The 269,221-nt window shown below is 45.5% G+C and overlaps 3 protein-coding genes across 10 annotated transcripts in view; all 3 read left to right on the top strand.

The window, feature by feature from the left end:
- Window positions 1-96,853: 96,853 nt before the first annotated feature.
- Arid1a (AT-rich interaction domain 1A) lies at window positions 96,854-205,809 on the top strand. 2 transcript variants are annotated; one of them, XM_042688420.1, is made up of 20 exons: window positions 96,854-98,028; window positions 139,770-139,982; window positions 143,439-143,891; window positions 146,896-147,012; window positions 180,664-180,904; window positions 181,105-181,194; window positions 182,237-182,404; window positions 184,409-184,721; window positions 186,448-186,593; window positions 186,687-186,796; window positions 189,768-189,977; window positions 193,206-193,413; window positions 195,603-195,735; window positions 195,918-196,093; window positions 196,399-196,549; window positions 196,635-196,772; window positions 196,852-196,951; window positions 198,002-198,893; window positions 199,262-199,392; window positions 202,755-205,809. In XM_042688420.1, the coding sequence occupies exons 1-20, from the start codon at window positions 96,892-96,894 to the stop codon at window positions 204,483-204,485; spliced, it is 6,858 nt and encodes a 2,285-aa protein (XP_042544354.1). In that variant the 5' UTR covers window positions 96,854-96,891; the 3' UTR covers window positions 204,486-205,809. The 2 variants fall into 2 exon arrangements, with proteins under 2 accessions (XP_042544354.1, XP_042544355.1); XM_042688421.1 differs by having other exon boundaries at window positions 195,921-196,093.
- An 8,043-nt stretch (window positions 205,810-213,852) lies between these two features.
- Pigv (phosphatidylinositol glycan anchor biosynthesis class V) lies at window positions 213,853-227,571 on the top strand. 7 transcript variants are annotated; one of them, XM_042688755.1, is made up of 5 exons: window positions 213,911-214,237; window positions 214,814-214,894; window positions 217,473-217,620; window positions 224,017-225,126; window positions 227,161-227,571. In XM_042688755.1, the coding sequence occupies exons 3-5, from the start codon at window positions 217,543-217,545 to the stop codon at window positions 227,440-227,442; spliced, it is 1,470 nt and encodes a 489-aa protein (XP_042544689.1). In that variant the 5' UTR covers window positions 213,911-214,237; window positions 214,814-214,894; window positions 217,473-217,542; the 3' UTR covers window positions 227,443-227,571. The 7 variants fall into 7 exon arrangements, with proteins under 7 accessions (XP_042544693.1, XP_042544695.1, XP_042544689.1 ...); XM_042688758.1 differs by having other exon boundaries at window positions 217,486-217,620; XM_042688759.1 differs by lacking the exon at window positions 214,814-214,894 and having other exon boundaries at window positions 213,853-213,923.
- Window positions 227,572-247,677: 20,106 nt separating this feature from the next.
- Window positions 247,678-269,221, top strand: part of Zdhhc18 (zinc finger DHHC-type palmitoyltransferase 18) — a 25,796-nt gene continuing 4,252 nt past the window's right edge. The window contains exons 1-6 of the mRNA XM_042688719.1: window positions 247,678-248,025; window positions 254,513-254,673; window positions 264,958-265,107; window positions 266,690-266,827; window positions 266,941-266,989; window positions 267,469-267,571. Of these exons, the coding sequence (XP_042544653.1) occupies window positions 247,718-248,025; window positions 254,513-254,673; window positions 264,958-265,107; window positions 266,690-266,827; window positions 266,941-266,989; window positions 267,469-267,571 (909 nt within the window). The 5' untranslated portion in view covers window positions 247,678-247,717. The remainder of the gene's footprint in view (window positions 248,026-254,512; window positions 254,674-264,957; window positions 265,108-266,689; window positions 266,828-266,940; window positions 266,990-267,468; window positions 267,572-269,221) is intronic.

Here is a 269,221-nt window from a genome sequence, read left to right on the forward strand (position 1 = left end):
ATGGAGAAATAGGCTCAGAGAGGGAGGGGAATGATGTATTCCCAGGCAAGAAATACCTTCTAAACACCTGGCCAAGCCCTGGTCAGACACTGGTGATCTGGGTAGAAAACAAGGTCATGGCTCTTAGCTCTTTGTAAAGGAAATAGAAAATTAACAAACTATATATAAGACGTTAGCAGAGTTGGGTTGGGAAAGACCACTCTGGGGAGGAATCGCCCAAAAGCTAAGACTGAATGGTGAGAAGGAGCCAGCCAAGAGCAGAAGGTAGAGGCAGGATTAGGACAAAGACCGTGAAAGGGGAGTAGACAGGACGTACTCAAGGACCAGAGTGAAGGCTGAGACTGCTGTGACCTCTCACCCAGGGTTTGCCCAGGAAGAGGGTGGAAAGGAGGCAGAATCCAGTCATGTTGGACTAATGCAAGCTAGGATTAAAGGGCTATGCACATAGTTCAGTGGTAAAGCATGTGCCTTGCACGCTGGAGGCCCTGGGTTCAATCTCTAACACCATTTTTGTTGTTGTTATTGTCATTTGTGGAGCTTGTCAGGGCCCGAGCACTCTACCTGAGCCGTTTCTGTTGGTGTGGTAGTGAGCATGGTGCTTGGATTCTGGGCCTGAACACTCCCTGAGCTCTTTTTTGCTCAAAGCTAGTGCTCTACCACTTGGAGCCACAGCACCACTTCCATTTTCCAGTGGTTAACTGGAGATAAAAGGCCCAGGGACTTTCCTGTGTAGGCTGCCTTTGAACCATGATCCTTAGATCTCTTAGTACCTAGGATTATAGGCGTGAGCCACATTGCCCAGCTGTATTTTGTTTTTTGAGACACTGAATTATCTAGCTTGCTATGTAGTCTAGACTGGCCTCAAATTTGAAATCCTGCCTTATCCTCTCAAGTATAGGGACTCTAGGCATGCACCATCGTGGCCAGTGAAGAGGAAGTGAATATGTTCCACAACTGAACTGCATCCCTGATTTGATTTATATTATTAACAGATTACTGACTGCTACATAGAGTATTGACAGCAGGCACAGTGTGACCGGGTCAGTGGTTGGCTTAGATGGTGGAGGTTGTGATCAGAGTAGGGTATGCTATGAAGGTGACAGCACTTACTGGCAGTTTGGATGTAAAAGAGAAGAGAAAGGGGCTGGGAAAGTGGCTCAGGGCCTCATACGGGTTCGATTCCTCAGCACTACGTAAGCAGAAAATGCCGAAAGTGGCACTGTGGCTCAAGTAGTAGAGTGCTAGCCTTGAGCTGAAGAGCTGAGGAACAGCACCCAGGCCCAGAGTTTAGGTCCTACGACCAGCAGGAAAAAAGAGAGAGCGAGCGCTGGTGGCTCATGCCTGTAATCTTAGCTATTCAGGAGGCTGAGATCTGAGGATCACAGTTCAAAGCCAGCCCAGGCAGGAAACTCCGTGAGACTCCAATTAACCACCAGAAAACCAGAAGTGGCACTGTAGCTCAAGTGGTAGAGCGCTTACCTTGAGCTGAAGAGCTGAGGGACAGTGTCCAGGCCGGAGTTCCAGCCCCACAACTGACAAAAAAAAAAGAAGAAAAAAATGTGAATCATGGATCTCCTCCAGATTTGGCTGGGAGAAGTTAGGGAAGTGCTGGTCTGGGTGCTAAGCAGAGAAGAATCAACCTGTCTGGGCCCAGGTACAAACAGCCTTGATGGAGAAGCAGAGGAGGCACTGGCAAAGGCAACCAAGAGATGAAGCAGCAAACTTGGGCCTCCAGGCTGACAAGATTCAAAGCTGTAGGAAAGCAGGGCTCTGTGCCCATTGGCGCTCAGCTCACCACTTTACAGCTGAGAAAGCCAGGGCCTCAGAGGAGATGAAGTCCTGTGGTGGGGAGAGACACAGCAGCTCAGGCTCTGGTGCTGGCCAGGAGCTCAGCGGTTTCCTGAAGTACATACAGGGAGGGTTGTGTTGGGGTCCCAAGGGTTCAGGAGCTCTCCTGAACACCTGGTAATGTGTGCTACTGAGACCCTAGCCCACCCCTATATGCCTCAGGCTCAGTTTGTCTATCTGTAGAGTGAAACCCACATTTCCTGTTCTAACACTTTCCAAGCTTATCCTCTGTGGGACCTACATGCCAGCCCGAATTTCAAACCTGGTTCCTTCCATTCTGTATCCTGATCCCATCAATTCTCTTTACTATGTATTTTGTTTATGTTGCTTTCTTCTTTCTTTCTTTCTTTCTCTTTCGTTCTTTCTTTCTTCTTTCTGTCTTTCTTTCTTTTCAGTCGTGGGGCTTGAACCCCGGGCCTGGCTGTTGTCCCTCAGCTCTTCAGCTCAGAGCTAGAGCTCTACACTTGAGCCACAGCACCACTTATGGTTTTTCTGGTGGTTTATTGAAGAGAAGAGTCTCACGGACTTTCCTATCCTGGCTGGCTTTGAACTGCGATCCTCAGATCTCAGCCTCCTTAGTAGCTAGGATTAAGGCATGAACCACCAGCCCAGCTTGTTTTCTTTTTCTTTTTTCCTTCCTTCCTTCCTTCCTTCCTTCCTTCCTTCCTTCCTTCCTTCCTTTCTTCCTTTCTCTCTCTCTCTCTCTCTCTCTCTCTCTCTTTCGTTCGTTCTTTCTTTTTGTTGGTCATGGGGCTTGAACTCAAGGCCTGGGCACTGTCCCTGAGCCTCTTTGTGCTTAAGACTAGTGCTTTACCACTGAGTCACAGCTCTGCTTTTGGTTTTTTGAATGGTTAATTAGAGATAAGAGTCTCACAGGAACTTTTCTGCTTGGGCATCTTTGAACTGAAATCCTCAGATCTCAGACTCCTGAGAAGTTAGGATTACAGGCATGAACCACCGATGCTCGGCTTGTTTCATTTCTTTGTGCTGGGACTAGAATTTTAATTCAAAGCTTCACAACTCTGCTTGTTTTTTTTGGGGGGGGGAAAGGAGGGGTTGCTCAATGCTGGCACTCTACCACTTGAACCATGACTCCACTTTCTGTTTTCTATGTATTTAGGGTATCCATCACTACCTCTCCATTCTCCCTCTCTCCCCTCTTCATATTTTTGTTCTTTTTTTTTTTGTCGGTCGTGGGGCTTGAACTCTGGGCCTGGGCGCTGTCCCTCAGCTCTTCAGCTCAAGGCGAGCGCTCTACCACTTGAGCTACAGCGCCACTTCCGATTTTCTGGTGGTTTATTGGAGATAGGAGTCTCACGGTCTCTCCTGCCCGGGCTGGCTTTGAACTGTGATCCTCAGATCTCAGCCTCCTGAGTAGCTAGGATTACAGGCGTGAGCCACCAGCTCCCGGCTTATATTTTCGTTCTTTTAAATAATCTGCCGATGCTTATAGTATTTGTGTCCCTCAACATTCTCTCTTTAAGACCACAAATCTAAACCATCTAAACAATCCCCTGACATGACCCATCGCTGTCCACAAAATACTGAGGTACCCAGCCTGCTCTCTATGTCCTTTGTCACCTGCTGAGCCTCCACTGTTAGCGCTTCTATCTGTCCCTAAATGGCTCACAAGACCTGAACCTGCCATGTTCCTTCCGCTGCTGGAGTCCCTGCCACATGACCTGGCTAACAGCTACTCTTCCCTACGGAGAATTCTAATGACACCTCTAAGAAGCCCACTTGGATAGCTCAGGCTGTTTTGGTGACATGTTCTATCTCCCTGCAGGCCATGTTCTTTTGGAAGTAACTAAGGATGTTTTCTCCCCACCAGACTTCAAACCCAAGGACATGGGCTGGGCTTTGCTCACTCCAGAGGCCCTGCACCTGGAACACAGCATCCTGTTCCTCAGCTAGTCGTTATTGAATGAACGTGAAAGAGAATGCACTGTGCACCAAGCGCTGGTGGCTCACACCTGAGATCCTAGTTACTTAGAACTGAGATATGAGGATCGCTGTTCAAAGCTAACCCAGGAAGAAAAGGCTATAAAATACTTATCTCCCATTAATCACCAAAAAGCCAGAAGGAAAGATAAGGCTCAAAAGGTAGAGCATCAACCTTTAGTGAAAAAGACAAGAGCTGGGTGCCAGTGGCTCAGGCCTGTAATCCTGGCTACTCAGGAGGCTGAGATTTATTGTGGTTGGAAACCAGTCCAGGCAGGAAAGTCTGTGAGATTCTTCTCTGTAGTTAATCACAAGAAAACTGGAAATAGTGCTGTGACTCAAATCGTAGAGTACTAGCCTTGAGTGAAAAGTTCTGGGATAGCACCCAGGCCCTGAGTTCAAGCCCCACAACTGACAAAAAACAAACACTAGGCCCTGAATACAAGCCTCAGTTCTAGCTATGAAAGACCAATTCACAACAGTGCTAAGGGAAGCACAGCAGTCAAACCTAACCCAAGTACTAGAATGCCCCAGGCTTCAGTTCCTTGCCTACTAAGTGGAGATTACCACTGATTATCCCATGGCATTAAATGATTGGGTGAATATGAACACATTGAGGAAAACATCAAGTTTGTATAATTAAGCTTATTCTAGTTTTTTAGGAGATTAAGACAGTCCTTTAAGAATTCAATGAATGGGGGGCTGGGAAGGTGGCTCAGTGGTAGAGCGCTTGCCTTGCATGCCTGAGGCCCTGGGTTCGATTCCTCAGCACCACATAAGCAAAAAGAAAAAAGCCGGAAGTGGCGCTGTGGCTCAAGTGGTAGAGCGCTAGCCTTGAACTGAAGAGCTGAGGGACAAGCGCCCAGGCCCAGAGTTCAGGCCCCACGACCGGACCAAAAACAAACAAAGAATTCACTGAATGGGCTGGGAAGGTGGCTCAGTGGTAGAATGCTTGCCTTGCTTGTATGAGGCCCTGGGTTTGATTCCTCACTACCCCATAAGCAGAAAAAGCTGGAGGTGGCGCTGTGGCTCAAGTGGTAGAGCGCTTGCCTTGAGCTGAAGAGCTGAGGGACAACGCCCAAGCCCAGAGTTCAGACCCCACGACCAACACCCCCCCCCAAAAAAAAAAAAATTCACTGAACTCCAGAAACCACTCACAGGCCCCAGTGTCTCTGACAACAATTTTCCTCTCTGAGCAGCCACTCCCTGGCCCAAACCTCACCCCCACCAGCAAGGCCCAGCCGAGGGAAACACATTGACAGACACCATGCCTTTTTTTTTTTTCTGTAGCCATAACAAGATACCTGAATCCAAGTAATGTATAAAGTACAGAGATTTATTTGGCTCATGGTTCTGGAGGCTGAGAAACCCAAGAGGGCTTCATAACATGGGGAAGGGCATCAGTGGTGATAGGAAGGATGCTGGCTTTCATCTCTCTTCATCTGATCCTAATTACCTCCTCAACTCCCCACCTCCAGATACTATTAACATAGACATTTAGGGATTAAGTTTCCAAAGCTTGAATTTCTAGGGGACACACTTAAGCCATTACTGTGTTGAGATTTAAACCCAGGACCTTGCACATGCTAGGCAAGTGCTGTGCCATTGAGCTACACTCCTAGCTTCGCTCTGCTTTATAATGCCCAGGTAATTCCTGAGCACCTGTAGAACGTCCTCTATGCAATTGCTCATTTTGTGTGAGTACTGAGCACCAAGCACTTCCCTTGCTCCGTTTCATTCGATCTTCCTGTGGACAAGATCTGATCAATCCTATTTCCCCCACCATAAAGTTGAGGTTTAGAGGGCCGGGAATGTGACTTAGTGGTCGAGTGCTTGCCTAGCATGCATGAAGCCCTGGATTCGATTCCTCAATACTACATAAATAGAAAAATCTGGGAGGTTTGCTGTGGTTCAAGTGGTAGAGTGTTAGCTTTGAGCAAAAAATGTTCAGAGACAGTGCCCAGGCCCTGAGTTCAAAGCCCAGGGCTGGCAAAAAAAAAAAAAAATGAGACTTAGTGACTGGCTTGCCCCTGCTAAATGGCAGGGCGGAATTCACACTCAAGATCTGTGTAATTCTGAAACTCTGTGGATGCTGCTCTGAGAATACCCAAGACTTACTTATATGTTCCAAAGAATTGACTACCACCTTCCCCTTCAGCCATGTGGTCACAAAGTCCTACATTATAGGGGGCTGATCTCAATTGCAGTGCATAGTGGTTAGAAAGTTCTAGTTCCAGCTGGGCAAACAGTAGAAAACAAGCTAGGAAACTTGGTAAATTTCCTACCGACCATCTTAGAAGGTCATGAGTTGTCCAGTACCTAGGCTGAATGCATAGTGAACGAATACCAACTCAAGGTCTTGAAGAAGATTCCTGTTCCCACAGGGGAGTGTTCCGATGTACAGACATGTTCCCTTTCATCAAAGGCTCAGATTCTCAGTGGTTGACCCAGACATCAGTCCCTGATGGTTTATTTTTTGTTTTTGCATTTTCCCCACGCTGTATCATGGTTTTCATGATCATTTCAGAGACAGACATCCACAGTTTCCTGCTCTTGTTAAGTGGCCATCTATTCAGTCCCTTGATTAACACGCGGATGCAATCCTTCTGCTCAACTGTCATGAAAGGCCACCTGTGATCTGGCAGTTGAATAGCTGTAAGCATGATTTATTGGGTTCCTGTTTACACTGGCAGCGCTTGTGCTCTACCACTTGGAGCCACAGTGCCACTTCCGGTTTTCTAGTGGTTAATTGGAGATAAGAGACTCAGGGACTTTGCTGCCCAGGCTGGCTTTGAACTGTGATCCTCAGATCTCAGCCTCCTCAGTAGCTAGGATTATAGGTGTGAGCTGCATCCAGGAATTAAAGCTGGAGGAAACATGCTCACAGTCCCAGCAAGGAGGTGGTTGAGCCTGTTTTATGTTTTTCTTTTCATATTGAAGGAGGATCTTGCTATATTTCCCAGGCTAGTCTCCACTTCTGGCCTCAACTACCCAAATCAGTGGGACTACAGGTGTCTACCACTGTGTCCAGTAGGCAGGGTTTTTGTTTTTTTAATCTTTTGTTGTTGTTGTTTTAATTTTGTCAGTCATGAGACTTGAACTCAGGGCATCAATGCTATCCCTGAGCGTTTCTGCTCAAGGCTAGTGCTCTACGACTTGAGCCACAGCTCCACTTATGGCTTTTTTGGTGGTTAGTTGGAGATAAAGAGTCACACAGAATTTCTGCCCAGGCTGGCTCTGAACTGCAGTCCTCAGATCTCAGCCTGCTGAGTAGCTAAGATTACAAGTATAAGCCACCAGCGCCTAGTCTTTTATTTTTTCGTACATAGACTCCCTGTGTATTCCAAGCTGACTTCAAACTCACTATCTTCCTGTGTTGGAAGCCTAGTGGATTACAAGTGTGTGCCACCACAGCTGGGTTCTGTGAACACAGGTCAATCTGGCCCCAAAGCTTCTATATATTCTGCTAGTCAACCCTAAGGCACAGGCTAAATTTTCTCTCTCAGACCCATAAAATCTCAAAGTCAGGGCCGGGCGCCGGTGGCTCACGCCTGTAATCCTAGCTACTCAGGAGACTGAGATCTGAGGATCTCGGTTCAAAGCCAGCCTGTGCAGGAAAGTCCATGATACTCTTATCTCCAATAAACTACTAGAAAACCAGAAGTGGAGCTGTGGCTCAAGCAGTAGACACTCACCTTGAGCTGAAGAGCACAGGGACAGCACCCAAGCCCAGAGTTCAAGCCCCATGACTGACCAAAAAAAAAAAAAAAATCTCACTGGCCTAGTCCCAACCTCTGCCCACAATAGAAAGCCCCCAACCCCCTGAGATGATGCTCAGTGAGTTTGAATACCCCCAGTGATGGAGAACTCAACCACATCACTAGGGAGTCCCCCACTCAAGAGTGGAAAGTTCCTCCACTTTGAGGTCTTCCGGGTAGCTTCCTGTGGGGGCGGGGTTCCCACTAACTCTAGGGAGCTCAAGGGAGAAATGACTCAACAGTAGCAGGAGGGAACTCTTCTTGCACTCCACCGTGGCAGGCAGAGGGGTAGCCTAAAAGTGAGAGGGAGCAGGCCTCAGGCCTGCAGTGGCCTCTACCTCGTCCTCTACCTCTCGCTGCCTTCCCTCCTGTCCAGCTCACTGTGATGGCACTGGTGGGCAGACAGTGTGGACAGGAACGAGGAGGGCATCAACCAGGGCGGGGGAAGCAGGCCGGTATGGTGCTTCTGTAAGGTCTTGGTTAGGTTATCCTGACTTTTTGTATGGATGTGCTGATACTGGTGCTTGAACTCAGGGCCTCATACATTTGCTTGGCTTTTTCACTCATGGCTGGCGTTCTACCACCTGAGCCACACCTCCACTTCAGAAGTCTCACAGACTTTCCTGCCCAGACTGGCTTCAAACCACAATCCTCAGATCTCAGCCTCCTGAGTAGCCAGGATTATAGGCCAGAGCCACCAGCACCTGGCTGTCCTGGTTCTATTGTTTGTTTGTTTGTTTTTGTCAGTTATGGGGCTTGAACTCTGGGCCTGGGTGCTGTCCCTCAGATCTTCAGCTCAAGGGTAGCGTTTGACCACTTGAGCTACAGCACCACTTCTGGTTTTCTTTTCTGTTCTTTTTTTTTTCTTTTTTGGGTTCAGTCGTGGGGCTTGAACTCTGGGCCTGGGCGCTGTCCCTCAGCTCTTCAGCTCAAGGCTAGCGCTCTACCACTTGAGCCACAGCGCCACTTCCAGCTTTTTTCTTTTTTCTTTTTTTTTGCTTATGTGGTGCTGAGGAATCGAACCCAGGGTCTCATGCATGCAAGGCAAGCAGTACCACTGAGCCACCTTCCCAGCCACTTCTGGTTTTCTATGGTTTATTGGAGATAAGAGTCTCACAGACTTTCCTGCCCAGGCTGACTTTGAACCGTGATCCTCATATCTCACTCTCCTGAGTAGTTAGGATTATAGGCATAAGCCACCATCACCCAACTAACTTTTTTCTTGAAGGATACACAGTCCTGGCTTCCAGTCCAACATTAGCTATTTACCTGTGGACCTTGGACAGCCATTTAACCTCTCGGCCTTGATTTCCCCCATCTTTCCAGTAGGAATTAATAGTAGTACCTACTTTGTGGTACAGTTAAAACAAGGGGAGGAGAAGCACCTAGCTCCAGGCCTGATACACAGTAAGTGGTTATAACACATGCTTGAGATTATCCATCCATTCTTTCTTCCAGACAGAGCATAGACTCCAACTTCCTTGCTAGTACACTTTTCCACCTGGCTAAGGAGACCACCTAGAGGGAAGTTGACTCCTTTGAACTTCCTAGCCTCAGTGAGGGCTCTCACAAAGACCTCCTCCCCCACCTCTCCCCACCCCAGAGCCTTCTCTCTGATTATAACTCAAGTTTGTGGGGCTGGGAAGGTGGCTCAGGGGTAGAGTGCTTGCCTTGCATGCATGAGGCCCTGAGTTCGATTCCTCAGCACCACATACACAGAAAAAGCTGGAAGTGGGTGCTATGGCTCAAGTGGTAGAGTGCTAGCCTTGAGCTGAAGAGCTGAGGACAGTGCCCAGGCCCAGAGTTCAAGCTCCACGACCAGCAAAAAAAAAAAAGAAAAAAAGAAAAAAAACTCAAGTTTGTGACTCAGTCTGAGACTTCTTTTTATAAGTCATTTCCTCTCTTTCTCTTCCCTCCTGTGGTTCCACCTCCACCTCCAGGCTGTGGGCTGCATTGAGAAATCCAGGGGTGGATGACACATATCTGACCTTGGCATGAGGCCTGCACCTGGCACGGGCCTGGGGTCACTCATCCATAGAGAATCTTCTTCCCAAGGTTGGATCTGGGCCAACTCACTCTTGCTGTCATCCTGGAGCTTTGGGTACGGGACCCTTGGCATGAACTTTAGAGGGTATTTGACAGGGATAAAAGTCTCATCTGGGAATGAATGAGTGAATGAGGGGTCACAGGTAAATGAGGAGTTCACCTCAGGGCAGGTGGCGTGTTACAGCTGAGACCAGATCTCAACGTCAATCATCACTCACAGTGTATTCTCAAGCAAGTCTCCTGACCTAATTTTTTTTTTTTTTTTGCCGGTCGTGGGGCCCGAACTTTGGGCCTGGGCACTGTCCCTCAGCTCTTTAGCTCAAGGCTAGCGCTCTACCACTTGAGCCACAGCTCCACTCCTGGCTTTTCCTGCTTATGTGTTGCTGAGGAATCGAACCCAGGGCCTCATGCATGGGAGGCAAGCACTTTGCCACTGAGCCATCTTCCGAGCCCCTCACCTGACCCCTTTAAGCTTTATTTCCCATATCTGCAAATCATCCTCAGAGGGTTATGAAGGGAATTAACAGAAAGACCATGATGAGCAGGATACTGGTAGCTCATGTCTCTAATCCTAGATACTTAGGAGGCTGAGATCTGAAGATCACGGTTCAAAGTCAATCTAGGAAAGAAAAGGCCATGAGACTCTTATCTCCAAGTAACGACTAAAAAACTGGAAGTGGAGCTGTGGCTCAAGTGGTAGAGCACTAGCCTTGAACCAAAGAAACGGGAAGAGCACCAGGCCTTGAGTGCAAGCCCCAAGACAAGAAGAAAGAGAAAGAAAGAAAGAGGCTGGGCACCAGTGGCTCGCGCCTGTCATCCTAACTACTCAGGAGGCTGAGATCTGAAGATTGCAGTTCAAAGCCAGCCCAGGCAGAAAAGTCTGTAAGACTCTTATCGCCAATAAACAGAAGTGGCGCTGTGGCTTAAGTGGTAGAGTGTTAACCTTGAGCTGAAGAGCCAAGGGATAGCACCCAGGTCCAGAGTTCAAGCCCCAAGACTGACCAAAAAAGAAAGGAAGGAAGGAAGGAGAAAAACAGGAAGGAAGGGGAAGGGGGAAGGAAGATTTAGTGAGCTGGGTGCCAATGGGTTATGATTCAGATCTAGATCAACTTAGAAGCCAACCTTGACAGAAAAAGTATGCGAGACTCCATTTCCAAAATAGCCAACAAATAGAAGGGCTGGAGGTATGACTCAACTAGTAGGGTGCCAACAAAGCAAGCAAGCTGACTGCGTGCAAGTTCACACTCTCCTACTGAAAAAAAAATGTTAATGAGCATCAAGTCTCCTGGCACCAAGGATTTCCTTCTAAGGAAAATCTATAATGATAATTTTAAAAATGCCTCTGAGTGTGGTGGTTCATGCCTGTTCAATACTCAGAGTTGAGGCAACAAAAATGAGAATTTTTTGGAGATAGGTTTATTGGAGATAGGAGTCTCACGGTCTCTCCTGCCCGGGCTGGCTTTGAACCGCGATCCTCAGATCTCAGCCTCCTGAGTAGCTAGGATTACAGGCCTGAGCCACCAGCGCATGGCAATTTTGCATAATTTTGTGCTGGTATGGGGACTTGAATTCAGGCCTTGTGCTCTCCTTAAGCTTTTTCATTCCAGGCTAGCATTTTACGACTTGAGCCACATCTCCATTTCCAGGTGTTTTTTTTGTTTGTTTGTTTTGTTTTTTGTTTTATTGCTGCTGATAGTGGGACTTGAACTCTGGGCCTGGGTGTGGTCAGCTCTAGGCTAGCACTGTACCACTTGAGCCACAGTGCCACTTCCGGTGTTCTGGTGATTCATTGGAGAGATGTCTCATGGACTTTCCTGCCCGGGCTGGCTTTGAACCGCAATCCTCAGATCTCAGCCTCCTGAGTAGCTAGGACTATAGGTGTGAGCCACCGGCATCCTGCTGCCACTTTCCTGCCTTTAGAGCTCAAGGGAGAGCTTTACTTTGTTCTCAGGGCCTTGGAAGAGACAGAGAGGCAAAAGAAAATGATTTATGGATCTCCTTCTGAGAAGCTAGAAAGCCAAGGAGAAACAGGTGAGAGTTTCATTTTCCTAAAAAGCAATCATCTGTCTTGGAAAGACTGGATATATTTACTGCACCCTACTTGGTAGTGATGTTGGCATCTGCTCTTCTGTCAGTCAACAAACACTTCCTCAGCTCTTTACCCAGCGTGTCTTTTTTTTAGAGGAAAAAATTATGACTTTCATTTGGTGTTTGTCAAAAGGCAGTCTCTGTTCCTTCTTCCCATCCATGGCACCTAAGCACTTTCTTCATGGAGTTTAAATGCCTTAGCTCACATAATTATCAGAATGAGACAGCTAAGTACACATTATTTCCACTCACACATGAAAAAAAAAAAGAAATAGAGAACTTCAATAAATCAAAAAAACTTGAGGACTGGCCAGGTGCCAATGGCCTCATGCCTGTAATTCTAGCTATTTAAGAGCTAAAATCCAGGGGGCTGGGAAGGTGGCTCAGTGGTAGAGCACTTGCCTTGCATGCCTGAGGCCCTGGGTTCGATTCCTTAGCACCACATAAGCAAAAAAGAAAAAAGCTGGAAGTGGCAGTGTGGCTCAAGTGGTAGAGCGCTAGCCTTGAGCTGAAGATATGAGGGACAGCGCCCAGGCCCAGAGTTCAGGCCCCATGGCCAGACCCAAAAAAAAAAAAAAAAAAAAAAAAAGAGCTAAAATCCAGAGACTATCCATTCAGTCAGCCAGAGAGAAAACTCTTCAATACTCCATCTCCAGTTAACCAGCAAAAATGCCTGGCTAAAGGTGTGACTCAAGGGTAGAATGCTAGGTGTGAGTAAGCAAGCTGGGTGTGAGTTCAACCACAGTACCAGCAAAGAAGGAAGAAGGAAGGAAGGGAAGGAGGGAGGGAGGGAAGAAGAAAGACAGAGAAAGAGAAGAAAGAAAAAGAAGGGAGGGAAGGAGGGAGAAAGGAAAGAAGGACAGAAAGAAAGAATCGAGGAAAGGAAGGAAGGAAGGAAAGAAGGAAGAAAAGAAGGAAGGAAAGGGAGGGAAGGAGAGAGGGTAAGAGTTAGGCAGGTATGGGCAGAGCCATAAAGAGGAAGGATGGAAGAATTCTGGGTTGTTGAGTCATTACTTAGAAGACATTAGTCAATTGGAGACATCTGTTTTAGACTTTTACATTAGCAAGAAAAACTTATAAGCCAGGTGCTGGTGGCTCACAACTGTAATCCTAACTACTCAGGACGCTGAAATCTGAGGATCACGGTTCAGTGCCAGCCCAGAGAAAAGTCTATTAGTCTCTTACCTTCAGTTCAGCAAAAAACAAAACAAAACACCCACAAATGAAGCTGTGGCTCAAGTGATAGAGCGCTAACCTTGAGCAAAAAACTCAGGGACGGGCTGGGAAGGTGGCTCAGTGGTAGAATGCTTGCCTTGCATGCCTGAGACCCTGGTTTCCATTCCTCAGCACCACATAAGCAGAAAAAGCCAGACATGGCGCTGTGGCTTAAGTGGTAGAGCGCTAGCCTTGAGCTGAAGAGCTGAGGAATAGCGCCCAGGCCGAGTTCAGGTCACAAGACCAAAATACCACCACCAACAACAAAATGCACAGGGAGCCAGGTGTTGGTGGCTTATGCCTGTAGCCTGTAATTCTAGCTTCTCAGGAGGCTGAGAGCTGAATATCATGGTTCAAGGCCAGCCGGGGCAGGAATGTCTGTGAGACTCTTATCTCCAATGAACCACCAAAAAACTGGAAATGGCGCTGTGGCTCAAGTAGTAGGGCGCTAGCCTTGAGCTGAAAAGCTGAAGGGCACCGCCCAGGCCCAGAGTTCAAGCCCCCCCCCCAAAAAAAGCCCAGGGACATTGCCCAAGCCCTGAGTTCAACCCCATCCCACCCCCTACCTCACCCCATAGAAAATAGAAACATAAAAACAAACTAAAAAAAATCACACAAAATAGCCTTTATACAACACCGCACAGAAGATTCTGACATAAAGCAGGAACTAAGGACATGCTTAGTCTCACATTGGGGATTCTCAGAAGCCAATTCTGAGCCGGGGTCTCCTAGGTAAGAGATTTAGTAAGGACAGGCATGCTCCAAGGACAAGCACCAGGGAAGTCGCATAGGGAACGGTGGGGGAGGGGGGGGGGGGGAGGAATAAGCAAAGATAAGATTTCAGGCAAAGACCCAGAGAGGGGAGTTTAATCCCTAAAGGAACTTAATCCCAAAGGGAACTCAGGAGTGTAAATTCTATCCGGAAGCATGAACCCTGAGCTTTCTAACTCCCGCAACGAATCCCTCAATTGCCAGATACTGGGTAAAGGGTAGGATCAAAGCCATTCCAGTAACTTGAGGACCTCCTCGGCTCTCTAGAGTTGTTATTAGAAGCAAAAGCCAGAAGTGACTAAGGAAGGGGCCGGGGTAAGATCAGACAGAGCCCAGCGCCAGTGGCTCATGCCTGTAATCCTAGCTACTCGGAAGGTTGAGATCTGAGGATCAGGATTTGAAGCCAGGAAGGGGCAGAAAAGTCTGTGAGATTCTTATCGTCAATTAACCAGCAAAATGCTAGGTGGGAGGTGTGGCTCAGAGTACCTGCCATGGGGGAGGGGGGAGAAGGGGAAGTATTGGGAGAGGTTGGAAGTGGGAGGGGCAGAGAAAAGCCTAGTGAGAGCCAGACAGGAGGATCAATAGTCTATGCTGGAAGGTTTGGCTTTTTTTTCCCCTCTCCTTGCAGAAAAGTGGTACAAAGGAGAATTGGGCAATTCCACAAGGCCAGGGAGGTTTCAAAAGAGTTCACATTTATACTAAGTCTCAAAAGATGGGCAGGAGCTTGTGGGGGCAGACAAGCCAGAAAGCACATGGTTGTAGGAACAACAATAGTAAATCAAAGAGGTGGGAAATCATTTGACACATGTGAGGACTTAAATTCAACCCCGAGGTATTGAATGCCAAACTAGTATTTTGAGCTACTGAATGATTCTGATCTGGGATTTGGCTTAACTAACTGTGAAGCTGGAGGAGCATCAATGCTCTGACGTTGGGGTAAGCAATATATTAAAGGAAGGGGGACCAGCCAAACAGAACACATCAGAGATAATTTAAGGTGGTAGATCATCCAAAGCTCTGAGAAAATATTCAGTAGGACTTAAACTATTGAGTGGAGGGTGGGTTTTTTTTTTTCTTTTTCTTTTCTTTTCTGTCCATCATGGGGTTTGAGCTTAGGGCCTGGGCACTGTCCCTGACCTCTTCTGCTCAAGGCTAGTGCTCTATCACTAGGAGCCACAAACTCCACTTCCGGTTTCCTGGTGGTTAATTGGAGATAAGTCTCACAGACTTTCCTGCCTGGGTTGGCTTTGAACCACGATCCTCAGATCTCAGCCTCCTGAGTAGCTAAGTTACAGATGTGAGTCATGGGTACTTGGGTTTTTGTTTTCTAATTGTCAATAGTGATGATTGAACTCAGGGCCTCACATAGACCAGGCAGATATTCTACTTGAACCATATGCCCAGTTCCAACTGTGCCTTTTAATAATATATTCAAGTCTCATTATTTTGCTAAGTGAAAGGAAATTGAATTTTTTTATGTTGAAGTTTATTTTTTCCCTTTTCTAATGTCAGGGAAGAAATCAGTAATGTGGATAAGTTGGGAAGAACTTGTAGATAAAAATGAATTATCAGAAGGAAATCATATAGGATATTATATTCTTCAGGATATGTTCTCATCCACTACTGAGCTGGTCATGACCCATCCTGGAAAGGGAAGGAAATGAATGGCAGATGGGAAGACATGAGCTTCAGAATGCTGAAGAAACTTGCTCATGGTCACCTAGGAGTTTTTAGGTGTTTTTCAGTAAAATACAGAATTAGAGCCTTGTCAGCTTTGAGGGGAACTAAATTTTGCCTTCATTCTGTAGTTAATATATACTCACTAGAAGCAATTTGGACAGCCTAGGGATGTAGTTCATTGGCAAAGCATGTGTTTAGCAGGGAGAGGGGAAAGAGAATGAGAGAGAAAGAGAGAACCTGGCATGGTAGTATTTGTCTGTAGACCCCAGCTATTTAGGAGGCTGAAGTGGGAAAAGTTCAAAGTCAGCCTAGGTTGTATATTGAGTTCAAGCCCCAACACACACACACACACACACACACACACACACACACACACACACACCAAAAATAAACAAAAATAATTAAACAGGCCAGGCTTCAGGAGGCTGAAATCCACAGGATCACAGTTTGAAACCAGTCTGGAATGAAAAAATCCTTCAGACTCCATCTTAACTATAGAAAACCCTTTCTTCAATGGAAAGACACCTTGGAGCTAAGTTTTCCATCTACCTCCATTCTGTTTTTGCTGCTGTTTCTCTTTTGAACAGCAGATGGCAGACTAATCCCACAACAGATGGTCATCACTTAATTGCAATGAGGTGAAAATTGCTTTTCCCACATGTATTTCTTTTCTGAGATAAACAGCACACAGGGTATCTGCCTCGTGATTGGAAGTAAGATATTTAAGAAGGTAGATTTTCAGCAAGAAATATCAGGGTAGCCAACACAAATTCTGAACCTTGTTTTTTTTTTATTACACCCTCTACAAAAAACAAGTTCTTCAAAAAGAAGCAAATGGAGGTTGAAAGCCAATTATTAGCTGGCACCAGTGGCTCCTGCTTGTAATCCTAGCTACTCATGAGGCTGAGATCTGAAGACTGTAGTGGGAAGCCAGCTAGGGTAGGAAAGTCCATGGCATTCTTTTATCCAGTTAACCACCCAAAATGCCAATCTGGAAGTAGAGCTGTGGGCTTAAGTGTTAGAGCACCACCCTTGAGCAAAAAAGCTCTGACACATTACCAAAGCCCTGGGTTCAAACCCCAGCACCAACACAAACAAAATAAAGCCAATTGTTAAAATTCCACATATTCTAGATTTCCCCAGTTAATAATCATAAAAACTTTATAGCCAGAAAGTCACAAAGGCCCTTCTGTTGGAATTCGTTAGGGTTTTAGAGTCAGTGGGAACACCCTTCTCGCCCAGGGGATTTTAAAAGCCCAGCTCCCCCCTCCCCACACTCTTCTAGCACTCATTTCCCATCCCTTCACAAAATTGCCAGGGTAATTGACTCTTAGATGAGTTTAACTCTCTACCCTGATTTTGTAACAGAAGTTCTTTTGGTGAGGTTCTTTGTTTGAAAATGCACAATAAAAATGGCTTTCCAGTGACTTCAGAGGACTCTTTCTGGTGCCAATAACAGATTCCAAAGCTGCTATTATCTGAGGTGGGGTGATAGGGATCCCTTGAGCCTGTTTAAGTATCAGCTTTCAAAGTGCTTAGGAACCTGAAATGTCTTGTATGGTATATTTGCAGGTGCATAATTGGCCAAGTGCTCCAGGGGTTAGAAAGGCTGCTTTCCTGTAGTCAGGCAGGCCCGGGACAGATTTAGCTTCTTGTTGAAACTGAAGGCTGTAATGTCGATAACAAATCTGATTCAAACTCTCCCCTGTCACTTCAGCCCAATGGTACCTTTGTCTCCCAGGAGAAAGAGGGTGGGAGGTAAGTGAATGGCCCTAAGCCAGAACCATGTAGAAAACATTGCGAAGGAAGACTTTTGTCCTGCCAGTGGAGGTTTAGAGCTGTTTACTCGTGAAGCAGATTTGCTTTGTTCCCAAGCTACCTGCCTGAATACCAGGCTTGCTGAGGTGACTGGTGGCGGTGCAGCAAAGGGTTTTCAAAGCTGCTTTCACTAGGAAACTTGGAGCACACAATGGCTTTATTTTTGTTAGACATAGTTCTCCAACCTTGCTTTTTATTGTTATTATGATTATTGCACAAACCAAAATAAGTCTGGATAAACTTAAAAGGCTGCCTTGATGTCAGTAGGAAAATGGATATTGTCTCTTCCCAATGTGATTGAATGGTAGTACATAATCCTAACTCTATCCAGATAAGAATATACCCAGGCCCAGAAAAAGCCTTCCTGGACTGGAATAACACAGAGTGTTTACTGTGGGACTCCATGGTTCCAGCCTATCTTACCAAAGCTCAGAAAGAATTAGGTTGCCTGCTCTTTGCTCATCTGTTTATAGTTAACACTTATGTGGACTTTGTGATGGTGCGAACCCCTTTTATACCTGAAGCCCCTCCCCACCCTACCCCCCAGCATTTACTGATACCTGTGCTGCTCAAGCTTCTCTCATCCCAAACACAGGCAGGAGACAGGCTAGGAAAAAGGGAAAGGCCTGTGTGTTCTCCTGAATCATGTGACTTAGGAAATCAGTAGACTCCTCTTAAGATTATATGTATCCCAGAACATTAGGATCTTAACAAGAGAGAGAGTGATCTGTACCTTTAATCTTAGTTACTTAGGAGGCTATTTAGGATCATGGTTCAAAGCCAGTCAGAGCAGGAAAGTTTGTGAGACTCATCTCCAATTAACCATCAGAAGTGGTGCTGCAGCTCCAAGTGGTAGAGCACTAGCTACTCAGGAGGCTGAGATTTGAGGATGGAAGTTCAAAGCCAGCCCAAGCAGAAAAGTGAGACACTTACCTTCAATTAACCACTCAAAAACTAGGAGTGGTGCTGTGGCTCAAGTGGTAGAGTACTAGCCTTGAACACAAAGAGGTTCAGAGACAGAGCCCAGGCCTTGAGTTCAAGCCCTATGACTGACAAAAAGAAAGAAAGAAGAGAAAAAAAGAAAGAAAGAAAGAAAGAAAGAGAGAGAGAGAGATGATCTCGGATTGACTTCCCAGAATCAGCTGCCAGGTTTGAACGTTCACTTGTCTGTGTTCCAGGCAGGAGACACTGCTAGTTATGGGAGCAATTCCCATGGATACAGAGGAGAATTGTCAGCACTGTGGAGTCAAAGCTCTGAAGGAAAAATGCCCTCAACATTCTCAGAGGAAGTTCCAGAGTTGTGAAGGTGCATACCTTCCATATAGAAATGTTCCTTATCTCTGTCATTTGAAGATCTGGAAACATCCTTTTCATCACTTTCCTAGCAATCAAGAAGCTAAGGTAGGGGGCTGGGAAGGTGGCTCAGTGGTAGAGCGCTTGCCTTGCATGCATGAGGCCCTGGGTTCGATTCCTCAGCACCACATAAGCAAAAAGAAAAAACCCGGAAGTGGCGCTGTAGCTCAAGTGGTAGAGCGCTAGCCTTGAGCTGAAGAGCTGAGGGACAGCGCCCAGGCCCAGAGTTCAGGCCCCACAATTGGACCACCCCCCCCCCCCAAAAAAAAAAAAAAGCTAAGGTAAGAGAATCATGAGTTTGATGTTAACCTGGGCTACAGAGGGAGAACCTATCTAAAAACCCAAGACAAACAAGAATCCCTTGGCTTGAGAAATAGAAATTTACAAGTAATTTTTTTGGGGGGAGTTTGGTCGTGGGACCTGAACTCTGGGCCTGGGTGCTGTCCCTCAGCTCTTAGAGCTCAAGGCTAGCGCTCTACCACTTGAGCCACAGTGCCACTTTGGGCTTTTTCTGTTTATGTGTTACTGAGGAACCCAGGGCTTCATGAATATTAGGCAAGCACTCTACCACTGAGTGAGCCACCTTTCCAGCCCTAAAAGTAATTTGTTGGTGGTGGTGGTGGTTGTGGGCTTGAACTCTGGGCTTGGGCGCTGTCTCTGTGCTCTTCAGCTCAAGGCAAGCGCTCTATTGCTTGAGCCACAGCGCCACTTCCGATTTTCTGGTGATTTCTTGGAAATGTCTCACGAACATTCCTGCCCAGGCTGGCTTTGAACTGTGATCCTCAGATCTCAGCCTCCTGAATAACTAGGATCACAGGCGTGAGCCACCGGCGCCTGGCTCTAAAAGTAATTTTTTTTTTTTAAGTTTTTTTTTTTTTGTGTTTTTTTTTTTTTTATTATTGTAAAGCTACTATACAGAGGGTTACAGTTACATGAGTGAGGTTATGAGTACACTTCCTCTTGAACATTGTTACCCCCTCCATTCAGGCGCTGGTGGCTCACGCCTGTAATCCTAGCTACTCAAGAGGCTGAGATCTGAGGATCACGGTTCAAAGCCAGCCTGGGCAGGAAAGTCTGTGAGACTCTTATCCCCAATAAACCAACAGAAAACCGGAAGTGGCGTTGTAGCTCAAGTGGTAGAGCGCTTGCCTTGAGAGTGCAGGGACAGAGCCCAGGCCCAGAGTTCAAGCCCCACTCCCACGACTGACCAAAAAAAAAAAAAAAAATCAAACAGTATCTTGTAAGTTTAGAAAAGCCCAGAATGAGGACTTTGCCAAGAGTGATTCTCAGAAATTATAGTACCAAAAGCAGAGACTGACTTGGCCACCAGTGCAGACAACCTTGAGAAAAGAACAAATCATTGGGAACCTGTTGCCTTATTTTTGGCAGACGCTGTGGGAACCCTTCCACTCCTGTAGTTACCTTTATAGTGGCACAAAATCTAGACCCACAAGTGATTATTTTTTCACCATCAATTTGAATTTATAATCTGTCTCTACCTTTCTCCATTCTGCAGGGCAGCTGCTCCCTACCCCTCCCCCACTCCTACAGTTGTCTCATTTGTGTCCATTAAGAACTTACTATTGCTGGATTTAATTGAATGAATTTCCCTGAACAAAACTCTAGCCACAGACAGGGACCATCACTATCATTGCCCAGAATAAAAACTCTAAAAAAACCCCAAAAGCATACAAGGAAGATTGCTTTAGACAAAAGCCAGGGATCCTAGCTAGCTTTGCCAGGGAAAGATAGCAAGGGAAAGAAAGGAAAGATAGCAAGGAAAAAAATAGCAAGACTAAATTCCCTGACAATGCCAAACTATGTAGTTTGGTGGCCTTCCAAGAGTAAGCAATGCATAGACCAAGACCATTTGAGACTACTGGATTTAGTGAAGACTTTCAGAATTGGATTTTTTTTCTTTCTTAAAAAAAAAAAACAAAAAAAAAACTGTAGGGCTGGGAAGGTGGCTCAGTGATAGAGCACTTGCCTTGCATGCCTGAGACCCTGGGTTCGATTCCTCAGCACCACATAAGCAAAAAGAAAAAAGCTGGAAGTGGTGCTATGGCTCAAGTGGTAGAGCGCTAGCTTTGAGCTGAAGAGCTGAGGGATAGCTCCCAGACCCTGAGTTCAATTCCCACAACCAATTTGAAAAAAAAATGGAGGGGCTGGGAAGGTGGCTCAGTGGTAGAGTGCTTGCCTTGCATGCATGAAGCCTTGGGTTCGATTCCTCAGCACCACATAAGCAGAAAAAAGCCGGAAGTGAAGCTGTGGCTCAGGTGGTAGAGCACTAGCCTTGAGCTGAAGAGCTGAGGGACAGCGTCCAAGTCCAGAGTTCAAGCCCCATGACCGGAAAAAAAATGGAAAGGAAATAAATTAAAAAGAGTCAAGGATTTGTTCTGAACAACTAGTAGACCAATAGATAGTTTAGTAAGAAGAACTGAGACACAGGATCGGGAATGTGGTTAGTGGTAGAGCGCTTGCCTATCATGCATGAAGCCCTGGGTTCCATTCCTCAGTATCATATAAACAGAAAAAACCCAAAGTGGCGCTGTCACTCAAGTGGTAGAGTACTAGCCTTGAGCAAAAGAAGCTCAGGTATAGTGCCCAGGTCCTGAGTTCAAGCCCCAGGACTAGCCAATAAATAAATAAATAAATAAATGGACTGAGATGCTAAGTCAGGTTAAGGTAAATCTCAGGTATATAGTTTCTGAATTATATAATCTTGGGCATCAGTAAAAAGTCTCTGAGCGTCAGTTTGTCAGTAGGAAAGTGGTAACAATAGCTGGACATGGTGACCTCCTCCTATGACTCTGGCTACCAGGGAGGCAGAGATATTAAAGATTATGGTTCCAGTCCAGCCAGGAGCCAAATTTGTAAGACCTCATCTCAACAAAGAGGCTAGACATGGTAGCACATGTCAGTCGTCCCAACTATACAGGAAACATAAACAGGGCAATCATAGGCAAGACCACCCTGAATAAAACCTGGAGACTCTTTCTAAAAATATCTAAAGTTTAGCCGGGTGCCAGTGGTTCATGCTTGTAATCCTAGCTACTCAGGATGCTGAGATCTGAGGATCATGGTTCAAAGCCAGCCTGGGCAGGCAAGTTCATGAGACTCTTATCTCCAATAAACCACCAGAAAGTGGCACTATGACTCAAGTGGTAGAGCACTTGCTTTGGGTTGAAGAGCTCAGGGACAGAGCCCAGGCCTAGAGTTTAAGTCTCACGACATAAAAAAAAAAAAAGACATATGGCTCGTGGTGTGTGTGATAGCTGAGGCTCACATGGATTTATTTTATGGTTACAGGAAGGGTAGCCAAGATTAGGTGATTTAGAGACGGTGGAATGAGTTGAAAATGTCTCCTCTTTCTCTATATCTTAAAGGTTTTCTTTTCTCTTCTTTTCTTCTTTTTTTTTTTTTTTGTGGGTTGTGGGGCCTGGACTCTAGGCTTGGGTGCTGTTTCTCAGCTCCTCAGTTCAAGGCTAGCACCCTACCACTTAAGCCACAGTGCCACTTCCAACTTTTTCTGCTTATGTGGTGCTGAGGAATCAAACCCAGGGCCTCATGCATGTGAGACCAACACTCTACCACTGAACCACCTTCCCAGCCTATTTTCTTGAAGGTTTTTTGTTTTTTTTTGGGTTCAGTCATGGGGCCTGAACTCTGGGCCTGGGCGCTGTCCCTCAGCTCTTCAGCTCAAGGCTAGCACTCTACCACCTGCGCCACAGCACCACTTCTGGCTTTTTTCTTTTTGCTTATTTGGTGCTGAGGAATCGAACCCAGGGCCTAAGGCATGCAAGACAAGTGCTCTACCACTGAGCCACCTTCCCAGCCCTTGAAGGTTTTTTCTAAGATTGGTTCTATTTATTCTTTAAATGTTCGATAGAATTGACCAGTGAAACTATCTAGGCCTAAAGATTATTTAGGAAGATTTTTAAAATCACAAGTTCAATTTCTATCAAACTCTCCATTTCTATATAGACAGAGGACAATTCAGTTTTGTTTGTTTTGTGGTATTGGATTTGAACCCAGGGCCTCACACTTGTTAGGCAAGTGCTCTACCACTTGAACTAAACTCTTAGTCCTTTTTGTTTTTATGACGGAGTCTCTATAATGTTTCCCAATCTGACTTTAAATTTCTATCCTTTTGCGTGTGCTTCTTGAATAGCTGGGATTACAGGCAGGATAGGTTCTACCATACCTAGTTCCAATTCAAATTCTCTATTTCATCTTGGATCAGTTTTAGGAAGTTAAACTAGATAAGGAAGGCCTTAAGTATTATACAGAATCTTACTTTTTCTTTTTTATAATAGGCTATATTTTAGAATTGTTTTAAATTTATAGGAAAATTGGGAATTCCCTCACTCATGGTTGGTGCTCCTATTTAAACAATGCCTCCAAGCACTTTCTTGCTCGTTAATTGGAAATGAAATTGCTTGAATTTTCATGTAGGCTGGCTTCAAACTGTGATCCTCCAAATCTCAGCTTCCAAAAGCAGCTAGGATTACAGGCCTGAGTCATCAATGCCCATCTCTTCCTAAATTCTTATCTAATGTCCTTTTTTTCCTATTTTATGATCCCACCCAGGTTACTACATAATGTAACTTCCTGACTGTAGCAATTTTTTCAAATTTTCTTGGTTTTGATTATCTGCATACCCCCAGGAGTATATGTTATATGTTTTGTAGGATATTCTTTTATTTGAATTTGTGTATATGTATGTATATGTGTGTATATGCCAGTCCTAGTGCTTGAACTCATGGTTTGAGCACTGTCCCTGAGCTTTTATGCTCAAGGCTAGTGCTGTACCACTTAAGCCACAGTACCACTTCACAGCTTTTTAGTGGTTAATTGGAGATAAGAGTCTCATAAAGGGGCTGGGAAGGTTGCTCAGTAGTAGAACGCTTGCCTTGCATGCATGAGGCCCTGGATTCGATTCCCCAGCACCACATAAGCAAAAAAAAAAAAAAAGCCAGAAGTGGTGCTGTGGCTCAAGTGGTAGAGCGCTAGCCTTGAGCTGAAGAGCTGAGGGACAGCACCCAGGCCCAGAGTTCAGGCCCCATGACCAGACCCCCCCCCAAAAAAAGAGTTTCATGGAGTTGCCTGTCTGGCTGGCTTTTTTTTTTTTTTTTTTTGCTAGTCCCTGGGGCTTGAACTCAGGGCCTGAGCATTATCCCTAAGCTTCTTTGGCTCAAGACTAGCACTCTACCACTTGAGTCACAGCTCCACTTCTGGCCATTTCTGCTTATGTGGTACTGAGGAATCGAACCCAGGGCTTCATGCATGTTAGGCAAGCACTCTACCAGTAAGCCACATTCTCAGCTTGATTAGACTTTTATGCAGAAGAGTGACAGTACTTTAGAAAGGCTTCATCAGTAGAATGGACAATAAAAGTTTAAGGAAAAGATTGTGGCAAAAGTAGAAACATCAGCAGAAGAACTACATAGTATTTTACAGAAATGTGAGGAAGAAATATCTAGGGGTTTGAAATAAGGGCAAAGAATCAAATTCAAGAAACATAACCACTTCTTTCTATCTCCTTTTGCCTGAATTAGGTTAGTCATAAATTTTAGTCTTTAATGGATGAGTGTACTGCTTTTCAGCATCTACTCTACTCAGCCCCAGGTGGAAAGCATTCCTTGTACCAGAGCCCAGGGGTAGAAAGAGGGATACAATTTCTGCCATGATTTAGACTTCCAGCCTTGAAGACCTATGCCTAGGAACTGGTGCCAACTGTCTGTGCTTTCACTTTTAAGTTTAACTTCATCACCAGCTTTTCCAATACACTGTTGATTTTTCTCTTTGTTATATGCCAGATGTGGTTTCACAGGGCATCTAGGGGTTGCTTAAATTCTGTAAGTAAATACTGTGGCGTAGCTGTTTTCCCAGTTGGGGAACTGAAAAGACAACTCTGACAGAGAGGAGAAACATGGGACTTGGAGTCAAAAGATCTGAGTTTTAACACTTGGCTCAACCACTTTTTAGCTGTGTGACCTAAGGTAAGACATTTAATCTCTCTGAGAACTAGCTTCCTTCTGTGTAAACTAGCATAATACTCTTACATATTTCACAGTATGCTGTTGAGAACCAAATGAGATAAACTTTTTAATTTCTTTTTTTAAAAAAAATTATGGGCTAGGAGCTGGACACTAGTGGCTTACACCTGTAATCCTAGCTACTCAGGAGGATAAGATCTGAGGATCACAGGCAAAAAAAGTCCCTGAAACTATTATCTCCAATTAATCACCGGAAAACCGGAAGTGGCACTGTTGTTCAGATCGTAGAGCGCCAGCCTGGAGATGAAGAGCTCAGGGACAGCACCCAGGCCCAGAGTTTAAGCCCCATAATCGGAAAAAAAAAAAAAAAATATGCTGGGAATGTGGCTTAGTGGTAGAGTGCTTGCTTAGCATGCATGAAACCCTGGGTTTGATTCCTCAGTACCACATAAACAGAAAAACCTAGCGCTGTGGCTCAAGTGGTACAGTGCTAGCCTTGAGCAACATAAGCTCAGGGACAGTGCCTAGGCACTGAGTTCAAGCTGTATCATCATCATCAAAAAAAAAAATTATGGTCAAGTAGTAGTTGTACAAAGAAGTTACAATTCTATACTTAAGGTTATGAATACAAATGCTTCCCCAACAATGTCACCCCTCCCATTGTTCTCTCTCATTCCCCCCTCCCATCCCTACCCTCAAGAGAAACTTTTTAATTTCTTAAAAACAAATAATCTACCTAAAAATTCAATATCTAATTATTCCTGTGACTGTGTTGAAGTAAATTAGTTAATTAGCATAAATGAGAATCTATCATTAGAATATTGCAATCAATTTTGTGTATGTCAGTACTAGGGCTTGAATTCAGAGCCTAGCCACTGTCTCTTTGCTTTTTTGCTCAAAGTTGGTATTCTACCACTTGAGCCACGGCTCTACTTCCAGCTTATTTGTCATTAATTAGAGCTGAGAGTCTCACAGACATTTCTTCCTGTGATCCCTCAGGTCTTTGCCTCCTGAGTAGCTAGGATTACAGGTATGAGCTACCAATACCTAGCTGTTTTGTTTGTTGTTCATTGAGGGTCTGTATAGCCCAGTGAGGTGATGGTAGGAAGAATGCAATTTGAACCCAGGGCCTTACATATGCCAGGCATGATGGTATAAACCTGTAATCCCAGCATTCAGAAGGCTGAGGAAGGCCAGGTGCTGGTGGCTCACGAACTATTTAGGAGGCTGAGATCTGAGAGTTGTGGTTCAAAGTCAGTCCAGGCAGGAATGTCCCTATGAGAGTCTTTTTTTTTTCTTTTTTAACCAGTCCTGGGACTTGAACTCAGGGCCAGGGCATGGTCCCTGAGCTTCTTTTGCTCAAGGCTAGTGCTCTACCACTTGAGCCATAGCACCGTTTCTGGCTTTTTCTGAGGAATCAAACCCAGGGCTTCATGTGTGTTGGGCAAGCACTCTACCACCAAGCTACATTCCCAGCCCCTCCATGAGAAGTTTTCTTTTAATTTTTTAAAATTTATTTATTTTTTTTGCCAGTCGTGGGGTCTGAACTCTGGGCCTGGGCACTGTCCCTCAGCTCTTTAGCTCAAGGCTAGCACTCTACCACCTGAGCCATAACACCACTTCCAGCTTTTTCTGCTTATGTGGTGCTGAGGAATCAAACCCAGGGCCTCATGCATTCAAGGCAAGCACTCTACCACTGAGCCATCTTGCCAGCGCCCCCTCTCCCCCATGAAAATTTTATCTCCAACTCACTACCAGAAAACTGGAAGTGGAGTTGTGGCAGAATGAGAATGAAGGAAAGAGTCCAGGCCCTGAGTTCAAGCCTTACTAGCAACAACAACAAAAAAGGCTGAGTCAGGAGAATCACAAATTTGGGGCTAGCCAGGCTTGTATCAAATTCCAGGCTAAGGTCTTGCCTCTAAACAAACAAATAAGAACAACAAAAGAGAATGTAGGGCTGGGCATGATGGCTCAAGACTATAATGCTAGCTATTCAAGAGGCTGAGATCTGGGGATCATGGTTCAAAGGTAGCGGGGACAGGAAAGTTTATGAGACTCATCTCTAATCACCAACCAGAAGTAGATGCCTGGCACCCGTGGCTCACATCTGTAATCATAGATACTTAAGGAAGAAGCCGAGATCTGAGGATCTTGGTTTGATGCCAGCCCAGGAAGGAAAGTCTGTGAGATTCTTTTTTGTTTGTTTGTTTGTTTTGTTTTTTGGATCCGGTCATGGGGCCTTAACTCTGGGCCTGGGTGCTGTCCCTCAGCTCTTCAGCTCAAGGCTAGCACTCTACCACTTGAGCCACAGCGCCACTGCCGGCTTTTTTCTTTTCTCTGCTTATGTGGTGCTGGGGAATTGAACCCAGGGCCTCATGCATGCAAGGCAAGAGCTCTACCACTGAGCCACCTTCCCAGCCCCAGTCTGTGAGATTCTTATCTCCAATTACCCACCAGAAAACCTGATGTAGAGCTGTGGCTCAAAGTAGTAGAGCAGTAGCCTTGAATGAAAGAGCTCAGGGACAGCTCCCAGGCCCTGAGGTCAACCCTCAAGAACAACAACAAAAAAAGAAATGCCCAACAACAACAAAAAAGAGAATCTAAAGCTGGGCGCTGGTGGCTCACGCCTGTAATCCCAGCTACTCAGGAGGCTGAGATCTGAGGATCTCAGTTCAAAGCCAGTCTAGGCAAGAAAGTCCGTGAAACTCTTATCTCCAATAAACCACCAGAAAACCAGAAGTGGCGCTGTAGCTCAAGTGGTAGAGTGCTAGCCTTGAGCTGAAGAGCTGAGGGACAGCTCTCAGGCCCAGAGTTCAAGTTCTATGACTGACCAAAAAAAAAAAGAGAGAGAGAGAGAGAATCTAGAACCTGATCTTTCAACAGAACAGTGATAGGACTCTATGATTCAGGTGCTACTGAAGTAGAGCGACTGGGTCTAGACAAAAGGCCTTACTAATAGAGGACATTCTGTAATTTAAAATTGTGTTTTGCCTTGGTAAGTTCCAGAAAAGTCTTACTCTCCTTAGATAATTGATTTCTGATTTCCCTTGCTGGTGTCCACATTTGATTTGTTTTGGCTTATATTTAACATCTTTGTTAGATTTGAGTGGTCACTGGTGTTTTATTTACTTTGTGTTCACATCTGATTTGCTTTCTACTTTGTTAAGATTTAATTCTAGGGTTCTGGGAAGGTAGCTCAATGGTAGAGTGCTTGCCTTGCATGCATGAGGCCCTGGGTTCAATTCCTCAGCACCACATAAGCAGAAAAAGCCAGAAGTGCTGCTGTGGCCCAATGGTATAGTACTAGCCTAGAGCTGAAGAGCTGAGGGACAGTGCCCAGACCAGAGTTCAGGCCCCACCCCAACAAAACAAAAAAAAAAAAAAAAAGATTTAATTCTAGGGCTGTGACCATGGCTTAGCGGTAGCGTGCTTGCCTAGCATGCAGGAAGCCCTGGGTTCAATTCCTCAGTCCCACATATACAGAAAAAGCCAGAAGTGGCACTGTGGCTCACGTGGTAGAGCGCTAGCCTTAAGGAAAAAGAAGCTTAGGAACAGTGCCCAGGCCCTGAGTTCAAGCCCCAGGACTGGCAAAAAAGAAAAGAAAAGAAAATCACAATAAAAAGCTTAATTAAAAAAAAATCAATTCTATGCACCTTGTTGTGGCTTTTCACCATATAAGCTGTGTGTTAGCTGCATTCAGGTCAGTAGGGCTTTATGACTGGAATCCTCCTGCCACCTGCCACCCGCTAGGGCTCTAGTAAAGACTCCAAATTCACAGTGGTGGCTTCTCTGTTCTTGAGACTGGATCTACCATACAACACTACTTCTAAGAACATTCAGAGACAAACACATTCCATCTTAGCTGAAAGGCTCCCACTCTCCCAGCTCAGAGAACAGTAGGACTTGTGTTTACTCCGCTGAATGGTAGAGTAGGGGCAGATACAGAACTGTGTCTGCAGGCTTATCTGACTCCTTTCCAAAGTCTTAGACTCTGGGCAGTCTTCCTGTCAAGTAAGGTTGGGAATCATTAAGGTAATCCTCTCCTCTCCCATCCAGAGGATTCCCTTTGAAACACAGTACCCCAGAGGAGATCACAGTTTAATCCTCCATCATCTAACATCTGAGCTAGATTTAGGCTATGGACTGAGCAGTGGGCAAGAGGAAGCATTTGACTAATTTTGCAGTTGTGTTTGGGGCAGAATCTGACTCTTTCACATGCCAGACTCCTGAGCTTCCTAAATATCATTCCACAAATGCTGTAGACTGCAGCTGATGGAGTAGGATAGGAAATAATTCTACCTAAACCAACTATAATTCTATCAGCCTGACCTCCTCTGCATCTGTAATTACCAAGAAATCATAAGGCCAAGAGGAAATGCTGTTTGCCCATATACCAAACTAGTGCCACAGAGGGTAAACCAGATTATCTGCCTTCCAGTTTGTGACTTAAGGTTGAGGTTTGGTTGTGGAGAGCACATCTATGAGGTCCCTATGTGATATCCATAAAGCCCTCCTCCTTGTTTGCTTTCTATGCTAGGGATGGAAACCAGTAGCTCCTTGCATGGGCTCCCAGCCTATGTGATATAAATAAGCACATACACATGTGTAGTTTATGCCCAAATGGTCACATGTAAGGGTCTCCTATGCCAAGTGCTGTAAATAGTGATTTTTTCAGCACCTAAGTGGGACTGGCTAATCTTGGGGAATATGTAAGAGTATAGATTCCTGGGCCCAATCTTATACCTAACAAAATAAAACCTCAACAAAATGACTATTTGCTAGTCTGTTTTTTGGGGTTCTTTTTTGGAGTGTGTGTGTGTGTATGTGTGTGTGTGTGTACTGGTCATAGAGCTTGAATTTAGGACCTAGGTGCTGTCCCTGAGCTCTTTTGCTCAAGGCTACCACGTGAACCATAGCTCCACTTCCAGTTTTTTGGTAGTTAATTGGAAATAAGAGTCTAATGGACCAGATGCTGGTGGCTCATGCCTGTAATCCTAGGAGGCTGAGCTCTGAGGATCATGGTTCAAAACCAGCCCCGACAAGAAAATCCATGGGATTCTGTTTGCCAATTAACCACTAGAAAAGCAGAAGTGGCTCTGTGGCTCAAAGTGATAGAGTGCTAGCTTTGAGCAAAAGAGCTCAGAGACAGTACCCAGGCCCCGAGTTCAAGCCCCACAACCAACAACAACAACAACAAAAGCATATCATGGACTTTCTTGCCTGGTTTGACTTTGAACTGTGATCCTCAGATCTCAGCTTCCTGAGTAGGTAGGATTACAGGCATGAGCCACCGGCACCCAGCTTCTTGTGTATTTTTAAAAGTTAAGTCTCCAGCCTGCACTTAGTGGAGACTCTCTAGCAAGGGAACACTATTAGAGGCCATTGGGGGAATGATGCTATGTTTCATCCAACTCTACTACAAACCTCTCACAAATTCCTTTTGGCTCATCCTATTGGATGAAAGTTGGAAAAAGTTCCCAGAGAAGCTGAAAGCTATTTCACAAAGACACTACATCTAACCCTAGAAACCCACGTGGGCCTGTCTGGATCCTAAGACAGTTTTCTAAATTTTGAACACATACTGGTCTGGAAATTCCCCATAACTCAAGAAGAGAGTTTACCTTTATTGAGCTTTTTATGAATGTATTGCTCCACTTCTCTTAGGACAATGACCTGTGTTTTTGTGACATTATGAAAAGCCATTTTGAGAACAGAAGGATCTGGGCTATGGCATGCACCAAACTAGATAAAACTTATTTTCCTTTCTCTTGTTTCTGTGCTCATAATTGCATAAGAAGTTTCAGAAACCAATGCTTGAGCCAGAAACCCAGGCTCCTGGGTGTTTGAGGATTTTCTGGTTTCAAATTAAACAGAAAACCAAATTAGCAAATTAATTGTTGGCTGTGTTTTCCTGGGCCCTTCATCAGCTGCTGCAGGACCAGTAGCCAATGAAAGATGACTTCAGTTGCCCTGGAGAAGCGACAGGGTTCAGAATCAGGTTCTGCCAGCTACCAAGTGTCAGACATGTTAATTTTAAATTACTTTTGTACAGCCTGGTGTCAAAATGATTAAAGCATGAAGAGAAAAACAGAACCAAAGGAGAGAGAAGTGAAAACCATTACCTTGTATTAGGAACAAGGATATGCAATTCCACTTCAGCTGACTTTGTCATATATGTAATGGAAATTCTGGGTTTAGGCCCTAGAAGTGACCACCTTAGTTGGGGAGAGTTGTATAAAAGTCATGGTTCCCCATTCCCTTTCTATAATGTCACCCCCTCTCTAAGGCAGAGCCAATAGCAAACACCTTTTCCCAAATAAATCTTTTGTCTGGTTATATATTGTACTAGTTACATTGGTTATACTGGTTATATTGCATTGTGGTAAGTATCATTTACATTTAAAATATCAGATAGCAGCTGGGTGTTGGTGACTTACATCTGTAATCCTAGTTACTCAGGAGGCTGAGATCTGAGGATCATGGTTGAAAGCCAACCCCGGGCAGGAAAGCCCATGAGATTTTTTTTTCCCCCTGTGGTCCTGGAGTTTAAACTCAGAGCCTGGGCAATGTCCTTGCGCCTCTCTGTGCTCAGGGCTAGCACTCTACCATTTGAACCACCGAGCCACTTCTGGCTTTTCCTGTTTTTATGGTACTGAGGAATCAAACCAGGGCTTCATGCATGCTAGGCAAGCACTCTAAGCCACATTTCTCACTTTTTTTTTTTTTTTTTTAAATTGTAAAGATGTTGTATAGAGAGGTTACAGTTACATGAGTAAGGTAATGAGTACACTTTTTTTTTTTTTTTGTCCCGTCGTGGGGCCTGAACTCAGCCTGAGCGCTGTCCCTCAGCTCTTCAGCTCAAAGCTAGCACTCTACCACTTGAGCCACAGCGCCACTTCCGGCTTTTTTCTTTTTGCTTATGTGGTGCTGAGGAATCGAACCCAGGGCCTCAGACATGCAAGGCAAGCGCTCTACCACTGAGCCAACTTCCCAGCCCAATGAGTACACTTCTTGTCAAGCATTGTTACCCACTTTGTTTTTCTCCTATTATCTCTTCCCTCCCCTGAGATTCTTTTTTGTTGTTGGTCATAGGGCTTCAACTCAGAGCGTGGGCACCGTCAACTTAAGGCTCTACCACTTTGAGCCATAGTGCCACCTCTGATTTTTTTTTTTGGGGGGGGGTCTGGTCGTGGGGCCTGAACTCTGGGCCTGGGCGCTGTCCCTCAGCTCTTCAGCTCAAGGCTAGCGCTCTACCATTTGAGCCACAGCACCACTTCCAGCTTTTTTTTCTTTGCTTATGTGGTGCTGAGGAATCGAACCCAGGGCTTCATGCATGCAAGGCAAGCACTCTACCACTGAGCCATCTTCCCAGCCCCTGCCACCTCTGATTTTTGAGTGGTTACTTGAAAATAAGAGTCTCACAGACTTTCCTGTCCAGGCTGGCTTTGAACCGTAATCCTCGGATCTCTGCCTACTGAGTAGGTACGATTACAGGCCTGAGGCATTGTGCTCATACATAATCATCTCTGGCTGTATTGGGAATTGAACACAGGGCCTTGCACTTGCTAGGTAGCTTGTCTACCACTTGAGCCTCCCCTCCAGCCCATCAACTCTCCTTTATAAGCCAGGGTTTCAAGTCGTTTCTCCACTTTGGTTGGTTATCCTGTTTACATATCCCTCAAAAGGAGAACATGTTATTTAGGTGGTCTAACACAGACCAAAGTAGAGCTCTTTCATTTTTTTTTTCTTTTTTTTCTTCCTTTCTGTTGGTCATGAGGCTTGAACTCTGGGCTTGGGTAACTATTCCTGCTCTCTTCAGCTCAACATTAGCACCCTACCACTTGAGCCACAGCGCCACTTCCAGTTTTCTAGTGGTTTATTGGAGATAAGAGTCTCATGGACTTTCCTGCTGGGGCTGGCTCTGAACCTCGATCCTCAGATCTCAGCCTCTTGATTAGCTAGTATTACAGGCATTATACTGTTATTTCTATTAACCCAACCTAAAACTTACTTGTTCAAATGCTGTATCTGGAGACACACACACACACACACCTGAGTACTCAGTTTTCATGTTATGCTCCTTTTCTGGTTGTCTTCATATGCCCACACACTTCCCTTTGCATGACCGTGAGTCTTATCCTTTGTAGTGCGGTATTGATCTCTCCATGTGCATATGTTACATTTATCTCCACTTCTATCATGGTCTCCCTTTTCACCTCACTTCCTGATTTCTACTCGTCCAACATCAGAGAACCTCAACTGCTTTCTAACCATCTTGCTCTTTATAATGTGAAGTAGGCATGTTCTCAAACATTATTATCCAGTGAGGTTGGATGTGTCTATCCTGGTTAGTACTTACACTGCATATGCTGGCAGTCTGAGGCTGGCTTCCAAAACAGTAATATGATTTGGGGAACACTTTCTCTAAGCAGATCTCAACAAATTTCACTCCACTGGATTTCCAGAGGGAAAAAAACCTGGCTTAGGACTTGGTCACATATTATGTGACATTCAAAATACAAAGGTAGTTAAATAATGGTGGTGCTTCACTGTGGACTATTAAACTGATTCCAGTATGAGTGATGAGAAGCAATTGGAAACAGCGTGGGGTTTAAATCCTAAATCTTAACTTCCAGGCAGGTAATCTTTTTTTTTTTTTTCTGTTGGTGGTGGGGGCTTGAACTCTTGGCCTGGGCACTGTCCCTCAGCTCTTCAGCTCAAAGCCAGGGCTCTACCGCTTGAGTCACAGCGCCACTTCCAGTTTTCTAGTGGTTTACTGGAGATAAGAGTCTCACAGCCAAGGGGCTGGGAAGGTGGCTCAGTGGTAGAGCGCTTGCCTTGCATGCATGAGTCCCTGGGTTTGATTCCTCAGCACCACATAAGCAAAAAGAAAAAAGCCGGAAGTGGCGCTGTGGCTCAACTGGTAGAGCGCTAGCCTTGAGCTGAAGAGCTGAGGGACAGCGCCCAGACCCGGGCACCGGTTGCTCACTCCTAGCTACTCTGGAAGCCAAGATCTGAGGATCGTGGTTCAAAGCCAGCTCGGGCAGGAAAGTCTGTGAGACTCTTATCCCAATAAACCACTAGAAAACCGGAAGTGGCGCTGTGGCTCAAGCGGTAGAGCGCTCAAGCTGAAGAGCTAAGGGACAGCGCCCAAGTCTAGTGTTCAAGCCCCATGACCGAAAAAAAAAAAAAAAAAGTCTCACAGATTTTCCTGCCCGGGCTGGCTTTGAACCATGATCCTCAGACCTCAGCCTCCTGAGGAGCTAGGATTACAGGCATGAGCCACCGGCTTCCGGCTCAGGCAGATAATCTTAAAGTCTTTCTTGTTTTATCCGGAAAATGGTGGCAGTAATCATACCCACTCTTAGGCCTATTCTGAGAACTTAATATATATAAATATAAATACATATATGACTATGGTCAAGGTTTGGCTCATACATAGAAGACCAGCTATTATTATTCTTTCATGTTAGAAGAAAATATAAAAGTATGGGCAGGGAAGGTGGCTCAGTGGTAGAGCGCTTGCCTTGCATGCATGAGGCCCTGGGTTTGATTCCTCAGCACCACATAAGCAAAGAGATAAAAGCCGGAAGTGGCGCTGTGGCTCAAGTGGTAGAGTGCTAGCCTTGAGCTGAAGAGCTGAGGGACAGCGCTCAGGCCCAGAGTTTGGGCGCCACGACCTGAACCCCCACAAAAAAAAAAAAAAAAGAAAAAGTAGGATAGAAATAAGATTATTTCTCCTAGGCACTTGGGTTTTCTGCAGGGTCACAAACCTTGATTGATTAACCTTTGATATGGAAGTTTTGGCTTTATAAGGAAACAAACATTCCAAGAAAGCTCTAGTCATTTGTGAATGAATGCCCCTCAATCCAGGGCTGGCCAGGAGTAGAATTAAGAGATTATAAAGGTGAGAAGTAAAATCTACTGGAGATCTACGGTGTATCTTACTTTTCTCTCACTGGAAACAAAAACAGGACAAAAAAGCCCAGAAAACAAAACCAAAGCACTTTTTCTTGTTTCCTTTTCCTGGAATTCATTTCAATATTTTATATGATCAGAAGTACATAGACTGTGCCTTTGTGTTCCTCCCTTAAGAGTATCTTCCTTTGGTCTCACTGTGTGTGTGAGTCCTGTATAATTTACCATATAATAAATGTGGCTACTAGCTGATCTTGCCAAAAGAATTAAATGACCTATGTGGCCAAACTTTTGTGCTTTAAAAAAAAAACAAGGTTAAAAAATTTTTTTTAAAAATTGCCTCCTTTCCCCCACTTCCAAAATCTTATTTAATATTTGGTCTTATCAGCTGGTTTAGTACAGAATTCTACCCAATGTCAAAAGTTCCACAGACACTGATGTTTGGTTATCGTTTATGGTTCACTTGTAGACTACCCTAACACAGAAGAAATTGGTTTAGTTTGTGTCAAATCGTGTTAAAACACATTAAATAAATGCAAAGAACCAGAACAAAGAAAGTGATTAAGCTGGTTTAACGGCATTCAAGCCCACTATGCTAAATCCCCTTAAGGGGCTCACGTTAAACAACAAATTTGGTTTCTTGGCCTACATCTTTTTTCTTCAAAGAAGAAATTATTCTTGCAATTCTGATAAGTTTGTTTTCATCTTTTTCGTTTTTCCGTCCTAAGGGAATCTCGAAGAGTAGGAAGAACTTATCTGATTGGGCTGCATTTTAGGAAGAGATCCACTACCCAGTGGAAGAGGGTGGAGAGTTACTCAATTCCTTGAACTAAGGTTAGGGAGGTGTGTGATGGTTCAGCCTCAGGGAAAGAAAGAAAGAAAAAAAGCCAGCTAGTGACACCCGGAATGAGGACTTTATCCTGCTGCAGTGAATTAAACTAGGGTGTGAGGGAGATAATAAGGTGTAATTAAGGCAGTGCTGTGAGTGCCTGTTTATGGGGTCTGGCAGCAATTTGGCTGAACACCCCTCATTTTGAGAAATTTGTAATTTGGCTGTAAGAATTCTTGCCTTTTTTTTTTTTGGCACAAGCCCGCCCAGTTTAATATTGCAAAATCTGGGAAATGTTGAAATTGAACTTTTTCAGGCTCTTTCAAAAAAAAAAAAATCCCCCCCCCCCAGCTCCCCCTGTTGGATTCAGAAGCAAACGCCTCTCCTTTTGGGGGTGGGGTGGGGGAAGTGCACGAGGCTTTTCTAAACCACAAACTCGAGGGAGCTCACAGGCCAACGCACTGCTCTAATCAACTCCCGTGACTTAAGGCTTTGTGCACCCGTGCGTGGTTTGTGTGTGTGTGTGGGGGGGTGCGAGATCACTTGAAAAACCCGAGTTCTCCGCTGGTTGCCCTTTAAACCCCCCCACAATCAGTATTCTGTTCGATTTTCTTTGGGTGCGAGCAGCGCGCCGCGGCGCCGCGCTGCCTCCGCCGGCCCGCCGCTTCCTCCCAGCCCCCACGGTGCCCGGGCTTCAAAGTGGAAGGGAGGTCACCGAGGCCGGGGAGACGGGCCCAACTTCGGCTGGCTGGGGCCCACACTGGCCCTGAGCGCTTTCCACCCTAACTGCAAGTTTTGTGACCGGAAGCCGATCGGTATCGCACGTCCCGGGCTCGCGTTCCCACGGCCCCGGCGGCCGCGGCGCCCCCGACGCCCACCTCGGGAGCCAGGCAGGGGTGCGGGGCGCTGCGAGCGGCAGGGGGCAGCAGCGGGGATCAGTGGTGTGGGGAGGGGTGGGGCGGGAAGCGGGGGCGGGGGAGGTTTCCGAGCCCGGCTCCTTCCCCTCCCCCGCTGCGCTCCCCCCGGCCCTCTGCGGGGGAGCGGGAGGGCGCGGAGCCCTCCCCCGGGACGGGGGGGGGGGGGAGACGCGCGTCCCCTCCGCACCCCTCCCCCCCACGGCCGCTCAGGGCTCCCCGAGGCGGGAGTTTCCAGGAAGAGCGCAGAGCGCGGCCGCACCACCGGGCGCACGGAGACGTCAAGTAGTCCCTCCAAGCGACCTCATTAGAGGGGAGTTCGAGACCCCGGGGGGCTGCCTGAGTTGGAGTTCCGAAGTGGCCGGGAGTGGCGGTCTGGCCGGTGGCGCGTCAGCGAGGCGGGACCGAGCGCCCACTTGCCATTCCTGCCAAAGGCGGTGTGGGGGAGGCGGAACGAGTTCCGGCGGAGGGCTCGGGCGCGCCCCGTGGAGTGAAGCGCCGCGCGGTCGAAGCGCTCACAGAGTTAAAGTGGGCGGGAAAACCCGGAGCGGACTCTCTCCGAATGACACGCCCAGGACCTCCCGCCCTGCTCCCCGTGGGGGAGGGGAGCGCCCGGGGGAGGAACGCGCTCCCTTCCCCAGCACCTAAGCCGCCCACTGAAGAAACAGGTGTCCGCCCGCCCCTTCGAGGGATCTGCTGGCGGTGCGGAACTCTCAGGTCTCGGCCTGGGCCGGGAGCGTGCAGGACGCCTCCCGTTCCAACGTGCGCACCGTCGGTGCTGCGCGCGCGGTCAGCAGCAGCCTAGGCCTACAGACCGGAGGAGCGGGGCGCGCGCATGCGTACGGTGGGCGCGCGCGCTTCCCGCCCCTTTCCTGAGCGCGTCCGCCCCTCCCCTCCCCCCACGTTCCTCAGCCGCCACCTCAGAGCCTCCCCCGCAATCCAGCGCTCGCCGGATTGGGGGGGGGGGAGCCGCGCGCCGGGCCGGTCCCGGCCGAACCCCTTCACCCCGCTTTCGCCCCGCCTCTCGGGAGCGGAGTACAAACTCCGCAGTTAGAGCTCGGCTTCTCGATTCCCGCCTCCGCCCTCGGTCTCCCCTCCCAACCCCGCGGCACTTCCTGCCTAAGGCGAGGCCGGCCGCGCCCGCCCCGCCCCGCCCCTGACTGGAGCCCGGCTTCCCGGGCTGGGGGCCGCGGTTACCGGCCCGCGGCTCCTTCCTGCTCGGGCCGCCGAATGGCCTGTTGGTCTCACACTGCGGGAAGCGCACAGCTAGCGTCCCCGAGTTGGTCTAACTGGAAGGGTAAAGTGTGGACTTCCGGCAGTTAGCGCGTTGGAGGGCCTGGAGCCCAGCCGCCACTCCGGGACCCGTTACACGAACAAGTACCTACGCACACGTGTTACACGCACACGTGCACACACGCACGCACGGCGCTCGCCTTAGCCACTGCCTTGGGGACGCCCTACCCACGGCCGCACCAGGCTCGGAGAGCACGTGGACGTGGTCGCTGGCGCGGACGTTTCGACTTGGCAGACTTTATCCTAAAGTCGCTTTGTTTTTACTACGTTACCAAAAATTTGATCTTAGGACGGCTTGTGTGGGGCTGTTATAAATTGGTCAGCCTAAACCCATATTAGTCTTCTGTAGTCTTACCTATTTGTAGACTTGCCTGATTTTTTTAAAAACTTTTTAAAATAGTTTCGTCGTATATATAAGTTGGGGGGTGTTGATCATGAGGCTTGAACTCGGGGCCTGGGCACTATCCCTCACCTCTTTTGCTCAAGGCTAGCTGTCTGCCACTTTGACCCACAGCTCCACTTCCGGTTTTTGAGTGGTTAGTTGGAGATGAGAGTCTCCCAGGGACTTCTCTGCCTGGGCTGGCTTCTACCTCAGATCTCAGACTCCTGAGTACCTACGCGTGAGCCACCGGTGGCCCCCCCCCCCCCCTTAACTTTTTAACTTGTATTGGGTCGTAAACTCAGAGCCTGGGTGCAGTCCTGTGACTTTTTAGCTCTAGGCTGGTACGCCACCAACTTGAGTCATAGCTCCATTTCTCTGAAGTTGTTTTTAAACTTCATGAGTGGTGTTTTAGATCTTGTACTCATTCGTTGATCCCACTCCATACCATTCTCTTTTGGTTTTGAAAGCATTTTCCCAGAAACAAATAGTGTGTGTGTGTGTGTTTTCTGGGCCTTGAGCTGCTGTTTTGCTGTTTTGTTTTTTTCCTTTTTTTGGTACTGGTCCAAGGGTTTGAACTCAGGGCCTTGGTACTATCCCTGAGCTTTTTTGCTCAAGGCTAGTACTCTACCACTTGAGCCACAGCTCCACTTCTAGCTCGTTAGGTAATTAATTGCAGATAAGCGTTTCCTGGACTTTTCCTGCCCAGGCTGGCTTCCTGATCCTCAGATTCCTGCCTCCTGAGTAGCTAGGATTACAGGTATAATCCACTGCCCTAGGGCTTTTTTGTTTTTCTTTCTTTCTTTTTCTCCCCCCCCCCCCCCCCCGTTTTTATTTCTTATTTATTTTCTATTTTTATTTTATTTTTTTGTCGGTCGTGGGGCTTGAACTCTGGGCTTGGGCGCTGTCCCTGTGCCCTTCAGCTCAAGGTGAGCACTCTACTGCTTGAGCCACAGTGCCACTTCCGGTTTTCTAGTGGTTTATTGGAGATAAGAGTCTCACGGACTCTCCTGCCGGGGCTGGCTTTGAACTGTGATCCTCAGATCTCGGTCTCCTGAGAAGCTAGGATGACAGGCATGAGCCACCGGTGCCTGGCTTCCTCATGTTTTTATGCAAGGTTAGTGCTCTATCACTTGAGCCCCAGTCCCACTTCCAACTTTTTCGTGGTTATTTGGAGATGAGTCTCACAGACTTTCCTGCCTGTGGTTGCTTCAAACCATGAGCCTCAAACCTTAGAGTCCTAGTGGGATTACAGGCATCAGCCACATGGGCCTGGCCTTTTTAGTTTTTAATTTTGTTGTAAAGGTGCTGTACAGAGGGGTTACAATTACATAAGGTAATGAGTATGTTTCTTGTTGAACATTGTTACCCACTCCTTCGTTTTTCTCCCACTATCCCACTCCCATGCCCCACACCTATTTAGTTTTTGAGACTATGAGACTACTATGTAGTCCACACTGGCCTCTAGCTGGCCTGGAACTCCAACTGGACATCTTACTTCCTCAGCCTCCAATTATTGGGATTGTACCACTATGCTTGGGTGCATTTTATCTTACAAGATAACTTTTGTTAATGTCATTGGTAATATGATCCTTAGCCCCCACGTTCCCAATGTTCTTCCCTCAACTTTGGTGCTGATGATAGTTGCCTAGAGTCCATGTGAGCCTTGGCAGAAACTTGATGGAGGCCACAGAGAATCTTGAAACATCTCCTATGTCAACCTTTTGTGCACCACAAACTTTAAAAGTTCTCACCAGGAATTCAAGCTAACAGAAGGTAAGTCATTTTATGTATATTTAGAGATGTATTGTTTAAGAACTAAGTGTTCTTGATGGTCTCATTCCAAATACTGCACATGTGGATCTGGGTTTATCATAATTTTACACAAATTTATTACTAAATTTTGTTTTGATGATGGCGCTGGGGCTTAAACTCAGGGCCTGGGCACTATCCCTGAGCTGCTTTTTGTTCAAGGCTAGCAATCTCCCACTTGAGCCATAGTGCCACTTCCAGCTTTTTCTGAGTAGTTTATTGGAGATAAGATTTGCATGGACTTACCGGGCTCACACCTGTAATCCTAGCTACTCAGGAGGCTGAGATCTAAGGATCGCGGTTCAAAGCCATCCTGGGCAGGAAAAACCGTGAGACTCCTATCTCCAATAAACCACTAGAAAACCGGATGTGGCACTGTGGCTCAAGCGGTAGAGCACTTGCCTTGAGCTGAAGAGCTGAGGGACAGCACCCAGGCCCAGAGTTCAAGCCCCATGACCGACAAAAAAAAAGATTTGAATGGACTTTTCTACTTGGCTGGCTTCAAACCACTATCCTCAGATCTCAATCTCGTTAGTAGCTGGACCCATGTCTTTCAAGCATACAAGAGTGTGTGTGTGCTGGTCCTGGGGCTTAAACTTGGCTTCAGCACTGCCCCTAAGCAATTTTGTGCTCAAGGCTAGCACTCTGCAACTTGAACCACAGCTTCACTTTTGTCTTTTTGGTGATTAATTGGAGATAAAAGACTCATAGATTTTCCTGCCTAGGCTGACTTCCAATGTTGATCTTCAGATGTCAACCTCCTGAGTAGTTAGGATTACAGGCATGAGTCACAGGTTCCCAGCTGCATATTCTGAAGAATTATTGCATAGGTTTGTTACTAGACAATTTTTGTTGAGTAGATGGAATGTTGCATGCTATACTTCCTGTACATTTATTTGGTAAATCATTTTTCTGTGTGTACAGCACTAAATCAGGTATTTTGTGGAATACCAAGTTGTCCAATACAAAGTTAAAAAAATTAACATTAGTTGTACAAAATGGAGTTTGTTTTGCCATACACACACACACACATATTGTCTTCCAATCATTCCATCATTATCCTTTGCTCTCTCCTTTTTCTAAAACTAGGTCCTGAGTTTAAGCCCCAGGACTGGCACACACACACAAAAAAAAGCGAAAGGACGGTGCCTAAACCCTAAGTTCAAACCCATTACCTGCACACATATGTACAGACACCAACAAAAACAGTATTTAAAGTGTGTGACTCAAAGTTACCCTCTTTTTTGTTGTTGTTGGTCCTGGGGCTTGAACTCTGGACCTGGGCATTGTCCCTCAGCTCTTCAGCTCAAGGGTAGTGCTCTACCACTTGATCCATAGCACCACTTACGGTTTTCTGGTGGTTCATTGGAGATAAGAGTCTCACAGAGGTTACTTCTTGGCTGGCTTTGAACTGTGATCCTCAGATCTCAGCCTTCTGAATAGCTAGGATTACAGGCATGAGCCACCAGCACCCAGCTCAAATTTATCCTCTTAATGTAAGCTTACAAGTTTTAGTTTCATTCAGCTCCTCTAAATGTTTTTACTGGGTTTGCTACTGCTTCCAGAGCTTCCTCAACTTCAACCTTCTTCCTGCATCCTAGTTTGTAAACTGATGCCTCTCATAGGGTTGTTGCTATAAGATAATATAACTAGGTTTTCAGCTCAATGCTATTTTATATCTAACATTTAAATTCAACAGTTAAATTGGAAGAACCCCAAGAACATTCTTTCTTAAGTGAAAAAATTACATATGAAATGTATTACTTATTAAATTCAAGTAAATTTCAGAAACTCTTGTATTTTACTTATTACTATTCATAACCTACACTGGGTGTCCCATAGACATTTGAGTCAAACTGCTGTGGTTCATATATTATTTAGCTGAGAGTACAGTGGCACTATCTGATTTCTTGAGGAAAAAAAATCACATAAGACTAAATCCTGGGCTGGGAATGTAGCTTGGTGGTAGAGTGCTTGTCTAGCATACATGAAGTCTTGGGTTTGATTCCTCAGTATCACATAACAGAAAAAGCTGGAAGTAGCGCTGTGGCTCAAGGGGTAGAGTATTAGCTTTGAGTAAAAGAAGCTGAGGGATAGTGCCCAGGCCCTGAGTTCAAGGCCTTGGACTGACCAAAAAAAAAAAAGACTAAATCCTATAGAAAAAGTGATACAAGGTGAATGTGGTGGGATGCACTTGTAATCCCAGTACTCTGGAGGCTGAAACAAGAGGATCACAAATTTGAGTCCAGCCTAGACTACACAAGGAGTCTTTTTCTTTTTTGAGTCCAGTCGTGGGGCCTGAACTCTGGGCCTGGGCGCTGTCCCTCAGCTCTTCAGTTCAAGGCTAGTGCTCTACCACTTGAGCCACAGTGCCACTTCTGGCTTTTTTTTTTTTTCTTATGTGGTGCTGAGGAATCGAACCCAGGGCCTAAAGGCATGCAAGGCAAGTGCTCTACCACTGAGCCACCTTCCCAGCCCAAGGAGTCTGTCTTTAAAAGCCAAAAAAAGGAATCCATCTCTTTATCATCAGCTTGTATGTCATACAGCAGAACTTTATTTTCTTTTTGTTGTTGCTGTTTGTCAGTTGTGGGGCTTGAACTCAGGGCTATGTACTGTCCTTGAGCTCTTTTGCTTAAGGCTAGTGCTCTACCACTTTAAGGCATAGTACTACTTCCAGGTTTGTTTGTTTGTTTGTTTTCCCCCAGACCTGGGGCTTGAATATCTGGGCACTGTCCCTGATCATCTTTTGCTCAAGACTAACACTCTACCGCTTGAGCCACACCACCACTTCTGGGTTTTTCTGTATATGTGGTACTGAGGATTTGAACCCAGGGTTTCATGCATGTTAGGCAAGCACTCCACCACTAAGCCACATTCACAGCCCTATTTCCAGTTTTTGAGTTGTTTATTGAAGATCAGAGTTTCATGGAGACTTTTCTGCCTAGGCTGGATTTGGACTGAGATCCTCAGATCTCAGCCTCCTGAGAAGCTAGGATTACAGATGTGAGCAACCAGCTCAGGCCTTAAATTTAAATCCCAAGATTAGCACACAAAGGAAAAAGAAACTACATCAGGAGTTCCCAGCATCCAGGTGAGGGCAGGGTGGTTAATATAGACTACATGGTTGAATGAAGCAAAAAAGTACATATCTATTTTTTACTAATTTGTAATTGACATTTAGCATTTCCTTTTAATATGAATATAAGAAAAAAGACAGCATTAGCAATATAGAAATTATGATTATCACTATCAGAAATCAGAGATAATTTTGTATCATATTGCAGTTGTTACAAATATAGCTTTCACTCCTCACTAGTGGATCTTGTATTTTAATGTGTTAATCAACATATTTGTCATACATTTAATATTTTGATAGTTATTTTACTATGGAACACAACAAGAAGTAAGAATCTCTCTTTTTTCTTTATTGCCAGTCCTAGGGCTTGAACTCGGAGCCTGGGTACTGTTCCTGTGCTTCTTTTGCTCTGCCTCTTGAGCCACTAACACTTCTAGCTTTTTCTGTTTATATGGTACTAAGGAATCAAACCCAGGACTTAATTCATGCTAGGCAAGCACTATACCACTAAGCCACATTCCTCAACCCTCCCTCCCTCCTTTTTTTATGCCAGTCCTGGGGCTTGATCTCAGGGCCCCGGTGCTATCCCTGAGCTTTGTTGCTCAAGGCTAACACTACCATTTGAGCCACAGTTCCACTTAATTTTTTTTTTTTTTTAGTCTTGGATCTTGAACTCTGGGCCTGGGTGCTATCCCTGAGCTCTTCAGCTCAAGGCTAGCCTAGCACTCTACCACTTGAGCTACAGCGCCACTTCTGGTTTTCTGGTGGTTTTTATTGGAGATATGAGTTTCACAGACGTTCCTGCCTGAGCTGGCTTTGAACCTCGATCCTCAGAACTCAGCCTCCTGAGTAGCTAGGATTAAGCCACCAGCACCCCACCACTTAAGCTTTTTTGATGCTTAAAGATAAGGGTCTCTTGGACTTTCCTGCCTCGACTGGCTTTGAATTGAAATGTTTGTATCTCAACTTCTGGAGTAGCTAGAATTACAGGTGTGAGCCATTGGTGCCCGGCAAGAACCCCTTCTTTAAAACAATTTTAACAGGTTATAAACCATTTAATAACATAAGAGCATATGATTCTATACTGACAGATCAGTGAATAATTATACAAATGTAGAAGGAAAAGCTTTTCCTTTCAATAAAATTATAACTAATAGAATAGTGAAGAAACTCATGCAGAGATGCTAAACTAAGTAGGCAAAATTTTGGTAAGGTGAATATTTTGCATGGCAATGTGTCTTTCCATAAATTACTCAAATAGTTACAGAGTGAAACATCACTAACCCACCTTACTCAAGTCATCCCCCATATTGAAATATAATGACTTCACCCCTAATTAGAAGTGGTAAAGATATAACATTGCTTTAGTGGTAATCCTGTCAGAAATGCACACATGGCATCTAATCACTAACGAATGTCAGATAAACCCAAATTGAGGGCCATTTTAATAAAATAACTGACCTGTACTGTTCAAAAAATGTCAAGGTCAAGAAACAAAAAGAATAGGCTGGGGAACTAACTGGTCAAGATTAAAAGAGACAAAAGAGACATGTCAACTAAATGTAATGTGTGATCTTGGATTTGATTTTGGAAAAATTGCCTTGGTAATAGTTTTAGGATAACTGACAGAATTAATATGAACTGTGGATTAGATAATATTCTATCTGTTAAATGTTTTTACTCATATCTATACTATGGTTACATGAGAAAATGATCTTGATGATAAGAAATACAGTTGGTCAAATGGTCCCAGAAAAAAAGATGCAAATATAACTGTGTAAAAAGGTTGAATAATAACTGGGGTGAAAGGTAAATAATTTATTATTTGAGGGGCTGTGAATGTGGCTTAGTGGAAGAGTGTTTGCTTAGCATACAGGAAGCCCTGGGCTCCATTCCTCAGTACAACATACACAGAAAAAGCCAGAAGTGGTGCTGTGGCTCAAGTGGTAGAATGCTAGCCTTGAGCAAAAAGCAACTCAGGGGAAGTGGTGCTGTGGCTCAAGTGGTAGAGCACTCGCCTTGAGCTGAAGAGCCAGGGACAGCGCCCAAGCCCAGAGTTCAAGCCCCACGACCAACCAAAAAAAACCCAAAAGAACAAAAAGATGCTCAGGGACAGTGCCCAGGCCCTGAGTTCAAGCCTCAGGACTGGCAAAATAATAATAATAATTTGTGATTTGAATAAGAAAGTACAGGAGCCAGGCGCCAGTGGCTTATGCCTATAATCCTAGCTACTCAGGAGGCTGAAGTCTGAAGGTTGTGGTTCAGAGCCAACCTGTGCAGGGAAAGTCCATGAAACTTTTATCTCCAATTAATCAAGCTCAGGCACAGCAACCAGGCCCTGAGTTTAAGCTAGAACTGGCACAAAAAAAAGAGAGAGAGAGGGACTATACAAGAGTTCTTGTACTATTCTTGAATTTTTTTATTTATTTTTTTGGTCGGTCATGGAGCTTGAACTCTGGGCCTGGGTGCTGTCCCTGAGCTCTTCAGCTCAAGGTGAGCACTGTACCACTTGAGCCACAGTGCCACTTCCGGTTTTCTGGTGGTTTATTGGAGATAAGAGTTTCATAGACTTTCCTTGCTCGGGCTGGCTTGAACCGAGATCTTCAGATCTCAGCCTCCTCAGTAGCTAGGATTATAGGCGTGAGCCACTGGCGCCTAGCTTTGAAATTTTTCTGTAAGTTTGAAATTCTATTTCTTGGGTTTTTTTTTGTTTGCTTGTTTGTTTTTGTTTGTCATGGGGCTTGAACTCTGGGCCTGGGTGCTGTCCCTCAGCTCTTCAGCTCAAGGCTAATACTCTACCACTTGAGCCATAGTGCCACTTCCGGCCTATTGGTGGTTTATTGGAGATAAGAGTCTCACAGACTTTCTTGCCTAGGCTAGCTTTGAATCTCAATCCTCTGATCTCAGCCTCCTGAGTAGCTAGGATTACAGGCGTGAGCAACCGGGAAATCTTTCTTTCTTCCTTCCTTCCTTTTTTTTTTTTTTTTGGGTCCAGTCGTGGGGCCTGAACTCTGGGCCTGGGCTCTGTCCCTCAGCTCTTCAGCTCAAGGCTAGCGCTCTACCAATTGAGCCACAGCGCCACTTCCGGCTTTTTTCTTTTGTTTATGTGGTGCTGAGGAATCGAAGCCAGGGCCTCATGCAAGCGCTCTACTGCTGAGCCAACTTCCCAGCCCCCTTCCTTCCTTCCTTCCTTCCTTCCTTCCTTCCTTCCTTCCTTCCTTCCTTCCTTCCTTCCTTCCTCCTTTCTTTCTTTCTTTCTTTCTTTCTTCTCTTTCTTTCTTTCTTTCTTTCTTTCTTTCTTCTCTTTCTTTCTTTCCTTTCTTTCTTTCTTTCTTTCTTTCTTTCTTTTCTTTCTTCTTTCTTTCTTTCTTTTCCATTGTGGGGCTTGAACTCTGGGCCTAGGCACTGTCCCCAGCCTTCAGCTCAAGGCTACAGCTCTACCACTTTAGCCACAGTGCCACTTCTAGCTTTTTCTGTTATGTGGTGCTGAGGAATTGAACCCAGGGCCTCAGGCATGCGAGGCAAGCACTATACCACTGAGCCACATTCCCAGTCCCCAGAAATTTCTTTAGACCATTTGTTCCATTCCCTTATTTTGAAGAGATGAAATTTCAGTGTGGTTTGTGTGCCAGTCCCTGGGGCTTGAACTCAGGGCCTGGATGTTGTCCCTGAGCTTTTTTTGCTAGCACTGTACTTCTTGAGCCACAACATCACTTTCAGATTTTTGGTCCTTAATTGGAGGTAAGAGTCTCATGGACTAGACTTTCTTGCCTAGGCTAGCTTCAAACCACAATCCTCAGATCTCAGTCACCTGAGATTACAAGCATGAGCCACTGGTGCCCAGTTTTTTTTGCTTGTTTTTATAGAGTGTGTGTGTGTGTGTGTGTGTGTGTGTGTGTGTGTGTGTGTGTGTGTGTGTGTGTGTGTGTATTGGTAATGGGGTTTGAACTTAGGGCTTGGGTGCTGGTTCCTCAGCTTTTTCAGTCAAGGCTAACACTTTACTACTTGAGGCACAGCCCTACTACTATGGGTTTTGTTTGTTTGTTTGTTTTCTGGTTAACTGGAGATAAGAGTCTTATGGATTTGTCTGCCTGGGTTGGCTTTGAACCTTTATCCTCACATATCAGCCTCCTGAGTAGCTGTGATTACAGGCATGAGCTACCAATGTCCAGCTGGGATTTTTGGTTTTGATGGTTCTGGGGATTGAATCTAGGGTCTCAGTTCAGATTCTGAAACATGAAGACTTGTTTAATAGAACACAACAAGTTAGTGGAAAAGTTAGGGTCAAATGCCAGATCCCTTGCCATCAAATCTCTTTTAACAATACCATCAGAATTCGTTGGTGTTTGTATTTGAGCCACTTGTTTTACTTCTCTTTTTCAGTTTTGTAGTTCCTTAGAGCTAGTTCCTTCTACCAGGGAACCAGAGTAATGTAGTTAGATGCTTCTTTCAGTTCCTTTATGATTAGGCAAGGACTGAAGTTTTGAGCAGTACATTTGGGATATGCCTTTTCTCTTGTATGTTCAGATTTTTTTGGGGGGGGGATCGGGGGTCATGGAGCTTGAATCCTTGGCCTGAGCACTGTCCCTCAGCTCTTCAGCTCAAGGCTAGTCCTCTAGCACTTGAGCCATAGCACCACTTCTGGGTTTCTGGTAGTTAATTGGAAATAAGAGTTTCATGGAGTTTCCTGCCTGGGCTAGCTTTGAACACCAGGATCCTCAGATCTCGGCCTCCTGAGTAGTTAGGACTATAGACATGAGCCACCAGTACCCAGTAATTTTTTGTTGTTGTTGGTCATGGAGCTTGACTCAGGGCCCAGGTGCTGTTCTTGAGCTCTTTCACTCAAGGCTAGTGCTACCCTTTGAGCAACAGCACAGCTTTCAGTTTGTGAGTGGTTAATTGGAGATATGAGTCTCACGGGGACTTTTCTAGTGGTCTGGCTTCAAACCACAATCCTCAGATCTCATCCTCCTGAGTAGCTAGGATTATAGGTATGAGCCACCAGTGCCCAGCTCAGGATAATTTTTTTTTCACTTTTTAAATTTGCTTTGTTATTTTAGAAGGGATAAACAGCAGGGTTACATTTACAAGTGTCAAGTAATAAGTACATCTCAGAATAATTCTTTCTTTCTTTCTTTTGTCGTGGGCCTGAACTCTGAGCCTGGGCACTATATTTTTTTGTCCCTCAGCTCTTCAGCTCAAAGCTAGTGCTCTCCCACTTGAGCCACAGCACCACTTCCAGCTTTTTCTGCTTATGTGGTGCTAAGGAATCAAACCCAGAACCTCCTGCATGCAAGGCAAGAACTCTGCCGCTGAGCTACCTTCCCAGCCCTCAGAATAATTCTTATGACCAGTATTTCCTGCTACTCGATGCTAGCTACTCAAGAGGCTAAGATCTGAGCATGGTGGACTTGTTGTATAATGGTGTTATGTTTCCAACTTTTCCATAGAGTGATGCATTGCTGTTTAAAGTTATTTCCCCTGGCTTCTTTAATATTAGCTAATCTAAAGAGAATTCTGTGATTCCATTTCTGTGATTGATTATATGACTTAGTATCCTTAATTGGTAGAAAATTTAAAAAAACATTTCCTTTTTATTTTTACTTATGTTTATTTATTTATTTATTTTTGTCAGTTTTGGGGATTGAACTCTGGGCCTAGGTGCTGTCCCTGAGCTCTTCAGCTCAAGGCTAGCACTCTACCATTTGAGCCACAGTGCCACCTGTTTTTTTCTAGTGGTTAATTGGAGATTAGAGTCTCAGGGACTTTTTTGCCCAGGCTGGCTTTGAACCTCTATCCTCAGATCTCAGCCTCCTGATTAGCTAGGATTACAGGCATGAGCCACCAGTGCTTGGCTTTATTTTTATTTTTAAAAATTGCACTGACATTCTTTTTTAATTGTTATTATAAAGGTGATGTACAGAGAGGTTACAGTTTCATAAGTCAGGTAAAGAGTACATTTTCTGGACAATGTTACTCTTTCCTTTGCTGTCTCCTCGTTTTTCCCTCCTGTCCCCACCCACAAATTGTTTAGTTCATTTTTGACATAGTGTCTCATGAATACCACTGGTGCATTTGTTTACCCTTTGTCCCCCTTGCTTCTCCAAAGACAGGTAAGTGAAAAAACAAAAAAGGAAAGAAAAAACCCCTCTTGTTTCCATTTCCTGGAGTTCATTTCAATAAATATTATTTTATAGGATCAGAGGCATAGAAACATCACGCTTTTGTGTTCCTCCCATAAGAGTATCCTCCTTGGAGTTGGGTGCCCGTGGCTCCCAAGTGGTAGAGCACTAGTCTTGAGCTGAAGAGCTCAGGGACCGCACCTAGGCCCAGAGTTCAAGCACCATGACCTACAAAATATAAGTATCCTCCTTGTCCAAGTGCAGGTGGCTCACGCCTGTAATCCTAGCTACTGAGGAGGCTGAGATCTGAGGATCACAGTTCAAAGCCAGCCCGGGCAGGAAGGTCCCTGAGACTCTTATCTCCAATAAACCACTAAAAAACCAGAAGTGGCATTGTAGCTCAAGCGGTAGAGTGCTCTCCTTGAGCTGAAGAGCACAGGGACAGCGCCCAAGCCCAGAGTTCAAGCCCCACAACCAACTAAAAAAAAAAAAAAAAAAGATCCTCTTTGTGTGTCACTGTGTATAACTGCCTGGAGTCCTGTATAAATTGTCATGTTCTGTATAATTTATCATAGTATAGTTTATATATATATATATTTTGGTCACGGGGCCTGAACTCTGGGCCTGGGCACTGTCCCTCAGCTCTTCAGCTCAAGGTTAACGCTCTACCACTTGAGCCACAGTGCCACTTCTGGCTTTTTCTGCTTATGTGGTGGTGAGGAATCGAACCTAGAGCCTCATGCATGCAAGGCAAGCACTCTACCACTGAGCCACCTTCCCAGCCCATAATGTAGTTTTTTTTTTTCTTTTTGGTCAGTCGTGGGGCTTGAACTCTGGGCTTGGGCACTGTCCCTGTGCTCTTCAGCTCCAGGCCAGTGCTCTAACCGCTTGAGCCACAGCGCCACTTCTGGTTTTCTAGTGGTTTATTGGAGATAAGAGTCTCAGGAGCCAGGCTCTAGTGGCTCACGCCTGTAATCCCAGCTACTCAGGAGGCTAAGATCTGAGGATCACAGTTCAAAGCCAGCCAGGGCAAGAAAGTCTGTGAAACTTTTTTTTTTTTTTTTTAAATTTAATTTAATTTTATTTGTGAACATACTGTACAGAGGAGTTACAGTTACATGGGCAGGATAATGCGTACATTTCTTACCAAGCATTGCAGCCTCCTCCTTTGTTTACCCTTCACATCCCTTCCCAGCCTCCCCCCCTCCCCCTCTAATCCCAATCCTTCCCCCCCCCCCCCCCCCCCCCCCCCCCCCCCCGCACCAACGTTGTAAAGCTCGTTTTGGACATGACAACTTGTACTTCTCATTGTTGCAACAGGTTCACCTGTATCCTTAGTCTGTGAAACTCTTATCTCCAATAAACCACCAGAAAACCGGAAGTGGCGCTGTAGCTCAAGTGGTAGAGTGCTCGCCTTGAGCTGAAGAGCTGAGGGAAAGTGCTCAGGCCCAGAGTTCGAGCCCCACTACCAAAAAAAAAAAAAAGAGTCTCAGGGACTTTGCTGCCTGGGCTGACTTTGAACTGCCTGGGCTGACTTTGAACTTCGATCCTCAGATCTCAGCCTCATGAGTAGCTAGGATTACAGGTGTGAGCCACTGGCGGCCCGGCTTAATATAGTTTTTTAAAGGGAGAATAAGTCTGGGTATGAGTGGTTCACACCTGTAATCCTACTCAAGAGGCTGCGATCTGAGCATCAAGGTTTGAAGCCAGCCCAGGCAGAAAAGTCTGTAAGACTCTTATCTCCAGTTATCCAGCAAAAAGCCAGAATGGAGGTATCGCTCAAGTGGTGGAGAACAGTTTTGAGTGAAAAAGCTAAATGAGACAGGACCTGAGTTCAAGCCCCAGTACCACCACTAACCAAAAAAAAAAAGGAGAATGAAAGATTTTAAAATCATATGTTCTCCCTTCCTCCCCCTTTTTGCAGTCCTAGGAATCAAATCTAAGGTCTCAACTATGTTAGGTAAATGCTGTGCCACAAGGTACAACTTTATGTGTGTACTTCTTTTTTTTGGGGGTCTGGTCATGGGGCCTGAACTCTGGGCCTGGGCACTGTCCCTCAGCTCTTCAGCTCAAGGCTAGTGCTCTACCACTTGAGCCACAGCGCCAATTCCAGCTTTCTTCTGTTTGCTTATGTGGTGCTGAGGAATCGAACCCACGGCCTCATGCATGCAAGGCAAGCACTCTACCACTGAGCCACCTTCCCAGCCCATAACTTTAGAATTATGTTTTTCTCCCTCTGCTACCTGAGACTGGGATTTGAACTTGGTATCTGAAGATTTTGCTCATTGGCTGGCACTCTACCAAATAAATCACACCTCCAACCTCCAGAATTATATTCTGAAAATATGGAAGTTAAACCAGGTGCTGGTGGCTCATGCCTATAATCCTTACTAATCAGAAGTCTGAGATCTGAGGATCAAGGTTCCAAACTAGCCCTGTCAAGAAAGTCCATGAGATGATTATCTCCTGTTAATCCTGGAAAAATCCAGAAGTGGCGCAGTGGCTCAAGTGGTAGAGTTAGCAGTAGAAGCTCAGGGATGACAACCATGCCCAGAGTTCAAGCACCAGGACTGGCAAAAAATAAAATAAGGGAGTTAATCAACCAGTTGTCAGCAGCTCACACCTAGAATTATACTTACATACTAAGGAGACAGATCAGAGGACTGAGGTTTGAAAACAATCCAAATAGAGAAGTCTGAGAGTCTCCATTTAAAAAAACAAAAACAAAACCAAGCTGGGCGCCAGTGGCTCACACTTGAAATCCTAGCTACTCAGAAGGATGAGATCTGAGGATCACAGTTCGAAGCCAGCCCAGGCAGCAAAATCCGTGAGACTCTTACTTCCAATAAACCACTAGAAAACCGGAAGTGGCACTGTGGCTCAAGCAGTAGAGCACTGGCCTGGAGCTGAAGAGCATAGGGATAGCGCCCAAGCCCAGAGTTCTAGCCCTAGACCAACAAAAAACAATAAAAGCAAACAAAAAACCAAAACATCAAAAAGCAGGACTGGGCCAGGTGTTGGTGGCCCAGAGCTATAATCCTAGCAACTCAGGAGGTTGAGATCTGAGGATCCCTGTCCAAAGCCAGCCTGGGTGGGAAAGTCTGTGGCTCAAAGGTAGAGCACTAGCCTTAGCACAAAAACTCAGGGACAGCACCCCGACCCTGAGTTCAAGCCGCACAACTGAACTAAAACACCAAGCCCCCCCCCAAAAAAAACAGGGCTGGAGACATGACTCAAGAGATAGGGTACCTGGCTGGGAAGGTGCTTAGTGGTAGAGTGCTTGCCTTGCATGCATGAGACCCTGGGTTCGATTCCTCAGGACCACATAAGCCAAAAGAAAAAAGCCGGAAGTGGCGCTGTGGCTCAAGTGGTAGAGCATTAGCCTTGAACTGAAGAGCTGAGGGACAGTGCCCAGGCCCAGAGTTCAGGCCCCACGACCGGGACCCCCCCCCCCAAAAAAAAGAGATAGGGTACCTAGGAACAAGTACAAGGCCCTGAGTTCAAACCTTGATATGTTTATCAAAAAAGGGGTGTTAGGCCTAGCGCTGGTTGCCCCAAGCCTGTAATCCTAGCTACTCAGGAGGCTGAGATCTGAGGATCACGGTTTGATGCCAGCCTGGGCAGGAAAGTCTGTGAGTCTTAGCTCCAATTAATCACAGAAAGAGACAAAATGGCCCTGTGGCTCAAGTGGTAGAGCTCTACCCTTGAACAAAAAGGAGTTCAGGGACAGTACCCAAGCCCAAAGTTTAAGCCCAGGACCAGCAAAAAAATGGAGGGTGCTTGGTGCCGGTGGCTCACAACTATAATCCTAGCTACTCAGGAGGCTGAGATCTGAGGATCACGGCTCAAAGCCAGCTGGGCAGGAAACATAAACCACCAGAAAACTGGAAGTGGTGCTGTGGTTCAAATGGTAGAGTGCTAACCTTGAGCTGAAGAGCTGAAGGACAGTGCCCAGGACCAGAGTTCAAGCCCCATGACTGACCAAAAAAAAAAAAATATATATATATATATATATATGGGGGCTGGGAAGGTGGTTCCGTAGTAGAGTGCTTGCCTTGCATGCATGAGGCCTTGGGTTCGATTCCTCAGCACCACATAAGCAGAAAAAAAAAAGCCAGAAATGGTGCTGTGGCTCAAGTGGTAGAGCGCTAGCCTTGAGCTGAAGAACTGAGGGACAGCGCCCAGGCCCAGAGTTCAGGCCAATGGCCGGACCCCCCTCCCCCAAAATATGGAGGGATATATTAAACCACAATAGATAGTAAGGTCCATGTAATAGTAATTATTTTACTAGTTAACTGGGTAGTATCTGCTTTGTCAAAAAAGCAAGAAAAGAAATTTATTTTGCCATTTAAATCAGCTAATTAGTAATTGTTAGCTATGTGAACTCCTTAATCTACAAATGAAATACTGAAAAAAATTAAGTTGTGCTGGGTGCTTATAATCATACCTCCTTAAGTGGCTGAGATCTAAGGATCATTATTTGAGGCCTGGGCAGGAAAGTCCATGAGACTCTTTTTTTTTTTTTTTTTTGGCTAGTCCTGGGGCTTGAACTCAGTGTCTAGGCACTGTCGCTGAACTTGTTTTTTTGCTCCAGGCTAGCATTCTATCACTTGAGCTACAACACCACTTCTGGCCTTTTCTGTTTATGTGGTATGGAAGAATCCAACCCAGGATTTCATGTGTGCTAGGCAAGTACTCTACCACTAAGCCACCTTTTCAGCCTATCCTAGATACTCTTATCTCCACTAAAACTACTAAAAAAAAAAAAAGCTGGAAGTGGAGCTGTAGCTAAAGTGATAGAGCTTTAGCCTTGAGCACAAAAGCTCAGAGCCAGTACCCAGACCCAGACTTCAAGCCCAGGACCAGAAAAAAAAATTAAGTCGAAATAGCCATTTTGTAAAACTGAATAGCAACAATTTCATATGGTTCATACTAATAACAGTATATAGCAGGATAGTAGTGTGTGTTTTTTCTTACTGCATAGCACTCTTGGCCTCTGGCTGTACTCTTCAACTGGTCAGTTTTCTTTTTCTATCCTGTTTCTCTATCCTGGTGATCTCCATGAGATTCTTGGTAAACTTCACATTCCTTCAAATTTATCTTATCTTGTATTAGCTTCCTCTGTTTGGGGGCCTTCTAGGGATTCATAGAAAGCTAGAGATAGCATATCATAGTCTGTGTGTTACGTCTCCTCACACAGTAGACGAGGAAACAGAGGCTTAGAGAGAAAAACCTGGATAGCCTCTCAAAGCTGATGACACAAAGGAGGATGGCATAATTCCATATTCTGATTCCCAGTACAGTGGTCTTTCCTAGAATTCACATATTGTCAGCACAATTACAAGGACATGTGTCTACCTGTTATTTTCCTTTACTCTTATGTTTTTCTTAGCTTTCAATTCTCTCAGTCACCTACATCATCTTTCTTTTTTTCCTCAGGCTTATTTCCCCATTCAAGAATAGCTTTTGGCTAGATGCCGGGGGCTCACACTTGTAATCCTAGCTACTCTAGACGCTGAGATCTGAGGATCAGCATTTCCTGCTAGCCTGGGCAGGAAAGTCCATGAGACTCTCATCTCCAATAAGCTACTCAAAAAAAAAAAAAAAAAAAAGCTGGAAGTGGTGCTGTGACTCAAGTGGTAAAGTGCTTGCTTTGAGCAAAAGTTGTTCAAGGACAGTATCCAGGCTGAGTTCAAGCCTAGATTAAAAAAAAAAAAAAAGGAGTAGACCTAGCTTGTGTGGTCTTTCTCTTTTCATCTTTGCCATTGGTGAAAGTTGGGGGAGGGAGAGGCCTGTCTGCTTTGATTTTTACTTCCTAGGATGATAGAATGAAGGGTTGGAGGTAGTTGGGATAAATTTAAAAATAACCAGGGCTAAAAACGTAGCTTGCAGGCAGAGCCTAGCATGTGTGAGGTGATGGGTTTGACCTCCAGTGCTGAAACAAAGAAGATGGATGGATGGATATAAGGCAATGGAGGCTTTTAGTTTGTTTGTTTTCAAGATAGGGTCTTGATATGTAGCCCAGGCTGGCTTCAGATTTCCAATCCTCCTCCTGTCTCAGTCTCCCCAATGCTAGGATTTAGATATCTGCCTCATTTATAATGTTTTTGGGCCAGGCACTAGTGGCTCACATCTGTAATCCTAGCTATTCAGGAGGCTGAGATCTGAGGATCACAGTTCAAAGCCAGCCTGGACAGGAAAGTCCCTGAGACTCTTATCTCCAATTGACCACCAGAAAACTGGAAGTGGCAGTGTGGTGCAAGTGGCAGTGTGGCTTAAGTGGTATAGTACTCACCTTGAGGTGAAGAGCTCAGGTACAGCAAGTTCAGGGACAGCACACAGGGCCAGAGTTCAAGCAATACAACAGACAAAAAAAAAAAAGTATTTTTTTGAGGGCAGCACTAGAGTTTGAACTCAAAACCTTGAACCTGCTAGGCAAATGCTCTACTACTGACTCGTACCCATATCCCTTTATGCTTTAGATTATTTTTCAGAAATCTTATATTTTTCTAGGACTTGACCAAAATCATACTATCTTGGCTCCCAAGTAGCTATTATGTAGGATTTGTTATTGTTGTTGGTTTTTGGTTTTTTGTTTTTGCCAGTCTTGGGCTTGAACTCAGGGTCAGGGGACTTAGCCCTGAGCTCTTGCTCAAGGCTAGCACTCTACCACTTGAGCCAGAGTGGCACTTCTGGCTTTTCTGTTTGTGTAGTACTGAGGAATTGAACTTTAGAGCTTCATGCATGCTAGGCAAGCATTCTACCACTAAGCCACATTCCTAGTCCTTTTTTTTGGTTGGTTGTGAGGCTTGAACTCAGGGCCTGGGTACTGTTCCTGAGCTCTTTTGCTCAAGGCTAGCACTCTACCACTTTAAGCCACAGCATTTTTTTTTTTTGCTCAGTCATGGGGCTTGAACTCTGGGCCTAGGCATTGTCCCTCAGCTCTTCAGCTAAAGGCTAGCACTCTACCACTTGAGCCACAGCACCACTTCTGGTTTTCTGGTGGTTTATTGGAGATAAGAGTCTCACGGAGTTTCCTGCCTGGCTGACTTTGAACCGTGATCCTCAGATCTCAGCCTCCTGAGTAGCTAGGATTACAAGTAGTGAGCCACTGGTGCCTGGCATCACTTTTTTTTTTTTGGTGGTTAATTGGAGATGAGTCTCAGGGATTTCTGTTCCCAGCTGGTTTCAAACCATAATCCTCAGATTTCAGCCTTTTGAGTAACTAGGATTATAGGCATGAACCACCAGAGCCTGGCTGGCCTTGTTTTCTTTTATTTTGAGATAGAGCTGTTTTTTGTTTTGTTTTCTTGACAATGATTCCCTAAATAGCTGAAATTACAGACATATATTACCATGTCCAGATTTATATTTCCTTCTCTGCATAATAATTGGATTTTCTTTATTAATCTTTTTTCAATTTTTTAAGCTTTTTAAAATTATTTTTATAGGACTGGGAATGTGGCTTAATGGTAGAGTACTTGCCTAGTGTGCATGAAGCCCTGGGTTTGATTCCTCAGTACCACATAAACAGGAAAATCTGGAAATGGTGCTGTGATTCAAGTGGTAGAGCATTAGCCTTGAGCAAAAGAAGCTTAGGGACAGTGCCCAGGCCCTGAGTTCAAGCCCTAGGACTGTTCAAAAAACAGTGTCACCCTTCCATTTATTAGTCTTTTTTTAAATTGATTTTTCTTGACAAAGCCCCTCTGTGTAGCCCAGGTGCTGAAATTACATATGAACCCCACGATACTTGAATCTCCTTTATTAATCTCTTTACTCTTACTATCTTATATGTAAACCAAGGATTTGTTGAAAACAATAAATGGCAATATTATATAATTTTCTTTGGCAAATAAAAGATTTAATAAACTATGGCCTCTCCTTTTCAAAGTTTAATCATTCTGTTTATTCATGGACCTAATTAGGAAAAAAAATTAAGAGAAAGACATCTTCATTGAGACTAAACAGAGATACTATCCATAACTATAAATAGATTTAGAGATTTAATGATTCTATTCTAATCAATAAAGTAGCAATGTTTACTCTAATTTTATCACCTACAACTAGTAGAGAGTTCTATCCCACTGCCAACCTGTTAGATAGCTAGAGTTAAAAAGGTAACAGTGAACCGGGCTGGGAAGGTAGCTCAGTGGTAGGGTGCTTGCCTTGTATGCATAAGGCCTTGGGTTCGATTCCTCAGCACCACATAAGCAGAAAAAGCCGGAAATGGTGCTGTGACTTAAGTGGTAGAGCCCTAACCTTGAGCTGATGAGCTGAGGGACAGTGCCCAGGCCCAGAACCGACAAAAAAGCAAAACAAGACAAAAACAAAAACAAAAAAAGATACAATGAAAGAAACAGATAAAATATTTGTTTCACGGGGCTGGGAAGGTGACTCAGTGGTAGAGCGCTTGCCTTGAATGCATGATCATGGCCCTGAGTTAGATTCCTCAGCACCACATAAGCAAAAAGAAAAAAGCCAGAAGTGGTGCTGTAGCTCAAGTGTCCTTGAGCTGAAGGACAGCGCCCAGGTCCAGAGTTCAGGCCCCATGACCGGACCCAAAAAATAAAAATTAAATAAAAATATTTGTTTCAGGATGTGTTCATAGTACATAACAATACTGAAATGTAGCAAATGTGATATCAGGTATGTATCAAATAGGGAATCAGTCACTCATTATTCAAGTTTTACTTTATAGGTGTTCCCTATAAAAAATAATGAACAATAACAGATTAACTTTTTTCGCCTTAGCATATTTTACAAATAATTATTTGTTAAACTTGCTCTATGCCTCCAGAAAAAGAGCCTTATTAATCAACTTTAAACAATAACTTTTTTAAAGAGTAATTTACTGCTAAGAGTACCCTTTCAGGCTGCTTCTTTTTTTTTTTTTTTTTTTTTTGGTTGTGGGGCTTGAACTCTGGGCCTGGGCACTGTCCCTCAGCAATTCAGCTCAAGGCTAGCGCAACAGCACTACTTCCGATTTTTTCTGCTTATGTGGTGCTGAGGAATCGAGCCCAGGGCCTCATGCATGCAAGGCAAGCGCTCTACCACTGAGCCACCTTCCCAGTCCTTCAGGCTTCTTCTTGACTAGAGAGCTTAACTGATGAGCTTGACTAAGTCTTGAAGCTGTCTAAAATGTACAAGTAGATATAGACACTAATTTTTAATGAATACTTTTGGGTATGCATCGTAGCTCATGCTTGTATTTCCAGGTACTCAAGAGGTGGAGATAAGGGAAAATTTGGTTCAAGGCCAGCCTAAGCAAAAAGTTAGTGAGACCCCCCCACCCATCTGAACCTATAAAAACTGAACCTATAAAAAAAACTGGACATGGTGTTATGTGCTTGACATTCCAGGTAAGTTGAGAAGCATAAATAGGAGAATTAGCTGGCCTGAGCATGATTATGAGACTCTATCCCCAAAATAACTAAAGGAAAAACTACTGGAGGCATGGCTTAAGCAGTGAAACACTTACTTTATAAGCATAACGCCTTGAGTTCAAACCCAGTACCATCTCCCTCAAATTAAGTATTATTGCAAGTGCTCTCACTTTTATAAAAACTTCCTAATATGTTAGCCCAATGATCTGTTCTTCTAGTTCTCCATTAACATACATACATTAACCTCTTTCTTTCTTCCTTTCTTTCTTTCTTTCTTTCTTTCTCTTTCTTTCTCTCTCTCTTTCTCTCTTTCTCTCTTTCTTTGTCTCTTTCTCTCTTTCTTTCTTTCTTTCTTTTTCTTTCTTGAGGTTTGAACTCATGCTTTTTGAGCTTTCTTGCTCAGTTGTCATTCTACCACTTGAGCCATGCTCCAAGCCCAGCTTCTTGCTGGTTATCTTGGAGAAGGAGACTCATGTACTTTTTTTTTCAAGCTGGCTTCAAACCTGATCCACTGGATCTCAGCGTTTAAGTAGCTAGGGTTACTCATGTGAACAATCTGTGTTTGGTCCATGTCTCTCTTTTTTGTTATTTATTTATTTTTGTCGGTTATAGGCTTGAACTCTGGGCCTGGACGCTGTTCCTCAGCTCTTCAGCTCAAGGCAGGCGCTCTACCACAGAGCCAAATCACCACTTCTGGTTTTCTGATGGTTAATTGGAGATAAGAGTCTCATGGACTTTTGTGCCCAGGTTGATTTTGAACTGTGATCCTCAGATCTCAGCCTCCTGAGTAGCTAGGATTACAGGCATGAGGGTGCCCGGCCAATGTCTCTCTTTAATTAGAAACACGTACAGCTGCTGAGTCACATCTTCACAACTGAAAGTCCAGTTTAAACTCAAAGGTGATGATGATTATAGGTACTATTTCACAGGCTGGTTTTGAATTTCTGGGCTGAAGTAATCGTCCTGCCTCAGGCTCTCATATAGCTGGGCTCACAGGCACACATTCCGTCCCCTGGCTTCAGAGATTATTCTTTGGTTAATTTCCTTTGCAACTTGTCACATGCACAGATACCAGGAAAGTGCTGGTCAGTCCATGTTTTCCTCATCCGCAATATGTACTGATTTTACTTTGTAAAAATTGCTTTCATTTTATTTTTAAATTTGAGCAAAGAGTTTACCTGGGCTTTGAATTTATTTTGCTTGATTACTGCTTACAATAGTTATATCATTTTTAAATACTATAACCTTGGATTTGTATTTCCTCCCCAAAGGGTTTTAATCAAATTAGCACCATTTGAGTTAATGGTCTCTGTCCTTAGCACCATAAAAGCAGATTGTGGAGAAGCCTCTCCAAGCAGGTGAAATGATCAGTGATGCAAATAATCATGAGTCTGAAGAAGGGGAAAACCAAAGATAAATTTATCTCCTAAGTGTTTTCTGGCTTTATTTACACTTCCTATTCTCCCTTCCCTTGTAAGATAAGGAGCATGCTCAGCCTTGCATTCCCTGCTTTTCACAGAACTTCCATCCTGAGGGCTCTGGGCTGTATATAGAGCAGCAAATCCTGTTGGCTTTAAATTGTTCTTTTGTAAAATAACCGAGATGCTGACTTGAAGAGTTTACATGGGAGCCAGGCACTGGTGGCTCACACCTGTAATCCTAGCTAGTCACGAGGCTGAGATCTAGAGATGTAGATTCAAAGCCAGCTGCTAACCACCAGAAAACCAGAAGTGATGCTGTGGTTCAAAATGATAGAGTGCTCACCTTGAGGAAAAGAGCTCAGGGAAAGCACCCAGGCCCAGAGTTCAATTCCCATGATAAAAAAAAAAAAGTTGACATAGACAGGAACTGGCAAGAAGGCTGATAACTGAGGATTGAGGTTTGAAGCCAGCTCTGGCAGAAAGTCATGAGATTCTTATCTCCAATTAACTACCAAAAAGCCAAAGTAGAGCTCAAGGTCAGCACCCAGGCCCTGAGTTCAAGCCCCAGGACCACCAACAATAATAACAAAAGAGTTGGCAGTCCTGACCAAACTTTTCATTTTTAAAAAGTAAAATTTAATTCTATATAACAATGGAAGATTAGAACAATGATCATGCCATTATTCCCTTCACCTAAAATTATCAATCACTAATACAAATATTTTACCTTTTTTACTATATTATATATATGTGTGTGTACATGTACATTTGAATATACACAAGTGGGGCTGGGAATGTAGCTTAGTGGTACAATGCTTGCCTGCATGCATGAAACCCTGGGTTCCATTCCTCAGTACCACATAAACAGAAAAGGCTGGAAGTAGAGCTGTGGCTCAACTGGTAGAGTGCTAGCCTTGTGCAAAAGAAGCTCAGGGACAGTGCCCAGGCCCTGAGTTCAAGCCCTAGGACTGGGAGGAAAAAAAAAAAAAAATATATATATATATATATATATATAAATACACACACACATACATACATACATATATATATATATATATATATATATATAAAAATACACAAATATACCATTTGAGGTGTGGTTCAAATGGTAAAATGCCAGTCTTCAGTGAAAAAGCCAAGTAAGAATATAAGCACCGGGCTGGGATGTAGCTCAGTGGCAAAGCGCTTGCCTAGCAAGTGCAATGTCCTGAGTTCGATCCCCAATACCAAAAAAGAAAAGACAAAAAAAATACAGATAAAAAAAGAATGTAAGCACCTAAGTTCAAGCCCTAGTGTACACGCACACACACACACAAAACCTGCTGTGATCTTTTGATTTTTTTTGGGGGGGTGCCCAGGTCGTGGGGCCTGAACTCTGGGCCTGGGCGCTGTCCCTCAGCTCTTCAGCTCAAAGCTAGCACTCTACCACTTGAGCCACAGCACCAAAAGCTTTTTGCTTTTTGCTTATGTGGTGCTGAGGAATCGAACCCAGGGCCTCATGCATGCAAAGCAAGCACTCTACCACTGAGCCACCTTCCCAGCCCTTGATAGAGGTTTGAAGCCAGCAGGGCAGAAAAATCTGTGAGATTCTTACCTCCAGTTAACCAGCAGAAAGCCAGAAGTTGAAAGTATAGCTTAAATGGTAGAACACCAGCCTTTACTAGAAAAGACAAGTAAGCCAAGAGGGCAAGGCCCTGAGTTCAAGTTCTAGTACCAACACTAAAATAACATTAATCACAAAAGTGGGTGGGGAGGGGGACCTAGCTCAACTGATAGAGCACCTGCCTAAAAGTGTTAAGGCTCTGAATTGATTTTCACAAATTTTTTTTTGGAGGAGGAGGTTGGGTCTAGTCATGGGCCTGAAATCTGGGCCTTGGCGCTGTCCCTCAGCTCTTCAGCTCAAGGCTAGCACTCTACAACTTGAGCCACAGCGCCACTTCTGGCTTTTTTTTTTTTCTGCTTATGTGGTGCTGAGGAATCGAACCCAGGGCCTCATGCATGCAAGGCAAGCACTCTACCACTGAGCCACCTTCCCAGCCCAAGGCTCTGAATTGAAAACCTAGTACCAAACACATATACATAAAACATTTGTTTATTTATTTACTTATTTATTTATGTATGTATGTATGTATTTATCATGGGGCTTGAACTCTAGGCCTGGACGCTGTCCCTGAGCTCTTCAGCTCAAGGATAGAGCTCTACCATTTGAGCCACAGCATCACTTCTTGTTTTCTGGTGGTTAATTGGAGATTAGAGTCTCACAGACTTTCCTGCTGGGGCTGGCTTTGAACTGTGATCCTCAGATCTCAGCCTCCTGAGTAGCTAGGATTACAGGCATGAGCCACCAGCACCTGGCTTATAACTTTATTTTTAAATTTCTAGATATCAGACTCAGAGCCTGACACGTGCCAGGCAAGCATTCTGCTGAGCTACTTCTATAGTCTTCACCTACCTTAAAGTGTATTTGTGTGTGTGTATGTATGTATGTGTGTATGTATGTGTGTGTTTGGTGGCACATGCTTTTATTCCCAATGATTGGGAGGCGTAGTTAAGAGGATCAAGAGTTTGAGGTTTGCCTAGGAAACATAGAAAGCACCTGTCGCTCTTTGCCAGGTGCTGGTGGCTCACGTCTGTAATCCTAGCTACTCAGGAGGCTCTGATCTGAGGATTGTGGTTCAAAGACAGACTGGGCAGGAAAGACCTGAGATGCCTATCTCCAGTAAACCACCGTAAAACCGGAAGTGGCGCTGTAGCTCAAATGGTAGAGCACTCGCCTTGAGCTGAAGAGCTGAGGGACAGCGCCCAAGCCCAGAGTTCAAGCCCCACGACCGACCAAACAAACAAACAAAAGAAAGCACCTGTCTCAAAAATCAAAACAAAGTGATACATGTCAAAATAAAATTATAAATTTTAAACTGGACACTGATGGCTCATGCCTGTGATCTTAGCTACTCAGGAGGCTGAGATCTGAGGATCAAGGTTCAAAGTGGTCAGCATAGGCAGGAAAGTTTCTGAGATTCAATTAATGCCAAAAAGCTGGAAGTGGAGCTGTGACTCAACTGGTAACTACCCTTGATCAAAGAAGCTCAGGGATAGCACCCAGGCCTTCAGCTTAAGCCCCAGGATTAGTGTTCTGTGTGTGGGCATGTGCACACTATAAACTATGTTACAAATACTTGACTATTATTAAAATACATCTAGTTTGGCATGGCGGAATATATGTATAATTCCAACACTTGAGAGACTGAGGTCCAAGTTTAAGGCCAACTTGGACTATATATCAATTCCTAAACTAAAATAAAATGTCCATTTTATGTTTCTATGAGTCATAGTGTAGTTGAGGATCTGATTTGAGGACATTTTTTTTGGTTATTTCTTTGGGGGGAGAGCATTTTAAAATTCATCTTTTATACATTGCCTGACTTTGCTGGGCCTGGTGGTAAACATTTGTAGTTCAAGAAATTTGGAGTTGAAGTTAAAGGATTATGAGTTCAAAGCTATTTGGGCCCACACATTGAGACCCTGAGACAGGTCCTCACTCTGCAGTCTAGGCTGGCCTTGAATTTTTGATCTTTCTGCCTCAGTGTCTTCAATGCGAGAACTATAGATATTTCTAACACATACATCTTAGTTCTGTGTTTAGCATCCTATCTAACTCTTTCACTGGGTCACAGACTACATCTAATTTCTTTGATCAAACTTAACTTCTAGTATACAAGCGAGATGCAAATACTTTTTTTAGTAAATACCAAGTAACAAAAAATTCTAAGTGATTGATTTGCTACCAACGCTTTTATATTCCTGAAATGCATATCTGGTACCAGAAATAAGATATGTTTCCCCAAATCTTCCTTCACATGAGATTAATACATTTAATGCCTCCATTGTTGTATTTGTTACATCAATTGATAATAGTAGTGAGCAGTCCGTGTAGTACTTCAGGATAACATCTTAGTTGTAGTCCCAGCATTTGTAGGTACCCACTGCAAAAGGTGTTCAATCGGGCTGGTAATGTGGATTAGTGGTAGAGTGCTTGCCTAGCATCCATGAAGCCCTGGGTTCCATTCTTCAGTATCACCTAAACAGAAAAAGCCAGAAGTGGTGCTATGGCTCAAGTGATAAGAGTGCTAACCTTGAGCAAAAGAAGCTCAGGGACAGTGACCAGGCCCTGAGTTCAAATCCTAGGACCAAAAAAAGTGTTCAATGATAAATTAAGAAAGGTAAAGCCAGGCACTGGCTTTGAGTAGCCTAGCTACTCAGAAGGCTGACATCTGAAGATTGTGGTTCAAAGACAGCTGGGGCAGGAAAGTCCATGAGACTCTTATCAAACTGGAAGTAGTGTTGCGCTCAAAGTTTTAGAGCATTAGTCTTGAGCATAAAAACAACAACAAAACTCAGGGATAGCACCCAAGCCTTGAGTTCAAGCCCCAGGACTCACATAAAAAAAAAAAAAGATGGGCTGGGAAGGTGGCTCAGTGGTAGAGTGCTTGCCTTGCATGCATGAGGCCCTGGGTTCGATTCCTCAGCACCACATAAGCAAAAAGAAAAAAGCCGGAAATGGCGCTGTGGCTCAAGAGGTAGAGTGCTAGCCTTGAGCTGAAGAGCTGAGGGACAGCGCCCAGGCCCAGAGTTCAGGCCCCAAGACCGGACCCCCCCCAAAAAAAAAAAAAAAAGAAAAAGAGAGATGCAATCAATATATGGAAAAGAAGGGTTTTCTGTTGAACTATTCAAGATTTCAGTTTAGTATCATCTCAGTAAATATTGCAGTTTGGGGATACTTTGCTATGATATCATGTGTTACCCTGAATTAAAAATAAAGCCATCAGGGCCGGGCGCTGGTGGCTCACGCCTGTAATCCTAGCTACTCAGGAGGCTGAGATCTGAGGATCGCGGTTCAAAGCCAGCCCGGGCAGGAGAGACCGTGAGACTCCTATCTCCAATAAACCACCACAAAACCGGAAGTGGCGCTGTAGCTCAAGTGGTAGAGTGCTCACCTTGAGCTGAAGAGCTGAGGGACAGCACCCAGGCCCAGAGTTCAAGCCCCACGACCGACCAAAAAATAAAAATAAAAAAAATAAAGCCATCAGGGCTGGGAAGGTGGATCAGTGGTAGAGTGCTTGCCTTGCATGCATGAGGCCCTGGGTTTGATTCCTTAGCACCACATAAGCAGAAAAAGCTGGAAGTGGTGCTGTGGCTCAAGTGGTAGGGCACTGGCCTTGAGCTGAAGAGCAGAGGGACAGTGCCCAGGCCCAGAGTTCAGGTCCCATGACCAGTAAAAATTAAAAAATAAAAAATAAAGCCGTCAGGCTGGAGTCATAGCTTAAGTGATAGAGTACCTGCTTAGCAAGAATGAAGTCTTGAGTTCAAACCTCAGGGTTACCAAATGAAAATGAAAGTATGTTCTCTTACTTGCGTGTGTGTGTGTGCGTGTGTGTGCGTGTGTGTGTGTGTGTGTGTGTGTGTGTTTTCCTCTATCAAGGTGTGATGAATTGTGCATACTTGTAATCCCCAGTGCTAGGGAGGCTGAGGTAAGAAAAGTGAAAAATTCTAGAAAATCTTGGGTTACATAGCAAAACACTGTCTCAAAAACTAAACAAATAAAGACTTCTATTAATACCTCGTAACTAACCAAATTAAATAAAGGTTCTAAAGAGGGATGCAATAGATCAGAGGGAGGAAGGTAGTGGCTCTTATCCAATTGGCTTTCCAGTTTGGCAAGTGGAGAGCACAGGAAGTACATATTGCATCAGATCCACAGATCCAGCAAATCCAAGGTCCCAGGTACAGGTCCTACAAATTAGAAAGGCTCCCTTGAGAGAAAATGCCACTCAAAATGTGTAGAAAGCCCAAGAGATGACAGATGATTTAGATGACTCACGATAGAATAGTAAAGCATAGCACTAACTTCAAGACTGTAGACTATTTACAGTAATACCCATAAATGGCTATGAGTACAACTATCATTTTTATGATGTCAAGGAATCAGCAGATGTGTGTGTGTGTGTGTGTGTGTGTGTGTGTGTGTGTGTGTGTTCGTGTGTTCGCGTGAGCTTGAACTCAAGGCCTATGTGCTGTCCCTTAGCTTTTATGCTCAAAGTTGGTGCTTTACCAGCAGATACTTGTTTTGAAATTAATTTTCACTTTTGTTACTGTACAAATTTATAAAGGAGCTGAAATAGTTATTCTTACAGGAGGAAAATATATATCTAAAGCATCCTATTATGTTAGAACATATCAAACATGATCTGTTCTGACCTCAACCATAACTACATTATATAAATTATGTAGTAAGTATAATACTCATTAAAACTGGCAAGGATAACAATTGAGTTAGTGATGACATAGAGTTGAATTAGTTCATTTTCTCCTGTTAACTTCCACTTTCTATTTCAGTGATTCAGATTTAACCAATTCATACTAATGTATCCATATAGAGTTCCATCATCTAAATGAGAGTGTGTTTTCCATTGGTTGCCTTTCTGACTTATTAGTGACTTCCTTCTATCATACAGAAGGAACTGTCATACATTGGAACCTGCCTCTAACTTTGCCACTTTTTTTTTTTTTTTTTGCTGGTTCTGGGGCTTGGGCCTAGGCTCTATCTTGAGCCTTTTTTGGGCTCTAGGCTATTATTCTACCACTCCAGCCACAATGCTATTTCCAGCTTTTTCTGAGTAGTTTATTGGAAATAAGAAATTCACGGCCTTGGGCTGGGAAGGTGGCTCAGTTATAGAGCGCTTGCCTTGCATGCATGAGGCCCTGGGTTCCTCAACATCACATAAGCAGAAAAAATAAAAAAGTCGGAAGTGGTTCTGTGGCTCAAGTGGTAGAGTGCTAGCCTTGAGCTGAAGAACTGAGGGACAGCACCCAGCCCCAGAGTTCAAGCCCCATGACTGACAAATTTTTTTTTTTTGCCACTTCTGGTTTCCTAAGTAGTCTTATTGGAGATAAGTGTATCATGGACTTTTCCTACCGAGATCTTCAGATCTCAGCCTCCTGAATAGCTAGGATTACAGGCATGAGTGACCAGTGCCTGGCCAAAAAAAAAAATTAAAGAAATATAGTGTCAACCCTGTGTTGCGTTAGTAAAAACATTCTAATCTCTGGAGATGTTCTGATGCTCAGACATTTTTCATTTAGATCATCTATAGCCAAAATGGGAAAAACACAGTAATGTAGACCACACAGCTTTGAGGAGCCGTCCTAACAATGCACAGGAGTCACTGCTGTGCCCATGGGGTTGAGTGGAACATTCTTTTTTCTTTTTTGGCCAATCCTGGGGCTTGAACTCAAGGCCTGGGCACTGTCCCTGAGCTTCTTTTGCTCAAGGCTAGCACTCTATCACTTGAGCCACAGTGCTACTTCTGGCTTTTTGTGTTTATATGGTACTGAGGAATTGAACCCAGAGCCTCGTGCATGCTAGGCAAGCACTTTATCAATAAGCCACATTCCTAGTCCTTTTATGGTTGTTCCTGAGGCTTGAACACAGGGCCTGAGTACTTACTGTTCCTGAGCTCTTCAGCTCAAGGCTAGCACTCTACCACTTGAGCCACAGTGCTACTTCCAGTTTTTTCTGTTTTTGTGGTACTGAGGAATGGAACCCAGGGCTTCATGCATGCTAGGCAAGCAATCTACCACTGAGCCACATTCCCAGCCCCAAATGGAATATTCTTATTTAGAACTGTAGGACTGAGCTCTGTTTATACCGTGCTGAGATTAAGTACATCTCAATTTCAAATTCAGGCTTGCTCTCCAAGCATCTCTTTCTTTGCCATGGTCGTGATGGAGGCAGCTTAATCAAAACTGATAAAGGAGATAAAGTAGTTAACAGTTCTAAGAAGTTCTGAATTCTGACTTTCACAGAAAGTTCACTATATACAGAAAATTTCCATATATTCAAATTAATATGTTCACTTTCATTCTATAGTCTCAGGCAACAATGGCAGTCATTTATTGAACATATATAGTCTGATTTGTCTAGTACTATTCTAGAATACAGTTAGGAACAAAGAGGACAGAGTTGCTGTCATCTGGCATTGTATGTATGTATATTATATATATATATATATATATATATAATGCATTGGAGAAGAATAGAGCAGAGAAGAGGAATAGGGTGTGGCAGAGTTCATTGTTGGACAGGGTTGCAATTTTAAATAGGATAATAAGAAAATACCTCAGTGATGGGGCTGGGAAGGTGGCTTATGGTAGAGTGCTTACTTTGCATGCATGAGGCCTTGGGTTCGATTCCTCAGCACCACATAAACAGAAAAAGTGGGAAATGACGCTGTGGCTCAAGTGGTAGAGCCTAAGCCTTGAACTGAAGAGCTGAGGGACAGTGCCCAGGCCCAGAGTTCAGGCCCCATGACTGACAAAAAAAGAAAGAAAGAAAGAAAAAGAAAGAAAGAAAGAATCTCAATGAGAAGGGGACATCTAAGTAAAAACCTGAATGATGAATGATGTAGGGCAATCTATCAACCAGTGATGACTACCATAACAAAATACTGTAGACTGGATGGCTTAAACAACAGAAATTTATTTTCTTACAGACAGTTCAGATGCTGGAAATCTGTGATGGTGACAATATGGCCCTAGTGAGGACGGACTCTCCTTGACTTTCAGATGTGCTAACATGGCTTTTTCTCAGTATATGGGTGTGGAAAAAGAGAACAAGCTCTCTGGTGTCTCCTTGTACATGGATACTAATTCTCTTGGATCTGGACTTACTCTCATCACTTCATTCAACCTTAATTACTTTTTTTTTGGTCGGTTGGGGGGCTTGAACTCTGGGCTTGGGCACTATCCCTGCACTCTACAGCTCAAGGCGAGGGCTCTACTGCTTGAGTCACAGCACCACTTCTGGTTTTCTAGTGGTTAATTGGAGGTAAGAGTCTCATGGACTTTTCTGCCCAGGCTGGTTTTGAACCGTGATCCTCAGATCTCAGCCTCCTGAGTAGCTAGGATTGCAGGCCGGAGCCACCGGCGCCCAGCCTTAATTACTTTCTTAAACACTCTCTCTCCAAATAGGAAATAACATTGGAGCTGAATGTCTCAGCATGTGAATTTGGGGGGAATATAGCTCAGTCTACAACAGGAAGTAAGTGCATAATGCTGTATGTGGGGAAAGAATGAGGGGCAGAGATATAAATTAGGAATTTATATATAAATATATGTAAACTGGGTATTAGTGGTTCATGCCTGTAATTCTTGCTGCTCAGGAGGCTGAAATTTGAGGATTTGAAATTTGAGATAGACAAGTCTCTTATCTCTTAGATTAACCAGCAAAAATTTGGAAGTAGAGATGTGGCTCAAGTGGTGGAACAACAGCTGTCAGTGAAAAAGCCAAGTGAGAATGAGAGAACTTGAGTTCAAGTCCCAGGGCAGCACACAAAAACAAGCAAAAAGCATACAAAAACCCCCAAAACTTATCTCTACTAATTTTTTTTGGCAGTACTGGGGATTGAATTTAGAGCTTATATATTTGCTAGCCACGTGCTCTACCATTTGAACCAAATCTCCAACCCGTTCCTCTGACTTCCCTTTTTTTTGGTTTGTTGTCAGGCTTGAACTCAGGGTCTGGGTGCACACCATCATACCCAGCCATTGATTGATCTAGTGTCTTACTGACTTCATTTTGTTTGGCTGGCGTTGAACTCAAATAATGGGAGCCTTAGATCTCAGTCTCCTGAGTAGCTAAGATTACAGGCATGAGCCACATGCACTCATCCAGGAAAGGATTTATTTAAGGATTAAGGAGAGATACATATTTAGAGACTTCGTTGGATTACAAATACACCTCTCTTCATTTCTTCTCTTTTAGAGCAAAATATAAGGTACCTAAAGTTTTAATACCTAAAGTACCTAAAGTTTTTATACCTAAAGATATGATGATTTGATCATTATATGGAATAACTTAGTTTCCCTTTGAAAACTTCTTTGTCCTGTGGATGCTTCATATGATTGTTAATTTCTAATAATTTCAATGAGTTGGCTTCAATGTACTATACACGGATTCCTAGTGTCAGAGCTTTTTTCAAGAAGTGTCGGGGTTCACTCTTAGGATGAAAAATTGAAAGCTTCCCCATAAATAATTCATTTTCTACACTTACCACACAGCTGCTAAAAGCTGGACAACTTGAGCTTGAGTTACTTGCCTTCTCTTTGTTCACCTGGCATTTATATGTCCCGAAAGAGAGAATTTGATTGGATTGATTTATCATTACTCCATATTAAGTGCTGCTTTTGAACTCTAAGCTACTGCCATGGTGAGGCCAGCCTATACACAGTTGCTTTGGAGTTGTGTTAAAGTCATTGGTTAATCAGATATGATAGTAGGTTTGTTACATTTAAAGCTAGTTGTAGCCAGGTCCTGGTGGCTCACACCTGTAATCCTAGCTACTTAGGAGGCTGAGATCTGAGGATCTCATTATAAGGCCCTGAGTTTAATCCCCAGCACCACAATAAATAAAAAGAAAAACAAAATACTTAAACAAGACAGATGTGAGTCATAGCACTAGAGCAAGAAAGAATCGTTTGGATCACTTTGTCTAGAAAGGGGCTATGTAACTGATGAATATGTATGGCTGTATGGCTTTAAACCATTCCAGTAAATTGTTTGTTTTCTTTGTGTCAGTATTAGAAATCTAACCTATGTAATAGGCATTATAATAGAGTAATTAAGAACATGCATCTGGGCCCTGTTGCTTCACACTTGTAACCTAGCTACTTTGAGAGGCTGAAGTTGCAAGAATTATGGTTCAAAAAAAAAATTATGGTTCAAGACCAATCATAGCAGGAAAGTCTACAAGACCAAATCTCAATGAAAAATCTGTGGTGACAAGCACTTGTGATTCTAGGTACCATGGGAAGCCTAAAATAAGTGGATTACTAGTCCAGGTACCTACCTGGACAAAAAAGCAAGGCCTTACATCAAAATAATCAGTGCCAAAATGGCTGGAGGTATGACTCAGCAGTAGAATGCTTGCCTAGTAAGCACAAAGCTCTGAGTTCAAATGCTAGTATTACCAAATTGCCAAGCAAAATATCCAGGCAAAATATCCAAAAATATCAGCTGGGCACTGGTGGCTCATGCCTGTGATACTAGCTCCTTAGAAGGCTGAGATCTGGGCTGGGAAGGTGGCTCAGTGGTAGAGTGCTTGCCTTGCATGCATGAGGCCCTGGGTTTGATTCCTCAGCACCACATAAGCAAAAAAAGAAAAAAGCTGGAAGTGGGGCTGAGGCTCAGGTGGTAGACTGCTGGTCTACAGCTGAAGATCTGGGGGACAGCGCCCAGGCCCAGAGTTCAGGCCCCACAACTGACAAAAAAAAAAAAAAGACTGAGATCTGAGGATCATGGTTCAAAGCGAGCGTAGGCAGGAAAGTCCATGAGATTCTTATCTCCAATTAACCATTAGAAAGCTAGAAGTGGCACTGTGGTTCAAAGTGGTAGAGTGCTAGTTTTGGGCACAAAAGCTCAGGGACAGTGCCTAGGTGCATGCACCTGTTTTGAAGTCAGATTCACTTAGAATTGAATCTTAAATGCTGATGTTGAATACACATCTAGAATTTTATTTCCCTGTTCCTCAACTCATTTGCTATGCAATTAAATTTTTTTTTCATTGGGAAATAATTATGCTATGAAATTTACTCATTTAAAATATGCATTGTCTATGTGTGTGTGTGTGTGTGTGTGTGTGTGTGTGTGTGTGTGTGTGCATGCATGCGCACGTGCTCCAATACTGAGGTTTGAACTTAGGATCTGGGTGCTTTCTCTTAGCTTTTTCTCTCAAGGCTGGTGATATGCCACTTGAGCCACAGATCCACTTCCAAAAGCATATAACTTTAAAAATTTAGCATTTTTAGCTCGGCGCTGGTGGCTCATGCCCTGTAATCCTAGCTACTCAGGAGGCCCAGATCTGAGGATGGAGATTCAAATCCAGCCCAAGCAGGAAAGTCCATGAGACTCTTATCTCCAATAAACCACTAGAAAACTGGAAGTGGCGTTGTGGCCTTGAGCTGAAGAGCTGAGGGACAGTGCCCAAGCCCAGAGTTCAAGCCCTACGACCGACAAAAAAGAAAAGAAAAGAAAATGTAGCTGTATTTTTAACTTTTTTTTTTTTTTTTTTTTGGGTCCAGTCATGGGGCCTGAACTCTGGGCCTGGGCGCTGTCCCTCAGCTCTTCAGCTCAAGGCTAGCGCTCTACCACTTGAACCACAGCGCCACTTCCAGCTTTTTTCTTTTTTTGTTTATGTGGTGCTGAGGAATCGAACTCAGGGCCTCATGCATGCAAGGCAAGCGCTCTACCACTGAGCCACCTTCCCAGCCCCTGTATTTTTAACTTTTAACAACTGCCAAACTGCTATCTAAACACTGAACCATTTTATAGTCCCATTAGCAATATATTAGAGTTCCAAATTCCAAATTTTCAGTATCCTCTTTTTTTTTTTTTTTTTTTTGGTGCCAGTCCTAGGGCTTGAACTCAGGGGCTGGGAGCTGTCCCTGAGTGTTTTTAGCATTTTGTTCAAGGCTAGCATCTACCACTTGAGCCACAGCACCACTTCTGGCTTTTTCTGTGTATGTGGTGCTGGGAATCGAACCCAGGGCTTCATGCATGCTAGGCAAGCTCTGTACTGCTGAGCCACATTCCCAGGCCCTATTATCTGTCTTTTTATAATATAATTTTGTTGTTATTATTAAGGTGTTTCACAGAGGGATTACCATTTCATGTCAGTTAATGAGTGCATTTCTTTTTTTCTTTTTTTGTCGGTTGTGAGGCTTGAACTCTGGGCCTGGACGCTGTCCCTCAGCTCTTCAGCTCAAAGCCAGCACTCTGCTACTTGAGCCACAGCGCCACTTCTGGTTTTCTAGTGGTTTATTGGAGATGAGACTCTCATGGACTTTTCTGCCCAGGCTGGCTTTGAACTGGGATCCTCAGATCTCAGCCTCCTGAGTAACTAGGATTACAGTCCTGACCCACCAGCGCTCAGCATGAGTGCATTTCTTTTTGGACAGTGTCATTCCTTCCTTTACTTCCCTCCATTTTCCCCCATCCTGGCCATGATATCTGTCCTTTTTATTTTAGCCATATGAATAAGTGTGAAATGGTATCTCTTGTGGTTTTGGTTTGCATTTCCCAAATGGTTCTTCATGTTGGGCACCTTTTCATCTGTTTACTGGCCATTTATATATCATTTTTTTCCTGAGAAATGTCTGTTCAAATTCTTTGACCTTTAGAAAATATTTGCTCTGTTGGCTTTTTGCTTTTGTTTTTATTTTTTGTTGGTCATGGGGCTTGAACTCTGGGCCTGAGCGCTGTCCCTTAGCTCTTCAGCTCAAGGCTAGCGCTCTACCACTTGAGCCACAGCACCACTTCTGGCTTTTTTTCTTTTTGCTTATGTGGTGCTGAGGAATCAAACCCAGGGCCTCATGCATGCAAGGCAAGCACTCTACCACTGAGCCACCTTCCCAGCCCCTCTGTTGGTTTTTCGTTTGTTTACTTTGTTTTGTTTTGTTGGAGACAGGGTTCCTGTGTGGTGTTAAGGTGATCTCAAACTCCTAGCCTCAGGTAATGGTCCAGTCTTAGGCTCTCAAATAGCTGGACTATAGTTGCATACTACTGTGCTTGACTTTTTTTCCTTCGTCCTTTTTCTCTCCCTCCCTTTCTCCTATCCCTCCTTCCTTCTATTCTTTCCTTCCTCCCCCCTCCTCACCCTATCTCCTTCCTTTCCTTAAGATAAAGTCTCACTATGTAGCACATGCTGGCCTTGAATTTTTTTAAGTTTTATTGTAAAGGTGCTGTACATAGGGGTTACAGTTATATGAGTAATGTAATGAGTACATTTCTTGTAGAGCATTTTTACCCCTTCCTTTGTTGTTCTCCCACTGTCCCTTCCCTCCCCCTGGCCTTGAATTTATTTACAGTCCTTTTGCTTCAACCTATAGTTGCTGAGATTGCTAATGTATACTATCATGCCTGGCTAATAGTCAAACATTTCTTTTCTTTTCTTTTTTTTTGGGGTCCGGTCGTGGGCCTGAACTCTGGGCCTGGGCACTGTCCCTCAGCTCTTCAGCTCAAGGCTAGCATTCTACCACTTGAGCCACAGCACCACTTTCGGCTTTTTTTTTTTTTTTTTTGCTTATGGGTGCTGAGGAATCCAACCCAGGGCCTCAAGCATGCAAGGCAAGCGCTTTACCACCGAGCCACCTTCCCAGCCCAGTCAAACATTTCTTGAATAAATATGTCAGAATAGAAATGAATGTGAGGTGAAATAGGTACCTGGAGCTGTAACTTGGAAGGCCTTTCCCAGGAATAAGGGTATGATATGGGCATACATGAGCTACTTGGGGTGATAATCCATAATGGAACTCTCTGTACACAAGTGACCTTAGCGCCAGGCGCTGGTGGCTCACGCCTGTAATCCTAGCTACTCAGGAGGCTGAGATCTGAGGATCGCGGTTCAAAGCCAGCCCAGGCAGGAGAGACTGTGAGACTCTTATCTCCAATAAACCACCAGAAAACTGGAAGTGGCGCTGTAGCTCAAGTGGTAGAGCGCTCACCTTGAGCTGAAGAGCTGAGGGACAGCGCCCAGGCCCAGAGTTCAAGCCCCACGACCGACAAAAAAACAACAACAACAAAACAAGTGACCTTAGGTAAGGTCTCAAATCCACATATGAACATTTAAAGAAAGCTTTGTGCGGGGGGGGGGGGGGGGGGGGGGGGAAGGAGAGGGGGGGTGCATGCTTGTGTGCTAGTACTGGGGCTTGAATTTAGGGCCTTACACTCTTGCTTAGCTTTTTTTGCTCAAGGCTGGTGCTTTACCACTTGAGCCATACCTCCACTTTGGGCTTTTGCTGGTTAATTGGACATAAGAGGCTTAAAGACTTTGCTGTGTGGGCTGGCTTTCAACTATGTTCCTCAGATCTCTCAGTCTCCTGAGTAGTTAGTAATATAGGCATGAGCCTGTCAGAAAAGTATTTTTGTTATTATCCAAGTTTTTCTTTGGAACTGATAGTTAAAGCATGTTTCATAACAACAACAAAAAATGAGTTTAGGCTAGGGGCTGGTAGCTCATGCCTGTAATCCTAGCAACTCAGGAAGTTGCTGAGGATCTGAGGATCGTAGTTTGAATCCAGCCTGGGCAAAATATCTATGAGACTTTCTTCTTCTTTTTTTTTTGTCTGTTGTGGGGCTTGAACTCTGGGCTTGGGCGCTGTCCCTGTGCTCTTCAGCTCAAGGTGAGTGCTCTACTGCTTGAGCCATAGCACCACTTCTGGTTTTCTAGTGGTTTATTGGAGATAAGAGTCTCACGGACTTTCCCGCCTGGGTTGGTTTTGAACTGTGATCCTCAGATCTCAGCCTCCTGAGTAGCTAGGATTACAGGCGTGAGCCACTGGCACCCAGCTTAGTCTATGAGACTTTTAGCTCCAATTACCCATCAAAAAGTGAAAGTAGAGCTGTGGTTCAAGTGGTAGAGTACTAGCTTTGAGTGGAGATGAAACTTAAGAACAGTGCTCAGGCCCTGAGTTCAAACCCTAGGACCGGCACCATAAAAAAAAAAAAAAAAAAAGACTTGACTTTAGGTAGGTTCCTTTGTTGTTGTTGTTGATTCTTGTTGGTTGTTGGGCTTGAACTCAGGGCTTGGGCACTGTCCCTGAGCCTACTTGTGCTCAAGGTTAGGACTCTACTACTTGAACCACAGCGCCACTTTCAGCTTTTTCTGAGTAGTTTATTGGAGATAAGAATCTCAGCTGGGCTAGGGTAACTCACTCCTCTAATCCTAGCACCTGTAATCCTAGCTACCAAGAAGGCTGAGATCTGAGGATCACAGTTCAAAGCCAGGCTGGGCAGAAAACTCCATGAGACTCTTATCTCCAATTAACCACTAGAAAACTAGAAGTGTCAAGCCCCACGACCGACAAAAAAAAAAAAAAAAAGAAAACTAGAAGTGATGCTGTGGCTCAAGCGGTAGAGCACTCGCTTTGAGCTGAAGAGTGCAGGGCTAGCGCCCATGCCCAGAGTTCAAGCCCCACAACTGACAAAAAAAAGAAAAACGAATATCAGAGTTGGGCACTAGTGACTCACGCCTATAAGCCTAGCTACTCAGGAGGCTGAGATCTGAGGATCAGAGTTCAAAACCAGCCCAGGCAGAAAAGTCTATGAGATTGTTATCTCTAATTAACCACTCAAAAACCAGAAGTGGCACTGTCCAGTGCTAGACTTGAACAAAAGAGCTCAGGGACAGGGCCCAGGCCCTTAGTTCAAATCCCACGACAAAAAGAAAAGAGAAGAATTGCACAGACTTTTCTGCCCAGGCTGGCTTTGAACCATGATCCTCAGATCTCAGCTTTCTGAATAGCTAGGGTTACAGGTGTAAGCCACTGGTGCCTGGCTGACATTGCTGTTGTTTTTTTAATATGAGTCACTCAAAAATGATCAGCATTCCAATACACAACTGTTGTGCTCCTAGGAAGTGAGAAGAAAGGAAAATGCAATAGAATTGAACAGGAAGAATAAAGTTTTAGAAAAATAACATAGGGAAACGAGAGTGAGCCCAGGAGAGGCAGACACAGGTGAGGGCAGAAACAATAGAGTGAACCAGGAAGAAACTGGAGGGTTGTGCTCCTCTCTTCATGCAGTGGTAGTGCTTCTTTCTCTGCCTCTTGGCTGTTTGCAGGTACCATGCATCAGTTCCTTCACAGCACAGCCTCGACCTCTCCTGCTCATACTGGTCATGAGTCATGATCTTGATTGCTGTGAAAATAGAGAAGAGCAGGGCTCTCTGGAAGGAAGACAGGGCCTGACCCAGTGTCCACTATTTCAAGAAATGGGCATAAGGTGGCAGCACTGGGTGTGCCTGCAGGTGTCTTGGAGAAGAAGCTTGGCCAAGGGCCAGCAGCACTTGAGCTGCTAAGTCCTAGGGAAAAGACTGGGGGGGGGGGGGGGCGGGAGAGGAGAGAATTCCACTGAAGGACTCTTTATTAGGGTAGTTAGTAATGAGAGAAAAAAGACTTCTCTGACACATATCATATGATTCCATTAGTATGAAATGTCCAGACTAGGCAAATCTATAGAGACAGAAGTAGATTAATTGTTGACCAGGGGTTGAGGCTGGGTAGAAAGGGACTGCTAAAAGGGATGGAGTTTCTTTTCCAATGAAAGGTTCTGAAATTGATTGTGGTGATGGTTGCTCAACTCTGAATATGCTTGAAAAAAATCATTGAATTGTACACTTTCAGGGGTGAATTATAATTATACATCAATGCTGGTATTAAAAAAAAAAGCTGGGTGCTGGTAGTTCATGCCTGTAGTCCTAGCCACTCAGGCGGCTGAGATCTGAGGATTACAGTTCGAATCCAGCCTGGGCAGGAAAATCCATGAGACTCTTATCTCTAATTATCCCAAAAAGCTAGAAGTAGAGTTATGGCTTAAGTGGTAGACTTCTAGCCCTGAGCAAAAAAGCTCAAGGACAGTGCCCAGGTCCTGAGTTCAAGCCTCAAGACCAGAGAATATGCATATACTAGCACACATAAAACTAGGCACTGGTGGCTCATGCCTAAAATCCTAGCTGCATGGGACGCTGAGATCAGGAGGATCACAGCTTGAGACCAGCCTAAGCATAAAAGTTTGAGAGACTTCTCAGCCAGTAGTTTGTTGTAGGGGTGATGTGTACTTGTCATGCTAGCTGTGTGTGAGGCTGAGTTTGAGAAGACCTGATCTAGAACAGCCTGGGCAGCAATGTCCATGAGACTCCATCTCAGTGGAAGAAGCTGAGCTTGGTGGCATGTGCCTGTTATCCCAACTATGATGAAAAACCTAAAATAGGCAGACTGTGGTCTAAATATGCACCTGGGCAGGAAGTGAGACCTGAGACCTTATCTCAAAAATAACCAGTACAAAAAATATGGCTGGAGGTGTGATTCAATGGTAGAGTGCCTGCTTAGCTTAGCAAGTACAGGCCTTGAGTTCAACCTCCTGTACTGCCAAAAATAAAAGCACTAGGGAAGTAACTCAGTGGTAGAGCAGTTGCCTAGCATGCATCAGTAAAAACTAGCACTATAAAAACAAATTCCATAATAAACAAAAAGAATGACTACTGAACATTTAGTCAAAGATGAGGAAAGCTGGGCACCGCTGGCTTTTACCCCTAATCCTAGCTACCAGAAAGCTGAGATCTGAGGATCACAGTTTGAAGCCAACCTGGGCAGAAAAGTCTGTGAGAATCTTTTTTTTTTTTTTTGGTCACTTGTGGGGCTTGAACTCTGGGCTTGGGCACTGTCCCTCAGTTCTTCAGCTCAAAGCGAGCGCTCTACCACTTGAGCCACAGCGCCATTTCTGGTTTTCTAGTGGTGTCTTGAAGGTAAGAGTCTCCAAGAGACTCATGCCCGGGCTGGCTTTGAACTGAGATCCTCAGATCTCAGCCTCCTCAGTAGCTAGGATTACAGGCGTGAGCCACTGGCACCCGGCTTGTGAGACTCTTATCTTCAGTACACTACTCAGAAAATGCTGGAAGTGGTTCTGTGATTCAAGTGGTAGAGTGCTAGCCTTGAACACAAAGAAGCTCAGGACTGAACCCAGGCCCTGAGTTCAAGTCCCAGGACTGGCAAAAAAAGAAAAAGATAAGAGGAAAGGTTCTAAAGTGAATGTACTTTTACCTTTCTGGTCCTGAGAACATAGTGGCTTCCACAGCAATGAGAGGCCTCTCTTTTTCTAGAATCACTTTAACTTACACACAAATCACTTGGGAGTTTGTCAAAATGCAGACTCTATTTCAAAAAGTTGGAGGTGGGATCTGAAGTTATGCTTTTCTAAAAAGGTAAAAGGTGATACTATTAGCTCTAAGACCACACTTTTTTCCCTCCAGTCCTGGGGCTTGAACTCAGAACCTGGGTTCTGTCCCTGAGCTTCTTTTGCTCAAGGCTACCATTTGAACCACAGTGCCATTTCTGTTTATGTGGTACTGAGGAATTGAACCCAGGGCTTCATGCATGCTAGGCAAGCACTCTACCACTAAGCCACATTAGCAGCCCTGAGACTGTACTTTAAAATGAGAGGCTCTAAGAAAACCATAGAAATTACATTTTAGGCTGAGTGTGGTTGTATGCCTGTAATCTCAGTACCTTGGAGACCAGGACAAGAGGATCCCGAGTTCAAGGCTGGCCTGTGCTACATGATGAGTCAAGGCTGGTCTAGACTACATAGCTAGACTCTGAGGCCCTGGGTTCGATTCCTCAGCACCACATAAGCAAAAAGATAAAAGCTTGAAGTGGCGCTGTGGCTCAAGTGGTAGAGTGCTAGCCTTGAGCTGAAGAGCTGAGGGACAGCGCCCAGGCCCAGAGTTCAGGCCCCACGACTGGACCCAAAAAAAATTAAAATTAAAAATAAAACTATTTTTTTTTTTGTCGGTCGTGGGGCTTGAACTCTGGGCCTGGGCGCTCGCTGTCCCTCAGCTCTTCAGCTCAAGGCGAGTGCTCTACCACTTGAGCTACAGCGCCACTTCCAGTTTTCTGGTGGTTTATTGGAGATAGGAGTCTCACAGTCTCTCCTGCCTGGGCTAGCTTTGAACCGCGATTCTCAGATCTCAGCCTCCTGAGTAGCTAAGCTAGGATTACAGGCGTGAGTCACCAGCGCCCGGCTAAAAATAAAACTATTTTTAAGATATAAAAAAGAGGGCTGGTTGGGCTGGGAAGGTGGCTCAATGGTGGAGTGCTTGCCTTGCATGCATGAGGCCTTGGGTTTGATTCCTTAGCACCATATAAGCAGAAAAAACCAGAAGTGGCGCTGTGGCTCAAGTGGTAGAGCTCTAGCCCTGAGCTGAAGAGTTGAGGGACAGCACCCAGGGCCAGAGTTCAACCAACCAAAAAAAAAAAAAAAAACCAAGAAAAGAAAAGAAGAAAAGAGGGCTAGAATTGTGGCTTAGTGGTAGCATGCTAGCATTCATAAAGCCCTGGGTTCGATTTCTCAGTACCTATTAACAGAAAAACCCAGTAGTGGTGCTGTGGCTCAAAGTTGTAGCGTGCTATCCTTGAGCAAAAGAAGCTCAGGGACAGTGTCTAGGCCCTGAATTGAAGCCCCAGGACTGGCAAAAAAAAAAAAGCAAACAAAACAACAACAAAGATGGAAAAGTAAGGGGAGAGGGGAGGACAAGTAGAGAAGAGTGGTAAAGGGAAGAGATGGGAGAGGAAGAGAGCTTGGATCTAGTTTAGTAAAACAGGTTTAGGGGCTAGGACGGTGGTAGAGCACTTGCCTTGCATGCATGAGGCCCTGGGTTCGATTCCTCAGCACCACATAAGCAAAAAGAAAAAGGCCGGAAGTGGCGCTGTGGCTCAAGTGGTACAGCGCTAGCCTTGAGCTGAAGAGCTGAGGGACAGTGCCCAGGCCCAGAGTTCAGGCCCCATGACCAGACCCCCCAAAAAAACAAAACAAAACAAAGTAAAACAGATATAAAGTAGGGAGAAATGGAAAAAGAGAAAATATTTTCTGTTTCTCAGGTGAGAAATAGAAGTAAGGAATTAAAAGTAATTGTTCAACATGTTCAGTGAGGACTTACAGCCTCCTTGATTTTTAGTGTAAAGTTGAAATAATTAATCAAAAGTGATTCTTTTTTTGTTGCTTGTAGGGCTTGAACTCAGGGCCTGGTCACTGTCCCTGATGCTCAGGGCCAGTGCTCTACCACTTTAAGCCACAAGTCTGCTTCCAGTTTTCTGGTGGTTAATTGGAGATGAAAGTCTCATGGACTGTCCTGGCTGGCTTTGAACTGTGATCTTCAGATCTCAACCTCCTGAGTAGCTAGCATTGCAGACATGAGACACTGTACCTGGCTGATTACTGTTTTTGTTGAAAATTCTTTCTCACACTGTTTGAGGCCTCTGTTGTTTTCACCTTTAGAGGTATGCAGGCAAGTTTCCCCAATGCCTGGGCCTTGGGAGAAGCCTGTAGAATGAGGCAATTTGGAAAATCCTGCTGTTCTTCAATAGCTCCCAATAGAAGAGGGACTCCTGCGAACTGCATGGCCATAATAATGAATTTGACTTCCTACTTGAGGCCATCTGACCTGGGACCTAAGGGGTACATGAACTGTATACAGGTGTCTTGTTCTCTGGATTATCTCCATGGATTATTCTCCAAGTGTGGTAGAGAAAGACTCCTTTCTCTTCCTTCTCTTCCTTTTCTTTTCCTTCTTATGACCTTGTGATCACTTGGCTTGCTTGTTGGGCTTCTGTTCTATCACTTGAGCCACACCTCCCACCAGACTTTTTGCTGGTTATTTTTGTTTGTTTGTTTGTTTGTTTTGGGGTCCGGTCATGGGGCCTGAACTCTGGGCCTGGGCGCTGTCCCTCAGCTCTTCAGCTCAAGGCTAGTGCTCTACCACTTGAGACTTGAGCCACAGTGCCACTTCCGGCTTTTTTCTTTTTGCTTATGTGGTGCTGAGGAATCGAACCCAGGGCCTCAGGCATGCAAGGCAAGCACTCTACCACTGAGCCATCTTCCCAGCCCTTAGATTACTCTTTTACTTCAGATAGGATCTTGAACTTTTGCTGTGACGGGCTTTGCATCATGATTTTTTCTTTTTCTTTTTCTGTGTGTGTGTGTTGTGTGTGTGTGTGTGCGCGCGCGCACCCCTGTACTGGAACATGAACTCAGGGCCTTAAATTCGTGCTTCGTATCTCTGCTTAAGGCTGGCACTCTGCCACTTGAGCTAGACCTCTAGCTTTTTTGTTCATTAATTGGAGATAAGAATCGCATGAAGTTTGTTTTTTATTGGCTGTGGGACTTGAACTCAGGGCCTGGGCTCTATCCCTGAACTCTTTTTGCTCAAGGATAGCACTCAACTACTCGAGCCATAGTACCACTTCTGGTGTTTGAGTGATTAATTGGAGATAAGACTTTTCTGCCCAGGGTTTGAGCCGTGATCCTCAGATCTCAGCCTCCTGAGTAGCTAGGATTGCAGGCATGAGCGACCAGCACCTGGCATTTTTTATTTTTGTTTTTAATACAGAAAAGTCTACTGAATACATACTTTCAAACTGGAAAAAGAAGGCAAGGGGATCTGTGTATTTTTCAGAACTTAAAGTATCTGGGATTTCTTGGGTAAAATGCTCTGCTTCGTGTTGTGCTGGCAGAGGGTGGAACAGCCACCTGAGAGGGACAGTCACACATCGATGGAGTGAGGAAGTACTGGCTGTTGGTCTGGGACTTCCCAGGCCACATTTTGAAACCCACCCAACATTGATATAACTATCAAATTCTGGTCTTTTCAATAGCAAGAATCAAAAGTTTGGAAGACTATATTCTGTTTTTTCCTCCAACACCAGGATTCTCTCAAAGGGCTGCAATTAAATGGACTCCCAAGTCACGCTTGCTTTTGCTTTTCTTGTCTGTCCAATTAAGGGCATGATTTGATTTGGTGCATCTTAGCCATTCATTCTGGTGGACAGTTGTTTCTCTTGTTACAAAGACCAAAGACCATTATAAATCCACAGTCAGCTAAATAGGTAGAACAAATGTCTCATAATTCTATGTATCTGCCTTAGGAGCACTGGGTGTCAGGCCATGCAGGAATTCCAGGCATAAACATAGCTCTGTACAGGAGTCTGAGCTTAAATAATAGCCAGTGTGGTGGGAATTGCATATGGTGGACATTTTTGTGCTACTAATTCCAAATAGAATTCAATGTGAAAACCTGAGTGAAGGGGGGTGGGGGGCAGGGGTGGGAGATGGGAAGGGATGGGAAGGGGAAACAACGGAGGAGGCAACAATGCTTGATAAGAAATGTACTCATTATCTTGCCCGTGTAATTGTAACCCCTCTATACGGTATTTTCACAATTAAAAAATAAATAAATAATAAAGAGGAGGTAACAATTCTCAATAGGAAATGTACTCATTACTCATGTAACTGTAACCCCTCTGTACATTATTTTTACAATAAAAAAAATAAAAATTGGGGCTGGGAAGGTGGCTCAGTGGTAGAGCGCTTGCCTTACATGCATGAGGCCCTGGGTTCGATTCCTCAGCACCACATAAGCAAAAAGATAAAAGCCAGAAGTGGCGCTGTGGCTCAAGTGGTAGAGCACTAGCCTTGAGCTGAAGAGCTGAGGGACAGCGCCCAGGCCCAGAGTTCAGGCCCCACAACTGACAAAAAAACAAAAACAAAAAAAGTATCACAGGTGCTGGAATGTGGCTTAGTGGTAGAGTGCTTGCCTAACATGCATGAAGTCCTGGGGTCCATCCCTCAGTACCACATAAACACAAAAAGCTGGAAGTGGCACTGGCTCAAGTGGTAGAGAGCTAGCCTTGAACAAAAGAAGCTCAGGGACAGTGCCCAGGCCTTGAGTTCAAGCCCCAGGACTGGCCAAAAAAAGTATCACAGTTCACCACAATTCACAGTTACTGGCCAGGATTAAGGTTATACCATATTCTGCACTGCCATTTTCAAAATCTAAATGAAACAGAACAAAAACATGGAAAGGAATTTACAGGAATGGACAGTGTAGACACAAAAATTCTATGAAATGTTCCTCTGGGAGGTAAGTGGGAGTAAGGGAGGATGAGAAAAAAAAGAAAGAGTTGAAGAATTGTGGTCTATTTAATATCGAAGCAAGGAGCCTACAGTTTGAGCCTCAAACAGACAAATGGCTCAACTTTCATTGTGAGATTTCCAAATGGTTATATCCATTTACATACAATGACCAAGACTTTAAATAGGCTCACAAGATCTCATCATAAAGAGAAATAAAAAAACAAGGAAGAAGAGAAGACATGGCAATTTTTGTTCTATGAGACCTTAAGGAGCTTTGATGAGGACCTTGGGATTGATGTTATAATTATCAAGGTGGTTATTATTAATATTTTTACTCTACTTATACTTAGGTTTATACTAATACTCAGGTTTGTACTAAAGTTTCCATTTCCCCTTGAGAAGAAGAGGAATAAGGTAACTTCTCCATTCCCAACACACACACACACACACACACACACACACACACACACACACATACACACACAATAACTTTTCCCCATGTCGTCCTGCCATGTCCATCCTTTCTCCTCTTTTTTGTTTCTGGGTCACTCAGGTTTTCTTTTTTTACTTCTTTCATGTATTTTAATAAAACTTTACATTTAAAAAAATCTTACCTTCAATTAGTTATAATCACTGATATTTTTGTGATTGCTATTGTTAATCCTTATTTTTTTAATTTTTAGGGTTTTGTTTTTGTTTTTTTGGGTCCGGTAGTGGGCCTGAACTCTGGGCCTGGGCGCTGTCCCTCAGCTCTTCAGCTCAAGGCTAGCGCTCTACCACTTGAGCCACAGCGCCACTTCTGGCTTTTTCTGCTTATGTGGTGCTGAGGAATCGAACCCAGGGCATCATGCATGCAAGGCAAGCGCTCTACCACTGAGCTACCTTCCCAAACCGCCTTGTGATACTTTTTTTTTTAAAGTATAGTCATATGCAGTGTGTGTGTGTGTGTGTGTGTGTGTTTATTCAAGGATTAAAAGTTGGCCAGGCACCAGTGGTTCATGCCTATAATTGTAACTACTCAGGATGCTGAGATCTGAGGATCAAAGTTCAAAACCAGCATATGCAGACCAATCTAACAGACTCTTTTTTTTTTTTTTTTTTTTGATCCGGTCATGGGGCCTGAACTCTGGGCCTGGGCACTGTCCCTCAGCTCTTCAGCTCAAGGTTAGCGCTCTACCATTTGAGCCACAGCACCACTTCTGGCTTTTATTTTCTTTTTACTTATGTGGTGCTGAGGAATCGAACCCGGGGCTTCATGCATGCAAGGCAAGTGCTCTACCACTGAGCCACCTTCCCAGCCCCTGACAGACTCTTATCTCCTATTAATCATCAAAGAGTTGGAAGTAGGCCATGTGCCAGTGGCTCATGCCTGTAACCTAGCTACTCAGGAGGCTGGAATCTGAGGATCATGGTTCAATGTCAGCCTCTGCAGGAAAGTCCGTGAGACTCTTACCTCTAATAAAATACCAGAAAGCTGGAAGTGGCACTTTGACTCAATTGCACAGTGCTGGCTTTGAGCAAAAGAAGCTAAGGGTCTGTGTCCAGGCCAGGTTCAAGCCCCAGGACAGGTACAAAAAAGAAGCAAGAAGTGAAGGTATGACTCAAGTGGTACTGTACCAGCTGTTAGGAGAGAAGAGGGGAGCTGCATAAGAGTTGGAGGCCTTGAGTTTAATACCCAGTAAATGAAGAAAAAAAAAAAAAAGAAGCCTCTCATGCTAGTGGCTTACACTGGTGAGACTAACTAAAGAGATTGGGATTTGAGGATGGACGTTCAAAGCCAGTCCCAACAGGAAAGTCCATGAGACTTATCTTATCTGTGGTTAACCACCAAAAATTCAGAAGCAGAGCTCTGGTGGCTCAAGTGGTAGAGCATTAGCCATAAGCAAAAAAGCTAAGGTGCAGTGCCCAGGCCCTGACTTCAGGCCATAATAACTGACATATACATACAGGGGGAAAAAAAAAGTACAAGTATAAATAAAATAGAAAAGATTATGAGGGGGCTGGGAAGGTGGTTCAGTGGTAGAGCACTTGCCTTGCATGCATGAGGCCCTGGGTTCGATTCCTTAACACCACATAAGCAAAAAAAAAAAAAAAGCCAGAAGTGGCACTGTGGCTCAAGTGGTAGAGCGCTAGCCTTGAGCTGAAGAGCTGAGGGACAGCGCCCAGGCCCAGAGTTCAGGCCCCATGACCAGACCCCCCCCCCAAAAAAAAAAAAAGAAAGAAAATATGATGAGGCTGGGAATGTGATAGAGTGCTTGTCTAGCATGGGTTCAATTCCTCAGTATGACATAAGCAGAAAAAGCTAGAAGTGGGGCTGAGGCTCAAGTGGTAGAGCGCTGGTCTACAGCTGAAGAGCTGAGGGACAGTGCCCAGGCCCAGAGTTCAGGTCCCCACAACCAACAACAACAACAAAAATCTTAATAGATTCTTACTATGTTTTTGTTTGGCTAGAAATGCCTTCTCCTATTATTTCTTGTATTTTGATATCACCAAAGTATAATGTCAGAAGAGTTTGTACATGTGTGATAGTGATGAAGAGGGATCCTAGTATGTTCAATGGTGAAGAACTTTTTTTTTTTTGTCGGTCATGGGGCTTGAACTCTGGGCTTGGGCACTGTCCCTCGGCTCTTCAGCTCAAGGCGAGTGCTCTACCGCTTGAGCCACAGTGCCACTTCCAGTTTTCTAGTGGTTTATTGGAGGTAAGTCTCACAGAGCTGGGCACCGGTAGCTCACACCTGTAATCCTAGCTACTCAGGAGGCTGAGATCCGAGGATCGCGGTTCAAAGCCAGCCCAGGCAGGAAAGACCATGAGACTCCTATATCCAATAAACCACTAGAAAACCAGAAATGGCTCTAGCTCAAGTGGTAGAGCGCTCTCCTTGAGCTGAAGAGCCGAGGGACAGCGCCCAGGCCCAGAGTTCAAGCCCCACAACTAACAAAAAAAAAGGCTCACGGATGTTCCTGTCCGGGCTGGCTTTGAACTGTGATCCTCAGATCTCAGCTTCCTGAGTAGCTAGGATTATAGGCATGAACTCATCTTCGGTTAGTAGACCACTAAGGATATGAATCACTCACAGTCAGTCAAAAGTAATGTTAATGAATGATTGTGGCTCAGTACGGCTGTTCCTCCTTGAAATTGCCTTTAGTCCTGCTACTATTGTACTGAAGAGTTTTCCAGTGAATTTCATCATGGGACTTTATAAATTTCTCCTGCCAAGAAATAGAGAAAAAAAAAGCCATTTCTACAGTATTTACAAATATTCCAGAAGAGAGTTAAAGCAAAGAACAAGGTACTTCACCATTTATAAGTATGGCTTTGGTATGATCTTATCAGTAGCAATACTATTCATTTCTAGTTGAAATAACATGATTGCAAGATTTTTGAGCCTCTAGAAGACAGATTTAGGTGGAAAACTGGGTCAGAGCCACACGTGCAAGTCAAGGATTGCTGAAGATGAGCAGGTGCATTGGATAAAGTTGCTTCATCATGAAAGAGAAGTATTCAGGGAGGATACTGCATACCCTTCTATGGTTATTAAGTGGTTTTCTTTTTTCTTTTTCTTTTGTGTAGTTACTGGCGCTTGAATTCAAAGCCTGGGTTCTGTTACTTAGTTTTGTCACTCAAGACTGGTGATATACCACTTGAGCCACAGCTCCAATTCTGACATTTTTCTAGTTAGTTGGAGATGAGTCTTTTATTGAAGCCTGGGCTGGCTTGGAACCACAATCTTCAGATCTCAGCCTTTTGAGTAGCCAGTATTACAGTTGTGAGACACTAGTGACCAGGTGTAAAATGGTTTCCATCTAACTTCTCTATAGTTAATTGATAGTGACAAACTGTGCTAATGATGAGTTACTAAAAAAAATTTTTTGGGGGGGGCATGGGGCTTGAACTCTGGGCTTGGGTGCTGTACCTCAGCTCTTCAGTTCCAAAGCTAGCGCCCTACCACTTGAGCCACAGCACCACTTCCGGTTTTCTGGTGGTCTTACAGACTTTCCTGCCTGGGCTGGCTTTTGAACTGTGATCCTCAGATCTCAGCCTCCTGAATAGATAGGATTACAGGAGTGAGCCACTGGCCCTGGCAATATTCTTACATTTCTTTCTTTCTTCCTTTTTTTTTTTTTTTTTTTTGTTTTGGTCGTCGGACTTGAACTCTGGGCCTGGGCACTGTCCATCAGCTCTTCAGCTCAGGCTAGCACTCTACCATTGGAGCCACGGTACCACTTCCGGATTTCTGGTGGTTTATTTTATTTTTTATTTTTTGGTCAGTCGTGGGGCTTGAACTCTGGGCCTGAGCACGATCCCTTAGCTCTTCAGTTTAAGACTAGCAATGTACCACTTGAGCTACAGCGCCGCTTCCCGTTTTCTGGTGGTTTTTATTGGAGATAAAAGAGTTTCATGTACTTTCCTGCCCGGGCTGGCTTTGAACCTCCATCCTCAGATCTCATCCTCTTGAGTGGCTAGGATTACAGGCATGAGCCACCAGCACCCAGCTTCTGGTGGTTTATTAGAGATAAGTCTAACGGACTTTCCTCCCTGGGCTGGTTTTGAGCCATGATCCTCATATCTCAGCTTCCTTCCTTAGTAGCTAGGATTGTAGGTGTGAGCCACAGGTACCTAGCTGGGAGTATTTTCTTTCAGAAGGCTGTGTGGTACCTCAATTACCTCAGAATTAAATCTTCCAAACATGAATACTATTATAAAGAACTAAAATGTAAGTGCAGAGTCAAGGAATCTCTTTTTTATCTAGAACATTTTGGACTTGGACTAAATGTATAGACACATCTGCTAGTAGTGTTCATAATTTTAGGTAGCTATAATTGATTGAACTCTTGGTCTTTGTTCTGTGGTCAAAGGGACCACTAAAAAAATGTGCAAATCTATATTTGGGTTTGGTGTTTAGGGAAAAGGTAGTGCCTAATGCTGCATGACATTGTATATTTTTGTTTAAGAGTTATTTATGTTCAAGAGGCTGAGATCTAAGAATGGAGGTTCAGAGCCAGCCTGGGCAGACAAATCTGCATGATAATATCTCCAATTAACTAGCAAAAACTAGAAGTAGAGCCTGGAAGTAGAGGTGTGGCTCAGTAGTAGAGACCAGCCCTATGAGTAAGCAAAAGTAGAAGGCCTTGAGTTCAAACCACTGTACTGACTAGACAAAAAACAAAAAAACAAAAAACAATGAAAAAGAATTAAAGGGCTGGGAAGGTGGCTTAGTGGTAGAGTGCTTGCCTTGCATGCATGAGGCCTTGGGTTCGATTCCTCAGCACCACATAAGCAAAAAGAAAAAAAGCCGGAAATGGCGCTGTGGCTCAAGTGGTAGAGCCATGGCCTTGAGCTGAAGAGCTGAGGGACAGTGCCCAGGCCCAGAGTTCAAGCCCCATGACCAGACCCCCCCAAAAAAAAAAAAAAAAAAAAAGAATTAAAGTTATGGCCAGGTGCCAGTGGCTCACCCCTGTAATCCTAGCTACTCAGAGGGATGAGATTTGAGGATCACGGTTCAAAGCCAGCCTAGGCAGGAAAGGCTGTGACACTCTTACCTCCAATAAACCACCAGAAAACTAGAATTGGCACTGTGGCTCACATGGTAGAGCTGAAGAGCTGAGGGACAGCCCCCACGCCCAGAGTTCAAGCCCCATAACGGACAAAAAAAAAAAAAGTTTCAGTTGTGCTTATTGGAGTGTGTTTGAGATGTTTTTAATGGACTGTTGGTTAAGCTAGACGAAGTGTGTGAAGTTATTTCTTCCTTTGCCTTCTGTTCTCTCCCTCCCACAGCAAGGCTGGAAGGGCCACAACATATTTCTTCAGAGGCCTCCAGTGACCTCTTTGAGGAGGCCAGCAAAAACTAACCTTCTGCTCTCATACCCGAACTCCTCTAGTGGCTTCCGAATCTACTTCCAATGTTGTTACATTTCAGGAAAGAAAATGATAATGTGGAAAAGTGCCAGAACTCTCTGTAATTTCCTGGCAGCTTTCCCTTGGTGTCACTGCTTAGTTCTTTCTCTGGAGTGTAGTGCCACACTACCACCACTACTTACTATAGTGATCAAGACTAGTTTTTTGTTTTTTGTTTTTTTAATGTGGTCCATTTTAGTTTTTGTTTTTGTTGTGTTTTGCCAGTCCTGGAGCTTGAATTCAGGGCCTGGACACTGTCCCTGAGCTTCTTTTGCTCAAGGCTAGTACTCTACGACTTGAGCCACAACACTACTTCTGGCTTTTTGTGTTCATATGGTACTGAGGAATTGTACCCAAGGCTTCATGTATGCTAGGCAAACACTCTACCACTAAGCCATACTCCCAGCCCTCACTTTATTTTTGAAAGAATCTATTTTCTTTTATTTATCTATTTATCTATCTATTTATTTATTTTTGGTCCGGTTTTGGGGCCTGAACTCTGGGCCTGCGCACTGTCCCTCAGCTCTTCAGCTCAAGGCTAGCCCTCTACCACTTGAGCCACAGCGCCACTTCCGGCTTTTTTCTTTTTGCTTATGTGGTGCTGAGGAATCGAACCCAGGGCCTCAGGCATGCAAGGCAAGCGCTCTACCACTGAGCCACCTTCCCAGCCCCGAAAAAATCTATTTTCTGTATGGATAAATAAGTTTGAATTATGGTCAGATCTAGTTAGAATGCTTTTCCTGAGGCTATTCCCTTCTTAATGCCTGAGAGTAGGTTGTATTGGGTATTATTGATTCTACCATAAAAAGCCTAGGGTAGGGGCTGGGAAGGTGGCTCAGTGGTAGAGCTCTTGCCTTGCATGCATGAGGCCCTGCGTTCGATTCCTCAGCACCACATAAGCAGAGAAAAGAAAAAAGCTGGCAGTGGTGCTGTGGTAGAGCACTAGCCTTGAACTGAAGAGCTGAGGGACAGCGCCCAGGCCCAGAGTTCAGGCCCCATGACTGGACCCAAAAAACAAAAAACAAAAACAAACAAACAAACAAAAAAAGCCTAGGGTAGCCATGCTAGAAAACTCACTTGAGGTGTTCTCTGTAACATGGTCACCTCACCTTTCCCTTCTTCACCTCTCCTCTTCTTTCCTTTCTCTCACTCCCTCTTTCTCTCCCTTCCTTCCTTTTGCAGGTACTAGGGATCAAACTTGGGGTCTAGGCACTGTCCTTAACTTTATCTGCTTTATGTTTGAACTGCAACTTCCATCCTTTTGGTGGTTAATTGGAAGTAAGAGTCTCTCAGATTTGTCTACCTAGGCTGGCTTCAAATGATGGGATCCTGTGATCTTAGCCTCTTGAGTAACTAGGATTATAGTCAAGAGCCATCAATGACTTGGCCCACATTTACTTTTTTAATCACTTGTCCTATTTCATAGGACTGCATGTCTGTCTTCCTCTGATTTGTCTATGACCTCAATGTGTTTTTGCTTCATTTTCCAACTCTTTCTTACAGGATTTGTGATGAAGTACAAGACTCCATTCCAGATCCATTCCAGAATTGCTGTCAAAGAACTTCTATACCCTGACTTTTCTCTATCAGTAAAATGGCAGCATAAAAAAGCTTTATAGCCAGATGCTAGTGGCTTATGCCTATATTCCTAGCTACTCAAGAAGCTGAGATCTGAGGATCACAGTTTAAATATAGCCTGGGTAGGAAAAGGAAATGTTTATCTCCAATTAACCACCAGCAAACTTGAAGTGGAGCTATGGCTCAAAGTAGTAGAGTGCTAGCCTTGAGCAGGAAAGCTCAGGGACATCTACCAGACCTGAGTTCAAGCTCCAAAACAAAACAAAACAAAGCTTTATATAGGCAAGGGTGAAAAGACCCACCTAGAATAGAATATTTGATTTTCCTTCTCTATCCTCAAATTTCAAAACAAAAGAAAAAAAAGAAAAAAAATACATTTTTTTTGTGTATATGCCAGTCCTGGGCCTTGAACATAGGGCCTCAGTACTGTCCTTTAGCTTTTTTTTGCTAAAGGCTAGCACTCTATCACTTGAGTCAACAGTTCTACTTCCAGCTTTTTGGTGGTTAATTGAAGATAAGAGTCTTATGGACCTTCTTGCCAAGGCTGGCTTTGAACTGTATATGATCCTCAGATCTCAGACTCCTTGAGTAGCTAGGATTATAGGCATGAAACATCAGCATCAGGTTCTTATATGCATTTTATGTGTGAAAATTTCCTAGGTTAGCTTTACAGAAAGATACAAACCAAAAGCAATCTACTTGAGAAGTCAAAAACAACAGACTTCTCCTATTGTGAGCAATCATCTCCTTCTGTATTAAGCTCGGTGACCTTACCTTTTCCTGGTTGATATTGTCGGTGCTTATCCCCCGCCCCCCCCCCCATCTAAAAGCAGTTTAGTGTCGTAAGTACCAAGTACAAAACTGATATTTTTCTTTTGATGGGTGATGAAGTGGCTATCAAGCTCTTTGCCAAGTAGGTTTTTCAAAAACTATTTTTGTGTCAGTTCTTGAATATCAGTCTTCACTGAACCCTATCCCAATGGCTACCTCCTGTAATCTTACTCAGGCAGCATCTTGAGTATCAGGGTTCCAAGCCAGCCTGAGCAGGCAAGTACATGAGACTCTTATCTCCAATTAACCAGCAAAAAGCCAGAAGTGGAGATGTGTCTCAGATGGTAGAAGCCAGCTTTAAGCAAAAAAGCTAAGAAAGAAAATGAAACTCTTGAGTTTAAGCCCCCAGTACCGATACCACAATCAACACAATAAAAATCTTGTTAGACTAAGCAAAATAGAGAAATCCAAAAATCTTGATTTACCAAGCACTTACACAAGACTTGTCCTTGTTTTCATTTTTAAATATTAGTGGTAGTTTTATTTAGTTTTCATAAATACCAAATTAGATCACCAGCGAGCTTGGTGAATGAGAGGCTATATCTACAGTATTAGATTCCGGTATCTTTTTCCTCTTGTTGGATTGATGCTGGGAGCTATATCTGGGGGCTATATTTTATTGAAATCTGTCACAAACCAAACCAGCATCGACCTTTGGTTTTGTTTTACTCTATTATTATTATTATTTTTGCACTGCTAGGAATCAAACTCATGCCTCATCATGATAGGTGATAACTTTACACTGAACTTTACTTGTTTCTTGGTTTTCATTTTGGGGGAAGTAGTGAGTAAGGTAATAGATATATTGGTAAAAGATAAGCTAGTTGATTTATGCCCAAGTTGTTTTTTTTTCATAGCTGCCCTGGTGAAAATAGGCCCAATCAAAAATGCACATTTCTGGGGCTCTGGTGGCTCATGCTTGTAATCCTAGCTACTCAGGAGGCTGATATCTGAGGATTGTGGTTTGAAGCCAAATTGGGGCAGAAAAGTCCAGGAGACTCTTATCTCCAATTAACCAGCAAAAAGCCAGAATTGGAGGTGTAATTCAACTGGCAGAGCTACATGTAGCCTTGAGGGACAGAGGCCCTGAATTCAAGCCTCAATAGTAGTATCTCCAGCCCCCTCCACCCACTCCACCCCCCCCCAAAAAGAAGAAAGAACATTTCTCCAAACATGTGTCCTATTACTGTGAACTGTACATTCTCCCGAATTACTTTAGAATTGAGTGGAAAGGAGATCTAGAAAATCAGTTGCCGAGCGCCCACCAAGCCAGAGGCCTCTTGGTTCTGTCTTCGGAATCTTAGATCCTTGGCAGCATAATGTTAAGACCGAGTGCTACGGAGCGCCATTCGGGTTCAGTTCCACTTTTCCCCGTGTCGATCCAGTTCAGATCTTACCGCTCCCGCCTGGAAGCCGGGAACGTAATGAATTGCCTTGACTCTCGCTTCAATCCACTTTCCTCGCTTAATATGCAGCCCAAAGTTTTGCGGCTTGCTGTCAGATGGTAGTGCTAGACTTTCACACTGATCCCAAAGCCTCCGCTGGGGCTGTTTCTTAACACGGAGTTGAAAACTTTAAGAAACAGACAGCTCCTGACGGAAATCCACGCCAGGCTTTGAACTCTGCTTCTGGCTTCCGTCAACTGACACAGTTGCCCTTTTGCTCAAACTCGCAGCTCCAGTTCGCACGCACTCCGGAGCGCTCGGCTGGGCGTCTGCCGTGGTGGCTCGGCGGGGAAGGTGCGGGGGCCACGGCCCGCGGAGGTGCGCCTCGGCCGCGAGCCCTCCGCCGGCCCCAGAACTCAAAAACGTTATTCCCCAAAGGGAGCGAGGGGAGAGGGCTCGCGGCGGAGGCGAGTCCGATCTTTTGTTTGTGGAGTTTTGTGTTTCAGGCATTTAGGGGGAGCACACAGCGAGAGAGAAAGGACGGCCCTTCCCGCAAACGCTTCCTTCCCTTGGCAAGGCCTCCAGGCCCCACTTCCACATTTTGCAGTTGACTCTGGGATTTTCATAGGTTTGTTCCTTGGTTCTCGAGCCCAATCCACGCACGCTGTGCAGCCGCAGAAAGCGAGAGCATATCCTCTGCCATTTTCAGCCGGTTGGTTCTGGCAGCCCTCCCCCCTCCCCCCCTATCCTTGGCTGCCACAGCCGCTGAAGTTCCTGCGCCCCGAAACTCCGTCCGATCCGTAGGGCCGCAGATCCAGTCCGAGTTTGCCGAGTGCCGTCCGGCCGGGCTCTGCGATAAGAACTCTCCAGTGAGGGAGAACTAGCGAGACTTTAGTCCGGTTTCCATGTCAACGATTCAGTCCGTATTTGCCATCGGGCTGTTGGTGGCCCGGGCGCTTTCGCGAGGGGTGCGCTGTCCTAGTCCTACTTCTCGAATCTGCGCCGGGATTCCTGAGCTGCCTGGGTGTGGGGTTAAAAGGCAGGGGCCGTGGGGGAGAGAACTCCGGGGAGGGGAGGGTCCACGGCCCGAGCCCCGGTCCCGGCGCTCGGGCCAGCCACGTGCCCGGCCGCTCCCCTCCCCCCTTCCCGTTTCCACTGCCCCTGGGGAAAGCGGATGGGCCAGTTTCTAAGAAAGTTCCTCAGCTCACGAGTCCCTAGTTTAGTGGCTTGGGTTTCTAAAGATAGGACTGCAGGAGCCCCTAAAGGATTTGAGATCTAGAGGGGGGGAAAAGTGAGAAAGGAGAAAGCTCACGTTACCTCTTCTGACCCTGTGAATGTTTTTTCCTCCCCCCCCCTTTTTGTGTGCACTTTACCTATTGCTTGATTAAAATGGTGTCTGTTTTGAAAACAGCGTGCCCACGTGTAGAAACAAGGATTTTTGGCGCTTTCCATATTTCGCAACCATGGACGGAAAGGAATTAGGGCTTTCTTTGCAGACAAATCCATTCTGGCTTCCAGATTTTCACTGGGCTCCAGGTTTCCCATTACACTCCAGCTCTGAAGAAAATGGCAGGGTAATTGCATGTAAAAAATTCCTCATTTGTGTGCAGAACTCAGAACTGTTTGCCAGCTCCGAGGCAGTTGATTAAATAGCAAAGCTCCATTTATAAAGCAGCCTATAATTTGGTTTCTAGGACCTAATGCACCAGGAGAGTTGTTGCCCCTGAGGATGGAGCCTGAAAAGAGGGAACTGGCCCATACTAGTCAGTCCCATCCACTTTGTAAGCTGATTTGGTTCTTGGTTTAGGGCATAGAGAAGGGTTTTGTTTTTAAGCTCAGAACTCTAGGTTTTCAGGAAGATTTGCCTTTGTGATGTGAGATGGTCTCAATTTTCTTGAGGGTAGAAATAAATTCAGGCTTTTGGAATTATTTACAGTGACTGGTGACCTGGTCAGAACTCCAGGCGCCTGCCGAATTTAGAAATTCGAAGGTTATGGTCTGAGGCCATGAAGTCTCCATTTTAAAAATCTGAGGGAAAGGGGTGCTGGTGCCTAGTGACGCTGGCCTGGTGAAAATCTGGAATCCTGATCTCCCAAACTGGTCGAGTTAGAGCACTCTCCAGACTCTGGGACTTGGAGTTGGGACAACACTGTGTGTGTGTGTGTGTGTGTGAATACCTTGATCTTTTCAGATAAACCTGGCCTTAGGGTCTCTTAGAATGGAATGGTAAACTTCAAAGAATCTTTACACTGAAGAATTGAAAACAAATCTCAGTAGCATCCGTTTTCTTAGTGGCCTGTTAAGACTGTGCCTTTTCTCTCTTTAAACAGAAAATGGCATCCCTCTTATGGAGTGGTTTGAACATTCAGGTTCTGGCCAGTCCCTGGAGCCTCTTTTGTGGACTGTTTACAGTCTTCCAAGGTACTGCCTTTGGAGACTGGGGCTATTGGTCACCGTGGGCTAAATTCCCTTATGAAGGGATAGAGGACCTGGGCTCACGGAGGACTCTCCCATGCCCCCAGAGCTGCTTCCAGGGCCACCATTTTAAGTCAGTGGTGAGATGCCCAGTTTTGATTTCAGACATGACACTCCAATCCCATTGTTGGGTTTGTTCTCAACCTTTTTTTCTTAGTACAAGTAGACAGGAGGCAGCTTTGGGTACTTCACTTGTTTTCATAGCCACTGCCCTCTGACTTTTAAGTGACCTGGGCAGTCCCCTCCCGCCTTTCTGTAAAATGGGGCTAATCCGGACCTCATGCCCTCAGGGCCTTGTCAGGGCTGGCTAATGAGGGCAGGGCAGTGGGAAAACGGATAGTCTGAACAATGACCGGTCCTGGCCACCGGCGTGAAAGGCAGGGCTCGCTCAGCTGGGTCTTTGGAGCAGGTCTGTAAAAGTCTTTGAAGAAAAAGTGCTGTAGAGGTGCTCGGCAGCAGCCCAGGGACCAGGCCCGGTGCCAGGGGTCAGGCTTGGGCCGGGGCGGCCGCGGCCTCGGGTTCAGGCCAATTTTGCAGGCACGGGTAAAGTTCACGCAGCCCGCTCCCCTCGGTGCGGCGGCGGGGAAGAGGCCAGGCCAGGCCAGGATCGGAACACCAGCAGGGAAGCGGGCGCAGGCTCCGGAGAGGCGCGGGTTCCGGGCCAGGTTTTTCCCGAAGCCATCGTCGGCGGCGCTGCCGAGCGAGAGAGGCAGAAGGCCTGCCGCTGCCGCCGAGGCTCGCTCTCTCCCCTCCTCCTTTGTGAAGGGGAAAAGGAGCGAGTCCATTCCACGGCCGGCGCCCGCTCCGCACTCCACTCCGGGTTTTCCAGGCGGCCGCGACGGCGCTGGGTAAAATGGCAGTGCTGAGCCTCGTGTCGGAGTGAGGGGGACTCGGAGGAGAGTGGGGCGCTCTAGCCGCTCAGTCCGACCGCCCGCCCGCCCGCCCGCCTGCCCGCCCGCGGCCGCGCAGCAGCCTCGGCCCGCGCTGCGGCCGGGGAGGGGAGGCAGGGCGCCGGCCCGGCCCGCGCGCTCCGACGCTGCCGCCCGGCGCCCCGGCTGCCGCCGCGCGCCCTCCAGCCCGCCCGTCCCGGGCCCCCCTCCCCCCGCTCCCTCCCTCCGCCCCCTCCCCCTCGCCTCCCTCCCTCCCTCCTCCTTTCTCCGGCAGCAGAAAGCGGAGAGTCACAGCGGGGCCAGGCCCTGGGGAGCGGAGCCTCCACCGCCCCCCTCATTCCCAGGCAAGGGCTTGGGGGGAATGAGCCGGGAGAGCCGGGTCCCGAGCCTACAGAGCCGGGAGCAGCTGAGCCGCCGGCGCCTCGGCCGCCGCCGCCGCCGCCTCCTCCTCCTCCGCCGCCGCCAGCCCGGAGCCTGAGCCGGCGGGGCGGGGGGGAGAGGAGCGAGCGAGCGCAGCGCAGCAGCGGAGCCCCGCGAGGCCCGCCCGGGCGGGTGGGGAGGGCAGCCCGGGGGGACTCGGCCCCGGGGTGGGGTGGGAGGGGGGAGAAGACGAAGACAGGGCCGGGTCTCTCCGCGGACGAGACAGCGGGGATCATGGCCGCGCAGGTCGCCCCCGCCGCCGCCAGCAGCCTGGGCAACCCGCCGCCGCCGCCCTCGGAGCTGAAGAAAGCCGAACAGCAGCAGCGGGAGGAGGCGGGGGGCGAGGCGGCGGCAGCGGCCGAGCGCGGGGAAATGAAGGCAGCCGCCGGCCCGGAGAGCGAGGGCCCCGCCGTGGGGCCGCCGCAGCCGCTGGGAAAGGAGCTGCAGGACGGGGCCGAGAGCAATGGGGGTGGCGGCGGCGGCGGAGCCAGCGGCGGCAGCGGGCCCGGCGCGGAGCCGGACCTGAAGAACTCGAACGGGAACGCGGGCCCTAGGCCCGCCCTGAACAATAACCTCCCGGAGCCGCCCGGCGGCGGCGGCGGCGGCAGCAGCGACGGAGTGGGGGCGCCTCCTCACTCGGCCGCGGCCGCCTTGCCGCCCCCAGCCTACGGCTTCGGGCAGCCCTACGGCCGGAGCCCGTCTGCCGTCGCCGCCGCGGCGGCCGCCGTCTTCCACCAACAACATGGCGGACAACAAAGCCCTGGCCTGGCAGCGCTGCAGAGCGGCGGCGGCGGCGGCGGGGGCCTGGAGCCCTACGCGGGGCCCCAGCAGAACTCGCACGACCACGGCTTCCCCAACCACCAGTACAACTCCTACTACCCCAACCGCAGCGCCTACCCCCCGCCCCCCCAGGCCTACGCGCTGAGCTCCCCGAGAGGTGGCACTCCGGGCTCCGGCGCGGCGGCCGCCGGCTCCAAGCCGCCTCCCTCCTCCAGCGCCTCGGTCTCCTCGTCGTCGTCGTCCTTCGCTCAGCAGCGCTTCGGGGCCATGGGGGGAGGCGGCCCCGCAGCGGCCGGCGGGGGAACTCCCCAGCCCACCGCCACCCCCACCCTCAACCAACTGCTCACGTCGCCCAGCTCGGCCCGGGGCTACCAGGGCTACCCCGGGGGCGACTACGGCGGCGGGCCCCAGGACGGGGGCGCGGGCAAGGGCCCGGCGGACATGGCCTCGCAGTGCTGGGGGGCTGCTGCGGCGGCGGCCGCGGCGGCAGCGGCCGCCTCGGGAGGGGCCCAACAAAGGAGCCACCACGCGCCCATGAGCCCCGGGAGCAGCAGCGGCGGTGGGGGGCAGCCGCTCGCCCGGACCCCTCAGGTACACAGCTGGGCCGGGAGGGGGCTGGGGCGAGCGGGTCCGGGGGGGGGGATTGGGTGGGCGGCCGCGGGGAACAGGCCACAAGCCGGGGGGTCCCCTCGGGCCCGGGCCCCCACTGCTGGGGAGCTGCCATTGTCTGGCTCTTCTCTCTTAAAATGGCTGCCTGTCTGCCTTCCTCTCCTTCCCTCGTTTCAGCCTTTGTGTGGGGCTTTTCCAGAGGTGTGTGCTCTGCTTCTCCCCCTTCCCTGGGTCCCTTCGGAGGCCTGGGGTCTTCAGGGGGGTGCGAGGTAAAGTGGGTCCGGAAGGCCCCGGTCGATCAAGAGGGTGTTGGGGGTTCAGATTGGGGTTGTAGGCAGTGCTGGGAGGCCGGGAGTTGAACGGACGTTTCTTTGCTCGCTTGGCGTTTTTCTGTTCCCCCTGCCGCCTTCTAGGCTGTCCCCCCATGTGTGCTCGCAAAGAGGGGCCCCTGAGGCTCGGGGGGACCTTGAGGGAGGGTAGGGACCTGCTTGGGGGCAGCTAGAGGCCGGCTGGGGTTCACCCAGGGCAGCCCCGGCCATCTCCTGTCTTAGTCTCTGCCGGCCCAGTGGCCTGGGCTCTCTCTGGAAGTGCTGGTAAACAGCTGAGTGATTGGAGTAGTAAGTGCAGATTGCTTTGGTTTGGGATTTGAATTATGGAGGTAAAATCCTTCTGTCAAAGCCAGGAGACAGTTGGTCTTAGGTTGACATCCTATCTGTGATCTGATTGGCTCCCCATCTCCTGCTCTTGGCCATTTATAATTGCCTCTGATGTAATGGTACAACAATCCTGATGAGCTCATAAACTTTTACACTCTGCTTTTCTGCCAGTGATAACCCAAACCATTGCTGCCACTATCTGCCTTTTATTTCAGAGCTGAAATTGGCTGTGACCTTGAGGAGGGAGGTTTAAGCAGCAATACTGTATCAGCAGGAGCAGAGCCCCAGACAGGCTGCCCTTGTTATATTGTGCCCGAAACAAAAGAGGAGGCAGTGGCATTTTGCTTGTACCTTGGATTTATTTTGCTTGTTATGTTTTATGCAGCCTGAAATAGATTCTGTGTTGTTGGAACAGTAGCTGAGTTTTTCTCTACAATGGGTTTGCTGTTTGTTTTGGTTTTGTGACTTTCCTGATGGTATAAATGACTTCTTTGATGGCTCTGAAGACACATTTGTCTTGAGTAATTTTGACACTGTTCACTTTGCAGAACTGAAATTATTTTACTGACTTTTTAAATTGAGTGGCAAATGTGAGATCTGTATAGGGGAAGAATACATTTCTGTTAATATTTTTGTTTAGAACTGAGAGCTTTCTGACAATTTCATATTAGGTTCAAGGGTTCTTTTAAGCAAAGGTGGCCTCATTCTTTGTTTACATGTAGAATCTTGTTAACACTTTCTTTTGTTAAGTGAACTTTGGGAGAGCAGCTCAATTTAAAAGGAGGCTGATGTCTTTCTTGATCTTCAGAGAGGAATTTTTGGCTTCTCTCTTAAGGGCTTGATTTGGTGGAATTTATTATTTGTTCCTGGAATGCAAAAAAAAAAAATCTAGTTTTGTCATCAATCCTTTTAAAACCAGCAAATAGAGATTGGCTAATTTTTTTCTCCTCTGTATATTTTTTCTTTTCCTTTTTTTCTCCCCCAAAGTAAAAAAAGACATGACCTACAATGATAATGTAGGCTTGCAACTTTTAGATACCTCCCTACCTTCTTCATCAATGCTTTGGTCTGGAATATTGTTGGTGTTCCATGGAGTCATGGATCTTTTCAAAGTGGGGACAGAAAGCTCCTGTGGGTCACCACTCCCAGCAGTTGTGCCTCTGCACTGAGATTTTATTCACTTATAACAAAATAATTAATTAGCTGTATTCTTTCCCAATCCCATAATTACATTTCTACTCTAATCTCTACTGAGCTGGGAATTTTGAAAATAACTGCTAGTGGGCATAAAGCTCTGAGCCCTTGACACTGCATCCAACCTGGATGAAAAATAGGGGAATGTTATTTGTTTACTTATTTTTGCTGCCTATAGGATTTTAGGCTAGCGGACTGGAGATCTATGATCAATCTATAATATGTACCTGTTTTGCCTCATCTCCTGTTTTGTTTTGGCCAAAAAATTTTCCTTCTTTTTTTTTTTTTTCCTTTCGTGTGTGTGTGTGTGTGTGTGTGTGTGTGTGTGTGTGTGTGTGTGTGTCCAAATGGTAGGAGGGAATGCTGTTAAACTGAAGGACTAGGTGCTGTTCCATAGCTGTTTTTCACACCAGGCTGGTGCTGTACCATTTGAGCCACAGCTCCACTTCTTGAGTTTTAATGGTTAATTGGAGATGAGTGTCTTCATGGACTCTCTTCAAACTGTGATCCTTAGATCTCAGCCTCTTGAGTATCTAAGATGATAAGGCTGTGTCACCAGCCTCTGGCAAAAATTTACCTTTCTTAAGACTTATTAGAGGAAATGATTTGGGGTATGTTAAGGCCCAATTAAAATATTTGAAGTCTATGAGTATGGGTATATTTAGACAAAGGTTTTTGTGTGTGTGTTTTTTAAAATTGTTGTGCCAATCCTGGGGCTTGAATTCAGAGCCTGAACATTGTCCTGAGCTTCTTTTGCTCAAGGCTAGCCACAGCTCCACTTTGGTATTTTTTTTTGTAGTTTTAGTGGCTTTCCTTCTCCAGCTAGCTTCAAACTGTGATCCTCAGATCTCAGCCTCCTGAGTAGGATTACATGAATGAGCCACCAGTGCCTGGTTAGAGATAGAGAAAGAGAAAGGTTTTACACTCTCTCTCTCTCTCTCTCTCTCTCTCTCTCTACCAGTGCCTGACTAGAGAAAGGTTTTATATATACATACACATACCTTTCCTTGTGGAAGAGATATTTTAGCTTTGTGAATTTCTTCAGTTGTGTGACAGTAGTCTAGGAAAAGGTTGTGGGGTACAGACTTGTTCTGAGATCCTCTACCTGTCAGATTACATGATGTCCTACTGTGAAGTATTTTTAAGTAAAAACTGGTTCCCTTCTTTCTCTAACCCAGTCTTAGATGAATATTTTTCAGATACATGTTCCAGACACATGATTATCATAGTCCAGGTGATAATTGTTATTTGGTCTTTATGAAATAAAGATTAAGTGTTTTTTGGGAGCAAGGATGATCTGAGCAGACAAACTTAACCCTTTCCTAAGTACATTATTGGTATCTTGTGAATTGATCTTTCAGACTTTTTTAGGTTCCTTTCTTTGTGAGATATAAAGTACTCATGACAAGCAGTACCTATTATTACAGGTGTGAATTCTGGTACTGATGAAATCCTTTTGGTCACTTGAACTTCTTACTTGTGATATTTTGAGCAATTACACCTGGAAGAGTACTATTAGTTGATGATGGTAAAAAATGAAATGTAATAAATAGTTTGGAATTGAGTTGGGTTTGATTGTAGAAGCTTGGCTGTTAGTTTCTGCTATGGAAATATCAAATGATGTTCCCAGTCCCTGGGAAACGTATACAGGAATCCTGGATTTATTATGGGAATGCCTACTGGCACAAATTCTGAGCTGGCTGAAATACAGGGCTCTTGGATCTCTCTCAAGTAGGAGGGACCAGAAAAACTTCACTCTAGTAACATTTTTAATTTTGGGGGCTTCATCTTTCTCCTATGAACTGAAGTGATAGGAGTTGGGATGGTGGTGTGAGAAGAAAGAATGCAGGTTAGTTTCTTGTGAATTGTTCTTTCAGGACTTTTTAAAGTTCCTTGGATTGTATGTGATACAAACTAACCATGACAAGCAGCACCTATTGTCATAGGATGTCTTAGATTATATTGTATTAAGCATTCATGTGTTGGATTGACTCCTGAGTAGGATGTGACATATACTACAGTAAGCCTTACACAAAGTTAGTGTGATATTTATTTTATTTTTACCATTATTACTATTATTATTATTACTGCTATTGCCAGTCTTGGGGCTTGAATTCAGGGCCAGAGTCCTGTCCCTGAGCCTTTTTGCTCAAGGCTAGTTTGTGCTCTACTATTTGAGCCATAGCTACATCTGCTGTTTTTTTGCTTCATTGGAGAAAAGAGTCTCCTGGACTTTCCTGCCCAGGCTGTTTTTGAACTACAATCCTCAGATCTCAACCTCCTGAGTAGCTAGGATTATAGGTGTGAGCCCAACTTTTGTAAGCTTTTTAAAAATGTGGGAATAGGGACTGGGAAGGTGGCTCAGTGGTAGAGCGCTTGCTTTGCAATGCATGAAGCCCTGGGTTCGATTCCTCAGCACCACATAAGCAAAAAGAAAAAAGCCAGAAGTGGCGCTGTGGCTTAAGTGGCAGAGCACTAGCCTTGAGCTAAAGAGCTGAGGGACAGCGCCCAGCCCAGAGTTCAGGCCCCACGACCGTACCCCCCCCAAAAAAAAAAAAAAAAAAGTAAAGAAACTTCCCTTTGGGGCTGGGAAGGTAGCTCAGCGGTAGAGTGCATGTCTTGCATGCATGAGGCCCTGGGTTCAATTCCTCAGCACCACATAAACAGAAAAAGCCGAAAGTGGCGCTGTGGCTCCAGTGGTAGAGCGCTAGCCTTGAGCTGAAGAGCTGAGGGGCACCGCCCAGACCCAGAGTTCAGGCCCCATGACCAGCAAGAAAAAAAAAAAAAAGAAATTGTCATTTGAGTAGTTCTTTCCTGACAATGAACTGTGATACCTGGGGCTCTGAAGCAGTCTGGATTCCCCTTGTTGCTTTTTTAAATGTTTTTTATTTTTATTTTATTTTATTTTTTTTGGGTCCAATTGTGGGGCCTGAACTCTGGGCCTGGGCGCTGTCCCTCAGCTCTTCAGCTCAAGGCTAGTGCTCTACCACTTGAGCCACAGCGCCACTTCCAGCTTTTTTCTTTTTGCTTATGTGGTGCTGAGGAATCGAACTCAGGGCCTCATGCATGCAAGGCAAGCGCTCTACCACTGAGCCACCTTCCGAGCCCCCTCCCCTTGTTGCTTTTATCACTGGCTTTTTCCTTGTTTAGATTGGTCATTATCATTATTGATGCATACTAAGTTGTTACAAGTTGCTTAGTGGTGAAAGAAGATAATTTCAGAAGAAAAGCAGTTTAATTTCCATTTACAGCTCCAGAAATAAGCTGCATGACATGGGGCAAGTAATTTGCTTTCTCTTTATTTTCTTAGGGAAAATAAAACTGGCAGACTTTTTTTTTTTTTTTTCCTCCTCTTCGTTCATAAGGCTTAAACTCTGGGCCGCTGTCCCTTATCTCTTCAGCTCAAGGCTAGCGCTCTACCACTTGAGTCATAGAGCCCTTCCAGTTTTCTGAGTGGTTTATCTTTTCCTGCCCGGGCTGGCTTTGAACCGTGATCCTCAGATCTCAGCTTCCTGAGCCACCAGTGCCTGGCTCTGTGACCTTTTTATTCTGTGACACTGTTATCTGTTCTTTTTTTTGGGGGGGGGGGGGTCGTGGGGCTTGAACTCTGGGCCTGGGCGCTGTCCCTGCGCTCTTCAGCTCAAGGTGAGCGCTCTACCACTTGAGCTACAGCGCCACTTTGTTATCTGTTCTTGAGGAAGCTTCTTCATCTACACCATGTTGGGTCATAACTTCCCCTGGCCTTAAAGAACTCAAGGCCATTTGTTTCCTCAAGCCATTATTCCTCAAGTATTTTCAGGAACCAGGTGCTATAGTAGTCTGTGCACCTTTACAGAAAAAGCCCTCCCAGACTGTTGTCTCAGAATTGTTAATCCGTTTGTCATTAATCATTCCACCTGCCTAGTGGTTTTATTTCATTTTATGTATTGGTCATGGGGCTTGAACTTGGGGCCTGGGCACTGTCGCTAAGCTCTTTTTATTCAAGCATGATGCTCTACCACTTTCAGCCTCAGTGCCACTTCTGGTTTTCTGTGGTTAATTGGAGATAAGAGTCTCATGGACTTTCATGCTTGGGCTGGCTTTGAACCATGATCCTCCTATCTCAGCTTTCTGAGTAGCTAGGATTACAGTCATGAGCCACCAGCACCAGGCTTGGCTGATGGTTGAACAGTAGTTGAAAAATTTAGTAGACTTCATTAAAGCAAGAGAGATACCCGGGAGGCTTTACACTTGGGGGTGGAATAGGGAGTAGATAGTCAGAATTGAACATTAACTCTCTAGTTAGTGTATGGAGAGAGGTAATATTTAGTTCTTGAGACTCTTATTGTTTAGGCAGGTCTGGGTCTGGTTTGGGCAGTTGGTTGTAATCTGAGTGCCTGGACTTGCCCTCTACGTTTTGTTAAGAGAAGAGCAAAGTTCCTGAGCCTGGAACAGGAAAAGCTAACTGCTCCAAGATCAATTCTATAGGCATATTTGTCTTTTCTCGTACTTTTGGTTTAAGGAGCCATGTAGTGTGGTTTGCATGTGGCCTTGGAAATGCTGTTCATTCTTCTCTCCAGCACACCTGAATTTCCCTTCTTTAACCTTCTGGCTTAGTAGTTTAGAAGTGTAATTTAGACATATGGAGGGAAGCTTCCTTCCATAAAAGAGGGAAAAGATAGAAGGAAAGGTATTTGGTAATTCTCTGCTTGACACAGCAGCTTCTTCCTCTCTGAAGGAACCAAATGTTTCAGAGCTTTGTGTAAATACTTGCTGAGCTGTCAATATGTACCCAGGAGGTTTCTGTAGCGAGATGTAAACGGCTCCATAGAATGTTTGACAGGCAAATTAATAAACAGAATTTTCAAGCAAAGATAATGCTAGTCACCTCAAGTAGTAGAATAAAATAACATTCTCGTAAAAGACAAAGGGGTAGGGAAGAGGATAGTGCTGGGGGGATAGGAAACTTAAAAGAGGTGATCTAAAGGAGATTGATAGTAAAGATGCTTCAGTAGAAGGAAATCTCTGTGGCTTTAGGTCTGTACTAAGTTCAGGGTGTGTGAAACATTTTATCTGTTGTAATCATGTAGTGAAAATCAACAGAAGTTTGGAAAGAAGTTAACCTAAGTTTCGATATTATAGTAAGTGTGCTCCAAAAGCTTATTTTATGAGATTTAGTGTGTTAAAATTTCTTGCTTAAGGTAAGGTTTGGTAGTTTGGCAAGATTTTTTGGGGGGTTGGATTTTCATTTTTGCAATAGGAAAACAAAAACCCTGCAAGTTAAGCATACATACAGGAACCCTCTGTTTCCTGCGTCAGTACAAGGCTCAAATATTGGGGATTCACTAGATTGTTTTTGTTGTTGTTGTTGGTTTTTGTGTGTGTGTATGTGGGGACTGGCACTTACATTTAGGGTCTCTTGATCTCTCTTGACTTTTTTGCACAAAGTTGAGATTCTTCCACTGGAGTTACACCTCCACTTTTTTTTTTCTTTTTTTCTGTCATAGGGCTTGAACTGGGTCTGGGTGCTGTCCCTGAGCATTTTCCCTCAAGGCTAGTGCTCTCCCACTTTGAGCCATAACACCATTTCTGGTTCTCTGTTGGTTATTTGAAGGTAAGAGTCTCACAGACTTTCTTACCCAGGCTGGCTTCTAATCACAATCCTCAGATCTCAGTTTCCTGAGTAGCTAGAATTACAGGTGTGAGCCATCAGTGCCCTGCTTACTTCTGGCTTTTTTGCTCTCTCTCTCTCTCTCTCTCTATATATATATATATATATATTTTTTTTTTTTTTGGTTGGTTGTGGGGCTTGAACTCTGGGCTTTGGCACTCTCCCTGAGCTCTTCAGCTCAAGGTGAGCACTCTATCGCTTGAGCCACAGCGCCACTTCCGGTTTTCTAGTGGTTTACTGGAGATAAGCGGCTCAAGGACTTTCCTGCCCAGGCTGGCTTTGAACCTGGATCCTCAGATCTCAGCCTCCTGAGTAGCTAGGATTACAGGCATGAGCCACTGGTGCCTGGCTTTTTTGATAATTATTTAAAGACAAGAGTCTAATGAACTTTTCTACCAAGGCTGGCTTTGAACATTGGATCTTCAGATCTTAGCCTACTGAGTAGCTAGGATTACAGGCAGGAGCCATCAGTGCTCAGCTAGAACCTGTTTGAAGGATTATATGGGTAGATGTAGTTGTTGTTTTTGAAATTGATACTTTAAGATCAACATTTCTGGGTCCTTTCACACATTCCTTTGTTGTTGTTGTTGTTGTTATTGTTGGCCATGGGGCTTGAACTCAAGGCCTCAGTGCTGTCTCTGAGTCGTGTTCCCCCCACTTCTTCCTGCTCAAGTCTAGTACTCTTACCACTTTGTGCCACAGTGCAACTTATGCTTTTCTGGTGTTTAATTGGTAACCACCAATTAAATCATGGACTTTCCTGCCAGGGCTGGCTTTGAACCTTAGTCCTCAGATCTCAGCCTCTTGAGGATTACAGGTGTCAGCCACCAGTGTTCAGTTTACACATTCTTTTTGAATATTTTAACTGTCTGCCTACTTTGGTAGCCTTCTAAGATGACCAAAATAAGATTCTCAGTCTCTTTTTAAAATAAATTCACTGACTCTTATAACACTAGTTTACTTCACAAAAAGTATTTTTTAAGCTGAAACTCTGGAAATGCCTTTTTGACTTAGCCAGTAGATAGTAGCAGGGAATATAAATGTAAATATGGTCCTAACCATTATTTAGTTATTTTATCAAATGCTATCAGCTTGTGTTAAAACAAAATAGATAAACATATGTCAGTGCCAATGTTAGTTATCCAGTATTGTCAAGGTCTTTCCCTGTCATGTGATGTTAAGGGTATTAAAACTTGATTCTTTTTGTTGTTGTTGTTGTTGGTTGTGGGGCTTGAACTCTGGGCCTAGGCGCTGTCCCTCAGCTCTTCAGCGCAAGGCTAGCGCTCTACCACTTGAGCCACTTCCAATTTTCTGAGTGGTATACTGGAGATAAGGGTCTTGCAGACTTTCTTCCCCAGGCTGGCTTTGAACCATGATCCTTCGATATCAGCTATCAGCCTCCTGAGTAGCTAGGATTACAGATATGAGCCACCGGCGCTTGGCCTAAAACGTGTGTGTGTGTGTGTGTGTGTGTGTGTGTGTGTGTGTGTGTGTGTGTGTGTGTGTGTGTGTGTGTGTGTGTGTGTGTGTGTGTGTGTGTGTGTGTGTGTGTGTGTGTGTGTGTGTGTGTATCCTGGGTTTTTAACTCAGGCTTGGGGACTGTCCCTGAGCTTTTGTGCTCAAGACTAGTGCTCTACCACTTGAGCCATAGCTCCATTCCTGGCTTTTTGGTAGTTAATTGGAGATGAGAGTTTCATGGACTTTCCTGCTCATGCTGACATTGAAACACCATCCTCAGATCTCAGCCTTCTAAGGAGCTAGGATTATAGTCATGAGCCACCAGTGCTCCTTTTAGAATTTCATTCCTTATTGCTGAAAGCATCATTTCTAGGTCAGGTAGATCTGGGATTTCAGTAGGGTAGGAAAAATAGCCCTATACCATTATCTGAGTAGGTATTGAAAAGGAATTGAAAAGGTAGAGGCAATACTGCATCAGAGAATTTAGTCTTGGGGAAGCATGCTTATGTGCACACTTCTGAGAAAATTGACAGAGCAAAGTTAAAAATTATTAAGTAGTTGTAGAAAGCGATTTCATTTTTTTTTTTTTTTTTTTTTGGTTGGTTGCGGGGCTTCAACTCTAGGCTTGGGCACTGTCCCTGTGTTCTTCAGCTCAAGGTGAGCACTCTACCGCTTGAGCCACAGCGCCACTTCTGGTTTTCTAGTGGTTTGTTGGAGATAAGAGTCTCACGGACTTTCCTGCCCAGGCTGGCTTTGAACCTCAGATCTCAGCCTCCTGAGTAGCTAGGATTACAGGCATGAGCCACAGGTGCCCGGATGCGATTTCATTTTTATAAGTCAGGTTATGAGTACATTGCATCTTGAGCAATGTCACCTTCTCTGCAAAGCCAAGTTTTATAAATGGGTATAGGATGAACTAAATATGGATTGGTCTAGGAATTGAAGTCTGAGGAGCAATCAGAGTTGGACAGGATTAGCCTGGGATAGCTGCTTAAATTTAGTGTTTGTGAGGCTAACTTCAAGAAGGGGAAAGTTAAAAAAATATTAATTTAGCTTTTATCCATAATCTCACTCTCTTGACACCCCCCCGTCCCCCCCCCCCCCCCCCCCCCCATTGAGGAGTCCCATCCCACCAGGCTAATGTTCTACCACTTGAGCCGTAGCTCCACTTCTGGCTTTTTGGTGAATAATTGGAGATAAGAGTCTCATGGATTTTCCTGCCTGGGCTGGCTTTGAAACTCAATCCTCAGGTTTTACTCTGTTGAGTAGCTAGGATTATAGGCGAGAGCCACTTGCACCCTTACCATAATCTTAATCACTAGAATCCAGACTGTACAATCATCCTCATACCTGTAGTTCTCAGTGTTCCTGTGACTGACAGTTTATAGGCTACCCACAAAATTACCTGAGAAAGAGTGTTCTGGGATCTTAGTGGTTCCTATAGCTATGAAGTGTTGTTGGTACAACCTGCTAAGATTTTGGTTAGTTCATGGACTTGTTTTTAGTAATTCTGAGTTTAGAAGATTATGTTTCTGGACAACTCTACAGTAATGGTGGTTCTTTCAACTTTGGTTGGTGAGCCTGGACTTCTTTCTTAGCTGTTATTTGACCTTTCTTCAGCAAAATAAGTCATGCAACTCTCTTTTTTTTGGTCCAGTCCTGGGTCTTGAACTCAGGGCTGGGCACTATACCTGAGCTTTTGCTCAAGGCTAGCGCTCTATCACTTGAGCCACAGCGCCCCTTCAGGCCTTTTCTGTTTATGTGATACTGAGGAATGGAACCCAGGGCTTCATGCATGCTAGGCAAGTACTCTACCATAAGCTACATTCCGAGTCCCCTGTTTGAAACTCTTATATTGCTGTTTCTAAAGAGTTGGAAGTTGAGCTTAAGCTGAGTTGCTTGGGTTAGACATCATATAAAGAATGGATAGGTTGGATAAACTTGCACATATGCAGTTTGCCCATCAATCAGATCAGAAAAATAGTCCTTTTTGTGTGTATATGTGGTTGGGGCTTTAACTCAGAGCCTAGGTATGTCCTGAGTTTCCCTTTTCCTTTGCCCTCCCCTTCCCCCAGACTAGTTCTTTACCACTTGAGCCACAGTTTAAACTTCTGGCTTATTCTGGCTATTTTGATACTTTATTGGAGATAAGAGCTAAAAGGAGGGCTGGGAATGTGGCTTAGTGGTAGAGTGCCCAAGCCCTGAGTTCAAGCCCCAGGACTACCCACCCACCTCCCTCCCCCCAAAAAATCACGGACTTTCCTGCCCAAGCTAACTTTGAACCATGAGCCTCAGATCTCAGCCTCTTGAGTAGTTAAGATTACAGGTTCCTGGCAGAAATAGCCTTAGATACTGTATTTGATAAAGTTGGCTAGTATTTGATGAAGCTCATAGTCTGTAAATACTTGCTTAATTCTATAGAGCCTGTGAAATGTAGTGATTTTGATTTCTCATTGCCTTCTAATCTTTGTGTAGTTTGGCCTGGCACTCATCAAGATCAATCAGTGGACACTTAATAGCTGAAAGTGCATGAGGTGTCACCAGAGCGCTTTCTCCTGGAAGAAGAAGATGGGTTATATTTCACCAGTATAGAAATTTAAAATCTTTCTGGGTGTTGGTGGCTCATGTCTGTAATTCTATCTACTCAAGAGGTTGAGATTTGAGGTTCACAGCCAGCTTGGGTCAGAAAAGTCTGTGAAACTCTCATTGCCAATTAACCACCAAAAAGCTGAAAGTAGAGCTGTGGCTCAAGTGGCAGAGCACCAGTCTTGAACAAAAAAGCAGAGACAGTACCTAGGCTGAGTTTCAGCCTTAGTACTCAATCCTCCCTTGCCCCCTGTCCCCAAGAAAAATAAATATGAAATATTGAAAACAAATTCTTTTTTGACTTGATATTTTGCAAAAGCAAGTTTTCAGTCACTCAGAATCAGGCATGATAGTAAATTGCCCTGGACAATAAATGTGTAAGGTCTTGAGATGAGCTCCTTATTCAATCCTCAATTGTAGAGGAATCCAGGTTAGAATGAACATCTATTTAATGGCTTTGACTAGTCTCTGAAATCACCCCTCCCCCCCACTTAAGTGAATGAAATTAGTTTCTTTTTTTTTTTATTGAATGTGAAGGAAGAGACATCTAAGTGAATTTGTTTTTGTTAGTCACTTGTGCATAGCTGAAAGATTGTCTTGGGACAGATTGAGTCTTTATTTCCCGGTGGCTTTGCGTTTTCTAAGGGTAGACTGGGAAGAAGTCTAATGCCAAAAATGCATTCCAACATACTGTAGAGTAGGAAATTTGATCCTTAAAATGTTGATTTAGTGTTGGTTATGGTACATATTAGAAATTACCCAGTAATCCAGGACAGATTTTTGTCGCCCGTGGGAAGTTGCATTGATATTAATAAGAAGCTTTGGGTACTGACTGGGCTGTGTGCTCTGTAGACCCAGAACACTGCTTTGGTTTGCCACCCTATGAAGAGAAAATATGCCATGTGCTTTTTTTACCCCTTCTCGTTTGCATTTGAGCTTCCTTGTAAAGTTTTGTTGTTTCTATGTTCAAGTCTGCAATGTTAAGATATTGGAGTTTCTTTTCTCTTGTCAATGGCACTTTTATGATTTGTGTGTGTTTGTGTGTGTGTGCATCATCACCAACAGCCAAGTTTTATATGCTTTTTGCTTTTAAACTTGTTAGCTTTCAGCTTGCTTGTATTTGTCTTACAAGGAGCCTTCTCTCCTCAAAAACGAGCACCAATGTGATGGCAGCAGGCAAATTGTGAGGATCATGTAATACCAGTCAAGTTTAAAACTCATTTGCTGTGTGCTTAGTTGTTTTTATTTTGCCTCCTATTTTCCTTGAGTTCACGGCTTGTTTGCTGGGTATGAATGCAGTTGAGCACAGCTGTTAACTCTCAACTGACTCAAGCCTGGTATATCGTAACTATAACAATGGTGTGGAAGCTGGGTGCCAGTGGCTCATGCCTGTAATCCTAGCTACTCAAGAGGCTGAGATTTGAGAATCATGGTTCAAAGCCAGCCTGGGCAGGAAAGTCTGTGAGTCTCATATCCAACCACCAGGAGGAAAAAAAAAAACTGGAAGTGGCCCTGTGGCTCAAGTATAGAGCGCTCTCCTTGATCTGAAGAGCCTAGGGACAGTGTCCAGGCTGAGAGTTCAAGCCCCACGACCAACAACAACAACAAAATTGTAAAATGAGCCATGTGGTAGAGGATTAAAGACTACAATGTTCTAGGTACATCCTTTTGAAGGAAATGGTCTTTTTTGGGCTCTTGTTGCCCAGAGATTTCCCTATCTTTGGGATAGACATTACAGCTCTCTCTTGTCCTTTGAGATCAGGTTACCTGGGCAGAACTGCTGGGAATTAGTTGCTGTGTATTACCATATTTTCTCTGCAAATAGAGAGGGCTTTTGTTCTTGCCATTTGGACAACATTTTGTTCTGGTCCAGACATGATGGAATTCATAGGTCGGTCCAGCATTAGTTTAATAGTCTGAAACTCTGTAATTCAGGTTTGGATAACTTGCCTTTTGTCTTCAGACTTCTTGTTTAGGGTTCTAGACTACCCAATCAAACTATATTATAAAGGATTTAGGGAACAATTCTGTAGGTAGTTTATCTAAAACATTGTCCTGGGGCAAGGATCCTCACTAAGATTTTGACTTTGAAACGATAGCATGCTGGGTATATTGAGTGCTTACTTTGTGTTAACCACTATATTTAGTTTTCTTTTGAGTTTCCTCATTTAATCTTTAAAATTTTAGAAAGTTAGGTTCTATTATTTTTCTCTCCCTTTACAGTTGAGAAAATAGAATAAGAAATAGGCTCTAGGGGAAGTAGTTTGAAGTAGAGTTGGAATCTGAATCATGGTTTGTCTGATTCTCCAGAATCTTTTTTTTTTTTTGGTCCCGTTGTGGGGCCTGAACTCTGGGCCTGGACGCTGTCCCTGAGCTCTTCAGCTCAAGGCTAGCGCTCTACCACTTGAGCCACAGCACCACTTCCGGCTTTTTTCTTATGTAGTGCTGAGGAATCGAACCCAGGGCCTCAGGCATGCAAGGCAAGCACTTTACCACTGAGCCAACTTCCCAGCCCTCTCCAGAGTCTTAAACCCAGGGCTTATTGACATAAGCAAGTGCTATACCCCTGAGCTACACCCCAGTATAAAATACTAATTTTGCTTCTTCAGAATAAATTATTCAAGAACCAAGACCAATTGAGACATCTTTTCTTTTTATTTTGGTCAGTCGTGGGGCCTGAACTCTGGGCCTGGGCACTGTCCCTCAGCTCTTCAGCTCAAGGGTAGCACTTTACCACTTGAGCCACTTCTGGCCTTTTCTGCTTATGTGGTGCTGAGGAATTGAACCCAGGTCCTCATGCATGCAAGGCAAGCACTATACCACTGAGCCCCATTCCCAGGCCCCCTCCCCCCTTTTTTTGGTGTCAGTTGTGGGGCTTGAACTTTGGGCACTGTCCCTGAGCCTCTTCGTGTTCAAGGCTAGTGCTCTACCACTTAAGCCGCAGAACCACTCAGGGTTTTTTTCTTTTTTTTGGGGTCTGGTCGTGGTGCCTGAACTCTGGGCCTGGGCGCTGTCCCTCAGCTCTTCTGCTCAAGGCTAATGCTCTACCACTTGAGCCACAGTGCCACTTCTGGCTTTTTTCTTTATGTGGTGCTGAGGAATCGAACCCAGGGCCTCAGGCATGTAAGGCAAGCGCTCTGCCACTGAGCCACCTTCCCAGCCCGTCCACTCAGGGTTTTTGAGTGGCTAATTGGAGATAGAAGTCTCACCAGAACTTTTCTGCCTGGGCTGGCATCAAAATACCAGATCTTAGCCTCCTGAGAGAGACAGGATCTCCTAGAGTTTTTTTTTTTTTTTTTGTGCCACTCCTAGGGCTTGAACTCACGACCTGGACGTTTTTTTTTTTTTTGCTCAAGACTAGTGCTTTACCACTTAAGTCACAGTGCTACTTCTAGCATTTTTAAATAAATATATATATATATATATTTTTTTTTGGTCATGGGGCTTGAACTCTGGGTTTTAAATATTTTTTTAAAGTCACAAACACCTTTTAATCTTCACAATGATAGTTATTATTATCTTAATCTACATTGCGTATACACTTCTACCTTTTTGATATTTTTTTTTTTGTCGGTCGTGGGGCTTGAACTCTGGGCCTGGGCGTTGTCCCTCAGCTCTTCAACTCAAGGAAGGCGAGTGCTCTACCACTTGAGCTACAGCGCCACTTCCTACCTTTTTGATATTTTGTTGAGAGATAAGAGTCTCATGGACTTTTCTGCCCTGGCTAGCTCTGAACTTAGATCTTAGCCTCCTGAGTAGCTAGGATTATTAGTGTGAGCCACTGGTGCTGTGCTTTCTTTAGAGCTCTTAAATGAAGTGAAAGACTGAAAAACTTTTAGTTATAATTTGATATCACGCCTAGATCTTGTTCATATTTGCCCCTGCCATTTATGGTTTTATTATTCCGGGTATCTGATGAATGGTGGTGACATTTGGTATATTAGCTTTATGATTCCAATGAAGAGCAGTTCTCAGAATTTGAACCTTAAGTCCTCTCATCTGGAGAGATCGTTGAGATTGTGGATTGGATTTAGGCTCTAAGAGTTGGTCTGAGTGTCTTGTATTTTGAAAATGTTCATAGAATAATTTTACTATTCAGAAACTTGGGGCACTTTTTGAGAGGGAATGGTATTATTGTTTTAATTTGTCACCTGGAGAAAGTGAACATGAAAAATTAAGTATAAGGGCTGGGAAGCTGGCTCAGTGGTAGAGCCCTTGCCTTGCATGCCTGAGGCCCTGGGTTCGATTGCTCAGCACCACATAAGCAAAAAGAAAAAAGCTGAAAGTGACGCTGTGGCTCAAGTGGTAGAGCACTAGCCTTGAGCTGAAGAGCTGAGGGACAGCGCCCAGGCCCAGAGTTCAGGCCCCACGACTGGATCAAAAAAAAAAAAAAAAAGATTAAGTATAAAGTTGACAGGGAGCTCTAAAACCTAGTTTTAAATTTCCCTTAGGCTCTGTGACTTTAGACCAGTCACTTCTCTGAATCTGTATTCCTGCTTACATATAGGAAGAATTACCTAGTTTACAGGCTGTAGTTAATAATAAGTAAATGTGAAAATAGTATTAAGCAAATAATTTTTTTTTCGTTGGTCATGGAGCTTGGACTCTGCTTGGGCTCTGTCCCTGCGCTCTTCAGCTCAAGGTGAGAGTTCTACTGCTTGAGCTACATCGCCACTTCAGTTTTCTAGTGGTTTATTCGAGATAAGAGTCTCATGGACTTTTCTGCCCAGGCTTGCTTTGAACCTTGATCCTCAGATCTCAGCCTCCTGAGTAGTTAGAATTACAGGCATGAGCCACCGGTGCCCAGCCCAAATAATTTTTGGTGGGAGGAAAGGTTCCTATACTGTGGCTTGAATTGAGGGTATGGGAGTTGACCCTTAGTTTTTTTACTCATGTCTAGCACTTGAACCACACCTCCACTTGTGGCTTTTTTTTTTTTTTTTGTCAGTCATGGGTTTGAAATGGGTTTGAATTCAGGGTACTCTCCCTGAGCTTTTTCACTCAAGGCCAGTGCTCTCCCACTTTGAGCCACAGCTCCATTTCTGGTTTTCTGGTGGTCAATTGGAGATAAGAATCTCATGGACTGCCTTGGCTGGCTTTGAACCTGTGCTCCTCAGACCTCAGTATCTCAGTAGCTAGGATAATAGGTGTGAGCCATCAATGCCAGCCACTTTTTTTTTTTGCTGGGTAACTGGAGGTAAGAAGCAAATGACCTGTATAGCATCTTTACAATATAATAAAAACAAAGAATCAAATGATCTTTCCTGCCCAAGCTGGCTTTGAACTGTGGTACTCAGATCTCAGCATCTCAGATCTCAGTAGCTAGGATTATAAGCGTTAGCTACCCTCACCTGGCAGCTTATAAAATGTTTTTTTTGGAGGTATGGTTTGCTACACATATGTGGCACAGACTACCTTCAAGCTTGTCCTGCCTCAGCAGTATCCTCAGTGCTGGGATCACATGTGTTTACTAGCATGCTTGCAAATTTTATTAAAAGAAATTTTATTAAACACCAGTTGTTCTAATGTGAGAGATTGTTAGTGCAGTGGTTCTAGAATACCGGGGTGCTGTTCAGAAGTATAAATCTTAGACGCCCAGTGGATGGGAAATGGGAGGAAAAAACTGGGAGACAGCAGGAAAGGGGTGATATTGTCCAAAAAGAAATGTACTCATTACCTGACAAATAACAGTAAACTCTCTGTACATCATCTTTATAATAACAAAAATAATCTTAGGCCCAGACCTACTAAATCCAGAACTCTGGCTGTATGTTTTAACAAGTTCTTCAGACCATGCTGATGCACCCATAGGTTTGAAAGTTACCAGATTTATGCATTTGAACTAAACTAGGCTGCAGAGTATATCTGAATTGCCTAAGAGGCTTCTTCCAATTACATACAGATTAGTGATTCAGATGGAGAAAAGGCTAGAAGTGCTTGTGTTTGTATTGGTCTGCTTGGATTGCAATAACAAAATCCCTTATACTATCTATGTGTCTTAAACAACTGAAATTTATTTTTCACAGTTTGGAGGTAGGAAATGAAAGAAAGATTAAGGCATTGGTAGATAAATTCCTGGTGAGGGCCCTCTACTTGGTTTGTAGCCAGTGGTCTTGACATTTCTCATGTGCTAAAATGTCCATCTTTCACCCTGAGAATCAATCCTCTTGTGTCTGTCTCTTGCTTTCTTCTTCCTTTTCCCTTCTCCCTACTTCCTTCCCCTTTGTTAGCATGGGTCTTGAACTCAGGGCCTAGGCATTGTCCCTAAGCTCTTTTGATCCAGGCTAGCGCTCTACCACTTTGAGCAAATAGACCTACTTCCAGTTTTCTGGTTAATTGAAGATAAGAGTCTCATGGAATTTCCTGCCAGGGCTGTCTTCTAACTGTGATCCTCAGATCTCAGCCTCCTGTGTAGCTAAGTATTACAAGCATGAGCCATTAGCACTGGCTCCCTTCTTCATAAGGGCACTAATTCTGTTATGAGAACCTACCCTTGTGAATTAATCTAAACCTAATTACTTTCCAAGACCCACTTCCTAATATCATTACTTTAGGGGTTAGGGCTTCAACATAACATTTTAGGGACACCCAAACATTCAGCCCATAATAAAGAAGAAAGATGATACTTTTAGGATAGATCTTCTATGAAGTGATAATATAGTGACAAAAAAACATGTTTATAAAAATTTAGGGGCTCCTTGCCTTTTTCCTTTCTCCTAGTTTGACGAGATGGCATGAGAATAATTTGGATCTGTGGGCCTTGGATGGACTTTGGGGAAGATGGGAAAGAATATTTTAAGATGATGACTAATGATCCCCCACCCCTTTCTCTCTCATCGGTCATGGGGCCTGAACTCAGGGCTTGGGTGCTGTCCCTGAGCTCTTTTGCTCAAGGCTAGTGCTCTACTGCTTTGAGCCACAGTGCCACTTTAAGTGGTTAATTGGAGATAAGAGCCTCATGGACACTTTGATGCCTGAGGTGGCTTTGACTATGATTCTCAGAACTCAACCTCCTGAGTAGCTAAGATTACAGGTATGAGCCATCAGTACCTGGCTATGACTGATAATTTCTGAGTATAAACAGTTCATTAAGCTTTGCCTAAGATGTGCTTCCTGAAAATGCTACCTAAAACCAATGTTATAGCATTAATTAAATGCCATGATATCTCTTGTGGGCAGATGATCTAAGAACAGAGTCTTTGATGGATGATTTTTCATTAACATCTCCTTCACTCCCAACTCTCCAGTGGCCAGCAGCCTGAGTTTTGCTGTACAATCCTTTCTTTGTATTCCTTGTGAAATTCTAGCAAATAAGCCTAAGTTCGAGCCTCACAAGTCATCTCATCTCTGAAGTAGTTAAGACTTTCTTGAGGTAAAGACATTTGAACCAAGACCTATCCCTTATTTGAATAACTTTGTGTTTGCATAGAAATAGAAGTTGTAGAAATGGTCAATTAATAAATATTAACAATCCAAAAACCAAGTGGAAGTATTTCTGTTCACTGGAGCTTTCTAAAAATAAAAGCTTTCTGAATAGGTAGGATTACAGGTGTGAGCCAACAGCACCCAGCTAATAAACTCACTTTTTTTTTCTTTTTCTTCTTTTTTTTTTTGGGAGGGTCCGGTCGTGGGGCCTGAACTCTGGGCCTGGCCGCTGTCCCTCAGCTCTTCAGCTCAAGGCTAGCACACTACCACTTGAGCCATAGCACCACTTCTGGCTTTTTTTTCTGCTTATGTGGCGCCGAGGAATCGAACCTAGGGCCTCATGCATGCAAGGCAAGCATTCTACCACTGAGCCACCTTCTCAGCCCAATAAACTCACCTTTTAAAAGTTCATCCTTTTGCTTTTTAGTTTTTTTTCTCCTACCTTTCTTTTTTTCTTTTCTTCTTTTTCAGTCTTTCACTTGGTATCTAACACAGGTTTAGAATGCAGAACCTACGGAGACCTTAGTAACTTTATCAACACAGAGATGACCTGGAGATTTTTTTTTTGTTGTTGTTGTTCGTGGAGCTTGAACTCTGGACCTTGGCACTGTCCCTGAGCCCTTCAGGTCAAGAAGAGCACTCTACACTTGAGCCACAGTGCCACTTCCGGTTTTCCAGTGGTTTATTGGAGATAAGAGTCTCATGGATGTTCCTTCCTGGGCTGGCTTTGAACCACGATCCTTAGATCTTAGCCTCCTGAGTAGCTAGGATGACAGGTATGAGCCACCTGCACCTGGCCTGGAGATAAATTTTAAAACCACTTTTAGAACATTTCAATTAAGAGTCCTAGTATTTTATGTTGGAAAGGCCTAACTAGAGGCAGAAAGTACATTTGTTGAATTAACTAATAAACCAAAGTATCTGACTGGTTTCTGTTCTTGTTTTATTGCCTTTAGTCGAGAGACAGATTCTTAGTCTCCCTAATCTATTTTTAGGGTTCTGTTGGGCCTGCACAGATTTATAACATTCTTGTTTTTCTTTTCAGTTTGTGGTTTGAATTTTTTGCTTTCCCAGTGCAGCTTTGAATAGGCTTCATTAAAACCCTAACACAGGAACTGGAGGCCTGGTTTAAGTGGTAACGCACCAGTCGGAAGCAGAAAAAGCCAAGAAAGCCTGAGTTCAAGTCCCGGTACTCCAAAAAAAAAAAAGAAGAAGAAAGGAAAACTTTTTTTTTTTGCCAATTGTGGGGCTTGAACTCTGGGTCTGGATGCGGTCCCTGAGCTCTTCAGCTCAAGATTAGTGCTCTACCACTTCAGCCACGGTGCCACTTTTGGTTTTCTATTGGTTAATTGGAGATAAGAGCCTCACAAACTTTCCTGCTCAGGCTGGCTTTGAGCCTTGATCCTCAGATCTCATCCTCCTGAGTAGCTAGGATTACAGGCGCGAGCCACCTGCACTGGGCTAAAAGGAAAACTCTTACACACTACTTCGAGTGACCAATAGTGGTGTACTTATATGACTTGAGATTAAAATGAGATCAAATTGGACTCCCCTACTCAGAAACAAAAAGGGACGTTTTTTGTACTTTGAGGAAGATAATTTTGAGAGCATGAGCCAAAGTAGAATGAGAAAGGAGTTGGAAAAAGGAAAGGAAGGTTAGATGTTGCTAGATTTTCATAGCCTGGTATGCTAAGTATCCATCCTAATGTGATTATACCAGCCGGAGTGCACTTAAGAAGAGAGGCAGCAAACTTCTCAAAAGATGGCTGGTAACTTTTGTCCAGTGTATTTCTATGGTAAATCGTGAAGTCAGAGTCTCCTGTATGTATTTGTTTAGACAGTAATTAGTATACACATTGTTGGTAACAACATACTTTGTGTGTGTGTGTGTGTGTGTGTGTGTGTGTGTGTGTGTGTGTGTGTGTGTGTGAGCGTGCACATGCATGAATGAATGTGGTACGCATCAGTCCTGGGGCACTGTCTCTGAGCTGTTTGTTTTTTTTTTTTCCTTTTTCTAAAGGCTAGTACTCTATGACTTTGAACCACAGCTCTATTTCCAGCTTTTTGGTAGTTAATTGGAGTCAAGGATCTCACAGGCTTTTCTTCCCTAGGTTTGAAACTTGATGGATTTGATCCTTGGATCTCAGCCTTTTGAGTGGCTAAAATTACAGGTGTGAGCTACCAGCACACAACAACTTTTTTGCCAATTGTGGGGCTTGAACTCAGGGCATGGGTGCTGTCCCTGAGCTTCTTTTGCTCTAAGCTAGCACTCTAGCTCTTGAGCCAAAGTGCTACTTCTGGCCTTTTCTGATTATGTGGAACTAGGGCTTCCTGCATGCTAGGCAAGCACTCTAGCACCAGGCCACATTACTGGCCCACACAGAACTTTAAAAAAAAAAAATTTGGTCAGTTGTGGGGCCTGAACTCTGTGCCTGGGCGCTGTTCCTCAGCTCTTCAGCTCAAGGCTAGCGCTCTACCACTTGAGCCACAGCGCCACTTCCAGCTTTGAACCCAGGGCCTCATGCATGCAAGGCAAGCACTCTTCCACTGAGCCACCTTCCCAGCTCACCAATACCCTTTTTAAACGGAATTTTAAAAAATTGGTAGGAAATAGAACTGTGAACTTAAATATATTTAAGGTTTTTTTTTTTTTTTTTTGCTAGTCCTGGGACTTGAACACAGAGCTTGGGCACTGTCCCTGAGTTTTTGCTCAAGGCTAGCACTCTACCACTTGAGCCACAGCACAATTTCTGGCTTTTTTTTGTTGTTGTTGTTTTTGTTTATTTGCTACTGAGGAATCAAATCCAGGGCTTCAGGCATGCTAGGCAAGCACTCTTATCACTAAGCGACATTCCCAGCCTTTAGTATGTTTTTGTATAACTCATGCAAGACCAGCCTAAGTTTGGAATTGAAGATAAAATAAGTATGGGAGAAATTGTTTTCATTGGAAACAGGTTCTCACTAAGTAGTCCAGGCTGGCCTCAAAAATATGATCCTGGGAGCTGGGAAGGTGGCTCAGTGGTAGAGCACTTGCCTTGCATGCATGAGGCCCTGGGTTGGATTCCTCAGCACCACATAAGCAGAAAACAAATAAAGCCGGTAGTGGTGCTGTGGCTCAAGTGGTAGAGCCTTGAGCTGAAGAGCTGAGGGACAGCGCCCAGGCCCAGAGTTCAGGCCCCACAACCGACTAAAAACACATACATACATACATACATACATACATACATAGTGATTCTTCTGCTTCAATCTCCCAGTTTGTGACACTGTAGCCCAGCAGAAATGAGAGTTTTTAAAGAACGCAGGGGCAGTCTTTGCCTTTACTTGTTTGTTTGATTTGAACACTATTTGCAAATCAGTTTAGTATAGAACAGGAAGGAGTAAATCAGGAGTTAGGGAAATCAAAATGTGTTGTCTGCTGAAAAGTTGAAATATATATATACTCCTGGATGAAGCTCCTTTCACTATATATTCCTCAAGTTCACTGTATCACTTAATGACAAATATAACAAAAAGGGTAAAAGAACTGCCCCACTCATCCAAGCTTGGGGTCCACCCACACCAAGGTCCTTTTTCTGGTCAAAGAACCTGAGAATGGTTTCTGGGAGGAAAAGTGTGTGTGTGTGTGTGTGTGTGTGTGTAAAAGAGAGTGTGTGTGTGTGTGTGTGCGTGTGTGTATGTGTGTGTGTGACGCCCGTGTCACCTTACGTGGATAACAAGGTCTGTACTTAAGTTTGTTTTTTTTTTTTTTGAACAAGTGTTGGGATGCATTACACCAGCTTGTAGATTACCATCAAAATGTTCCAGTCTTTGATGAAATTACTTAATTCTCAAAAAAAAATTTTTTTTTTTTTTGGTCGGTCGTGGGGCTTGAACTCTGGGCTTAGGTGCTGTCCCTGTGCTCTTCAGCTCAAGGCAAGCGCTCTACCGCTTGAGCCAAAGCACCACTTCCCGTTTTCCAGTGGTTTATTGGAGATAGGAGTCTCATGGACTTTCCTTTTCCTTGCCCGGGCTGGCTTTGAACCTGGATCCTCAGATCTCCGCCTCCTCAGTAGCTAGGATTACAGGCATGAGCCACCAGCATCCGGCCCCAAGAATTTTTAGGATAACATTTTTAATGCTCACATAATTGTGACCTGAAATGTTTTATTTATTTTTTTAGTCGGTTGTGGGGCTTGAACTCTGGGCCTTGGCACTATACCTCAGCTCTGCAGCTCAAGGCAAGCTCAAGTGTTCTACCACTTTAGCCACAACACCACTTCTGGTTTTTCTGAGTGGTTTATTGGAGATAAGAGTCTCACAGCCTTTCCTACTTTGGCTGGCTTTGAACTTTGATCCTCAGATCTCTGCCTCCTGAGTAACTAGGATTACAGGCGTGAGCCACCTAGCCTGGCCCTGAAATGTGTCTTTTTTTTTTTATCCAGTTGTGGGGCCTGAACTCTGGGCTTGGGCGCTGTCCCTCAGCTCTTCAGCTCAAGGCTAACGCTCTACCACTTGAGCCACAGCGCCACTTCTGGCTTTTTTTTCTTTTTGCTTATGTGGTGCTGAGGAATCGAACCCAGGGCTTCATGCATTGCAAGGCAAGTGCTCTACCACTGAGCCATCTTCCCAGCCCCTGAAATTTGTAAAATATCTATGGCAGGGAATGTGGCTTAATGGTAGAATGCTTGGCTAGCATGCCTGAGGCCCTGGGATCACTTCCTTGATACCACATAAATAATAAAATTAATAGGATAAAAGGAAAAAAACATTACATTTTTTTGGGGGGTGGGTGGGTCGTGAGGCTTGAACTTTGGGCTTGGGTGCTGTCCCTCAGCTCTTCAGCTCAAGGGGAGTCCTCTACTGCTTGAGCCACAGCGCCACTTCCGGTTTTCGAGTGGTTTATTAGAGATAAGAGTCTCAAGGACTTTCTGCCCCCGCTGGCTTTGAACTGCGATCCTTAGATCTCAGCCTCCTGAGTAGCCAGAATTATAGGCATGAGCCTATTTTTTTTTTTTTTAATTTAAGTCTGTGACAAATCTTTAATTTAAGTCTGTGACAAATCTGTGCTAGTTGCTTCCATTAGTGTAACAAGTACCTGTTGTGCTGCAGGGCTGTCAGGCAGCATGCTGTAAGCATAGGATTCATAATTCCTGCATCCATGGAGTACCACCACCACCACCTCTACCTTCCTCCTCCTTTCTTCTTTCTCCTCTTCTTCTTCTTTCCTCCTCCTCCTCCTCCTCCTCCTCTTCTTCTTCTTCTTGTTCTTTCTTTTTCTTCTTCTTTCTTCTTGTTCTTTCTTTTTCTGTTGTGGGGCTTGAACTCAGCCTGGGTGTTGTCCCTGAGCTCTTTTGCTGAAGGCTAGTGCTCTAGCACTTTGAGCCACAGCACCACTTCTGGTTTTTGAGTTTTTATTTGGAGATAAGAGTCCTACAGGGACTTTCTACCCAGGCTGGCTTTGAACTTTGATCCTCAGATCTCAGCCTCCTGAGTAGCTAGGATTATAGGTGGGAGCCACTCACACCCAGACTTACTCTCCCTTTAAAAAAACTATATTTTAGGGCTGGGAAGGTGGCTCAGTGGTAGAGTGCTTGCGTTGCATGCATGAAGCACCACATAAGCAAAAAGAAAAAAGCCGGAAGTGGTGCTGTGGCTCAAGTGGTAGAGTGCTAGCCTTGAGCTGAAGAGCTGAGAGACAGTGCCCAGGCCCAGAGTTCAGGCCCCATGACCGGATCCCCCCCAAAACAAAACAAAAACTATATTTTAGCCAGGCACCGGTGGCTCACAATCCTAGCTGAGATCTTAGGATCGTGGTTCAAAGCCAGCCCAGGCAGGAAAGTCCCTGAGACTCTCATTTCCAATACACCACTAGTAAACTGAAAGTGGCGTCTTGGCTTAAGAGCGCTCGCCCTGAGCTGAAGAGCACAGGGACAGCGCCCAAGCCCAGAGTTCAAGCCCCACCACCAACAAAAAAAACAAACAACACACACAAAAAAAAACCCTATATTTTGGGGCTGGGAAGGTGGCTCAGTGGTAAAGTGCTTGCTTTGCATGCATGAGGCCCTGGGTTTGATTCCTCAGCACCACATAAGCAGAAAAAGCCAGAAGTGGCACTGTGGCTCAAGTGGTAGAGCCTTGAGCTGAAGAGCTAAGGGACAGCACCCAGTCCCAGAGTTCAGGCCCCAAGACTGACAAAGCAAAACAAAACACTATATTATGATAAACAGAGAAGAAAGTCTATTGTGAATTCTTTACAGACTGATACTGTGTATAACAGTCATTTCATGTGATGTACTTATCACTTAAACGCTGGTGTCTATTTTAATGTTTTTGTTTTTGTTTTGAAAGGAAGTCTTGTTATATTGTCCTGGTTGGTCTTGAACTCACTTGCCTCAGCCTCGTGAGCAACTAGTTACTGGCAGGTATTACCATATCTGGTTAAATAGGGTTTTGTTTTTTGTTTTTGCCAGTCCTGGGGCTTGAACTCAGGGCCTGGGTACTGTCCCTGAGCCTCTGTGCTCAAGGCTAGCACTTTACCACTTGAGCCACAGCGCCACTTCTGGCTTTTTCTGTTTATGTGGTACTGAGGAATCAAACCCAGGGCTTCATGCATGCTAGGCAAGTACTCTACCACTAAGCCACATTCCTAGTCCCTAAAAATGTTTTTAATGCCTGTTTTTATGGATAATTTAATGCCAAGGGATGAAATGACTTGATAAAAAGGTGTCAAACTCTCTACATGGTTTGTTTGTTTTTTAAGTATGCCCTTAATTTATTTAATTGCTAGGTCCCTTCTAGTTCACTAGTTTGAACTTTTAGTCTTTTGAGTGTGGTATAGGTATCAAATGTTCTGGCTTTTAAACTTTACTACCAGAAATTTGGGACTTGTGCAAAACTGTGACAGCCGAGGGTGCTAGAGTACATAGCAGTGAATAAATACCCGGATATATTCCCACCTTCTGGAATTATTTACTTTTGTGCGAGTTTGGGTTTGAACTTAGGGCCTGGTTGGGCTTGAACTCAGGGCTTGAAATCAGGGCTCTGATTGTTTTGCTTCAGGCTAGTGTTCTACCACTGAGCCAGAGCTCCATCTCCCAGGCTGGCTTTTAACTGCGATCTTCAGATTCAGCCTCCTGAGTAACTACAGTTGCAGGTATAAACTACTGGCACCTGGCTTGGAGTTATTGTTATTAACATATAATAGTAATATTGTTATATTAACATACTAGGTTAAAGGGCTGGGAAGGTGGCTCAGTGGTAGAGCGCTTGCCTTGCATGCATGAGGCCCTGGGTTCGATTCCCCAGCACCACATAAGCAAAAAGAAAAAAGGCCGGAAGTGGCGCTGTGGCTCAAGTGGTAGAGCGCTAGCCTTGAACTGAAAGCTGAGGGATAGTGCCCAGGCCCAGAGTTCAGGCCCCATGACCGGACCCAAAAAAAAAAGCAACATACTAGGTTAAGCCACAGATAATAAATATGTAAACCATATGTGCTAGTTGTATGTCAGGAAAAAAATTAATCAAGGACTGAGTGTGTGTGTGTGCAGCATTAAAATTTTAAATTGAGGGCTGGGAAGGTGGCTCAGTGGTAGAGCGCTTGCCTTGCATGCCTGAGGCCCTGGGTTCAATTCCTCAGCACCACATAAGCAAAAAGAAAAAAAGCTGGAAGTGGCGCTGTGGCTCAAGTGGTAGAGCGCTAGCCTTGAGCTGAAGAGCTGAGGGACATGGGGCTGGGAAGGTGGCTCAAGTGGTAGAGTGCTTGCCTTGCATGCTCGAGGCCCTGGGTTCGATTCCTCAGCACCACATAAGAAAAAAGCCAGAAGTGGCGCTGTGGCTCATGTGGTAGAGTGCTAGCCTTGAGCTGAAGAGCTGAGGGACAGCGCCCAGGCCCAGAGTTCAGGCCCCACGACCGGAACCAAAAAAAAAAAATAAATATTTAAATTGAGTTCACCAGAAAAGGCTATATTGAAGCCAGAAGCTGGTAGCTTTTGCCTGTAATCCTAGCTACTCAGAGGAGGCTGAGATCTGAGGATCAAGGTTTGAAGCCAGCCTGGGCAGAAAAGTCCTTGAATTTTTTTTCTTGTTTTCTTTTTTCTTTTTTCTGCCAATCTTGGGGCTTGAACTCAGGGCCTGGGCACTGCTGTTGAGCTTCTTTTGTTCAAGGCTAGCACTCTACCACTTGAGCCACAGTGCCATTTCTGGCCTTTTCTGTTTATGTGGTACTGAGGAATCAAACCCAGGGCTTCATGCATGCTAGGTAAGCACTCTATCACTAAGCCGTATTTCCAGCCCCATGAGATTCTTATTTCCAATTGCACAGAAAAAGTCAGAAGTGGTTCTGTGACTCAAGTGGTAGAACACTAGCCTTGAGCAAAAGGAGCCCAGAATTGGCAAAAAGGAAAAAAAAAGTATGTTGATGATGTATCTGACATAAAATATTGAACTGTTCTAATGTGGGAGAAGAAAGGGTATTCTCAGTGGTGGGCCCAGTGAATTCAAACTCTAAATCTAGAATATGTCCATCTGGATTGAGGATTTTTTTTTTTACTTCATTCCATTTAACTTCATACAATAAATATGCCTGGCCATCCTAGTTTCATGTACCTGAATTCAGCTGTTATCTGTTATATTAGTTGTTTTTAACTTCTTGCTGTGCTTAATATGTACCTAATATATAGTATAGCTACTATATATGTATGTATAGGAAAAAGTGTCTTGTTTATACATACATATATGAATTATATATAGAGAGTTTAGTACTATCTGTAGTTTCAGATGAGGAGAGACTTATAATACTATTAGGTCTATTCTCTTGGGGAAGAAGCAGAGTCAGAGAAGTTGAAGGCACTGAAGGACAGAGCTCTTTACTCACTACGCTGGAATGGCCATGTAGCACCCCAAAGCATTTCCTCTTAGCACGAATAAGGATAAGAATGGTAAGGTAAGGCCTGCAAAGTTTCATTTTCTCTTCTGAGGTTGTCTTTCCTTTCCTACTTTGAAGTGGCTCAGTGGTAAAGCGCTTGCCTTGCATGCATGAGGCCCTAGGTTCGATTCCTCAGCACCACATAAGCAAAAAGAAAAAAGCCGGAGTGGCGCTGTGGCTCAAGTGGTAGAGCACTAGCCTTGAGCTGAAGAGCTGAGGGACAGTGCCCAGGCTCAGAGTTCAGGCCCCATGACCTCCCCCTCCCACCCCCAAATAAGATAACCATGTTAGTGATACATGTTCAGATGAACATCTCTAAAACTGGGTATAAAAATCAGAGATAGCTTGGCTTTGAGGATGATGCTAATTGAAAATCTGGGAATCTGAGTTAGTGTCCTTATTTTTCTTCGTTGGCCAGCCACTGCCCTCTTCAGACTATTGTCTGACCAAGGAAATTGAATGTGTATCTGAATTCCAGAGTCACTCTGTGCTGGAGATGGGAGGAGCTTTGGAAGGAGAACATTTAGCCAAAGAATCTCCTGAGATGAAAAACAAAGATTTGTGGCCCCATTTTAGAGGTGCTCATTCAGAATCTGTAGAGTAGGATTGGATTGTGTAGCTGAGGAGGTCGAGTTACAACCTGATTTCAATGCCTTGCCTGCTCTCCCTGTAAATTGGGTCTGTGAACTGGGATGGGAACTTTAGTGTTCTGCATCTCAGCTTAGTACTCTTCCAACACTGCCACTGTTGTTATCTGTTTTATTTTGTTTATTTGCTTTTCTTTTTAATGTCTTGAGACTGGGGGTTGAATTTGGTGTCTGGTGTTTTTGCTCATTGTCTGGCACTCTACCACCTGAGCTATGCCTCCAACTCTACTTGGCTGTACTGGGGTTAGATATACTCAGAGCTTCATGCTTTCAAAGCAGACATTCTTACCACTTGAGCTATTTCTCCAGCTCTGCTTTATTGCAATTTTTTAGACAGGATCTCTCGTATAGTTCAGGCTATCTTTAAACTCTAGATGTTTTTGCCTCAGCCTCTTGGGAATATAGGTGCCTATCATCACACTGACCTCTCACTCTTTTTATGGGGGATGAGAGAGCTGGTCCTGGGATGTAAATTCAGGGTCCGAGAACTGTCTCTGAGATTGAGCCACAGCTTCACTTCTGGCTTTTTGTGGTTAATTCGAGATAAGAGTCTCTTAAGACTTTCCTTCCTGGGCTTGATTTGAACTGTGATCCTCCGATCTCAGCCTCCTGAGTAGTAGGTATAAACCACTGGTACTGGGTGGGATGTTCAAATTTTGATACTAGGCGTTTTAATCTTGTTTAATCTCCTTGGGGGCCTTAATAATTGTTCCTAGTAGCCCTGTTTTTATTGTTTCTTTTTTCTTCTTCTTCTTCTTAGTGTTGGGATTGAACTCAGGGACTTGATGAATATTATGGCTTTACGACAGATACTCATCTCCCAGCCCTGACCCTGGGTTTGAAGCAAAACATGAAGAACACCCTCCCCACCCTGTCCAGTCACAAAGACGTTTGCTTGGTTTTCTTAGAGGCTATGATACTTAGTTGGAAATAGGAAGAAATTGACACTGCATGATCTTACAAAAAAGTGATCTCTATCACTTTACCAAGAAAAGGACTTAGAATTTGTCAGGAGATTGATTGTTTTGGTGTGTTAGCTGCTTTATTTGAAGACCTCTTTCTGGTACCATTTGGTTGTGGTTTTTCTGGCATGCTTCCTTTAGGTAGACAGCTGTGAAGTGGTTATTACAGTTGGCTCTCTTAATCTATTAAGAGTTTTGCTATATGAGTTAATTACTGTTCCCCTTTGGTCTACTAACTTTAGTGAGTTTTCGCTGATCTTTTGGTTTGGAAATAAAGTGTTCTATATCTTTTTGCTGTGGTTCTATATCTTACTTGTTTATTATTTATTTATTTTGGTATGTGGGTTTGAATTCAGGGCCTTGTGCTTATTAGGCAGGCCATTTACCACTTGAGCAACTTTCCCAGACCTTTTTGTTTTATTTCTTTAGGATAGCATCCTTTGTTTTGCCTGAGTGGGACTGAGACGTCGGTCCTGCCTCCACTTCTGTAGATGGGATTACAGGCATGTTTCCATGGTGGCCAGCTTTTTTTTTGTTTTTTGTTTGTTTTGGTCCAAGCTGGCCTGTAAGGGAAATCCTCCTGATAGTTGTGCCATGATGCTCCACTCTTTATTTGAACAGTTCTAGGGTGTGTACTCAGGTCCTTGTGCTCTTGTGGTTTATTTGTTCATGGCTGGTATTCTACCATTTGAGCAATGCCTACAGTTCAGCCATTTGCTGGTTATTTTGGAGACAGAATCTCAAAGACTTATGCCGGGAGCTGGTGGCTCACGCTTGTAATCCTAGCTACTCAGGAGGCTGAGATCTGAGGATCACGGTTCAAAGCCAGCCCGGGCAGGAAAGACTGTGAGACTCCTATCTCCAATAAACCACCAGAAAACCGGAAGTGGCGCTGTAGCTCAAGTGGTAGAGCGCTGGCCTTGAGCTGAAGAGCTGAGGGACAGCGCCCAAGCCCAGAGTTCAAGCCCCACGACTGACAAAAAAAAAAAAAAAAGAATCTCAAAGACTTTTCTGCCCAGGCTGGCTTTGAACCTTGATCCTCAGATCTCAGCCTCCTGAGTGAGGATTACTGATGTGAGACGCTTGTCTCTTTGGAATTAGGACCATATGTGATTGCTGAGTCACATCTTAGCAACTATGAGTAAGGATGATGATGAGGAGGAGATCCTTTTACCTCTCTCTTACTGTTTTGGGATTACAGGTGTGTTTTGCCATGTAGATTTATTTTTACTATTTAGAAATAGTATGAGTTTGGAAGGTTCTGAGTCAGGTCTGGTTGCAGCCCTTTCTGAGTGTTTCCTCACACTGCTGCATTAGCTGATATCTTGGAAATGGGCTAATTGGGGGGATCAAATAGAAAGTTATGGGTCTCAGTATCTTAGGGTTACAATGTCCTGTTTCCCTATTGTACAAGCAGGACATGCTGGCTTCAACTATTTAGAAGGCATAAATAGGATGATCGTAGTCCAAGACTGCCAGGCAAAAACAAAAGACCCTATATGAAAAATAACTTTAAAAGACTTTCATATGGTAGAGAATCTTCCGGGCAAGCACAGGCCCTGAGTTCAAATTCTGTACTGCCAAAAGCAAATAGCTGGGCATGGTAACTAGATCATGTCTGTGTTCCCAGCACTTGAGTCTGAGATAGGAGGACCACTTGAACCATATTGTAAGAAACTAGCTTGGGCATTTTTAGGAAGCAGGGTCTGGGTGAAAAACTGAAATAAGTAAGTTTCTAGACAGTTTCGTTTTAGTTAGGGGATAGAGGTCTTTGATCAGTCTTCAAAGCCATAAAGTGCTGAAAGAGGAAAGGAGCAAAGAAAGGAAGCAAGTAAATAAGTAGGATTAGAGGGTGTTAGATACCACCAGTGCCTATGTAAGAGAAGAAACAATGGGAATGACTTATGCGCTTCGAATGGTGTGTATCCCAGGATCTTAGATCCCAAGTCCTGGGATCTAAATGAGCCCATGTAGTTGGAATGTGAAAGCTTGTTGGTTCATCTTTAACTTTTATACTTATCTCTGCCTGAAATGCCTCTTAATAGGGGAAGAACTAGATCAACAGCTGCTGCCAGTCTCTGGAATCACAGGAAGCCAAGGCCTGGTGCCTTTGTATAGGAGCTGTGCAGCCAGACAATACTTTTGTGCTGGCGGGGCCATGTGGCAAGTCATGTGACCCAGGGCTGTTTTCTGCTGGGGTCCTTACCCATCTGTTCTCTCGGCTCTTTCTGGGTTATCAGGCGCCAGTCCAAGTCCTCCCAGGCAGCCAGCTTCATGGCCAGAGATTACGAGCACTAACCTTCCTGGCAGGGGCGGAGTGGCTTCGAGTTTATGCAGATTAGCCATGTGTTTCTCACTTTAAGGCGTTCCACAGGAAAAGCCTTTTCCTGTGTTTGGCTCTCAGTGGGCGGTTCCCAGCTTACTGTACTGGGACTCAGCAAGCTGCAGGCATGCATGAGAGGGATCACAGTACACTGGCCCCCCTCTCCCATTCCACCTCCAGTGCTACGTCACCACAACACAACCACTAGCGCTCTCATACTGTTGGTGTCATTCATTCGGTGCCAAGATTGCTTTAAAAAATTCCCTTGGCCCCAGTTCAAACAGGAGTACAGCTGGGATGTGTTAGATTTTAGGCAGTCTGCCCTCAATTTGAGATGAGTTATAAATAGCAGTGCCGACTTCCTTAACTACCGCTCTCTGAGGTAAAATGCAGGTTAATTACTGTGGGAATCAATTAGGGGGTTCTTTCGGTTAAAGAGCCAGGGATGCATTTTTTATTGTTATTATTAAAAGTCATACAATAAATCTAGCCAGGAATAAATTGAAGGCATGAGTAAGAAATAATATTTAAATATCCCAAATCTTAGGTTTTGGCTCTAAGTTTATACTGGCCCTAACTAGTTGGCATTTAGTTAGGGAAACAGAACAAGTAAGTGATGGTCAAGATTTCTTTTCTGAGGGACTTTTTTTTTTGGCGGTCCTTGGCCCATCCCTCTCTACTTTTACTTTTTTATTTTTTGGTTGGTCATGGGGCTTGAACTCTGGGCCTGGGCGCTGTCCCTCAGCTCTTCAGCTCAAGGCGAGCGCTCTATCACTTGAACTACAGCGCCACTTCCGGTTTTCTAGTGGTTGATTGGAGATAGAAGTCTCACGGTCTTTCCTGCCCAGGCTGGCTTTGAACCTCATCCTCAGATTTCAGCCTCCTGAGTAGCTAGGATTACAGGCTTGAGTCACCCGCACTGGCCTCTACTTTTACTTTTATCCTTAGCATTGTTGGATGTTAAATCCCTTCCTCCTCTCCACCTCCCTCCCTCCTTCCCTCCTTCCCTCTCTCCTTCTCCCTCTCTCCCCCCTCCCCCTCTCCTCCCTTCCTCCCCCTCTCTCTCTCTCTCTCTCTCTCCCCCTTTCCTTTCCTTTCCTTTCCTTTCCTTTCCTTTCCTTTCCTTTCCTTTCCTTTCTCCTTCCTTCTCCTCCCACGCCCCTTCTACACATCAGTTGTGGAGCTTCTTTTTGCTCAAGGCTAGTACTTTACCACTTTGAACTACAGCTCCACTTCTAGTGTTTGAGTAGTTAATTGGAGATAAGACTCTTATGGACTTTTCTGCCTTGGCTAGCTTGGAAAGGTGATCCTCAGGTGTGAGCCAGTAGCACCTGGCTAAATCTGTTCTTTGGGGTTGTTTTCTGGTCACTTCCTTTATATATCTTTGAATGGGGCCTAGAGTTTTCTTGTTGCACTTCCATTTCAGAATTATGGTCTTTCCCTCTGCCTATTATCACATAATGTGATGCATTTTGGTGAATAGTTTCTAAGTTCTTAGACCTTAGAGTACTTAGACCCATCTTCTTTGTAAATAATTGATGTTCAAATTGAGAATTTGTCCCTATGTTTAATCTGTGAATTGTTACTTTTGGTTATCTGATATTTAGCCCAGAGGCCCCTAAAGTTCAATCTGTTATATTCAGCAACTTTGGAGAGCCATTGTGGCTTCATTGGTACAGTAAGAAGTTGTTATGGATTCTAGTAACCAGAATGGTCTGGAGGGACTTATAGTTCTATTTGCTTAGAGCAAGAAAACTGTGCAAATGATTAGTCTGCAAGCTGTTTCTGAATATATTCAGAAGACGAGTGTACTAGCATCCTTGCCTTTGATGGCCCTAAACTGCATCTTTGATGCATTTCATTTGGCAGGCAGTTTATAACACGGTCAGTGATCTGGAAGGAGATAAGTGGTAGATTGAGATGAAGAGTTTTTCTGGCTCTACTTTTTTTTTTTTTTTTTTTTATGAATGCAATAGAGTATATAGCAGGGGGGCCCCTGACTTCCCTGATCAAGGGGCAGCATTTTCTCTCAATTATGTGTCTCTTTTGCAGACCCTTTGCTTTTGAAGTGTAATCACAGTAATCTACTCCTGTGGTTTTCCATTGAAAGGATTTCCTCTGTGTCTTTCCCAGAGTAGAATCTCTGGCTCTTCCTAGCTGTTTCCTACCCTCTTCCTTGTGCTTTTACAGTCTGCTGATACTGGCTTTTCTATTTTGCATGTAGTAGGGGTTTTTCTGTTCTTAAATTGCAACTTTACAGTAAAACTGATTAATAAAAATTTAAGATTCTTTATTACAAGGGACTGAATGGGGGCATGCCATCTTATAACTGCAAATCACAAATCCTTCACAGTGGTATTTTTTTTTCATTTATTTGTTTTTTGGCTTTTATATACTGGTCCTGGGGGCTTGAACTCAGGCCCTGGCCACTGTCCCTGGACATTTTTGTTCAAGGCTAGTGCTCTACACTTCAGGCTTTTTTGGTAGTTATCAGAGATAAGGATCTCAAAAGCTTTCCTGCCTGGACTGGCTTTGAACTGCTATTCTCAGATCTCAACATCCTGAGATGATAGGCATGGGGCGGGGGCATACACACACCACCATGCCTGGCTTCACAATGGTTTTAAATGTCAGAACTATGAGTTAGGTTTCTACCTACCTCCCCTTCTGATATGAGCAGATAATTAACTGACATGAAACCAGAGGAATCTTTGTTTACCAAATAAGCTGCTTGGTCTGTTGATTATAAGCCTTTGGTGAGAAGAGTAAAAATTCTGATGACCAGACAAAGGAAATGTCTTAATTTCATTTTAAGAAAAAGAATTTGGTTGGCTGTCCCAAAATAAGAGTTGCAAAGATGTCCTAAAGTTGAGATGGCAGATTCCCTTAGCCATTTTATAGATGCATATAGATAGCTATATTCTGGCTCCTTGATGTGAAAGAAGGTGATTTTTCTTTAGTCCTTTCTTTAAAAAGTCTTTTCACTGGGGCTGGGAAGGTGGCTCAGTGGTAGAGCACTTGCCTTGCATGCTCGAGGCCCTGGGTTCAATTCCTCAGCACCACATAAGCAGAAAGAAAAAAGCCGGAAGTGGCGCTGTGGCTCAAATGGTAGAGCGCTAGCCTTGAGTTGAAGAGCTGAGGGACAGCACCCAGGCCCAGAGTTCAGGCCCCACGACCGGACCCAAAAAAATTTTTTTTTTCACTCTGTAGCCCAGGCTGTTGCCATCCTCCTGCCTTTGCTACCTAGGTATTGAGAGGGCACGTGCCAGCTTGCTGACCTTTGTTTTTAAACTGTGTTTTGGGGGATGTCTGCAGTTTTGAAGTCCTGTCTGGTATAGTTTATTCTCAAAATATGTGTTCTTTATTGTTCTAGTCTTTTTAATTTATTAGCACAATTTTTTTTTTTTTGGTCAGTCATGGGGCCTGAACTCTGGGCCTGGCACTGTCCCTCAGCTCTTCAGCTCAAGGCTAGTGCTCTACCACTTGAGCCACAGTGCCATGTCTGGGTTTTTCTGCTTATGTAGTGTGCTAAGGAATCAATCCCAGGGCCTCATGCATGCAAGGCAAACACTCTACCACTGAGCCATCTTCCCAGCCCTGCAATTCTTCTTTTTTTTTTTTTTTTCCCCCTCAAAGTCATAACCTATCTTAGGGTTGAGTTTAGGGTGTGTCTCTTGGGCTTATGGCTAGTTTGATCTGGGCTTTCTCCCAACAGTATTCTTTATCCATTTCTTGCAGTAGGCAGCATTACAACTTAACAGTTATTGAGTCCTAGCTCTGCATATGGGTATTTGAGGAACCTCTCAAGATAAACTACCTGAACTCTGGCTTCTTAGAACTTAGTCTTGAACCTATAAGTTTATCGGTAACCTGGGTGACATAGTAGACCTCTGCCTGCCCTCAATAAAAAGAAAAGAAAGATAGACAAAGAAAAAGAACTTAGTCTTGAGAAATGTAATTAGTTGTAGCAAGGCAGAGATCTGGAGGATTGTGTTTTGAAGCCAGCCCAAGCAGAAAAGTTTGTGAATGTCCATCTCCAAAAATTGCCCTCAGAAAGGCCAGATGCCAGTGGCTCATGCCTGTAATCCTAGCTACTTAGGAGGCTGAGATCTGAGGATCACAGTTCAAAGCCAGCCCTGGCAGGAAAGTCTGTGAGACTTTCCAGAAATCCGGAAGTGGTGTTGTGGTGCAAGTGGTAGAGCATTGCCTTGAGCTGAAGAACTCAGGGATGGCATCCAGACTCTGAGTTCAAGCCCCATGACCAATTCCCCCCCCCCCCCCCAACAAAAAAAATTGCCCTCAGAAAGCTGGGTTGGAGGCATGACTCAAATGGTAGAGTACCAGTTGAGCAAGCAAGCTGAACAAATTTGAGGACTGATTTCAAACTCATACCAGCAAAATAAAAAAAAAAGGTGATCAATTGGAATACTTAGGTATAAGTAAATATCAGACCTTATGGCCTACTCATTGTAAGAGGGACATTGGAAATGTGTGAAATCAAGGTATGCATAAAGTGTGGGAAGTGGCTTCATGCAGAAAGATTGAGAGTTTTGGTCGTTGTTACCCCCCCCCCCCCCATGGGAATAGGGCTATAACTTCCTGGTACATACTTGCCTATTTGATAGATATACTTGCCTGTTGTGTGTACAAAACCCCTGGGTTTGATCACCAGCATGAGGGTTGGAGGTAGGCAAGCTACTTGAGCAAGGCTTGTGGACAGGGGGGCAGAGGAATATGCTGTTAATTACATATAGCTGGGAACATACAATATTGGGCAACTATGGGATGAGAATGAAAAATGTGTAGAACTGTACCATACCATTGAGCTAATATAGAAGCACTATTGTTGTTGTTGTTGTTGTTGTGTGTGTGTGTGTGTGTGTGTGTGTTTGAACGGCAGTCCTCAGCTCTCAGCCTCCTGAGTAGCTAGGATTACAGGCGTGAGCCACCAGCACTTGGCTTCAAGATTTAATAGATAGAAAGTTTGGAACTGTTATTGAGCTGAGAGTGAGAGAAAACATTTGTATATTGCTCTAGCACTGTACGATCAGTATGATAATGACTAGCTACAAGTTAAAGAGCCTTAGTTTATTTTGTAAATTTAAATTACAAAAGCAAACTTGGCAGGTGGGTCACACCTATTTTCTCCAAATAACCAGTAGAATGGCAGATTTAGGGTTGTTTCAAGTGGTAGAGCACCAGCTTTGAATGAAAAAGCCTAGCAAGAGCATAAGGTTCTGAGCTTAAGTCCCAGTACAGACTGTCTGTCTGTCTGTCTGTCTGTCTGTCTATCTATCTATCTAATCTTATCTATCTGTGTATGTAAAATAGCAGGTGAGATACATACCCATAAGGTCAGTACTAGGGAGGCTAAAGCCGGAGGTTGGGAGTTAAAGGATAAGCAGCTTGGGCTACGTAGTAAAACCGTGCTTTTAAAAAAAAAAAACAGACAGCCTATCACCGGTGGCTGACACCTGTAATCCTAGCTACTTGGGAGGCTGAGATCTGAGGGTTAAGGTTCAAAGCCAGCCTGGGCAGGAAAGTCTATATGAGATTCTTTTTTTTGGGGGGGGTCCGGTTGTGGGGCTTGAGCTCTGGGCCTGGGAACTGTCCCTCAGCTCTTCAGCTCAAGGCTAGCGCTCTACCACTTTAGCCACAGCGCCACTTCTGGCTTTTTTTTTTCTGCTTATGTGGTGCTGAGGAATCGAACCCAGGGCCTCATGCATGCAAGGCAAGCACTCTACCACTGAGCCACCTTCCCAGCCCTATATGAGATTCTTATCTCCACTTAACTAGCAAAAAGCTGGAAGTGGGGCTGTAGCACCAACTATGAGTGATAAAGCTCAGAGATAGTGCCCAAACCTGGAGTTCAAGCCTCAGGACCAGCATGTGTGTGTGCACACACACAGAGTAAATTGAAAAAACAATTCAGTTCCTTAGTTATACATTTCGTATTGTAAATACTTAATAATCACACTGCAGAAAATTTTATTGAATTTGCCTCAATAAAGTTGCTGTATCAATGATTCCTAGCTAAAAGCACTTTAAGGACCTTAAAAGATGATCCAGGGAGAAGTCCGAATTTTTCCAGACACATTAAATTGGAATCTGTATTGAGAAACTTAGGCATTTGTTAAGCTTCACAAAAAATTCCAGTCTGCTTCATTGGTTAAATAGCTACTTCTCTAGAAGCTCAAAGGTAACTATGGTAATGACTGTCATTCATGTTGTGGAGAGACCTAGATTGACAAATACCAAAGCAGGTTGATATCTGTCCAGCAAATGTTGTCCCTTCACTTGGGGACAGCAGAGATGACAGCTGCAATCTGGGCTGAGATGAGGTCCTCAGTGATATGTGGCATGGTATGGCTCTTTACAGGAGAGAATGGGGGTATTTTAGTTCCGTTGCCAGCTGTATTGGAGAACAGCACATGATATTTATTACTCACTAGTCTGTTGTTGTTAAATTTGAAGTTCCTAAATAGTCCCAAAAGAATCCAAGTAAGCTCAAATTATGATTGGGAATGTTATTGGATCGCCTAACATAGATGCAGGACTTGGATGGATATTGTTAGGATTGTTGAGAACAGCCCTTTAATAACACTTAACATTTAGTAGTGATTTGGGACATAGCTTTATTGAGATTTTCTACAGTCTGGGAGGGTAGTACTCCCATCAACACTTTTTAGCTGAAATTTCAAAATTCAAATTAGCTTGAGAGAACTCCGCTTCTACCTTTTTGTTCTTGATATTTAGAACAGCCTTTATAAATGATCATCTTGTTCATTTTCCCTTTGTAAACGCTCTACTTCATTTCCTCTATTATCAAACAGTGTTCTTTTGTGTGCTTGTGTGCTGATCCTAGGGCTTGACCTCAGGGCTTGTGTGCTGCTCAAGCCTAGTGCTCTACCACTTGAGCCACAGCTTTCTCCTTTCCCCTTCTTTCCCCTCCTTTCCCCTTCTTTCCCCTCCTTTCCCCTTTCATTTCCTGTTCTCTCCTTTTTGTTAGTTTAGTGGTGATATGAGTCTCACAGACTTTGCTGCTGCCTGGGCTGGCTTTGAACCATGATCCTCAGATCTCAGCCTCCTGAGTAGCTAGGCATGAGCCACTGGTGCCCAGCTTTAAGACAGATATGCCAGCTGTAGGTGGCTCATACCTATATTCCTAGTTACTCAGGAGGCTGAGATGTGAGGGTCACAGTGCAAAGCTGGCCTAGAAGTATAAGAGACTCCTGTCTCCAATTAACCAGTAGAAAGCCAGAAGTGGGGCTGTGACTCAAGTGATAGAGCACCAGTCTTTTTTTTTTTTTTTTTTGGGGGGGTCCAGTCGTGGGGCCTGAACTCGGCCTGGGCGCTGTCCCTCAGCTCTTCAGCTCAAGGTTAGCACTCTACCTCTTGAGCCACAGCGCCGCTTCAGCTTTTTTCTTTTTGCTTACGTGGTGCTGAGGAATCGAACCCAGGGCCTCATGCATGCAAGGCAAGTGCTCTACCACGGAGCCACCTTCCCAGCCCTAGAGCACCAGTCTTGAGCAAGACAGCTCAGGGACAGTACTCAGGCACTGAGTTCAAGCCCCAGTGCTGTCACCTCATTTACAGTTTGAAAGAAAAAAGGCTGGAAGTCATAGTTGAAGATAAGTACCCATGATTGGAACTTTTGAGTTTAGTGTTGGTGCTAGCTTTTCAACATTAGTTTCTAGAAGGAGTGTGTCATTGTAACATTTCACACATGTATACAATATATCCTGACCAACTTTATTGCTATCACTGTCCTTTATCCCTTGTCTCCCTAAAATAATTTTGAAAGATTTCCTTGTTCTATATTTACATATATGCAACAAACTGCTTTGAACGTACTCATCTTCATTTACCCTCTTCTTTAACCTTCCTACAGTTTCTCTTCCCAGGAGAGCCCTTTTGCTTTCCTGTCATTCATTTTTTTTAAAAATATGTATTTACTGCATCAAGAAGTTTCAACATATTTCAGACCTGTGTATATTCTATATTTCATCAGACTAATCCTCTTCTTGATTGCTGTCCTGTAACTTACTCTTTAAAGAAACAAAAGTTCTATCTTTTTTTTTTTTTTTTTGGGTCGGTTGTGGGGCTTGAGCTCTGGGCTTGGACACTGTCCCTATGTTCTTCAGCTCATGGTGAATGCTCTACTGCCTGAGCCACAGCGCCACTTCTGGTTTTCTAGTGGTTTATTGGAGATAAGAGTCTCACAGACTTTCCTGCCTGGGCTGGCTTTGAACCATGATCCTCAGATCTCAGCCTCCTGAGTAGCTAGGATTACAGGCATGAGCCATCGGTGCCCGGCAAGTATTATCCTTTTTTTTTTTTTTTTTTTTTGGTCCGGTCGTGGGGCCTGGGCACTGTCCCTCAGCTCTTCAGCTCAAGGCTAGCCCTCTACCACTTGAGCCACTGTGCCACTTCTGGCTTTTTTCTCTTTGCTTATGTGGTGCTGAGGAATGGAACCCAGGGCCTCATGCATGTAAGGCAAGCTCTCTACCACTGAGCCACCTTCCCAGCCCCAAGTTCTATCCTTTTATCTCTCTCCCCCCCTGCCCCCCCCCCCCCAAGTCATGGGGCTTGAACTCTGGGCCTGAATGCTGTCCCTCAGCTCTTCAACTCAAGGTTAGGGCTCTACCACTTGAGCTACAGCCCCACTTCTGGTTTTCTGGTGGTTTATTGGAGATAAGAGTCTCACAGACTTTCCTGCCTGGACTGGCTTTGAACTTTGATCCTCAGATCTCAGCCTCGTGAGTAGCTAGGATTACAGGTGTGAGCCACCGTCACCTGACTTTTTTTGTCAGTTGTGGGGCTTGAACTAAGGGCCTGGGCTCTGTCCTTGAACCTCTTTGTGCTCAAGGCTAGTATTCTACCACTTAGAGCCACAGCACTTCTGATTTGTGAGTGGTTAATAGGAGGTAAGAGTCTCATGGGGACTTTTTTGCTCAGGCTGGCTTTGAACCATGATGCACAGATCTCAGCCTCCTGAGTAATTAGGATTATAGGCATGAGCCACTTGTGCCCAGCTCAGATTCTTAAATACTAAAAGAAACCACTTTTTCACTTGAGCTTTACAAAAATCTAAATTAATTTACTTTTCTTTCAATCACTATTACTTGGCCATGTTGTTCCTTGGAGAAAGCATAAATTTAATAACATTTTGTGCCATAGTGCAAACAGGCTACAAATGTGCAAAGGAAAAGTGTCCACTAATAGAAGAATAGAACCACCTGGATGCTTATATGTCCTACTCTCAATCATAGTATTGAAGCATCAGTTTAATGTTGTTGAACTAGGTTATTTAGTTTTTGTTGGTCGTGGGGCTTGAACTATGGGCCCAGGTGCTATCCTCAGCTCTTCAGCTCAAGGTGAGCATTCTACCACTTGAGCCACAGTGCCACTTCCAGTTTTCTGAGTGGTTTATTGACGATAAGAGTTTCATGGGCTCTTCTGCCCAGCTGGCTTTGAACCTTGATCCTCATATCTCAGCCTCCTGAGTAGCTAGGATTATAGGCGTGAGCCACTGGTGCCTGGCTAACAAGGTTATTTTTAATGCATAACAGCACTGTCCTCTCCAAGTGAAAGGCCTTTGTTCTGTTCTGTACTAAAGAGTGCATATACTAATTGCTCTACTCCTGACTTTTCCCTTGAATCTTTAGTAGTACCATACTTACAAAGTAACTTTTAGCTTTTACAAGATCTTTCAGATGGTATTTTCCTTTTATATATGACAAAATCAAAATCCTTAGAAGAGTTAAATAATTTACTTAAGGGTTATTGGGTCTGTTGCTTTTTCATAGTAACTGTTTCCTATGTTGCATAGAGACTTCAAAAGATATGTGCTTGGGTTGTATGTTCACGTTGGCCAGAGGCCATCAAAGCTTGAGGTTAATGAAATGCTCTTTATTTTGTAGCCATCCAGTCCAATGGATCAGATGGGCAAGATGAGACCTCAGCCATATGGCGGGACTAACCCATACTCACAACAACAGGGACCTCTGTCAGGACCACAGCAAGGACATGGGTACCCAGGGCAGCCATATGGGTCCCAAACACCACAGCGGTACCCAATGACCATGCAAGGTCGGACGCAGAGTGCCATGGGAGGCCTCTCTTATGCACAGCAGGTAGATGGTTACTGATTACTCTGACCCTTGTTGGTATCCAGGGTCTGGTCTCAGGTATAGAATCAGAATGTTTCCTTATCTTCCAAACAAATTGATAGGAGCACATGCTAGGTGGTTCAGCTAGTTAGAATGTAGTACTGGCCAAGATTATGAGCATCATCCCATATATGTTCTGTATGTTTTGTATGTGTCTTCGTGCTACTTACCCTTGGGATTGAATCCAATTTACTACTGAGCTATATACCCTAGCCTATCTTTTGACCTGGCTGCTTGCCAGTACCCACCTAAGAGGTGATCTCTGAAGGAAGTGAGACAAATAGGGCACTGGCTGAGCACCTATCACTGCTGCTACAGTGAAAACCATACCATCTGCCTTGGGGATGGAAGAGGTCCTTTGTGTTTTTTAGGCCCTTCAACATATACTGTCAGGGTCAAAAACTGTTTAAGAACAGAAAGTGCAATATTCAACAATAAAGATGCTAATAATCTTTTATAAATGTTCAGGTATCTTCTCATCTCTGTTTGGCAGTCTGCCCTATTACCTCCCCCTCCCTCTCTCCCTCCCTCCCTCCCAAAAGTTGAGTAGTCTCAAATTCTTTAGTCCTCCTTCCTCAACTTCCCAAGTGCTAGGATTATAGGCATGCATAACCATACTGATTTAAATGTGTTATGTGTATATGTGTATGCCTGTCAGTATTGGGCCTTGAACTCAGGATGTTGTGTTCTTTCCCGAGTGTATGTATGTGTGTTATGTGCGCGCGCGCATGTGCGTGCGCCCCAGTCCTGGGTTTGAACTTATTCTGTCTCTGAGCTTCTTTTGTTCAAGGTTAGTGCTCTACCACTTGAGCCACAGCTCCACTTCTGGCTTTTTTTGGTAGTTTAGTGGAAATAAAGTTTCACTTTCCTGCCCTAGGCTGGCTTTCAGCCTCCTGAATAACTAGGATTATGTGTGAGACACTAGTGCCTGGCTTTTTTTTACACAGGACTAGAACCCTGCTGTTTTAGCCATACCTATTTCCAACTAGCACCACTTTCAACTGTCATTTTTATGTTAATTGAGAATAGTGAGGGCATAAAAAAAATATCTTTAAGACTTTAAAGCAAAGATGCCCCAAAATATAGAGAATGATATCTGGTGGATTTTTTTTTTCACCTCCTTTCTTCTCTTTAGCCATTCTCCCTTTCTCTTTTCTTCTCTTAACTCCCTTCTTTTCTTCAAGGAGAAAGCTAGGAAGAGATGGGGGTAGAATTTTTATATAGGGGAGGCCAAAGGGGTACTACTTACCAGATAAATCCTCATTGCCTGAGATAGTATAGTAGTATAGACAGTATAAGTAAGCCAACAGGCCCTTAAATTATTATTATTATTATAATTGTGGGGCTTGAACTCTGGGCCTGGGTCCTGTTCTTTCGCTCTTCAGCTCAAGGCGATTGTTCTACCACTTGAGCCACAGTGCCACTTCCGGTTTTCTGGTGGCTTATTGGAGATAAGAGTCTCAGTGACATTCCTGCCCATTCCTGTGATCCTCAGATCTCACCCCCCTTAGTAGCTAGGGTTACAGACATGAGCCACCAGCATCTAGCTGCCCTTAAATATTTTTATTTTTTTGGTTCTGGTTGTGGGGCCCAAACTCTGGGCCTGGCTGCTGTCCCTCAGCTCTTCAGCTCAAGGCTAGCGCTGTACCACTTGAGCCACAGCGCCACTTCCAGCCTTTTTTTTCTTTTTGCTTATGTGGTGCTGAGGAATCTAACCCAGGGCCTCATGCATGCAAGGCAAGCGCTCTACCACTGAGCCACCTTCCCAGCCCCCTTAAATATTTTTTGTTTGTTTGTTTTAGTGTTTTTTTTTTTGGGGGGGGGATCCGGTCGTGGTCCTGAACTCTGGGCCTGGGCACTGTCCCTCAGCTCTTCAGCTCAAGGCTAGCCCTCTACCACTTGAGCCACAGCGCCACTTCTGGCTTTTTTCTTTTTACTTATGTGGTGCTGGGGAATCGAACCCATGCATGCAGGGCAAGCACTCTAATACTGAGCCACCTTCCCAGCCTCCCCTTAAATATTTTTAAATGAAGACTCAGTAAAAGAAGAAATCAAAGTAACTTAGTGTTTTATACATTATCTGGATTAGTTATTAGTTAAGCCAGGCTGGTATTGACCCATTTTGGTTTGATTCTTTTTTTTTTTTTTTGGGTCCGGTTCTGGGGCTTAAACTCTGAGCCTGGGCGCTGACTCTCAGCTCTTCAGCTCAAGGCTTGCGCTCTACCACTTGAGCCACAGCGCCACTTCTGGCTTTTTTCTTTTTGCTTATGTGGTGCTGAGGAATTGAACCCAGGGCCTCATGCATGCAAGGCAAGTGCTCTACCACTGAGCCACCTTCCCAGCCCCCCATTTTGGTTTGAATACAAAGTCTTAACCCTTAAAAAAAAATTAGCCATGATTAAAAAAAGAATAAGCTCATTGGCAAAAATGGTATTCTTGAACTTCTGTCAATTGCTCAAATATTAAATAGGATACATTTTAGCTGGACGCCAGTGGCTCATGCCTGTAATCGTAGATACTTAGGAGCCTGAGATCTGAGGATCGCTGTCCAAAGCCAGCCTAGGCAGGAATGTCCATGAGACTCTTAACTCCAGTTAACCACCAGAAAACTGGAAATGGTGCTGTGGCTTCAGCCTTGAGCTGAAGAGCTGAGGGACAGCGCCCAGGCCCAGGCCCAGGGTTCAAGCCCCATGACTAACCAAAAAAATAAAAAAATAAAAAAGCATACATTTTCAATGAATGACTGTAGGCTACTAACTAGTTACCAATTTTGGCCATTCTTCCTGGCGGAGTTTAGACAGTTTGTATAAGAATGCTGGGCCTTCTTACTATGAGGACTGGCTTGCCTGCTTGCTTGCTTTTCTCTCCTTTTAATTTTTTCCTTATGAATCATTTATTTCCTTTGAAACCCCTAGAAACGTGCTAGAAAATCTTAAGATAGGATGGAATGATAAAAGAATAAAGAATTAAAAAAAAAAATGAAACGAGTCAACATCTTAAAAACCATGCTACCATCTCCAGTCATCAGAATACCAACCTCAAATTAAATTGATTTCTGTTACAGAAACTTTTTTTTTTTTTTTTTTGGTTGTGGGGCCTGAATTCTGGGCCTGGACACTGTCTCTCAGCTCTTCAGGTCAAGGCTAGTACCCTACCATTTGAGCCACAGCACCACTTCTGACTCTTTTTTTTTCTGCTTATGTAGTGCTGAGGAATCGAACTCAGGACCTCATACATGCAAGGCAAGCACTCTACCACTGAGCCACTTCTCAGCCCTGTGCAGAAACTTTTAACAACAGAAAATTAAAAGTTAAAATTCAGAATTGTCAATGTGCATGATTGCCTGCTTTCTATACAAATCCTGGAGGCACAGTTTCTGATAGGAGAGACAGTTCTAAAGAATTTTTTCCTTTTCCACAGATTCCTCCTTATGGACAACAAGGCCCAAGCGGGTATGGTCAGCAGGGCCAGACTCCATATTACAACCAGCAAAGTCCCCACCCCCAGCAACAGCAGCCACCTTACTCCCAGCAACCACCATCCCAGACCCCTCATGCCCAATCTTCATATCAGCAGCAGCCACAGTCTCAACCACCGCAGCTTCAGTCTTCTCAACCTCCATATTCCCAACAGCCATCCCAGCCTTCACATCAGCAATCCCCAACTCCATACCCTTCTCAGCAGTCCACAACGCAGCAGCATCCCCAGAGCCAGCCCCCTTACTCACAGCCACAGGCACAGTCTCCCTACCAGCAGCAGCAACCTCAGCAGCCAGCATCCTCGACGCTCTCCCAGCAGGCTGCATATCCTCAGCCTCAGTCTCAGCAGTCCCAGCAAACTGCCTATTCCCAACAGCGCTTCCCTCCACCACAGGTAAGATCCCCCTGCCTCCTTCTCTGACCTGTGTGTAACCACAGACAGCAAGGAAGTTTGTGTTGCCAGAATTTTGCCATACAAATTAATTCTCCAGGGTACACTTAAAAATCAGTTAAACTCTGGGTAAACGTGCTAACTGGATTGATTTGAACTAATAAAGGAAAAACCTTAGCTGCACGCCATTGGCTAATTCCTGTAATCCTAGCTACTCAGGTGGTTGAGATCTGAGCATTTTCAGTTCCGAGCCAGCCTAGGTAGGAAAGTCCATGAGACTCTTGCCTCCAGTTAACCACCAGAAAACCAGAACTGGTGCTGTGGCTCCAAGTGGTAGAGCACTAGCCTTCAGTGAAAAAACTTAGGGACGGTGCCCAGGCCCTGAGTTCAAGCCCTGTGACTGATCAGAAAAAAAAAAAACAAAACTGAACTTTAACTACATAAAGACCTATAGCCCTTCTTACTGATGAAGAAATAAGACAATGGAGAATTAATTACATGAACAAATTAAAGGTGTAATATATATATATATGTACATACACACACATATATACATATACATATACATATATATATGTGTGTGTGTATATATATATATATATATATATATGTATGTATGTGTGTATGTATTTTTTAAAGCAATATCAGTACTCCAGCACACCCAAATGATGTTAGTTTTTTCTCAGCTAGTCACTTTGGTAGAATGTAGTGTATGTGCTTCATTCCAGCTGCTATTCTGTTCCATTGATAGTTAAAATATTCTAGATCCTTTCATTTGAAATTATAACTAGAGTTGATACACATTCTTTAGAATATTGTCATAGGTGGCAAATCTTTTTATGTATGTGTGTATATGTGTGCCAGTCCCAGGGCTTGAACTTCGAACCTGTCCCTGAGCTTCTTTTGCTCAAAGCTAGTGCTCTATTACTTGGGCCACAGCTCTACTTCCATCTTTTTTGGTCATTAATTGGAGGTAAGAGTCTCGTAGACTTTACTGTTCTAGCTAGCTTTGAACCACGATCCTTAGTTGTAGATGTGAGCCACTGATGCCCAGCAACATCTTTTTTTTTGGGGGGGGGGGGGGGAGCGGGCCTGGGACTCAGGACCTGGGTACTGTCCTTAAGCTTCTTTTTGCTTAAGGCCTGGGGCTCTACCATTTGAGCCACAGCACGGTTTCCTGCTTTTGCTGAGTAGTTTATTGGAGATAAGAGTCTTGTGGAGTTTCCTGCCTGGCTTTGAACCACAATCCTCAGATCTCAGCCTCCTGAATAGGTAGGATTACAAGTGTGAGCTATTATCACCTGGCATTATCTTACTTTTTGAAAGATAAGTTTGAAGCCTGACAAAGGGACATTGCCCAGGCCCCTAGCTCAAGCCCCCCCAGTACTGGTACAGTAAAATACATAATTTTTTTGTTTATTTTTGTGCTGATACTGGGGCTTGAACTAAGGGCCTTATACTTCTCTTAGCTTTTTTACTCTAGGCTGGTGCTGTACCACTTGAGCCACAGCTTTACCCCCAGAGTTTTTGATGGTTAATTGGAAATAAGAGTCTAATGGATTGGCTTCAAACCTGATCCTCAAATCTTAGCCTTCTGAGTAGCTAGGATTACAGGCATGAGCCACTAGTGCCTGGCTGCTGAATTTGATTTAAGAAGAAGCAAAAATTTACTTGGTGCTATATACTTAGTGAGCAAGATGTAGATAATGGAGCCTAAAAATAGTAATTTGGGCTTTTTACTTACTTTTTGTTTGTTTGTTTTTTTGTTTTTTGTTTTTTGGGTCCGGTCGTGGGGCCTGAACTCTGGGCCTGGGTGCTGTCCCTCGGCTCTTCAGCTCAAGGCTAGCGCTCTACCATGTGAGCCATAGCACCACTTCCGGCTTTTTTCTTTTTGCTTATGTGGTGCTGAGGAATCGAACCCAGGGCCTCAGGCATGCAAGGCAAACACTCTACCACTGAGCCACCTTCCCAGCCCAATTTGGGCTTTTTGTTTACTTGTTTTCTTTTTTCCTCTTGGCAGCACTGGGATTTAAATTCAGGGACTCAGCAGTTGCTAGATTGGTGCTATACCACTTAGTCTAGGCCTCCAGCCTTGTCTGCTGCTGGCTATTTGGGAGATGACATCTCATAAACTTTTTTTTTTTTGTCGGTCTGGGGCTTGAACTCTGGGCCTGGGCGCTGTCCCTCAGCTCAAGGCGAGCGCTCTACCACTTGAGTTTCAGCACCACTTCCGGTTTTCTGGTGGTTTATTGGAGATAAGAGTCTCACGGTCTCTCCTGCCCGGGCTGGCTTTGAACCGCGATCCTCAGATCTCAGCCTCCTGAGTAGCTAGGATTACAGACGTGAGCCACCAGCGCCCGGCTCTCATAAACTTTTAAATTTGTAATTCTCCATATTTCAACCTTTTAAGTGGTCAATATTGTAGGTGTGAACCACTAGCACTCAACTGAGCCATATGAGGAGAAATTACTGAGTAATGACAAGTTCATTGGTAGCATCATTGTGTAAATCACTCACTCATTTCAAGGTGGTATCTTTGAAGTAAGCAGACTGTGTCATGTAACATTTAACCCCAAGAAATGGCTCGCTGTTCAGTATCAAGGAATGGGCAACAATTCCATGTGCTTTTTTAATTTTGGTTGAGAAAGGATCTTGCTATGGAGTCCAAACTGGGCTTGAACTCATTATCCTCTTTCCCTAGCTTCCTGAATACCACAATTATAGGTGTGCTCCACCATACTTGATTCACTGTTGATTTGTGTGTGCATGTGTGTGCGTACATGTATGCATGGGTACTGAGGCTTGAAATCAGGGCCTTGGTGCTATCCCTTAACTTTTTGTTTAAGGACTACAGTGTTGTATCACCAGCCCTGACTACCTGGCTAGCCTGTTGTTGACATTCTTAAGAGTAAGAGCCATTATTTGGACTTTTCTCACTTCCAGTTCCCCGTATCAGAGTTCTGAAGTGGGAGAGTCCTGGCATTCATAGCTTTTATTTTTTTTTTAGGAGCTTTCTCAAGATTCATTTGGGTCTCAGGCATCCTCAGCCCCCTCAATGACCTCTAGTAAAGGAGGACAAGAAGATATGAACCTGAGCCTTCAGTCAAGACCCTCCAGCTTGCCTGTGAGTATTTTTTTATTTTTGCCACCTCTAAAAGTTGGTTGAGCAGAAAGAAAACAAAACAAACGTTTTCCAGGCTTTTTTCTTGTGTCCTTTATTTTTCGGATGGATAAGCTATTCCTTGAGTTCATATTCAAATCCTAAATATAATTCCTAGACTTACCTTGAAGAATGTCTAGTCTTTCTAACCCCTAAGGAGTAGGTTTGGACCTATGTAGAGTTTTGTTTTTAGGTTTGTTTTTCTCTTAAATTCTTGGGCTTTGCACTGAAAGGAAAAGCATCATTGCAGGCTTTCTCCATTTTAACATGGTAACAATAGTGGAGGGATTGTAGAATACTTTTAAAATAACATTGTAGCCAGGTGTTGGTGGCTCACACCTGTAATCCTAGCTACTCAGGAGGCTGAGATCTGAGGATCACTGTTCAAAGCCAGCCCAGGCAGGAAAGTCTGTGAGACTTGTCTCCAATAAACCACCAGAAAACCAGAAGTGGCACTGTGGCTCAAGGGGTAGAGTGCTAGCCTGAGCTAAAGAGCTGAGAGACAGCACCCAGGCCCAGAGTTCAAGCCCCATGACCGACTAAATAAACAAATAAATTAATAAAAATTGCTGGGAACAAACTGGCTTACAAAATCATAGTCAATTAAATTCCCTTTTCCGAGGAATGGGGGAACTTAAAATACAAAAAAAATTATTTATTGATGACCAAAATGCAAATAGATTCAGTATCTAAATGCATTCATATTTTTGTGATTGTCTTATAAATATGTTTGTATGTTATTTTTCTGCAATAAATATGACAACATACTTTTTAGATCTTGGGCTTTTTAGGCATGGATTCACACAAAGATGGAGATGTCAGAAGTATTGCCTCCATTTTGTTTGGTTGTTTTTCAGTTTTGGTTTGGTTTCTTCCTTTAACATTAGTGTGAAGCATTGTCTTTATCTTTTAAAGGTCTTTTTTTTGGTTTAAGGGTTTAGAGGTAGAATCCTTGGATATTAACAAGTTAGTTCAGGATGGAGTAAAAGCAGTTTTTCTAGTGGTGCTTTCCTATGAATAGGTTCTTTTGTCCACTACAGTGCTTAGTGCCCAAGTATTTGATTATGGAATCAGGTGTTTGGAATGAATTGACTATATTCTAAAAAAAAGCAGTACAATCTGGTAATTAAGTTTGGGCTTAAGATGTTAGAGGTGTGGCCCAGTTGGTAGGATGTGAGCTTGAGTTTAAGGTAATTTAATTTCTGGTCTTGGGCTCTCCTTCCCCCGCCCCCCCCCCCCCCCCCCCCGCAAAAAAAAAAAAAAAAAAAAAAAAAAGTCTGGGCTCAATCCAGGTGCCAGTGGCTTACTACCCATAATATTAGCTACTCAGGAAGCTGAGATCTGAGAATTTTGGCTCAAAGCCAGCCCAGTCAGACAAATCCAAGAGATTCTTTTCTCTTCTTTTTTAGCAAAAAGTCAAAGTAAAGGCATGATTCAAGTGGTGGAATACCAGTCATGAGCTAAAAAGCTGAGAGTTTAAGCTCTAGTATCAGCACAAAAGGAAAAAAAGGAAAGGAAAAAAAAGGTTAGGTCTTGAGTCTGCTTGTTTTTGCCACTAGCTTTGTAGCTTGGACAAATCAATTTCTTTGTAGCTTAGTTTGTATATCTATAAAATGTACTTTACTTCATTTATGATAAACATTAAGTAGGTTAATAGAAGAAAGCTTGGTGATGGTAGACCCTTTGTAAATGTCTGCCATTACAATCATCATCTCATAGGACACAGCAACTGCTTGATAGCTGAAAGGTAGTTAATACCAATTGTTTAATTATAGGCTGATAATAGGAATAGCTTTAACTCTGTCACTACACTACACAAGGGTAAAAAAATATTAGGCTGTGAGCCAGGCATTGGTGGCTCATGCCTGTAATCCTAGCTACTCAGGAGGCTGAGATCTGAGGATCATGGTTAAAAGCCAGCCCACGCAGGAAAGTCCGTGAGACACTTGATCTCCAATAAACTACTAGAAAATTGCAAATGGCTCTGTTGCTTAAGCAGTAGAGTGCTTACCTTGAGCTGAAGAGCGCAGGGACAGTGCCCAAGCCCCACGACCGACCCCCCAAAAAAATGAGAGAGAGAGAGAGAGATTTTATAAGGCTCTGAAAAGTTAGTCTATTAGGCACCATAAATAAAGTAAAATTCGGTGGCCGTGTTCTGGTGATTCCATACCTGTAATCCTAGCTACTCAGGAGGCTAAGATCTGAGGATCAAGATTTGAAGCCAGCCTGCCTGGTCAGGAATCTCCAATTAACCACCAGAAAAATTGGAAGTGATGTTGTGGCTCAAGCACTAGCCTTGATTGAAAAGGCTCAGGGACAGCTCCCAGGTCCTGAGTTCAAGCCCAATGATGACAAAAATAGATAAATATGCTGAGTTGCTAAATAGTAAACCTTCTATTATAAATCCTGCTTCAGTTATAAAATGAAAGTTCAATAATTTTTAAAAATTTAATATACTGGTGACTATGCTTAAGGCTGGTTGGTGCTCTACCTCTTGAGGTACACCTGACTGAACTTCCCTTTTTTTTTTTTTTTTTTTTGTTTTTTTTTTGTTTTGTTTAGTTTTGTGCCAGTACTGGGGCTTGAATGGTTGGCCTCTGCCTCCCTTTGGCCTTTTGCTGGTTTAATGGAAATTGAGTCCCATGGATTTTTCTGTTCAGGCTGGCTTTGAAGTATAATCCTCAAGTATCAGCCTCCTAAGTAGCTAGGATTGTAGGTTTCTGAGGCCAAGATGGAGAGTCCCTATCAGGTTGGGACTTTGAGATATGAATTAGGAGAAAATGTCATAAAATAAAGCAATCATTCCTTATTCCCTTCTCATTAGTGTATTGCAGTCCTTTTCTGCATCTTCAGCTTTACTTGAATATACTTTTTAACCTGATTTTGTCAGCAGTGTGTAACCACTCCCTGAGCATCTGTGGTCTGTGCCAAAATCTGAGTGGTATGCTATTGTAACAATAATCCCAATCAGTGGATTTGTATCAGTGTTGTAGCTCATTTTCCTTCAAAAAGTTACTTCTTGCTTCTGATGGATTCCCCCACGCCCACACTCGCAACAGTATCTCAACATGTAACCCAGGCTGGCCTCAACCTGGTCATCACCCATCCCCCCCACGTGGGGCCTGAGTGTTGTCCCTGAATTCTTTTTGCTCAAGACTGGGACCCTACCACTTTGAGCCACAGCTCTACTTTCAGTTTTCTGGTGGTTAATTGGAAATAAGAGTCTAACAGACTTTCTTGTCCGGACTGGCTTTCAACTATGAGTCTCAGATCTCAACCTCCTGAGTAAGTAGGATTACGGGTGTGAGCCACCAGTACCCAGCTGGTGACTTTTTTTTTTTTTTTTTTTTTTTTGTGGTCATGGGGCTTGAACTCTAGGCCTGCGTGCTGCTGTCCCTCAGCTCTTCAGCCTAAGGCTAGTGTTCTACCATTTCTACCATTTGAGCCACAGTGCCACTTCCGGCTTTTTCTGCTTATGTGGTGCTAAGGAATCAAACCCAGGGCCTCATGCATGCAAGGCAAGCGCTCTACCACTGAGCCACCTATGTAGCCCTGGTGATCTTTTTTTTTTTTTTTTTGGTCGGTCGTGGGGCCTGAACTCTGGGTCTGGGCGCCATCCCTGAGCTCTTCAGCTCAAGGTTATCCTTCAGCTCAAGGTTATCCTTCTACCACTTGAGACACAGTGCCACTTCCGGCTTTTTCTGCTTATGTGGTGCTGAGGAATCAAACCCAGGGCCTTATGCATGCAAGGCAAGCATTCTTGCCACTGAGCTACCTTCCCAGCCCCTGGTGATCTTTTTTGATAAACATGTATTTAAAAATTTTCAGTTTTAAGGATGGTCATAAACAGACAAACCATGTTTTTTCCAGTGACTTGGAATCCAAGAGCTCTTGGTTTGACCTTCTGTAGCCTTGTAAGCCTAGAGAATGTTGTTCCTGGGAATCCCAAAACAAAAACTAATCTCAGTCTTAGGTTTCTGTTATGGATTCATCCAGCTGTATCATTTTCTCTGTGATAGAAGCTTGTGTAGAAGATGAGCTAACCAAGTCAGTAACATCTTGTTTTCTGAACTGCTTTTAATCCTCTTTCTCTTGAACCAAGGAACCAAAGTTGTTTTTATAAATTTTAGATTCCCTACAAGAACCTTTTCCTTTATTAACCAGTTGTGTTAAAGAATCACTAGGGCTGGGTGCCAGTGCCACACTCTTCTAATCCTAGGTACTCAGGGGGCTGAGATCTGAGGATCACAGTTCGAAGCCAGCCCCAGGTAGAAAAGAACCCATGAGACTCATCTTCCACTCAAAAACTGGAAGGGGGGGTTGGGAATGTGGCTCAGTGGTAGAGTGCTTGCCTAGCATGCATGAACTTCTGGGTTAGATTCCTCAGTACCGCATACATAGAAAAAGCCAGAAGTGAAACTGGCTCAAGTAGTAGAGTGCTAGCTTTGAGCAAAAGAGCTCAGGTACAGCACCTGGGCTCTGAGTTCAAGCCTACAACCTACCAAAAAAATAAATACAAATAAAAAAGAATCACTAGGCTTGCCAGTACATTCCTTCACTGAGTGGCAAGGATTTGTGGGTCACTGTTTGAGTTTGGTACGAGAGCAGATTCTACCCTCACTAGACAGCAGTCCCTTTAGTTTCAGTTTTTCTGTTTTTGTTTTATTTTTGGTTCTAGTCCTGGGGCTTAAACTCATGGCCTGGGTCCTATCTCAGCTTTTGTGCTCAAGGTCCGCACTGTACCACTTTGAGCCACACTCCACTTCCTGCTTTTTTTTTTTTTTTTTTTTTAAATGGTTAATTGGCGATAAGAGTCTCCTGGACTTTTCTGCCCAAGCTGGCTTGGAATCATGATCCTCAGGTCTCAACCTCCTGAGTAGCTAGGATTACAGGCATGAGCCACTGGTGCCTGGCTACTCTTCTCTTTGAATCACATTATTCCTCATATGAATCCCTTTTATGTCCATCTGCATAGTAAAGATCATTTCCTCAAAAAACTCCTAATCAAATTTCAGGACTCAAATTCTATCATGATTTTGTTTAGTAAAGGCAATTTTATTTTATCATTTAAAAACGTGCATACCAGATCCTGATGACTTGTGTCTGTAATCCTAGTTACTCAGGAGGCTGAGATCTAAGGGTCTAGTTTAAAGTCAACCTGGGCAAAAAAGTCCATGAGACCCTGATCTCCAGTTAACCACCAAAAAATTGGAACTGGAACTGTGGCTTAGTGGTAGAGTTGTAGACACACACACACACACACACACACACACACACACACACACACGGAAACAGTTCAGTGCTGGGATACACACATGCGCATGCGCGCACACACAAACACACAGTTCAGTGCTGGAGTTCCTGGAGGGCAGGAATGATAATTGTCTAGCCTAAGGGACATTTAAGGTCCTCAGAATTATTTGCTATATAACACATATCCTTCTTTCTTTCTTTCTTTCTTTCTTTCTTTCTTTCTTTCTTTCTTTCTTTCTTTCTTTCTTTCTTTCTTTCTTTCTTTCTTTCTTTCTTTCTTTCTTTCTTTCCTCCTCATCCTCCTTCCTCTTCTTCTTTTTCTTTTATGTGAGTTGTGGGGCTTGAACTCTGTCCTTCAGCTCTTCAACTCAAGGCTAGTGCTCTACCACTTGAGCCACAGCGCCACTTCTGGTTTACTGGTGGTTTATTAGAGATAAGAGTCTCTCACTGGGCTGGGAAGGTGGCTCAGTGGTAGAGTGCTTGCCTTGCATGCATGAGGCCCTGGGTTCGATTCCTCAGCACCACATAAGCAAAAAGAAAAAAGCCGGAAGTGGCACTGTGGCTCAAGTGGTAGAGCGCTAGCCTTGAGCTGAAGAGCTGAGGGACAGCGCCCAGGCCCAGAGTTCAGGCCCCATGACCAGACACCCCCCCCCCCCCCCCAAAAAAAAAAAAAGAGTCTCACAGACTTTCCTGCCTGGGCTGGCTTTAAACCATGATCCTCAGATCTCAGCCTCCTGAGTAGCTAGGATTACAGGTGTGAGTCACCGGCACATGTATGTTTCTTATATGCTTCTTGTTGGTTTCCTGCAAATTGTCTGCCTATATCCATAATTTTGTATGGCCCATAAGTGAAGTCTTAAATATCTAATTGGACTTTGGCAGAAAATAATTCCCTGCAAAAGGCAAACAAGCAGTTCTCTGGGTTTCTCTAAGGTCTTTATTTTTCTTCATTTAGGGACTGATCTGAATATTGATCTCTTTCTTATGATGATAGTCATTTTTGAGACTGACTTGGAGTTGTACCTACTTAGCTATGGTGTGGTGGTACAGATCTGTGCAGATCCCAGTACTGGAGAGGTTTAGATAGGAAGATCTTGGGTTTCAGGCTAGACTAGGGAACAAAGCAAGACCCTATCTTAAAAGAAAAAGGTTTGCTTTGCTTTTTTTGTCTGTTTTTTATTTTTAAATTTTTTTGGGGGGGGTCCAGTCGTGGGGACTGAACTCTGGGCCTGGGCGCTGTCCCTCAGCTCTTCAGCTCAAGGCTAGCGCTCTACCACTTGAGCCACAGCGCCACTTCTGGCGTTTTTCTTTTTGCTTATGTGGTGCTGAGGAATCGAACCCAGGGCCTCAGGCATGCAAAGCAAGCACTCTATCACTAAGCCACATTCTCAGCCCTGTCTGAATTATTTTTTAGATCAGTTAAACTTCCTGTCATTGATAGGATTAGAGGCAGCCACCACTATGTTCAGTGTTCTCCTGTGGAAATGGGGTCTTGATTCTTCTACCCAGGCTGGCCCTAGAATAGATGTCTTCCTGTTCTGAGCCTCCAACACAGATTGGGATGACAGGCAAGTGCCACTATAACTAGCTATAGGTTAAGAAGGTGTCTGACTTTTCTTCTTGTGTTGACCATGAACTGTGATCCTCTTGATTCAGTCTGCCAAGTAGCTAGAATTATAGGAATGAGCCAACTGTACTCAACCATTTTTTTTTTTATGTTTTTATTTTGCCAGTTGTGGGGCCTGAACTCTGGGTCTGGCACTGTCCCTCAGCTCTTCAGCTCAAGGCTAGCACTCTACCACTTGAGCTACAGTGCCACTTCCGGCCTTTTCTGCTTATATGGTGCTGAGGAATCGAACCCAGGGCCTCATGCATGCAAGGCAAGCACTCTACCACTGAGCCACCTTCCCAGCCCTACTCAACCATTTAAAAAGCAAAAAGTCTTCTATTTATTCAAGTGTATGTGGTTTTCCTAGAATAATGCATAATCCCTGATTTTTCTTACTAAGGAACATTTGGGAATTTACATTTAGTCTTCTATTTATTTTTTAAAGTACCTTTAGTTGTACAAATGGATTTTCATACATCCATACAAAATACTTGTTATACCAATGGGCCCATCACCTCTCTTTCCTCCCTCTTCTTCCTCCTCCCCCTCCCTCCGCCCCCCCCCCCCCCCCATCTACCCAGGTAAGGGGTAGGTTTATTCAGTAGACCTGCTGGAACCAGGCTAGGTTGGCCCTCCACGTGGCTGGGAAAGGCCTGGGAAAGAGCTGGGAAATAGAGAGAGCTGAGAAAGAGAGTGGGAGAGAGAAGAGAGAGCTGGGAAAGAGATAGCTGGGAAAGAGCTCCTCCCTCTTCTTTATTGTTCATTCCCTTTGTCCCCCACACAAACTTTTTCCCCTAAAATATAAAGGAGTTAAGCTGTGGCTCAAGTGGAAGAACACCAGCCTTGAGCAAAAAAGTTAAAGGAACAGCACCCAGGACCTAAGTTCAAGTTCCAGTGCTAGCATACCCCCCAAAATATATATATACAATTATGTATAACATATAATATATTAAAGTTTAAAATATACAAGTATATACGCATACATACAAAACATGGTATTGAAAGTGTACCTGTGATTGAATGATGAAAGATGGATACAGGAGTTCAAGCCCAAATCTGGAGTGTTAAATAGTGCTTCTTATTTAGCTTATATTAAGAATTACATAAAGCCAGATATCAGTGGCCCACACCTGTAATCTTAGCTACATAGCAGGCTAAGATCGGAGGATTTCAATTTAAAGGTAACCAAAGCAAGAAAGTCTGTGAGATTTATTTCTAGTTAATCTTCCAAAAAGCCAAAAGTGGAGTTACAGTGGTAGAGCATTTGACCTTGAGCAAAAATGTTCAGAGACCCAGGCACTGAGCAGAGCACACGCGCACACACACACACACACACACACACACAAACAATTGAAACAACACTAGGCAACTAGTCCTATGAACGGGAATAAAAATAAATATACTAGACTAGGAGGTTGCATTGGTAATTCAAGTAGTGGTGACTGTTAGTGGTCTAGAGAGAGAGAGCACACTATGGATTGAAGAAATTTGTTCTCCCACATGGTGGAAAAGGAGACTTTCTTTTCTTTTTCTTTTTCTTTTTTTTTGGTCGGTCGTGGAGCTTGAACTTGGCTTGGACGCTGTCTCTGCGCTCTTCAGCTCAAGGTGAACACTCTACCGCTTGAGCCACAGCACAGCGCCACTTGAGGTTTTCTAGTGTTTATTGGAGATACGAGTCTCTAGGACTGTGAAACAAAGGAGGAGGCAACAATGCTTGATAAGAAATGTACTCACTGGGCTGGGAAGGTGGCTCAGTGGTAGAGCGCTTGCCTTGCATGCCTGAGGCCCTGGGTTCGATTACTCAGCACCACATAAGCAAAAAGAAAAAAGCCGGAAGTGACGCTGTGGCTCAAGTGGTAGAGTGCTAGCCTTGAGCTGAAGAGCTGAGGGACAGAGCCCAGGCCCAGAGTTCAGTCCCCACGACCAGACCCCCCCCCCCAAAAAAAAAAAAAAAAAGAAGAAGAAGAAGAAGAAGAAATGTACTCACTATCTTGCCCATGTAATTGTAACCCCTCAGTATGGTATTTTCACAATAAATAATAATAATGAATCTCATGGACTTTCCTGCCTGGGCTGGCTTTGAACCATGATCCTCAGATCCTCAGGAGGAGCTAGGATTACAGGCGTGAACCACCAGCGGGAAAGGAGACTTTAAGAGTCTTCCTTTGCAGTTGAGAACTCAAAGCAGATTATTCCTGGGTTGAAGCAGCACTTGCACTGCTAGAATCACTCTTGAGAGCTCTCTTCTGCTCTGCCATGCTGATCACTGGATCCTTCCCATCAGTGCGGCTGACCCCAAATCCAAGCCTATCTCATAAATCTCATTTCCTTTGTCCTTACCCACTCTTCCCACCCCCAGGTCCCTGTTACCTCTTAACTATTATCTAACCACATACTCTTGACTGTTATTTCTATTCCTCTACTTTCTTTTCCAAATCTTTGTTCAACATAATCTCTAGGGGACCACAAAATCAAATAAAAGAACAACCAGATAAGTTACATACCTACTTTTAAAATCTTCTAGCGAGTCTATAGGTTTCAGTACAGGCAGGTTCTCATTGTGTAGCCTTGGCTGCCCTCATACTCCACAGCTCATGATCTTCCAGCCTCACCTCAATCTCTCAAGTGCTCAGGTTACACCTGTTATATATTTGTTTCTTTGTGTGGGGTCTTGTTTTATTTTGTATTGGGGATTAAATTTAGACTTTCATCCTTATTAGGCAAGCACTCTACGTATGTGGGGCTCTGTTGTCTGTTTTTGTTTCTCTCAGTGTACTTAAGTTCTCTGTTCCTAGAGTAAAACCTAGCATACTTTTTGCTATGGGTATTATAGAAAATGAATAAGTATTAGACAAGGATGGACTTTAAAGATCCTTTGATTTTTTTTTTTTTTTTTTTTTAACTGTCAGTTCATTTTTATTAAAAATAGAAGATCCGGGCTGGGAAAGTGGCTCAGTGGTAGAGCACTTGCCTTGCATGCATGAGGCCCTGGGTTCGATTCCTCAGCACCACATAAGCAAAAAGAAAAAAAGCCGGAAGTGGCGCTGTGGCTCAAGTGCGCAAGCCTTGAGCTGAAGAGCTGAGAGACAGCACCTAGGCCCAGAGTTCAGGCTCCATGACCGGACCTCCCCCCCCCCCCCCCCAAAAAAAAAATAGAAGATCCTTTGATTCTGAATATGACATGTTTCTTATCTTCATGGACCCTCCTCTCTTTCATTAATAAGATATAATATACATGAAACAGAACAACATATCCCTGAATGTTATGAAGAGTGCTGTCAGTCTAAAGGAATTATGAAAGAAGGAGGGAGGGCATCATAAAATAGTTTGAATATGAACTAGAATTGTTGAAAACTTTATCCAGGTGGCTCACGCCGTAGCTGCTCAGGAGGCTAAGATCTTAGAATCAAGAGTTGAAAGCCAGTCCTGGCAGGAAAATCTGTTAGACTCTTACCACTAATTAACCACAAAAAAGGAAGTAGAGCTGTGGTTCCAGTGATAGGGTACCCAGCAAAGAGTAAGGAACAGTGTCCATACCTGGAGTCATTCATGGGTTTTGGACTCAGGGCTAGAGGTGCTGTCTCTGAGCTTTTTTGCTCAAAACTAGTGCTCTACCACTTTGAGCCACAGAACTCATGATCTTTCCTGCCCTGGCACGCTTCGAACCACGATCCTCAGATCTCAGCCTCCTAAATAGCTAGGATTACAGATGTGGTGGTATGAGCCACCAGTACCTAGCTTCATGAAGCATTTTTTTTTGGGGGGGGGGGTGACTTGAACTCTGGGCCTGGGCGCTGTCCCTCAGCTCTTTAGCTCAAGGCAAGTGCTCTACCACTTGAGCCACAGTGCCACTTCTGCTTTTCTGGTGGTTAATTGGAGATAAGAGTCTCACGGACTTTTCCTGCTTGGGCTAGCTTTGAGATCCTCAGATCTCAGCCTCCTGAGTAGTTAGGATTACAGGCGTGAGCCACTGGTGCCGGGCTTCATGAAGCATTTTTAATGGGGTCCTTTTACATGGGGAAAGGGCCTAAGTTCTAAGAGCTTAAAAAAGGAAATGCTTGGGGCTGGGAGGTGGCTTAGTGGTAAAATGCTTGCCTACCATGCATGAGGTCCTGGTTTTGATTCCTCAGTGCCACATAAGCAGAAAAGGCCAGAAGTGGTGCTGTGGCTCAAATGGTAGAGTGCTAGCCTTGAGCTGAAGTGCTGAGGGATAGCGCCCAGGCCCAGAGTGCAGGCCCCACAATTGACACACACACACAAAAGGAAATGCTCAAGAGAATGGTACCTTGAAAGGTAACTTGCAAGTTAGTATCTGAGAAGGAAAGGTGGTTACATCAGACCAAATTCTTTTTTTTTTTTTAGTTTTATTGTAAAGATACTATACAGAGGGATTAGAGTTACATGAGTAAGGTAATGAGTACATTTCTTGTCCAACATTGTTATCTACTCCTATGTTTTTCTCCCACTATCCCTTCCCTCCCCCATAATCAGACCAAATTCTTCAGAGTGATCTCAGAGCCCACGTGTATATAAGGCAGATAGAGGAGAGAAGGGTAAAGATGTTGACAAAATATTCATAAGGGATAAAGATAGACATCTTTTCTGGAATTGTGAGGAAAGAGAATTAGCTGGGTCCCAGTGGCCTAAAATGGGCTAGGCGCCAGTGGCTCACGCCTGTAGTCCTAGCTACTCAGGAGGCTGAGATCTGAGGATCAAGGTTCAAAGCCAGCTCAGTCACGAAAGTCCATGAAACTTTTTTTTTTTTTTTTTTGGTCCAGTTGTGGGGCCTGAACTCTGGGCCTGGCAGCTCTTCAGCTCAAGGCTAGAGCTCTACCACTTGAGCCACAGCGCCACTTCTGGCTTTTTTCATTTTGCTTATGTGGTGCTGAGGAACCGAACCCAGGGCCTCCTGCATGCAAGGCAAGCGCTCTACCACTGAGCCATCTTCCCAGCCCCATGTCCATGAAACTCTTATCTCCAACTAACAACCAGAAAACCGGAAGTGGCGCTGTGGCTCAAGTGGTAGAACTCTAGCCTTGAACTAAAGAGCTCAGGGACAGTGCCAGGTCCAGAGTTCTAGTCCCATGACCAACCCCCCCCCCCATAAAAAATAATAGCCTGAAATGATGCTACAGCTTAAAGTGGTAAAGCTAGTAGTGCTTTACTACTAGCCTAGAGCACAAAAGCTCAGGGATAGTATCCAAGCCCTGAGTTCAAGCCCCAGGACTGAGGCCTTTGGCTAGAAACAGTCTTTTTTTTTTTGGTGGGGGGAGGGGGCTCCGGTCCTGGAGCCTGAACTCAGGGCATGGGCTCTGTCCCCTGTCCCTCAGCTCTTCAGCTCAAGGCTAGCGCTCTACCACTTGAGCCACAGCGCCACTTCTGGCTTTTTTCTTTTTGCTTATGTGGTGCTGAGGAATCGAACCAAGGCCTTGTGCATGCAAGGCAAGCGCTCTACCACTGAGCCACCTTCCCAGCCCCATAGAAATAGTCTTAAGAAGCTGCTGTTGAAGATCTGCATCATACTTGCTTCTTCTGGCCACATAGGAATGGATATTTTCTTTTTTAATGTGTTGGTGCTGGGGAAACTGTTCTTTAGCTTTTTCTGTCCAAGGCTAGCGCTCTACCACTTGTGCCACAGCTCTACTTCCAGCTCTTTTCTGATTAATTGGAGATAAAAGTCTCATGGAATTTCCTGCTGGGGCTGGCTTTAAACCTTGATCTTCAGATCTCAGCCTTCTGAGTAGCTAGGATTACAAGCCTGTATTTTTAATACCCAGCAAACATTTTTGGTTTCAAAACCTGTAAAAATAACCTTCTCTTAAGACTTCATCTTTTTTTTTTTTTTTTTTTGGCCAGTCTTGGGGCTTGAACTCAGGGCACTGTCCTTGAGCTTCTTTTGCTCAAGGCTAGTACTCTACCACTGAGGAATCGAACCCAGGGCTTCATGCATGCTAGGCAAGCACACTACTACTAGGCCATATTCCCAGCCCCTCATGTTTTTTTTTTTTTCTTCTTTTCTTTGTTTCCCATGTTAGCAGGCATTGTGGTAGTACCTCTGCATGAGAGCAAACAAAAGTACATCTGATAGCTAAGTATGATGGAGCATGCTTATAATCCCAGTATTTGAGAGTCTGAACCTCTCAAGTAGGAAGCTCAAAGCCACCCTGGTATACATAGTGAGAACGTGTTTCAAAAGAAGTAAAAGAAGCCAGGCACTCTGGCTCATGCCTGTACTCCTAACTACTCAGGAGACTGAGATTTGAGGATCATGATTTGAAGCCACCAGGCAGGAAAATCTGTGAGACTCTTCAGTAAACAACAGAAAAAAAAGCCAGAAGTGGTACTACAGCTTAAGTGGGTAGAGCTTTAGCCTTGAGCACGAAAAGATTCAGGCACAGCTCCCAGCCTCTGAGTTCAAGCCCTAGGAAGAACAACAACTAAAGACAGAAACACAACAAGGAACTGTATAAACACCTGTTACCTGCCCATTTCGTCATTCATATTGATTGCTAGATTTTTGCTACCTTACTGAACTTAGGGCTAGATTTTTGTGGTCTAGGTCTCTTGGAAGAAACAACAAATCCTCTAATGCTTAAAAATGTTTAAATCCTCTGATGCTTAAAATATTTAAAAGATTTTAATGTTCTCTATAGTAGCTTTTTTTCCCTTTTGTCTATTTCATGATGTGAGGGAAAGACAACAGTTCTTGCATAGGGTTTTGACAATTTATATGTTAAAAGATAACAAAAATACCACTAGCAATTTTTTGTGGGGTGGGGGTTGGTCAGTCCTAGAGCTTGAACTGGGTGGTGTCCCTAAGTTTCTTTTGCTCAAAGCTAGCACTCTACCACACTAGCCATAGCTCCACTTCTGGCTTTTTGGTGGTTAATTGAAGATAAGAATCCCATCCATAGACTTTTTTGCCCAGGCTGACTTTGCTGGGTAACCTCAGATTCCAGCCTCCTGAGTAACTAGGATTATAGACATGAGCCACCTGTGCCCAGTGCCACTGGCAATTTTGATAACTAAAGAAGCTAAATGTACTGAGGTTGATGACTTGTTTGCTTTACATGCAACTATTTTTCTATGCTTGTTTCCCTTGATTTGTAGTCCAGATGTTCTCATAATCTTGAAAAGGAAATCTTTCCCTCCCTCTTTTCACTCCCCCCTCCCTCATTACTCCCAGCTACATCTGCCCTAGCTTCTCAGAGCAGAATTTATCCTGTGTATGTAGCTATCTTTCTCTAGAACTCTTATTCTCTGGCAAGGCTGACCAGTCCACTTCTTCATGTTAGTCACAGTACTTCAGCTCTGATACTGCCTGGTGCCTGCTTGAGCCTGTACTGCTTGCCACACATTACTGTATGCTTGTTCCTGGGCCCATTTCCTGTTTCTATTCTTGTATTGGTGGCTCAGCTATGCTTCCTGCCTGTGTGTGTGTCTCACACAGATTCCTCTTGCTAGAGCCTTTTGTTTTCTTCTGAACAACCTCAGTCTGAAAAGAAGCTGAACCTTACCTCTAGTATGATGGCTCCTAGAGTCAGATCTATAGAGAAATACTAACTCTGCACCAATCTTAGAACTTGAATTTGACTGGTTTTTGTTTCTTGTTTTTGGTGCTGGTAGTTGTGGGGCTTGAACTCTGGGCCTGAGTGCTGTCCCTGAGCTCTTCAGCTCAAAGCGAGTGCTCTACTACTTGAGCCACAGTGCCACTTCGGTTTTCTGGTGGTTAATTAGAAGTGTTTCAGTACTTTCCTACCAGGGCTGGCTTTGAACTGGATCCTCAGATCTCAGCCTCCTGAGTAGCTAGGATTACTGACATGAACCACCAGTGCCTGGCTTGACCTTGTTTTTTGTCTCTAGCTTGCTACAGTAAACTATAGACCAGAAATTGGCATAAGAACATAAATTGGGGGGGAATTGGGCTGAACCTCTCACTTGATATTCACACAAGGTTGTTAGAACTGATGTACCCTGGTTTTTCTTTATCTGGGGCATATAAATATATTTCCTACTATGGAGAAAGACATTTGGTTCCTATCTAGCTCAAGCATTCCTAAAGTCCAGATGATAACCTTTATTTTTTTGTGCTGATACTCTGTTTGAACTCAGACCCTGGGTGATATCCCTTTATTTATTTGTTTGTTTGTTTGTTTATTTTTGGTCGGTCATGGGGCTTGAACTCTGGGCTTGGGCGCTGGCCCTGCGCTCTTCAGCTCAAGGCGAACGGTCTACTGCTTGAGCCACAGCGCCACTTCCAGTTTTCTATTGGTTTATTAGAGATAAGAGTCTCACAGACTTTCCTGCCCTGGCTGGCTTTGAACCGTGATCTCACTCAGATTCTCAGCCTCCTGAGTAGCTAGGTTTACAGGCGTGAGCCACCCGTGCCCTTAGCTTTTATGCTCAAGGCTAGAGCTCTGCCACTTGAGCCATAGCTCCATTTCTGGCTTTCGGTGGTTAATTGAAGATAAAAGTCTCACAGACTTTCTTCTCAGGCTAGCTTTCAATCTTGATCCTCAGATCACAGCCTCCTAAAGTAGCTAGGATTGCAGGTATGAGCTACTGTTGTCCAGGTTCCTGATACTTATTTTTAGTTGAGCAGGTAGTTCCTTTTTCATTAAAATAATAGCCTATAGAGCAAATGAGAACGAAAAGCAAAATATATACTGACTCAACTTCATATCCTGTGCGAGCAATTCAACTCCCATGCCCGTTTCTCTAGTTTATAGCTGAAGGGAAAAAATGCATGGATGTTGTAGAAAGGAAGAAATAAAGGAGACTGTCCTGGACAAACACATTTAACAGTCTAAGTTAACCTACCCCTTTCTGCCTCACACTTCGCCCATTTCCCCCAAGGTAGGCATTCCACTTAGCAGAGAATGTGCTTTGTGAATAAATCTCTAATTTTCACAACTACTCTTCATATCATTTGATAATACTAAATCAGATAGAAGTGAAAGTGCCTTAGTAGGGAGCCCTGGACCTAGAGAGGAGTTTGAGTTAAGGAGCTTGTACTTATGAAGGAAAGATACTTAAAAGGAACATATTCTATCAAAGATTCAGTTAAACCAATTTGGAAAGTCCATTAGTCTCTTACTAACCACCAAAAAGCCAGACATAAAGGTGTGGCTCAAATGGTAGAGTGCCAGCCTTAAGCAAAAAATAAGATAGTGCCCAAGCCCTGAGTTCAAGCTCTAATATTAGCCACAGTACTGATCAAATAAATCAATAAATAAGCAAGCAGCAGTTGTGGCTTCCAAAACTAGTACCCAGTTCAGCTAAGTAGAACCTGGAAACTCCTATAGAAACAAGTGAAGGAGACAAAATATGGTCTACGTCACAGTTTTAATCTTACCTCATGAGTCTGCTTTTTAATTAGCAGAATCTGAATTGTATCCAAAATCCATCTGCAAGGATGTCTTGCAAATGTACTTAAAAAAAAAAAAAATCTCCAATTAGGGAAAGAGAAAAATGGAGATAACATGAACTAATCCAATAGAATATTCACCATATTAACACTTCCATCACATGCCTTCCATATCCCATTTTACATATGAGGAAATTAAGGTACATAAAGGTATCTTAGGTGCATAAGGTAGGGAAGGGACTTAGTCAAAGTCATTCAGTAAATGAAAATATTGTATTCTCTAACTTCTGATGGTTTTTTTGTTAGGACCAATTCATTAAAAGGATCAACAGAAAGATCCTAAAGTAGAGGTTGTAGATGTACTACTTGGATAGTGTATGCGTTTAACATATTAGAGGCCCTGTTCCATTAGCTCTGAAAAAAAGAAAAGAAAAAGGGAGAGGAGAGAGAGAGAAGGGAGGAAAGAAAGAAGAAGAGAGAAAGAAATGGAAGGAGGGAACAGAGAAGGAAATATGCCATATTCAAAAAAAAAAAAAAAACAACTTTGGCTGGGCGCAGGTGTATCATGCCTGTAATTCTAGTTACTCAGGAGACTGAGATTGAGGACTGCAGTTCAAAGTCAGCTGGGGCAAGAAAGGCCATGAGCTGGGTACTGGTGACTCACCCCTGTAACCCTAGCTACTCAGGAGGCTGAGATCTGAGGATCATGGTTCAAAGCCAGCCAGGGCAGAAAAGTCTGTGAGACTCTTATCTCCAATTAACCACTAGAAAACTGGAAGCTGTGGTTCAAGCGGTAGAGCATTCGCCTTGAGCTGAAGAGCACAGGGATAGCGCCTAAGCCCAGAGTTCAAGCCCCACAACTGACAAAAAAAGAAAGAAAAGAAAAGAAAATCCATGATACTCTTGTCACCAGTTAACCACCAGAAAACCAGAAGCCACTCTGTGGCTTAAAATGGTAGAGCTGTAGCCTTGAGCAAAAAGAGCTCATGAAAATGCCCAGGCCCCCCCCCCCCCCCCCCCCCCAGTTAAAGCCCCACAACCAATAAATAAATAAAGAATAAATTTTGCCTTCTTTATCCTCCTTTCTTTGGAGAAAGGGAAGATGTGGAAGGGACATGAAATTGCAATTTTTAGGCAAACTTAGTGGTATAGTAGCTTCTGGTTTGTGTCTGTTCTCTAGGAGAATTTAAGGAGTATTTACCCTAAAAGCATTAAGTTCTCCAAATCCGGAATCTTCTGAAATTCTTGAATCAATGTATGGAAGATCTTAGGTGCCTTAGTGACAATGGCCAACCTCCGCCCATTTCTCCTTCCCTTTTTTCTCAATTAGAAGTTAGAACTTACATAAACTGCAGAGCTAGCTGAGAGACTCCCCCAGTGAAGCAAGTGCTCTAGCTTCTGCTGTTGAACCTCTGCAAGAAAAAATAAATTAAAAATCAGAAAACCATCCCATATGTGTGTTTTATTGTTCATCCTTGGAGGGCTTGGGTCTTTGGAATAGGAAATAAGCCAAGTCCAGGGCCAAAGATGTCTCTCAGATAGTAGAGCACCTAGCTACCAAATGCAAGGCTCTGAGTTCAAACTTCACTTACCCTCCTCTACTCTTGTAAAAAGCCAACCTAGAAAAATTCTTTGTAGAAGATCCTTAAGCCAAGCTGAGACTCTGTTCTATTAAACTTGGTCCAGAAAGAAAGGACCCATAGATGTAGAACTGTATTAATATAACTGGTAAGTCAAGTATAGAATGTGTTGTTTTGGGGGTACTGTTATTATATGTTAATTTTTGTTGTTGGTGATCATGGAGCTTGAGCTCAGGGCCTGGGTGCTGCCCCTGAGCTCTTTGCTCAAGGCTAGTGCTCTACCACTTTGGCCACAGCACCACTTCTGATTTTTGAGTGGTTAATTGAAAATGAGAGTCTCGTGGGAACTTTTCTGCCTGGGCCGAGTTTGAACCACAATCCTCAGATCTCAGCCTCCTGAGTAGCTAGGATTACAGCCATGAGCCACTGATGCCTGACTCCAGCTGGGAGACTCTCATCAGCAGTTAACTGGTAAAATGCCCAACTGTAGATCTGGCTCAAGTGGTAGAGTGCCAGCCCTAATTGAAGAAACCAAGAAATCAACATCCTGAGTTCAAGCCCCAGTTCCAGCACAAAAATGTGGACTCTAGCCAGGGATTGAACACTTGATTTTGAGAATCAGTGAACATATCCCTTAAAGCTAACCTGATAAAGTAGGAATAGTGCATATTGTTTACTGAGATGAGCAACAATAATTTCCTGACGTTTTAGGAAAGAGAAGGTAGAAGAGAAAAACAAGTTTCAAATGAGAAGGAAGGATCAAGCTGGGCTCTGGTGATTCATGCCTTGTAATCCTAGCTACTCAGAAGGCTGAAATCTGAGGATCGAGGTGGCCGTGAGACTCTTATCTCCAATAAACCATTAGAAAACTGTCAGTGGCACTGTGGCTCAAGTGGTAGAGCACTAGCCTTGAGCTGATGAGCTAAGGGACAGTGCCCAGGCCCAGAGTTCAAGCCCTATAACCAACCCACCCCAACCCACCCTCCCAAAAAATAAGGAGGGATCAAAATTGAACAAAAGGATTATTAAGAATGTTTGAAACTGGGCCTTGGTTGGCTCATACATATAATCCTAGGTGTACTTAACAGGTTGAGATCTCATGATAGCCCAGGGAAATAATACTCCAAGACTTATATCTCCAATTAGCCAGCAAAAGCCTGAAATAGAGCTGTAGCTCAAGTGCTAAACCCCAGCATGAGTAGAAAAAGCTAAATGAAAGACCCTTGAGTTCAAGCCAGTATCTTGTAGAGTCTTTTTTCTTTCTTTCTTTTTGGTTGGCTGTGGGGCTTGAACTCAGGGTCTGGGTGCTGTCTCTGAGCTCTTTTGCTCAAGGGTAGCACTCTACCACTTTGGGCCACAGTGCCACTTCTGATTTTTGAGTGGTTAGTTGGCGATAAGAGTCTCATGACTTTCCTGCCAGGGCTGGCTTTGAACTGTGATTCTTGTGGCGCTGTAGCTCAAGTGGTAGAGCGTTTGCCTTGAGCTGAAGAGCTGAGGGACAGCACCCAGGCCCAGAGTTCAAGCCCCACGACCGACCAAAAAAAAAAAAAAAAATGATCTAGCAGCAATGGCACTGGTAGCTAGAGTAAGTAAAATGAACTGTGATTCTCAGATCTCAGCCTCCTGAATAGTTAGGATTATAGTCATGAGCCATCAGTGCCCAGCCTTCTTGTAGAATTTTACTGAATTGTTCTTTTCATTCTTTGAGGATAGTAGCTGTCTTTTTTGCTTTCAGGTTCTAGCCATTTGCCATTTTCAGATCTATTTGTTCCATTAAAATACTTGGATTTTTATCTAGACAAATAGCTGTAGTTAGAAAAACTACTAGCTAATATAAATTTAGAGCTTTACAGAACCTAGGAGGCTCTGAGTCTCCTAATTCTAAATCCTGTTTATCTTATTGCCAACTTTGTCTTGCTGAGGTGACCGTGCTTGTTTTCTGTTTGCTACAATTCTAAGGAGTAGCCAAGCTTGCCTTAAAGAGGAAAGCCAGAAATATGGAAACTTAAGAAAGACAGCAAGCACCCTTTTCTGTTACACTTATCATACCTAGAACTCCACTTACATTTTTTCCCTTTGTTTCTTTCTTTTCATTCCTTTCTTCCTCTCTTCCTAGCTAAAGTTCTAGGACCATAGCAAATGGTCTTCATAGAATTATAGCAAAGAATGCTTGACTTTGAGAAATTAGTGGTTCCTAATTTCCTTACTTTCTCTAACTTTACCATGTTATTTTCTACTGGTATTAGAATAGCCCCTTTCCATAAATAAGCACTGTTCTAACTCAGGCCCAGCACTGACCCAGTTTTGTTTTTTTCAAATTTTAATCTGTTAACTAAGACATTCATTTCCCCTGACCTCAGTCAAAAGCCTTGAAGAGGACCAGGAAACTGGTCAGGTAACATGGGGGACTATACAAGCTGAAAGCAAGGTTTCAATTTATGCCTTATGACCTTCTATGTATTTGGAGAAAGTTATAGACCTAGATTTTTTTTTTAATATATGACATCTCCCAACTTTGAGATGGACCTGTATAGTTATTAGACAATGTCAAATTAAAATACCCATTAAAAGGTTCTTTGGGACCTGGTAATTTCTTGTGAACTGCCCCATTAACTTCGGCTTCTCTCTGGCATTTACTCCCTTTGCACTGGTTCCTAGAATTTCTCTTGACTTAGGGGTTACTGGGTATACCATCTCATCTCTCCTTTGCCAACTGTCATTCTCTTCAGTGTTTCTTTTATTTATTTTTTTGTGGAGGGGTTACATAGGGAAGATGGTGATCCAGAATCATTCTGTGTGGTTAAACCTCCAATAGAGAAGATCTGTGGGAACAAGATATCAAACCCTGGAAAATCAATGGCTGCTGCAATGGCCAAGATACTGTTTGTAGGAGCTCCCACCACAGGAATGTAAGCAGCCCTGAAGTCTTCTTTTCGCTCTTTTTCACCTCAGCTTTGCCCTTAGCCTCTACCCTGAGAGTCAGACCTACCTCCAGATTTTGCTGAGATGGACTAGAACAGCAGGTTCTTGTTTTCTTGCAATTAGATTTAAATTTCTTCAGTCACATAGAGCCCCGCCTCCCAGTAGCCTCTTTTCCCAAACATTCCTTCTCTGCACTGCTGCAGTTCTAGCAACAGCCTTACTCAAGTTGCCAAGGCAAGTTCAAGGTTGTACTTCTTTCTTTCTTTCTTTCTTTCTTTCTTTCTTTCTTTCTTTCTTTCTTTCTTTCTTTCTTTCTTTCTTTCTTTCTTTCTTTCTTTCTTTCTTTCTTTCTTTCTTTCTTTCCTTTCTTTCTTTCTTTCTTTTCTTTCTTTCTTTTCTTTCTTTCTTTTCTTTCTTTCTTTTCTTTCTTTCTTCCTTTCTTCCTTTCTTCCTTTCTTCCTTCCTTCCTTCCTTTCTTTCTTTCTTCCTTTCTTCCTTTCTTTTTTTTGGGGGGGGATCCGGTCATGGGGCCTGAACTCTGGGCCTGGGCGCTGTCCCTCAGCTCTTCAGCTCAAAGCTAGCACTCTACCACTTGAGCCACAGCGCCACTTCCGGCTTTTTTCTTTTTTTGCTTATGTGGTGCTGAGGAATCGAACCTAGGGTCTCATGCATGCAAGGCAAGCGCTCTACCACTGAGCCACCTTCCCAGCCTAAGGTTGTACTTCTTATTACATGGGAGTTATTTCCCAAGGTGGCAGCACTCACTCAAGTCAGACCTCAGTCTAGAGGTCTAGCATTCAGATGCTGGGTAGAATAGGTGTATAGATGAAAGAGAAGGTCATATTAAGTCTAAAGAAAATCTTTTGGTGGGATGAGGGTTAGGGGGTGTTTTCTGGTTTTTTGCCAGTCCTGGGACTTGAACTTAGGGCATAAGCACTGTCCCTGAACTTCTTTTGCTCAAGGCTAGCACTCTATACCTTGAGCTACAGCACCACTTCTGGCCTTTTCTGTTTATGTGGTACTGAGGAATGGAACTCAGGGCTTCATCTATGTACTCTACCCCTGAGCCACATTCTCTGCCCTAATGAAATTGTTCATTGCACAATGTTTATCACACATTTTGTCTTTAATGTGACTGACATTTTTCTGCTAACCAATGTCCTTATCTTTTTCTGGTCTTTGAAGAAAGGGGACAAATACAGCATAATACTATCACTCTTACAACACTGAGTCTAGAAGAGCCTTAGAAACCTCTGGACTTTGACTGTGAGGAACCAGGGAAGTTGTCCTGTGGTCTTAATTCAAAATAGATTTTCTAATAGAAGGCTAGCAAAGCACTACTCTGGGGAGGCCTCTGATTTCGCCACTGTTCCACAAAGCTGCTTTTTGTTTTTGTTGTTTTGTTTCTTATTGTTTAGTTAGATTTCACTATATTGCTTAGGCTGACCTTGAACTTCTTGACCTCATAGGGTCCTTCTGCCTCAGCCCCCTGAGTATTTGGAACTACAGGTGTACATCACCATGTGCAGCTTAGTTCTCACCCTTGATGTTTCTAAAGCTAAAAAATTATTTTAGACTATACTTACTACTTTTTTTTGGTCGGTCATGGGGCTTGAACTCTGGGCTTGGATGCTGTCCCTGCGCTCTTCAGCTCAAAGCCAGTACTCTACCACCTGAGCCACAGCACCACTTCCTGTTTTCTAGTGGTTTATTGGGGAAAAGAGTCTCACGGACTTTCCTGCCAGGGCTGGCTTTGAACCGCGATCCTCAGATTTCAGCCTCCTGAGTAGCTAGGATTACAGGTGTGAGCCACTGGTGCCGGCATAATTTTATTTTATTGTAAAGATGCTAAACAGAGGGGTTTCATGAGTAAGGTAATGATTACATTTCTTGTTGAACATTGTTACACCCTTCTTTGTTTTTCTCCTACTATCCCTTCCTACCCCCACCTGCTCTACTCTTCCCCCTCCCCCAAGTTGTAAAGTTCGTTTCAAATATAGTGTTTTGTGAGTATCATTGTTGGCAATGGGTAGACCATAATTATTGTACCTATAGTGTATAGTTAAGTCATTGGTCTCTTCCCAGTTCTACAATTTAGTGACTAAAAAACCAACCAACTTGGTGTGTTATAGAAAGTTCTGTTGTCCTGTTGGAGCATTTCTGTGCTCTGAGGCCAGTTGACCTATATAATTAAGATGGATCACTACATGGCTGGTGAAGGAAGAAAATGTGAGTTTGAAATCATCTGAAATTAGGCCGTTCACAGGAATATATCCTCTATCTGAGCCACGCCCTCATGCTTGATAAGAAAAATAGAATACAGGGTCTAAATCCCCAGTAGAGACCAGACCCTTCCTTCTTAGAAATTAACTTTCTGCTTGTTCCCTAAATTCCACATTATCTCCCTGATTCTCTTGAAAACCCAAGAATGAGAAAAACCACTATGCCCTTTAGTGTAGGGAAAGTAGGATTGGAGGTAAGAAGGAAATAGGTGAAAGGGCTGATTTAAAATAAACTGATAAGTATAGGAAGAGTGGCTAGAAAAAAGGGGAACATACAGCATTGTAATTGTATGAGGCTGTTTTTTATTTGTTTTTGTCTGTCATGGGGCTTGAACTCTGGGCCTGGGCATTGTCCCTCAGCTCTTCAGCTCAAGGCTAGCACTCTACCACTTGAGCCACAGTGCCACTTCCGGTTTTCTGGTGGTTTATTGGAGATAAAATTTCTGAGCTTGCATCTTTGTTAAAATGAAGGGTGAATCTGGAGTTGTGGCACGTGCCTCAAATCCCATCACTTGGGAGGCAGAGGCAGGAGGCCGAGGCTAGCCTGGGCTGCAGAAAGAATATCAACTGGGAAAGTTTGATAAACTAAATCAGAAGACAATTTTGAAAATTAAATGTGAATCAAACACTCATGTTACAGGTAAATAGATGATAGTCACATATTTGTGTCAATTTTGTTTTCTTACAAAAGGGAGGGAGGGAGAAACTTACTTAATTACTTCTTTTCAGCATCCTTTGAATTTGGAGATTTTGTCTCCAAGACCTTCTCTATGAATTCTTACACATGTACAGAGGATTTCATTTGGAATACAAATCCCCACCAGGCAGCCAAAAGGTACCAGGAAGAATGAACTATTATCTTCAGAACAATAGCCCATTATAGAAAAAAGAAAAGAGGGAATGGATTTGGGGGGTGGTCCTCATACTATTTGGTAGTGTCTGGGATACTAACCAAGTTTTTGAGTGGTGAGGCAAGTAGGAAAGAAGTTCTCTGAGACATAGCTGAAGTAATTTCTGCTGTTCTAAACAGTGACATTCAGGCATAAGGCAGTGCTAAACTTCTGCAGTTTTCTTCTCCTTTACTACCTACTTGACACCTGTCCTGCTAGTACCTTAAGGAGTAAGAAGCAACCAACCCTAGAAAGACTGTTTTTAGCCATAGATAAGAAAGAACATAACTGAAATGTTGCTGTACTGAAAGATTCGACAAATAAATTCCCCTCAGCTTCTCCTGTTAAACCTCTTCTTTGCCTTAATCGTCTCAGTCCTTTTTCCTTGGAGTTCTGTTTAAGCTGTTGTCTTCTTTGCTACATTTTGTCTTTTTTGTTTGTTTGTTTTTGTTTTTGTTTGCCAGTCATGGGGCCTGAGTTCTGGGCCTGGGTGCTGTCCCTCAGCTCTTCAGCTCAAGGCTAGCACTCTACCACTTGAGCCATAGCGCCACTTCTGGCTTTTTCTGCTTATGTGGTGCTGAGGAATCAAACCCAGGGCCTCATGCATGCAAGGCAAGCATTCTACCACTGAACCACCTTCCCAGCCCATACATTTTGTCTTTTAAAGGGTTAATTTTTGCCAGTTTCTTCTGTGGCCTTCAGGATTTCCTCCCATTCCCCAGCATTGGAGCAGTCTTTTGCCAAGTCTCAGTCAGTGAGACTAGACTAGGATGGGGGAACTTGGGAAATTGCTGGTATCTCATCATTTTAGGCTTTTGTACATTTTTAATTTAAGGATTATCATTTAAGTAGGTATAGCTTAGTTGCAGAGTTCCACCCACATGTAAGAACAATAGGATTTACTTGACCATCTCCCTACCCCATGTTGGTAATCTAATTCAGAGCCTATCATGTGATAGGCAAGTGCTGAACCATTAAGCTACATCCCCAGGCTCTATGTGTATTTCTCAAATAATCTATAGAATGAGGCAAAAACTTTATAACTAAGTAGATGTAAGTGTAAGTACTTCCGCAGGAAGCCCTTCAAGAATTGAGCCAAATTTATGGGAAAACTCTAATTATAAGCTTATCTAAATAAATCCATTCTTTAATGTTATTATCAATATACATGAGTTGGATAGGGGAATATTTGCTTGTATGGAAATATAGTAATAATCTTATCATTCTCCCTTGTCCTAATCTCCCTTCTTAAAAGTTTTAGCAGGTTTCATTTTTCTATTTTCATACATGCAAATAAACTGTCATGAACTAATTCTTTAGACTTGTCTATCAGTGTTATTTAATCTGCTCAGCAGAATGAACCAATGCTATCTCTATTGGGAGATCTTAAAACAAAACACAAACACACATACACATCTGGCGTCTTCCTGATTGAAAACGTGCTTCATCGAGCAGCCAGTTCATGTTAGAGCTTGTGGTTCTTCCTGTGAGAACACCAGCATACGCCTTCCCCCACACTCAAATGAAGTATGGACTGTGATTTCAAGCATGGTTTTGTTGTGGTGTGAAGAGAAGGTGTTAGCTGCTGAGTTCTGTTTGTCAGCAGAGCCTGACAAACTCATGCTGGCACTCACTGGGGCTGGGCAACCAATCACAGCTGGAACCGTTATCGTCATGGAGTCCCTATGGGCTTTCTCTATCAGGTCACATCCCAAAATAACATTGGGAAGTATTTCAAATGAAGAAATGAAGGCTTTCGGGGCTGTAGCCAGCCTGGAGCGTGAGATTCTGTGTGAAGTAGTTGGACCTGCTCCAGCGCTTTTGATCTGCATGGTAGATGAGCAATAAAATGCATGAAACACGTGAGGAAATTCTTCTGGCCCTGCTGCTTCCTTGGAACTGGCAGGGCACTTAGTGGGCTGATCATCGCCGCCCATCTCAGCAGTATTGTACTTGGAAAATAGTACACCTAGGAAAAAAGAGCTCTCCACTAGAGGAAGACATCAGTATAATTTTATCCAGCAGATACTAACCAGGTGGACCCTTTTGGTAGAGCTAAGAACCTGGAGTCCTGAAACACCAAAGGCAGCTTCTATTGAGTAGAATGGGTTTTAGATTGATTGGACTTCTTAGTTATTTATAACTGTTATAGAAAACTGAACTTGTTAGGCACATTGAAGTCTGACTCAACAACCAGGTATCTGGCTTTTTATGGAACAAAAGACCTGAAAAACTGGCTTTTCTTTCTTTCTTTTTTTTTTTTTTTTTCCCCAGGATACAAAACAGAGGTGTGTCCTGTACAATAAAAGGATAAGGAAGCTGCCGGGTGCTGGTAGCTCAGGAGGCTGAGATCTGAGGATTACAATTCAAAAGTCATGAAATTCTTGCCTCCAGTTAATCACCAAAAAGCCAGAAGTGAAGCTATAGCTCAAGTGGTAGAGTGCTAGCTAGCCTACAGCAAAAAAGCTCAGAGATAGCAGCACCCAGGCTGAGTTCAAAAAAGGACCAGGAAAAAAAAAGGATAAAGCAGAAATCCAGAGAAGTTATCTTTATGTATAATAGAGTTGGGGACCTCATTTAATACTTCTTGATACCCCTCCTCATTTTCCAATAAAAACATTGGTTGGGTACTGGTGGCTCACATCTGTAATCCTAGCTACTCAGGGAGGCTGAGATCTGCAGTTCAAAACCAGCCTCAGTAGACAAATCTATGAGGCTCTTCCAGTGAACCAGCAAAAAACTGAAGTGGAGCTATGGCTTAAATGTTACAGTGTTAGCCCTGAGCAAAAAAAGGACAGCACCCAAAGTTCTATCCTAGTACAAGCACCCCCCCCCCCCCAAAAAAAAAAAAAAAAAGCCAGGCTAGGTGTCTGAGACTGAAACATGAAGATTATGGATCAAAGCCAGCACTAGCAAGAAAGTCTCATTACCAAAAAGCTGTGGTTCAAAGTGGTAGAACACTAGCTTGGAGCACAAAAGCTCAGGGACATTGCCCAGGCCTTGAATTGAAGCCCCGGGATCTCTCTGTCTGTCTGTCTCTCTCTCTCTCTCTCTCTCTGTGTCTCTGTCTCTGTCTCTCTCTCTCTCTCTCTCTCTCTTTCACACACACACACAATGGTATGTCAAGCTCAGAGAGACAAATGGTATGTGTTTTCTTCATATGTGAACGCTAGATCTAAAATATAACTGAATTTGACAACCTGTATAAGACTCTAGGCATTCTCACAGTCAGACTAAAGGAGGTCGCTCCTAGAAGAACAGCACTATTTATTGAAATACATTTATTGAGACAAACTCCAGGAAATGAAAACATAGGTTTTTTTTCTTGTTATTATTGTTGTCATTAATAGTAGTGGTATTTGGTTTTGCTTCCCCCTCCTCCCCTTTGAGGGGATAATGAGGGTACCAGAAGGGAGGGAAGAAGGGTCAACAGGTGCTGTTGTACTATTATAATTGTATTATACACTGTGGAAAATGACCTATGCCACTTATGGGCAAGGAAGAGAGTGGGAAAGTAAAGGAAAGGATGACATTGACATTGTCCAAAAGGAAGTATACTTGTTACCTCACTTAGAGGTAATAATAATAGTAAATTAATAATAGTAGTAAATTTAATAATAATAATAGTAAAATTATTTTTTAAGCCAGACAAGAATGTAAGAATTCACACATGTGCATGAGTTGCGCGCACACGCGCGCACACACACACACTCACACACTACTGTGGTCAGCCCCTGGTACCTATAGGTATATCTTACATCTTATACTATTTGTATTGTTTTATCTTATTTTAGAGTATTGCACCTGGTCTTTTGGCCCTAATTAGGGTAATTATATTGACCAGTAGTTTCATGAACATACACATGTTACAGATTCAGATTTGTCCAGCTCATCCATTGTATAAGTGAGAAAACTAAAGCTCAACTTGTTCTCTCACGTTCTCAAGGTCACAACAATAAATATCCAAAGTTGGGCTTTGTTCTCCTAACCGAAGGGTATAATAGTTCTATTAGAGCACGAACAAAAGTAGATCTAGGAAACATGGATTCAGATTACTACCTAGTTGTTGTATACAACTAGGCACTAACCCAATCTCTGAGTATCAGCTTCCTTGTCTTCAAAATGGTAATGATAGCAGAACATACAACCAAGAATTGTAGAAAATTAAGTTATAGAAAATCACAAAGTGCCTACCACATTGTAAATGTTGAAATAGTAACTATTGTTAATAACTTTGCTTCCTATGCTAACTTTTTGGTTCTTAAACTTGTTTCGGGTGACAGGGAGGTTGGATGCATGACTCAGGTGATAGAACATCAGCTAATGAGCAAAAGTGCTAGATTAGAGCTGGGAAGGTGGCTCAATGGTACAGTGCTTAGCCTGCATGCATAAGGCTCTGAGTTCGATTCCTCAGCACCACATAAATAGAAAGGCCGGTAGTGGCACCGTGGCCCAAGTAGTAGAGCACTAGGCTTGAGCTGAAGAGCTGAGGGACAGTGCCTAGGCCCAGAGTTCAAGCCCCACAACGGGGGGGGGGGGGGGGCAACTTGAGAGATGGGCCTCAAAGCAACCAAATCAGATACTTTTCTCAGCATTATTCTGTGTCCAGGAATACCAGCCTAGTGGGGCTATATTAACGATGGCTTATTTCACCTTTTTTAAAAAAATTTTGTCCAAGGGCTAAGGATACTTTACCAAAGTGACGGTGCTCTTCATATCCTGAGACCTCAGCCCCAAGGCCTGTTGCTGGCATTTAACTCATAGATCTATGGTGACCACCTCCCCCACCCCCAACCAGGGTGACTGAAGCAGTCTCCTCCATTATTGCCCGGACTCTATAGAAGTGACTGGTGGTTTGAGCATTTTGTTTTGTTATCTATCTGGTTTTATTTCCTCATTTCTTTATAAAGCCTCTGAGAATATACACCAGATTGAACAGTAGTTCCATTAAGGGTAGTATAAAGACAGTCTAGAACTTTGGCTTTACCTGAATTATCTGAAATGTCTTTACCTAATAAAAAAAACAAAAGCATTTGAAACGAGTTCAAATCTATTTGAACTCTCGTGTTCTGGATGAATTCTTTTTTTTTTTAATTTTTTTGCCTGTCATGGGGCCTGAACTCTGGGTCTGGGCGCTGTCCCTCAGCTCTTCAGCTCAAGGCTAGCGCTCTACCACTGGAGCCACAGCGCCACTTCTGGCTTTTTTCTTTTTGCTTATGTGGTGCTGAGGAATCAAACCCAGAGCCTCATGCATGCAAGGCATGCACTATACCCCTGAGCTACCTTCCCAGCCCCCTGGATGAATTCTTGATTCCTACTCTGCTTCAAAATACACCATGCTCTTTTTACCAGAAGCTGATAATTTAACAAGAAACAGATACACTAGGAAGGAGTGAATGAAGGGAAACCTACTGGTGCCAAAGACAAGGCTTTGAGGGGCTGGCTGGGAGGGTGGCTCAGTGGTAGAGTGCTTTCCTCGCATGCATGAGGCCCTGAGTTCGATTCCTTAGTACCGCATCAGCAGAAAAAAAGCCAGAAGTGGTTCTGTGGCTCAAGTGGTAGAGTGCTAGTCTTGAGCTAAAGAGCTGAGGGACAGCACCCAGGCCCAGAGCTCAGGCCCCACACCAAAAAAAAAAAAAAAGACTAGGCATTGAGCCTTGGGTTTTATCTACTACAGACTCCAAGGTTTAACAAATACCTTTGAGACCTTTTGGGACCTATGTAGCTTGTTCCTCTTATCATCATATTATCTCTTTTGAATCTGCTTTCTTTTAACATGGAAGAACTCCATCCTTTGGCATTATCTGATAGTGGTTGGCTTTGGTTCCCTTTTCTGCTTTTTTGGTCACTTGTGGGTCTTGAACTCTTGGCCTGGGCACTATCCCTCAGCTCTTCAGCTCAAGGCAAGCACTCTACCACTTGAGCCACAGTGCCACTTCCAGTCTAATGAGTGGTTTATTGTAGATAAGAGTCTCATGGAGTTCCTGGCCAGATTGGCTTTGAACTGTGATCCTCAGATCTTAGCTTCCTGATTACCTAGAATTATAGCTATGAGCCACTGGTGCCCGACTTAAAATTGTTTTTATTATTATAAAGGTGATGTACAGCCAGGCCCCAGTGGCTCACGCCTGTAATCCTAGCTACTCAGGAGGCTGAGATCTGAGGATCATGGTTCAAAGCCAGCCCGGGCAGGAACATCCATGAGACTCTTTATCTCCAATAAACCACTAGAAAACCGGAAGTGGCGCTGTGACTCAAGCGGTAGAGCGCTCACTTTGAGCTGAAGAGTTCAGGGACAGCACCCAGGCCCAGAGTTCAAGCCCCACGACCAACAAAAAAAAAACAAAAGTGATGTACAGTGGGGTTACAGTTACATAAGTCACATAAAGAGTACATTTCTTGATGGTCTTCAGTGGCTCAATGGTAGAGATGCTTGCCTTGAGCTGAAGAGCTGAGAGATAGCACCAGGCCCAGAGTTCAAGCCCCGTGACTGACCAAGAAAGAAAAAAAAAAAAGAGTACATTTCTTTTTGTACAATGTAACTCCTTTCCTCACTCTCCCATTTATTTTCCCTCCTGTCCCTCAAGTTGTATAGTTCATTTTCAATGTAGTGTTCAGTGAGTACCATTGCTGCATTTGTTCCCTTTGTCCCTTCATTTTGTGTTCCTCTCCTTACACTCCCAAAGACATATAAATGAAAAAAAAGAACAAAAACTGCAAAAAAGAAAAAATCTTTTGTCATTTCCTGGAGTTCATTTTCATGATCATATAGACATACACATCGTGCCTTTCTATTCCTCTCCTAAGAGTGTCCTCCTTGGTCTCACTGTGTTCTAGTTGCATTTTTAAAATATACTTTAGTTATACCAGCTCTGCTCTATCAGCAAGAAAGCTAGCATTGTCTGATTTTTTTTTTTTTTAACATTGAAAACTGGGTACCAGAACACATACATATTATCTACCTACCTTTCCTTTAGAGCAAGTCATAGAACTCAGCAGAATGCTTCCAGCCTAGGTAAGTAACTAAATGATGAAGTACCTAAAATTGGGTCCTTTAACTTCTAGTACTATTATTGTCAGGCTCATTTTGAACTGATCTTTCCAAGACAGGCTCATTTTGTATGTAGGAATAGAATTTAAGAAAACTTTCTTTTGGACATGGGACTTGAACTCGGCCTGGGTGCTGTCTCTGAGCTTTTTTTTTTTAATGTCGGTCATGGGGCTTGAACTCTGAGCCTGAGCACTGTCCCTCAATTCTTCAGCTCAAGGCTAGTCTCTACCACTTGAGCTACAGTGCCACTTCCGGTTTTCTGGTTGTTTATTGGAGATAAGAGTTTCACGGACTTTCTTGCCCTGGCTGGCTTTGAACTGTGATCCTCAGATCTCAGCCTCCTGAGTAGCTAGGTTTACAGGCATGAGCCACCAGCACTCGGCTTGTCTCTGAGCTCTTTTGTTCAAGAGCTAGCACTATACCACTTGGAGCCACAGCTGGTTTTCATGTGGCTAATTGAAGATAAAAATCTCAAGGAGCTGGGCGGTAATGCCTATAATCCTAGCAACTCAGGAAGCTGAGATCTGAGGATTGCAGGTTTAAAGCATCAGGTCAGGAAAGTCTGTGAGACTTTTTTTTTTTCAGTTATGGGACTTGAACTCTGGGCCTGGGCACTGTGCCTAAGCTCTTCAGCTCCATGGGGAGTGCTCTGCCACTTGAGCTATAGCGCTACTTCCGGTTTTTCTGGTGGTTAATTGAAGATAAAAGTCTCACCGACTTTCCTGCCCAGGCTGGCTTTGAACTGCAATCCTCAGATCTCAGCCTTCTAAGTAGCTAGAATTACAGGCGTGAGCCACTGTGAGGCACCCGGCTTCCATTAGCCTTTTATCTCTAATAAACTACTCAGAAAAACCTGGAAGTGGTGCTGTGGCTCAAGTGGTAGAGCGCTAGCCTTGATCACAAAGAGGCTCAGGGTAGTCCCTAGGCCCTGAGTTCAAGCCTCAGGAAAGTCTCACAGATTTTCCTTCCCCAACTGGCTTTGAAACAAGATTCTCAGATCTCAACCTCCTGAGTAGCTAGGATTATAGGCCTGAGCTACTGGCACCAGGCTTTGAATACTTTTCATATTGAGTATTTTTCATTCTTACTGCTAATCCAGGGGTTAACTAACCAGGAACTATCTTTACTGATTAATTCAAGATAAAACAACCCCTCAAATAGAAGTATAGTCCCAGACCTTCTTGGAAGTTAAGAAATTGTTGTATTGAAATTTTGTCCTTTTATATCCAAAAAAAAAAAAACAAAACTCATTTTTTTGTGCTAGCACTGGGGCTTGAACTAAGGGCCTTGGACCTATCTCTTAGCTTTTTCACTTAAGACTCGTCCTGTGCCATTTGACCCACAGCTTCCATTCTGGCTTTTTGATGTTAATTGGAGATTAAGAGTCTAATGAACTTTCCTACCCATGGTAGGTTTGAACCACAGTCCTTAGATCTCTGCTTCCTGAATAGCTAAGGTTATAGGCATGAGCCACCACAAGCTGGCTTTGCCTCCTCCCTCTTACATTGCAGATACTTTGGTAAATGGAGGTAGGTAATGAAGTAGAGGGCATCTCCAAATGTTTAGCCTAGCTTGTTAACACTTTGTTAAAGCTTTAGTTACCATCCTAGGGCATATTTGTATTACCTGCTTTGGAAAAAGTAAAATAAAATTTCACTGAAGTAATTGCTTTTTTATGATTAAAGTTAGGACTAGGAAAGATGAAAGTTCCATATCTTTACCAGTTCTTACTGGCATATGGGGTCAGCTACCTGGTTTTACAAAGTTACTGGACATAACCACACTCCTTTTAACATAGTTTGTGGTACTGGGCGCCGGTGGTTCACTCCTATAACCTAGCTACTCAGAAAGCTGACTTCTGCACAATATAAAATTTTAAAAAACAAGAAAATTTTAATAAAGAAAGATGACTTCTGAGGATTGAGGTTCGAAGCCAGCCCGGGCAGAAAAGTCCTTGTGAGATTCTTATCTCCAATTAGCCACTCAAAAACCAGAAATAGCACTGTGGCTCAAGTGGTAGAGTATTAGCCTTGAGCACAAAAAAGCTCAGGGACAGTGCCCAGGCCCTGAGTTCAAACCCCAACACTGAGAGGAAAAAAACATAGTTTGTGGCTACTTTAGCACTAAAAGTAGATTTTTTTGTTGATTTTTTAGATTTTTTAGTTAGTTGAGTTTTTGTTTTGTTTTGTTTTTCTTGTCAGTGGTGGGGCTTGAACTCTGGGCCTGGGTGCTGTCAGCTCTTCAGCTCAACACAAGCACTCTACCATTTGAGCCACAGTGCCACTGGTGGTTTAGTAGAGATAAGAGTCTCATTTCCTGCCTGGTCTGGCTTTGAACCATGATCCTCAGATCTTAGCCTCCTGAGTAGCTAGGATTACAGGCGTGAGCCACCAGCACCCGGCAGTTGGTTTTTTTAAGGCAAGGGCTTGCTGCATAGTCCAGATTGGCCTCAAACTCAGGCTCCTTCTGCCTCAGTCTCAGCAGAATTCAGTAGTTTTGACAAGACTTGTATGTTCCACGAAGTCTGTAGTTCTCTCTGGTCCCTGACAGTTTTATGACTAAAGTTCTGTTGTGTGTTCTTGGTTATTTAAGGGAAATTTTAAGTACATAGTAGTATTTTGAAGAATCTGCCTCATTAATCAGTGTTCTTATGTGTTTCAGGATCTATCTGGTTCAATAGATGATCTCCCCATGGGGACAGAAGGAGCTCTGAGTCCTGGAGTGAGCACATCAGGGATTTCCAGCAGCCAAGGAGAGCAGAGCAACCCAGCTCAGTCTCCTTTCTCGCCTCATACCTCCCCTCACCTTCCTGGCATCCGAGGCCCCTCCCCTTCCCCTGTTGGCTCTCCTGCCAGTGTTGCTCAGTCTCGCTCAGGACCACTCTCGCCTGCTGCAGTGCCAGGTACCTTCAAGTGCTGGTCTTTGGGAAAAGGGAAAAGTTGACTTGTCCCAGTGATACCAGTGAGCCCTAGTTGGTATTCGCATTGGTTCCCCATAGCATTTGGAGTAGGGTGGAAACCCCCTGGCTGGATATCTCACTGTATGTAGGAGATGGCTGGCCTCCCAAGGAGCCATGGCTTGCTTACTTTCTTTCTGGAACAGGCAACCAGATGCCACCTCGGCCACCCAGTGGCCAGTCAGACAGCATCATGCATCCTTCCATGAACCAATCAAGCATTGCCCAAGATCGAGGTGAGAACCTGGGTTTTGGGGGTTGGAGCAGAGGATTAAAGCAGATCCTTGAGTCCCAGTGTGACATCTTGGAGAACTGTCTGACTGTAAAATTAGGATGATCCCAGCAGCAAATTGTGGAGCTAGAGTGGACTTGGCCATTTTGATGGCTTTTAAATTGCACTCCCTAATAGTCATTCTTTCTCAGTGCTTATTTATATTAGATAGATTCTCCTACATGCCTAATTTGGCCAGCAATTTCTGAAGATTCAGCCTTAACTTTTTTTGGGGGGTGGGGGTGGGGGTCAATCATGGAGCTTGAACTCTTGGCCTGAGCACTGTCCCTCAGCTCTTTAGCTCAAGGCTGGTGCTTTACCACTTGAGCCACTATACCACTTCTGGTTTTCTGAGTGTTTTATTGGAGATAAGAGTCTCAGGGCCTTTCCTGTCCGTGCTGTCTTTGAACTGTGATCCTAAGATCTCAGCCTTTTGTGTAGCTAGGATTACATGCATGAACCACCAGTGCCTGGCTTCAGCATTGACTTGTCACTCACTGAATCATTGGTCATTTTATTTTTTGTCATTGCTCTTTATCCTTTTAAACCTTGATTTAGTATGACAATGTGCCCTATCTTAGTGGTATATCATTTATGGGGTGTCTAAAAGGGTTCATAGCTATGGGCTGGGAAGGTGGCCCAGTGGTAGAGTGCTTGCCTTGCATGTTCAAGGCCCTGGGTTCGATTCCTCAGCACCACATAAGCAAAAAGAAAAAAGCCGGAAGTGACGCTGTGGCTCAAGTGGTAGAGCGCTAGCCTTGAGCTGAAGAGCTGAGGGACAGTGCCCAGGCCCAGAGTTCAGGCCCCACGACTGGACCCCCAAAAAAAAAAAACAAAAAATAAAAATAAAAAAATAAAAGGGTTGATAGCTATATAGCAAACTAGGTAGAGACTCCATGCAAATAGCTACTAAAGAAAATGTAGAAAATGAGGTCTCAGTGTAGATGGGAGATCCTTTGTTCCCATTGTACTGAGCAAATAACTATATGGATATTACTCTCAAATAGGTTATATGCAGAGGAACCCTCAGATGCCCCAATACAGTTCCCCCCAGCCCGGCTCGGCCTTATCTCCACGTCAGCCTTCTGGAGGACAGATGCACACAGGCATGGGCTCCTACCAGCAGAACTCCATGGGGAGCTACGGTCCCCAAGGGGGTCAGTATGGCCCACAAGGTGAGTATGTACCGAACTAGGAGTCAAAGATAGAAATAAGAAAGTCAAAACAGTTCCTGTTTGATATGCTAACACCTAAGTTATAAATGTAGGACTAGGGGCTGGGGGTTTAGCCCAGCGGAAGGGCACCCGCCTGGCGCATGCAAGGCCGTGGGTTCGGTTCTCAGCCCTGGTTTAAAAAAAATAAAATAAAATAAACGTAGGACTAAGTCATGTTAGTAGTGTATACCTGTAATCCCAGCTACTCAGGAGGCTGATACCTGAGAATTGTGATTTGAAGCCACCCTAGGCAGGAAAATTGGCAGGACTCTTTATCTCCCATTAAACGCATACACACACAGCGGAAGTGGAGCTGTGGTTCAAATGGTGAAGCATCAAGGACAGCACCCAAGCCCTGAGTTCAAGTCCTAGGACCAGCAAAAAAAGGAAGAAAAAAAAAAAAGACTGTCCTTTACCTTAAAATCTCCTCAGTCTATACCCTAAAGTAGGACGGGTTGGAGTTCTATCTTTCTTCACTTATTTTTGTCACAATGGGAATGTCTTTGAATTCCAATGATGAGCCCCTGTTTCATTTGTAAAGTAGAACTAAGGTTTTTACCTCATAACTGAGCACAGATGCCTAATAGATGGTAGAGTAGATATTGATCATTACTTTTTCTTGGTGCTGGTACTGAGGTTTGAGCTCAGAGCCTACATGCTGTCCTTTAGCTTTTTTTTAGCCAGTAGGTTGGCACTCTACTACTTGAGCCATTCCTCTACTTCTAATTTTTGTTTTGTTTTTTGGTCCGATCGTGGGGCCTGAACTCTGGGCCTGGGTGCTGTCCCTCAGCTCTTCAGCTCAAGGCTGGCGCTCTACCACTTGAGCCACAGCGCCACTTCCAGCTTTTTTCTTTTTTCTTTATGTGGTGCTGAGGAATTGAACCCAGGGCCTCATGCATGCAAGGCAAGCATTCTACCACTGAGCCACCTTCCCAGCCCTTGTAGCTATTTTTTTTAAAACTGGTTAATTGAAGATCAAGTCTAGAATCTGTCTCCCTAGTTGGTTCTCACCTTCAATCCTTAGATCTCAGCCTCCTGTGTAGCTAGGATTATAGACATGAGCCACTAGCTCCCAACAGACCACGTATACACACACTCTGCCTCTGTTACTGTCTCATAAATGTGTGTGTGTGTGTGTTAAAATACAAATAACATAAAATTCACCATTTTGACTTTTTTTGGTCGGTCATGAGGCTTGAACTCTGGGCCTGGGCACTATTCCTCAGCTCTTCTGCTCTCAAGAGAAGGGGCTTGAACTCAGGGCCTAGGCTCTGTCCCTGAGCCTCTGTGTGCTCAAGACTAGCTCTCTACCACTTGAGCCACAGTGCTACCTTTGGCTTTTTCTGTTTATGTGGTACTGAGGAATCAAACCCAGGGCTTTATACATGCTAGGCCAGCACTTTACCACTAAGCCAACTTCCTAGTCGTGTGTGTGTGTGTGTGTGTGTGTGTGTGTGTGTGTGTGTGTGTGTGTGTGTGTGTGTGTGTGTGAATAAATATTGTTTTTCTTAAAAACCAGCCATAGTAGATCTGAAGTAGAATACCTTGCATAGAACATAGGATAGAAGTCAGGAGCCAGTGGCTCACACCTGTAATCCTAGCTCCTCAGGAGGCTGAGATGTGATGAGGAAATAATTACACTGATAATTGGCTATGAGAGTTGTTATGTGGTGATTTCTTTAAGATAAGAAGGGTAGAAACAGTGTCTCAGAGTTACGTACAGCATTTGCCTAGCACAAGGTCCTGGACGTATTCTCCCAATACCACAAAAAAATAAAGTGGATGAAGAACTAACAGGCCTGATTTGACATGCCTCTAGCCTCCCATTCACTCAAAAAATGGTTCTCTTTCCTGGCAAAAATATTGACTGGTTCTTGTTATTTGAAGTTTTAGAGTTGAGAGGTATTAGTTAATTGGTAGTGAGTCACTAACCAAGTCTTATATCCTCTCTCCCTCTCTTTCCAGGAGGTTACCCCAGGCAGCCAAACTATAATGCCTTGCCCAATGCCAACTACCCCAATGCAGGCATGGCTGGAAGCATGAATCCCATGAGTGCTGGAGGTCAAATGCATGGGCAGCCTGGTATCCCACCTTATGGCACTCTCCCTCCAGGGAGAATGAGTCATGCCTCAATGGGTAACAGGCCTTATGGTCCTAATATGGCCAATATGCCACCTCAGGTTGGGTCTGGGATGTGTCCCCCTCCAGGGGGCATGAACCGGAAAACTCAAGAATCTGCTGTCGCCATGCATGTTGCTGCCAATTCTATACAAAACAGGTAAGGCCTGGGACATGAAGAGAATGTCCAGGAAATGAAATGTTATATTAAATGTTAAAGTTGTTGTGATGCTTCTGGGCCTAAACCAGTCTTGTAGGTATATATGTGCAACTAGTAGGTGTCATTTTATTGAGAGTTCTTTAGAAAGCTGTATTTCTTTTTTTTTTTTTTTTTTTTTGTGGGTCCGGTCGTGGAGCCTGAACTCTGGACCTGGGCACTGTCCCTCAACTCTTCAGCTCAAGGCTAGCGCTCTACCACTTGAGCCAGAGCACCACTTCCAGCTTTTTTCTTTTTGCTTATGTGGTTCTGAGGAATCGAACCCAGGGCCTCATGCATGCAAGGCAAGTGCTCTACCACTGAGCCACCTTCCCAGCCCAGAAAACTGTATTTTCTTAGAGTATAAAAAATAAGAGCCGGGAGCCGGTGGCTCACACCTGTAATCCTAGCTACTCAGGAGACTGAGATCTGAAGGTCTCGGTTCAAAGCCAGCCCAGGCCGGAAAGTCCATGAGACTCTTATCTCCAGTAAACCACTAGGAAACTAGAAGTGGCGCTGTGGCTCAAGCGGTAGAGCGCTCGCCTTGACTGAAGAACTGAGGGACAGCGCTCAAGCCCAGAGTTCAGGCCCTATAACTGACAAAAAAAGAAGAAGAAGAAGAAGAAACACAGTAAGTGTTGATTCTTCAACAGAGTAGTGTTTCACAGGCCAAGTATCTTACTAAAGACCTTCATAGCTGGGCATCAGTAGCTCATGCCTGTGATTTTAGATACTTAAAAGGCTGAGATCTGAAGATTCATGGTTCAAAGCCAACTTTACAGCAAGAACCTGTATTAAAGAGGAGTGGGAGGAAGAAAATAAGAGAAGGCACAGCTCTGTCCTAAGTACAGTTTGGTTTGTGTTTACCATGACATAAATGATACAATTGAGTGTTTTATCTAGATTGGGCTTTTATTTTATTTTATTTTTTTTGTCGGTTGTGGGGCTTGAACTCTGGGCCTGGGCGCTGTCCCTCAGCTCTTCAGCTCAAGGCGAGGGCTCTACCACTTGAGCTACAGCGCCACTTCCGGTTTTCTGGTGGTTTATTGGAGATAGGAGTCTCACGGTCTCTCCTGCCCGGGCTGGCTTTGAACTGCGATCCTCAGATCTCAGCCTCCTGAGTAGCTAGGATTACAGGCGTGAGCCACCAGCGCCCGGCTAGATTGGGCTTTTAAATGTAAATATAATTTAACTTTGGAGGAAGATGGTCCTTAAGAAAGACACAGTAGGTCTCTTTTCTTTAAGGACTGTGCCCCTCAAAATTGACTAATGTTTGCTATAAAGAGTTCAGATCTTGGGGCTGGAAAGGTGACTCAGTGATAGAGTGCTTGCCTTACATGCATGAAACCCTCGGTTCGATTCCTAAGTACCACATAAGCAGAAAAAGCCAGAAGTGGTGCTGTGGCTCAAGTGGTAGAGCGCTAGCCTTGAGCTCAAGAGCACCCAGGCCCTGAGTTTAGGCCCCACGACCGACAAAAAAAAAAGAGTTCAGATCCTCATAGAATGTATTGTGAAAGTGGAAGAACGTAAGATTATCTAGGTGCTGCTCACTTTTAATTTGAAAGACCCATAAACATTTTCTCTTTAAACCTAACTAAAGTGGTCGTATAACATTATTTTTAGCTCATATTCAAATCTGAAAGAAAGCTGTTTCTCTAACCCTTTTCTTAATTTCCATCTTCTTCCCCAGGCCACCAGGCTATCCCAATATGAATCAAGGGAGCATGATGGGAACTGGACCTCCCTATGGACAAGGGATCAATAGCATGGCTGGCATGATCAACCCACAGGGACCCCCGTATCCCATGGGTGGAACCATGGCCAACAATTCAGCAGGTGAATTCAAGTCACTGCTTACCTCAGGGAGTTTTTCAGGAGTGGTCTTTAAAGTTGCATCTTGGATTTTGATTATTTTTTTCTCTTTGATAGGGATGGCAGCCAGCCCAGAGATGATGGGCCTTGGGGATGTCAAGTTAACTCCAGCTACCAAAATGAACAACAAGGCAGATGGGACACCCAAGACAGAATCTAAATCCAAAGTAATGATCTTGACTTGATTCCTTTCAACTTTGTATCCTGTCCCCCTTCAATGATAGGATGAGAAAAGAAAACATGACAACATTTTAGGTTTTTATGACACTAATCTCTGAAAAAGCCTGCATTGCCTTCTCTTACAGTGAATGGGCAAAGAATAGCTCATAGAATTAGACTTGAATTAACATAATGGATCTTGATGTAAATAACATTCTTACAGCTGCATGTTATGGAGAAAACAGACCCTACAGCTTAGAATTCTTTGTACTGTCTATCACTGGTGGCTCATGCCTATAATCTTAGCTACTTGAGAGATTAACAGTGGGAGTTTCCCAGTTTTAGATCAGAGTAGGCAGAAATGTTCATGAGACTCCTTCTCACCCAAAGCTGGGATCAGTGGCATGCGCCTTCATCCCAGCCACAACTGGAAGCCAAAAATAGGCATGCCTGGGCTAGAGGCATGGCTCATCAGTAAAGCACCTGCTTAAACACAAAAACTCTTTGAATTCAAGCCTATTACTGCCCCCCAAAAAGTATTCTCTGTGCTGTTTGATGCTTCTGTGATAGTGAATTGTACTCATATACTGTGTTTTAAGAAACTAGTTGCACTTTTCTTCCTTACTCATAACAAGAATGATTGGTACCAGGTATTCTGTAAACAGGAACAGAGAGCACTTTGGGATTGGATCCTTGACTTCAGTGTAATTTGGACTTCAGTGTGTTCTCTGTTAGGCTGTGTGGCAGCATTTGAGTCATTTTAAACATTTCTGTTCTACTCTTACAAGCTTTTTTTTTTTTTTTAAGTCAACATCTAGCCCTAGTATCTTTAGCTAAGTTCCACTAGTAACCAAGACCTTACTGATAGAGAATAGAATTGATTCACCTGATTTTATGAGTTATCTACTACAGGGTACATCAGTTTTCCTCAAGTTACAAAAAGAACAAGAAAGATTTCTATTGCTGCAGACTAGGTCAGATCCTGCCACTTTACCAGAAAATCGTAAAATTGCTCTCCAAAGCGGGCACCAGAAGCTTACACTGGTAATTCTAACTAACACAGGAAGAGTCAGATTTGAGGACCATGGTTAGAAGCCAGCCAGAGCTAGAAAGTCCAGGAGACTCTCATCTCCCACTAAGCACTCAAGGCAGGACATGAAGCTGTATCTCAAATGGTAGAGCGCCAGCCAAGGAACCGTGCCCAGGCCCTGGGTCCAGTGCACACCCACATACAAAATGCTCACCAAGAAAAAAAAAACAAAAAACATTTCTGTTCTAGACAGTACCTCACTTTTCTACGTAGTCTCCTACTGCAACTTTGACCTATAGTTTCTTTCTTTTTTTGGGGGGGGGAGAGGACGGTCCAGTCGTGGGGCCTGAACTCTGGGCCTGGGCACTGTCCCTCAGCTCTTCAGCTCAAGGCCAGCACTCTACCACTTGAGCCACAGTGCCACTTCCGGCTTTTTGCTTTTTGCTTTATGTGGTGCTGAGGAATTGAACCCAGGGCCTCAGGCATGCAAGGCAAGCGCTCTACCACTGAGCCACCTTCCCAACCCTTGACCTGTAGTTTCTTTTTAAGTCTTCTGTCTTGTATAAGCTAATTTCCAAAACATTTCTACCAAGTGGGAGACGCATCCTCTCCCCTCCTTCTACCCGCCCCCCCCCCCCCCCCCCCCCAGTCCTGGGGCTTGAACTTGGGGCCTAGACACTGTCCCTGAGTTTCTTTGTGCTCAAGGATAGCACTTTACCACTTGAGCCAGTGTGCTGCTTCCAGCTTTTTCTGAATAGTTTATTGGAGATAAAAGTCTCATGGACTTTCCTGCCTGGGCTGGCTTCAAACCAAGATCCTCAGATCTCAGCTTCTGGAGTAAGTAGAATTATAGGCATGATTCACCGATGCTTGGCCCATCCTTTCTTAAGACAAGAAAGAGTTGTTGTTGTGTGTGAGTGCGCACGTGTGTATATGTTTGTGAGAGAGAGAGCATGTATGTGTGTGTGTGTGTGAGAGAGAGAGAGAGAGAGAGGGCATGTGCATGTGTGAGTGCACACAGAGCGTCAACTTAGAACCTTGCATCCTTGCTTGGTTTTTTTCCACTTGACTGGTGCTATACCGCTTGAGTCATGCCTCCAGTTCCAGCATTTTGCTAACTAATTGGGGATAAAAATAGGCTTTTCTTCTTGAACTGGCTTTGAACTCTCAGATCTCAGTTTCCCGAGTAGTTAGGATTACAGGCATGAGCAACCTACACCCAGCTTCGAGGCTGGTTTCTTATGTTTAAAACTAAGGGTGGGGGGGCTGGGAAGGTGGCTCAGTGGTAGAGTGCTTGCCTTGCATGCACGAGGCCCTGAGTTTGATTCCTTAGCACCAAATAAGCAAAAAGAAAAAAGCCAGAAGTGGCACTGTGGGCTCAAGTGGTAGAGTGCTAGCCTTGAGCTGAAGAGCTAAGGGACAGCGCCCAGGCCCAGAGTTCAGACCCCACAACTGGACCCAAAAAAAAAACAAAAACAAAAAAACTAAGGGTAGGGGCTGGGAAGGTGGCTCAGTGGTAGAGTGCTTGCCTTGCATGCATGAGGCCCTGGGTTCAATTCCTCAGCATCACATAGCAGAAAAAGCTAGAAGTGGTGCTGTGGCTCAAGTGATAAGCTAGCCTTGAGCTGAAGAGCTGAGGGACAGCACCCAGGCCCAGAGTTCAGGCCCCAAAACCAACAATAATAAAAACAAAAACAAAAAACACCTAAGGGCAAACTAATACTAGATATGTAAAGACACGTAGCCCAACACCTAGTTCACAACGTATTGTCAATAGTAACTTCCTTCCTTTACTGTAAGAAGGCCTACCTGCCTTTTGGTCCTTCAGTTTGTGGAGCTCCCCTCAAGCAAGAAGCTTTACCGCTTCCTTTATCAAGGGTTAATGAGACTCTTAGCAGCATAGACTTTGAATTTGATGCATTCTGTGCATTATCACCTGCCCCTTTCAGAAATCCAGTTCTTCTACTACCACCAATGAGAAGATCACCAAGTTATATGAGCTAGGTGGTGAACCTGAGAGGAAGATGTGGGTGGACCGTTATCTGGCCTTCACGGAGGAAAAGGCAATGGGCATGACAAATCTGCCTGCTGTGGGTAGAAAACCTCTGGACCTTTACCGCCTCTATGTGTCAGTAAAAGAAATTGGTGGATTGACTCAGGTGAGTGCCTGACTTTCTGTGGTATCATGCATCACACAGGGACAACATTCTCAGCTCTTGGATCACATACTATTGACAAGAAGCTAAGACTTCCTTTATAGCGTAAGTTACTAGAATTAAACTACTGCAGTGCAAATATAATGACTATATACTTTATTTTCTTTCTGATTCCCTGGAGTAGTTTGTCAAAGTAGCAAGTATAGAGTTTGGAGAGCTACATCTGATTCCTCTATATGGAAGGAAAGAAGGAAGCGAATTAATCCTTCCTTAAAATTAAAAAAAGAAAAGCATCTCAGAACCAAACCTTGTCTACCTGGTACCATGCAGTTTTATTTTAGACTCAGCTTAGGAGACAAACAGATGAGGTCACTCTGACAGCCATCTGTCTTGTGGACTTTGCTCCTGTGTGTGTTCTGGAGTATCCAGATCACTCCTGGATTACTTTGTGGCTGGAGTTGGAGAAGAGGCAGCAAGGAGAGAATTACTTCAAACTTTCTAAATCAGAAGAGGAAAACAGCTGTCACCAGCAGAAAGGGAAGTAGTTGGAACAAAGCCAACCAACAGTTGGCTATAAATTTCTTCTTCCATCAGACTTTAGACCCCTCCCCCACAAAGGAAAATAAAACCAAATGAAGTACATGTACACTGCCATATAATTGGTGTGGGAAACAAAGTCAGAGATGTCTAAGGTTACGCTGGGTGTATTCTTGCTTTTTTTTATCCCCCCTTTTGAGTCCTTATGTCCTGCCTGTAGGGAGAGGCCATTGGGTTAGTAAGTTGAATGGACTTTTAGAGTCATTGAACATAGAGTAGTAGGGTATAGAAGGAATCCCAAGCTTAGGCCTGTCCTCCAGTTTGCAAACCATTGAGATGCTGTGATATAATTGATGTATTAGTTTGGGTTTTTTGGGGGGGGGGAGGGGGGACGGGGAGTGTTTGGTCAGTCGTGGAGCTTCAACTCAGGGCTTGGGCACTGTCCCTGAGCTCTTTTGCTCAAGGCTTGCTGTCAGTCTACCACTTTGAGACACAGCTCCACTTCTGGTTTTTGAGTGGCTAATTGGAGATAAGAGTCTCACACTTTCTGCCCAGGATTGCTTCGAACCGTGAATCTCAGATCTCAGCCTCCTGAGTAGCTAGGATTACAGGCGTGAGCCACCAATACCTGGATTGTTTGATTTTTGTTTTTTATGTTTTGCCAGTCTTGGGGCTTGAACTCAGGGCCTGAACACTGTCCCTGGGCTATTTTTGCTCAAGGCTAGCACTCTTCCACTTGAGCCACAGCACCATTTCTGGCTTTTTCTGTTAATATGATTCCAAGGACTGCAAACCCAGGGCTTCATGTGTGCTAGGCAAACACTCTACCTCTAGGGCACATTCCCAGTCCTGGCTACAAAAAGGCAAATGGTGAGTCTAAAGGATTAATAGAATTCATATGGAAATGGAGGAAGGAGCTGTATGACACAGGGATGGAAACAAGTGGGGAATAATACCCATAGGCTATCACCACTTTATAAACAAGTGTATTATTTCCACCTCCATGGGAAATATCCATTGCTGTATTTTCATCCTTAAAAAAAACTCTGGTATAAGAAAACCAGAAGTGGTGCTGTGGCTCAAAGTGGTAGAGCACTAGCCTTTAGCGCAAAAGCTTAGGGACAAGGCTTAGGCCTTGTTTTCAAACCCCACGACCAACCAAAAAAAAAATAACTCAGCTCATGTGCCAGTGGCTTACACCTGTAATCCTAACTACTCAGGAGGCTGAGGTCTAAGGATCAGGGTTCAAAGCCAGCCCAGGCAAGAAAGTTTGTAAGACTCCTTATCTTCAGTAACCACCAGAAAACCAAAAGTGGTGCTGTGGCTCAAGTGGTAGAGTGCTCACCTTGAGCTGAAAAGCTCAGGGACAACACCCAGGCCCAGAGTTCAAGCACCATGTCTGACACAAAAATTCTGGTATCACAGTGTCTCAGGCGTGTTATCCTAACAATTCAGGAGGCTGAGATCTGAGATAAGAGGATAACAATCTCCATCTTGTATGGAGATTGTTATTTACAATTAACCAGCAAAAATCTGGAAATAAAGATGTGACTCAAGTAGAAGAACACCAAATGAGTGAAAAAGCCAAGCAAGAGCTAGAGGCTCTGAGTTCAAGACCCAGTGATGGCAGCTAAAGAAGAAAGGAAAAGAGAGATTATCACAGATACCTAATCAAAGGTATTTGACTCTTGTGAGTCAGTACTAGAAAGCTAGTTTTCCTAACACTTAAGGGACAAGTGTACCATATATATGGAATACTTGATAAAGTGGCCTGCCCAGCTAGCACAGAAGACTATGTGGAACATTTGGGAGATGCCCTGAAGTAGAAGTAGGAAGATAAAAAAGTCACAAACGGGCTGGGAAGGTGGCTCAGTGGTAGAGCGCTTGCCTTGCATGCCTGAGGCCCTGGGTTCGATTCCTCAGCACCACATAAGCAAAAAGAAAAAAAAAAGGTCACAAAGCTCTAAACATGTAGACTTATCAATCAGGACAGGAAAGGGGCCTGAAGTTATATAACTACAATATAAGAACAACCTAAGACTTAAATTTGCAGTAGCTTTTACACTGAGGACAAACAGATCAGATGTGAAAATCTCTAATTTGACAAAGTAAGCCAATGAGGGTTATTGTTGATACTACCACAACAAATCTCCATTTTATAAGCATTCTTATGCATTTAAAATAGGTTTGGATCAGGTGATTTGCACACCATTTTTCAGACAGTACATATACATGAAACAAAGATCAGCCACGTGCTGGTGGTTTATGCCTGTAAGAAGAATGAGATCTGAGGATTGAGATTTGAAGCCAGCCTAGACAGAAAAATCCTCAAGACTCTTTATCTCCAGTTAAACAGCCAAATGTTAAAGTGGAGGTATGGCTCAAGTGGTAAAGCATAAGCTGTAAAGCAGAATAACCCAGACAAGATTTATACATACATTTATACATACAACTATTTCTAATAGTTGGAAATTTGTCCTGTTTCGAGTAAGCAGAACATGTCAGTGGAACCTGGTGAAGCCAGACACAGACTGAACATTTTCATGGACTCTCCACCAAGGTGTTACATTTTTGCAGTTACCTAGGACTGTGATTCCCTAAGAGATCAAAATATCTTGCAGCTTGCAACTTGGTGCTCATAGGAAGGAAGTTCAGGTAGAAAACGTATTCTAACTTTTCTTGTGGGTTCTATAGGTCAATAAGAACAAAAAATGGCGGGAACTTGCGACCAACCTCAATGTGGGCACATCAAGCAGTGCTGCCAGCTCCTTAAAAAAGCAGTATATCCAATGTCTCTATGCCTTTGAGTGCAAGATTGAACGGGGAGAAGACCCTCCCCCGGACATCTTTGCAGCTGCTGATTCCAAGAAGTCCCAGCCCAAGATCCAGCCTCCCTCTCCTGGTAAGGATGTGGTTAACAACTCCAAGGCTAAGGGCCTGGCTCATTCAGTTGGGCCTACCTCCAGAGAACAGAGCAGATGCTAGGAACTTGGTTCCTACCTACCTACTCTAAGGCTTAGCAGGTTTGCAGACAAAACAGCAACTAGTGCCAGCTCTCTTAGGGGAGATACTATAGTAGAACAGCTCTTAAGTTTTAATTTTCATTGTACACCTGGCATCTTGCCAAATGTTTGTAAACTAGTGAGTGGAAAGAACAATAGAGTGAGGGAAGCCTGACAAATAGCAATAAGGCCAGGGCCATCTGGGAACTTCAGCAGGCTGATGTCAGTGCCTTAGAATGTAGCTCAGACTAGAGCCCTAAGTTCCCCCAGGGAGTTGAGATGGTAATGAATGGGAAGGAGGGGCCATGAATGGAACTTTCTTATGGGACTGTTTCTGCCCATCTTCCTTTCTGGAAAGGAGGCTAGGGCTTAGGCTGACGTGTAGAGGGGAAAAGGCCAGGGCCCTAGAAGGTAGGTATAAACATATGTATGTGCCTTGATGTTAACCTCTGAGAGTGTAATAAGTGCCTGAAATGACTCATCAACTGGGGAGGACTCAGCAGTGGGATATCTTCTGCTGGGAAGGGTAAATAATAGAAACGTTAATTACTAGGAGTTGTGCTCATCAGCTTAGAGGACCATTCAAACCTAAAGATGATGTTGTGCTGGGTTCTTGCGAACTGAACCACCATAGATAGGCTCCTAACCTGCACAACAGGTCAGGGACCAGGTAGACCCTCTCCACCCTGGCTTTTGGAGGCTCTGACTAGGAGCATTATCTTTAATACAGTACCTTAATAGGTTAGACAAATCCTTGGAAAATTAAAGAGAGGGGTGCCAGGAAAGCTGGCAATGCATCAAGAAATGAGTGGCATAGTTATGGTGATTTCATGGTCACGTCACTCTAAATGTTCAAAGCAAGGAGGGTCAAAATCCATTCCCTTTTTCATAATTTGGCCTTGCAGGTCACCTCTTTTTTTAGGAGGGGGGTGGCCTTGGGGCTCGAACTCTGGGCCTGGGCACTGTCCCTCAGCTCTTCACCTCAAAGCAAGTGCTCTACCTCTTGAGTCACAGTGCCACTTCCAGTTTTCTGGTGGTTAATTGGAGATGAGAGTCTTAAGGACTTTACTGCCTGGGCAGGCTTTGAACTGCAATCCTCAGATCTCAACCTCCTGAGTAGTGAGGGTGACAGGCGTGAGCCACTGGCGCCTAGCCAGGTCACCTCATTTAAGAAGGGTACTCTGTGCCTTAAGGGCCTTAGGAAGATAGTTTACAAAGGGATGACAGCATAGCCTGTCATCTCAGCACTCGGGACACTGGAACATGAGAGGATGATGAGTTCAAGACCAGCCTGTGCTACATAGTTGAGATGTTGTCCCCCCAAAAAGAAGAAAAGAACCAGATGCCATTGTTTTATACCTATATTAGTTACTCAGGAGGCTGAAATCTGGAGGGTCGAGGGTCTATCTCCTAGGTAGAAAAGTTCACAATACTCTCTGAGATCAAACCCTAGTACCAGCAAAAGAAAAAGACAGATGGCTCCAACAGCTTACTCCTATAAAATTTTGTGGGTTTTGTTGTTGTTGTTGTTTTGCTGTTCCTGGGGCTTGAACTCAGGGTCTGGGTACTGTCCCTGGGCTTCTTTTGCTCAAGACTAGCACTCTATCACTTAAGCCACAGCGCCATTCTGGCTTTTTCTGTTTATATGGAACTAAGGACTCAAACCCAGGGCTTCATGCATGCTAGGCAAGCACTCCACCACTAAGCCACATTCCCAGCCCAAATCCTAGTTATTTGGAAGACTGAGATTGGGAAGATCCTGATCTGAGACAAGCCCAGACAAAAGTCTGTAAAGATCCATCTCAACCAAGAGCCACTGAGAGCCAGCTCTCAGTATGGTGGTGCCTAAAATAGGCAAATTGAGATTCAGACAGGAAGCAAAACCCTATGTCAAAAGTAATAAATGCAAAAAAAGGTCTGGAGGTATAGATCAGTGGTAGAGCACTTGGATACCAAGCTTAAGGTACTGAGTTCAAACCCCTATACCACCAAAACACAAAGAGAGAGAGCAGTCTTGGGGAATTTGTATGTTTCTGTGAGAGTTAAAACACTTCCTAAGCAAGCTGCTCATCTGTTTCTTTGTTAACAGCGGGATCAGGGTCTATGCAGGGGCCACAGACTCCTCAGTCAACCAGCAGTTCCATGGCAGAGGGAGGAGACCTGAAGCCACCAACTCCAGCATCCACACCACACAGTCAGATTCCCCCTTTGCCAGGCATGAGGTAAGGCCAGGAGCCAGGGGCAGAAGATTTGGGGATACTGGGGACTTGTGTGTATTGCAAATCCTAAGTAGCCCAAGGGTGGTCCCTGCTGTCTATCTGCCCAGCCAGTGTCTTCGATATGTTTGCCTTGTATCAGAGGATTTTATCTTTTTGAGATTTAATTCGTTTTCCTCACTTTGGAGCAGGAGCAATTCTGTCGGGATCCAGGATGCCTTTCCTGATGGAAGTGACCCCACATTCCAGAAGCGGAATTCCATGACTCCAAACCCTGGGTACCAGCCCAGTATGAATACCTCTGACATGATGGGGCGCATGTCCTATGAGCCAAATAAGGATCCTTACGGCAGCATGAGAAAAGGTGACCAGTTACTATTGGCCTTGTGCAGGGAGTAAGAGGATAACCTCCAGATAGCTTCTGAAATGATGTATTCCTGACAGTATTCCTTGATCTAATCACTCCCTTCATCCATACTTCTTTTCTTTTCTTTTTCCTTTCTTTGATATCCAACACCTTTAAACATGCTTTTTGCTCATTTAAGCTTCTTTATTTTGAATCTGTCAGGAAAATAATGGGAAGAAAACCCAAGCTTTGTAAAGGCAAGGTACAAATTGCCTGGTCTGCCAACACACCTGTTTTCTTACTGCCTTCCTTTCTACACTCAGCTCCTGGGAGTGATCCCTTCATGTCCTCAGGGCAGGGCCCCAACGGAGGGATGGGTGACCCTTACAGCCGTGCTACTGGCCCTGGGCTGGGAAATGTGGCTATGGGACCACGACAGCACTATCCCTATGGAGGTCCTTATGACAGAGTGAGGTAAGCACAGTCCCTGCATCTACCCCACCCTTGGTACCCTGAAGCTATGATATATGCCCAGTTTGCTTCTCCATTTTTTGCTTAGGACTGAGCCTGGAATAGGTCCTGAGGGAAATATGGGCAGTGGAGCCCCACAGCCAAATCTCATGCCTTCCACCCCAGACTCGGGGATGTATTCTCCTAGCCGCTACCCCCCACAGCAGCAGCAGCAGCAACAGCAAAGGTGAGTGAAGTCTGATCTCAACACCAACATACTCAGGCTTGAACTTACCCTCCCTGATCCTCTTCCTCCCTTCCTACAGACATGATTCCTATGGCAATCAGTTCTCCACCCAAGGCACCCCATCTGGCAGCCCTTTCCCCAGCCAGCAGACCACAATGTATCAACAGCAGCAACAACAGGTAAAGAAATGGCCTGGCCCACTAGTTCTCCTTGAAAATTAATGAATCATCAATGGAACCGGAGACATCATTCGGGTGGTAGAACTCCAGCCTTGAGCCAAAAAGCCGAGTGAGATCTCAGAGCCCCAAGTTCAAGCCCTAGTACCAGCACATACACATACAAAATTAATGAGTAATCAAATCAAAAATCTGTGGCAGGGCTGGGAAGTTGGCTCAGTGGTAGAGCGATTGCCTTGCATGCCTGAGGCCGTGGGTTCGATTCCTCAGCACCACATAAGCAAAAAGAAAAAAGCCGGAGGTGGCGCTATGGCTCAAGTGGTGGAGCACTACTAGCCTTGAGCTGAAAAGCTGAGGGACAGTGCTCAGGCCCAGAGTTCAGGCCCCACACCCGGACCCAAAAAAAAAAATCTGTGGCAGTCTAAGAAGCTCACTTGGGGTAGTTTAGCATTTCTCTCTCACTCAGCTAGTTCTGCCTAGAGAATCAAGCCCTCAATCTCTTCCCCAGCAGGTCTCCCTAGTTCTCCAAAAGGGTTAGAAACAGTCCTGTTGATTTTTGAGATTTTATATTTTTCTTCTTGGAGCAAGGGAGAGCCAGAGAAAAAGAAAAATAATGGTTACTCTCAAAAATAACTTCAAAAGATAATTTGTAAAGGTAACTCCTTGGTTTTCTTTTTTCTTTTTCTTTTTTTTGGGGGGGGAGGGACAGGGGGGTCTGGTCGTGGGGCCTGACCTTTGGGCCTGGGCGCTGTCCCTCAGCTCTTCAGCTCAAGGCTAGCACTCTACCACTTGAGCCACAGCACCACTTCCGGCTTTTTTCTTTTTGCTTATGTGGTGCTGAGGAATCAAACCCAGGGCCTCAGGCATGCAAGGCAAGCGCTCTACCACTGAGCCACCTTCCCAGTCCCAACTCCTTGGTTTTCTTAAGTGCCTGTATCTTCTTTTCCAGTGGAATAGAATAGAAGTAAATGTCTGATTGTGGCCATCTTGGCATCTAGATTTTGTGTCACTGAATGCAGAATATTAACGTCAACCTTTTGTTTTCTGTCTTAGAATTATAAGCGGCCAATGGATGGCACATATGGTCCTCCTGCCAAGCGGCATGAAGGGGAAATGTACAGTGTGCCATACAGCACTGGGCAGGGGCAGCCTCAGCAGCAGCAGTTGCCCCCAGCCCAGTCCCAATCTGCCAGCCAGCAACAAGCTGCCCAGCCTTCCCCTCAGCAAGATGTGTACAACCAGTATAGCAATGCCTATCCTGCTACTGCCACTGCTGCAACTGAGCGCCGACCAGCAGGCGGCCCCCAGAACCAATTTCCATTCCAGTTTGGCCGAGACCGTGTCTCTGCACCCCCTGGCTCCAATGCCCAGCAGAACATACCACCACAAATGATGGGTGGCCCTATACAGGCATCAGCTGACGTTGCTCAGCAAGGCACCATGTGGCAGGGGCGTAATGACATGACCTATAATTATGCCAACAGGCAGAGCACAAGCTCTGCTCCCCAGGGTCCTGCATATCATGGTGTGAACCGAACAGATGAAATGCTGCACACGGATCAGAGGGCCAACCATGAAGGCCCATGGCCTTCCCATGGCACACGCCAGCCTCCATATGGCCCCTCTGCCCCCGTGCCTCCCATGACAAGACCCCCTCCATCTAACTATCAGCCCCCACCAAGCATGCAGAATCACATTCCTCAGGTATCCAGCCCCGCTCCCCTGCCCCGGCCAATGGAGAACCGCACCTCTCCTAGCAAGTCTCCATTCCTGCACTCTGGGATGAAAATGCAAAAGGCAGGTCCACCAGTACCTGCCTCACACATAGCACCTACCCCTGTGCAGCCCCCCATGATTCGGCGGGATATCACCTTTCCACCTGGCTCTGTTGAAGCCACACAGCCTGTGTTGAAGCAGAGAAGGCGGCTCACAATGAAAGACATTGGTAAGAAGATCTCCCCAGCTGAGTTACTTCATCTACCCCTTCCTTCTTGTTCATTATTCTCTCTAGCCTACTCTGAATGAAGTGAAGTCTAGTGCAGTTGTAACTAAAATAGAGCCAAAGAATTCTGGGAAATGTTTTTCTTTAAGGTTTCAGGTTTTCCTTTAAGGCTTTGTCTTACAGTGATGTTCTAGGGAGCTGAGAAGCCATGAAGGGCAGGCCAGGTGTGTGTGCCATTCCTCTGACACCCCTGATAGGAACTGCTTTCTGCCTTGTGTTAACTTCAGAGTAGCCTAACTGATAGGGGATCCTTGTGGGTATCTCTAGACAACTTGGGCTTGGTGGATGGACAACACGGAGGTTTATTTCAGGAACCCCGGAGGCATGGCGGGTAATGATGTCCCTCAAGTCTGGTCTCCTGGCAGAGAGCACATGGGCATTAGACACCATTAACATCCTACTGTATGATGACAACAGCATTATGACCTTCAACCTCAGTCAGGTGAGTACAGGTTTCTGGGGGAAATTAGGAGATCCTGGGATCTTCTTGACTTCGATATTACTAAGTATCATGGGAAATGAAGCCATTTTCAGGCAACATGGTTTTCTCCCCTCTCTTGGATTGGATATCTTCCATGCTAGTCCTTGTCTTCCCTTGACACTGGGCATGTGAGCCAGGGTAATGAGAGCAGTATTGCCTGTATAAGGGATCATGTTGATATCTTAGTGCAGAATTCACTTCAAAGGGATTTTTGTTTTAGAAACACTTCTGGTGTTAGTTAGAAGTGCAGAGCTCCTTTCATGTCAGTGAAGATGACCATGGTCTAGAATTATATGAATGGCACAGTTTTGTTACTTTCCCTTTTTGCTACTTCTGTTCTGAGTAAAAGAGTGTATTGATTCCAGGTTACTTTCATGTATTGTATTGGTGTGGGACACAGGGTTTTACTGTGTAGCCCAGGCTGGCCACAAACTTAAGATCCTCCTGCCTCAGCCTCCAAATGCTGTGGTGAGAGGCTTTTACTACCACTCCCAGCAGCTGTTTTTGATTTGTTGATTGGGTGGTTTTGTATTGTTTTGTCTGGGGAGGGGTCATTGGGCCAGTCCTAGAGCTTGAACTTGAAGCCTTTTGTGCTGTCCTTGCAGGGTTTTTGGTTTTGGTGGGGTTTTTTGCTCAAGACTAGTGCTCTACCGCTTGAGCCACAAGTCAAGCATTGTGATAGTTAATTGGAGATGAGTCTCATGGATTTTTCAGCCCAGGTTGGCTTTGGACTGTGATCCTGAGATCTCAGCCTCCTGAGTAACTAGGAATAGGTGTGAGCCACTGGCACCAGGCCAGGCTGTGACTGTGGGCCTGGGCGCTGTCCCTCAGCTCTTCAGCTCAAGGCTAGCGCTCTACCACTTGAGCTATAGCGCCACTTCTGGCTTTTTTGTATGTGGTGCTAAGGAATGGAACCCAGGGCCTCGTGCATACAAGACAAGCATTCTACCACTGAGCCACCTTCCCAGCCCCTACCCAGTCTTTTTTTACTGTTTTTGCAAACCTGATTTTTTTCAGAACTCCCTTCTCTTCTGTAAAATACGTGCCTTGATTCCAGTAGCTGGAAAGACTTAATGCTGAACCGTTTTACCCTATTTAAAAAAAAAAAAAACAAGCTATACTACTAGTTAGGCTTTCTACCACTGAGCCTCATTTTCATTATTTTTCTGGTAGGATATTATTTTATGCTTAGACCTGCCTGCCTGGACCAAAGTCCTCCTATTGACTCTTACTTATCTTGGCCTTCTAAGTAGCTGAAATTATGGGCATGATTTACCATACCCAACTTTTTTTCTTCTTTTTCTTTTCTTCTCACTCTTTCTGTCTCTCCCTCCTTGTCTTCCTCCCTTCCTCCTTCCTTCCTTCTCTCCCTCTGTTTCTCTCTGTTCCTCTCTCCCTCTCTCTCTCTCTCTCTCTCTCTCTCTCTCTCTGAGATAGGGTCTCTATGATAGTCCACAGTGTCAGAATCCTGCCCCAGCCTCCCAAGTGCCAAGATTGCACATTCATGCCACTATACCTGACCCATCTTAGCTCTTCATCCTCCTTGGAACCCACCAACCTGCTAATGAGAGAGCTGATTAGCAGAACATTGGAATAATATTTACCACTTAATAGTGCTTTCACTTTCCACCAGTCTTAATGTTTTGTTTCATGTCATCTTCACAGCATCCTTCAGATACTGGAGATGTGGCCATTTAGAAATGAGAAAACAGGCTCGGGGTTTATCCTTGCCCAAAATCACCCTGCTGCTAGCAAAGTCTTTCTGGCTCTAAAGCTTACTTTGTTGTTATTGTTGTTTAGTTTTGTTGTGAGTCTTGAACTCAGGGCCTGGGCGCTGTCCCTGAGCTCTTTTGCTCAAGAATAGGACTCTACAATACCCCTTCCAGTTTTCTGGTGGTATATTAGAGTTAAGAGTTTCTTGGGGACTTTTCTGCCCAGGTTGGCTTCGAACCAACAGTCCTCAGATCTTAGCCTCTTTAATAGATAGGATTACAAGGGTGAACCACCAGCGTTCTGGTTTCTTTTTTTTTTTTTTTTTGTGCCAGTCATGGTGCCTGAACTCTGGGCCTGGGCACTGTGCCTCAGCTCTTCAGTTCAAGGCTAGCGCTCTACCACTTGAGCCATAGCACCATTTCTAGCTTTTTCTGCTTATGTGGTACTGACGAATCTAACCCAGGGCCTCATGCATGCAAGGCAAGCACTCTACCACTGAGCCACCTTCCCAGCCCTAGCGTTCTGGTTTCTAAGGCTTATTTTCATTATGTGATATTGCTTCCTATGAGAAAATAAAGGGGAAAAAAATTGAGTATTTCCCATACATTTTGATACATTCCATTTAGGCTTTAGAACAACACTGACAAGTTTAGGAATTTTCATCATTTCATATAGCTAATTTCAGGGAAAATCAGAAGTCAAACTGACAATTTTCTAATTCAAAACTTTTTTTTTTTTTTTTGGTCCGGTCGTAGGGCCTGAACTCAGGGCCTGGGCACTGTCCCTCAGCTCTTCAGCTCAAGGCTAGCGCTCTACCACTTGAGCCACAGCGCCACTTCCAGCTTCTTTTTGCTTATGTGGTGCTGAGGAATTGAACCCAGGGCCTCATGCATGCAAGGCAAGCGCTCTACCACTGAGCCACCCCCTTCCCAGCCCAAAACTTTTTTTTATTTTTCACTCTTCTATACTATTCAACCAAATACTGACTGGAAATTGGTGTTTTCTTCTAGAAGTTTATGGCCTAGCTGAAGTTTGTGTCTCCTTAGCCACAAGCTTAGATCAGTGTTTGGATAGCTGAAGGCTTATCCCACTCACTGTGCTACAGAATTCATGGAGGGACAGCAATGTTCTTCTGCAATGTTGAGAAGCTTGGAAAAAAGAGCACATGAACATCTGTCCACATTGTTTCCTTTTCTTAGCTTATGTTGAAAGGATCATCTCAACCATACTTATTCATTAGCTATATGTAGCTGATGGATATAGAGAGTATCCTAAAGGAGGGATAAAGGCAAAGAATATTGGTTCGCAAATTGAGAGATGGGTGGCACTGGTAGGTGAAGTGAAGAGCTATGGTGCATGTTTTCATACTGATGGGGACAGGTGTATGCCATAGTTGTTTGGGCAGAAGAAAGAGCTTGATGCTCTTTCTTTGCAAAGGAAAAAGTAGGAGAGATAAAATGATTTGCTTTGTCGAAGTGTTTGAGAAAGGAGCCTCTCCTAGTTCGTGATACAAATGTGCCCCTATAAGGAAAGAGGGGATTAATAGAGCTGGGGCAGGAGTCCTGAAGCTACTTTTCCTCTCTTAATTTGTTTTCTTATTTATCTTTCAGCTCCCAGGGTTGCTAGAGCTCCTTGTGGAGTACTTCCGTCGATGCCTGATTGAGATTTTTGGCATTTTAAAGGAATATGAGGTGGGTGACCCAGGACAAAGAACACTACTGGACCCTGGAAGATTCAGTAAGGTGTCTAGTCCAGCCCCCACAGAGGGGGAGGAAGAAGAAGAACTTCTAGGTCTGAAACTAGAAGAGGAGGAGGAGGAAGAAGAAGTAGTTGAAAATGATGAGGAGATGGCCTTTTTGAGCAAGGACAAGCCAGCTTCAGAGAATAGTGAGGAGAAGCTAGTCAGCAAGTTTGACAAGCTTCCAGTAAAGATTGTACAAAAGAATGACCCATTTGTGGTGGACTGCTCAGATAAGCTTGGGCGTGTGCAGGAGTTTGACAGTGGCTTGCTACACTGGCGGATTGGTGGTGGGGACACCACTGAGCATATCCAGACCCACTTTGAGAGCAAAACAGAACTGCTGCCTTCTCGGCTTCATGTGCCATGTCCCACAGCCTCCCGGAAACATGTCATCACAGAGGGCACAGTAGGGACGACAGAGCAGGAAGGGCCCCCTCCTGATGGCCCACCAGAAAAACGGATCACAGCCACTATGGATGATATGTTGTCCACCCGCTCTAGCACATTGAACGAGGAGGGAGTTAAGAGTGCAGAGGCCACCAAGGAAAGCAGCAAGTTTCCATTTGGCATCAGTCCAGCACAGAGCCACCGGAACATCAAGATCCTAGAAGATGAGCCCCACAGTAAGGACGAGACCCCACTGTGTACCCTTCTGGACTGGCAGGATTCCCTTGCCAAGCGCTGTGTGTGTGTCTCCAATACCATCCGAAGCCTGTCATTTGTGCCAGGCAACGACTTTGAGATGTCTAAACACCCAGGGCTGCTGCTTATCCTGGGCAAGCTAATCCTGCTGCACCACAAGCACCCAGAACGGAAGCAGGCACCACTGACTTACGAGAAAGAGGAGGAACAGGACCAAGGGGTGAGCTGTAACAAAGTTGAGTGGTGGTGGGACTGTTTGGAGATGCTCCGGGAAAATACTTTGGTCACACTCGCCAACATCTCGGGGCAGTTGGACTTATCCCCATATCCTGAAAGCATTTGCCTGCCTGTCCTGGACGGACTCCTACACTGGGCAGTTTGCCCTTCAGCTGAAGCCCAGGACCCTTTCTCCACCCTGGGCCCCAATGCCGTCCTCTCCCCCCAGAGACTGGTCTTAGAAACCCTCAGCAAACTCAGCATCCAGGACAACAATGTGGACCTGATCCTGGCCACACCCCCCTTCAGCCGTCTGGAGAAGTTGTACAGCACCATGGTGCGCTTCCTCAGTGACCGAAAGAACCCAGTGTGCCGAGAGATGGCCGTGGTACTGCTGGCCAACCTGGCACAGGGGGACAGCCTGGCAGCCCGTGCCATCGCAGTGCAGAAGGGCAGCATCGGCAACCTCCTAGGCTTCCTTGAGGACAGCCTTGCTGCCACACAGTTTCAGCAGAGCCAAGCCAGCCTCCTCCACATGCAGAACCCACCCTTTGAGCCAACTAGTGTGGACATGATGCGGCGTGCTGCGCGTGCGCTGCTAGCCTTGGCCAAGGTGGATGAGAACCACTCAGAGTTCACTCTGTATGAGTCAAGGCTGTTGGACATCTCGGTGTCACCACTGATGAACTCATTGGTTTCACAAGTCATTTGTGATGTACTGTTTTTAATTGGCCAGTCATGACAGCCGTGGGACATCTCCCCTCCCTGTGTGTGTGTGCGTGTGTGGAGAACTTAGAAACTGACTGTTGCCCTTTATTTATGCAAAACCACCTCAGAATCCAGTTTACCCTATGCTGTCCAGCTTCTCCCTTGGGAAAATGTCTCTCCTGTTTCTCTCCTTCCTCTCCCCCTCACACCTTTCTTTTCCTCATCCTCACCTTGCCCCCCCTCAGGACCCTACCCTATTTGAAAAGACAAAGCTCTGCCTACATAGAAGACTTTTTTTATTTTAACCAAAGTTACTGTTGTTTACAGTGAGTTTGGGGAAAAAAATATAAAAAATAAAAATGGCTTTCCCGGTCCTTGCATCAACGGGATGCCACATTTCATAACTGTTTTTAATGGTTAAAAAAAAAAAAGGAAAAAATACAAAAAAAAACTCTGAAAGACAAAAAGGTGACTGCTGAACTGTGTGTTGTACATTCACAATCTCGCAGGAGCCGAGAAGTTCGCAGTTGTGAGCATACCCTGTTCACTGGAGAGGCCTGTGCAGTAGAGTGTAGACCCTTTCATGTACTGTACTGTACACCTGATACTGTAAACATACTGTAATAATAACGTCTCACATGGAAACGAGAGAAGACGCTGGGTCAGCAGCAAGCTGTAGTTTTTAAAAATGTTTTTAGTTAAATGTTGAGGAGAAAAAAAAAAAGGCTTTTCCCCCAAAGTATCATGTGTGAACCTACAACACCCTGACCTCTTTCTCTCCTCCTTGATTGTATGAATAACCCTGAGATCACCTCCTAGAACTGGTTTTAACCTTTAGCTGCAGCGGCCGCGCTGCCACTCGTGTATATATATGATGTTGTACATTGCACATACCCTTGGATCCCCACAGTTTGGTCCCTCTCCCAGCTACCCCTTTATAGTATGACGAGTTAACAAGTTGGTGACCTGCACAAGCGAGACACAGCTATTTAATCTCTTGCCAGACATTGCCCTTCTTGGTGCGATGCTGTACAGGTCTCTGTAAAAAGTCCTTGCTGTCTCAGCAGCCAATCAACTTATAGTTTATTTTTTTCTGGGTTTTTGTTTTGTTTTGTTTTTCTTTCTAATCGAGGTGTGAAAAAGTTCTAGGTTCAGTTGAAGTTCCTGATGAAGAAACACAATTGAGATTTTTTCAGTGATAAAATCTGCATATTTGTATTTCAACAATGTAGCTAAAACTTGATGTAAATTCCTCCTTTTTTTCCTTTTTTGGCTTAATGAATATCATTTATTCAGTATGAAATCTTTATACTATATGTTCCACGTGTTAAGAATAAATGTACATTAAATCTTGGTAAGACTTTTGTGAGACTTTTTATTGTCTTTATTTAAAGGCTTGACCTTTGGGGGGGGGGGGGGTGAGCACTAGTGCTGTTCTTAGTGTGCTCTCTCCTAAATGGTGCCTTCTTAACCCTATTATTTATTTTCCATATCCCTTCCCTTCCTTTGCCTGCCCTCCACCTGTTGAGTTCAGGACCTTGTGCTTCCTTGTCTTGCTTGCTTAGCTGGTGTTCTACTACTTAGGCCATGCCTCTGTTACTTTTTGTGTGTGTGTGAAAATACTGTACAGAGGAGTTACAATTACATGGGCAAGATAATGAGTACATTTCTTATCAAGCATTGTAGCCTCCTCTTTTGTTAACCCTTCCCATCCCTTCCCATCCTCCCCCCCCCATCACTGCTTTTTGTTGGTTATTTAAAGATGGAGTCTCAGGGACTTTTTTTGCCCTGGCTAGTTTCAAATCTTGAACCTTCCAGTGTCAGCCACCTGTGTGGCTAGGATCTCAAGTGTGAGCTGCTCGTGCCCAGCCATATTCTACTTGTAATCTCCACAGTAAGTTTAAATTTAAGAAATCTCTGAGATTATTTAGCCTCAAAGAGTAAGTTCTGGAATTAAAATATATAATGAAATAATTCATAGCTTGGGGAAAATAAAACTTTTGGAAATGGTAAAGGTAGGCTCTGTTTTCTTAGGAATTATTAACAATAAAGTCGTTGGGCATTGGTGGCTCATGCCTGTAATCCTGGTTACTTAGGAGGCTGAAATCTGAGGATCTTGCTTTGAAGCCAGCCCTGGTAGGAAAGTCCATATGACTTTATTTCGAATAAACTACTCAGAAAAGGCTAGAATTGGCACTGTGGCTCAAGTGGTAGAACGCTAGCCTTGAGCACAAATTGGCTTAGGGACAGCGCCCAGGCTCGAGTTCAAGCCCTAGGACTAGCAAAAACAAAAACAGTATTCATTTATTTACTTGAAGGTACCCTCCATCTCAATCGTTTATATCACCACACTGGCTCTTTTCCAATTCCAGACTATTCAGATGCTCTTGACATCCCCAATTAATTCGAACATGTAAAGGCTAAAGTACCTTGTTTTCTTAGTAGAAGAAAGTCTAACCTTCCATTGCGTAGCCAAAATAAAATCCTTGATTCGTTTCCATATCCATTTACTATCCTTCAGAAAATTTTCAAGCACCTTCCCACACACTATAGTTTGAGATATAAGCTCCAAACTAGCTTTTCTGCTTTTCTTTGCCTGCTCGAACCTGCTCTTGATACAGCAACCAGAATGACATCTTTCGTTCTTACTTCAGGTCACAGTCCAGGGCCTTAAAATGGCATACTGGACCCTCAGTTATCTAGCTGGCTGCTACCCTCCCAGCACCGTATCTTATCCCCCACATTGCTCACTCTACCACACAGGAGCTGTTTCCACCTTGGGTCTTTGTACTTGTAGTTCCCTCTACATAGAATACTCTTTCATTACTCTTTGATCAGATAAATAGGTGCTGAAGACCTCCCATCTTCAAGTTGCCATTCAAATGTCCTGTGGATGTAGAACACATGTTTAATATACACCAGGCTCAAATTCCATCCCCAGTATCAAAAAATGAAAGTAATGGACAGCGCTCAGGCCCAGAGTTCAAGCCCTATGATGGACAAAAAAAAAAAAAAAGTGATGAGCAAGCTCAAAGACAGAGCCCAGTCCCTAAGTTCAAGTCATAGGACTATCACAAAGGGGGGGAAAAAATCTTCCTGGTCACCTTCTTTAAAATAACAATCTGCTTTTCTGCCTTATTTCCCTTCTCTTTCTCTTTCTGGCCCATTGTATTTATTTTTTTATTTTGTCAGTTGTGGAGCTTGAACTCTGGGCCTGGGTGCTGTTCCTTAGCTCTTCAGCTCAAGGCACATGCTCTACCACAGTGGCCACAGTGCCAGTTCTGGTTTCCTGGTGGTTAATTGGAGATAAGAGTCTCTCAGAATTTCCTTGCAAGTGGGGCACCAGCGGCTCACGCCTGTAATCCTAGCTACTCAGGAGGCTGAGATCTGAGGATCACGGTTCAAAGCCAGCCTGGGCAGGAAAGTCTGTGAGACCTTTTTTTGGGGGGGTAGAAGAGTCTGGTTGTAGGCCCTGAACTCTGGGCCCTGAACTCTGGGCCTGGACGCTGTCCCTCAGCTCTTCAACTCAAGGCTAGCGCTCTACCACTTGAGCCACAGCGCCACTTCTGGCTTTTTTCTGTTTGCTTATGTGGTGCTGAGGAATCGAACCCAGGGCCTCAGGCATGCAAGGCAAGCGCTCTACCACTGAGCCACCTTCCCAGCCCTGTGAGACTCTTATCTCCAATAAAACCACTCGAAAACCGGAAGTGGCATTGTGGCTCAAGCGGTAGAGCACTTGCCTTGAGCTGAAGAGTGCATGGACAGAGCCCAGGCCCAGAGTTCAAGCCCCACGACCAACAACAACAGAAAATAAGAATTTCCTTGCCCGGGTTGGCTTTGAACCATGGTCCTCAGATCTCAGCCTCCTGAGTAGCTAGGATTACAGGCATGAGCCACCAGCGCCCGGCTTGTGTGTGTGTGTGAGTACTAAGGTTTGTACTCAGGGACTTGTGCTCTAGCTTGGCTCTTTCACTCAAAACTGGCACTCTACCACTTCAGGCCTTTTGCTGATTAATTAGAGATAAAAGCCTCACGTACTTTTCTGCCTGGCTGGCCTTATACCTTGATCCTCAGATCCCAGCCTCCTGCATTGCGAGGATTACAGGTAACAGCTTCTGAGATGTTTTTCTGTATTTTTATTTTTTGTTGGTTGTGGGGCTTGAACTTGGCATGAGTGCTGTCCCTGAGCACTTTTGCTCAAGGCTAGCACTCTACTACTTTGAGCAATAGCTCCACTTCTGGTTTTTGAATGGTTAATTGGAGATAAGAATCTAACAGGGATTTATTTGCCTGAGCTGGTTTTAAACTGCAATCCTCAGATCTCAGCCTCCTGAGTAGCTAGGATTCTAGGAGTGAGCTACTGGTGAGTGGCTGAGATGTTTTTATATACAAAGTAATCCTACAACTGCCCTGTGTGATGTCAGTTTACAGTTGAAGAAATAGGCTGAGGGAGGTAAAAGGCTTGTTTGTTTATATGCCAACTAGGTCCCATGCTTTTCCCATTCCCAGTATATCATATTGCTTGTCCTGTCTAGATGAGAGGATATCAAGGAGTAATTGAATCTAAAGCAAGCAAGGTGTTTGTATGTGTCTGTTGCTTTTTTTTTCGGGGGGGGGGGGGGAACAGTACTTGGCATCCAAGATAAAGAATTTCAACCAATTGCTCATCAAACTACATGTGGCTGTTAATATTTTGGTCAGGTACTGGAATGAATAATTAGTATTTCTCTATTCAGAGGGGAAATCCTTTGTCAACCAAGATGACTTTGTAGGCCTTTTCTGGAAAAAAACAAAATGGAAAACTTTTCATATGTACATTTTGGTAAGCAATATTGCTGATGGGTATTTTTGCTATGGGCCTCTTGAGCTCCCATTTTCTAATCTAGAAAGTGCATTTCTGGGCTGTGTGTGAAGCATTACCTAGGAGTTTGGTTTCCTTGGTTCCTTCCATCTGCTCTCTTGCAATGCAGAGGAGCCTAAGCCTGGTCTCTAGTTTCTAACTGGAGTTACCAAGGGCAAAAGAACTGCTAACCACTGAGCTGTGAGTAATTTGCCTTTGAGAAGTAAATAGAACCTTGCCAGTAGAGAACCCAGGGGTGTGTCCAGTAGTTCTTTTCCCAGGCTCCTCCTTCCCCAACCCACAAATGACCTTAACCTTCTTTCATGGCTGGACAGCAGCCAAGTCTAGCCTAAACAATATACTCACCCTCATTGGCTCTTTTACTGGCAGCTACTGCCACTCCAGAGTGGCTAAGGCCTTCCCACCAGGCGTCTCAGTGGAGCTGAAGGATTTTTTACTACTGGAAGACTGGTTAAGTGTGTCCATAGACTTTGAATCACTAGAGATTGACTCCTCTTGGAAGCAGGGAAAGGTATTTGACCTGGAGCAGATAAACATCCAGTGATCTTTGTCCAGATCAAGAATGGATGCTTTTTTGCTAAATGTTGAAGACCTAAAATTGATGTTGCTTTACATATCAGGAAGGATATAAATGTTACCTATTTTATCTACGATGAAAAGAAGTAATGAAGTGTTGGTAAAGCACAGCTGCTACCATCATGGTATTAGTCTAGCTTACTAACAATTGATAGGATCAGAAGCCATTGTGGCTACTTTTGGCCCACAAGAATATGACCTCGGGGCTCGGAAAGTGGCTCAGTGGTAGAGCGCTTGCCTTGCATGCATGCGGCCTTGGGTTCAATTCCTCAGTACCACATAAGCAGAAAAAAAAAGCCGGAAGTGGCGCTGAGGGACAGGGCCTAGGCCCAGAGTTCAGGCCCAGGACTGGACCAAAAGAAAAAAAAAAAAAAAGAATATGGCCTCGGACCCAACACCCAAGATTAAGGTCACCTACTCCAATCCCTTAGGATAGGAATTGTAGAAAGTTTAGTGTCTGGAAACTAAACCAGTGAGAACACACACACACACACACACACAAGCTGGGCTGTTTGTCCTCTGGGCCTGAAGCCAAGGCCTTCTGATGTGGAAGCAGTCAATTTCAAAGAGGTATGAGTGATCAGACCGTATTGTCCATGAGAATTCCCTAATTCTTCTACCACTTCCCTCTCCCTCTTTTCTGTTCATGGAGTTAAAACAGCCCATCCTTGAGCTGGGAATGTGGTTTAGCGGTAGAGTGCTTGCCTAGCATTCCTGAAGACCTGAGTTCCATTCCTCAGCACCACATAAACAGTCCTGAAGACCTGAGTTCCATTCCTCAGCACCACATAAACAGAAGAAGCCAGAAGTGGTGCTGTAGCTCAAGTGGTAGAGTGCTAGCCTTGAGCAAAAGCAGCTCAGGGACCATGCCCAGGCCAAGTTCAAGGAGAACTGGCAAAAAACAAAACCAAAAACCAGCCAGCCCATCTTTAATGAACACTTTATGCCAAGGACCATAATCCTGTGAGGGCAAAGCCTATCTTGCTCAATAGTACATCCCTATTTTCTATCACTTAGTAGGCATTCTTATATTGTTGAATAAATCAAGTAAGATACGGAATTTAATGGAGAAAAGGATAGGTAGGTGCTATTAAGACCTAATATACGATGGGTGGGGGAAGGGTGGGGGGGCGGGGAGAGAAGAGAAGGAAAGAATTATATCTGGGCATTGTTAAAATAACATGTGGTTATAGAACTAGCCTGGAAGGCTAAAAACCTGAATTCAAATTTCCTCACCACCATCTTCTTGACTTCAGGACCTTTACTTCCCCTTTGTGAGCCTATAAAATAAAAGTATCAGGTTAGATTGACTTTGCCAGATCTTTTTTGTAGGCACACAATGTGCAAGGCACTGAGTTGCTTTGTTTTGTTTGTTTTGTGAAGCTAGGGATCAAACCCTGGGCTCCATCATTGAGTTACATCCCCTGCCTAAGGCACTATTCCAAGTTGAGAATGCTTTTGTGAAGAAAACACCCACTGAATAGGGGAATGGGCTAGCACCAGGTGGCAGTTGTGGCAGAGTAGTCTGTGAAAGTATCATCCCTGTTGAGACTGGCCAAAGGATAGTGATAGTAGTGTTTCAAGTAGAGGAAATAGCTAGAGTACAGCCAGGCAAATTCAAAGAACAGAAATACTGTAATCCTCTTGAATTTTTAAGATTCTAGGAATCTTAATGCTTTCTATTGCTCAAATTAGGGATTTGTAGTATGAAACTGGTTCTTAGTGGTATATGTATTTGCTTTTAGTAGGAGCAACTGTGAGGTGTAGTCTTTCTGGAGCCATGGCTGGCTCCCTTGCTTTCCACATTTCTCTGTTGATGCAGGCACCATTTTAGCTGCAGACTCTAAAAGCATACTGTAGAGAGCAAGAGCAGTCTCTCTCTCACCTCTCACTCAGCCTTGTAGCCCTAGAAACCCCTCCCATCCCATCCTGCCACCTTCCAGTCTGAAGAGCCAGGGTGTGAAGGCTTTGAGAACACAAGATTCAGCTTCCTGGTTTTCCTGTTGGAGCCGGAGCCAGAAAATGAAACAGGAAACAGAGTAGAGGAGGAGGGGGTTGGGTATCAGGGAAGGAAAGGAAGGAGAAATTTCAGGAAAGTAGAGCTACAGCTCTGGACAAAGTTCTACCTCTTGGCCTTTTTAACAAAGATTTTTGAGAGAACTCAGTGTTGACAGAGCTCTGAGAATCCCTATCTCCCACCACTAGCCCGTGTGCATTCCCACAGCCAGGACGGTTGGTTTCTGTTTTGTCTTTGCAAACAGAGCTGCCTGAAGCCTCGTAAGCATCTAGAGATTCAAGTCACAGCCTTGGGCCCAGTCACAAGTGTGGCCCATGCTTCGCCGTCTCTCTCTCAGGTCTCTGGAGCTGAAAACCCGGGGAGACCAGCCCCCCCACACCCTCCACTTCCCCATCCAGCCACTCAAATGGGCCTTGTACTTTATCTACCTTACACACAAGCCAATATGTAGGGGGCAGTTTAGGTTTCAGGGCCTGAATTGAGTTATAAACCATCGAAAGACATAGGTTTCCCCGCCCCAGCCCACCCCCTGGCCGCCCCAGAACTGCTGGGGGCTAGTTTTCTTTGCTGGGAAGAGATAGCAACCATCACTTTGTTTCCACCCACTTTAGGGACTGAAGTGGGAAGATAAACTCCTCCCTCCGCCGGGGCTGTGGCCAGAGGCGAACCCAGACCCTAGCTGCTGGGGGAGCGGGGGGGGGGGGGGGGGGGGGGGGGGGGCGGGGGGGGGGGGAGGGGGGGGGGGGCAGGTAAATGAAACCGCAGGAGGCTTTGGACTCCTGAGAAACAAGAGCTCCCCCCCCTCCACGGAGAACGATTTATGATCTGTTTCCTTTGAGAAGGGTGCAAAGTTGTTCTAACCGTTTCCGTTCCAGGGGTGCCCACCGGCCGCTCCTCCCCGGCAGACGGTTGTGCTAAGTTAACTTCCTTTTTTTTTTTTTTTTCTTTTTGGCTCCACTTCCTACAACAGACACTGCTTGAGTGGCAGGAGCGCGGGGTCCGCGCGGGGGCGGGGCGGGGTCCGCGCGGGGGCGGGGCGGGGTCCGCGCAGGGGGCGGGGCGGTGTCCGCGCGGGAGGGGCGGGCCGGGGTCCGCGCGGGGGCGGTGTCCGCGCGGGAGGGGCGGGGCGGGGCCTCGCAGGGGGCGGGGCGGGGTCCGCGCGGGGGCGGGGTCCGCGCGGGAGGGGCGGGGGCGGGGTCCGCGCGGGAGGGGCGGGGCGGGGTCCGCGCGGGGGCGGGGGGGGTCCGCGCGGGGGCAGGGCGGGGGGGGGGTCCGCGCAGGGGGCGGGGCGGGGTCCGCGCGGGGGCGGGGTCCGCGCGGGGGGGGGGCGGGGCGGGGTCCGCGCGGGAGGGGCGGGCCGGGGTCCGCGCGGGGGGGCGGGGCGGCGCTCCGGTCAGGACAGGGGGACAGGGCGACGCCGGGGGAGGGAGGACCCCCACGTTCCTCACACCCAGCAGGCCGGACGCCCGCTGCTTGCCACAGAAACCCCCCCCCAGACTCCTTCTCGAGTATTCCGAGAATACCCATTGTGTGCCAGGCCTGTGCCGAGCTGAGCGGGCTCCGGCAAGGGCAGGGCTCTGGTTTCCGTGACGGGCCCGCGGGGCAGGGGGGCAGCCGCCCCCCCCCCCCCCCAGTTATGAGCCTCGGCTTTCATGGGGGACTCGAGTGAACGCCCGCCATGGAGCTGGGACCGGAGCACCGACTCCGAGGCGGCAGCCCCGGCGTTCTCTGCAGGCGCGAAAGGCGCCTGGGAGGAGGGCGACGTGCGCGAGGCGAGCTCCTCAGGTGTCACCCCGGCGGAGATGAACTCCTCAGGTGTCACCGAGGCGGGAAGGCACGACACGGAGCGAACAGCGCGCCGGGCCGTCCTCCCCGCCCCCACATTCGCCCGGAGTCAACATGGCCGCCGCGCAGGGAGGCGGAGCGGCTCCGAGTCCGGGCAGGAGCGGGGCGGGGCCGACGTCGTCGGAGCCAGGGCGCAGGCGCTGAGTGCTCGGGACCCGGATGGAGGTGCCGAGGTTCGGGCCCTGTGAGGGGAGCTCGGGAAGGGAGAGCTCGGAGGACAACCCCCTCCTCAAACTCTGGAGTATTGGCGTTGTGGGTAGAGAGGAAAGCTGCCAGACGGAGGTCGAGAGAAATGAGGCGGGGGCGGCGAAGAAGCGCGGAGCCCCGCCCCTCCGCCATAGCGGCCTCCGGCGCCGCCTCTTCCTTTACGGCCTCCCGCCCTCGCCTGCTTCCGGCCCTGTGGCTGGTCCGGCCCCGCCGGCTCCCTCGGGACCGGCCTGTTGGCCGTGGCTCCCTCGGGTTGAGGGTCTGTGATGCCCTGTCCTCGGTAGGGACTGTGCCTGAAGCGAACGGCCCAGCACGGCTTTCGGGGCTCGCTGGGGCCGGCAGGAGGCCGCCTGGTCTCCGGGGTGACCCCTCGAGGCCTTGGGCCCTGCGACCCTGGGCCCGTCGTGGATGTCAGGCTGACTCCGGCGGTCTAGAGCTCCGTCTGAGCAGGCTTTCCCCGAATCTCAGGGCCCGTTACCCCAGGCGTTGCCAGGAGTGCGTGCTCTGTACCATTGGAGGACGTACTGGGCCCAGCGTTTATCCTGGCTGGGGATGAGGTTTCAGAAGCGTCGAATATCTCTTTTAAGTAGTCTTGGGTGTATCAGTTGGCCTCCGTGAGCCTCAGTTTTCACATCCATAAAATGGCGATGGTAATTATACTGGCCTCATAGTGTCTAATGAGATCTCTGGAGCCAGAATATCTCACGGGAAAATAATAAGTGAAGCGAGTTCGTTCCATAAGCGTCTTACAGTTGAGTCTGATTTGGCAAGGGGCTTGTTGAGGAGTGAGGTTGGCAAATAGAGAAATCGGGCTTTTTGTTTTGTTTGCTTTTTCTTGGTTTCCCTGTAAACTAAGTGTGGGCCACAAATCCGTGGACGTTGAGGGCCAGAGCTTGAGTCGATAGAGGAAGAATGCAAGGCTGTTCAAGAGACTGAGGTGGGTTACAAGCTTCTATTCCCGACCTCATTTCTGCATGTGGGAAGGGAAGTCCAGGAAAGGAAAAACAGTGAATTCACCCTAGTCAGAGAACTGTGAAGTTGGGTGTGCGTGTTTCTGAGGTTTCTCTAGATTTAGCGAGTCAGATGTTGGAGATAATGGGTAGATTCATAAAGTCCCACTGCTTCCAGTTTTTCTCAAGCTTGCCTTTAAACTGAATTGTCAAGAGCAAACCCACGTGGGAGTTGAGGGCCCCTCCCTTCCTCCTGGCTTCCTAATGAAGGAATAAGCAGCGGGCGCCCCCTTGTGCCAAGAAAATAGTACTGTCACTTAGTCGACCTTGTTCCCTTTCTGGAGTACTCCCACAAGCTATGGCTTCTGTGACTTGTCACGTTTTTTATGATGGAGGCAGGATACTTGGAGCGGTGATTGTTTATCTAGACGCAGCAAGCTTGTCGTGCAGTTTCCTGTCCCTACCGTTTCCAGTCGTTTAGAACACAGATGAGTCGTAAGGTGCCTGCTTATGTGCTAGGTGTTACATAAAAGTCCCTGCCCTTAAAAGCAACTTAAAAAGCAATAATGATGAGGTCAGCAAAGCACAGAGTACTGAGAGCATAACACAGTCTAGTGAAAAGTCAGAGTTCCTAAGGCCTTGATAGGTTAACATGAAAGAGAAAAGAGAATTCTTCAGCCCTTATTGTTCCTAAAGTCTTTTTTTCTTTTAGGCATAGTCCACCCCAGATCAGTGAGCTGCTTCTAATGCTCTTACCTTCCTTTTTGATTTTCTAGGAGCCACTGCTAACTTTTAACTTAAACAATTGTAAAATAAGCCAGGCGCTGGTGGATCATGCCTGTAATTCTAGCTACTCAGGAGGCTGAGATCTGAGGATCGCAGTTCAAAGCCAGCCCAGACAGGGAAGTCCAGGAGACAATTAACAGCCAGAAAACTGAAAGTGACACTGTGGCTCAAGTGGTAGAACACTAGCCTAGCTGAAGAGCTGAGGGATAGCACCCAGGCCCAGAGCTCAAGCCCCATGACCAAAAAAAGTAAAATAAAAAGCCAGGTACCAGTGGCATACACCTGTAATCTTGACTACTCAGGAGGCTGAGATCTGAAAATTGCAGTTCAAAGTCAGCCCAGGCAGCAAAGTCTGTGAGTCTTATCTTCAGTTAATCACAGTAAATACTGGAAGTGGCACTGTAGTCCAAGTGGAAGAGTGCTAGCCTTGAGTGAAAAAGCACAGGGGCAGCACCCTGGCTCTGAGTCAAGTTCAGGACCAGAAAGAAATAAGTAAATTGTAAAATAGCCAGGTGCTGGTGGCTCATACCCATAATCCTAGCTACTTAGGAGGCTAAGACCTGAGGATCGCTGTTTGAAGCCATCACGTGCAGGAAAGTCCATAAGAATCTGCAATTAATTAACAGACAAGCCAGAAGTGGAGTGGTGGCTCAAGTAGTAGAGCATTAGTCCTGAACAAAAAAAGCTCAGAGGCACCCAGGCCCTGAGTTGAAGCCCCAGGACTGATACCAAGAAAAAAATTGTAAAATAATGCTTTAAAGTGCATTCTTTGCCTCAGAATGGCTTTTAATTGTTCATACTTTGCTGCCACTGAGACAAACAGATGAGAAATAAGTTTTCTCAATCCCTTGTAGTAGGCTCAGCCTTCACCCTACATTTATTTTAGCAAGGGGAGCTGGCTGAAGTCCTGCTGAGTGGCGGTTTTCTTTTCCTTCTCCACTTAATTTAACAGACCAGCTGAACACACATCACAGAGCTAAGCTGGCCTGTGTAGTCATTATGGGCTTCTAGTATGGTTCTATGCCCCACTTTTGGGACTTTGGTTTGGGAGCTAGTTTATTATTCTGGGCAAGAGAGAAAGGGCACGCACCAAATAATAGCAACCACAGTGTAGACTTCTGTAATACTTCACACATTAGTCCGTTTCATCATTGTGACAATTTTGTAAGATAGGCAAAGAGATTAATCCCATTTATACATAGTATGGAAACTCATGACAAAATCGGTACTTGAACCTGTGTCTACAGTTCCTACATAGGAGGAGCACTCATTGTGTTGTTAAAAGTCTTTTTGTTTTGCTTTGTTTTTTTGGTTGGTCCTGGGGCTTAAACTCTGGGCTTGGGTGCTATCCCTCAGCTCTTCAGCTCAAGGCGAGTGCTTTACCACTTGAGCCACAGCGCCACTTCCAGTTTTCTAGTGGTTTATTAGAGATAAGAGTCTCATAGACTTTCCTGCTCGGGCTGGCTTTGAATTGTGATTCTCAGATCTCAGCCTCCTGAGGAATAGCTAGGATTACAGGCATAAGCTACCGGCGCCCAGCTTCTGTTAAAGGTTTTCAGTGAGATTAGTTTTCCTCCTTCATGCTTGGCTATGTGAAACTTGTCCTACAAGAATACAGTGCTTCAGAGTGACACCCAGTGGTCCCATGTGTCAAGACATTCTTCTGGTTGGGAAGCAAGGGGTTACTTTTGCCATAGAATGCTGAGGGGGAAGGGGTCTCCTTTGAAGAATGCTTTTAGTAATTTACTTTTGATCCATGTGTGGCATGTTCTTCCTTAGGTTTTGGACTTAGAAGCCTGAGGAAGCACTGTCCTGGTAGCAACACACTTGAATTCCTATTGGTGGGAGAATGTGGCCCTTGAAGCCATCCCGGAAAGAAGTTTTGCGGTTTGCCGTCAGCTGCCGTGTTCTGACTCTGATACTGCAGGTCAGTGTCTCATCCTTTGTTCTGAACATGCAGTTGTTACCTGCCTGGGCCAGGCAGGAAGACTAATTCACATTTCTCACAGTGCCCTTCCATGTGGTTATAACCTTAGCGACATAAGCTTTATAGCCAAATCATGGGTAGGAATCTTAGTATTATTTCCTCGTTTTACACGTGAAGTTGCACAAGCCAGAAAGGTTAAATGGATTTCCCCAAAGCTACATAGCAAGCTAAAGAAAGGTCAGAGTTAGCTAGATCCCAGTTTTCCTTTCTGAACTAGTGGTCAGAATTGTCTGATGTTCTGGGTATGGTGGCTCACACCTGTAATCCTAGCTAAGCAGGAAGCTGAGATCTGAGGATCACTGTTCAAAGCCAGCCCGGGCAGGAAAGTCCATGAGACTCTTATCTCCAATAAACCACCAGAAAACTGGAAGTGTTCCTGTGGCTCAAGTGGTTGAGTACTAGCCTTGAGCTGAAGAGCTGAGGAACAGCACCCAGGCCAAGAGTTCAAGCCCAGGACCACCGAAAAAAAAAAGAAAAGAATTGTCTGATGTATTTCCAACTCAGAGATGCTTTCAGGAGGGCTGGGAAGGTGGCTCAGTGGTAGAGTGCTTGCCTTGCATGCATGAGGCCCTGGGTTCGATTCCTCAGCACCACATAAGCCGAAAAAGCCAGAAGTAGTGCTGTGGCTCAAGTGGTAGAGTGCTAGCCTTGAGCAAAAGTAGCTCAGAGACAGTGCCCAGGCTCAGAGTTCAGGCCCAACGACCGACCAAAAAATAAATAAGTGTCTTCAACCTGGAGCCCTGGATTATCTGTGACTATCACTCCAGTCTCATTCGGTTTTACTCACTCAGAAGTGGCCTGATAAGGAAACTAACCAAAAAACAGAGCTTTTAATGTGGAGCTGGGAAGCCAGGCGCTGGTGGCTCATGCCTGTAATCTTAGCTACTCAGGAGGCTGAGCTCTGAGGATCTCAGCCCGGGCAGGAAAGTCTGTGAGACTCTTTATTTCCAATAAACTACCAGAAAACTGGAAGTGGTGCTGTGACTCAAGTGGTAGAGCGCTCGACTTGAGCTGAATAGCTGAGGGACAGTGCCCAGGCCCAGAGTTCAAGCCCCACGACAACAACAACAATAACAACAAAAATATGGAGCTAGGCTGGCCTGGTACAATGGAACATCTGTAATCCCAGCTACTTAGGAAGTGAAGGTCAAGAAGACCATAATTTGAAGCCAGCGCTAACAACAAGTTAAGAAGACTCCTCCTCAGGGCTGGGAAGGTGGCTCAGTGGTAGAGTGCTTGCCTTGCATGCCTGAGGCCAGTGGTAGAGCGCTTGCCTTGCATGCCTGAGGCCCTGGGTTCGATTCCTTAGCACCACATAAGCAAAAAGAAAAAAGCCAGAAGTGGAACTGTGGCTCAAGTGGTATAGCGCTAGCCTTGAGCTGAAGAGCTGAGGGACAGCGCCCAGGCCCAGAGTTCAGACCCCATGACCGGATCCAAAAAAAAAAAGAATTTTTGAATTGTCCTAGGTAGAGTGTGTTTTTCTTCTTCTTTTTCTTTTTTGTTTTTTGTTTTGGTTAATCATGGGGCTTGAACTCTGGGCCTGGGTACTGTTCCTCAGCTTTTCAGCTCAAGGCTAGTGCTTACCACTTGAGCCACAGTGCTACTTCTGGTTTTCTGGTGGTTAATTGGAGATAAGAGTCTCATGGACTTTCCTGCCTGGGTTGGCTTTGAACCGTGATCCTCAGATCTCAGCCTCCTGAGTGGCTAGGATTACAGGCATAAGCCACAGGCGCCCAGCTTCTTTTTCTTTTTTTTTTTTCCTTTGGCCAGATCTGGGACTTGAACTCAGGGCCTAGGCACTGTCCCTGAGCTTCTTTAGCTCAAGGTTAGCACTCTACCACTTGAGCCACAGCGTCACTTCTAGCTTTTTCTGTTTATGTGGTACTGAGGAATCATATCCAGGGCTTCATGCACACTAGGCAAGCACTCTACCACTGAGCCACATTCCCAGTCCCCATGTTTTTCTTAAGTGACTGGCAATACAATGAGGCACTAAAACATTTAACATGAATCAATAAGTGCTGTCTCATTGTCTCTCCTTCCTCACTACTCCCAGCCTTAAAGCTCATGTCATTAGGTTTTTTGTTTGTTTATTTGTTTTGTTGGTCAGGCTTGAACTCTGGGCCTGAGCGCTGTCCCTTAGCTCTTCAGCTCAAGGCTAGCGCTCTACCACTTGAGCTACAGTACCTCTTCCGGTTTTCTGGTGGTTTATTGAAGATAAGAGTTTCACGGACTTTCCTGCCCAGGCTGGCTTTGAACCGCGATCCTCAGATCTCAGCCTCCTCAGCTAGGATTACAGGTGTGAGCCACCAGCACCCGGCATGTCATCAGGTTTTATACCACATCACCCTTCATTGTTTCTGTCATCTCCATCAGTTTAAGTTATTCCTTGCAGTTTCCGTGGCACACTCTTTCGGCACTACTTGTGATCATGTCTTTGTAATTTCAATATTAATATACAGATGGGCTGTAATCCTATCTAACTCAGGAGGCTGAGATCTAAGGATTTTGGTTTGAAGCCAACCAGCATTGGGCAGGAAAGTCCATGAGACTCTTATTTCCAATTAGCCACTAAAAAACCAGAAGTGGAGGTGTGGTTTAGGTGTAGAGCACCAGGCTTGAGTGATAAAGCTAAGGGACAGCACCTAGACCCTAGGTTCAAGCCTTAGGATCAGCACACACGCAAAAAGTTACATCTATAGCCTGATCACTTCTTTCTTTAATGATCTTTGTCTCACCGCTCTCACAGTAATACCAGTACCTCCACCTCCCACCCAATAATAGAAATATTAAGCATTCTAGTCTCTGCTCACTATTTTCTGTCTTTGCAGGATACTGGTATTACCCCAGCTCTAAAAATTCTCCACCTACTCAGGATATTTTTTTTTTTGTAAATGTAATGCATCTTGAACTCTGGGCCTAGGCACTGTCCCTGAGCCCTTTTGCTGAAGGCTAATGCTCTACCTCTTGAGCCATAGCTCTATTCCAGCTTTTTGTGATTAACTAGAGATTAGTCTCATAGCCTTTCCTGCCCAGGCTGGCTTTGAACCACATTCCTCAGATTTTTTTTTTTTTTTTTTATCGGTCGTGGGGCTTGAACTCTGGGCCTGGGCGCTGCCCCTCAGCTCTTCAGCTCAAGGCGAGCGCTCTACCACTTGAGCTACAGCGCCACTTCCGGTTTTCTGGTGGTTTATTGGAGATAGGAGTCTCACGGTCTATCCTGTCCAGGCTGGCTTTGAACCGCGATCCTCAGATCTCAGCCTCCTGAGTAGCTAGGATTCCAACAGCACTTGGCTCTGCTCAGGATTTGTAATCCATTGATCCTACCAGTTTCACTGTTGCTCATCTGCTCTATGGCTTCAATAGCCTTTCTTACCTAGTTAAGATTCCATCATCAATCATGGTAATCATTCCCATGCACGCCCAACATTGGTTAAATTTAGCTGTCTTCTTCATCCATTCCTGCAGCTACCCAGAAAAAACTGGTGAATTCTACTAACTACTCTGCTGTGAGTCACTAGTGCTACATAGAAATCTTGGTGTGTTTCTGTAGCCTGTGCATTCTCCTATGCACTCTCCCATTCTCACAAACTTTTCTTCACATCAGAATCACCTAAGAGGGCTGGGAAGGTGGCTCAGTGGTAGAGTGCTTGCCTTGTATGCATGAGGCCCTGGGTTCGATTCCTCAGCACCACATAAGCAAAAAGAAAAAAGCCAGAAGTGGCGCTGTGGCTCAAGTGATAGAGGGCTAGCCTTGAGCTGAAGAGCTGAGGGACAGCGCCCAGGCCCAGAGTTCAGGCCCCATGACCGGACCGAAAAAATTAAAAAAAAAAAAAAAAAAAAGAATCACCTAAGAGTCTTTAAAAAAGTTAAATTCAGGGCTAAAAATGTAGCTCAACAGTAGTGTGTGCTTGGTATGCATGAGGCCTGTCACCAAAATAAATGAAACTAGGCACTACCCCCAAAAAGCTGGAAGTGGATATGTGGCTCAAGTGAAAGGGCACTAGCCTTGAACAAAAGAAGCTCAAGGATAGCTCCCAGGCCCTGAGTTCAAGCTATAGGACTGGCACAAACTAAATAAATTGAAACCCAAAGGCCAGCTTTGGTGACTCATACCTGTAATCCTCACATTTCAGGTGGCCATTTCCACATCCATCACCTTCATTACAGAATAGGGGTGAACTGTCCCTTAAGGCTAGCTCCTCTACTTGTCTAGCAGATTTCATCATCTGTTCCCTGCCCCGCCATTCTTTCCTTTCTCCTACATACTCACTGGTTTCCTTCTCACTAGACTATTCCAAGTAACATACAAACATTTATTGCCCACCTTAAGTAAATTCTGTCAGCAAACACTGGTGGCTCACACCTATAGTCTTAGCTACTCAGGAGTCTGAGACCTAAAGATCACGATTCAAAGCCAGCCTGGTCAGGAGAGTGTGTGAGACTCATCTCCAACTAACCACCAGAAAACCAGAAGTGGAAATATGGTTCAAAGTGGTAGAACAGTAGCCCTGTGCAGAAAAGCTCAGGGACAGCTTCCAGGCCCTGCATTCAAGCCCCGCAACTGACCAAAAAAATTAAAAAGTAAAGAAAAATTATCCTTATCCCACATTATGTTAGACGTTCTACCCCACTTCTCTGTCTTTTTTTTTTTTTTGGTGGAGGGATCCAGTCGTGGGGCCTGGGCTTGGGCGCTGTCACTCAGCTCTTCAGCTCAAGGTTAGGCGCCCTGCCACTTGAGCCACAGCGCCACTTCCGGGTTTTTCTTTTTTGCTTATGTGGTGCTGAGGAGTCGAACCCAGGGCCTCATGCATGCAAGGCAAGCGCTCTACCACTGAGCCACCTTCCCAACCCCTACCCCACTTCTCTGTTCCCCTTTGTAGTAGAATTCAAAATCAATGTTTGAAGATTTAGAATATAGCTCAGTAGTAGAGCAGGCACCTAATATGCTGAAAGCCCTAAGTTTGAACTTCAGCATTGAATATCTATATATATCATCTGTGTGAACTATCTTCAATTTTCCTTTTCCCATTCTCTGTTGAACCTAGTCTGAGAGGTTAATCTCCTCCAGACTACAGTGAAACAAGTCTAGTCAAAATCACCAGTGGCCGTCACATTGAATCATGTGGTTAGTTTTCAGTCCCATCTCACTTGGTCTGTCAGTAGCATTTAACAGAGTTGGTCACTCTCATTCTTCATCTGGTTCTAAGACACTGTGCTCTCATGGGTTTTCCCCTTCTTTATCTTCATTCTAGATCCTCACCTTTTCAGCCTCTGAAGGCTGAGTATCCAGGGCTCCATCCTGGGGACTCTTTCCTCTGCCTGCTCTTCCCTCTTCAACAATCTCTTCAGTCTCACACCTTCAGATCCTGTGCTTACCCTTCCATCTCCAGCTTTGTCTCCAGCCAGTTTTCTTTTCTAACTTGCAGACTCATGCGTCTCACACCTGGATTTGTAATCTAGTGATTATACTCATTTCACTGACACTACAGTGTCCATCTCAGATTTAAAAACTAGTCCAAGGGCTGGGAAGGTGGCTCAGTGGTAGAGCGCTTGCCTTGCATGCCTGAGGCCCTGGGTTCGATTCCTCAGCACCACATAAGCAAAAAGAAAAAAGCTGGAAGTGGCGCTGTGGCTCAAGTGGTAGAGCGCTAGCCTTGAGCTGAAGAGCTGAGGGACAGTGCCCAGGCCCAGAGATCAGGCCCCACTACCGGACCCAAAATAAATAAATAAATAAATAAATAAAAACTAGTCCAAAAGTCGGGGCTGGGAAGGTGGCTCAGTGGTAGAGCGCTTGCTTTGCATGCTTGAAGCCCTGGGTTCGATTCCTTAGCACCACATAAGCAAGAAGAAAAAAGCCAGAAGTGGCGTTGTAGCTCAAGTGGTAGAGCGCTAACCTTGAGCTGAAGAGCTGAGGGACAGCGCCCAGGCCCAGAGTTCAGGCCCCACGACCGACAAAAAAAAAAAACTAGTCCAAAAGTAAGCTTCAGATACTATCCCAACACAGCTGTTTTTTGTTTCTTGTTTTTGTTTTTGTCAGTCATGAGACTTGAACTCTGCGCCTGGGTGCTGTTCCTCAGCTCTTCAGCTCAAGGCTAGCGCTCTACCACTTGAGCACAGCACCACTTCCAGTTTTCTGGTAGTTAATTGGAGATAAGAGTCTCATGGACTTTCATGTCTGAACTGGCTTTGAACTACAATCCTCAGATTTTAGCCTCCTGATTAGTTAGGATGACAGGTGTGAGCTACATGCTCCTGACAGCTGTTCTTCTTTTATGACATGGTAATTTTCTTTCAGTTACTGAGCCAAAATCCTGCTTTTTCTTTACTCCACAGGCCCTCTTCAATGCCATCATCCCAGATCACCAAGCAGAAGCCTTTTCTCCTCCCCGCCTGGCACCCTCGGGTTCTATGGACCAGCTTGTGGAAGGGCTTCTGGGTGGCCTCTCTCGCTGGGACGCAGAACACTTCCTGTTCATTGCCGAGCATGGCTACCTCTATGAGCACAACTTTGCCTTCTTCCCTGGCTTCCCTTTGGCCCTTCTGGTGGGATCTGAATTGTTGAGGCCATTGAGGGGCCTACTGAGCCAGCGGAGTTGCCTGTTGATTGCAGTAGCCTTGCTCAACTCCTTGTTCTCTGTGCTGGCTGCAGTCACCCTTCACGACCTGGGCTGTCTGGTTTTGCACTGTCCTCACCAAGCTTTTTATGCAGCACTGCTCTTCTGCCTTAGCCCCGCCAATGTTTTTCTGACAGCTGGCTATTCAGAAGCTTTATTTGCCTTCCTCACTTTCAGTGCCATGGGGCAGCTGGAGAGGGGCCGAGGCTGGACTAGTGGTCTCCTCTTTGCTCTTGCTACTGGAGTACGCTCCAATGGGCTGGTCAGCGTTGGCTTTCTTCTATATTCTCAGTGCCGAGCCTTTGTTTCTTCTTTCCTGGTGTTAAGCCTGGTGAGACAGTCCTTTAAGCTGATGGCTTCTCTGTGCCTGTCTGTGCTCACAATTAGCCTTCCCTTTGCCCTCTTTCAGTATTATGCCTATACCCAGTTCTGTCTGCCAGGCTCTCCTCACTCCATTCCTGAACCCTTGGTGCAATTAGCTATGGACAAGGGCTACCGGATTGCAGAGGGAAATCTGCCGCCGTGGTGCTCCTGGGACCTTCCTCTCATATACAGCTACATCCAGGATGTCTACTGGAATGTTGGCTTTCTGAGATACTATGAGCTCAGACAGGTGCCTAATTTTTTACTGGCTGCACCTATGGCTATACTGGTAGCCTTGGCAACCTGGACATACGTGACCACCCATCCTTGGCTCTGCCTTACACTTGGGCTACAAAGGAGCAGGGACAGTAAGCCCCATCCTGGCTTCCTCAGTCCAGGGGTGTTTGTGTACCTGGTCCATGCTGCAGCGCTGCTGCTCTTTGGAGGACTGTGCATGCATGTTCAGGTGAGGTGGGTTCCCACTGGGATAAGGATGGGAATACAGATAACCCCAAGGGCAGGGAAGACAGCTAACGTCTCCCATTTGAGTGACCTGTACTTAATTTGATCATTCAACTCTGAAATTTTTCTTTGTGCCAAATCCTGGGTCAGAACTCTGAGGATGAAGCACAAATAACAAAATTACTGCCTTGGTTGAGCTTTGTGGTATAAGCAGGGAAATATACATTGAACAGATATAACTATAATACAGTGGGATAGAAGGCTAGCTGATCTGAGATTAATTAAAAAAAAAAAAAAAAAGACGTTGGGTGCCAGTGGCTCATGCCTGTAATTCTCACTAAGCAGGAGGCTGAGACCTGAAGATCTAATTCAAAGCCAGTCTGGCCAGGAACGTCCATGAGACTCTAAGGAATTACCAGAAAAGCCAGAAATGGAGCTGTGGCTCAAGTGGTAGAACACTAGGCTCTAGAGCACAAGCTCCAGGATTGGCACACAAAAAAAGCCAAACTGGAGGAATGGCCCAAGTAGAATGCTAACTGAGCAAGAAGGTCTAGGATGAGCATGAGTCCAGGAGTTCAAGACTTGGTACCAGTATACCTCCCTTCCCTAAATGATCGAAGCAAAAAGGGCTTGAGGCATGGCTCAGCACCTGTCTAACAAGCATGAAACCTTAAGTACAAACCCCAACACTACCACCACTCAAAAAATGAAGAACTTGGGCTGGGAAGGTGGCTCAGTAGTAGAGCGCTTGCCTTGCGTGCCTGAGTCCCTGAGTTCGATTCCTCAGCACCACATAAGCAAAAAGAAAAAAGCCAGAAGTGGCACTGAGCTGAAGAGCTGAGGGACAGCGCCCAGGCCCAGAGTTCAGGCCCCACAACCGGACCCAAAAAAAAATAAAAATTAAGAACTTTATAAAAAGCAGAGAAGGGGAGGCTTAGACTATGGCTTAGTGGTAGAGTGCTTGCCTAGTATGCATGAGGCCCTGAGTTCAATTCCTTAGTACCATATAAACAGAAAAAAACCAAGAGTGGTGTTGTGGCTCAAGTGGCAGACTGCTAGGCTTGAGCAAAAAGAAGCTCAGGGGCAGTGCCCCAGGGAGTAAAGCCAGGACTGGCAAAAAAAAAGAAGGAACATTCTAGGTACATGGGTGGACATATGTAGAGACATGAAGAAAGGACATGAAAGGATCTGATTGGATTGAAGTGAAGGAACAGGCACCGGGGACAGCTAGAGACCTTCCATCATACACAGATCAGATCTACCCAAGTTGGCTTCTTGAAGTACTCTGAAGAAGACAGGTGTTATTTTGAGAGAAGCTCCTTGTCCAGTGCTGAAGAGAGTCCAAAGAATTAGGAGGAGTTTTACCTTACATTGTTGTTGTTTTTAATCTTGGCCATTATATCCCAGTTTCAACATCCCCCGAGGAAGGTTCCCCCTCCCCTCACCCCCCTTTGGTCTGAGATAGGGACTAGAACTTGGTACTTGACATGTTTGCTCATTGGCTAGTGTTCTCCCAATTGGGACATACCTCTAACCCTGCGAAGGAAGTTTTTTGACTCCAGGCTAAGCAATATTTTCCTGTTGGAGGCATGCATTGGTGGTTTGTGAAGTTAACAGTTGTGTTCATGAGAGGCACTTGGGAAATAGGAAGTAGCGTTCAGTGCAGAGTATCAACCAAGCACGGTTTCCAGGGTGATGAGGTTGGCCATTTGGAGGCTTGTCAACTTGGCTGTTAACTTCTGTACTAGGAAAAAGATTGAACTAGCAGATCTGTTGCCCCTTTCCCTCTGCTGGGTCACTCCTGTACCATAAAGGAGCCTCCTTAGAGTTATAGTTCACTGGCTCTGGGCTAAAGTTAGACCCCAAAGTTTGTAGTATTGATTGGCCCATTATTGTGCTGATTAGCCTGAGACTATTATCACACACATCTATTTCTAGTCATGGAGCCATGAACCAACCAGCAACAAAAAGGTTGATAGGCTGGTCCAGCTCGATACTCCAATAAATATGTGGGTTTTTCCCTTTTTATGATTTCTAGGTTCTCACCAGATTTTTAAGCTCCTCCACTCCTATTGTGTACTGGTTTGCAGCTCACTTGCTTCAGGATCAAGAGCCATTATTGAGATCCCTAGAGACAGCATCTTCAAAGCCCTGTTCAGAAGACTCTTCACCAGGACAAAGGGTCCCTAGAAATTCTATCATGGTACTCTTATACAACTGGAAAACCTGTTCTCCAGTTACACAATACATTTTAGGCTACTTCCTAACGTACTGGCTCCTGGGACTGCTCCTCCACTGCAACTTCCTGCCTTGGACATGACCTGGAATCCCAAGGGACAAGCTGGAAGCCAAGTTAACTCAGGGTTTAAAAGTGAAGACACAGCTGGGCACCAGTGGCTCCTGCCTGTAATCCTAACTACTCAGGAGGCTGAGATCTGAGGATCGTAGTTCAAAGCCAGCCCACAGGAAAGTCCATGAGACTCTTATCTCCAATTAACCACCAGAAAACCCACAAGTGGCGCTGTGGTTCAAGTGGTAGAGCACTCTCCTTGAGCTGAAAAGCTGAGGAACAGTACCCAGGTCCAGAGTTCCAAGCCCCGCGACCAAAAAAAAAAAAAGGTGAAGACACACTGAGAGTGTGGCTTAGTGGTACAGTGCTTGCCTAGCATGCATGAAGCCCTGGGGTTGATTCCTCAGTACCATATAAACAGAAAAAGCCAGAAGTAATGCCATGGCTCAAGTGGTAGAGTGCTAGTCTTGAGCAAAAAGAAGCTGGGGACTGGGACAGTGCCCAGTCCCTGAGTTCAAGCCTCAGGACTGGGGAAAAAAAAAAACTTTTATCTGGTGATAATACAAGATGTTGTAGGCTTGGACCATATGGTAGCAGTAGGAAAATGGGACCATTGTCTCTAAATGGGACAATGTTTCTGAAGATTTTTTTTTACAGCAATTAAACAATTCTTAGTTAAATTTGCATTGAATTACAGTTTACAAATAGTAGGGACGGGGCTGGGAAGTCGGCTCAGTGGTAGAGCGCTTGCCTTACATGCCTGAGGCCCTGGGTTCGATTCCTCAGCACCACATAAGCAAAAAGAAAAAAGCCAGAAGTGGTGCTGTGGCTCAAGTGGTAGAGCGCTAGCCTTGAGCTGAAGAGCTAAGGGACAGCGCCCAGGCCCAGAGTTCAGGCCCTACAACTGGACCCAAAAAAAAAAAAAATAGTAGGGACAGTGGGTAGTGTCCAGTGGTAGAGTGTATAATGTCCTAGTTATTGATCCCTAGCATGAAAAAAATTGGTGGGCTGGGAAGGTGGCTCAGTGGTATAGTGCTTGCCTTGCATGCATGAGGCCCTGGGTTCCATTCCTCAGTACCATATAAGCAGTAAAAGCCAGAAGTGTTGCTGTGGCTCAAGTGGTAAAGCGCTAGTCTTGAGCTGAGGAGTTGAGGGACAGCGCCCAGGCCCATAGTTCAGGCCCCACAACCGACAAAAAAATAGTAATAGCTGGGTGCTGGTGGCTACTCAGAAGACGAACATCTGAGGATCACAGTTCAAACCCTGTCCTGGTAGGAAAGTTCATTTGAGACTCATCACCAATTAACCACCTAAAAAAGATGCAAGTGGACCTGTAATGGTGCAAATGGTACAATGCTAGCCTTGGGCAAAAAAGGGACAGTACCAAGGCCCTGAGTTCAAACCCCAGGATCAGCACACACATTAAAAAAAAAAAATCTGATAATAATTTGAAAAAAGTCAAGCTAAAAATGTGGTAGGAGCTCTACGTTCTGATTTTCTCGGTAAAACCTGCATTTTCCTGAAGTCAACTTGGTCGAGTCTCAGACTTAATCATGTATTCTGAAACTAGGGAAGTGCTGTTATTCCTTGGAGGATGCTCATAGGTCCTTTTTAGCTCCAAAATCTTGACAGCTCCCTCATACATAGAATTATCCCAGTCTAAATACTTGTGTGAGCCAGCACTGATGGCTCACGCCTATAATCCTAGCTACTCAGGAGGCTGAGATCTGAAGATTATGGTTCAAAGCCAGCCATGGTAGGAAAGTCCATGAGACTTTTATCTCCAGTAAACCACCAGAAAATCAGAAGTGGTGCTGTGGCTCAAGTGGTAGAGTGCTAACCTTGAGCTGAAGAGCTGAGGGACAGCATCCAGGCCCTGAGTTCAAGCCCCACAACCGGCCCCAAAAAAAGACATGTGGAGGCTCAAACATTATTTTGGAGGTATCCCCCATTTCTCTTTTCAGTGATTAGAAGAAATCCTTTCATCCCTGGGTGCCACTCTGAAGGAGTAACTAAGAAGGGAAGGCAGTAACCCTGGAGAATAAGGTCAGAAGAAGCAACACAGCGACCTGGACAGCTGAAAGAGCTCCATCCTGCTTCACAGCCCCTACATTTGGTAGTGAGCCTATCACTAATGGTAGTATGATCACTGAGCCAGGTAGGAGTTTGGCTTTGTATCTTAGTTCCCATTTGAGCCAAACATTCCAGTAAGTGTACAACTCTTCAGAACAGATGGGTAATCAGCAGCAGCTTCTGGAAAGGCTGAGAGTTGGAATTTTGGACACACTCCCTCCAACCGTGACAGAAAGCTCCACTTGCCAGCTGAAGGGAAGCTCCTGGCAGAAGCCCAGCTCTGTCTGTGGGAGCCTCCGGCCAGCCTGGCCAATGCACACTCCTACCCATTGCTGCTGCCGCCGCAGCCCTACCACAGCCAAGCATTTGGTCCAGAGTCAAATGCTTCTGAAAACGTACACACAGATTGGGGCAGCCCTCTTTGCCTTCTGCCAAGACACTGAGTGCCCTTCTTGGCAAAAGATGATCACCCTTCCCTGCGTCCCTCCAGTTGGCAGAAACTGTGCCCTCTCTCAGCCAACAGCTGCATATCCAGGGACTTCCAGCCTGTGTGGGAGGAGCTGGGGTCCCCTTTCCGCTTGGCTCTCTATTGCCAAACTAGGAGCACTAGGTTCTTTGCTATCTGCTTCTCTTTCCCTCCTTTGGGGAGTGATCAGGACTGATTGTTCCTCTATTGGAAGAGGTGAAGATGGATAGCCCAGCGTCAGTGTGATTTCACTGCTCTCCCAGCCTCAGTCTAGTTGTGACTAGAGATCACTCTCCTCATCCCCCAAAAATCTTCCACCTGAGGACCCCAGGTAAGTGGACACACCTAGTGTGGCCTGGAGAAAGACCAGTTTTTCCCTGACCTTGGAAGGTCTAGTTTCTAGTCTCTAAGGATCTAAGAGTGGGCTGACTTTATGGCCAGCAGCTGTCCTTTTATCATCCTCTTAACAGTCTTTAATAGTCTGGGAGAGGGACATGAAGGGCCCAAGACAGGAAGCTTCCTGTTTACCCCAGGTCTAACAATGCCGCAGCTGGGTTGGGCGGCTATGGTTTCAGAGAAAAGTCATTTCCTTCTGAGACCCTGCTAAAACAGAAACCAGACACTTCTTGTACCTAGAAGTACATGGCTCTTTGTTCTTTAATGAAGGTGGGAGGAGAAGGAGGGTTTGACATGTCTTTACCAGTCCCCTGGGGGAGGAAAAAAGTCACTTATTCTTAACAGACAGACCTGCTCTCCATCCAAAAATGTAATGTGCAGGCCCAAGAGATTTTAAGTCCTTGGATCCTTTTGGCAATTGTTTATTAACATCTATTTTAGAGAACTTAGGACTCAGCTATTCTCCTGTCCTCAAATAACTGTCTAACAAGTTCCTAGCTGAAACACAGCAACATTAAGATAGAAAGTGGTAACTTCTGAGGAGTAAAAGAACACTTAGCTGGGTGCAAGTGGCTCAGACGTATATTCCTAGCTGCTCAGGAAGCTGAGATACGAGGATCACGGTTCAAAGCCAGCCCAGCCAGGAAAGTTTGTGAGACTCTTAGCTCTACAAAAAAAAAATCCAGAATTGGGGGGGAGGAGGGGAATCCAGAAGTGGAACTGTGGCTCAAGTGATAGAGCATTAGCCTTGAGCAAAAAAAAAAAGTCAGGAAAAGTGTTCATGCACTGAGTTCAAGCCCCAGGACTGGCAAGAATACTTTTAAGTTTGTGTGATGAGGACAAATTACAATTTTAAGTGTACATTTAGAGAAGTATAGATGAGGTACAGAGCAAGTTTTCTAAATTCTTAAATGTAAATCCTCTCTAGTTTGGAATACCTGAAAAGACTTGGTAGAAAAAATGGTAGTTGAGCTGCTCTGAAAAAAAATGGGTGGGATTTGAAAGCTGAAGGTAGAGAGGAATGTAGATGATAGGAAATGGAACAGAAAAGGAGAGCTAGATTTAAGTGGAGTTACTAAAATCTAGCTTTCAAAACTGGCCCAAGCCCCTATCTCCTCGGTAAACAAGGCAGATACTGAATTTCTAAGGTTCACTTTACTCTTCTGCAACTTGTAGATAATACAGTTAGCCCTCCCCCATCTGTGGGTGAGTCCCACATCTGTGGATCCAACCAACTGTGAGTGCAACAACACCACAAAAGGGATTGTCAGAAACGAGGTGTCCCTCTGTAGCCCAAATGACCCTTGAACTTGCACCCTTCCCAAGTGTTGGGATTACAGGGTTGCTGGGATTATGTCTGTATGTATTTCTGTTTCATTACCTGTCATCTTCCCTGAACAACTCAACTTCCACTGAACCAAAAAGGTAAATAAAAATATAGATAGACCTGCTAAGATTTTTAAGAAAGCCAGTTTTCCTTAAGTATTGAAACAAGTTAAAGTGAGTGGCAAACATTTTTAAATATTCTGTTTAATCCACAAGCTTTTCCTTTCAGTTAAAAAACAAAAACAACTATGGGCTGGGAAGGTGGCTCAGTGGTAGAGTGCTTGCCTTGCATGTATGAGGCCCTGGATTCGATTCCTCAGCATCATATAAACAGGAAAAGCCGGAACTGTTGCTGTGGCTCAATCGTCTGTAGAGCGCTCGCCAAGAGCTGAGGGACAGCGCCCAGGCCCAGAGTTCAGGTCCACGACCTGCAAAAAAAAACAACTAGACAACTCAGTGAAACCAAGACACTATTTCAAAGTTTGGGTCATTTCAACTGTCAAATACGAGCTCTAGAGCTCTGAAAAAAGTTGTATATACCAAATTGGAAGAACATGATAAATATAAATGGAGTCATGACATTCCATGAAACAAAATTTTATGCTGGGCGCTGGAGGCATGCCTGTAATCTAGCTACCTAGCAACTCAGGAAGCTGAGATCTGAGGATCGAGGTTCAAAGCCAGCCCAGGCAGGAAAGTCCCTGAGACTCTTATCTCTAGTTAACGACCAAAAAACTAAAAGTACCCTGTAGTAGGGCACTAGCCTTGAGCTGAAGAACTAAGGGACAGTGCCCAGAGTTCAAGCACCACTACTGACCAAAAAAATAAAAGGAGAAAGAAAGTATTATTGGAGATAGAGAATGTCATGAAGAAAGGAATGGTTACCAAGAAGGGCTAGGAGGGGCTGGGAAGGTGGCTCAATGGTAGAGCGCTTGCTTTGCATGCCTGAGGCCCTGGGTTCGATTCCTCAGCACCACATAAAAAGAAAAAAGCCGGAAGTGGGCGCTGTGGCTCAAGTGGTAGAGTGCTAGCCTTGAGCTGAAGAGCTGAGGGACAGTGCCCAGGCCCAGAGTTCAGACCCCAGGACCCCAAAAAAAAAAAAGAAGGGCTAGGAATGTAGCTTAGTGGTAGAGTGCTTTCCTAGCATGCATGAAGTCCTGGGTCGGATTCCTCAGTACCACATACACAGAAAAAGCCAGAATTGGTACTGTGACTCAAGTGGTAGAGTGCTAGCCCTAAGCAAAAAGAAGCTCCGGGACAGTTCCCAGGCCCTGAGTTCAAGCCCCAGAATTGGCCAAAAAAAAAAAAAAAAAGGGTAAGAAAAATTATTGTTACACTGCTGTTATAGCTTGGCAGTAGAACACCATGCTAAGAAAAAAAAAAGGGGGGGGGGGGAGTTAGGAATATAATAAGCTGACTGCTAATAACACCTCCTAAAACACAGTGGGTGAATCACAAAAGTTTCTATCTTGTTTATATTATAGTCTATATAGGTTTGGGGAGAGTGAACCATCCAATGGAATCACTGTCCAATGTTTCACTACCCATCTTTAGCTCATCAGAGTCCTCTGCTTCCAGAGGGGCATAAGGGGCCAACCTGGAGGAGATTCATACTACTGTACTTTCCTTCTACTAGCTAAGAACACAGGCTGGTGGCCACCTCTCCTGCAAGACAGGGGAAAGTAAGAGTTATTTTTCAGTGTAATTATATTGCAAATATTGCACAGGACATACTTATGCTAAGAAGTTCTTTATAGTTTATCTGGAATTCAATGTAACTAAGCATCCTGTATTTTTATTTGTTAAATCTGGCACCCCTACTGGAAGGGAAATGAAGCTTGGCTATGGTCCAGGAAAACAAAAAAACATTGATAGTTGTATGTCACTGCCTGCTTTTCTGGACCAAATACCTGTTTCTCTTTCCCAAAGGAAACTACCCCAAATCTTATCTGGTCATTACATTCAGCTCAGTTTCTCAACCAGCTTCAGAAATAGGTTTGGGGATTTTTTTGGCCCCAGTCCTGGGGCTTGAACTCAGGTTCTAGGCACCATCCCAAAAGCTTTTATGCTCAAGGTGAATGTTCTACCACTTGAGCCATAGCTCTTTTTCCAGCATTTTGGTAATTAATTGGAGATCACAGTTCAATGGGCATTACTGTACAGGTTGGCTTCGAACCATTATCCTCAAATCTCAGAGTCCTGAACAGCTAGGATTTACAGGCATGAGCCACCAATGCCTGGCCAGAAATAGTTCTTTATGATGACCTTATGCATTAACAAAATGATCTGCACTTTACAAATACACCCAGTATACATTGGTAGACCAAGGAAAAGGATAACCTCATGTCAGAGGATTATGGTTCAAACCCAGCCTGAGCAGGAAAGTCCCTGAGACTCTTTTTTTTTTTTTTTTGTCGGTCGTGGGGCTTGAACTCTGGGCCTGGGCGCTGTCCCTCAGCTTTTCAGCTCAAGGCGAGCGCTCTACCACTTGAGCTACAGCGCCACTTCCGGTTTTCTGGTGGTTTATTGGAGATAAGAGTCTCACGGTCTCTCCTGCCCGGGCTGGCTTTGAACCGCGATCCTCAGATCTCAGCCTCCTGAGTAGCTAGGATTACAGGCGTGAGCCACCAGCGCCTGGCTCCTGAGACTCTTAACCAAAAAAAAAACCCAAAAACCAGAAGTGGAGCTGTGGCTCAACTGGTAGAGTGCTTGCCTTCAGCAAAAAAGCTCAGGGACAGCATTCAGGCCCTGAGTTCAAGCCCTGAGACTGGCACCAAAAACAAAAAAAAAAAAAAGGAAAAGAAAAGTAGGAAGAAGACTCAGTCCTTCCAGTTTCCCGGTAGCTAGGCAGAGCCACCCCTTCCCAGGGGCCAGGGGAAGTTCCTTGATTAGACTCTGAAGTTGTTACAGGAAGGACTCCTTTGTCTTTTGTTCCCATGGTTCATGGACCTGCCCTCTATGAAGTTCCTCTTGTTGATTGTCCTTCTTGGCCTGGTGTGAGATGGGGTTTGTAGGGAATGCTATGCTATTATTGCCTGCTTCCTGCTGGTGAAAGCCTGAGGCCTAAACGATATTTTAAGTCTTAATCAGCCCAAGGCTTTGCAGAGAGGTGTTAAAATATATATTACATAAAGTTCACCATTTTGTCTTTTTTTTTTCCCAGTCATGGAGCTTGAATTCTGGGGCCTGGGTGCTGTCCCTCAGCTCTTCAGCTCAAGGCTAGTGCTCTACCACTTGAGCCACAGCACCACTTCCAGTTTTCTGGTGGTTTATTGGAGATAATCGTCTCTCGGACTTTTGTGCCTGGACTGGCTTTGAACCTTGATGCTCAGATCTCAGCCTCCTGAGTAGCTAGGATTACAGGCATGAGCCACCAGCACCCGACCTTGACTGCTTTTAAATGTAGTGTTTGTAGTATTAAACTTGTACAACAATTGACACTATCCATCTCCCAAACTTTTCATCTTTTCAAACTGAAATTTCATATGTATTCAGAAATGACTTCTCATCCCCTGCTTGCTCTCATCTCTGGCAACCATTCCTCTACTTTGTATCTACAAATGTGACTACTCTAGGTACCCATCCAAGTGGTATCAAGCAATATTTGTGCTTTTCTGTCTGGTTTATTTCACTTAGCATGTCCTCAAGGTTCATCCATATTGCTCCTACAGTCAGAATGCCAGCTGCTCATTCAAGTGTCTGGAAAAGTGCAAGTGAGGCTCGCTCTGCCAATAAAGGCCAGGAGAGGGCGATAGTGAGGCCAATGTAAGAAGGGACTTGCTCCTCCAGTTTGCTTCACATGCCTGCTAGTAGTAAACAAGGGTTTCCTCGGGCCCCAGCAGGTTCTTTCTGATCTGCCATCAAGTCCACTTGGAAATTTTGTCTTTTTCTTTCTTCCCATTAACTACAGAACTGGTCACAGTTCCCACCTCAGAGATACCAGCAGCCAGCTGGACAGGATCTGCCCCTTAGAGGTTTGGGTTTCTCCTGCAAGCTTGAGTCACTAGACACCAGCTCCAGATTTAGAGGTATGAGTGTAAGTTCTGTGAGGCCCCTCTGGGTTTCATAGTTTAGTAATTTCAAGCCCTTTCCCTTGTTTCCCAAGTTCCTGGGGTTACAGATGCTTCTTGCTGTGTCAGCAGTGCCTCCAGGATAGAGAATGTTTTACCCTTACAATTATCTATTTTTATTTTATTTTATATGTCAGTCATGGGACTGAACTCAGGGCGGCCTGGGTGCTATCCCTGAGATTTTTTTCTCAAGGCTAGCACTCTACCACTTTGAACCACAGCACCACTTCTGGTTTTCTGGTGGTTAATTTGAGATAAAAGTCTGCCAGGGAAGTGGTGCTGTGGCTCAGGGAAGTGGTGCTGTGGCTCAAATGGTAGGGTGCTAGCCTTGAGCTGAAGAGCTGAAGGACAGTGCTCAGGCCCAGAGTTCAGGCCCCACAACTGACCAAAAACAAAACAAAAAATCATAAAAATCTGAAATTTAAGGGGCTGGGAAGGTGGCTCAGTGGAAGAGTGCTTGCCTTGCATGCATGAGGCCCTGGGTTTGATTCCTCAGCACCACATAAGCAGAAAAATCTGGAAGTGGAGCTGTGGCTCAAGCAGTAGAGTACTAGCCTTTAGCTGAAGAGCTGAGGGATAGGGCTTAGGCCCAGAGTTCAGGCCCCATGACTGACCAAAAAAAAGTGTGCTAGACTTTCCTGCCCAGGCTGGCTTCAAACTGTGATACTCAACTCTCAGCCTCCTGAGTAGCTAGGATTACAGTCTTGAGCCACCAGCACCCGGACCTTACAGTTATCTTCTAGTTAACCATTTTATACTTAGTCAACAATTCTCTATGCTAAATTTTCTCTGTCAATAACTGCTGTAGTTTCTATTACATTGAGTAGACAGGCTGATGCAGAAATCAGTATTAGGAAATAAACTCCAAAAGATGAGATTAGGTAACTGGCTTGGATTTGTCACTGGATTTGAATGAGAAATGTGATACTATCATCAATTCATGGCATAGAGCTTCTGCATCATAATTAAATTATCACCTACAGTAATTTATGTGACCTAGCCACCTAACAAGTGCTTTGGGGGCCCAAGTGGTTGTTCCACTTGACTGTTGACTGTTACGGTAATAATAATGACTATCAGGATATGGTGTGGAACAGATTCTTCTGATAGCATCAGAGGCTCTACTGAAAGAAATGACAAACAGCTGGGCGCTGGTGGCTCACACCTAGCTACTCAGGAGACTGAGGTCTGAGGATCCTGCCTGAGCAGGAAAGTCCGTGAGACTCTCATCTCCAATTAATCAACAGAAAACCAGCAGTGGCTCTGTGGCTCAAGTGGTAGAGCATTCACCTTGAGACAAAGAGCTCCAGAACAGCACTCAGGCCCAGAGTTCAAGACCCACGACAAAAAAAAAACAGCCAGGTATGGTGGTACAGACTGTAATGCCTGTATTCCAGGAAGACTGAGACAATAGGATGGAGAATTGGAGGCCAGCTTGGGCTATATAGCAAGAATATAGCCAGGCACCAGTGGCTCACACCTGTAATCCTAGCTACCCAGGATACAGAGATCTGAGGATCACAGTTCAAAGCCAGCCAGGGCACAAAAGTCCAATAAACCACCAGAAAACTGAAGAGCTGAGGGACAGTGTCCAGGCCCAGAGTTTAAGCCCCCAATGACAAAAAAGATAAAAAAAGGATATATCTCAAAAAAGAGAAACAAGGCGGGGCACCAGTGTTTCATGCCTGTGATCCTAGCTACTTAGGAGGCTGAGATCTGAGGATCATGGTTCAAAGCCAGCCTGGGCAGGAAAGTCCATGAGACTCTTTTTTTTTGGGGAGGGGGAGAGGGGCCCGGTCGTGGGGCCTGAACTCTGGGCCTGGGCACTGTCCCTCAGTTCTTCAGCTCAAGGCTAGCATTCTATCACTTGAGCCACAGCGCCACTTCTGGCTTTTTTTTTCTGCTTATGTGGTGCTGAGGAATCGAACCCAGGGCCTCATGAATGCAAAGCAAGTGCTCTACCACTAAGCCACCTTCCCAGCCCTCCATGAGACTCTTTTTTTTTTTTTTTTTTTGTCGTGAGGCTTGAACTCTGGGCCTGGACGCTGTCCCTCAGCTCTTCAGCTCAAGGCGAGCGCTCTACCACTTGAGCTACAGCGCCACTTCCGGTTTTCTGGTGGTTTATTGGAGATAGGAGTCTCACGATCTTTCTTGCCCGGGCTAGCTTTGAACCGCGATCCTCAGATCTCAGCCTCCTGAGTAGCTAGAATTACAGGCGTGAGCCACCAGCGCCCGGCTTATTCCATGAGACTCTTATCTCCTATTAGCCACCAGAAAACTGGAAGAGGTGCTGTGGCTCAAGTGGTAGAGTGCTTGCCTTGAGCTGAAGAATTGAGGAACAGCACCCAGCCACAGAGTTCAAGCCCCACAATCGACAAAAACAAAATGAAAAAAAAGGAAACAGGGCCAGCCACTGGTGGTTCATGCCTATAATCCTAGTTACTTAAGAGGCTGAGATCTGAGGAACATGGTTTGAAGCCAGCCCCTGCAGGAAAGTGTGTGTGTGAGCCCTGGGCTTGAACTCAGGGCCTGGAAACTGTCTCTGAGCTTCTTTTGCTCAAGGCTAGCACTGTACCACTTGAGCCACAACGCCACTTCCAGCTTTTTCTGTTTATGTGGTTCTGAGGAATTAAACCCTAGGTTTGATGCATGCTAGGCAAGCACTCTACCACTAAGCCACCCCCCCCCCCCAATGAGGCTTTTTTTTTTTTTTGGTTGGTTGTGGATCTTGAACTCTGGGCCTGGGCGCTTTTCAGCTCAAGGCTAGCACTCTACCACTTGAGCCACAGCACCACTTCTGGTTTTCTGGTGGTTATTTGGAGATAAGAGTCTCATGGACTTTCCTGCCTGGGCTGGCTTGTGATCCTCAGATCTCAGCCTCCTGAGTAGCTAGGATTACAAGTGTGAGCTACCAGTGCTCAGCTCCCCAGGAGGCTCTTATCTCCAGTTAATAACAGAAAAAGCTTGAAGTGGCACTGTGGCCCAAGTGGTCGAGTGCTAGCCTTGAGCAAAAAGGAGCTTAGGGACAGCGCCCAAGCTCCAAGATCAAGCTCCAGGATTGGCAAAAAAAAAAAGGGGGGGGGGGCTGGGCGGGGGGAGGAGAAGAAGCCAGGCAAGTGGCTTACACCTGTAATCTCAGCTACTTGAGAGAAAAAGATCAAGAGTATTGTGATTTGGGGCCCATCAAGGCAAAAAGTTACCAGACACCCATCTCAGTAAGCTGGACATGGTGCTGTCTGTCATCCTAGCTATAGGATCCTGGGGTAAGGCTAGCCCTGGACAAAAACACAAGACCCTCTCTAGCAAGCTTAAAGCTTCAATTCAAACCACAGTACAGGCAAGAAAGAAAGAGAAAAGGAGAGATGAAAGGAGAGGAGGAGGAAGAGAGGAGAGAAGAGAAAATAAGTTCTTTTCTTTTTTTTCTTTTTGTCAGTCATGGGCTTGAACTCTAGACATGGGCACTGTCCCTGGTAAGGAAACGCCGCTGCCTCGCAGATGAATCTCCGCCCTGGATGACAGCGCCCGCACAGTAGGTGAGGCACCTCCCACTTCCGGCCCCCGAGGATATAAAAGGGGTCCTCCGAGCCGCCGGTGGGCTCCATTTTTCTCTTTTCCTCAGGAGAGCTTGTCTGGTTAGCTCTGCCAACAATAAATCTTGTGCCCCTGACATTTCGTCGGTGTGGTCTTTTGGGCACCTTTTTTACTTTCATCCCTGAGCTTTTTTGCTCTACCACTTTGAGTCATGATTCCACTTCTGGTTTTTGGTTGTTAATTGAAGATAACGGTCTCAAGGACTTTGGTTGTTCCTGTTGCCTGCCCAGGATGGCTTTGAACCACTAGCCTCAGAGCTCAGCCTCCTGAGTAGCTAGTATTACAGACGTAAGCCACCAGCACGCAGCTTGCGCTTAATTCTTTACTTCAGCTCAAGTTATGGTCCTAATATGAGGTAGTAGAGAAGCAGCAACTCAAGGAATTTCAGCCTATAAAACTTGCAGATGCAGGATAAGCAGATGAACCAAAACTTGCCAGCCAATAAAATAAAGGTAAGGGGTGACCAAAAAATGAGGAAGAGAGGCTAGGAATGTGGCTTAGAAGTAGAGTGCTTGCATAGCATGCATGAAGCCCTGGGTTCAGTTCCTTAGTACCACATAAACAGAAAAAGCCAGAAGTGGCGCTGTGGCTCAAGTGGTAGAGCGCTAGCCTTGAGCAAAAGGAGCTTAAGGACATTGTCCAGGCTCTGAGTTCAACCCCCAGGACTGACACCAAAAAAAAAAAGTGGGGGGTATGCTAAGGTGTTACAAGCTATTACATTCCTACTTAACCCACATGTTCTGTCTTTACATAAGGCAACTAGATCTTGGAGAATGATGACTGAATTACAATGAATTTAATAAAATAATGACACTAATCTTGACTAGTTGTAGTAGTGATGGTGGTGTTTGATGTTCAGTTGTTGACTAGGTATATTATTGCTTTCCCTTGTGGGATTTGTTTTTTGATTTGTTGGTTGATTAGTTGGCTGGTTTGTTGATTGATTGGTGTTGGTTGGCTGGTTGGTTAGTTGGTTAGATGACTAGCTGGTTGGCTGGTTGATTAGTTGGTTGATTGGTTGGCTGGTGGCTGATTGGTTGGTTTTGTGCTGATGAACTCTGACAAACCAGAAATAGATGCCATGGGGAAACAGGCCAAATTAAGGGTGGGAAGGAAACCCCACAAGAGTACATGGGCCTTGTTAGCCCAATGAGCTCCTTCCCATAACTTAGCATGCTCCTTCCCCTTTCCACAGCTTAGCATGCTCCTTTCCTAGGCAACGCTAGGCCCATGTAGTAAAGGCAGTAAATAATCAACTTCCAACCCCCTTTACCTTGGGATGGCACTTTTCTGGGGCAGCTACCACCATAGAAGGCAACAAGAGCCCCTTAGAGTGACCTTCAGGTCTGGGCAGCTGCAGGGCCCTTTATCATCTACTATTTGGACAGCAGCCATAAATCCTAGTCCAACATGATGAAGCCGCTGATCCTCACGTCCACACCAGGGTCTCTGCCTCCAAGCCACTTCTAACTCCTCCTAAACCTCCTAGGTTATATACAGACAATAGCCGGCACTTCTTCTCACTCTTCTCGTGAGAAGGGGTCTTTTGGGTCCCTTTGCTGGCAATAGACCTTTTTTTTTTTGGTCGGTGCTGGGGCCTGAACTCTGGGCCTGGGCGCTGTCCCTCAGCTCTTCAGCTCAAGGCTAGCGCTCTACCACTTGAGCCACAGCACCACTTCCGGCTTTTTTTCTTTTTGCTTATGTGGTGCTGAGGAATCGAACCCAGGGCCTCATGCATGCAAGGCAAGCGCTCTACCACCTAGCCACCTTCTCAGCCCGCAATAGACCTTTCTTTGTTCTCTGTACCTCTAGGTCTGCACAGCTTTCTGGCAAAGTCTGATATACTCTAACAGGCCTCCTACCTCAGAGAAACATGTGAGGGTGCAATGCCCCGAACATAGCAGCTACTCTCTGGCTGCTCTGCACTTGGAGATATCAGACTGAAGGCTATTCCAACCAAAGGCTCCTACAGACTCTCCAACATGAGAAGGTAAGTCGCAGAACAGATCTCTAGGATTTTGAAGTAAATATCCTTTTTCTTGCTTTTGAGCCCTGGTGAGAGCCTGCCTAGCAAGTTACCCTGAATTCAAGCCCCAATACTGTTTAAAGAATTAAAAAAAAGAAGAAGTTGAAAGCCTAACCACAAGATATTAAGTAACTGTGTGACCTGAGCTTCTCACCATGGGTCAGGTGATATCTCGACCACCAAGCCATGCAGCAATCTCTCTTCAGATGAAAATGGTATATATGAGGCTCCTGTGGTTCACGCTTATAATCCTAGCTACTTGGGCTGAGATCTGGAGGATCAAGGAAGGGTCAGAGCTGCCCGAAGAGAAAAGTCCACAAGACTCTACCTCTAAAAATAATCAGTAGAGGGCTAGGAAGGTGACTCAGTGGTAGAGTGCTTGCCTTGCATGCATGAGGCCCTGGGTTCGATTCCTCAGCACCACATAAGCAAAAAGAAAACAGCTGGAAGTGGCGCTATGGTTCAAGTGGTAGAGTGCTAGCCTTGAGCTGAAGAGCTGAGGGACAGCACCCAGGCCCAGAGTTCAGGCCCCATGACCGGATCCAAAAAAAAAAAAAAATCAGTAGAAAGCTGGGCTGGAGGCATGGCTGAAAATGATAATGTTGTCTAAGTGAGCATGCAAGTATGAAGTCCTGACTTCAAACTGATACAAGAAGAAGGAGGAGAAGGAAGAGAAAGAGAAGAGAGGAGAAAAAGGAGGAGGAGGAAGAAAAAGGAGGAGGAAGAGGAGAAGGAGGAAGAGGAAAGAGGAGAAGGAAGGAGGAGGAGAAGAAAAGAGGCTTAGCTGAGAACAGTAGCACATGCTTGTGATCTCAGGCCTTGATGGGCTAAGGCAGGAAGATCTGAAGTTCTATACCAGCCAGAGCTACACATGGAATTTGAAATTAGTCTGACCTGCCAGACCCTACCTCTTAACACAATAAGACAAGAGGCTTAGAGGTATGGCTCAAATGGTATAGAGTATTTGCCTAGCAACCCTGACTTCAAACTCTAGTACTGTCTACCAACAAAGAACAAGGAGCTCAAGCATGGCTGGAGGGGAGAGCATGAGTAAGTTACCTGAGCAGGTAGTTTTCCTTTGGCCCTGCTCCTGCTGTACTGCCTCCATGGGGAGTTCCATCTACAACCTGGTTCCAGATGGTTCTGCACCATATGCTAGCACCACAGGAGAGGATGGCTGACACATGATGGCCCCGCTCAAAGGTGATCCTGAAAGACTGTGTGTGCTAGCGCTGAGGAGGCAAATCCTTCAGAGAAAAAGAGTCAGATCAGAAGTCTATAAACAGCTGAGATTCCGGCAGGGAACAAAGGGAATATGGAATGAATAGTAAGAAAATAAAGCTATGAAAGCAACTATCACCTTGTAACATCATTATGTAATCATTATGTAAATACTAAATAAGGCCTGGGGTAGAAGGCGTTACCTAGCAGGTACAACCCCATGAGTTCAATCCCCAGTATAACAAGTGTAAGTGTGTGTGTGTGTGTGTGTGTGTGTGTGTGTGTGCGCGCGCGCGCGCGGTGTGTGACTTTCTCTTTTCCTTCCTATTATTTCACTCAATTTTTGTTCAAAGTTTACAATTCAGTTCTCTGTTAATAAAATTTTCAGATATGAATGTCACTGGTTTTAATAATTTTTTTTTTCCGGGGCTGGGAAGGTACTCAGTGGTAGAGTGCTTGCCTTGCATGCATGAGGCCCTAGGTTCGATTCCTCAGCACCACATAAGCAGAAAAAGCCGGAAGTGGTGCTGTGGCTCAAGTGGTAGAGCACTAGCCTCTAGCTGAAGAGCTGAGGGACAGTGCCCAGGCCCAGAGATCAGGCCCCACGCTACAGCGCCACCTCCGGCTTTTTTCATTTTGCTTATATGGTGCTGAGGAATCGAACCCAGGGCCTCAGGCATGCAAGGCAAGCGCTCTACCACTGAGCCATCTTCCCAGCCCCATGACCTACAAAAATTTTTTAAAAAAAATTTTTTTTTCTTGGCTACTGGAGTTTTGAACTCCAAGCCTTCCTCTACAACTTGAGCCAATCCTAAGCCTGGTTTGGGGGAATTGTTAACATATCCCAGAGAAGAATCAATAGGATTGTACATCTCCTCATGTTGCGGTTAGGTGAGACTATGTATTGAATATGCATTTCCGAAAGATAGTTACACTTAAAAAAATGTAAAAAACAGATTTTCTTGGGGGGGGAGGGGCTTGAACTCTGGACCTAGGCGCTGTCCTTCAGCTCTTTAACTCAAGGCGAGAGCTCTACCACTTGAGCCACAGTGCAACTTCCAGTTTTCAGGTGGTAAATCGGAGATGAGTCTCCCGGACTTTACTGCCTAGGCTGGCTTTGAACTGCAATCCTCAGATCTCAACCTCCTGAGTAGCTAGGATTATAGGCATGAGCCCCAGCACCTGATTTATGATAATATCTTTCTAAACCAAACCTTCCAGAGTGGGGACTCTTCAAACTGTATTCTGCTTTGCCAGCTGGACCTATGCTTGGCTATGCCAATAGGGGGCACTAGAGGAAGACTGCAGAGCTGGAAGGGAGGAAATTTCACACCTTGGTACTTCCTGTTCCGTTGACAGTAAACCCAACAATGAATGCTCTTTCACCTTGGCAGAGGCAGTCCTTGCCTGAATAGAAACTAAGTTTAGTTTCCAGGTATTCCGTTAGGCTTTATCATGCCCTACCTCAAAGACCCCAGGCATCAGCCAGCTTGGCACCACTTCCTCATAGTGGCCCTGGCTCTGACCCTGTAAGTCATACTAATTCTAGACTTTACTTTGTTCCTTGCTGCAGAGATTGGTCATTGCTTCCTGCTGATGCTACCTCTGTAATTCCATACCTTTCCAGTTGCCTACTGAATAACTTTGTCTGGGTTAATTTTTTTTTTGCCAGTCCTGGGGCTTGAACTCAGGGCCTGGGGACTGTCTCTGAGCTTCTTTTGCTCAAGGCTAGCACTCTACCACTTGAGCCACAGCAGTGCTTTTGACTTTTTCTGTTTGTATGATGTTGAGGAATCAAACCCAGGGCTTCATGCATGCTAGGCAAGTACTCTACCTCCAAGCCACATTCCCAACCCTATGTTGCTTTTTAATTGATAGAATTGAGCATGTGTGTACTCTCAAGGGAAAGGAAGAGAGCACAGGTTCAGAGAGTCAACAGTGGAACATGAGCAGAAAGAGACTTTATTTTTTTTCTTTGCCATACAGGGGCTGACCCCAGGGTCTTATGCATGCTCGACTAGTGCTATGTGTCAATCCCACATCTGTTAAAGTTAGAGGGAAGGACAGATACAATTGGACATTGGGAGATAGGAGGTAAATGGAAATTCAAGTAGCATAATTTAAGTTGGATTCAGTAGGGTTTAAGATTACAAGAGGTCCCAGCCACCATGGGCGAACCCCCATCAGTACTGGAAAGTCTTCCTTCCTTCCTTCCTTTCTTTTCTTTTGTCTGTCCCTCCCTCCCTCCCTCCCTCCCTGCCTCCCTGCCTGCCTGCCTCCCTCCCTCCTTTCTTTCTTTCTTCTTTTCTTTTGTCCCTCCCTCCCTCCCTCCCTTCCTTCCTTTCTTTTTTTTTTTTGGGGGGGGTCTGGTCGTGGGGCCTGAACTCTGGGCCTGGGCGCTGTCCCTTAGCTCTTCAGCTCAAGGCTAGCGCTCTACCACTTGAGCCACAGCCCCACTTCCGGCTTTTTTTTTTTCTTTTTGCTTATGTGGTGCTGAGGAATCGAACCCAGGGCCTCAGGCATGCAAGGCAAGTGCTCTACCACTGAGCCAACTTCCCAGACCCTCTTCCTTTCTTTTGTCTGTCCCTCCCTCCCTCCCTCCCTGCCTTCTTCCCTTCCTCCCTGCCTCCCTCCCTCCCTTCTCTTTCTTTCTTTCTTTCTTTCTTTTTTTGGTCCAGTCGTGGGGCCTGAACTCTGGCCCTGGGTGCTGTCCCTCAGCTCTTCAGCTCAAGGCTAGTGCTCTACCACTTGAGCCACAGCGCCACTTCCGGCTTTTTTCTTATGTGGTGCTGAGGAATGGAATCCAGGGCCTCAAGCATGCAAGGCAAGTGCTCTACCACTGAGCCACCTTCCCAGCCCCTTTCTTTCTTTCTTTCTTTCTTTCTTTCTTTCTTTCTTTCTTTCTTTCTTTCTTTCTTTCTTTCTTTCTTTCTTTCTTTCTTTCTTTCTTTCTTTCTTCCCAGTCTTGTGACTTCATTTCATAGCTGAAGAGCTGAAGGGAGGGAGCTCATTAGGAAGTTGACTCTAGGTGGGGCTCTTCAAATCCAGAGCCTTGGGCACCAAGGGTGTGGCTAGGCAGCCTTTGGTATGTGTACCAATTAGTGGTGCTTGCCTCACTGTAGACTTCCCCTATGTGTATTATTTCCATTCCCAGTCTCTCCAAAACTAGCCCCTAGCTTTCTCTTTTCTTATACATTTTCTCAAGTTTTACAGTAAGTGGCTTGATAGACAAATCCTAGGAAAAACTCCCAAAGATTCCTGTCTCCTAGCATTCCCACCTCTGTGTGATTGATCCTTACTCTTGCCACTATTAGCACCTTGTGACTTGTTTTGAGCCATAGAATAAAGCATGCCAGGCACCTGTGGCTCACCATTATTAGCCTAGTTACTCAGAGTTCTGAGACCTGAGGATCAAGATCGTGGTTCAAAGACAGTCCAAGTAGAAAAGGCCTTAAGACTTTTTTTTTTTTTTGGTGGGCTTTGGGGCTTGAACTCTGGGCCTGGGCATTGTCCCTCAGTTCTTCAGCTCAAGGCTAGCACTCTACCACTTGAGCCACAGCGCCACTTCCCATTTTTTGGTGGTTTATTGGAGATAAGAGTCTCACAGACTCCCTGCCCTGGCTGGCTTTGAACCATGATCCTTAGATCTCAGCGTCCTGGGTAGCTAGGATTATAGGCTTGAGCTATCAGCACCGGGCCGTAAGACTCTATCTCAATTAGCTAGCAACAAGCCAGAGTGGAATGTGGTTCAAGTGGGACAGTGCCAGCCAGTCTGAGCAAAAAAGAAAAAGAACAGGAGGCTCTGACTTCAAGCTCCAGTACTAGCACAATAAAAATAGAATACAGCAAAGGTGACATATTATCCCTGTCTGACATATTATGTCATATGAAGCTCTGTGTTAGGACTGAGAGTAAGTTCAGTGGCACAAAGCTTGCCTAACACAAGGTTTTGGTTTTGATCACCAGCACCACCAAACAAAAACAAAAGCCCTGTGTTTTAGCAGCCTGGGCCTAGAAACTTTCCCTGTGAGTTTCATTAAGAAAGAAGCTTCTATATTAAGAACTGTGATGGTCTCTAGAAAATGCAGGTATAATTTGAAGAAAGGTCTATCATAGCAAAAGTTCCAGGAACCCAGCCATAAGACAAGAAACAAATTTTGCCTACAAATTGAGTGAGCTTGCAAGTGCACTCATCCCCATTTTTTTCTTTTGTACCAGTGCTGGCGCTTGAACTGGGGGTTTCACATTCCTTGTTGTTGTTCAGGGTTAACACTCTACCACTTAGGCCACACCTCCACTTGGGATTCTTGCTGATTAACTGGACATTAAGATCCTCTGGGTCTTTTCTTCCTGGGTTTGGCTTTGGACAGTGATCCTCAGACCGCACAGCCTCCTGAGTAGTTTAGTACAACAGATGTGAGCCACCAGCCTCAGGGTGACTGACTCATTCCCATTGGGGGCCTCAGATCACAGCCTGGGGGACCCCTGCCCTGCAGCCTTGTAAGGCTCCAGGCAAAGGATCTAAGGACGAAAAGATATGTCTGGACGCGACCCGGGCGGGACCCTGTAGATCAGGTTGCTGTGGGTGTGCACTTCGTTCCTCAAACGTGGAACACAAGTCTCCCAGGGATTCCTGGAAACCCTGCGCCTGCGGGCACAACCCCTGCCTTAGGGACACGGAGGAACCCCGGGCCGAGCGCGGGCCTGGGACGCGCGGACGCGAGACGCGCCGACGCCGCTCGGAGCTTGTGTCCCCGCGCCGCCAGGATCTCCCGCGTGGCCGTCCGCGGGCGCTCTGCAGAAGCGGGAGCTCCGCGTCTCGGGGTGCGTGCGGGGCTCCAGGCTGCTCCCGGGTGCGCTCGGCCGGGCCCCGCAGCGGCCTCGCGCTGCGCCTTCCCCGGCCCGGGCGGAGGGGGCGCTGCGGCGGGAGGCCGGGCGCGGGGCGGGGCGGCGCGGGGCCGGGCGGGGCCGCCCCTAGCCGGCGAGCGAGCGAAGGAGCGAGAGAGGGAGGGAGGGAGCGAGGCCGCCGGCGCCGCGCGCGCTGCCTCCGCCGCAGCTCGGCCCCGGCCCCGGCCCCGGCCCCGGAGGCGTCCGGCCGGCCCGCGGGGCGCGGAGCCCAGGCCCGCGGCCGGCCGCATGAAGGACTGCGAGTACCAGCAGATCAGCCCCGGGGCCGCCCCGCCGCCCGCCTCCCCCGGGGCGCGCCGCCCCGGCCCCGCCGCGCCCCCCGCCCCGGGCTCGGGGCCCGCGCCCTCCGCGCCCGCGGGGCCGCGCTGGAGCGCCAGCGAGAGCCTAGGCCGCCGCCCCCGGCGCAAGTGGGAGGTGTTCCCGGGCCGCAACCGCTTCTACTGCGGCGGCCGCCTCATGCTGGCCGGCCACGGCGGCGTCTTCGCGCTCACGCTGCTGCTCATCCTCAGCACCACCGTCCTCTTCTTCGTCTTCGAGTGAGTTCCGGCCCCGGCCCCGGCCCCTCTCCCCTGCAGTCCGGCCTCTCTGCCCAAGTCCGCGGGAGCACCGGGGACCCTCCGCGCCCTCCTCCCCCCCAATCCCCGCCTCCATCCTTGGACCATCTCTTGCTCACCCAAGTGCTCTCCACTCCCCCCTCCCGGCCTCTTTCCTTTCTGTGCTTCCCTGACAACTTCGAAGTTTCAGCGTGCTTTGCTTGTGTGCAACCCCCATCGTGAATTTCCTGGGCGTCCCTGCAGGGCCCTTGCTCCTCTCAGACTCCCCCCTTTGCCCTCTCTCCAGCCCCCTTCCACCCCAGGCATCCTTCTTCAACAAGCCTGGGGCCTCTGAGACCTCCCCTTCTCTCTCCAAATCTTTCCTCAGTTTCTACAGTTCCCTGCCCCTCGCTTCCTGGCTTCTTTCTGGGACACCCCCTTCCCCCCGCCCCCACCTTTTGCAGAGTGTCTTCATGTGACAGGCCCTATTAGCTCCTGTGGATTTGGGGGTGTCTCCACTTCCCAGATGACCCAGGATGGGCCCGCGTAGCATCTATCTCCTGGGTGGAAGAGTGGGTGCTCAGCTGCTTTCCCAGGCCACCTACGTGCACGGCAGGTTTGCACCCCATCCTCCAGCTGGAGCCGCCTGCGGAGACACGATACCTTGCACAATGCTCCCACTCCTGCACACCCACACCAAGGGCACTGCCTTCCCCTCCCCAGCCCTTGGGGTCGTCTTCCTTTATTATACAGTGCACTTAAGAGCTCCATCTCTGGAGCCAGCAGATCTGGCTCAGATCCCAGCCCTACCACACACTAAATGGGTGACCTCAGGCCAGTCACCTCTCAGAACCCCAGTTTCCTCAGCTGTAAATTGGGGCCTTTAAGAATACCCGCCCCCGGCGTTGTCATGAGTCTGGTTACCATGACACATGCCAACCCTTAGCTTGGTGACTAGCACTTGATGTTGGCTGTTAGTACTTGTGTCTTTACCAAAAAGTACTGCCCGAGGTCACGTGGCCATGGTGAGGCTGGCCACAGGACACCCCACACGGGTCCCTCCCCAGCGCCAGGCTTTGTATCCGCAGTGCTCTGTTTCCTCTGTAAGCAAGGTAAAGATGCCCTATCAATCGCCCTTCCTTTTGCCTTCTTGCCAAGTGCTCCGTCTTTCTGGGTGATTCACAAGCAGGAGCTCTGGGGCTCCAGCCCGCTCGCTGCCTGGTCCTTGCTCTGAGTTTCAGGTCCACCTGGCGCCGTGATCACAGTATGCCTTTTGCAGAATGCCAGACCTGATCTTACAGCTGTGGTCATGGCTGAAGGAAGTAGTGCTGTTTGTGATGTACCTTGTGACACTGTAGTGTGAGTTCACTGTGGTGTGAGTTGGGGTCAGTTCAGAAGCAGGGCCTCTGGCTGTGTGGGTGTCCTCACTGGTGGTGACTGGACTGGTCCCCCAGGCCCAGAGAGAGCTTGTCTTTTATCTTCACTTCCTCAAGTGAGGGGTCCCCTGATGAGGGACTCCCTCCTTCCCACTTGCCTGTTGCTCTGGGACGAGTGTGTCTGGGCCCTTCCTTTCCTGCTGTGGTTTAGTGGATTGTGGCCAGCCCAGGCTTCCCATCAGAACTCTCAGCTTCTGCCCTGCTCCTCACCCCACATAGCAGTCAGAGCACCCCTCTCATTCCAAGTCACCCCTCATTCTTCCCTTGTTCTCCCTCTCCCAGTAAGAGCTAGAGCTCTGATACTGGACTTCTTCTGACCTCAGCCCCCCTTCCCCCCTTTTTTTGTATGCATGCTTTAGGCTTGAACTTAGGGCCTGGGCGCTGTCCCTGAGTTCCTTTGCTCAAGGGTAGTTGTCTACCACTTGAGCCACAAGTCCACTTCCAGCTTTTTGGATAATTAATTGGAGATAAGAATCTCACATGCTTTCTTGCCTGAGCTGGCTTTGAACCTCCATCCTCAGATCTCAGCCTCCTGAGTAGCTGGGATTACAGGCCTAAGCCACCAATATCTGGCTTCAGCTCTCTTGTTCTTTTTTTCCCCAAGTCTTCCACTGTGCATCACACCCTCTCTCCCCTGCACTGGCCTATGTGGGGCGCCTACTGCAGGGCCTTTGCACTGCAGCACCCTCAGTCTCACTTTTCACTCTTTCCAGCAGTCTGTACCATGTGTAGACTCATTTGGTAGTTTCATGCCTGTCCTTGTCCATAAGAGTGGAGTATTGTTTTCCTCCTGCCTAGAATTAGTGCCTGGTATGTGGCTCCACACAGCAAATATAAGTTGAATTCTCTTGTTGAGAGCCCAGAGACCCTAGGCTGTCACTGACCTGGAATCTGATGGTGGGCCCTGGAGCCCCTCTGGGAAATGAGGAGCCCAGGACTTGGTGTTTTCTTAAGGCTCTTCACGTCTTCTGTATCCTCCTGAAGGAGTCTGGTTGTACTTGAACTTGGTGAGTTGCCATGTAAGTGACACTGAGAGCCTGGCCGATTTCTCTTAAGAGGGTTGTACCTGGGGTGGCCTGAGGTGTGGAGAGAGCATGGCCTTAGCCCTCTCTGGAGGCCAGACATCTGGTAAGAGAGGCTTCAGAAGAGCAGCGTGCAGGGCTGGGAAGGTGGCTCAGTGGTAGAGCGCTTGCCTTGCATGCATGAGGCCCTGGGTTCGATTCCTCAGCACCACATAAGCAGAAAAAAAGCTGGAAGTGGCGCTGTGGCTCAAGTGGTAGAGCACTTGCCTTGAGCTGAAGAGCTGAGGGCCAGCGCCCAGGCCCAGGCCCCACGACCAGCAAAAAAAAAAAAAAGCAGTGTTCAGATGCCTGTAGGTTTGGTTCTTGCTTCTGCATTAGCTCCTAGAACCTTGGCTGCCTTCCAGCCATCTCCCAAGCAGCATCTCCCACGGCGTCAGATCTACTCCACATCTTTGTAGGACGATGGCACAGGGCAGTGGGTCATATAGCAAAGGCCTGAAAGTCAGAGCTGGCTGGAGTCCCTTAGTACTCCTGAGCTGTGTGACCTTGGGCAGTTTTCTTAATTTCTCTGAACTTTAGAACTTACCTGAAAAGAGTGGAGCATAACTTCTCAGGGGTCATGATAAAGATTTGATGAGATTGTGAAGTGCAAAGACTACCTGTTCTTCAGGTATTATTAATAACTTACTAATTCATTAGGGCAGTGTCCATCTGGCACATAGTAAATCTTCAAAGCTGTTAGTAGCTGGGTACCAGTGGCTCATTCCTATAATCCTAGCTACTCAGGAAGCTGAGACCTGGAGAACTGTGATTTGAAGCCGGAACTGTGATTTGAGAGCCCATCTCCAATTTATCAGCAAAATGCTGTCCTGGAGGTATTGTACTGTGCTGATAAAGAATCAGCCGAAATAAGAAAGCCAAGAGAGAGCAGGAGGCCTATAGTTCACGTGTGTGTCTGTGTGTGTCTGTGTTTGTGTGTCCGCATGTCCACGTATATACGTGCACGGAGTGGTCCTGGGGCTTGAACTAAAGGTCTGGGTCCCGTTCCTGAGCTGTTTAGTTCAAAGCTAGTATGCTGCTTCTTCAGCCATAACTCTATTTCCAGCTTTATTTGGTGGTTAATTGGAAATAGGAGTCTCATGGCTTGGAACCACAATTCTCAGATCTCAGCCTCCTGAGTAGCTAGCTTCTCTACTCATTCTTGTGGGTTCCAGTTCAGTATTGTGTCTATCTGAGAGCCTTGCCTGTCCTACCGCCCTCCCTCCCCCTTAGAGCACTCATTATCCTCTGTAGCAGTTCTCTGTTTATAGCAGTTCTCTGTTTATATCTCTCTCTTCCCCACTAGTCCATAAGCCACATGGCAGAAGGGCACTTGTCTTATTCCCAGCCATTATTCCTGCTGCTTATTAAAAGTATTGCCTTGTACAAAGAATTCTGTAAATATTTGCAGAGTGAGTGACTAAGTGGACGCTTGAGCCAACATTGCCCTGAAGGGGTCATTTCCAGGGACAGTTCACCTCATTATTGTGGCTGCCTGGAGCTCTGTGTTTACTAGGATTCTTTTTTGTGTGTGTGTGTGCCAGTCCTGGGGCTTGAACTCAGGGCCTAAAGCACCATCCCTGGGCTTCTTTTTGCTCAAGGCTAACACTCTACCACTTGAGCCACAGCACCACTTCCAGCTTTTTCCGTTTATGTGGTGCTGAGGAATCAAACCCAAGGCTTTGTGCATGCTCGGCAAGCACTCTACCACTAAGCCACATTCCCAGCCCTTTACTAGGATTCTGAGGCTGCCGCTGAGTGCAAGGTTAAAAGTGCTGGTCCTGAGCTGGGTGCTGAGCTATTGCGTATATCTGTAAACCCAGCTATTCAGGAGGCTGAGATCAGAGGCCTTGGCCTTGGTTCAGAGCCAGCCAGGATAGAAAAATACATGAGACTCATCTTCAGTTAAACAGTAAAAAGCCAGGAGTGGAGATATGACTGAAGTGATAGAGTGCCAGCCTTGAGGGAAAACAAACAAAAACAAGCAGAAGCATGATGCCTGTGGTCCCAGCTATTTGGAAGTTGGAGGCAGAAGAATCACTTGAGCTCAGGAATTCAAGGCCAGTCTGGGCAGTATAGTAAGACCCTTTCTCTTAAGAAAGGAGTAAGGGGGGCGGGGGTGCTGGGAAGGTAGCTCAGTGGTAGAGCGCTTGCCTTGCATGCATGAGGCCCTGGGTTCGATTCCTCAGCACCACATAAGCAAAAAGAAAAAAAAAGCCGGAAGTGGCACTGTGGCTCAAGTGGTAGAGTGCTAGCCTTGAGCTGAAGAGCTGAGGGATAGCGCCCAGGCCCAGAGTTCAGGCCCCACAACTGGACCCCCAAAAAAAAAAAAAGAAAGAAAGAAAGGAGTAAGGGGCTGGGAATGTGGCTTAGTGGTAGAGTGTTCTTCTAGCATACATGAAGCCCTGGGTTCAATTCCTCAGCACCATATAAACAGAAAATGCCAGAAGTGGCACTGTGGCTCAAGTGGTAGAGTGCTAGCCTTGAGCAGAAGGAACAGTGCCTAGGCCCTAGGATGGGCCCCCCCCAAAAAAAAAGGAAGAAAGGAAGTAAGTGAGAAGCTGGGTGCCAATGGCTCTCATACCTATGATCCTAGCTACTGAGAAGGCTGAGATCTGAGAATCATGATGCAGAGCCAGCCCAAGCAGGAATGTTCATGAGGCTATCTCCAATAAACCACCAAAAAGCAGGAGATAGAGCTCAAGTGGTAGAGAGCTTCTAGCCTTCAACTGCAAACACAACAACAAAAATCATCAGGGAGCCAAGCGGTGGTGGCTCTTGCCTATAATCCTAGCTACTCAGGAGACTGAGATCTGAGGATCATGGTTCAAAGCCAGCCTGGGCAGGACAGGCAGGAACGTCCGTGAAACTCTTTTTTTTTTTTTGTCGGTCGTGGGGCTTGAACTCTGGGCCTGGGCGCTGTCCCTCAGCTCTTCAGCTCAAGGCGAGCGCTCTACCACTTGAGCTACAGCGCCACTTCCGGTTTTCTGGTGGTTTATTGGAGATAGGAGTCTCACGGTCTCTCCTGCCCAGGCTGGCTTTGAACCGAGATCCTCAGATCTCAGCCTCCTGAGTAGCTAGGATTACAGGCGTGAGCCACCAGCACCCGGCTTGAAACTCTTATTTCTAATAAACCACTCAGAAAACCGGAAGTGGTGCAGTGGCTCAAGTGGTAGAGCTCTAACCTGAGCTGAAGAACTGAGGGACAGTGCCCAGGCCCAGAGTTCAAGCCCCACCACCGACAAAAAAAAAAAATCCTCAGGGACAGCATCTAAGCCATGAGTTCAAGCTTCAAGACCAGCACACACCAAAAAAAAGGAGCAAGAATTGGGTGGCTCAGGCCTATAATCCTAGCTACTTGGGAGGCTGAGATCATAGGGTAATGGTTCAAAGCCAGCCCTGGAAGAAAAGTTCAAGAGATTTCATCTACAAAATACTAACAAGCTAGGCTCCGGTGGTCATGCCTGTAATCCTAGCTACTCAGGAGGCTGAGATCTGAGGATCTCGGTTCAAAGCCAGCCCAGGCAGGAAAGTCCGTGAGACTCTCATCTCCAATTAACCACCAGAAAACCAGAAGTGACGTTGTGGCTCAAGTGGGAGAGTGCTGGCCTTGAGCTGAAGAGTGCAGAGACAGTGCCCAAGCCTAGAGCAAGCCCCACGACCTCATAAAAACAACAACAACAAGGTGTGGCTTAAAAAAAAAAAAAAAAGGTGTGGCTCAAGTTGTAGAGCACCTGCTGAACAAGTGGGAAGATCTGAGTTCAAGCCTTTGTACCACAAAAAAAAAAAAAAGAGCGAGGCGAGATTAGTGGGATATCTTTATCACTTCTGTAAGGTATAGGATCCTTGCTTTTGTGTGTCTGAGGGGAGTGACTCAATTTCCCTGGGGCAGGATGAGTCTCTGACTCTGGAAGAGCCTCAGATATATCTAAGAACAAATCAGTTCTGGGGCCCTGGGGGTATTTGCTAATTTGTCTCCATCTCTCCTTCTAGTTGTCCCTACCTGGCCCACAAGCTGACCCTGGCCATTCCCATCATTGCTGCTATCCTCTTCTTCTTCGTCATGAGCTGCCTGCTTCAGACCAGCTTCACAGACCCTGGGATCCTGCCCCGGGCCACCGTGTGCGAAGCTGCTGCCCTGGAGAAACAGATTGGTGAGGCCCCTGCCCTCAGTGGAAGCTAGGCTTCCCCACTGCCCTCTCGAACATCCTGATTTTCTCTTCCACCCCTTTGCAAGGAATTAGGGATTCAGCAGTAAGCAAGGCAGGCTGGAGCTAACAGTCTGACACTGGTAGAGGGAGACAGGTGATAAACTAGGGGGCAAATAAGTAAGCAAGAAATGCTACAGCCAAGGCTCTGGAAGCCAGCCTGGAACCAAGTGATTTCTGGGGGCCAGGCACTGTTTAAGTTCTCTGTGTGCGCAATCATAGACACCCTCCTCCCCAGTAATCTTGTGAGGTATGGACTGTTGTCCTCCCTTTACTGATGGACTTAAATGAAGGGTGGAGAGGTTAAGTGAATGGTCTAAAATCACTAGAAATGGAGGAGTTGGAATACAACGGCAGGCAGTCTGGCCATAGACTCTGCTCTTAAACATTCATATGCACTTATTCATTCACTCATCAGACTTTTACTGAGTGTCTGCTGTAGGCCAGGCTCTTTCCTAGATGCTGGTGATATCTAGCAGTGAAGCAAACTGACCGTAAACTCTGTCCTCGTGGAGGCTGCATTCCAGGGAGGAGAAGGCAAGTAAACAAGCAAGTAATGAAATATCTGAGAGAGCAGAGTACACACGCGCTGGAGAATTTTAGTCGGGCATTGTTGGCTCAAGTCTAGATTCCTAGCAGTTTAATAAGCTGAGTTCTAAGGCTCAAGGTTTAAAGCCAGCCCTGGCAGGAAAGTTCATGACACTCTTATCTCCAATTAACCATCAGAAAGCCTTAAGTGAAGCTATGGCTCAAGTGGTAGAGTGCTAGTCTTGAGCAAAAAAGCTAATACTGGCACCAAAAGCAAAAACAAAAAAACCTGGAGAATTTAAAACAGGGGTGTTGGGCTGGGAATGTGGTTTACTGGTAGAGTGCTTGCCTAGCATGCCTGAAGCCCTGGGTTCGATTCCTCAGTACCACATACACAGAAAAGGCTGGAAATGGTGCTGTGGCTCAAGTGGCAGAGTGCTAACCTTGAGCAAAAGAAGCTCGGGGACAATGCCCAAGCCCTGAGTTCAAGCCCCAGGACTGGCAAAGCGGAAACAAAACAAGGGTGTCCTGAGAAGGAAATGGCATCTGGGCAAAGAGGCCCAGGCCTGCAGAGGTGAGGAGCTGGGCGTAGGGACAAGAGGGGGTACAGTAGGCATGGGGTGTGGGCTAGTTTAGGTTGGGTGGCCAGGGAAGGCCTCTAGGAGATGAACCAGAATGGTTTGGTAGGAAGCTGGGAGTCTGTTAAGGCGTGGGGAAAAGCTGGGTCGGCTGGAAGGACAGCAGGCAGGCTTGTGTGACTAAAAACAACCTGTGCTCCCAGACACCCCCCACCCGAGGTAGCCTTGATTCCGCCCAGATTGCTTTGCACTTTCCTCTGGGGAGCTCCTTCCTGGGATAGGAGCCTTCATCTCGGCTGGCTCCACTCTAGCTCCTTCCTGCTGAGAAATGACGTGGATGTTTGTACACCTCCTGGTTTCCGGTTGATGGCTGGTTCCTTCCCCTAAGAGGGTGGCATTCACACAGGCTTTTAAATGCCCAGCTGGCCCTGAAGAGATCTAGTGGCCTGTAAATGTCAGCGTCTGTCACTGGGAATCACTTAGTGCTCTGGGGCAGCTTGGGGCAGGCAGTGGGGAGTCGATGTTCTCTGGGCTCTGTTCTTTGTCTCCTTCCTCTGCCCAGCCCCACCCGCAGCTGCTTCCTTCCCCTTAGCGGTCACTGGCCTTCCTGATTCAGCGCCTTCAGTGTCCCTTGCTCTAACCTGTCTGGGCCACCTGGCAGCTCGGTAGCACCTTGTTCTCTTCCGCTTCGGGTCAGGGCTAATCGTGAGGCTGGATTATTGTCCGGCTTAGCCCTTCAGAGATCTGGCAGCCCGAAATCCTCTGCGTCCTGTGAGCCTCTGGGGTAACGATGACAGCGGTAATCCTCGTGTTTGAGAGTGTGCCCAAGGCTGTCCACCCATTATCCCCACAAATCTTCCCACTATCCGGTGAGAGTTACCCTGGTAACCAGGTGTGACAATGCAGATGCCAAGCAGGCAATCACGGGCCTGGGAGCGGCCAGCAGCAGCCCCATGCTTTGCTTTTGGGGTAGCAGCACCATGTCCTCCATGTCCTGTCTCCTCCCACCCAGTGCTGGCCTCGTCCTTCCTCTCCACCTCTGTGCTGCGGGGTGGTCATTAGGGGATTGTCCTTTCCACTGAGCTGTGGGGGCCTGGGGCTCCAGCGTCTTGTTCACCTTGTTGCCATGTGGAAAGCTGGATGTAGAAGGCTTGGAGATGTGGAGTGAAGGAATGAGTGAGGACTGGCAGCCTGCGAGACCCCAGTGAGGCCACATGGCTCATCTGTGTGTGTTCCGCACACAGCACTGGCAGCACCGGGGCAGGAATGTGGTTGGCGCCCCGCCCCGGGTGGCTGCCAGTGCAGGGCAGTGCACAGGGGAAGGCCTGAGTGGCACCACAGGCTGGATCAGGCCCTGGGAGATGATTGGAAGGGTGAGGAGTGGCTTCCTCGAGAGGTGACGGCTGAGCGTCAGTGCACTTCCGTACCACATAATTTGGGTCAATGACCAAGATGTGTATAGACAATCCATCTATAGCCTCGTAAGATTATATAGTCTAGTGACATGATAACCCTCTCAGTTTGTATAGTACACTCTGCGATGATTGCACAAGTGACATAATGACACATTTCTCAGACGATGACCCTATCCTTAGGCCATGCATGACTGTGTTTTAAAGGAAAATGTATGCCAGCCCTGTAAGTGCCAAGCCAGATTCACTTGCTCTGAATAGAAGATAATCACAGAAGCAGAAACCACAGCGTGGTGGATTTCCTGGTAGTCACTGTTCCCAGGGGAAAGCAGCCACTTTGAGGTGAGGAATGGTCACAGGATAATGGTAGGATGAGTTGAGACTTCCCGCTTGTTCCAGTCAAAGGCTGGAAAGAGGATCGAAAAGGAAAGAACTGCTCATCACATGACTCAGTATTGCTTAGTGTCAGAACAGGAAACCCCCTGTGGGGGTGTACCTGCTGCAGTCTCCTCCCCCCCCACTTTCCTCCAAGACTGGGGGATCCCCATGTTAGTCAGGGCCACTCTGTCTTTGCCTATTCTGTTCTCCCTCGACTGCACGCTCTCCTCCCTCAGGTGGTGAGGCCCACCTCATTCTTCCTGGTCATTCCTACTTCTTTCTGTTTGTATTTCAGACATGTTCTCCTTGTGTGGGCTAGAACTTACTTCCTCCTGCCTCAGCCTGCTGAGTGCTAGGATTATAGGCATGTGCAATTATGCATACTTTTTTTTTTTTTTGGTCCGGTCGTGGGGCCTGAACTCTGGGCCTGGGTGCTGTCTCTCAGCTCTTCAGCTCAAGGCTAGCGCTCTACCACTTCAGCCACAGCGCCACTTCCGGCTTTTTTCTTTTTGCGTATGTGGTGCTAAGGAATTGAACCCAGGACCTCATGCATGCAAAGCAAGCGCTGTACCACTGAGCCACCTTTTCAGCCCAACTATACACACTTAATTATCACTCTTTTTGCTTTCTTGATCCTGTCTCATTTCCCTAGCCCACTATTCCCCTTTGTATTCTTTTTTTTTTTTAAGGTAGAAAATGTTTACTGATTAAAAAAAATAAAAAGCATCCAGGCCCAGCACCCCTGGCTCATGCCTTTAATCTTAGCTACTCAGGAGGCTGAGATCTGAGGATCACGGTTCAAAGCCAGCCTGGGCAGGAAAGTCCGTGAGACTTATCTCCAGTTAACCACCAGAAAACCAGAAGTGGCACTGCAGCACAAGCCTTAGAGAGCTAGCCTTGAGCTGAAGAGCACAGGGACAGTGGCCAGGCCCAGAGTTCAAGCCCCACAACTGACAAAAAAAGGCATCTTGGCACCAGTGGCTCACACCTGTAATCCTAGCTATTCAGGAGGCTGAGATCTAAAGATCATGGTTCAGAGCCAGCCCAGGCAGGAAAGTCTGTAAGACTCTTTATCTCCAATTAACCACCAGGACACTAGAAGCAGCGCTCATACTCCTACCTCCCCTGCCTTTTTTTTTTTTCTTGTCGGTCATGGGGCTTGAACTCTGGGCCTGGGCGCTCTCCCTCAGCTCTTCAGCTCAGGGCTAGTGCCCTACTACTTGAGCCACAGTGCCACTTCCAGTTTTCTGGTGGTTTATTGGAGATAAGAGGCTTATGGATGGGGCTGGGAAGGTGGCTCAGTGGTAGAGCGCTTGCCTTGCATGCATGAGGCCCTGGGTTCGATTTCTCAGCACCACATAAGCAAAAAGATAAAAGCCAGAAGTGACGCTGTGGCTCAAATAGTAGAACGCTAGTCTTGAGCTGAAGAACTGAGGGACAGCACCCAAGCCCAGAGTTTAAACTCCACGACTGGGCCCAAAAAAAGAAAAAAAAAAAAAAAAACAGGCTCATGGACTTTCCTGCCCAGTCTGGCTTTGAACCATGATCCTCAGATCTCAGCCTCTTGGGTAGTTAGGATTACAGGTGTGAGCTGCAAATGCCAGGCTCCTTTCATCCCCTTTTGAGGAAACTGAGGCTCCCAGAGGCTTCTTCAGAGTCTCAGCCTGATAGGCAGACTCAGCAGGCTTCACAGTGAGATGGGCTGGTTCAGTCAGAGGTGGTGGAGTGACATAGTGCCTCCTACAGGACCATGCCCCACTCCAGTGTCCTCAGATTGAGCTCTTCTGGTATCCCTAGGCCCGGCACTAAGCCTGGTAGGCGGCAGGGGTACCATAAACCTTGGGGAATGAATAGATTAGTCATGTGGGAATTATAGTAACCTAGCCCTTGAGCCCTAGGAACTTGTCGACCTTGAGCCAGACCCTGGACGCTGGCAGACCACAGTCCTGGAGCTGTTTCCTCCCTTGGTGGCCACAGTGAGGCAGCAGGGAGCCAGAAACCCTGACTCCTCTCTTAAGCCTTCTCTGGTTGAGTTTGGCTTTGGCTGTGTGAGGGCCTGGTTCTATCCTGGGGGCAAAGGGTGTCCAAGGAGCCCATGGCATCAGGAGCACCAGGGGGCTTCCTCGCCAGCAGTGGGCTTCAGTGACAGCTCCTGCCATTCATCTATCTTGGCATAGAGAGATCCACAGCAGACCCCCTGGTCAGGAGGCAGGATGGGGCAGTTCATTGGTTGGAAGAGGGTGGGCCCCTCTCATTGGCGTCACTTCCTCCTCTGAGGCCCTGGTTTCCCATCCGGGGCAGTCCTACAGTGGATCTTAGACTAAAAACAAAACAAAAACAAACCAGACAGGTCCAGGGTAAATATCTTGGATTCGTCTGTGTATTTGCCCATTACCAGCCATACCCAGGCCTTGTAAAGTGTCTTGTACACAGTAGGCTCTCATGTGAAGGAATGAACAAACGAATGCCTTGGGAGGTGAAGATTCTCATCAAAGAACTCTGCTTCTTGTCTACAGGCTGTGCCTACGCAGCCACTGACCCCACACAGAGCATTTTCTGTGATCCGGTAAGGCAGGATTTCATTATACTTTCAAAATTGTATTTCATCATTGAAATTTTAAAAGCCTGCTGGGTGCCAGTGGCTCACGCCTATAATCCTAGCTACTCATAAGGCTAAGAACTGAAGATCACAGTTCAAAGCCAGCCCAGGCAGGAGAGTCCCTGAGACTCTCATATCCAGTTAACCCCCCAAAAAAGCCAAAAGTGGAACTGTGGTTCAAGTGGTACAGCTCTAGCCTTGAGCAAAAAGGCTCAGGGACAGCATCCTGAATTCAAGCCCCAGTACTGGTACCTAAGGGAGAAAAAAAAGAAAGAGAGAGAAAGAATGAATGAACAAACAAATGAACTAGGGATGTTAATGATGTGGTTCAGTTGGTAGAGTGCCTGCCTAGCAAGCTTGAGGTCCTGAATTCAAACCCTGTAAACCCCCCCCCCCCTAAAAAAAAAGGAAGAAGCTGAGCACCAGTGGCTCACACCTATAATCCTAGCTACTCAGATGGCTGAGATCTAAGGATCATAGTTCAAAGCCAGCCTGGGCAAAAAAGTTCCTGTAAGGTTCTTATCGCCAATTAACTACTCAAAACCAAAAGTAGCTCTGTGGTTCAAGTGGTTGATCACTAGACTTGAGCACAGAGAGGCTCTGGGACAGTGCCCAGGCCACAACTGGCCTCCTCCTCTGCCCCCCCCCCAAAAAAAAGGCAAGAAAAAAGGGAAGGAGGAAGGAAGGAAGGAGGTAAAAGAGATAAAGAAGACTAACATACAAGGCTTACCTGGGTGTAGCGGCACATACTTAAGAGGGCAGCATGAGGATCCAAAGCATCCTGCACTTTATATAGTTTGAGGCTGGCCACTACATAGTCACCCCTGTCTAAAAATTAAAAAATAAATGATAACAAGCTTAAGAGGTTTAAGCCTCAGGTCAGAAATGGCGGGTGGGGAGGTGAGGTTGATTGAAATGTATTTGCACATGTGTAGTGCACATAATTTATACTAATAAAAAAGAAAAAAATAACTAGTGGAATTGTTCCAGGTTCTAATAAGCTGCTTTTGGTAGTAACTGCTGGGAAGGGCTGGTAGGGGAGTGTTCTGGGGTGAGTCTGGCATGGTGATTGGCTCTGCAACAAATCCTCCTTGACCCTAGTGACCCCCACTTAGCATCTGAGGGCCCCCCTGGTTCAGGCCTGACCCCTCCCTCCCTCCTGCCTCTTTTTTTTGATGATGTTGTTATTGTTGTTGTTTTTCTTGGTCATGGGGCCTGAACGCTGGGCCTGGGCACTGTCCCTCAGCTGTCCAGCTCAAGGTGAGTGCTCTATCACTTGAGCCACAGCATCACTTCCTTTTCTGTTTATGTGGTGCTGAGGAATCGAATCCAGGGCCTCATGCATGCAGCGCAAGCGCTCTACCACTGAGCCACCTTCCCAGCCCCTCTCCTGCCTCTTGGTAGAACTTCACTTCTTCTTTCACACAGTTCTAAATGGCAAGAAGCTGCAACATGCTGGGCGCTGCTCCCCACTTTGAGGGAAAGGAGTGGGCTCCCCTCTGCCTGGCAAGAGCCCTTGGGAGTGATGATTCCAGTAACTTCTCTCAGTGCTGAAGAGGGTCTGTGGCTCCCTACCCCCAGGGAGGAGACTGTTGAGATCTGAAGGCTTCATAATTGAGCACATCAGTAATCGTAATAGCTCATAGTTACAGTCTAAACCATTGTAAAATCCAAAACTTTTTTTTTGGTGGCTGTGGTGGAGATTGATTTAGGTCTTCACACTTGCTAGGCAGGCTTTCTACCACTTGAGCCATTCCACCAGCCCCCACAATCCAAAAAAAATTCCACACTTACCCTCACAGGATAGTTTGTTGGCAAAACTCAGATGCATTGAAAATATTAAATAAAATTATTTTCGGGGTTGGGAAAGTAGCTCAGTGGTAGAGCTCTTGCTTTGCATGCATGAGGCCCTGGGTTCGATTCCTCAGCACCACATAAGCAGAAAAAGCCAGAAGTGGCACTGTGGCTCAAGTGGTAGAACACTAGCCTTGAGCTGAAGAGCTGAGGGACAGTGCCCAGGCCCAGAGTTCAGGCCAAGAGTTTCAGACTATGTGCTATAAGAAATATGAGTGAATTTCATCTTTACCCTTAGAATCTCTCCTGGAGGCATATTATGTATATGTATGTAAATATTCCAAAATTATACACAAAAATCTGAAATCCAAAGCACTTTTAGTCCCAAACATTTCAGATTAGCAGTAATCAACCAGCTCTTACTAGATGCAAGACATTTGGCTAAAATCACGTGGTGTGTCTTTTTTTTTTTTTTTTTTTTTGCCAGTCCTGGGGCTTAAAAACTCAGGACCTGGGCACTGTCCCTAAGTTTCTTTTCCTCAAGGCTCATACTCTACCACTTGAGCCACAGGGCTTCTTCCAGCTTCTTTACTTATGTGTACTGAGGAATGGAATCCTGGGCTTCATGCATGCTAGCAAGCACTCTCCCATTCAGCCACATTCCCAGCCCCCACCTGGTATATTCTTTTTTTTTTGTATATATATTTTTATTGTAAAAATACTGTACAGAGTGGTTACAGTTACATAAGTAAGGTAATGAATACATTTCCTATCGAGCATTGTTACCTCCTCCTTTGTTTTTCCCCTACCCCCCTTCCCTCCCTACCTCCCGAACTTCTTCCTCCCCGCAATCTTCCAACCTAGTATATTCTTAACACTCCTACCAGCAGCTCTGTGAGATGAATTGATTTTGTTCCACATTTTGTTTTTGTACTGATTGTGGAGCTTGTCACAGCCTGGGTGCTATCCTTGAGCTTTTTTTCTTTTCTTTTCTTTTTTTTTTTTTTTTGGGGGGGGGGGGGTCCGGTGGTAGGGCCTGAACTCTGGGCCTGGCCGCTGTCCCTCAGCTCTTCAGCTCAAGGCGAGTGCTCTACCACTGGAGCTACAGTGCCATTTCCGGTTTTCTAGTGGTTTATTAGAGATAAGAGTCTCACAGTCTTTCTTGCCTGGGCTGGCTTTGAACCATGATCCTCAGATCTCAGCCTTTTGAGTAGCTAGGATTACAGGCATGAGCCACCGGTGCCCAGATGCTTCTAGCTTTTTGGTGTTTAATTGGTGATAAGAGTGTCACACTGTGGCTCAAGTGGTAGAGTGCTAGCCTTGAGCTGAAGAGCTGAGGGACAGCGCCCAGGCCCAGAGTTCAGGCCCCACGACCGGACCCCCCAAAAAAAAAAAACAAAAAAAAAGAGTGTCACAGACTTTCCTGCCTGAGCTGGTTTTGAGCCATGATTCTCAAATCTCAGCCTCCTGAGTAGCTAGGATTACAGGCATAAGCTACCAGTGCCTGGCTTTTTTGTTTTTAAGCATAATTTGACCCAAATGTTCAGTAAATGTTTAGTTGGAAATTCCATAGCTAGGTCCAAAGCTGTGTCCATGCCTGTCGGTCAGCAGAGAGCAGGTGGCAGGAGCTAGGACCGAGGGGCAGTGGTACAGGATGTGGTGTTTGGTTTGGAGTAGCACCAGCAGCTTTAGAAGAGCCAGCTCTGCTCTCTTGAAGTGTTTTGTTCAGAGCCAAAGTCAGTGGCTCCTGTGAGTGTAGCTCTGTGCCCCAGGCCGTCCTTACATCACACTCAGCCGGCACCACGAGCCTGTGAGCTTGCGGCTGTCCCCTCTGAGGCTCAGAGAGGTGAAGGGAGTTCCTGAAGTAGCGAGTGGGTATGAACCCTACCAGGATTCAACCCTACGCCCTCTTGCAGACAGCCACTAGAGGTTCTTACTAAACATCTGTTCATATGCCTGATCTGTACAACCCTAAAGTGAATGAGGTGCCATCAGAGCTGTTGGAGGCTAAGTAGGGTTTGAGTCAGTCCTGGTGAACAGGGAGGAAAGGGGGTTTAGGGAGGGCAGGGGCAGGAAGACTTGAGGGAAGAATGGGGTAGGGGTAGGGGGATAGCTGAGAAGGGAGATTTGAAACCAGTGGAGGACTTGAACTACCAGGGCTGGCAGTGTAGCTGAGCAGTACAGCACCTGCCTTGATGCACCCAGTCCTGTTTGAGAGAAGAAGCAGGTTCAGAGAAGTTCATTTCTCTCTCTCTCTCTCTCTCTCTCTCTCTCACACACACACACACACACACACAGAGCAATGACAAAAGCAGGTTTTCAGCCTGTTCATTGGCCTTGAAACTGCCTGCCCTTTACCGTGCTTCCTGTTTTGAAGAGGAAATGCTCAGATGCTTAGTTCCACATCCTGGTCAAGGTTATGGAGAAACATGACCGGAAATCTATGTGGTGGTTAGCAGTGTGAGAATGGGCTCTGTTTGCTTCACTGGTTTTTTGGCCCTGTCTCTAGGAGCTGGCATGTTAGCAGGCTCTCAGGAATCACTGGAGGCAAGTGGCCAAGCTGGGGACATCACCCATGCTGGGGTTACCCAGACTTGTGTGTGGGAAGGAGCCACTGCTTTTGGGTCTTCGGTCTTCTGTGGCCTACGAAGCCCAAGGGTAGACTTTGGGGTGTACGAGTGGCTGTGTGAAGTAGAGTACAGAACAGGCATACAGAAGGCCTCAGTAGCTGGTAGTAGCTCTTTGTTTGTTGCCAAGACTGGGTCTTGAACTTGGTATCTAATGCTTTTACTCACTGGCTGGCGTTCTACCACCTAAGCCACGTCTCCAACCCCAAGTAGCTCTTAATATTTGTCACTACAGTGGGCCAGGGATATGTATGCCTCCACTTGTTCCTGGGCTGCCATGGGTACCCCTCACCTTCCCCTCTTCCCGCACTCAGACAATACAGGCAGTTCCACATACCGGCCACCCCCTCGGACACGAGAGGTGCTGATCAACGGGCAGATGGTGAAGCTCAAGTACTGCTTCACCTGCAAGATGTTCCGGCCGCCACGGACCTCCCACTGCAGTGTCTGTGACAACTGTGTAGGTGAGTGGGAGCCATGAGGATCCACGAAAGACAGTCCTTGGGACAGAAGACCATGTGTGGGGCAGGATGGACAGCGGGTGAAATGGCCAAGGCCAGGCAAGATGTCTGATCACCCACATTTGCCCTGACTGAGAATGGGCAAATGGCATCTTGGCTCTGCCCTGGATTGGTCCTTTGGTCCAGCCCTTTCCCTAGCTCTAGTGTGTACAGTGAACACAGAGAGGCTTCAAACTCTTCTGTTGTCAGCCTACTTCTCAGGCCCATGTTCCCAGCACAGACCTGAGCAATTAGAAAAGAGAATAGAGCCGGGCTCCGGTGGCTCACGCCCGTAATCCTAGCTACTCAGGAGGCTGAGATCTGAGGATCACGGTTCAAAACCAGCCTGGGCAGGAAAGTCCATGAGACTCTTATCTCCAGTTAACCACTCAGAAAACTGGAAGTGGTGCTGTGTGGCTCAAGTGTTTGGCTTGAGCTGAAAGCTGAGGAACAGTGCTCAGGCCCAGAGTTCAAGCCCTGTGACTGACAAAAAAAAGAATGGTTTGCCATCCAGTGACCCAGGGCCAGCTGTGCTGTGGACTTTGGTCTGATTCCCAGCGTGGGGGCGGGGTGAGAGTCTGGAGCTGGCCAAGTCAGGAGGATAGAACCGGGACCAGAAGCTGGTTCCTGATCCATACAGCAGTGCTGGGTTGGTCCCCTCACTCTGCTCTCCAGAGGCCACACCGCTTGCTAGCGACCCAGGGTGGTCCCTTGAGAGGGTGTCGTAAGAGATGCTATGGAAGGCCCCCAGTGAGCTGAGCCATGGTGACAGTGCACAGTTCCCAGGGCAGTGACCTCATCATGCCAGCTCAGCACGCCCTGAGCGAGAGAGCGGGGAACACCCAGGACGGGACGGCAGCAGCGCAGCGGGTGACTCAGTGGGCGACACTCATCCCCGAGGGTCTGTCCCACCCACCTCCCGCAGGGACACTCTCCCTGGCAGGAGGCCAGCAATAGGCTTGTGACCCACATTCTCACAGGAACTTTCCTCACCTAGGTTGGTTGAACTCAGCTCTGCCCTGGCTGTGATTTACATAGCAACGGCACACGCCCTCCCTGAACCTGAGTCCTAGCTAGAGGACCGGCCCTGGCTCCTGGCGTGTAGGCAGACAAGTACTTTCATGGGGTTTTGTAGCAGGCACGGTGTTGGACCCAGGGATTCAACAGGCTGTGCAGCTACCTCGTGCCTAGAATCAAGCAGGGGACCTTGGCCAATCCAATCATCAATATGCAGAGACACAGACAGAGCACTGCAAACAGGGAGAAGCAGGGCAATTAACTGGGCGCTCCCATCCAGTCTGGGACCTAAGCCTTTTTAAGGCTGAGGTATGAAGAAGGAGGTACTGTTGAGTGGGGAGAGAGGTGAGGATGTCAGCCTGTGTGTGGGCCCGAGCACAATAGACAGAAGCAGGGTGTGTCCCAAGGGATGAGATCAGCGTGGAGGGGGAGTAGGTGGGGGAGCCCAGCCATGGCAGCAGGCCGCTAGCCGCCTGTGCTGGCCACAGCCCAGACCAGCGCTAACCTGCCCCCTCCTTTCCCTTCCCAGAGCGGTTTGATCACCACTGCCCCTGGGTGGGCAACTGTGTTGGGAGGCGCAACTACCGCTTCTTCTACGCATTCATTCTCTCCCTCTCCTTCCTCACGGCCTTCATTTTTGCCTGCGTGGTCACCCACCTGACGCTGCGTGAGTTGAGGAAGGGCAGGGGGTAGGGGAGAAGCTGGCCAGCAAGCCCACTTACACCAGAGAGTGGGGCTCCCTGCCCCTCTGAGTTGTGTCTTCTGATTCTTCCTTCCCAGGCTCTCAGAGGAGCAACTTCCTCTCTGCCCTGAAGGAGACACCAGCAAGATATCCTTTATCCACCGGTGGGCTCTCTGGTGGGAACTGCGGCTCCTTCACAGGGCAGGTCTATGTGTGTCTACCTACACTATACCAGCTGCTTCTGTTCATGCCCAGGCTGGAACCAGTCCTAAATGGGACCTCATGGAGTAAGGCAGAGCTGACCAAGAACTCTGAGGACGCACTGTCCTTGTCTTTGGGGGTCTGGAGGGAAGTATGTCCCGGGATTTCGCACGCCCTGCCCCGTGCCTCGTCTGAGGCGATGTTGCAATCCTCGCTTCCTTCTGCTGCCCATCAGCCTGATCTTGTCTTGCTCCTGGGGGGCCGATCCTACTGATGAGTGGTGATTGGGCCACAGGAAGGTGCCCCCGTGTTGTCAGTGTCCTGGGAGATGTCCCCAGGGAAGGGTGGATGAGAAAGCTGAATGTGGTGAGCTCCGCCCAGGGTCCTTGCCCTCTACTCGCGCTGTGTGTCCTTGACCGCGTCACCGTGCTGGAGTTGGTGATCTGCTTCTTCTCCATCTGGTCCATCCTGGGCCTCTCAGGGTTTCACACTTACCTCGTCGCCTCTAACCTGACCACTAACGAAGACGTGAGTAAGGCCAGGCGGGCTGAGGTGGGGCGACCAGGCGAGGTCCGGACCTGAGGCCTGCTGGGGAACCCTGGCAGTGGGGGGTGTAGGGTAGCCGAACCTACCAGTGTGCTCGGCCTGGCCCTGGGAGCGCCAGCACAGGTTTCCAAGGTCTCCACAGGCTGCAGCCCCTCAGCATGGGCTCCCAAGACCCCCGAGTTGCTTTTCTCAAAACCCCACAACTGGGGCTGGGAAGGTGGCTCAGTGGTAGAGCGCTTGTCTTGCATGCCTGAGGCCCTGGGTTCGATTCCTCAGCACCACATAAGCAAAAAGAAAAAAGCCAGAAGTGGTGCTGTGGCTCAAGTGGTAGAGCGCTAGCCTTGAGCTGAAGAGCTGAGGGACAGCGCCCAGGCCCAGAGTTCAAGCCCTACGACTGACAAAAACAAAAACAAAAAAAAACAAAACTATGGACTGGGAAGGTGGCTCAGTGGTAGAGCGCTTGCCTTGTATGCATGAGGCCCTGGGTTCGATTCCTCAGCACCACATAAGCAAAAAAAAAAAAAAAAGCCGGAAGTGGCGCTGTGGCTCAAGTGGTAGAGCGCTAGCCTTGAGCTGAAGAGCTGAGGGACAGCGCCCAGGCCCAGAGTTCAGGCCCCATGACCAGACCCAAAAAAAAAAAAAATCAAAACCCCACAATTGGGCTGGGAATGTGGCTTAGTGATAGAGTGCTTGCCTAGCATGTATGCAGCCCTGGGTTCAATTCTTCAGTACCACCTACACAGAAAAGGCTGGAAGTGGCACTGTGGCTCAAGTGGTGGAGTGCTAGCCTTGAGCAAAAGAACTCAGGGACAGAACCCAGGCCCTGAGTTCAAGCCCCAGGACTAGAAGAAAAAGAAGGAAAAAAAAAACCACAATGAGGCAATACCAGCCAGTGCCACTTCTGGTTCTTTCCATTCCCATCATCTCAAGCGTTCGGCCAGCCTAAGGCAGAAGAGCAGGGCTGCGTGTTCTCAGTTCTCTGTTGGGTGGCTGAGAGTTGAACCCACAGTCACAGCTGAGAAGGAGCAGAGCAGGGTTAGCCCAGAAGTCATGGTCATGCTCTCTGCTCACATGCCACACCTGTAGGCAGCAGAGCTGTGACCAGGACTCCCAGAGGGGTCTTTATTGAGAGGACAGGACAGGGGACTCAAGGAAGCACCCTACCAACCAAGTACCCACTGTAGCCAGCCCTATCATCCAACAGAAATTACATTCCATGCCAGGCGCCGGTGGCTCACGCCTGTAATCCTAGCTACTCAGGAGGCTGAGATCTGAGGATCGTGGTTCAAAGCCAGCCGGGCAGGAAAGTCCATGAGACTCTTTTTTTTTTTTTTTTTTTGTCGGTCCTGGGGCTTGAACTCTGGGCCTGGGCGCTGTCCCTCAGCTCTTCAGCTCAAGGCGAGCGCTCTACCACTTGAGCTACAGCGCCACTTCCGGTTTTCTGGTGGTTTATTGGAGATAGGAGTCTCAGGGTCTCTCCTGCCCGGGCTGGCTTTGAACCGCGATCCTCAGATCTCAGCCTCCTGAGTAGCTAGGATTACAGGCGTGAGCCACCAGCGCGGCCCGGCTGTCCGTGAGACTCTTATCTCCAATAAACCACTCAAAAACCGGAAGTGGCGCTGTGGCTCAAGT

The sequence above is a fragment of the Dipodomys spectabilis genome, unplaced genomic scaffold (assembly GCF_019054845.1).
Source record: "Dipodomys spectabilis isolate Male_0828 unplaced genomic scaffold, ASM1905484v1 ptg000118l, whole genome shotgun sequence".
Lineage (NCBI taxonomy): Eukaryota > Metazoa > Chordata > Mammalia > Rodentia > Heteromyidae > Dipodomys > Dipodomys spectabilis.

Coding starts and splice junctions, on each gene's coding strand:
- Arid1a (XM_042688420.1), top strand. CDS start 96,892: ATGGCCGCGCAGGTCGCCCCCGCCGCCGCCAGCAGCCTGGGCAACCCG. Junction 186,797..189,767: donor AGACAGAATCTAAATCCAAA/GTAATGATCTTG, acceptor TGCCCCTTTCAG/AAATCCAGTTCTTCTACTAC. Junction 196,550..196,634: donor GGTCCTTATGACAGAGTGAG/GTAAGCACAGTC, acceptor TTTTTTGCTTAG/GACTGAGCCTGGAATAGGTC.
- Pigv (XM_042688759.1), top strand. CDS start 217,543: ATGTGGCCCTTGAAGCCATCCCGGAAAGAAGTTTTGCGGTTTGCCGTC. Junction 217,621..224,016: donor TTCTGACTCTGATACTGCAG/GTCAGTGTCTCA, acceptor TTTACTCCACAG/GCCCTCTTCAATGCCATCAT. Junction 225,127..227,160: donor GACTGTGCATGCATGTTCAG/GTGAGGTGGGTT, acceptor TATGATTTCTAG/GTTCTCACCAGATTTTTAAG.